Source organism: Prinia subflava, chromosome 20, assembly GCF_021018805.1.
Source record: "Prinia subflava isolate CZ2003 ecotype Zambia chromosome 20, Cam_Psub_1.2, whole genome shotgun sequence".
Taxonomy (NCBI): Eukaryota; Metazoa; Chordata; class Aves; order Passeriformes; family Cisticolidae; genus Prinia; species Prinia subflava.
The window spans coordinates 6,253,935-6,538,370 of NC_086266.1; the positions used below are offsets into that span (position 1 = coordinate 6,253,935).

At 45.0% G+C, this 284,436-nt stretch overlaps 8 protein-coding genes and 1 non-coding gene across 20 annotated transcripts; 4 read left to right on the top strand and 5 right to left on the bottom strand.

Moving 5' to 3' along the window:
* Window positions 1-24,111: 24,111 nt before the first annotated feature.
* Window positions 24,112-84,901, bottom strand: AMOT (angiomotin). 10 transcript variants are annotated; one of them, XR_010082772.1, is made up of 15 exons: window positions 73,246-74,200; window positions 59,915-60,080; window positions 57,698-58,610; window positions 49,852-50,305; window positions 48,318-48,462; window positions 46,911-47,003; window positions 44,252-44,397; window positions 34,721-34,870; window positions 33,097-33,287; window positions 31,112-31,234; window positions 30,255-30,487; window positions 29,278-29,502; window positions 24,674-28,280; window positions 24,611-24,631; window positions 24,112-24,568 (listed from the first exon to the last, which is right to left on the bottom strand). XR_010082772.1 is itself a non-coding variant. In XM_063416848.1 (13 exons), exons 3-13 carry the CDS (start codon window positions 58,561-58,563, stop codon window positions 28,180-28,182), a joined length of 2,727 nt encoding a protein of 908 aa, XP_063272918.1. In that variant the 5' UTR covers window positions 58,564-58,610; window positions 59,915-60,080; window positions 84,704-84,901; the 3' UTR covers window positions 24,112-28,179. The 10 variants fall into 10 exon arrangements, 3 of the variants coding, with proteins under 3 accessions (XP_063272918.1, XP_063272917.1, XP_063272919.1); XR_010082773.1 differs by lacking the exon at window positions 24,611-24,631 and having other exon boundaries at window positions 24,695-28,280; XR_010082771.1 differs by lacking the exon at window positions 24,611-24,631.
* A 2,862-nt stretch (window positions 84,902-87,763) lies between these two features.
* On the bottom strand, window positions 87,764-99,557 carry PGK1 (phosphoglycerate kinase 1). Its single transcript, XM_063416851.1, has 11 exons — window positions 99,399-99,557; window positions 96,782-96,832; window positions 95,770-95,925; window positions 95,515-95,659; window positions 93,429-93,532; window positions 92,631-92,750; window positions 91,725-91,839; window positions 91,252-91,431; window positions 90,542-90,719; window positions 90,261-90,359; window positions 87,764-88,222 (listed from the first exon to the last, which is right to left on the bottom strand). The coding sequence occupies exons 1-11, from the start codon at window positions 99,461-99,463 to the stop codon at window positions 88,182-88,184; spliced, it is 1,254 nt and encodes a 417-aa protein (XP_063272921.1). The 5' UTR covers window positions 99,464-99,557; the 3' UTR covers window positions 87,764-88,181.
* Window positions 99,558-105,316: 5,759 nt separating this feature from the next.
* Window positions 105,317-132,683, bottom strand: ATP7A (ATPase copper transporting alpha). Its single transcript, XM_063416488.1, has 23 exons — window positions 132,574-132,683; window positions 126,175-126,318; window positions 123,318-123,807; window positions 121,763-122,506; window positions 120,839-121,045; window positions 119,743-119,906; window positions 118,951-119,112; window positions 118,240-118,316; window positions 117,851-118,076; window positions 117,245-117,478; window positions 116,314-116,405; window positions 115,787-115,914; window positions 115,478-115,632; window positions 115,042-115,176; window positions 113,614-113,808; window positions 112,659-112,841; window positions 112,153-112,366; window positions 111,351-111,497; window positions 110,766-110,908; window positions 110,248-110,451; window positions 109,649-109,766; window positions 109,071-109,173; window positions 105,317-108,697 (listed from the first exon to the last, which is right to left on the bottom strand). Exons 2-23 carry the CDS (start codon window positions 126,280-126,282, stop codon window positions 108,421-108,423), a joined length of 4,506 nt encoding a protein of 1,501 aa, XP_063272558.1. The 5' UTR covers window positions 126,283-126,318; window positions 132,574-132,683; the 3' UTR covers window positions 105,317-108,420.
* LOC134560713 (basic salivary proline-rich protein 1-like) lies at window positions 131,133-132,678 on the top strand. The gene is made up of 2 exons (XM_063416995.1): window positions 131,133-131,144; window positions 131,830-132,678. The coding sequence occupies exons 1-2, from the start codon at window positions 131,133-131,135 to the stop codon at window positions 132,676-132,678; spliced, it is 861 nt and encodes a 286-aa protein (XP_063273065.1).
* Window positions 132,684-133,384: 701 nt separating the features above from the next.
* On the bottom strand, window positions 133,385-135,669 carry LOC134560472 (cytochrome c oxidase subunit 7B, mitochondrial). Its single transcript, XM_063416489.1, has 3 exons — window positions 135,510-135,669; window positions 134,126-134,250; window positions 133,385-133,584 (listed from the first exon to the last, which is right to left on the bottom strand). Exons 1-3 carry the CDS (start codon window positions 135,544-135,546, stop codon window positions 133,510-133,512), a joined length of 237 nt encoding a protein of 78 aa, XP_063272559.1. The 5' UTR covers window positions 135,547-135,669; the 3' UTR covers window positions 133,385-133,509.
* A 151-nt stretch (window positions 135,670-135,820) lies between these two features.
* TRNAL-CAA (transfer RNA leucine (anticodon CAA)) lies at window positions 135,821-135,937 on the top strand. Its single transcript has 2 exons — window positions 135,821-135,858; window positions 135,892-135,937. It is a non-coding gene; the product is annotated as a tRNA-Leu (tRNA).
* A 1,313-nt stretch (window positions 135,938-137,250) lies between these two features.
* On the top strand, window positions 137,251-149,331 carry MAGT1 (magnesium transporter 1). Its single transcript, XM_063416761.1, is given in 11 exon segments — window positions 137,251-137,283; window positions 137,285-137,488; window positions 138,596-138,765; window positions 139,613-139,730; window positions 140,688-140,828; window positions 142,928-143,068; window positions 143,394-143,483; window positions 144,686-144,749; window positions 146,319-146,393; window positions 146,818-146,908; window positions 147,865-149,331. Coding segments are annotated over 11 exon segments (1,143 nt in total). The 3' UTR covers window positions 147,881-149,331.
* Window positions 149,332-155,244: 5,913 nt separating this feature from the next.
* On the top strand, window positions 155,245-221,384 carry ATRX (ATRX chromatin remodeler). 3 transcript variants are annotated; one of them, XM_063416879.1, is made up of 35 exons: window positions 155,245-155,450; window positions 166,127-166,239; window positions 169,163-169,218; window positions 170,052-170,104; window positions 171,665-171,789; window positions 172,948-173,067; window positions 176,076-176,185; window positions 178,238-178,305; window positions 179,774-182,760; window positions 185,192-185,270; window positions 191,162-191,292; window positions 191,800-192,012; window positions 193,488-193,581; window positions 194,090-194,198; window positions 194,813-194,992; window positions 195,374-195,515; window positions 195,910-196,019; window positions 197,841-197,987; window positions 198,171-198,348; window positions 202,546-202,683; window positions 202,895-203,070; window positions 203,975-204,092; window positions 204,651-204,778; window positions 205,067-205,155; window positions 205,319-205,488; window positions 206,327-206,480; window positions 206,757-206,860; window positions 208,372-208,480; window positions 209,512-209,689; window positions 211,435-211,629; window positions 214,960-215,109; window positions 216,419-216,541; window positions 217,084-217,179; window positions 217,665-217,793; window positions 218,530-221,384. In XM_063416879.1, exons 1-35 carry the CDS (start codon window positions 155,260-155,262, stop codon window positions 218,806-218,808), a joined length of 7,542 nt encoding a protein of 2,513 aa, XP_063272949.1. In that variant the 5' UTR covers window positions 155,245-155,259; the 3' UTR covers window positions 218,809-221,384. The 3 variants fall into 3 exon arrangements, with proteins under 3 accessions (XP_063272949.1, XP_063272950.1, XP_063272951.1); XM_063416880.1 differs by lacking the exon at window positions 172,948-173,067; XM_063416881.1 differs by lacking the exon at window positions 166,127-166,239 and having other exon boundaries at window positions 155,314-155,450.
* Window positions 221,385-226,082: 4,698 nt separating this feature from the next.
* Window positions 226,083-237,543, bottom strand: FGF16 (fibroblast growth factor 16). Its single transcript, XM_063416740.1, has 3 exons — window positions 237,020-237,543; window positions 230,719-230,822; window positions 226,083-227,052 (listed from the first exon to the last, which is right to left on the bottom strand). Exons 1-3 carry the CDS (start codon window positions 237,294-237,296, stop codon window positions 226,807-226,809), a joined length of 627 nt encoding a protein of 208 aa, XP_063272810.1. The 5' UTR covers window positions 237,297-237,543; the 3' UTR covers window positions 226,083-226,806.
* Window positions 237,544-284,436: the final 46,893 nt, after the last annotated feature.

The window sequence follows — 284,436 nt, forward strand, 5'->3', positions numbered from 1 at the left end:
TTATCCCTTCCAGGACCCATCCTCCCTCCAGGGGATCTCTGCTGTCCATGGGCCATCGAGGCTCCCTGCAGGGCTGATCCAATTCCATCATCCATGGGAGATGCTGCACCCAGGGGAGGAGCCCGGCATTCCCACCTGGATAAACCCTGGCATTCAGAGCCCAGCACAGCCTGTGTGCTCTGCATTCCCACCTGGATAAACCCTGGCATTCAGAGCCCAGCACAGCCTGTGTACTCTGCATTCCCACCTGGATAAACCCTGGGATTCAGAGCCCAGCACAGCCTGTGTGCACTGCATTCCCACCTGGATAAACCCTGGCATTCAGAGCCCAGCACAGCCTGTGTGCACTGCATTCCCACCTGGATAAACCCTGGCATTCAGAGCCCAGCACAGCCTGTGTGCTCTGCATTCCCACCTGGATAAATCCTGGCATTCAGAGCCCAGCACAGCCTGTGTGCTCTGCATTCCCACCTGGATAAACCCTGGCATTCAGAGCCCAGCACAGCCTGTGTGCTCTGCATTCCCACCTGGATAAACCCTGGCATTCAGAGCCCAGCACAGCCTGTGTGCTCTGCATTCCCAGAGGAAGGCTGGACCCATCTCACCCCACTGCACCTTCAGAGGAAACTGCCCCTGCTCCAGGATCATCTCTGCTCCCACAGAGCCACAGCTGCCCTGCAGGAGGGCTGGGCTGGGCTGTGCCAGCACCCTGACCCACAGAGTGTCAGGCTGTGTTCTCACTCTGGCAGTGGTTTTTTGTTGGGTTTTTTTTTTTGTTTGTTTGTTTGGGTTTTTTTTGTTTTTGTTTGTTTGTTTGTTTTTACTACTACATTTTTATTTTTAATATTCCTAGTCAATAACTGTTCTTCCCATTCCCATATCTTTGCCTGAAAACCCCTTAATTTCGAAATTATAATAACTCGGAGGGTGGGGGGTTACATTCTCCATTCCAAGGGAGGCTCTGGCTTTTCCCTGGCAGACACCTGTCTTTCCAAACCAAGACACTTCTGCTCTCTTCCATCAGCTGGGTTTTGCACAGGCTCAAAAATTTGGCTGAAATACAGGAAAGTCCTCAAGACTCAGAGCATGTAATATTGATAAACTTCTTTGTTCTTATTAGCGTTTTCTTGAAAAATATTTTGTCCTCTCTGGCAGGCAAAGTGTCCATATTCCCTGAAATACCCAGGCTGCCCTCAACCCCAACCTCCCCTCCTTGAGCTGCTGTGACAACACAGACACCCATTTTTACAGAACAGCTCACCCTTACTGATGTCAGATGTTGTTAAAATAATCTTAGAAAGCTGCTTGATTTATGGTTACTCCTTACTGCTGGGCTTTTTTTTTTAAAAGAAAATCAATCCTTTTGTATTTTCCCCTTTGAAAAATTCCTCCAGTAAATTTCCTCCTCTGAACTGCTCTGACAGAAATCACTTCCCTGCCCTTTCTGCTTTTTAAGAAATGGGAAAATCAGAGGCAATAAGTGGCAAACCTCTGAGCCTCATTGACAGAAATGGGATGGGTCAGAAAAACAAATATTATTTATAGTTATTACTGTTTTCCTACTTTGTTCCTGTTTTTCAGCCATGTCTCCTGAGCTGTGCTACATCTCTGGGGTGGCATTTTTGGCTTTTTTTCTCATATTATTGGCAGTGACACGGGCTGACATCCCCTGTCCCTGTGATGGTGTGGCAGCTCCAATCCCTGTTTATTGGAGTGCACCAGGGGCTGCTCAGGAATTCCTCAGCGTGCTGCTGGGGGAACAGGCAAGTGCTTAACTGGGATCCCCAGCTGCTCCAGAGGCTGGAGGATGACTCAGTGCTTGCATCAGGCTCTGAGAGTTCAATTGCTTTTGTCCTTGTAGGGAACGGCGTTATCAGCCCGGCTGCTGCACATGACGAGCAGTTCCTCAAACATTTTATGCAAAAGTTCACAGTAGGACAGTTTTATTTTTGGATATGGCAATGAGTGAAAGTTTGGCAGGAGGAAGCAGGATTTGGATGGAGGAAATCAGACAGGGCTCCACCCCAGCTCTCTCCAGCTTGGGGGATTTTGGATTTGAGCACCGGCTCCTGTTTTCTTTGCGCACAGCAGAGCATTGGGACTGAAGCCCCAGAGAAGACATTGATAAAAACAGCACTTAGGAGGCTTTTTGGGAGCTGTATTTTTTCCAAAACCCCCTCTAACTCCTCCCTGGGTGTCACTGGAGAGGGACATCAAGGGACCCCTCCTGGAGGGACACCAAGGGCCCCACCCAGCTCACACCAAGTGTGAGACCACCCCAATCCCACCAACAAAACACCCCTGCAGGAAGAAGATTGCAAAACCTCAGTCCAGCCAGGAGCTCTGCTGTCATCTCTACATCCATCAGATGCACCTTGTAGGAGGGAAGAAGGCCTGAGATTAGATTGCACTGCAATCTTCAAGAAAAAACTGCTTTTTGATGACAAAAGTGATGAATTGCTGTCCGTTCTGGGAAGATCATATCTGTGTGTGGCAGTCAGAGCCATTCAGTGCTCTGAGGCTGAGGGTGATGAATCAGTGGAGTGAGGCCTGGAACTCATCCAAGGGAGGAAATAATCTCTGTTTTATATATATATATAAATACACATACTTCCCCACATGGGTATCTTGAGTCTGAAGCCCATTTTCTGCTTCCCAAAGAGAATGGGCTGCATTCTCTCATTTGTAGGAATAGGGTAAAAAGCTGGCCTGTCATTTCTTCTAAGTGCAGCTAACAAATAATCTGTAAGTTCCCATATGAAGCTGTTTTGAGAATTATAAGTTTCTTTAACACAGCAATCTATTCTGAGGGTGAAAAATAAATGCACCTGTAAAAACAAGGGATTTGTCCCATGAGAATCAGTAAAGAAAATGTGTAAACAATACAAGAATAATAGATTGGATAGACAAGTAAAATACCTTTTACTAACCAATAGAACAATTAACAAGAAAGCTATTAACCAATTAGAAGTTGCCCCTGAGTTTTGTAAAAACTGTATAAAAGACAGCATGTGGCCATAATAAAGAGAAGCCTTCTGAACTTTTACAGTGTCACTCTCTGTGTCGTGACGGTCCCGACACTCATTTAATGTTTTCCATTAAATAACCCAAGATTTCACCCATTCCTGCTCGTGCCTTTGTTTGCACCCAGGACAGGATGTGATGAGGATGAGGAGGGAAGTTAATGATGCCCCATATAATGAGGTTTCATTAATGAACTGTTTATCTCAGTGACACTTTTTTTTCCCAGACTGTGACTGATCTGGGTTGGACAAGGCTTGGAGCAACCTGGTCTGGTGGAATGTGCCTGTGGCAGGGGCTTGGAACAACATGGGCTTTAAGGACCCTTAGGATTCTGTGATTATTCCATAATGGTATGATTTTACAAAAGCAGGTATAAAACACACGACTCATTCTCCAGACAGCACTGTGGTTGATACATTAATGGAGAAGAAATTGCCAATCTATTAAAAGGCATCTGCTTTTAAAGATAAATCCAGCTCCCATTGCTCTTTCCAAGGTGACTCTTTTTCATTTCCAAGCCACCAGCTGAAAAGTGCTTGTGGGGAGGCTGGGGGGGAAGCAGGGGAGATCATTCCTCCTCTGCCCCAGCCCTGTGTAGCTGCTCCCCTGGCCTGGGAGGAAAAGCTGCTGCTCTGGCATCTGCTAAAGCCTGGTTTAGTGCTGCTCCTCATTCATGGTGGCAGCTCCAGGAGCGGCTCTGGCCACGCTGTCTGTTTGCCTTCTGGGCAGGCTGCCACGAGGGAAGGGTCAGGATATGCAAAAGCACAGCCACAACAGGTTGTAAAATACTTACAGCACCTGTGAGCCGTGCAAGCCTGGGATCTGACGCAACAGAGCATTTCTCTTCCCCAAACAGAGGGGAAAAAACAGAATTTAAACAACTCAGAGCCTGCTATGGTCTGTGTCAGGGCCAAATGTCAGGTTTCTAATCTTTACAATGGCCTTAAGTGTTGCCTGGAGGTTTTGGGGGTTTTTCAAGCCTGTCTTTGATCCCTTGGGCAGAAGTGATCAGGAACCTCTCCTGGAGCCACGGCAGCCTGTAGCACTGGGCTGGGGGCACACTGCAGCCCAACTCGTGGGGGAACCTCCTCTTCTGAAGAGGATCCTGGAATGGTTTGTGCTCTGAGGGACTTCAAAGATCATCTTGTTCCACCCCCTGCCCCAGGCAGGGACACCTTCCACTATCCCAGGTTGCTCCAAGCCCTGTCCAACCTGGCCTTGGACCTGCCAGGGATGGGACAGCCATTCCCTTCAGTACCCCAGGAAATTCAGTGTCTTTGGAATGCAGTAAATCTGGATACAGGCTGTCTTTATAAGACAGAGATTTGGATGGATAATTTATAGAGGATGGTAATAAAACAGACTGCACAGTTTAGATCTTAATAAAACTGCAATGCCTTTTGTCTGATTTTATGGACAAATTTTATTAACTTAGTACCTTTGTACCAGAGGGGCCTGACAGGTTTCTTATGGCTGAGAGCTCTCCTGAGCAGCAGCAGAAGATCAGAAACATTTAGTGCCTGAATGCAGGAGATCACAAACCCCTTGCAAATCCCTCCTCCTCAGGTGGGCCAGGGCTGGGATGGAGCTGCAGGAGAGGGGGATCACAGAATTATGGAATGGTTTGGGTTGGGAGGGACCTTCAAGACCACCCTGCTCCACCCCCTGCCATGGGCAGGGACAGCTCCCACTATCCCAGGTTGCTCCAAGCTGGCCTTGGACACTTCCAGGGATCCAGGGGCAGCCACAGCTTCTCTGGAGGAGCTGCTGGCCTGGAGCCACCCCACTGGCAGCCAGGGCTGGCAGCACTCAGGGACAGCTGGTGCCTGGAGCACCGGGAATTGGGAAGGGTTTGCTAACAAATCCCATCCCAAGCCATCGTCAGCAGTGCTCAAGCACCCGTGCACAGCCTGCGTGTCCCACCCCACACCTCACACGGGAGTGTCACCCAAAACCACGGGGACAAGCCCCCACACTGGCTGTGTGGCCGTGGCACAGGGATGTCCCTGCTGGAGGACTCAGGGGGGTGAGGGTGGGATGAGGCCACGGCAGCCATGGGTGGGACGCCCCTGGGGACACCCCAAAATCAGCTCTGCTTGCCTGCCCATCCCAGCTCCTCCCTCCAAGGGATAAAATCCAAGTGAGAGCAACAGGTCCCAGTGCACTGCCCTTCCTCATCCCAGTTGGCTCAGGGATGTGTTTCTCTGCTGCTAATTATCCAAAGGATTTGCATCTTCTCTAGGACTAGGCCCAGCTGCCCTTTGTGAGTATTTATGCCTGCCTTGTTAAGTTAATTTAGGTGGATTTCTGAGGTGCTGATGCTGACACTTGTGTGCAAGACTCTGCACCCTCCACCATGGCCATGGCATGGGGGAAATGGCCCTGGGGAGCTTCTCCACCAGGAACAGCCCTGGGATTTGTGGTGTTTTTCTTGGGAAGCTTTGTCCCCATGCATGCCACAGCCCGAACAGAGATCATCTGTGTGTTCTCTCCCTGCAGGCAGGACAATGCCAGCAGACATGGGAGGGTTGGCAGGGTTTGATTGGGACCCAAACCCCATCCAAGGCATCCACACTGCTGAAGGACACAGCCAACATCCTCCTCCCTCGTACTCCAGGGTTAAAAGAAGGGGGGGGAAGGGAAGAGAGAGCAGCAGCATTCTCGTTTTGTTGCCATAGCAGCCTTCTGGATTATTTAGACTGATAGCATTTGTAAAAATTCAACAAAGGGTAAAGGATCACTTGGAAATGGGAGCAGATGTAACAGTGCGTGCCGTATGCCACGGGGGGAAAAATCTATTGGCAAAGGCAGCATCATCAGAACGAAAGCCTAACCCATATTGTGCCACGGAAAATGTCACTTTCCCTCGATTACAGGGTAGAGCTGTGAAGCAGGGACAATTCTGTTCACATGTCTAATTGCTGCGAGTCGTGGGGAGGTGGGCTGGCCTCCGCCCCAGGACCTGCTGCACGGCCCTGTGACACAAAGGAAAGGTTGTTAACATTAAAGATTAATTAACCCTCGCACGCAGGCTGATGGAGCTGACTCCTGCGAGATCCTGCCCGCACAATGGGTGGATGAGGAGGGGCTGTGTGAGCAGCAGAGCCCACGGAGAGCCGCTGGCTGCACCCCCTGAGCTGCTGCTGCTGCAGCCCTGCAGCAGGGACGGAGCCTCTCGGAGCACCAGAGCAAACCAAGGAGCTGCTGAGGGCTCCACAAGAGCTGATGGTGCCCAGGGGAGCTACCCTGGGCAGGGCTCGGGGCAAAGGGCTCCCAGCTCCAGGGGACTGGGGGACAGAGGCTGGGGAGGCTGTGGGTGAGGGGGAGCTGCTCCCCTGCATCAGCCTCGTCCCATTGCTCCAGGGAAGCACAGCCTAGTGCTCCTCACAAACCCAGCCAGCACCAGAGTCCTGCCAGAAAGGCACGGGGGGGTGAACAGAGGCCAGAACATCCCAAATGTGCATGGATGAGGCTGGAAAGGGCTTGGAGCAACCTAGGATAGTGGAAAATGTCCTTGCCCCTGCCTGGGGGTTGGAATGAAATGAGTTTTAAGGTTCTTTCCAACCCAAACCACTCTGGGATTCTCTGATAATGCTTGGGAGGATGAAGCCTGGCCATGGCCTCACCTCCAGAACCCTTCTCTGAGGCTCCCTCCAATGGGAGGCACATGAGCAAGAGCTCCCATTGCCACTCACCCGAGGCTGCATGGGCCTTAAAAGGCTCTTATTTATCAGATCCTCATTATGAAAGGGGTCATTAAATGCCCAGACCTTCCTACAGCAGCCTGGGCAGCCATCCTGTGCGTGTCCCCTTGCTTGCTGCTGCTACTGCTGCGATTTTAAAATAAATAAATAAACCAGAATGGCCACATGGTTATAGAAAATGAAGACACACATTAGGCTAAAGCAGCAGGGAACAATTATTTGCTGTCCTTCAGCACCCCAGAGAAAACAGGGGTGGAGGGGAGGCTCACTGTGGGTAGGAGTTTTGTGTTCCCCACCCTGGCACTGCCACAGGACCCAGCCCTGGCAGCCAGGGATGGGAAGCAGACACCAGGGATGGGCGGCTTGGCACAACCACGAGAGCCAAAAACACGTGCAGAAGGGAGGGAAGGACATGGCCAGAGGCACAGCGGGGGTGGAGACGGGAGATGGAGCAGAAATACCCCAAACTGGGGCACACAGAGCCCCTGAGCCATCCCCAGCAGGGAGCTCTCAGCCCAAGGGCAGCCAGGCCCCCGCAGCTCCTGGGTGTCCACGGGGCTGGGACATCACCAAAGCCAGCCTTGAGGCCAGCTGAGATCACCTCATCTGCAATTTCTAAGGAAAAAAGAAAGTTGCTTTACTAAATTACCAGCCTGTGGAAAATGTATATCCTGTTCCTCTTGAGAGGAGAGAGACACATAAAATTAGGGCTCATTTTGACAAGATACCTTCAGTAAGCGTAAATCACTCATGGGTTGATTAACTTCTCTTCTTAGGCAATTCTGCAAGTTAGATGACAAGGCTTCCTCTCCTCCTGAAGGCTTTTACTGAACTTGTAAAAAATCCAGGTACACTAATGTCTTTCTTTTTTATTATTATTATTACAGAGCCAAGGCTGCACGGCAGCGTTATTGCCTGGGAGCTGTTTGTCACTGTTCAGGACACCACTGGATGTTTACCTTCTTTTCTCCTCAAATACCAGCAAATTAAAAAGGAAATGGAAAGAGAATTCTGTCAACCATGACAAACAATGCCGTTTTTTGGATGCATATGCAAAACAGCAAATTAGGCACTTGCTGATGCTCTTCCATTGATGACACAGAAGGGATGGGATGCTGGGCATGGCCTCTGGGAGCAGCACAGGAGGGAGGGGTGGACTGGGTTGCCAGAACCAAAATATGATAAAAATATTGTAAATCTCCAGAAAACTCAGAAACTCCCAGAACTGGCCACAGACAGTTCTTATCTGTGATAGCAATGGCAGAAATAATCCCCCAGGGCTGGGAGCCAGGCAGCTCCTACCCTGCCTGTGGGATTTTCATCTCCTGGCTCAGTCTTGGCTCTGACCTGCACAGCTTCTCCCTGCTGAGATGCTGAGGCACTGAAGATGGAGATTTCAGGCTGCTCAGGAACTGTTTTAATTCAAGGCATGATTATTTGAAACAGCAATTATGTGCTTGGTGAGGCTCAGACAGAGACACCTCCCAGGTCCTGCCTGCAGGGAACACTGAGCACAGGGTCACCACCTGTGGATTTGTGACCACCCCGATGGCTGGGGGAGCTTTGTTCCCTTCGTGACTGCAGGAGGAGGATGAACATCCCCGTTCCTGGCTCTGCACACCTTCATCCCAGCTGCTAAGCCAGTGTTTTCCCCTGGGAAGCTGCCTGCAGGGTGGAGGAGCTCATTTCAATCTCCTCAGCTTCACCTGCAGCATTTTGCCTGTGAGAGCACCGTGGCACGACAAAAAGAACCTTTATGTGTGTGTGTTTTACTCATGCCTGAAAGGCTGCAATGAAAAATACAATCATTTTTAAGCCCACTTGCAGCAACGTTTCTCTCATGCAGGGCAAAGAGCTGGGGCTGATCCCCTGCAGAAATTCAGATAAAAGAGGAGAAAAAGATCCTGCAGCTTCCTCCACCAGGCTCAGGCGAAGCAGGGATGTGCTGTGAACACAGAGGAGTGACCCTGTGAACTGCTGGAATGTTTTCTTGGATTGACAAATAATAAATGCTGATTCCTCTGGGCTCTACCAAGAACAGGGAGTGCAGTGAGGAGGGATGGATGAGCACCCACCCTGACAGGGGCAGCTCCTCAGCGAGGCTGGCAAAGCCTCTCACACCTCGTACAGAAAGTCCAAGTCTCTCCGTGCTAACTTTGATAAATGATGGAATACATCCTCAAAAATAAACTCTGTCAAGGAAAGCTGATAGCAATAAAGGAGTTCTGAGAGGAGAGGAAATTTGCCATTCAGAGAGAGATAACCTTGCAAACGCTCTGCATTCCTGACACAGAGAGAACAGAACTGACACGCTCCCTGCTCTCCCGCCTATTCCAAAGAACCCCAGCTTTTCCACAAGCTGTGAAAAGGATCGTGCTTTATCTGCTCCTTCCCAGGTTCAGCTGAGGTTTCAGCAGGAGCTTGCTGAACCATCAGTGCCTGCAATTAACACTTGCAACTATTTTTACAGCGGGATCTGGGCTGGGTGTTGGAGAGCCCCCGGAGAGAGGCTCAGGCGTGCGCTGCGGCGAGCGCGGCGTCGGCAGGAGCATCACCCTGGCTCCTCTGGGTGCTCCCTCCCTTCCATCCCCACACTGCTCCTGGAACCCTGGGAGAACCCTGAGAACCTCTAATCTCAGCCTGACCCTTCAGGGGACCCTGCTGGGGACCCTAAACCCAGGGCTCAGTGTGGTCCTCACTCCCTCTGAGAGCACGGCCAAGCCCTGCTGCCCTCTGAACGTCATGGCCAGACAGAACTTGGGACATCCAGAGCCCTGAGCTTGGAAATTTGTCAAAAAAAAGCTTCCAGGTGTTATTTGGGCTGCGAGGCAGCCAGCCTAGAAAGAAGGGGCTGGAGCCTGAGGGCTCTGCTGCCAGCTGGGGTGGGGGGAAGGCTTTGGGCAGGGCAGAGCTGGGCTCTCCTGGCAGGGAGTTTGGGAACAAAGGAAGGTCGAAGATTGCTGGGGAGGCTGTGAGGAGCTGTCCTAAGGAGGAGATGAGGTTATTTTGTAGGGTGAACCCACTGTGGCTTCATGGAGCTCTGCAGCTTTACTCCAGGTCCCTCATGCTGCCCACTGCAGGTACAAATGTGTCCTCTCGTGACATGTCAGACACTTTCCAAAAGCAGAAACAACAGCCTGGACCTCAAGGCTGTGGATTGTTAACTCTGGCATTGAATACACAATCAATTCATGAGGCCATCTCTGGGGTACCCCAAGGCTCTGGTGCCGTGGGGGTGATGCTGAACACAAAACCAGAGGTGGTGTCAGTGCTGTTCGCCAGGCTGAGGATGTGCAGAACATTTCGTTTTTCAGTTCCTGCAGTGGCCCAGGTGTGGATGGCAGGTCATGCTGTGGATCACTCACAGCCACAGCAATGACATTTTTTGCCTCTTTCTTTTTTGCAGGCTCTGCAGAGCCAGTGACCACTCACTAACCCTGCCCCAAAGGGCACTTGCTGGAAAGCCACAGGAATAAGTAAAGAAGCTTTCAATGCCGTTTTCTTTTTTGGTATAAACCCCAGAGAAGCTCCACTGTGAGTGGAAGGAGGCAGGATGGCAGGAAGGTCTCAGGGCTGCCTTGGGCATCGCTGTCCCACAGGAAAGCTGCAGGCACCACCTCCAACTAATTTAATTTGGGGAGGGAAGGGGCTATATTTGTATTTGTGGCAGTGTTTCCCACCCCTTTGGTGGCAAGAAGGGGCTCTCTCTCCTCCCTCAGCAGATTCATTCCCTGGCAGCCACGATCCAACAATTCTGCTTTCTAATCTGCCTGGGAGAAGGGGGATAATTAGTAACGAAGCACACGTGCTAAGAACATGCAATTATAACCATTGGGTTATAATTTATGTCTTATCCTTCTGTGCAAAGTAATTAATATAGTAAAAGATTATTTATACCTAAGTGAGTAGAAGGCAACGTTAGCTCTGCTCAGCGATGGGACCCAGCTGAACAACCCTGCCCAAAAGTGGAGCTGGAAACCCAGGGAGAGGCAGAGAAATTCCTGAAGGAACTTTTGGGAAAGCCTCCTCTGCTGGGCACCTCCCAGTGGAGGAAAAGAGAGACCTGGCTGGCCCCACTCTGCCTCTCCTGCTCCCACTGCAGCTCCTCTTTGGGGCAGGGGCTGCCCTGTGGGGTGGGTCTGACCCTGCTGACGTTTTGGGCTTTATTCGGGGTTTGAGATTTATTAAAGGATAATTTAGAGTCGTTGTTCCCTGTCCAGCAGCCAGTTTTCCTTGGCCACAAGCCTGGAGCAAGGCAGGGGCTGGCCCATCCACAGGCTGCCAGCTGCCACCAGCACGGAGGGGTGGGCAGCAGGGACAGGGGACCTCAGCCAGGCTCCAGTGCCACTGGGAGGGAAACTGGGACCAGGAACCAGCTCTAAATACAGCCATGTCCATGCAACAGTCTCAGCAAATTAGCAGGGCCTCGTTCTTTTCTGATGATGCACAAGCAGCAGGACCTTGCAGTTTAAGGAGTTTTCTCCCCTCAGCTCTGGCCTGCAGCTTGTCCCCACCAGCATCACTTCAATGTGTACATTGTTATTAAAAAATCACTGCAAACTCCTGCCAGGTCACAGAAATAGGAACTATTAACCCTCAGTGTCCCAGGGAACATTGGAACATGCCCAGGGAGCCCTGGGATGAGGTTTCCTTGCCCTGTCCCTATTCCTGGAGCTGTAAGCACCAGGGGCAGAGGATGAGGGCAGCAGGGATGAGAAGCCCCTCCCCTGGCAGGACCCCTTTGGTCCAGGCTCAGAGGCAGATTTTGTGTGCCTTGGCTCTGTTTCCATGGCAATTTGCTTGGGAGCACCACTGCAGAGGGAACCTCCCCAGGGGATGGCCCCGGGAGCAGAACGGGCTGCAGGGCTGGGCACAGGGCAAGGGTGCTGCTTCTGGTGGACCTTGTGCATGGAAAATGTGGGCAAAGAGCAGGAACTTGGACTTCCACCTCAATTTTTTACCTCAATTCAACTTCCAAACTGTTGCTTTTCTCCTGTGCTGGGGGGACTTACAGCCCTGTGCTCAGCCCAGCTCCCTCCCAGCTGTTCTCTCCTCCGTGTCCCACCCGGGCATGGAGGAGCTGTTTCAGCAGTGAGTCCCAGATTAAAGGACCAAATGCTGCTGCCAGCCCATGGCAGGGACAAATCAGCCAGGCAGGAGCATGAACACATTGCCTTGGGCACCAAAACAGCACAAAACAATCATAACGTGTTTCTATCCGAGGCAAAACTGGATGCAAAATAAAGATGTGCCAGGAGACAAACCCCGGCAGCAGAGGCCACATTTTAGAGCCACCAGAGTACCCAGCAGTGATGCAGCTGTGAGGACAGAGCCTCTGCCTGAAATGCACTCAGGTAAACTCCCTCAGTCCAAGGGGTGCTGGGGTTTAGCCCAGTTTGGGAAGGGGGGGAGGTTTGGGAGTGGCTCAGCTGTTCCTGTGCAGCTCCAGCTGCTTCCTGACCCACTCGAGCCCCTCTGGCACGGGGTTCTGCCAGCCCCACATGGGATCCTGGGGGATCAAAGGGACAAAAGGGAGTGTGCTGAGGCAGCTGGGGCTGTGCTGGGTGCCCAGGGGATGCCAAGGTCCCCCACAGGCAGCAGGTCCCTCCCTCATGCCCTGGCTGTGCAGGAGCCTCTCCAGCCAGGGGCTGCTGCTGCTGGGGTCACCCCAGGGCAGGGGCCACAGTCAGGGCCTGAGCCCGGGCTTCTGCTGCTGGACCAGGGCTGAGCATTTCACCCCTGGAGCAAAATCAGGTATGAGAAAGCAAAAAATAACTTGGGGCAGGTGGCTGATGAACAGATAGGCTTTGTTTTTTTCCTGGCCCAGCCTGCTTCCAGAGTAATTTGCAATAATCCTTTGACAGTTGTTCTCCCCGCAAGAAAAATTGGCTTTTTCACAGATTATTAAAGGACTGTTGCTCTTTGACAGTGCTGTAGACACACGGGTGTTGTGGTGCTACAAACAGTCGTGTCCACCTGGCTGTGAGTCTGCCTTGGCCTGAGCAGCCCTGGGGTGTGACACTGGGCTGGTGATGATGAATGTGAGCATCTTCACCTCCAGGAACAGCACACGCCCCTCAGCTTTGTCCACGGTGGCCCTGGAGCTCTCCAGCACCATGGTGGCACTCAGCCTGTGCCTCTGCACCAAGAGCTCACACACACCCCTCACCTGGGGCACATCTCCTGCAGGTCACTGCCATGAGCCAGGGTGATTTCTTCTCCCTCCAGGCCTCCTGAAATCCATCAAGCTCAGTCAGCAGGGAGAGACAAGCATTAAGAATTGCAAGAGGATGTGCCAAACACTATCAGAGAAGTGTATATTCCAAATTCTTCCCAGCACTCTAAAGATGGGGAATCCAGCAGCGGCAGGCCTGGGGGGCCCAGGCTGCTGGTGGGGTTTGCTGCTCTGTGCTGGGCTTTGCTGCTCTGGGGTGCCCTGGGATCTGCAGAGACACAGCCACTCCCTTCTCCCCTTCAGTGAGGAGGGCTGAAGCCCTGAAGGCCACCCAGCTCTGCTCAGCTGCTGCCCTGGTCTCGTTCTGGTGGCCATGGGAGGTACTCGTCAGCAGATGCTCCTCACTGCTGCTTCCAGAAATTGTGCTGTAAAGCAGTGCAATGAAAAATGGATGGAGAGAGGCCTCCAAATACTGCTCTGCCACTCACAGCCTGCTCTGGGTTTCCTTCCTTCAGCCTCTCTTCGGAGGAGGCACAGGAGCCAGTGTGAGGCTGCAGAGCATCAGCCCCTGAAGCACCATCCAGTGCCCCAAGGGCAGACCTGGGCTGGGTTCTGCTGCTTTACAGCTGAGCTTGGCCAGGGCAAGGTGCAGCCTGTGGTGTGAACTCCACTTTCCCTCACAGCCCTGCCAGGAGGCTCAATAATCTGCTTTGTGCTGGAGCAGAGCTGTGGTGCAGGCTGTATTCTGTGTGCTGCCAGGGGTGAGCAGGGAGGAAATGGCCCAGGGCGCTCCTGCTGAGCAGCATCTCCTGCCCTTCACCCTGGGCTTTTCCTTGTGGGAGCTGGGGCAGAGCACTCAGCAAGCCTGGGATGAAGGGAGGGGAAGCAGGAAGATGTGCCCAGCCTGTCACTCCTGATGGCCAACACCAGCGATGAACGCTTGGTGAATTGACCAGAGGGAGAGGGAACCCCCGTAGGTCTGTGGTTTGATGGCCCTGTTTTCACAGCTATGCTGAGATTGCTCTGACCCCAGAGACCCCTGAGATTGCTCCCCTTGCTGCCCAGAACCACCTGCAGGACCCCCTCCCCACCCAGGAGCAGAACCCAGAGCCAGCAGGCATGGGTTGGTGGCTGGGCCCAGGTTGGGCAGAGAACCCCCCTCAGATGGGGTTTGGGACCCAGCCACAGCCTCTGCTCTGCGTCCTCTGCCCTCAGCAGCACATCCCTGCACCCAAACATCCACAACAGCAGCAGGGAGGGAAGGATTTTGGGATGCAGCCAGGGCTGGTAGTGCTGGTGGCACGGTGCCTTTGCAGCCCTGCTGTTTGTCCTCCTGCCAGCAGCACCGAGAGCTCCAAGAGGATTCTCCAAGGCCAGCGGCTGCAGATGAGAGGGCAAAAGCCAAGCAGCACTCAGAGCTGACTGTTCTGCATCTGGCTTCTGCTCTGAAGGAAGTAATTAACAGGAATAATCACCAGGAGCAGCAGCAGGCCTGGGAGGGGAGCAGCGTTCGTCATCACCAGCTGATGCTGGACAGGGGGATGGTGCCACCCTCTCCAGGGGCAGCAACAGCAAAAGGCAAAATGCTTTGAATGCAAAAAACTCTGGAAAAGGAGAGAAAAAGAGGTTCCAGGCAGAGCCTGGGGAGTTTCCCTCCACACCAAGCACTGGGCAGATTTTTCAGAAGAGATTAAATAATTCAGTGGCGGCCTGGCAGGGAAGCAGCACGGTCAAGTTCTGAATCTTTTGTCTGGCAGAGCAGGGATCAGCTGCCCCAGCTCCTGATGTGGTGATCAGGGCACTGAGAGCGAGCTGAGGGAGAGGAAAAGTTCCCCTGTGGGATTGCTGGCTGTCCCCATCACTGGGACCCCTGAGAGGGAGCAGGGCAAGAGCTGGCACTTGTCACCTCCTGTCCCGTTTGCTCTGCAGCCTGGTGGCACCTCCCACTGCACCAGCCTTGCCACCAAAACTCCTCCTCACCTGGCTGACACCTGCAACACCCACAAGGGAGAAGAAAAGTCCTAATAAAACTAAATGAAAGCACTTAAAGCATTCCAGGGAGCTTGCAGGCATCGGGAGTAGGGTGTGCTCCCCCAGTGCCACCCCGCAGGGGGACAATGCCAGGACCCAGGATCCTGTGTGGGGACATGGAGCCTTTCGAGGTCCAGAGGGGAGTGGCAGCCACTCTGCCTCCTCAGCCTTGCCAGAGGACTTGCAGATGGATGTTCCAGGCATTTAAGTTTTAATTTTTCATGGTGTCTGACAGTTTATTTTTAATTAAAGCTGCGCCGGTGCGGGAGGGGCTGGAGCTGTTGCTCCTGTGGCTGCACGGCCCTGGCAGATGCTGGTGGTTGTGTTTCACCCACGGGTTTGGGAAAAGGAGCAGGATGGTCTCTGGGGGCACAGCTCTTCCCTATTTATTTCAATAAAAACGCTCAGAGTGCCATCTGTACTGAGTCGATTTCCTAAGAAAGAAGAACTGAAGAATCTCCTCCAGGCTCCATCACATCCAAGGAACCAGATACAACAAGTCATTAAAAGCCATCTTTTGCACTTACAAATGACATTACACACGGTGCAGCCCTGGAATGGCCTTTCTGGTGCTTCTGGGGAGAAAAGCAGGATGAAGAATCAGCCCAGGAGCTGCTGGCTCATTTCTGGGAAAGAGAAAAGCTCCTGTCTTGGGTGCACCAGCACAAGGCAGTGGGGACTGCTGCAGCAGCTGCCCCTTGCTTTGCCTTTCACACCAGCCCTGCTCTCAGCTAGAACCAGGCATGAAACAGACTTAATTACGTTAGCAAATGGCTCCCAGGAAGTAATTAACTCTTTGATGGAAGTGACCTCATTAGGCACCATTAAACGGGGCAGACGGAGCCATCTGGTGCCTCTGACATCCCTGTTCCAGCAGGGGCTGGGATGCGGCCACGTCCTCCTGGTACTCCCGGGGTTCACTCTGGGGTGATTTTCCTGTCCCCACAGCCTGATCCCAACACAAATCTGTGCTAGGGGACACCCGAGTGACCAGCACAGGCACAGGGCAGCCCCTGCCAGGGGAGTTCAGGACCAGCTCAGGACCGGGAGATGCGAGTCCAGCGCAGCAGCTTTGGCAAGGGGAAGGTGGAAGAGCCCAGGTGAAATCCTGCAGGAGTCAGGGCTGCCTCGGCTGGGAACACATCTAAATCAATAACCAGGCAGCCCAGCACAAACGGAGATAATTAATTACCTCTCACTGCATTATTTATTATTGCAGGGTTTTATCATTTTCTGTAATGATTCATTATTTTCTGCTTGCTCCCTTCTGCAGCTCCTAATCCCTGGTGCTGAGTCAACTCCAGCCCTGGGCAAATGTCTGAGCAGGAAAAAGCTGGGAAAGCTGCTTGGTGTCCAGCGTGCCTGAGGTCAGCCTGCTCCTGAGCCAGGGAAGGTGAGCAGCCCCTTTTTTTGGAGAGGGAGTCGCTGGTCCATGCACAGATCTGGGTGTGCTGCTCCTGCGAATGGCTCTCCCGGGGTGAGAGGAGGGGCTGCTCCTGGGGGCACAGAGAGCCCGGGCACCTTCCTCAAAAAATCGGAGCCTCTGTTCGTGGAAAAGTTGTCGGAACTGCAGGAGGAGGGCGGGCAGTGGGATGGGAGGGACTGCGGGATGAGCTCCTTGTCTGGAGGCAGCAGAAGGAGCAAATCCAGAGCCTTGGAGCCCCTGCAGCCCAGGAACCTGCAAATGAGGGAGCAGCAGTGCCCAAGTGTGAGCGTGAAGAAACAGAGCTGGAAAGTGACTCTTGTTTTTCCCCATCTCCCATCACCGAGGCTGAAGTGGGCTGTTATCACCGTGGAGGCCCAACCAGGAAAACAGACTGGGGACACAGATCTGGGTGCATCAACAGCAGCAGGGCAGAACACCCTGCCCTTAGTTTATTTTTCCATTATATATCTGTGTCAAGGTGACTATGGATTGGAGAAGGGTATCGCCACCTCTCGTGTCACATTGGTCTAGGAGGCTGTCATTCAACCTCCCCTTGTCTTGGAGAAAGAATTCATAACATTGCCAGTATTTACAAAACATAGTCCTGTGTTTACAATTCACCAGCGTGAGAAACTGCACGTTTCTCCTTTAATATGAACGCTCAGCAAACCAAGAAAATTCATAGCAACAGGCTGTGATTACGTTTTACCGAGAAAACAGCAATATTCGCCCGGCAGCTGCAGTGAGTGGCCCCGGGGGCTGGGAGCACTCTCCTGTTAACACAATAAATGACATTTACTGCTCCCATCCCGAGGACAGACGATATTTGCACTTTCCCGGCTTGAAGCTGCTCCAGTCTCAGCCCCTAGAGCAGGACCCCGCTGGTCCCCTCGGCCCCACAGGGAGCACCCAGGGACGGGGCTTGGCCAAATCTGGGTGCCCTGGGCTCAGCCGCTTTGGCACCCACGGCACCCACCCAGCCTGCAAAGCCTTCCTTGCCTGCCCAGTCACTTTGAACTTCAAAATACACTTTTAAGTTTGGATACAACGAGAAGATCCTTTCTAGCCAGCTGGGAATAAACTGGGTGACTTGATTATTTTTCTCCGGGTGTGTTGTTGCCCTGTGAGACACGGGAGCTGATGGCAGGGCTGGGGGCTCGCCCTGCTTGTCCCCCACAAAGCCCCGTGTCGGGAGCAGAGGGATCGGGAGAAGGGATGGAGAGCACCGGGGAGATGCCCGGCGAACCAGCAGGGAGCAGGACATGAGGGATGCTGCCAAACATCCGGAGCATCCTCTCTGCGGGCTGCAGAAGCCGGGGAGGCTGCACAGCTCCCAGCGGGCTCGGAGGAGGCTCGGCAGCGCTGCCAGCGATTGCCATCTAGAGGTTTTTGGGAAAGCAGTGCCTGGCCCTGCACACACAGCCCGGGCCGTCAGCGCCGGCCCGGGGACACCGGGGCTCCTCCAGGGTGGCCGTGATGTCGCAGGACAGCCCAGCAGGGCTGTGTCGGGTCGGACCACGAGAGGAGAGCTGATTGTGGCTGGGTTTGGCAGCCCCTGGACAGAACCATGGAATGTGAAAGGTTGGAAGGGAACCTTCGGGATCATCTCATTCCAAACCCCCACTTCCACCTCCCCCTGCCCCAGGCTGCTCCAAGCCCTGTCCAGCCTGGCCTTGGGCACTGCCAGGGATCCAGGGGCAGCCACAGCTGCTCTGGGCACCCTGTGCCAGGGCCTGCCCACCCTCACAGGGGAGAATTTCTTCCTGATATCTAACCCAGAATGTTCCTCTTTTGATTTCTGCCCATTCCTCCCTGTCCTGCCCCCACAGGACGATGGGCCTGGGGGGCTGTGTGGAGAGCAGACAAGCTGGCATGAGCCAGGTGACGTGGGCACAGCCTGGGGCACACACAGGGATGCTCTGTGCCTGTCTCCACCCAGGGCAGCCACCAAATCTGACCTCTCTGCCCAGGGATGGGCTCTGCTCCGTGGGCTGGGGAAGTGCAAGGATACCCCAAAGGGGATCAGCTCACAAAGATGACGCCCCCACATCACTTCAGTATTGCCTTGCTTGTAAAGGGGTTTTTGTGGCACGGTGGCAAAACTCATCTGTCCTCCTGCAGTCTGTGCAGCCTCGGTCCTCGGGTTTTGATGTGCTCAGTAAGACACGGCGCGGGGTGGGTTTGGGTTGATTTTTTTAAAGTTAATTCCATTCGAGGCCTCCCTGCTCCTCGGTGTCCCCGCAGAGCCCCGCAGAGCCGCGCCCCGGGGCAGCGCTGCCTTTGCTCCAGCCCCGCATCTCGCAGCTCCAGCGAGGCACCGAGCGCTTGCAGAACACGGATGGATTCAAAAAGGGTCTTGGCAGGTCACCGCGGCCGTCCTGTGGCACCTGCAGCCCCAGGGGTTTCCTCATCGCTCTGTCTGTCCGTCTGTCTGTCTGTCCGTCTGTCTGTCTGCGGCACTGGCAGCGCTGCCCATCCCCCGGAGCCCGGACACTGCTGCTGCTGCTCAGGTGAGAAACGGGCCCTCCCTCCCATCCAGCTGCTCTGTGAAGAATAAAATGCTCATTTTTAAAAGCACGGATGTCTGAGAGAGGCATCCGTCAGTTCCTTTCTGTTCCACGCTGTGCTGAGCTGCAGATGGAAATGCCCCCCAAAGCCCAAACCCTGCTGTTTAAACTTCTGTATTTTGCTCGAACCTCTTGAGGAAAAATGCTGCTTTTCAAACCCCGTTCTTCCTTTCCTTCACGTTAAAAAAGGCAGTGAGAAAGGGGCATTTGGCACAGGCTCCAGCCATGCTTCGGGCACAGCGCCCCTGCCCTGTGGCCGGGGGGTCTCAGGGTGGCCTGTCCTGGCTCAGTCGGGTCTCCCTGAAGGGCTGGACACTGGAAAATGCAGTAAAATGTGCTTTTCCAGCCAGGTGCCCACTGACACACCCGCCCTGCCCAGGAGGGCCATGCCCAGCATTTTGTGTGGTTGCAATGAGGGGTGCAGGGAGCATCACTGTGTTGGTTTATAATTATACCAAATAAATACACGTGTTAGCATTGAAACCTTTTCCTACACATGGGGTGCATGGTTGATCCAAGCCTGGTTTGCTCAGCCACTCCATAAAGAGCTTTGTTTTCCCAAACAGCCATGGGGTATCTTTATTTTTGAAGACTCAGCAGCAGCATTTGAGGGTTAGACCACCAAACCACCACCCGTGAGTGGAGCTGGCATGGCTGCTTATCCTCACTCCTGCTGCTGCTTGAAATGAGACAGAAATCTAGGTTTCATGATCACAACAGGCTGTGGGAAGGGTTAAATTTGGTTTTTTGAGATGTGAGAGTGTCACAGCAGCCTTGGTTTGGGCTGTGAGAGGGGAAGAGCAGACCCTGCCCTCTGTGTCTGTGCAGGCAAAACTGTTTCACTCTCCAGGTCAGACCAGGTTTGATTTGCAGCACGTGGCTGTGCCAGCTGAGCATCTCCAGCTCCTGGTGCTCGTTCACTCAGCTCTAACCTCCATTTTCTCCCCACGAGCTGTTCACAGTTCCCACTAATGCAATTACTTTAATTTAAATTGATATTGGGAAGAAATTCTCCCCTGTGAGGGAGGTGAGGCCCTGGCACAGGGTGCCCAGAGCAGCTGTGGCTGCCCCTGGATCCCTGGCAGTGCCCAAGGCCAGGCTGGACAGGGCTTGGAGCAGCCTGGGACAGTGGGAGGTGTCCCTGCCCTTGGCACCAGGGTTTGCAAGAAGATTTCTTCTAACCCAAATCATTCTGTAATTTTATGATTTGAGGACCAGTGGAGGTTTCTGGTTCTCCTTCCAAGGGTTTAATCTGGCAGTGAAAGAAGATTTCCTGTCAGAAATTGTTTAGAGAGTGCAGGATTATGATTTGCCTGGACTTTGAGGTTTTAAGTGCTGAGGAGTTCCAGGAATGTCACTTCTTCAGCAGGGACAGCAAATTCTGCCCCACCACACGTCCCATCCCTGAGCCAGGCAAGCCCCACACCAGGATGGCTGAGAGGGTACCAGAGGTTCAGGAAAAAAGGGAAAACAGAAGGATTGGGAATTGCTTAATTAGAAACAGTTTTCTCCATTAATGCTCTGCAATTACTTTGAGGTCAGGAGAATTATTAGTAATATTAATCGCTGTATTTCCAGAGAACTAAAGTTAATAGTACCCTAATTGGGCTGTACCGTCCAGCACTAATTGCTGAGTGCCAGCAGGCAGCTCATTAAGTCTTCCAGCCCTTCTCCCTTGGCAAATCTTATTTCTTCTAAGCCCACATCCCAGACAGTGTGGCTGCAGAGGGTTAAAGTGTTGGGATAAGCACATGAGACCAACGAGGCTGAGGCTCTCAAGGCCTCTGTGCCCTTTTTCATCCTTCCAGCCATGCCAGTGACCCCTCTTGCCTTTGGCAGGTGTCCCCAGGAGGGCAAGGAGAGGTGTTTGCTGCTGGAGGTGGCCCCAAGTGCAGATGGTTTGGCTTTGGACAGGCTGGGATCTCATCCCACCCCTGCCATGGCAGGGACACCTCCCACTGTCCCAGGCTGCTCCAAGCCCTGTCCAGCCTGGCCTTGGGCACTGCCAGGGATCCAGGGGCAGCCACAGCTGCTCTGGGCACCCTGTGCCAGGGCCTGCCCACCCTCACAGGGAAGGATTTCCTCTTAAAATCTAATCTAAACCTGCCCTTTTTCATTCCCCCTTGTCCTGCCCCTCCATGCCTTGTCCCCAGTCCCTCTCCAGCTCTCCTGGAGCCCCTTTAGGCCACGGTCTGCCCACCCTCACAGGGGAGAATTCCTCCCAAAATCCCATCTAAACCTCCTCTCTGTCACTTTGATCCCATTTCCCCTTGTTCTATCATCACACACCCTTGTCCAAAGTCCCTCTCCAACACTTCTGGTCTCTTTTAGGTACTGGAGGGCTGGGGAATGCTGGTGGCTCTCACAGGAGGACAGGACAGGGATTTTCCTCCTGGATTCCTCCTGGACAATCCCCTCCAGGGATTTTCCACCAAAGGGGATGGAAATGCAGACAGGGATATTGTGGCTGTGAATGAACAGGCATCATCCTGCCCGAGCTGTGGTGCTCTGGGGTGACCAGCAAAGGAAAAGCAACCAAAGTACACTCAAAATACTGAAATAGAGAACTGAAAAGCTGCAGACAGGAGGGGGTCCTTCCTTATGTGTTTTTGGTTCTGAAATGCAGCAACAGAAAACAGAATGGTAGAGACATAATGAAGTTTCAAAGCTGCCTGTTTATGTTTTTAAAAAATGACTGGGGCGGAAAAGAAAATGTCATTGGGTACAATGAGGTTCTCAAAATTACCAGTTTTTATAAATTGCATGTATTTATGTGTGTGTATATACATATATATATAAAAGCCTTATATTTAAAAGGTTAGTGCTCCTTCTGGCAAGGCATCAATGAAAATTTTCCTCTCCTGTTTACCTCCACAATACAAAGTGAAGATTATCTCATTCCAACGTCACTATATATAAATAGCACTGTAAAAGCACCTTTACAGGGCCAGTGTTCTGTTGCCATTTTACATTATTCTTCCTTACAGAATTCAGAGAAATGCTCTAAAATACATAAAATGCTCCAATTTTGCCTTGGGGAGCAGGAAGGGGAGGCACAGAGGTGTCTTTGGGAAAGGTCTTGTGGCATTAGGGAATTTTGCTTTTCTCTGGAGGTGTTTAACAGCAATAGCAGGCAAGACTTTACAATAAATAGAATAATGCAGCCCTTGGGAATGTGCTGTACTCACTGTGCACTGTTTTAGCTTCTAAATCCCTCCTCCCACCCATGGGGCTGGTGTGGAATCAACCACAACCTCCATTGCACTTAGTGAGGATTTGGAGCAAAGAAGATTTTCCACCTAAAGGTTGGAGCCAACGGAAAGTGGGGGGGGGAAAAACCCCAACCAACCAAACCTAAACCACCAACAATTTCATTTTTATTCTCTTTTAAGCCCCAACTCTTGGCAGGATGAGTAGCAGACAGTGGGATTGCAGGAGGTGCCTTTGCTATGCAGGTGCTCAGCAGATGCAGCAGCAGAACAGGGGGAGATGGTGCTGTCCAAGCGGTCAGCAGGAGAGGTGAGGGCACCTGGAATCCCAAAGAAATCCCAAAGAAATCCCAAAGAAATCCCAAAGAAATCCCAAATCCTCCCTGCGTGGCTCCTGGCTGCTCCCCCAGAGCAGGGGTTGGATCTTTGCTGCCCACACAAACCTGTGAAATGCCCAACTCCTCCTCTCACACCCCTGTGCAGATGGGCCACACTTGTGCTATTAAATAAAGCAGCTTTTAGCCAGCTTCTGGAGCTGTGGGGTTTTGTCTGGCCAGGTTATTTAGTTGGGTTTTTGGTTTTTGGTGGGTTTTTTTGTTTTGGTTTGGTTTTTTTGGTTGTGTGGTGGGGTTTTGGGGGTTTTTTTTTGGTTTTTTGGTTTTTTTGTTTTTTTGGGTTTTTGGGGGTGTTTTGGTTTGGTTTGGTTTTTGTTTTGTTGGATTTTTGGGGGGCTTTTTTTGTGGGGGGGGTGGTAATGTTTTGGGGGGGTGGTTTTGGGTTTTTCTTGTCTTTGTCTTTTTTTCTTTTTATCTTCTTGTTTCTGCTCTGGCACACCAGGGAGATTTATAGAAACAACATCAAAAGGCCTGAGAGTGGAGGGGCTGGATGTGCTGAGCTGACCACTGGCCCCCGGATTTGTCAGGCTGGTATTTATTGCAGCAGGGGAGGCGACAGCTATGTTAAGATCAGCCTCAAAAATCAACAGTGAAATTGCATCAAGGCTGAGCACTTTCAAGCAGCTCCCCAGTAATCCCTGCTCCGTCCCTCCCACAGCTCCATGAGAGGGGAGAGAGAAATTAGGAGGCAGCAAAATGCACCAAGAACACAGGAACAAAAAGCACATGGGTCTAGTGAGGGCTGTGATGTGGAAAATGCTCACAGGGCTGAGGCTGCTCATGGGCTGATGGCCTCAGATGTGGGGAAAAGGGTCCTCAAATCAAAGGAGAGGTGGCTCCCACCCAGCTCAGAGTGCTGCTGATCTGAATGTTCAAAGGTGTGAGGGGTGCGCAGCTGCAGGGCAGCCAGAGGGAAAAAGAAAATGGATGCTTAAGACTGGAATGACAATTGCTTTATCCTGTAAAATCTCTGATTAGGAGTTGAAAACTTCAAGACAGAGGCCAAGCAGTAGTGAGGACTAGGGAAGGTGAAAATTGTTATTGTTTTGTATTCCACAAGCTTTTCCTACTAAATAAATTTACTGCAAAACAAGTAAATTAGTGGAAAAAAGCTGAAAACATAAGATCCTTTCTTTAAAAATACATGGATACACATTTACAATATTCCTTAGTGCATATTTACACTGACTATTTTGTTTTCTTTCTAGAATTAAAGCTGCCATAAACCTTCAAAGACTTAAGGGCTGTTTCAACAGCTGAATTACACAACAGCCCAGTCACAAATTAGAAAATAAACTTGGACGGTTTAAAAAAAGGGGAAAAAAAATAAACCATGTGATTCACTTCAGTATAGATTTATATAGGAAAGATTGTTCTCTTGACACACTGTCTATGCTTGTGAAATGGTAAACTTTAGTATTTTAATTCATACTTTGATATTTTGGGTCCTAAAGAGAAGACTGGGCCCCTGTTAGACCACAACCCTGCTGGGAGGGAAACTGCTCAAAGTTTGTCACCCAAAAACTCTACGAGGTAATGGTGGTGGAAACCAGACTCTAAAACCAACTTAGCAGCAGATCTTTTTGAAAAGAAATGTATTTTCTTCATAAATACAGTACAATTACATTTTACAATGTCTTTTTACTTCCTAGACATAAAAACAACTAACTTTTACAAAAGAGTTCCTATACAAATACATGAAAAGAGAACCCCCCTGTCCCCCTCCCCTGGCACGGAGCAAACCCACAGACAGCAGGGTGGAAACTGGGATGAGCTGTGCCAGCCCAGGGAGAGGGAGCTCAGTTATCCCGGGATTTCTTCCCCTGTGCCAGCCCCAGGGAGAGGGAGCTCAGTTATCCTGGGTTTTCCTCCCCCGTGCCAGCCCAGGGAGAGGAAGCTCAGTTATCCCGGGATTTCTTCCCCTGTGCCAGCCCAGGGAGAGGAAGCTCAGTTATCCCGGGTTTTCCTGCCCTGAGCACTCCGGGTTTGTCTCGGTGTGAAGAGCCCTGGTCTGGCCGGAGCCACCACGGGTGTCACCTCTCCCACCACAGGTGTCACCTGTCCCACCATGGGTGTCACCTGTCCCACCACGGGTGTCACCTCTCCCACCACAGGTGTCACCTGTCCCACCATGGGTGTCACCTGTCCCACCACGGGTGTCACCTGTCCCACCACGGGTGTCACCTGTCCCACATGCTGCTGACCCCGCCAGGGGCTCCTGGAGCAGGAGGTGTCCTTGGAAGCGGGGCTGGTCTGGACTCTGCAGGTCCCCCCAGCTCCTGCAGCCCCAAACCAGCAGCGAAGGCGATGCTCAGCTCTCACATGTGGTGACCTCCATGTCCCCCTGCAGGCTCCTGAGGAGCAACTCACACATCCCCTGGAGTCCCCTGACACTGAATCGCTGCTCTGAACCCCCCAGGAGCTGCCAGGTCAGAGTTCTTTAATTTAATAACAACACTGGGCCAGGTGGAACTAAAGTCTCTGGATCTCAGGCAGTTCCCCGAGCAGTCAAACCACAAAGGAACTGCCCAAGGGAAGGACTTGGGAGTTTGGACTTTCTGTAAGCAGTGAGAGGAAAGAGGAAAAATAACTAAACTTCATTTTCTTGGTTTGCTCTACAAAGGAGAATATGTGGCTTTCTTTATAAAAGCTACAATTCTGCTTCTAATACCCGAGTTTAAGAAAAACTCTTAGTCTAAAATTTTGGTTTGCAAAGGTCATTGCAATCACTGTTAAAAACCACTTTCTACTAGAAATAAGCTCTACAGAAGGCAAAGGAACCAGGTGTGCAGTTTGTCTCCTTAAAGCAGTTTCTGTTTTAAAAACAAAATAAAGATCTGTACACCTCTTCCTCGAAGCAAGCAGCTCGTTTACATTCACATCAGGATGGCTCTGAGGAAGCTCCAGGGGAAGAATGCATTCCTGATGGCTCCCAGTGTGTCAGCACAGGAAAATGACCTCCAATTTACACAGCAAAGTTTTGGGGGTTTTGCTTTTTTTTGAAAGAAATCAAAATTACAAAATAGGGCAAAGAGCCTGACCTAAGCAGACTAAAACTGCACCATCTTCCAAAATTACTTCAGTGGGCAAGAAACTGCCAAGGCTCCTGCAATCCTGATGGTTCTGGCTTTCTGGAGGAGAGAGTTGCTGTATTTTACTCACAGAAAGCCATTATGTCCTTTTTGATTTGTAAAAATAAAGTGCAGTGGCACTCCACTTGAAAACAGTGAGCTACAGGGAGGATAAACCAATTATTTTCACCTGAACAGCCCATACTGATTGGGGAAAATCAGTTTTCTGAATGAGGTTTTATGCGTAAAAGATCCAAATTTTCCCAGACATTTTAGAACTAATGTGATTTAAGTGAGTTGTAACTGTTTATTTAGAGCCCTGCAGTCATAAAACTTCTTTCCAGATGCTGACAAGTATTTGTAAAGATGGAATATAACTTTTCCTGACTCTAAAAGAAGAGAAAAGCAGTCAAACATTTCTCCCCCCCCTCACACAGACACTCAATGGCATTTGATTTCCCTTGTGGTTCATTTTAAGCCAAACCCACAAAATATCATGTAGATATTTATGCTGAAATGGCAAAAAAGATGGACACCTAGAGCTAATGAGAAAAGCTGCCTTTTCAACAACTGCGGAGGAGGAAGAGCAATCAAATCATCCAGGGTGGGCATTACTTCATAAAGTGGGATGGAATTAAGCCAAGAGAAATAACAGCAAGACATTCTGAGGATGAGAACGAGGTGGTGCTGGACAGTGTGCCCGGGAATGGCTCAGAGGGAAGGGAGGGAAATTCCTCACCCAGGGGGCACAGGCAGGCAAAGCCCTGCAGGGCAGCTCTGCTGATGGAAGGGGTTTGTGCCATCCCCCTCCTCTGCCTCCTGCAGGACTGCCTCAAGATCCCTAACCAGCAGCAAATCTGCTAGAAACGATGAGGAAAAATATGTTTTCCTTGGATTTGAAGTGGTTATTTCAGAGGGAAAGCTCAGGCTGACCTTCAGGCAGAGAGAGGCTCCTCCTCTCTCCTCCCACTGTGGAACTCCTGTGATCCCTGCTGGTCTGGGAGGGCCATTTCATTTGAACGCCACAGCAGCGGTGTCAAACAGGAATTAAAGACATTCACTAACTCTGTGATAATTAATTGCTGATTTCCTTATTTCTGGGGCGGAATGATCTCAAATGAAAATTTTGCTACTCTAATGCTGCACAGAAAGCTGAAACTAGTCAGGTTCCAGTGTGTGACCACTGGCTAGTGAAATATTTCAACATTCAAGTACAAAAAAAAGTAGTTTTTAACAGAAATTAATATTGAAGTGTTTTAATAAAATGCAAAGACAATAACAAAAAATACTCACGTACTTCTATTGGTCTTAATATTTCCTTACAGTTTCTGTAACAAAGCACTTCTGCATCTGTGCTAGTTCCCAAAAAATTGGAAGTGAACCTCATGACTTAAATATGTAACTTCCTTCTGTAATGCCTCTGGGACTTCCTTTAAGCTGCTCTCTCCACTCAGATGAATTAAAGAATTATTTTGAAAGGAGAGAATCTGCCATCTGAACCTTTGCATGGAGCTTTTCTTTAAAGCTCTACCTCTGAGGCTCTGCTATGTGAAAAAGAATCCAGTCTCTCCAGAAAGGAGGGACATACAGAGTAGGAGGGCATTTGAAATATAGAAAATCTGCTACAAAAGAAAGATCTCCACAGATGCAGTAGATTAAGTTGTTAAATCTGAAAAACAGCAGGGCTTCCCACTTGAGCTATGGTAAATTTGAAGTAGTTTCTCTAAAGCCAATGGAATTACCATGTCAGAAATCTGATCTAACAGATCAGGGCTGGGCCTGTAAATTCTCCTTATTAATTTATGTAAAACATGAATGCAATATATTATTTACTATCCACTGTACAAATTATTGAAAAAGTACTTAAGTATAAAAGTACAGCAAATCTTGCAAAAGGAACTACAAATATGAAATGCGACATTAATCACCGGAGTCATTTGTTTTAATAAGGAAATAATTAAAAAAAGAAATTTGGGAAGTAAAAAAAAAAGTTACCACACTGAAAATGGAAATCTTTTCAGTCTATGAACATGAAATACCTATTCTGAGTTCTTACACTGAGAGGAAAGAGGAAGTGAAAGGGAAATCTCCCTTGATCACAGCTCAGATTATAAAAGCTTCCCAGAACACCTGTATTCTAAAACCATTAAATGATGGTCACAACAATGTTCCTGGTTCTGATCATTTTAAGGCCATTAAGATCACCTTACTACATTCAAGCTAGACATGTAACCAGCACCTGTGAGAGCAGGTACTTCTGCTGAAGAGACTTTAAAAGCACTGACATGAAATATCAGCTGTGGTGCACCTAAGGTCTAGTTTGTTTTCTCCAGATGTTACCAGATCCAGTATTTAAAAAATAAAGGGGTAAACTTTCAAAGAACAAGTGTTATGGGTTTTTTATAATTTAGAACAAATTATAAATTAACCTGTCCAAACTTTTGAGACATAATATACAAGAGCAAACAGCTGAGTGTTCTTTTATTACTCAGGTACTACATTTTTTTTTCCCCAATAAAAATGTCTTTTAAAAATTTCTTGCTACTGTTATCCCAGCTCAGATCCTGGTACAGCCTTTCAGATGAGGTATTCTACCATCTCTCCATCTGGGAGGTCCTGCCCCACAGTCTGAACAGGGGCTTTTCTTTCAAGAGTGCTGGAGTGGAAGAGTGGCCCATCTATGTGATGAGGAAAAACAAGAAACAGACAGTTAAAGGTGTAACTTCAATGAGGTTAGAAATATGACATTAACATTTTAAGTCATCTCGTATCATTGGCCAAAGACAGCTAATAACTTAATTAGTTTTTAAAAATTCAATTCCCACGTATGCAGCCAGACAAATAAATCCATTTTATCGAATTCCCTTTGGGTGCCTCCCACTGAAACACAAATCCACATCAAGCTGCAGTGCCTGCATTTAAACCAATGCAGTGAGGGTGGATTTTCACCACCAGCCCTGCTCTCCCTCGACACCCATTGAACAGCACAGCACGGGCAGGAGGCAGAGCCCAGCCAAACGCTCTGTGCCATGCAGAACAACAGCACTGGAATGTGTCTGTAAGGAGAAGAGGCAAGGTTGTGTAATCTGCATTGATTTGGCAGAGTGGGCTGGAAAATGAGCAGCTCTTGCCAGCTGGGAGCTCTGTGGGAAGGAAATTCAGCTCCTGGGACAGTGACTGTCAGCTGGATCTCCAAGGCTGAGGCTGGTGCTGTGATGGGATGGCACCAGGACAGCATTACTGTGACAGCGCCCTCTCCTTCTCCCTTCTCCTCTCGGAGTCCACCCGGCTTTGGATACCCACTCAATGCAATGGCCAGTTTGTACAGCCCATTTTCATGTGTTTAAACCCCACATCCTACCCACAACTTCCTTCAGAGCAGACACTGACTCAGAGACTGCCCAGGGATTTGCATCTCCTGTTCTCCATTCTCAACTCTTGCTGCTCCTCCCTGCCCACTGTGCCCACGCTTATGCTGCCACTCTTCAGGCTTTTTTCAAATTCCTTCAGAGTGTTTGAGACCACTCAAACACCATCACACTTGTCCCTGAAATCACCTTGTCCTCACAAAAACTAACCCCAGTTTGCCTGGAGGGAGAAAGGGACATCAGGGCTGCCCCAGAGGTGGTGAGTGGGAGGCAGGGTCCCCCCAGGACTGGGGCTGAGCTCTGTTACCTGTTTTCTCTGCACTGTAGCTCAGGGTGGTGCTGGGGAGTCGTGCTGGGGTGGGAGCTGCAGGGGAAGGAGCAGCCTTGCCCTGCTCACTGCCCCGGTCTGTCTGCGTGCTGCAGTCTCTGCTGCCTGTCTTGGAGTGGGCTGACAGCAAGGGCGTGGAGGGGAGCACAGGAGAGGGCGTGGAGGGGATGGATTCGGAGCGATACTCTGTTCCCAGCAGAACACCTGGGTGGGAAAAGGGAAGGGAATGTCACAGTCACACAAACCTAACTGCTATCAGCTCTGCACCACTCTGCACTGATTGCTCCAGGACCTGCAAGGTGCTCCCTCCCTCAAGAGGCAGCACTGGTTTGCCTTTCCACAGCACCTTCCACCCCTGGGTGCTGAAGAACCTGAGGAACAGCAGAGTCCCCACGCTGCTGCTTTCAGGTGGGCACTGACCTGCACACCCTGAAATCACCTGCAACACGTCCTCATTTACATTTCAGGGGTTTTTACTCTCAGTTTTGGGCCTAACTCGTCCCAGGAAACAAAGATCATCTGGGATGTGCTCTGTTACAACTCCATTTCTCAGAACAACGCTGTTGAGCCATTCCAGACAGGAGTCATGTTGGTGCAGGCACAACACTACAGGATGGAAATCCTGATTAAAATCTTTGCTCCAGTTCAAGGAGACTTTACACCTTCAGCCAGCTGTAACACCCAGCTGAAAGCAAGTGCTTGGGGACCCTGAAAACTGTATCCCACACATCCCTGAAGTCAGGTGGCAAACTGGGAATAAAGGCTTACATATTTAATGGCAGAGCCTGAGTGTGAGAAGTCCCTATTTCCCAGAAGTGATTAAAATTAGCAGCTATTTCAAATATGTGCCATCTTGCAGCCAGCTTTACTGCAGGCCAGGCCAGCTGCTCTACCTGCCCAACACATCCTCCCCTGCCACTGCTGTATCAGAATTGCCACTGGTATTTGGGAATTACCCAGGCTGCCCTTCCAGCTCTTGTCCTCCCTCTTCTCCTCCAGGATGGGGGTGCTGCTCAGCGTTGAGGAGTGGGACAGCAGGCCTGAGCCAGCGTTGGAGATGGACATGAGGGACTTGGCAGGTCTCATGGAGGAGAGCTGCTCCGTCTTGCCGGGCTCCTTGCGCGAGCGCTGCTGCAGCACCTTGATCATGGCATCCTTCTCAATGATCTGAGCGTGCAGGGTCTTGATCCTTTGGGGGAAGGAAAAGGGACAGTTAGAGGGTCTCCCATCTCACTGGGCTGAGGCCTCAGTGTCCCCATGGCTGGGACTAGGGCTCCCTTAGGCACTTGGAGGGGTGGAGGGAGGATGCCAGGAGATCGTCCTGGGCACTGTCCCACAGAGCAGATCATGTGAGAGAGTGTGACACACCCACCCACCTCTGGCTACTGGAAACTGCTCTAAACAGCCATGGAAGGAGCTCTGAGAGAAACCTGAGAGTTATGGACAGGACATGAGATCAACAGAAAGAACTGACACACTTTGGGGAGTCTGCATTGGGCCTAACCCCAGGGAAAAACAGCTCTGTGAGCCTGTTAGGGGGTGGCTGGAGCCTTGGGTCTGATGAAGATGGCTTGAAGAGAGAAGAGGAACAAGCTAGATGCAAAAAATCCAAGACTTTTTTGCATTAGCCCTCAGTATCAAGACAGGTTTTGGATTGCTGTGTTTATACTTCCTTGGCCAAATGAGCGTCTGGCATTCGACATTGCTGCTGCTGCTGAAGACACAAGAATTTCTGGTTCTGAGGCATCTACCCAGGCAGCTAACTTCAAATCCCTGTCCCAAAGAAGCCAGATGGGACCAAAGTGCACTTTACCTTCCTTCCATGTCAAGACACCTCCTGTTGGCCAGCAGGATCTCCTCCTCCTCCTTCTGGATGCGAGCTTCCAGTGAGGTGTCGTAGCTGGGGTTGGGCGAGTGGCTGATCACCGTGGTGTCCCTGCAACCAGCAGGACAGCACATCAAGGAACCTGCTAAGCTTGGTGCTTTCCCCCCAGCAGCACAAAAGTACCACTCAAATGGAACAAACAAGAATAACCACTATTTTTTTGAGTTTGAGCTGGCTCAGTGTCTTCCAAAAATCCATTCCTAACTTCACTTTTTCCTAGTGAAGAGGGATTACAAAAATATGCAATTATTAGAACAACAACCTCCTGTCCATCTCAGGCCGGTGCATCACCTAAACTGAGTCACTGCACTGCTCTAAACTGATCAATGAGGCAAATCCAAGGACACAAGGAGGGGAAAGGAACACCAGGCACTTTTCTTCAACTTCAGATAAAAAGCTTTTTCCCTTCTCTTTCCAACAGTATCATACAGGGGATGTGAATATCAAAGGGAACAAGGCATGGACATTTCTTCAGTGATCCTAAGCAGCTTGGTCCAAAAAATTTGAAATAGGGTGAAAAGAGTTTCAGACTGATTCCATGTAAGGTCGAATGTTAACACTGTGATAGCTGGTCAGTCCACTAACCAAATAATGAGTATTTCATTCTTGTGAAATGAAATTTTTCCACTTGTGAATGTGGAAGGGCATGAGAAGATCATTCACTAAAGAAACCCAACCTGACCCAGTTCCTGCCTGGCCTCTAAAGCCAGTTTCCCCAGGGATGCCAGCTTCCACTGGTAAAGAAAAGGGAAAGAGATCTGGACAGTGTAGATGAGTTGCCTCTGGAATTAGTGGAATCTAGATGGAAATGGAAAAGCAGAGGCTCTTTCCTAACTGGACAACATTCTTGTTCATTTAATGAAACCCGAGCAGGCCTAACACATCCCCTCCCACTCCACGATAAACAATAGACCAGGCCCCAAGTTATCAGCCCACGCTGAAAATATAACCTGGCCTCTGAGCACAAGCAGCAGAGGAGCCTTTAGGGAATCTCTGGGGAGGTGGCAAACAGTGCACAAGCAGCATCAATACCCTAAAATAACAGCTTCCTTTGGAGCAAGATAAGATAAGTCTTTAAATGCTAACACAGCAGATCTGCCCCTTCACCCCTGTAATTCCAGCGTGATCTTACAAGCTGGGAAGCCAGTTGTGATAACAACCCTATCTGGCTTTGGCTCATGAAACAACCTACACTAAAATCTGCTGTCCAGAACCATGAACTAGTGAGCAATGAAGTTACATCCCAGCAAGGCCTAATGCTAAGGAGCTGCACTCCAGTAACACCTCTTGTTTAGCAACCAGCTGAGGCACTCGGGCCTATTTACAGCCTTAAGAAGTGTTGCTGTAGCTGTCTTGGAATGGGAGCTTGTTACCAAATTTCAGACACCCTTCCCACCCCCACAAGCAGAGCTTTCCATACACAGCAGAATGTTTGGAGCAGAATTTCCGAGTAGATGCTTTTGGTTAGTAACCAGACAATACCACAAAGTAATTTGCAAAAACATTCTGGAGAACAAGGAGGCCATTCAGGGTGAATGATGTGAATCACCAAGCTCACCCCATCTCACATGACTTCAGCAAGGACTGATTCCTGTTTTAAAAATAAAAAAAACCCCAAGCCACTTCTCCTTTGAATCAACAGCTTCTAGGAATGGCTCAGAACAATTCTAGTCTGGAAAATGGATCCTGCATGTGGAGGAATCTTCCCCTGGAAAAACGTTTCTAATTGCTGGCAATTGCACAGCTCCCAGGAAGAGCAGCCAAGCTCCACCTGCTTGCAGAATTCTGAGGAGCTGTTCAGACCACAGGGTGAGCAGTGACAGCAGGATGGCATGACAACATTCCTGGGTGGGGAACATGACATTCAACTGGAAAAAGAAAATAATCCCAGTACTGTGAAAAGTCCCATTTACCTCTGAGCAGCCACGGTCGCAGCTGCATCCAAAGCAAACTGTCTCATCACACTTTCCTCCAGGTATTTCTGCTCCCACTTGGTCATGTCAGCTTCCAGAGCAAGGATCCTCTCCTCCTTCTCCCGCAGGAGCTCCATGAGTGCCGTGGCGTTGTACTCAGAGACATTGGCAGCCTGAGATGTGCCCTGACGCTGATTCCCAGGAGAAAAAACAAAACCAAACAAAAAGAGAAATCTCAGGATGCAGCTGTAAGGCTCAGGGTTGGCTGCTTTGCTTTTTGTTATTGGTTTGACACAAGAACCCCCCAGAGAGAAAAGCAGTGGCTTTATGCTGTGTTGGACAGGCTAACAAGAAAATACCTGAGATGGAAAATACTCCTCCCAAGGCCTTTTTTTCCATGTGCAAATCCCCAAATATTCATCCCAGAGCTGGGCTGTGCTATACAGGTGTGATGTGCACAGCCCTTCCATCGTGCCTGATGTAACACAGACTGACTCCTAAGGTACTGACTAGTGTCATCTCTTCAAAAAAATACATCCAAAATATTCTTAAAGCATTTGATTACTAAATTAATGTGACCAGTGTAGAGCTGGGGACTGAAATAATTCAGTTCTAAAGCAAGATTTGGAAGGCAGGCAGTGTTCCCTTTCAAAGTAACGAAGTGTGGAGATTTGCTCAGATAATAGTTCAATGAATAAAAATTGCAGGTTTATATGGAAGTCTCATGTGGGATTAGCAGGACATTTGACTTAAATAACAAAATAAATGGTTTAAAGGAATAGAAATTGGGCAGACTAAATATTTTATGCTGAGCTCAGAATTTTTAACCATGACAGGAAAAGAATCTCTTGTGTTGACTCTGGCTCAATGTAAAAAGTTGTGGGATTTAGAATACCTGATCTTCCAAAAGTGTAACAGGACAGTTTATCAAATTACTGTAACTCCTACTAAAACCAATGCAAAAACCCAATATTCAAATATCTATTCCTAGGCAGAGGTGGAAGTTAGGGGATAAAAGTAACCTGAAACTAAATGTGATTTAGAACACAGGCCTGCATCCTATTTCCAGTAAAATTCAGACACCTGACAGTTCATCTGTATTTAACACAGGCTGAAGTAAATGCAATTCTTAACACACCTGCACAATCTACTTCTCATTCATTCTTTTCACTGAAAAAGACTCATAATAATACTGCAATACAGTCTGTGTGAAACTCCCATCTATTTCCATCACCTGCATTTATAGGATTGGCTTTGCTAGTTTAGTCTTGTGTGCTTTTTTAAATTCAAAAGGTTTTTGAAAGGCCTCTTTTCAGACCAGTTAATGAATTTTATACAAAATCCCAAACAGTGAACAAGATTTTTAAAATAATTTCAGATAATATAACCATGATATTTAAAGGTAAAGCAGCATGTAGGCTATTTCTGCATCTTGCCACAGGATGGATCCCCTTTTGCTCCTCATCTAAGCTCTCTGCTTGAAACAGAATTAAATCATGTAAAAGCAATACAATAGCCAGGAAATTCATGAATCTAACTAGTGAGAAAGAAGTTTTTTGAGAATACAAGACAAGAAATGCACTGCCTTTCTCCTGTGTGTGGCAGGGTGCAGAGCCAGGGGTACCTGCTGCATGCGCAGGGATTCCAGCTCCCTCTCCAGCCGCGTGCGCAGCCGGTGCTCCAGCTGCTCCCTCTTCTCACACGCTGCCTGCAGCTGAACCAGGGCCTGCTGCATCTTCTCCACCTTCTCCACGTACACCTGCTTCTTCTTCAGCTGGAACAAAGCAAGCAAAGGTAAGATAAATGATGGGAACGAGAGAGGGAACTTCCTTGCCAGCAGCCAGGAAGAACGGCCAGGTGACTTCCAGCACCTGAAGGGAGCCCACAGGAAAGATGAGAGAGATTATTTACAGGGGCCTGGAGAAACAGGACACAGGGAATGGCTTCCCACTGCCAGAGGGCAGGATTAGAGGGGATACTGGAGGAATTCTCCCCTGTGAGGGCAGTGAGGCCCTGGCACAGGTGCCCAGAGCAGCTGTGGCTGCCCCTGGATCCCTGGCAGTGCCCAAGGCCAGGCTGGAAAAGCCTTGGAGCAGCCTGGGACAGTGGGAGGTGTCCCTATGGCAGAGGGTTGGCACTGGATGATCCTGAAGGCCCCTTCCAGCCCAAACCATTCCCTGATTCATGGCTGCTGCCAGTGGGCCCTCCTGCTCTGCACTGGGCACTGAGGATGAGCTCTGTCCCAGCCCTGCTTTCCCGCTGGGTGTATTTGTCCTTTCTGTCCTCAGTGACCCCGTGGTAACGATGGGGAAACAGAGGAAATTATCTGTGGCAAAGGTCTGAGAGCAGCAATGGACTGGAAAGGGCACCAGGGACTGAAGCAGTGTTTGAGTGACTCGACACACGTTTCCAAGGTAACTGCAGCAGTGCTCAGAGCTGGTCCCCAAGTTGGGAACGCTCTCAGAGCAATATTGAAAATTGCTGGCAGCATTTTTACAAGATTAAGCACGAACTGAACCAAAATTTGTAGCATCCCATTGCAGTCTGGTCACAATAAAATAACAGGATCCAAGCACACACCAGCCATGGCCCAGGCTGTCCCCATGCCAGGTTTTTATCCAGGTTTATCCCAGCAGTCTGGACATTCTTCTTGGCCTGAGAGATCCTGCTCTGTTCCTGCCACTGCCCTTCCTCCCTCCTCCACTGCTCATCCTGCACACCAAGCTGCCACCCTGCCTCACAAAAAGCAACAAAAAGAGCTTCCCAGTACCTGTCTTAGCAAGGTTAATCCACAGTTCAGGCAGAATAAAAACAAACCAAAATATGACTTTTAAAAAAAAGAATAAAACATATCCAGGGCCCTATTCAAATATAGGGAATACTGCACACCTGTGGGCATTATTTTCTGTTTAAGAAAAGACTAACAATTGCAATTAGCTGGCCCTGTGCAGCAAATCTGGGGCACTGCCTTTGTAGCTCTGATTGTCATACATCCTGAAACACAAAAATAGCAGGAAGGAGGCAACTTTTCCCAACAGCCAGAGCCAAAGTTCTGGAGAAGCACCACAATGCAAAACACAGACTCCCTTATGTGAGTTCAAAGAGCTGCTCTGCAGCTTCATGGAAGAAAAGTCCACTGAGGGATATTAAAGACAAAAGACACCACTTTTGGCTCAGGAAGTCCTTCTTGGAAGCAGAAAGTATTCTGGGAAAGTATCAGTGCTCCATTCTGACAGTGCTTCCCAGGAATCTGCTCTCAGTTTCAGCACTCACAGGATACTTTGATCTGAACAACACGAGCTGTTCTTACATGGCACCTTTGCTCCAAAAAGGTCTTATCATCTGTTTCTTAAAAAAAATCCCTTTTCTCACTCCTGTTCCTTCAGGCAATGCAAAGAGCAGAGACAGAAAAATCTCCCAACACCATTAATCCCAGACATGGTATCCTTTTCTTCTCTCCATAAAGTCAGCAGGCATCTAATCTCACAGTGTGAATGTTGCTGCCTTAGAGGATTTTCCCCAAACAAGAATTTTAGAATAAAATTTACAATAAACAGTGAGCAATCCAGCCAAAGGGCTTCCCACCAGTGCATGTGCAGTAGAAAGGTATTTTCATAATTTGATTGCTCAAGATTTCAAGCTTGTTTGGAATGGGAGGGATGAGAACATTTTAATGTAACTTAATAGTCTGCTGCTGCTCTGCAGAAAATCAATAAATATGTTATACTTAATAAATCTTTTTATGCCAGATCACAGTACTTGATAACACCAATGTAAGGTTTGTCAGACTCCACTAAAGTGTGGATTAATGCATCAGTTTTTAAACTTGTATTAACAGCAGCTCAAAGTAGCCAAAAGTAATAAATATCGGGTCAGAACCCAGAAATGGAGAGCACTCAGTATCTCGGGTTTTGACCTGGACAAGAGCGAGGAACAACTTGATAAACTCACTAGCAGTGAAATACCATGTATTGAGCTGAAAAATGACCTCTTCAAAACCAGCTCTCTTCCCTTTCTCTTCTTCATAAAAGAAGTTAAGGATGAGGTGATGGACATTTGGTCTCATTACCTACTCCAAAGCCTTTAAATCTCTGAGCAGTTTTTTAACACACAGGCAAAATCCTGCAAAAGCAGCCACAACATTTTACAGTTTCACAATTAACAAACCTGAGTATGCATATGTGTGGATTAACGTTCTGGCCTGCATTCAAAGAATACCAAGAGCCCAGCCAAAAAAGCAGAATTAGGACACAGAAATTCCACTGAAACATTCACTTTGAACGTGCTCCCATCAGCCAAACCTGCAGGTGAAAAGTTGCAACACAAGCTGTTGCCCAAGTTCCCAGCACTGCCTGCACACGCCTGACTCGGGCACCAGACCCAACGTACAGGCACAGCTTGTTCAGTGGCTTTGCACAAAGACAACTTCTTTTTTCTCCCTTCACAAGATGCACTTCATCTTCCAGCACCAGGAAAAATTAGGAATGTTGGAAGATTTAGGGCTGGTGTGTGTTTTCTTTTCAACAGCTTAAAATCAGAATTAATTCACAAATGCCTCAAATAATTTTCAGGTTTTTGGAAGCCAGGTGTTCAGTAAGCTTTAAAGGCATGGGATGTGCTCCAGACAACTCAACTTTCCTGATGTCTTTTGTCAGAATTATCCTTTCTCTGTAAGATAATCTCATTTCATGCACTTGCTGCCCTCAGTTAAGTCACTGCATATTCTGGCACTCTCATTCATTTCCAGCTCTGCCACTCTGCTACTGTAAGTATCTGTGAGAAAAATTTACCTTTCTGATAATCAGGATTCTCCAGAAGTTGTAGAGGAGAAACCTAAATTTAAACATTTTTTGGTTTTCATCTCTGACTGGATGTGAACTCTCAATGTAAAGAGGATCAGGAATGATTCTTCCAGGCACAGAAGGATTTCATTACCAGAAATCGAGAGTATGATCTTGTTTTCCTAAGACAGGAATTGGAAACAATTTCCTGAGTAATGCCAGGGTGCTGAAGACATAACTAAGATGGGAAGAAGGAAAAAAGGCAGCATGCTGAGGCTTGTTCTTGGTCATTTGCCTTGGATTCCCCACCCTCTCTCTCCCAGCAAAAAACCAAACTGGGCTGCCCAGTGCCAAGGGCCAGAGTGCCAGGGCAGGGATGGCATCAAAGGACACAGGGATTCTCTCCTCTGCATCAGGCCTTGCAATGAACACGTGCTCTAGATAAGAGTTCATTCCTGAAGCTTTACAAGGATGCAGTCACGCCCTTTGGGATGTAATTTTAAATAAATTTGACAAGATAGTAATTTTCCTTTTGATGGTACAGCATTTAACTAAGAAGCAAGCTCATGTTCACATAATGTATCGTAACTGCTTTGCCTCCAAGGGTGCTCTGAAAATGCAGAGCCATTTTGCTAATGAGAGTATCTTTATTTTAACACCTATTTATGATGTAAGATCTCAAATAACCTCAGTGCATGTCTGGAAGCACAGCAGGATGACTGCATCCATTCCCAGCATTTCCTACAGCACAATTTTAATAATGTCCTTATCATCTCCAGGTCAATCCCTGCCTGCTTTGGAAAATGTCCTAACTAAGCATCAGAGGTCAGGCTATCATTTTATCAACAAAATTTTCTAACTAAACCAATATAAACAGGAGCAGTCACTCTCCAGTTGTCATTTACTAAAAAGTTTATGTAAATTCTGGAACAGGACTGAGGACAAGAAAAATAAAGATGACCATGACTGGCCTGGGCTCTGCAGAAATCCAGTGCACAAAGAGCAAAGCAATGCAGGGAATATCCCTGAAAGATCCCCTGGCTGCCTGATCAAGTATTTCCAGCTTCATTTAATTTCCCCTCTCTCTTGGCATGTACTTGCATGGTCTAAAATCAATGGCCAGAGACAAAGTTTCCTCTCAGAAATGGGATATTTGATTATTACTACAACTGCCCAGCAGAAAGGGAATTAACATTCTAAAAGCCAAGCAAATCCTGTTCCTCATTTATCTGGGCTTTGACAAACCATGCAATGCCTTTCGGGGATCCCAGCTCCTTGCAGAGGGAAGGCTCTGAGGAGGGCACAGAGGTGGAATGAGGAATTTTCAGTCAAGTCACAAGGCACAAAGGAGGCTGTAAGATCCTCCAACTGGAGCTGCCCCTGCAGGACAAACACAGCCCTGGACACAGCAGGTGAGGGGGAAGGATCCTCTTTTTGGAAAGAGATTCATTGCTTCCAGATGTGTTACTCAGCAAAGATTTTTATTTTTTTTTTCCTGGGGAAGAAGAGAAGACTTCCTGCAATGATTCAGAACTCTCCCAGGCATTTTGTCAAACCCAGCCATCACCCTCTTCATCTTGGACAGCTCCTACTTCAGCAAATTGGTAACACTCATCAGCATCTGCTTGTCTCCCACCCACTATTTCTGATGTCTTCAAAGTCCTTTGTTTAATATATTCAGGCTGTTTTCATAATATTCTGGGTTTATCCTAAAGCTGAATCCATTCAGATGCAGCTGAAAATGTGTTTCCCCACAAGAATTTGCCTGCTATGGCAGAAATGTAGTAAAAAAAAAAAAAAAAAAAAAAGAGGCAGTAAGCATGTTTAAATCACCTCACCCTCTCGCAGTTGGAATATATTCCTCTAGGATGTCTTTGAACCCTCAGTTTGTTTGAATTCAGGCCCAACAAGGCGCCAGTGGCCTCAACAAGAATTCCTGCTGAAACAATTTGGTAACACTATCCCCTTGCTAGGGAACTGTGTTTGTGGCATGGGAATGTCACAATGTCGTCGCCCTCTTTGTTTGTGTTAAAATAAAGTTCTAACTCTGAAAGCCACCTCTGGAAAATCACTAACAGGCAGAATATGTGAGACAGTGACATGGCAATAAAAAGGCACTTCTGTCACAAGAATGCAGCTCATTAGAGGGAAAGTTACAGGGAAAGCAGGGAGGTTTCTCTCCTCTGCACCCAATCCATCCAGGAGTGACAAGCCATCCAAAAATTGTCTCTTTTAGAAGCAACTCCCTCCTGAAGGGAGGGAGTATTAGGTAGCTCTCAAAGCCTATGTGAAACAAAGCTGTGGAGATCAGGAATATCTTTTTATTTATCTTTTTATAGACTCAGGGAAGTGACTGGAAAAAACTAGACCAGGCATCAAGCAGTCAGCTCTCCTTTGGGTCTCCTTCACACAAGCCAGAGCTGTGCTCTGAAACTATCTCAGGCACTGCATAAAAAGTACAATAGATGTCATTGGGAAGTGTGTTTTTGCATTTCCCCCCACACAGAACCCTCAGTGTTATCAGAAATAGAGCATTTATTTCTCTCCCCAACAGCACAGTGAGAAATGAACACAGTGTCTCAGCTGGTATCTGCTTCATGGGGAATTCTGATGGTTGATGGATCTTAGAACTTCTCAAGCCAAGCAATTTTAGAAAAGATATTTCATTCAAACTTGTCCCCTCCCTTATCCTCCAGTTTCTACCCATTGGAGAGTTGTCTGTCTCCTCTTCCCACTGCAAGGTGTGCGTGTGAGGATGGCAAAATCCAGGTATTTTTACCCTCCTGGTGGTTGTCACTATTCTCCAAAGCTGTGTCCTTGAGGCACTCGGTAAAAAACGTGGTTTGTAAAGCAGTGGAGCAAAGTTACACTACTATAAAAACCCATGAACTTTTCTTAAGTTGAAGTGTGGTCTTCCATGGTATAAATTATATAGGATAAGCAGAAATGACCAAGATTGAGGAAAAAAAAAAAAAAAGTAAAACCAGTAGCACTTGCAGCCTCTGCACTCAGCAGTTGTGGTTAGATAAAGTATTTGGCACCAAACCCCCTCCTGCAACATTCCAAGTCTGGGAAGGCCTGGCAGCAAGTCAGCATTACCCAGTGTCAGGTGGGTCAGGATGGTCCTGCCTGCAAAGCCAGCAGCTCTGGCCCTGGCCTAGCAAAGCCCAGCCTAACTGCTCCATCTGCTCTGTGTGAGCAGAATGGGTTAAATCCTGTGGGAGCAGCCACAACCCTGCTGCCATCCCAGCTGAGATCCCCGCAGCAATCCATGCTCCAAAATGAGAATCTTTCATTGCTTTAGCTCCAAATATTATTATCCCTAACTGTTTCTGACTGTGATATACATTTTTAAGCCAACATACATTTTACCTCAAATATGTTCAATTTATGTCAAACGCATTACATGTAATAAAAATAATCTGAAGTTTTCATTTCAGGAACCACAGACCAAGACTTCACTAGAAACAATTTTAGTAAGTTGCTGATTTATGCAAAACTGTGGAACATTTGCTAAAGGAAAGAACAAAAATAGAGAAGTGAAAATAGGGGTTAATAACTGTGTATCTTTATGGAGAGTAGAGAAGTAGTAAAGTTTAAATATTATACATAAAACATATACATACTTAGTAATTCTGTTCGTAGACACATCTAAGTTTGCTTTAAATATTTATGATCACTCACCATATTTTGCACTTTGCAGAAATAAACCCCACACTATCAAAAACTTTAATGGCAGCTTGTTCTAAATTTGAAGAGCCATTTCACCCCAGCTAACAGGGGAAGCATTCTGTGAATTTCTCCTTTTGCATCCAACTGCTTCACACTGTACTTCAGTATCTCCAAGATCACTCCTTTCTCCATCACATTTAGCATCCCTTTATCTCTCCTTTCACTCCAATTTGGATGCTAAAATCCAGTATATATAAAACCCTCAAAGCTCCACAGGTATAGACAAGTGTCTACATTTTACAGATGGGTGGTTTTGTCCAGACTGGCAATTCAAGCCAAGGGGTTTTGAAAAGAATCTAAAGTTCCATTTCCAATGCAACATTTAAATTCAGCTACAGTCATGTATGGCTTATAGCTCTCCCTAGAATGGAAATACTCTTTTTATAAAGGATCTGGTGCATACAAGGCAAGGTTACTCTGCTTAATAGGAAGTCAAAATGGAAAGGATAAAAAGAAAAACTGAAAACTTACATTACAGGAGGCAAGAACTGAAATATGCATCCCCCCCTCAGGCCCTGAGCTACAGCAGCTTCCAAACCTGAGCCTAAGAAACTCCACCCTCTTCTGCAGGACCAGTTTGGAAATTCCTGACACCTACAGGGACCAGTCACTGGGATTAACCTGGCCAGGATAAAGAAATAATCCACAAACTGTTCCTATCTCTTGGCCACTGAATGCCACTAACTCAGATTGGTGTTCCCAGCCCCTACTAAAGTGCCCTGAGCTCTGAGAGCTCTTTGGCCACCTTTCAGAGCCACCAAACAGCCTGGGGATTGGAGAACTTCCCACAGCTCAACACTAATGAGGCAACAAATGCCTTATAATCCTAAGCATTTCATTAAAAAGTGATTTGGGAAACCTGCAAAAGTGACCCTTTACCATTTGTTTCCCCTTATTCCCTCTCACCTCGAGGAAAGAGCAGAGTTAATTCCTGCTCCCTCACTGAGACGCTTCCATATTTATCTACAGCAGGAAGGGTGGCACTTCCTGCACACCCTGGGATTCCAGCAAAGGTTGGATGCATGTGACCACGAGCCCTCATCAGATCATTTCACTCTGTATCAGCCTCTGTGTGTGTTTTTAAGCTGTCATGCAATTTAGCCCAGAGTGACTTAGCTATTTCACTATTCCACCTAGATAGAAATACTTTGCCACAGCACTGAACCCAATTCTTCCAGTTAAACAAGAGCAGTCTTTTGAAAATAACACATGCAAGTATTATTATTACCCCTCAAGGCTTCAACTTTACTGTGAGAGAGCCAAAATTAGTGTCTCCACAGAGGTTCAACCCAGCCCAATGCTGTATGTGCTGATCAGAGCACCTCATCCACACAGACTCCAAGCATCTTCCAGGGAAGCCACAAGGATGTCCCGAGTCCTTGGAGTCAGTGACACATCAGACTTTTAAATAAGGTGCTGAAATTTGAATGAAAGCCAAAGAGCCCCAATACATTGCAGAATCAATGACAGAATGGTTTGAGAGCCATGTCACATGTAAATTATCCTATAAACTAATGTTCCCTGTCCCCTGAGTGAGTGCAAGTCAGCCATGCCAGGCTAGCAGAGGTTATGAGAGCAGGTAAACACACAGGAACATCCTCAATGAGCAGGGGAGATCCAGAGGGACCGAGGGAAGGATTCCATGAAGAGATTAAAGGAAGGGCAAAAAATAAGGACACCAGGGAGGTTCAGGGGAGGGCTATTGAAGCAAATCCAGAGCTCAGAGAAGAGCAGAAAAACTCAGAAATGAGCTACACCTGCACCTGGGAGAAGAGGATATTCACTTATGATTTGATCACTCCTCCTCTGTTGGCACAGTGGGATTCTGAAGGGAGAGAGAACTAAAAGCAGGCAAGGGGAGGGTTTGAGGAATGTCTCTGAAGGCAGCCAAATTCAGGTGGACACAGGCACAGTGCCCAGCTGAGGGTGATGCTGAGTGCTGGTAGCCGGGGAGATGGCAGGGCTGGAGAACAAATCTGCAGTGAGGAAGTGTGCTTGGTCAGGAGATTTCCTCCTGAGGCTCTCCATGGAGGAAGAGTAGGAGTAAAGGAAGCAGAGGCTGGAGTGGGAAATGGGGCCTTTGAGAGGAGAGCAGAAGGCAGGAGGAAAGGATGGACACCGTGAGGGCACAAAGGTGAGAGCCATGAGTGGCAGGGAGAAGGCTACAAAAGAAACTGCAGTGAAAGCTGCCCAGTTAAGCAGCTCAAATGCATTATCCCCTCTTGGGAGGAAAGGGAGAGAAAACAACTAAGGTCATGCCAAGCTTATTACAAATGCCAGGCACATACGGTGATCTGCACTGTCCCCACAAGAGGACAAACTGCATTCATCTGATATTACTTGAAAGTCCATGCAGATCTGAATTTCTGCCAAGTTCAGCAGGTTTCCAGGGCCGAGATTCCACTTCCAGCCCACTTTTACAATTTGAAACAAAAAGAAAACAAAATATGGCTGCTTAGACAAAAGCATTTCCCAGGAAATAGAGATTTGTGGCTTATCTTTTTAGCTAGTCAACACAAAGCTAAGCCAATAGAAACGGCTTTGAAGAAAGCAGATTTCCTTATAACTTCCACAAGACAATTCCCACAGCCCCTTTTGCTGGAACACAAGCTGCCCTGACTCCTCTCTCTCAGCATCCTTACCTCCTCCTCCAGTTTCACCACCTTGGCCTGAGCGTTGTTCAAGGCCTGGTCTCGGATCTCGATGTGTCTCCGCTGGTCCTCGTTGGTGGAGCGGGCAGCAGCCAGCTCTATTTCCAGTTTCTCCTTTTCCCTCTGTGTTTCCTTGTCTAGGGATAAAAAATTGATAGTTATCAATGCACAGCATTTGTCTCTGCCCAGTTTTTAGGAACCTTCCACCCTAAAGGTGAAGGGAAGATTGCACTGGGACTTCTCAGAAGAAGGAGAATGCAAATCTAGTGCTAAGAGGGAAAATAAAAGGGCATGGCTTTCAAGGAAGAGAAGGACCTGTAATCCTGAAAAACAAGTATGGTACCTTCAAGCAACAGTGTGCCACAAAGATAGTGAGAAGGAATAGAAGGTGCATCACTCAGTACAGTTACTCAGGTAATTTGCTGTGATTATGCAGATGGTTAGTGAAACTTGGCACCTCTTCACCTCTGAGCTTTCAGCAGTGGAAAACAAACTGAGTAATTTTAATATCTCAGGCTGGGGAGAGAGATAGCAGACTGGTGTTCCTGAAAAACTTGTGTTCCTTTTTTCCACCCTGACCTCCCACACTGGAAGGGGCTCTGTCCCTTCTCAGAGGAATCCCCAGCAATATCTTCAGAGGAGTCAGAAACAAATCAGCAGTAAGAACTCCTCAGTCTTCCTCTACTGCCTGTAAAAATGGCCCCCTGGGCCAGAAGAGAGGCACACACATCTGTTCTGTCCCTTCTCAGAGCAGACCTGCCACCCCAAACACAGCAGCTCACCCTCTTCTGCTGCTCTCCAGGAAGAGCTGCACTCAGCAGCAATGCTGAGTGTTGCAGGAACAGGGCACTGCCCTCATAAGAAAATAAAGAGGATAAAAATAATTGGAGACTGGAGCAATTATCACACAGGGGTGTAAGGCAAAGCCACAACACAGAGCTGATGTGCTCTGTGTATGCTGCCATTCCCAGCTCAAGCCAGCTCCAAAGATAACATTAACCCACTTGCTGGATACACAACCACAGAATACTCCCTGGAGTGATCTACACCCAGCACTGATGGCACCAGAGAAACTGCATTCCAGAAACCAATATCCCACGACAAAGGAATGAGGACAAGGAGTGGAAGGCTTGAAAAACAGGAACAAGGTGCAGGGTGTTAGGACAGACTGCATATGGAGTACTCAGGCCCGTTTGTGCAAGCATGTGCATAACTATATTTACAGGACCACAATTACTCCCTTTCTTCTGCCAGCAAAGAGCCAGGAGCAAAGCTTTAGCAACACAGAGTAGCTAAAGATTCCCTTCTGCTAGGGAATCAACACAGCCCACACACAGGTTGCAAAACAAACCTGTCCACCAAGAGCACCCAGAGCTCTGCAGAGCAAACCCTGAGTGCAGCTCAGAGCCAGCTCAGGACATAAGGACAGATGTCATCACCTGCTTTCTTTTTTTGCCCATCTTTTCCCAGCATTTCTCCTCCACCCAGGAACGAGTTCCTGCCAGTGTGAGCACATTAAACTGTACTGCAAAGACTGAGCTGCGCTGAGACAGGGTGGCATTATGCCAGCAGGTATCAGCCAGTGCTACCAGGCTGCTTGTTAATCTGGAAATGCTTGCAGAGAGGCTTTTGGAGGTTTTGTTGCAGACTTTTCTCCACATGAGAACTTCTTCACTTGACAAGTGCCTGCAGCACCCCTAGAAATGCTGGGACTGATGAAATGCAGCGCTGTGGCTTCCACGTTCATCCAACAGGAGAGGCCCCACAGCTCTGACCTCCCCACCTTTCTGGGTTCACCCAGCAGAAGGAGAGACCAAACTCCCAGACTTCCCAGTACCACCAGGAGTTTGGGATTCACTCCCTGACAGTCTTTTGCTTGCAAGGCAAACCACAAGGAATAAGCTAAATAAGCGAAAGATGACACGAGAGAGGGACACCAGAATCTGTCAGGGTATCTTCAGTGTCTATTACACCACAGAAAAACTCTCTTTTGCAATTTTATTGCACTACCTTTTTATATAACAATTGGAGAAAAGTGAGCATTGTCAGAAGGGTGGAGCACACTGTGGGATGAGAGAGAAGTTGGCCCTGCGCCGTCGGCCTCAAGACACCTCAGAACAAAGGAAAAGCAGCATTTCACACCCGTCATTTTGGTTTGTCTTGTGATAAATCCACTGCTGTGGACAGAATTCCTGACCCTCACCCAGCCCAGCAGACTGCAGGAGTGTTCACCCTCTTTATTTTTGCTGAACAGGATAGGGCAGTGGCAAATTAAAGAGGAAGGAGATAGGAGACCTACCAGGCTCCTCTCCTGCTGGCCTTAACTCACACCACGACTCCTGTCAGCCTGGGAAGGTTTAATTTCAAAGCTTTCAAGGAATAAAATAGGAGGATAAAATATGTAAATAATGCGGTAAACACTAATTTTACAGTTTAACTGCAAATTACCTTTGCTCCAAAATAATAAATCCCATCAGATGGACTTTACATACTGACAGAAAAGGAATTCTAGAGTTCCTCCTCCTTTCTCCAGCACCAGTTTTGGAATGCCACTGCCCTGATTTCTGTGCTGATAATTAACCTGCTGCACTGTCCTCCTTCCCAGGATGACTGGAGCTTTCCACTGCCCCACAATGGCTGAGTAACTCACTTTGTGCAAAGAGCTGGGAGATGGTTTTCCGATTGTCTTCAGAGCCCTCAAACTCCTTCTCCGCCAGCTGCTTGTTGGCTGTCTCCATGCGCTCTGCAAAAATATTCAATAAAAGCAAACTAAATAATTAAAAACTTTCAAGCATTATGCTACATCTGCTCAGGGCATTTCTGATGCTGGGGGAATGGATCTCCTAATTCCACAGCCTATCAGAAGCTGGCACTCACTTCTGAAATGTTTCTAATTATGTCCTTAAAGAAATACACTCAATGAGACAAAACAGGTTAAAGTTCCAAAGAAATTATTTTAAACATTTATAACACAGAAGTTTATTTTTTCAATTTATACCTTTATTTTTTCCACACAAATAAATCCCACCACACAGTTAAAAGATCTCTTATAATTCCCCACTAAATCTTAACAGAAGATTAAATCTCTGACTTGAGGGAATAGTGTAAAACCTTAAAAACAGCTTAACAGCTCTGCTGCTTCAAGCTGCTAGAAATTTGTATCAGTCTGTGAAAATTTAGAATGAAATGTTCATGCTGTGTTTTATTATGAATAAGATTATTTAATGCAGGTCTTTGTGTACAGTACTGGGAAATGTATGGCTTTACTTCCTGGATGCAAAACAATTTCTGGGAGTCTTAGCAAAAGACATGAGACAGTGAGAGCATGCAGGACAATCAGAAGGCTTTCTTAATAAAATTAAACTTACAGCTTAAAAAACTGTTTGTGCACCTTCAAAAACCTCAAATTGCAGATGTTTTCCACCTTCCAAACTAATGCTTAAACTTTTACCCCCAGTAAGGTCAAATACCACTCGACAGCACTCTGCTGCCAGCCGTGGTGCTGCCTCAGCCTCTTAGCAAGAACCAGACACCAATAACATCTCACTCTGGAAAGGGAAGGGAGATCCAAAAAACCAGATGCCTACACTGATAAGGAATGACAAGACCTTCAGGAAGAACAGACACTCTGCAGTTTGTATGTCAGTGCAAAAAGGGTCACTGGACAGGAAACAAAGTGAACATGCCTGGTGTGGGATTAGGCAGTCAGCAAAACTTCTTTCCATTTGTGTAAACTGAACAAATTGTACAAATTGTCTCTAGGATATAAGACATGAGAGAATTCCAGGCTTGCATCTGGTTTATGGTATTTGGCTTATCACATGTTTCTTGTCAATGAGAAACAGGCTGGAAATGAAAGACTACAGCCCTCTCCTAAACCTGTCTTTTCCATTATTCCAGCAAGTGCTTAAAATCCCTGACTACTGAATGCACCTGAGTATCCTGTCATATTCCAGTCATGTCAGACACCGAATTCTGCAGCAAAACTCTGTCCTGCTAAGTAAGCATACCAATAAAAACCCCCAGCATTGAAGAACAGAAGTTTTACTTCATTTACCTCTTAGATCCCTGTTGAAATCATGAAGCCTTCGAATTTCTCCTTCCAGTTTGTTTCTCATGGCCTTTTCCAGGGCATCCCGCTTAGAGGATGACTTCTCCAGGTTTTTGTACGCCTCTGAAACTTGCTGAATTTCTGTTTCCAGCTGCAGTGGAAGTGAAAACAAGCACTTACTATTTTTCACAAGCAAATTTCATTGTCTTAGACAGGAGATTACTTTGTCTCAAGTGTTCTTTATTGAGGGAAACCTACACTAAGTAAAAGAAAGTGTCAGGTCCGTGATGAATCCCTCTGTAGAAAGAATAGCAGTGCCTGAATAATTTTGCAATAAAATATGCTTTATCCTTCCTTTTAGACTTCAGTGTGAAGCTTCTCTGATCATCCAGAGCAGGAGATTCTCTCCTAACTCTCCTTGCTGGGCATGGTTTGCTATGGAAATGTGGATTCACACCATGGCAAACCCCATCAGCCCTGTCTACAGGAAGTGATCAACAGGGAGGTGGAGGGAAGTGCATTTGTATCCTTTGGTCATTATCAGGAAGCTGTCAAACAATTCTCTCAAGTATTTCCTGGCCAGAAACATTCCAAAAAATACAACTAAATGAACATATGTCCCTGTTAAGAGGTAACATGGGGAATAATGAGTGTGGAAAGCCACACTGGTCACCTGAACTCAAAGACAAGCAGCCACACATTTTTCTGGCCCTGAACACTGCTCAGTGCAAAGAGCACAGCAAAGCCCACAAAGTCCTAAATTGCTAAGTAGCATCAGCCTTTCCACAGCTGCAAGGCAAAAGCAAAGCTGACCTGATGCCCAGCTTTAAACCACTGGTCATCAAGGAGTTATTTCTGTGGGGCAGCATGAAAATACCTCCACGCATGCACGTTAATGATGGGTCTCACTGGGGTATTTTCTTTTAAATGTCTTAGCGTCATTTACTCTGCTTGTTCCATAAAGCCAAAGGTGGCAAATAGCTGGGTCCAAATCAAGACATTAAGTTTTCATGGGAATGGTGTGGTGTTGAGAGAGGGACAAAAGGAGTGTTGGTCCCAGTCCTGCAGTCTAAATGTCTTTAGTGTAGCCATAGCAGCACTACTTGCCCTGCACACTGTGGTGCCAACCAGTTTTGTAGCAATGTCCTCTGTGCCTCCTTGAGTGGCTGTGGTCTTGTGCCATCCCAAACAGGCCCTTCCTGCAGCTCTGAAGTCTTTTTGGGAAAATGAAAGCTGCTGCTGTCCTGGACAAGCCTTAAGTTAGCTGAGGAAGCCAAGCAGTCAGCCTCTTCAGCAGCTGAGGAGGATGTGCTTTAGAGCATAAACTGTTAGCAGAAAGCTGAAGGCTTTGATTCCATCTTCTGCCAAAGTTAAGCTGATGCCCAAAGGCACAGGACACAGCCTAATCAATCTGCATACAAAAGACTCTGAAGTCCATAATCAATCCCTCCAGCAAAGGAATCCAGCAGCTGCAGATTAAATGATTCAATTAGGGACTAGACCAGAGACAGGAGAATGCCTGAATTCCACCAGCACCCACCTTCTGCAGCCGGGCCACCTTCTCATAGCACCCGTCCAGCTCCTGCCGCAGGGAGCGGTTCTCCTCCGACAGGATCTCCACCATCTGCTGCGCCCTGGAAACGATGGCAAAAGGATCCACCTGCATCTGCTGGTAGGGGGAAGGGACCTGCTGGGCCCGGGGCAGCACGGAGTAGGAGTCGCTCTGCTGCTGCTGCGGGCCGAGGAAGGGCTGGCATAGTCGGTACAGATCTCCCTGATGCACTGGGTTGGACAAGAAAGGCTGCTGGGTCCGTGGCACAACGCCAGGATCTGCCTGGCTGGGAGTCAGGGGCTGCTGGTGCTGAGAAGGGGACAGCCTAGAAGGTGGTGGAGACTGGAGCAAAGTCAAAGATCCCAGGGATGTCAAGGAAGAAGTTGGGCTGTGGTGGTGAGGTGGTCTCTGTTGTAACTGCAGCTGCACATCCGGGTTCTGCCTGGAAAACAGAGAGCACAGGCTCCATCAGTCATGCACAAACCAAGGGATAAGGTGTGCAGCTCCTGTGCACAGGTCTTCCCGTACCAAAGACTCAAGTGAGGCTTTCTTCCATGTTATAACTCTGTTTTTAAAAAGCATTTCAAAAGCTAATATTTAGCAGAAATCTTATTCTAAGGGAACAAAGGTGTTTCCTCTTGAGTTTTTTTTTTACAGAAATAGTAAGAGAAAGTACATCAACAACTACTGGCTAAAATTATTTTTGTAACTTTTCTCCACACTTTGTGGATAAAACTGCTCAGCTAAGGACTGCTAGGAACAGGCTCTTTTGTTCTGGCCTTAAATGTGCCATCTGTCATCAAGAAAACAATTAATTTTCTTCTGTAAGTCAGAGACTTAAAAGCATTGGCTAAGCTTGATGCTAGTATTCCAGCACCTCTGATCTGAGCTTTCTGAAATATCAACCAACAAACTGCAGCCTGGTTAAATGAGACAATTAGAAGATCTGAAAACCAGCCTGAGAATCAGAAGCAGCATTTTCATTCGGACCTGCCCTGTCCCATGCAGGAGGTGTGTTTACTGCTCCTAACAATACCCTCTGCAGGCTATCAGAGACACATCTGACAATCTATAACATGCCTGAGTCCATCACAGAACTAAATCCAAGCTACACCCTCTCCCATTTCCCAGGCTCTGGAGATCCCCAGCTCAACTCCTGCTGCATTAGCCAAGCAAGAAATCTCGCTGAGAAGACTGTGTGGATTTATCATGCTTGGATGACCTCAGGAGGCAGGATTTGCTTTCTCCTCCAAAAACATTCAACCTTTAACTTCTCTGGATGTTCTTTATTCTAACAGTTGAAGTCCCTCCCCTCTCCACGTTGCAGCCAGTCTCTTCTTGAGCACAGAGCTCAGCCCAGAGCAGACCCAGCCTGGCAGTTCAGCGTGTCCTGAAACACTTTCTGCTGCTCTGACAAAATTTCCCACCCTTTGGGATGCAGCTGGAAAAGCACACACTGTTGTTTCACCTGGCCAGAGCTGCTGCAGAACACCCCCCTGGCTGCCTGTGCTCCCAGAAGGGACTCCTGCCCTGCAGAGGATGGACAAGGCAGCTCACAGCATTCCCACAGCACCAGGAGCCCTGGAGGAACTGACAACAGTGAGCAGAAAGCTGAGCTGGGAGCTAAAGGGTTACACAAAACACATCTCAGCACAAGTGCACTCAGTACCATCCTTCTGATCTCCAGGAGAGAAGGAATCACTCCTTGTCCCCACCGCTCACATCTGGGCATTACTCACATCTGGCAGCAGCACGGGGCAGTTCAGCAGCTCTCAGCCCAGCACAGAGTTCACTGTTTCAGCATCATGCCCCTCATGTCTCATTGCCCTGCTTCCCAGCAGAGAGACCTCCAAGCTCCCGCTCAAATTCCTTCATGGGGAAACAAATCTAGCCTTTGTTAACTAAGAAAAAACAAAGAATCGCTGCTCTAGCTGCTGTTTCTCTCCTCTCATTCAGGTGGCTGTGGTCCCTGCCAGCAGCATCATTTCAGGAGCTGTATTTCCCCAGAAATGATCATTTGCAGCATGAGGATTTCAGGGGTCATGTAGAAGAGCGATGGGCAATTAATTTCCTCAGGAATGTTCAATTTAGTAGCAGCAATTTGGTTCTTCTCTTCCCAGGGGGGCAGCTCTACTTATTGCTGCATTGATTTCATTAACTTCATTTGACAGTTCTCATAATGAAGAATGAGGCAAAACCATCACAGGCCATGCTCAAGGTCACCTGGTTTGTCTCAGGTGGTTTCCAGCTGCTTTCTTAGCTCACCCAGTTGTGTGCAGAGCTAAAACTTTGCATCCTCACACTCATCTCCTTGAGTTTATTCTTTACCTATCACCACAGCTCTGCTTTGATGCTGTAATCAATTAGGGAATAACCTTGCTGTGACATTTCATCTGTGATGACCTACAGAGTTAGATCAAAAAGAAATATGTTGCCAGTCTGCTTCATGGATGCAAAAAAAAAAAAAATTCAACTTACAAAACACTCTTTTCCACTCTGAAAACAACCTGGAGCAGTTACTCAGGGTGACTGGTCTCAGTGACTTAATCTTGTAAGCCTAGTGAGGATGATTTAGATACCAGTGTTAACAATTTGAGCTATTTGACTAAAAACATCTTGTTATTCTGTCAACAGAGACGCAGAGGCAGAACCTTGCCATCCTGAGCACCAATGATGGCCAAAGAAACACAACAGAAGCACTTTAATTCTGAAGGGACAGTGGAACTGACATGCCTTGTAATGATCCTTTTTTAAAAAAAACTATTGTAAAGAACAACTCCAGGAAATCATGGCTGAGTATTTCTAAACAGGATGCATTTCCAAGAATTCCAGCATCTTGGCTCTCACATCCAAAGCCTCTCATGATCTTGAAATTACACCAATCTTGTGGGCTCAAGCTAGAACATGAGAGTCTCTAGTTCTGTGGCATTACCAACAGCATTAGGGCTTCCAAAATGTCACAAATGCATTTATATTCCCAGCAGAATGAGATAGCACTGCTAGGTTAATACGTCCTGCCTTTAAAAAAAAGATATTTAAAAATCCTAGTAACCTCACAGTGACACCAGACTTCTTAAGATCTTGCATGCAAACTTTTACATACGCATTCAAAGAACTTTTTGGCATCCCCACTATTTATAATTTTGTCTTATAAAATACTTACATACATTTTGTGGGCAAAGAATACCTGGCTCTGGGATCTCCTTATATTTAACAAGAGAAATGAAGAAGTTATTTCTCTGGGAAAGCAATTTTGGGCTGAGAGAGTTCAGAAAGGTAAATGAAGACAATTTGGATTTTTCAAGATTTTTATGCTACGCTTCAAAATGTAAAGGTTAAAATTACTATTGGTGTCACTTAACAGTACTGCTGATAAAATGGTAGCAGAAAATTCCCCCCCATGAGAGAATGAGTCCTCAGGTAACCCCGCAATAGTAAACACAATTTTATCTGAACCAACCACTTCAGAAAAAAATGTAGACTCTCAAAACACATACACAACAAAATTGCACAATCTCCTTCCATTTGCCTCAGTGTCACAGAGAGCTGAATAAATCAAATGCAGGGGAAGAAACCTCAGAGCAATTATCCCCACAAGTGTTTGGGTTTGAAAGCATAACTTTAAGGGCCACTTCTCTGTGCACCACGCAGGGATTTCTGCTCCCTGGCATGGACCAGAGAAACACTCCACACAGGCCAAGCACAAACCTGGATTTATGGCTCTGCAACTACAAGGGTCACTGTTGGAATTTTGCAAGCTGAGAATTTTAATTTTTTTTGTGTTGATAGGTATTGGTTATTAAGAAAATATTGTATTTGATTTGAGGTTGTAGAAAAGGTTTTTTTAATTGATAGTATTGGAATTATGGGTCCATAGTTTGAATAGAAGGGTGTGATATTATATAGTGGACAATTTAGAGTTTAAGGTTTTAGTATATAGTAATATATAAAAAGTAAGATAGAGGATTTAGGGTGTAAACTAAGTTTCTTTTTCATGGGTCTGAGTGGTATTTTGTAACAGTACCTCCAATATACAGAAAAACCAGGTCACCTCAGCTTTTGAGGCAGGAAGAGAGAGACAGGGAGTCAGGGCAGCTCTGCAGCTCAGGGGTGCCCAGCTCCAGGACAGAGGGTCACACACAGGGGCTGTGGGCAGACAGCACAGTGGGGAAAGCAGAAGAATGAAGGGATCAGCAAAGGTCTCTGGCTCGTTAAGGGATTTTTTTAAAATGCCTTCCCAGCTCCTCCTGCCTGTTTCGTGTTCAAGAAGCTCCAGTTCCCCTCTCTTCCCCAGCCTCCTGCACGAACCAGGAAATGCTGACTGCGGGAGGGAGCCGGCTCCACTCCATTACACAGCCGAAATCAAACCCAGGAATTTTTGTTCTGCTGCCCAGTCATACCTGATTAGCCCCCACTTTGATGCTGCTCAGGGGAACGCAGTGCACAGAGTGATTTACTAATTATGGGACAAATTCTGCAGACCTCCCTCTCAAAAACTTTCTGTGAAGTCAGCGGGATTAATCACCACAGCAGGAGCTCAGGCACTTGGGCTCCAGACTGAGGATGGCGCTTGAATCGGAGAGACAAGGAGCTTCCTCTGCACCCAAAAATGCATCAAACAGGGCTTCCTCTGCACCCAAAAATGCATCAAACAGGGCTTCCTCTGCACCCAAAAATGCATCAAACAGGAGCTTCCTCTGAACCCAAAAATGCATCAAACAGGGCTTCCTCTGCACCCAAAAATGCATCAAACAGGGCTTCCTCTGCACCCAAACCAGCATCAGACAGGGCTTCCTCTGCACCCAAAAATGCATCAGACGGGAGCTTCCTTTGCACCCAAAAATGCATCAAACAGGAGCTTCCTCTGCACCCAAAAATGGATCAGACAGGAGACTCCTCTGCACCCAAAAATGCATCAGACAGGGCTTTCTCTGCACCCAAAAATGCATCAGACAGGAGCTTCCTCTGCACCCAAAAATGCATCAGACAGGAGCTTCCTCTGCACCCAAAAATGCATCAGACAGGAGCTTCCTCTGCACCCAAAAATGCATCAGACAGGAGACTCCTCTGCACCCAAACCTGCATCAGGCAGGAGACTCCTCTGCACCCAAAAATGCATCAGACAGGGCTTTCTCTGCACCCCAAACTGCCCCAGCTCTCGCTGTGCTGCCACAGGAGCCCTTGCAGCCCCCAGGACTCGGAGCCCAAGGCACCCCTCCTCTGCTCTTAGACTGGAGGGTTGTTTTCACTCCGAGGTAGCAGGGACAGAACCAGGCTCTGGCGCTTCACATGCGGCCAGCCCTCTTCTAAACTTTCTTTAAAATTTCCAAATAACAGCCGAGATGCCTCCGGCATGCCCGGTATTTACATTAAACCAACATCATTAGCGACATGCACTGTTCCCAAAGTCACACCGCCCAGGAGCAGGTGAGGCAAACTGTTTGCAGACTGGTTTAAACTTACCACACAGCCCATTCCTTTCCCAGACTGGGGAGGGTGAAGCATGAGAATGCTGTGAATTCCCCAATGTTTATCTTGCTCAACGAGTTTTATTTAACCGCATCATTAGGTCACCCTCAAATTCCCCCGAACAATGAGGGGGAAAACCCGCAGAAAAGGGTGTGGCCTCGGCAGCGGAGAGAAGGGGCTTTGTTTCCTTGACGCACAGTTCAAAAAATGCACACATTTACCAATCCAAATGAATCCCGATAAAGGCACAGGAAAACTGGAGACTGCAAAGACGCTCCCGATGAGAGGCAAAGGCTCTCCCCGAAGCTGTTTGCCTTTAAAATCCCCACACCATCACCCAGCTGCACCTTTAGCCACACAGAAGGTTTCTTGTCTAAATGACAATTTCTCTTAAAGCGTGTGGGAGAGGGAGGGGAATGGAGGACTCGTTCTCTTCCTTTGCTACGCTGCTCTGTAATTTATGGATTAGTCTTGCAATTGTTCTACTGCTCCAGCATTTGCTTGCAAAGGAAACCTCTCCTCTGTGCAGCTATTTAGGTTAAAAAGTAACCTCATTAGATTCCCAGTGCTTTGAAGACAAATTTCAGTTGCTTCCCCTACTGGAAACCTTGCCAGCTGAACCTTTCTCCTCCCCCTCCTTCCCCCCACAATGTTCTTTCAAAGCAGCCAGGATCCATCCAATACAGACAAAAATCACCCTGTCTAGAGGAGCTGACTGTTGGCGTGTTTTCAAATACCTCTCCCTTGAACAGCAAGCAGGCTGCATCTCACTGCATATAATATAAGGAGTATTTCTGATGCAGCAGAACCACCGAGGAGCTGTTGCCCTGTCCTGTGTGCACAGAGGTTTGAGGCCTTTGAATCTGCAAAAACATTTGCAACAAGCTTCTACAATCATTACCCCCCCTAAACCCTTTACTTCCCCTTTTCCTGGCCTCTTTATTATTTATTTAGCCAGATCAAAGGGCCTTTTCATCAGGCTTGTATGCTGCTGAAGTCATTTCAGATCACAAACAATGGTGGACAAACTCTGAAAATAGCTCCTCATAGGGCTAGGAAGGTTCTGAGCAGATTCAAACTCCCTAAAGCTCAGACTCTGCTCCCAAATACTGACTGGTTGCTTCATGCTCCCCTTAAAAGTGCAAACAAATTCACAGAGACCTCTCCATTTACATCCTCCCCTTGCTCCTCTGAATTACCCTTTCAGCTTCAAAATGAGGCCAAAATCACCAGATACCACCTGGTGTCAGGCAGAGATGAGATGTGTGGGAACAGGTAAAGTAAAGCTGGGGTTTTAGCCCACCTTAATAAAACTTCATCTTCCCACATGGACATCAGTGTTTGGCTCAAGCCAAATCCAGCTCCTTATCTAGAGGGAACCAGAACAGGCTGAGATATCAAATGATGCAAGAAAAATGAGCAAAAGCTGAATAAGCAAGTCTGGGATGAGGCACAAAGCATACCCCATTTTCCTCTCCTACACTTCTGTCCACTGAAAATAAAATTTTAAAAACACTATAGGAAGCTTAGAGGTGATTTTTGCTACCTGCACCATTATTACTTTCATTTACTTTTCCCCTTTCCTAGTGATGCAGTTTTAAGAAAAATCTTTTGTCTGGCAGATGTAATTAAATAACAACATAAGTCTCACAATAAGTAACTAACTGCAAGTTTCTACAATGAATCACGCCATAACTTTGGCTTTTGTAGCAAAGCTTTTGTGAGGCTCTGGAGCCTCAGCATTAAACTTCCCCATAGCATAAAATCAAGTTGGCTTGTTTGGGATCTTTTTTTTTTCTGTAGAAAAGCATCAGGCCTCTCTAGTCAGCTACTGAAGCAGGTACCAGTCCTTCCAGGTACTGTGTGTAGCTGAGCATAACATTTCATCTCACGTAATGCAGATGGGGTCTTTGCTGAAGGAAAACCTGCTCAGGAGTGAAGGTGGCTGAAGGAAAACCTGCTCAGGAGTGAAGGTGGCTGAAGGAAAACCTGCTCAGGAGTGAAGGTGGCTGAAGGAAAACCTGCTCAGGAGTGAAGGTGGCTGAAAGAAAACCTGCTCAGGGGTGAAGGTGGCTGAAGGAAAACCTGCTCAGGAGTGAAGGTGGCTGAAGGAAAACCTGCTCAGGAGTGAAGGTGGCTGAAAGAAAACTTGCTCAGGGGTGAAGGTGGCTGAAAGAAAACCTGCTCAGGAGCAAAGGTGGCTGAAGGAAAACCTCCCTCAGGAGTGAAGGTGGCTGAAAGAAAACCTGCTCAGGAGTGAAGGTGGATGAAGGAAAACCTTATCAGGAGCGAAGGTGATGGACTGAGTTTTACATTGTCACTCCCTACGTGGCTGCCACAGGGTTTGTTTTAAGGCCTGGCTTACCTGACTGAGCCATACTCAGGGGGATGCTGATACCTCATCATAGGCCCATCAGCTCTTCCCTGCTGGCTCATGCGATGGTCGCCATAGAAATGCCCCGAGTCCTGAGGTTTGCAGTTCATAGACGGGGTGGACACGTTTTTGTACGGGTACTCTGGGGGAGGCCCCCGCTGCTCCATCCCTTTCATGCTGGGCTGCGAAGGGGGCTGCACAGAGTTCTTGTAGAACTCATTGGAGCCAGAATTTTTGTACGGGTCGCTGGACTGCTGGGGAGAGAGCGGGGACAGCGGGGACAGCGGCGCGCTCGTGACGGGCGCGTGGGCCTTGACGCCGCTGGTGGCCAGGGACAGCTGCATCAGCCTCTCGCTCAGGGAGCGCACGTGGCCTTGCTTGAGGTCCTTCAGTCCCTCGTCCTGGTGCACCTTCCCCGGGCTCACCCGCTGCACCGTGGGCCGCCCTTCAGTCCTCATCTTCTGGTTGGTGACGCCCGTGACGTAGAAGGCGGCCCCGACGCTGGCGTGCGGCTGCCCGCGGAAATACTGCGACTGCACCTTGGCCTCCTCGTAGGTGGGCAGGTCCTCGCTGTTCTGCAGCCGTGGTGACAGCTGCTTCTCCATGATGCTGTTGTCCACCTGTATCTCCTGGCCCTGGGGCTCCTGGCGGGCAGCATGAGTCACGAGCTGGTGGTCCTGGGAGCTCAGCCCTTCGTTCTGAGAGGCGCCGGCGCTGCCGAAAGCGGGGGCATTCCCTGTGGCTTGCTGGTGTAAGGCGAGGAGGTTGCGGTTGTCATTTGGGTTCCCGTATCGGAGCTGCTCCTGCAGCAGGCGCTGTAAAACTGTCGTAGCTGCTTGCTCTTCTGAATTCCTCATCTCAAACTGTGGTGCCTTTTGGGTGGAATGTAGAAGCTGCCCTTGACCTAAGGAAAGGAGACACGGTTATTAGCGCCTGAGTGGATCGAGTGAGAGATATTCAGGAGAAACGGCTTGAAATACAGAAAAAAAGCAGGTTAGATTACCAAAGGTTCCCATAACAATGGGGGTCATCAAGGCCCTTGACCTAAGAAGGACTTGCATGCCCGGGGGGTAAAGCCTCAGAAAGGTGATGAAAGGTGACTTGAAAGTTTATAGGCAAATCAATTGACTGCAAGCTGTAGGGATGCATGCCAAATACCTCAGACAGCAAAAAAGGAGACGTGGAATTCACAGGATGATGGTAAAAATGCCTGAAACTTGTTTGCTTTATACTTAGAGTTACCAACAGTGAAATACACTTCCATATTTGTAGGCAGACAAGGATTGAAGTGTGAAATCAGCAACTTGCCAGTTTTAAGGGAAAGAAAAAAACAAAAAGAGGCCCATTGAGATAGCATATGGTTCAAAAGAAGTAAAGAAATCTCTCAGCTTAGATAAAGCAATTCATGAATACCTAGTTAGCCAGCAGGTTTTCGGAGTTATGAAATGCCCAGAGTGAGATCAGCACCTCTCCTCAGTGCTGCAGAAAACCCCAGGCACGGTGCAAGTGAGGACTCAGGAACTTCCTGCTATACAAAGGCAACCAAATCCTCACACATCTAAATATCCTCAGCGGAATGCATGCAAATGCAAGGGGAGGAAAAAGAGTTGTCTGATCTAAGGAACAGAAAAAGACCTCTGAGTGGCAGGAAAAAACACTGCGTCCCAATGAGAGAAACACAAAGAGCCAATGTCAGGCACATCCTAAGTACAGATTAAGCCAGTGGCCAACAGCAATTACGTTTTGCTCAGTCTCCCAGTGGAGTCAGGAGTGTGTCATGGAAACTCAGGCCCACTGGCCTTGCCTGAGATGAAATATCAAAAATTAATGATACCTTTGAGACATGTAACTGAAAGCAGAGCTACTTTTGAGCTAGAACAGCTCGGAATAGAGAGTAAGGCTCACTGGCTGGCCAAGCTGTGGCTCTGTCCTGAAAGCAGAACACATGTTCCTGTTCTAGAATTTTCTTTTTACACCTTTTTTCTAAGCAGAAGGTAACTCGTTCCCAACAGCTTTTTCTGTGGCAGAATCAGGAGGCCTGAAGGGTTTGCTTTGTGCTGCATCTCCACAACCTCCCTGTTTCCTCCCTTCTGCAGACCTTAACGAAGAGAAAGTTAAAATCCACCTCATTGCAGGCTGCTCACCAGGCAGGAATCCAGCTGAGCTGGAATGTGACTCCTCTGAAATCCTGTTTGAAGTGGCACATACCTTTGTCCTTCACTTGCAGTTCCCTGGTAAGGAGGAGCAGTTCTGCCACATGGGGGGACACACTCAGCCTTCCTCCTGCAAATCCAAGATCTCCACTCAGAGATGGCTTCAGGCTCCTCCTCAGCAGGCCAGATCACTTGATACTCTCCTTGCTCCCAAAATAATTCTGAGGAAAGTATTGAAAACATTATTTTAATCAGTAGATGAGACCCTAGAAATAATAAACCTCGGCCCGTATTTCATATTTTCCTTTTGTAGCTTCTTGTTTTCTCCCAGAGCCCAACAATTTTGATCCCTTTAGGATGAATGAACCCCCGTGTCCCCAGCAATCGACTCCAGCTGCTGCTTTAATCATGACCATTTCTGCTCCAAGATTAAATGTTGCCAAGTAATGCTTTGTCCCATCTGTGCCTCCAAGTGAAACAGTGATTAAAACCCGCTAATTCTTTAACTCCATTGTTTTATTTTTTGCTCAGAATGAAAGCTGCAGCACAGATGAGGATGCCCTGTGCTTATGGTTCCTTTGCCAGTGGTGCTGAGTATTTCAAACTGTGTCAGCAGAAATCCTCTGCTGGATGGTGACACGGTGAAATGCTTGATAAACTTCAACACACTGTGCCTCAGAAATGACTGTGGGAATGATCAGTTTGTGAATATTAGCTTTATTTTACAGACTGGGAAAGTCAGGGGAAGAAAAGGACACTGACAGGAGTTTATGCCAGAAATACATTGCAGAGCACAGCTCTAATTCCCAAAACACTCTTTAATTATGTTACTTTTCTCCTTCAGCATATGAAGCAGTAAAGAAATTTTAACCATTGAGAGGAGAAACAGCAGGATACAGAAAAATGTGTATTTAGGCATGTTAACAAGAAGCAGTTACTTACTGAAGGTACCCTAAAGAAAAAGGCAAGCAATGCAAAAGATGTGGAACATATTTGTGCATTCAGTGCGTTCATACTTTAAGGGAAGGCAATAAAAACAGAACTAGTGAGACTAAAAATATTCACTAATACGTATAATTTAACTTAATTTCCTGGAATGCTGCAAAAAAATAAAGTGAAGAGATGTGGTGAAGGAATGCAGACGAGGATACTTCTGTCTCTGACCTATTACAGCACAAATCCACACCCAACAAAAACTATCTCAGATCTGCAAGTTAAATACTTGAGGTGTCAACAGCAATTTCAAGGCACATGAACAATATCTAAGGAGAGAACAAGGCAGTGTTGTGTGGTGTGGTACTTCAAGATGGTGGTTGAAAAAAGCAGATAATGTCAAATTCTTAACTGGTGACTTAGCTCGAGAGGGATATATTGAAAACAGCTGCCAGCAAATATGCAGTAAAGAACCTTTAAAGCAGGCATTAAAGATAGCAGATAACTAGAGCAATTTCTAGCCTCTTTTCCCAACGTTGCACAACAGAAGTTAAGGATTCCTTGTCCCCCTCACACCAGAATCATCACTGACACTTCTTTTTTTAGGTTTTTTTTTTAAACCAAGCTGCCCTGAGCAACCCTTTTTATTAAAGCATAAAAAGGCTTTTATTATGCAATATGATGCTGCCTTTCCACCCAAAGATTTCTTTTGTCTCAACTGGAAAAATCAAAGGAGGTGGGGTGGGGGGATTGTTTATTTTTTTAATACAAAGATACAATCCAGCTTGAGATTCTGCCTCTCTGCCTTAAAGATTTTTTTTTCAATAGACAAATCCAATCTGTGCATGTTTAACTCCTTGAAATGCTCTAGGAACCATTTCACACGCAGAGCTTCACTCCTCAGCACTTCCAGCTCATTCTGCTGAGCTGATGAGGGAGGGCACAGTTCACACTGAAAACATTTGCTGGAACTGAATACTACTAATTTTAGTGTGGGTGTAAACTAGAAATCAACCTGGGAACCCAAAGCAAAAGGTGGGCTGAGATACAATATGAAGATATTCTAGCCAACTTTCTTTAAATACCAACTGGTAGCCTCTTTTTTCCAGTTTTATCCCATTATTTTTAATTAACAAAGAAAATCTTGTGCAACTAGCTTGGGTGGCAGCATTCCTGGAATCTGCTTTCTGAGCAGGCTGGAAACTCCTGGCAGAACCAATGAGTTAACTTTTCTATTAACAAAACACAAAAATGAACAGTACAATTGGTGCTGAAGCCCATGTGTTATTTATTTGGACACCAAACTCTATTTGTGTCAGGCTCTTCCAGCAATTTCGGTTTTCCCTGTGCCAAAGATGGAAATTAGTGAGATGCACTGGAAAAGTTGTTATGATAGAGCTGGAAGGAAATTGAGAAGGTTCTGTAGATACTTTAAACAGACATATTTGGGGGTTTAGCCTACATCTATGATTGATAGGGCTGAAATCAGAGTGCCAACAACTCTGTCAAACTGCATGGATTGGATGGTGCACTCTGCACAGCCACAAAGCCTAGAAACACCTTTTCCAGTGGAAAATTCAGATTTAGGTCAAATCTCATCCAAGGAACCACAGTGAGATTTCCCAGGCTGAATCAATTGTACAATTTGCTCTCAAGCATTGCAGCTCTATCATCTTACACCTCATTCTAAAATCTGGTCTGAAATTACCCCTGGTAATTTGAGGGAAAAGCTCTTGAGGAAACATCAGAACCTAGAACTGGTAAAACTAACACAGGAATTGCAAATAATGCTTCACAATGCTGAGATCAAGAATGGGCACAAAAGTGGGGTAGTGTAGGTACTATTTAAAGAAGAAAAGCCTCATGTTTGCAGGGCATTGTGTAAAAACCCAGTAGCTGAGGCTTCTGTCTTAAACATCATGTAATTATGCAGAGGAACCTTGCCAGTCCCTCGTGAGGAACGAAGATTAATGAAGAATTTAAAATGATAATACTGCCAGGCTGTAAGGAACCAAGGCATTTCTGTACAGCATGCAAATATTTTCCAGCATTATAAAAATAAACAAGCTTAGACAAGTGAGTGACTCACCACTGTTTGATGAGTGGCTCTAATGCTATAGCTCAATTAACCTGCATGGAGCAATAATAACCTCACAAGCAAAGAGAAGCATCTTTCTTTAGCTTGTGAAACAAAGAGGAATGCAAGAGTCCCTGTGAGGACAGCCTGTGCATACTTGCCCAGAATTACTGCTTAGCCAAGGAGCTAATTAGCTAACGCATCAGGTGGGATGGGAACAGGTTCACCACCTCATCAGGGCTCAGTACAATTAAGCACTTTCAGTTTTACTCCCAAGTTTTGTGTCTGCTCACACATGAAACAATCCAGTGACAGACTTCAAACTCCAGCAGCGAATTCTGTAAAGCAATTCTGGGGTTTTTCTTAAAGGATGTGCTCGTGGTGCCGCCCATCCTGGCTGGCAGCAGGGGATGGGATGCTGCCAGGTAGATGAAATTTTAGGCTGGTTTTTTTAGGTGCAGGTTCTTCTTTAGATTCTTCAGACAGACCTGCACTCAGTAATAGAGGAGGGGACAGGGAACAGCATGGAAAGGACCAGCTGTGAGGTCCCTGGGCAATACTCCCATGCTGAGTCACCCCTGGGCAATGGAATCACTCTGCTGCTCCATGGCCCACGCCAACCCCAGCAGGCTGATCCTGATCCTGCAGAATTCCCTCAACCTGTGTCTCCAAGAGTGCTGGAACTGGGGCTGTTCTGCACAAGCGCTCACTCTGGAGTGGCTGGGAGCACCAGGGACTCAGAGGCAAAATTCCCAATTATTTAATGAATAGTGGAGGTTATCACTGAATGCTCTTTGCTTCCTTTCAGTCCTTCCCAAGGAGGAGGAAGGGAGAGAATACCCACCAGGACAGCGCTGGAGAATAAAGGCTCCCAACATCTGGCGCCAACACCCAGACCTGCAAGGCAGCACTCAACAAGTCCCAGCTTTGTGAGAGAGCTTTGGCACCTGCTCCTAAGCAGGAGGAGGTTCCAGGCTCCAACCATAAACACCTCCCCAGCTCCCATTCAGCCCTCCCGGCCCTGCCAGCCTCCCTCTGCTGCCCGTGGCTCAGGTGATCCCGCAGGGTGGCACCCAGCAGGTGCATGGAGCGCTGCCAGCATTACTCATCTTCATTCCACAAGGGCAGAGTCACCGGGCAAACAAGAAAAACTTCCTTCTTTTAACGAAAAACAAGAACAATGTCACCCGCAGGGGGGCAAATAAGATGCATACCCATTGTATTAGATCATCATGCTACAGCAACATGAGAACAACTAAAGACTAGTCCGGGTTTTAACAACTCTCCCAGCCAAACTGAGCCCACCTGAGCAAGGATTAGACTGTCCCTAACCCTGTCCCTCAAACACTCGTGGGACCAGGCACAGGGAAGACTGGCAGGCCTGGAGAGAAGGCAGCAAGTTGCTTGGCCTGGCTGGAGATAAGTAAGTCAAGACATCAACATGGGAAAATCCCCTCTAAATTACATCTCAAAGGAAAAAACTGAGAAGGCCTTACTTGACCTTTGAATTACTGCTCCTCTCACTAAAAAGTATCAATTTCTTCACAGGGAAGTTCCTATAATCTTCACCAGCATAATTTAGGCTTTATATTACAAAGGAAAAAAAAACCCCAAACATTTACAAAGCCTGGTATAAACAGGAATGTGTTGTGGCTTTTAAGCATTTTGAAAAGAATACTATGGAATTTCAAGTTCCTCCATAAAATTTTAGAAGTCACAGAGGCAGGAGGATTTATTCTGAATATACCAGTCTAATAGGAAAACCAGCTGGTTTTATTGAGAATATTTCTACATGAAGACATCACACCACTCCATTACTGAGACTGTTACACAGCACTACCTAACACTGCTCACACATCTGCAGAGTCACAGCCCTTTAGGGGCAGGTACTGCCATTTCTGAGTAATTAATGAAGCACAAATTCCAGCACAGGCAGTGGAAGCTCTGCTACCAGCTCCAGAAAAGCCAAGATCTCACCTTTTAGATGTCTTCATGCTAAAACCAGCTCAAGCTCACGCCGCTTTAGCCTCTCCAGGTCTCATTTCAGAGGGCTGCCTCCCAGCACAGAGCGAGCAAGATTCATCTGCCTCAAAGCTCAGCGATTTCCAGTAATCATGCAGGACTGGGGAACTGCTGCAAGCCCCAGCCGCAGTTTGAATTCCACATCAAGCTTTGTTTTGTGTTTTTGCAAATGCTCCACTTCTCGCTGCTGCTGCTGGCACTCAGGCAGCGCCCTGCTTCTGTCGTCAGCAGCCCCTGTCCCACAACTATCCCAGCTATGCCTCAGCACCAGTTTCATTGCATTGTGTGGTTTCTCCATTCCTTCCCTGATTTAGTCCAGGCCTCTCCTCGGGGCTCTCAGATAATGAAAACCATGTGAGAGTAAAATGTAATCTTCAAACACGCAAACCAGTTTCATGTGCATTATCAGAAGGGAGCAAAATGTTGACAGTGCATCATTTGTCCCTACAGATAGGATCAGACTCTTTTAATTGCTGCTGAGATTAAAAAAAAAAAAAAAGAAAGATTGGAATCAGCATCTGCGTTAAAAATAAAATCAAAATTCGAACCTAAAAGCTGAAGCAGTCCTGAAAACAATGGAAATACGATCCCCAAACAGATATATCCTTTTTGTGCCATCTTAAGGTAGTTTTTCCTCATATGTCAGTTGTAACATCCTGAAAATTTATATCATAAGTTGACACAAATGAAAAAACATAGGTGGAGGAGGATGCAGAGAAGAAAACAACCACTATGGCCTAACTTTAGCATGGAAATTTCTGGCTTTTCTAGCAATACCACAATTTAAACTATTTTAAGCCCACATATGGAGGAGCTCTTCTTATTTCAGAATGCAGCTTCACAGAATTTAACAGGACTAACCACAGAATTCAGAAAGCAGGCAGGAATGGCCCCTCCTTTGGTCTAAGGTCTGTTTTTTGTTTTCTTTAGAAAAAGAAACAGCTAAAACACAGGTAAATTGCCAGCAATCAGCCAGAGATGCTGTGGCCCAAGGAAGGGCACAAACCCAGTGCAGTACTGGGATAGCCCAACACCACCAAGAGATTTCAGTGGGTACCATGGGTTAAAAATATGAATTAAAAATAAAACCCTACAGAAGATCCAGCCCACTGCATTTTTAGACAGCAGGGATGTTGTAAGAGTGGTTTTGGTGTTGTTCTTTTATCATAACCACCTGGGCTTCTCCTGTGCACCTTGTAAAAAACCCTTAATCACCTATAAGATGATTAATTGAGCTTCACTACCACACTGGGAGGAAGATATTACTCCATTCATTTTAGCACAGCGGTGACTGGCTAAGTCCTGGCCTACACTGATGTCTTTTGTTGCCACAACTATGTCACTCAGGGAACTGATTTCTTTCAATGCAAGTATTCCAGTAACCACTCTAAAACAGATGCAGTTACAGTAGGAAATAATTGGGTTTAGGTGTACTGCTTAGGAAACCTCGTGTAAACCACACCAGCACAACTTCTGCCTTGCTAATACAAACTTCATCACTGCTAGAAGATTCTCTGTAGTAACAGGAGCAGCAAGCAGAGATCCTGCCTAAATGGATGAAAGATGTTGGCACCCCAGGACTTGTGCAAGCAGAGGAACCTTCTGGGTGTTTTCTACAGCTGGAGAAGATACTTCTGCAAAAGATCCCCAGCAGCTGCAGAAAAATAGTTAAAGATTTAGAGCCCTAATGAACAAAATGAATTTCACTGAGTGCACAGAAAGCAGAGGTAACACACGGCTCCTTGAGCACAAAGCCAAGGTGATTAACCTTTCCTGCCCCCCTCAGAGCTCAGTCAATGCCAGCAGGGCTTGTGCAGGAAATGCACTCAGCCCTCCCCTGCCTGAGGAATGCAGTGCCAGAGCCTCTCCAGGCAGGAAAAGCTGCTGTCCCGGGTCTCCCAAGGGAACACATCCTGCAGTTTGCCTCCCCCAGCTTTTTGAGACTGCCCCATGGAAGCTCCCTTCAAACCCCCTGAGCAGCAGGGGATGGGGCCAGCAGTGTCCCACACACAGCTTCCATTGCCATCCCTACTCCCCCAAATCAGAAATCCACTGGGCTTTCAACACGTGCTAAATCTACTCTTCACCCCAGGGGGGCTAAGCTTTTTTTACAACTTTTCCTTTTTTAAAGAAGATCCAAGTGGTCCACACCCAATCCCAACTGGACAAGAGCAAAAGCTGCTCCTTCTGATGGAACTTTGGAGTGCTCTTTTCTGCCTGCTCTCCACAGATCCCTGATCTTTCCCAAAGGAAGGGTGGAACAGGCTATGTAATGGCTCTTGGTCTCTTCAACCTTCATCATTCTACAGAAGTGTTCCAAATTTGTTTTTACCCAATACAAATATCAGCACTCAGCTGTGATGACTCCAGAAAATTCCAGATTACTGCCTCCTTGTGCACCTCCCCAGGCTGTCCCAGCATCCCAGACTGGTTTGGGTTGGAAGAAACACTAAACCCGTCTCACTCCAACCCCCCAGCACAGAGGGATGCCACCTCACACTGGTTTTAAATTCTGGCTTTCCAGAAATGCAGAGGAGGTTTCAGCTTTGTTTCTTTTCAAAAAGACAATGGGAAAACAAGGAAGATATGTTTTCCCAAGCCCCACAGCTAGACAGGCTAGCCCCAGTATGAAGCAATCAAATTTGTTTCAGCTGAACACCCAAATTAGAACAGCAGGAAAAGTCCACCAAACCCTGATGGGAACAAAGTCACTGAAATGTGGAATTAGTTTCCTTGAGGGTTACAGTAACTAATCCTAATATATTAAGTAATTCTTTCAAAAAACAAGTTGTGTAGAGACACAAAACATTTTCAAGAAAATATTACTGTGACACAACTCTTAGACCAAATGCTAATTAATTCATTAAACAAAATCCTAAACTGGCTTAATTCATAAACATTCATATAAGAGAACTGTTCAACAACATTTTGGTCTACTATTAGACACTGCAAGTGCTTTGCAAATACAAATAAGCCTTTAGAAACCAATTTTATTGGATCAGTGAACTTTTTTGTCCTTTACACAAAGTCTGTGACCAATACTGATGAACCTTATATAGCCCAACAGTGGTTACCAAGGAAAATGACCAAGGACCTCTCTAAACTCCTAAGGAATTTCAAATATTTAGTATTTTAAAAAAAAAAAAAAAAAAGTTATTTTAAGCTGAGACACAACCAAACTAGACAAGAGTCATTCTGAGAGAGGACAAGAAAGTAAAAAAGCAGCGAGTCTGAATGGCAGCATTTATCTGTGAAGCCCTTCTGCAGGACCAAGAATGCAGAGTGCCTGCCAGGAAGAGAGGAGACGCTCAGCTCTTGGGAACAGGAGGGAGCCCTCGCTTCTCCAGGGCCAGCCAAGCCCTGCAGGAGCTGCCCACAAGGGATGGGACATCCACCAAGCACCACGAGGGACGGCCACAGCTCCATCCACAGCGGAGGCTCCAACACGCTCCCCCTGCACCTAAGTGGGCACCTCACACAAACCTCTGCTAACACCTCTCCACTCTGCTAACACAGGATTTTAAACCTTTGAGAGGTTTGTTTCCACAGGCCTTTGAATTCAGTTCTCAGGGGGTTTTTTCAATTCATATTTCGTTTTCCATTCCTTTTCACTCCTCATGCACTGAGCTCCCGCTGATATCAAATGGCTGGTTTGCCCTGAATGGTCATTTATACACAGGTGAGTTTTAAATCTGTTCTTACTTTAAAAATTACATCCAAGTGTCCATGTAAACACAAATTCCATCAGCCACGAAAAATTCCTTTCACTTACAGGCATAGTAGGCAAATAAGAAAATATTATATTGCACATATAAAAATTCATTGCTCCGAGGGACAGCTTCACACTATTTTTGCCCAAAGTTGTTGGATCTTTTTCCTGTCCTGAAGACAACATTTCAAGGCTACTCTGGAGAGCCTGGTAATATGCAAGATTATCACTTGCTGACTTTAGAGTTCTCCATACAGCCCTTTCACACGGACACAATTCCAGTATCAGATCTGTCCAAAGCATGAACCAAAGGCTTTTGCAAAGGTTGAAGGTATGGCCATGGAGGCTGCAGCATGAAGTTCTTCCTGTGGCCAGCACTGCATTCCAGAATTGTTTGGGAATACATTCTCTCCTGTCTAAAAGAGTTTAACAACTCCTGCAGCCAGACTGGACTCACAGGGCAGGTATGTGCCTGCTCTTTCATAAAAGACAATGATTTAAGTCTACAATATGATGCTGCTGTCACATATGGGGCACGTGCAGAGAGATCAGGCACCAGGTATGTGGAAGTCTAACCTGGAAAGAAACTACTCATCAGAAAGTAAGAAAAGCAGAGAATTCCTGAAGGGAATGAGCTTAAAGAAATGGGTTGTGGCCCAGATTCAACACAATGGACTAAATCACTTTGACAAATCCTCTAGTGCTTCCTGCAAGTGCATAACCCCAGCAACAAGCAGTTTGGAACACTTCTATGAGGAACCAAGTCCTCTCTTGTATTTCAGTGGACAGAAGAGGAGAAAGAGAGCCCTGGACCTTATTGCCAATCCCCAAGAATGGCTGTTCTCACACTTTTATAAACACTTGGTCTCCATGGAAGGGGGATACCTAGCAGCAAACATTGGCAACCAAGGACATTCCACTCCCACTATATCGTCCACAATAGCAAGGAGGAAAAAAATTCCATAAGGCTGCTTTGATTAGGAACCCTTTGAGAGGACTTCTTCAAAAGTCAGTGTCTGAAAATACCTTAAAATGTGGGAATGTGCAACAACAGCCAGATGGGGGAAAACAAGCATCTTACTTTATTCTGAAAGCATTTACACTTCAGCCCAAAGTGGGAACATCCATTAATCCAAGAACCTTTTGCCAAGAACAAGGTCATCGTTTTCTTTTTAATTCACAACAGAACCCAGTGCACAACATACTCTGCACCAAACAGAGAATCTCACCATTTACAGGCGTTTGGAGCCACATTTTAGTGTAATGCAACGTGTAAGAACTTTATTATGTTGGGTTTTGTCTTCCCTGCAGGTCAGAGCTCCGCAGCTCTTCAAAAGCCACCAGTAAGAATGAAGCAAGAAGTGCACAAGGAGTTTAAACACACAAATTCTTTCACTGCCAAAAGTATTTCTACACTAATACACTCTTGGACTGTTGATAATTCTAAAATTGAACACCTCTTCCTGTGTATGCACAAATACAACAATCTGAACCAAGCTCAAAGTTTGCTCCACATTAAGAAAATTAAGCTTTAATGAGCTCAAATTTTACTTGAGCTGTTTGTTCATTGCAGTGAGAGTGAGCCCCAGCCATGGAGCAAGGCAACACTGCAGTGAGCTCTAGAAAGAATTAAATGGTGCAAATTGTTCTACCAAAATAACCACCACCAAAAAAAAAAAAAAATCACATTACACTCAACTGGAAACAAAAGAAAGGGCTAGAAATGGGAGAAGCATTTATACTCTGAGAACTTGGGGGTTGCAAATTCTCAATTTCACTGTCATGGTTAGGAAAATGTGGCAGCAAAGCAATGAAACCTTATTTCTAAATAAACAAAAAGATTGGTCAGTCTGCTGATGCAAGACAGACTAAAGAGAACAAGAGAACTATTAAATTATCTCCACTTCTGGGACTCTGGCTATTCTTTTGCAAAGTGAATGGCTTATGCTAATCAGGATGCATCTGAAATGCATCATTCAAGCCTTCTTGTACAAATATAGTTCTTATTTATCCCAAAAGATCCCCACCAGCTGGCAATGTTTGCATACAATGTTAAACCCAACCTCAAGAGCCCATGCATTATGAGTCATTTTACACTTAAAAACATTAGTTCCCTTCAGTGTGCTCCAAGACGGTGTATCCCACGAGAGGAATTTTAGCGGAATTCAGCAATAATACACTATGTTACCATCCAACTTCCTCTAGCACTAAGAAGTTACAAGTTTTCTGTTGTTCGGTGGGTTGTGGGTTTTTTTTTTTTCCTCCTAACAGTGCTTTTCCTCCAGACCATCTCTGGGGAAGGAACAAAAGGATTTGCACCAATCCCCTCTATATGAATCAAATATTTATGCTATGCCCTCTTGAAGCACTTTCATCTAGTAACCTATGGAATGTGATCTCCTGACCTCAACACTCAGGCACGTCTAAATCAGCTGCCCTTTGAGCTGTATTAGAGGCTGCAGAGAATTTTTATACATTTATATCACAGGCATATGAAAACCCTGTGGCCCAGCTGTGGCGTTCTCTGCTACAAAGCTTTAGTCCAGAGGGTGCCTGGGGAAAGGGGAATGCTTTGGTTGTCCCACGTTCATGGCAGAATCCGATGTCGTGTGTCCCCAGCAACAGGTAGGATGATGAACCACACAATCAGCACAATTTAAATTAAAGTGTCAGGGCAAACTCCAACCCCTCATCCCACCACATGGCCCATTCTGCCCACTCCACACTGCCCAGTTCCCTCCTGCCTCCAGCACCCTCCCCAGGGCAGCCAGCGCTGCCTGCAAAACACCTCCAGAATCCAAAAGGCAAAGAGCTTGTGGGATGAGCAGGCACCCCATTCCCTCCACCTGGAAATCTCCCCCCTTCCTCAAGAAAAATAAATCATTCTATGTTGTCTTTGTGGCTCCCAGGAACCTTTGAAGGATGGGGTTATGTTGCAAATAAGTGTCCTGGAAGTAAAAGAGAGGGAGACCAGGTGTCCCAGTTGAACCTGCAACTCCAACTACAGCACAAATTTTTCCAGGGTCAATTCATGACCCTGCTCCCTCAGAGGGGCAGTCACTGAGGTAACCCTGGTGAAAGTCTGACCCAGAGATTTAACAGGGTCATGGTCCTGATGGTAGGGTTCGTGTTTTCACAGCAGCCCTGAAAAACTGACGTGATGCTGCCCATCACTCACACGGGAGCAGCACGAGGGCGCAGGGAAAGCTCGAGAACACAGTTCTCATGTGCCCACCCCGACCTGGTAGAAAAGGTGCCCTGAAACAGTCAAGCACAAAAATGTGAGACAACAGCCAAAACCAAGAGCCCGTCCTCTGCCCCAGGATGGATCCTGGTCGGTCACCTGGCCCAGTCCCCTCGCAAGGTGCCCCAGTGGCTGCTGCACCCCAGCAGAGACTGAGGCACCCCCAGTGCTGAGGGTCCAGCAGCTCAGAGCACACTGCCCCACCTACTCCACCTTCTTTTCCCACAGAAATCCCTCCAGGGAAGAGGACAGGGAAAAAAAAAAAACCCAACTTAAAAAAGAAAGAGGAACGGGGAGCAGGATAGACCAATATGTAGCATTTCCTGTATCATCCACAGGAAAAACCCACGCAGTGGGGAAGAGCTCAATGTCAAGGCTGGTTTCACCTCATGAACAGGCAGTTCCTCCTGCTGGGGGATGCTGTGTGAGTCCAAAGGGAACAATACAATCTCCCCTGACACAAGGAGTCCACTACCAGCCACACAAAATTCCACAGGTCCTTCCCTTGCAGAAATGGCTGGTAGCAAAGCAGGAAGGAGGGGAAGGAGGAATGTGGGTAGAGAGCTGGGGGAGAAGGAAAATGAGACATTCACTGTGGTATTACCACTTGTAAACCAGGACACACTCAGCACTTGGCCCCTACAGAAAGGAGTATTCTGCAAAATATGTTTCCCTGCACAGAGACTGGGCCTCCATCCAGTTATTATGTGCACATGTCCCTGCTGCGTTTTCAGCCTTACTTCAGAAAAAAAAAAATCTCAAAACAAAGAAAACATCCTCTGATATTCACCCTGCACAGTGCCAAGCGTGCTCCTGACCATGTTCAATAATCTGTTAAGGCGTGTTAATTATGGGTGCAACATTTCTGCACCTTGTGACACAGCAGTAAAGCACTTAATGTAAAACAAATTCCAGTGTGAAACAAGGAATCAGGCGATGGTGGCAGCCCTGTTTGCACGTGTGATACATAAATGCACATACGTGCTCCTCTGTGTAGCACGACCAGCAAAGACAATCTCAACACGTGGATTACAAGCACAATGACTGCAATTATTTTCTCCAAAGAAAAGAGCACCACAAGAAACGGCTGCTTTCAAACACAGCCTGACACAAACCCACTTCAGCGACTTCCACCGAGTTTTACTCAATCCAATTACACACAAGTACATCACTATTCATTTTGGCAATTTACTACCACTGGTGAAATAGGTGGATGAACTTAATTTTTTCCCTTTTTTTTTTTTTTTTTTTTTTTTGCAAGAATTTTGCAAGACAAAAAGTAAACTTTACAGAAGAGAGAAGTGATGGACAAAAGCTGACAGAGAAGAGAGCCAGTCCAACTCCCAGGTTAAGGCTGAAGAAAGAATGCAGAGTCCCTTGCAGCATGAGAACATCTCTTACCTACTGATCTGCTGAAGACAAAAGGGTTTTCTTCTTTTCAGAAACTGGACACTTGTAGCTCGTTGGGTCAGTCACACAAAGCTTCCCTGCTGCCAAAGGTATTCTTTTTCCCCTCGGGTTTTTGTTGATGTTGTTTGGTTTTTTACCCCAGAGAGTAAAGGGCAGAACAGTGGATTCAGCAGGGGCAAAGGGTGGAATTCGAGATTTAACGGGCTGGAGAACTGCAGAGCTCTCTCCAAAAGATGCTGTATTTCAAGGCGCTTTCATTTGCAAATCCTTCTTCATCCTCAGTGTCAATAAAACTGGAGGAGAGGGAGTAAACTTTTTTAACCGCAGAAATAAACCGGACTCCACAGAACGAGGAATGTGAAACGAACTGGATTTGTGGCCCGACTTTTTCTTTTATTAAAAATAAATATACTTTCAGAACAGGCAATCGAGCTAGAAGGGAGTTTAAAAAAAAGTAAAATCCCAGAGTCAGCCAGGACCTGCCCGCGGTCGCTGGGAGGAGGATAGCGGTACCTCGAGAGCGGCAGGATAAACACAAAGAGGGGAAAGTCCGCGGCGGTGGCAGCTCGGCTGTCAGTGGCAGCGCCGCCCGGGGCAGCGGCAGCGCCCGCGGCCGCGGCAGCGAAGGGCGGCCCGCGGCATCGCGCCCGGGCGGGCTGGGCTGGGCTGCGCTCGCTGCTCCGCGGCTCCCTGGGCGGCAGCGGCGGGACGGGCGGCACGGTTCGGCTCAGCTCGGCTCGGCGCGGTTCAGCTCGGCTCGGTTCAACTCGGCTCGGTTCAGTTCGGTTCAGCTCGGTTCAGCTCGGCTCAGCTCGGCTCGGCGCGGCTCCGCTCCCTCCTCCGCCTCCTTCCGCTGCTGTGGGCGCGGGCGGCCCGCGGGACGCGCTGGGCCGGGGCGGGCAGGAAGCGCCGCCGCCCCCGGGCCCGCCCCGCCCGCGGCACCGCCCCCGCTCCGCTCCGCCCGCCCGCCGCTATTGTGTGCGGACACACGGACACACCGAGCGGCACGGCGGACACACCGAGCGGCACGGCGGACACACCGAGCAGCCGCTGCGGGTCCTGGCCCCGCACACGCACCCCAGCAACCCCACCCTGTGCCCGGGAGCGGTGTCCAAAGGTTCCTGGAGCTCTGGCAGCCTTGGGGCTGTGCCCATTCCCTGGGGAGCCTGGCAGTGCCCAGCACGCACCGGGGGAAGGACCTTTCCCAAATACCAAACCTCAACCTCCCCTGACACAGCTCCTGCCGCTCCCTGGGTCCTGTCCCTGCTCAGAGATCGGAGCTGCCCCTCCACTGCCCCTCCACTGCCCCTCGGGAGGATGCTGAAAACCACAATAAAGTCTCCTCCAGGCTGAACACACCAAGTGACCTCAGCCACTCCTCATAAGAGTTTCCATCTAGAACTTTCCCCAACCTTGTGGCCTCCTTGGTACACTCTTCTAAAAGCTTAATATCTTTTTTTTATATTGTGGTGCCCAAAACTGCTCAAAACGTTCAAGGTGAGAATGTTCATGGACGCAGGTTCCCAGGTGGCTGTAAGAATTTTTGTGAGAATTAAAACACACAAGATTAAATAACTCTAGGAGACTCTCAAACCACTGCACTAAATTTGGAAAACAGATTGGCAAAAGATGAGACTGAAGACACTTCAGTTCTCCCCAAATAAACTCTGATTTTGCTGTGTTTCAGTATTTTATTACATGATAAAAGATGGTGAGCCACATTCAGAGGTGGCTTTTGCTGAAAGCTTTAGTGCCTGGAATCACAGTGTGGAATTTCAACTCCTAAAACAGTTTAGCTTTAAACATTCCACAACCTTTACAGCAAAGCATGGACACATCACCTTTGTGCATGTGACCCCGTTCAAAAGCCTGTAAAAGGATCCCGAAATGCTGCCAAAATGAAAGACTTAAAGCAGTCTTGTTTTGGAAGATCTCATAGAGGATTAATAATGGTGGTAACACAGCTCTGCAGTGGAACCAGTCTGCCTCAGACAGGCAAAGCTCTTGTTCTGAAATGGGCTAAGCAACACCAACTTCTCCTCACCCGTCCCTGTAATCAGGACAAATCCCCAGTCTAAACAAGGCCGAGAGATAACAAACTGGTCCTTCAGTAGGGACTTATTTGTGTACAAACCATCGTACCCTGCCTTTCTCACAATCCACCTCCTCCTCCAGCTTTTGCATAGGGAGCACTGGAATCCTCCCCCAGTGAGGCCATTCCTGTCCTGACTCCCGAGGACAATCTCCCAGTGACAGCTTCCACTGGGCTCCTGGTCATTACCTCGTAATTTCAGAAAAAGAGCAAAACAAAAATCTGAATGCAGCTGTCACGGTGTGTCCACAGCTGATTTAATACATAAAGGCCTGATCATGCAAATATGAAGCCCACTAGGCAGTGCCAATTTGGTAAGGTTTGGGCCTAGGATGCCACCAGTTTCCAAAAAAACCTGAAAGTGCAAAAGCTGGCCACATGTCAAATCCTTGCACTGTGAAATTTGGCCTTCATGTGAGGAGAAATGGCATGATTCAGCCATTTACCTTTTAATCACTCTGAGCAAATAAATCCTTTCCGACATTCCCAAATCTTAACATTGAAAAAGAAAGACTTGGACAAAAATTCAGGAAGTCGAATTACAGAAATCCCAAAGGCAGCATCTATAAACATCTATTTTTCCCCCCTCATAACCAACATTCATTCACTGGAATGTTTTAATGAAAGAAATGCAGAAACACATGTAAACAGCTCATTAACATCCCATAACCTTACAGTTTGAAAAGCCAAATGGAAAAAAAAAAGCCAGTGGAGAAGCAGCCACTGAAGGCCACATTTGCTGGATGCTGTGGGGCAGCGCTGTAAGGGAAGTGCACAGCTAAAGTGAGGGAAAGAGTTATAAACTGTGCTTCAGTCACACATCCTGTCTCCCTCCCACATGCTCAAAGAAAATATGGGAGCAAAGAGAGGAGGCAGAGTCATCAGGAAAGCACAACTATTGCTTCATGCAGGCACTGGGGAGCAGCGAGCCTGTGTTAACCTCGGCTCCTCTTCCAGGAGCACTGCTCATGTTCAGCCCACACCACTGGAGACACCAGCCTTATCGGGGCTGCAAAAGAACAAAGCTGCACGAAATCCAAACTCTCTTCCTTAAAATACTCTCCCCCTGTATCCTCCCTTCACCCAACTCCCTGCCCGGGCCGGTGCTCAGGAGCTCCAGCACACATCTGAACGGCTGCCAGCAGAGGAAGCGAGCAGTTTCCATACACACATCACGCCACAATGTGGGAATTCAGGAAACAACACAAGAAAGGGGGTCCTAATAACTGTTCCAGCGTGCTCGGGCCAATTTATGCAATCGCACAAAGGTCACGGTGGTTGTGCTAAAAAGCACAAAAGATAAGCGCTACAACGGCAACTAATCAAAGTAGGAGAATAAACCTCGGGCTTAGGAAAACCTGGAGTTGCTCCACCTACAATTTTTTAAGAGGCAGCCCTTCACATTCTTTAAAATTCCTCCATCTTAAAGTTCCTCCCTCCAGGAATGGCTGTAACTCTGGCGCCCTTTGTCCGCAGCAGCTGGAGCTCAGGAAGCTGCTGATATTATCCCTCCTGTGCAGACACAGCTCAGCTCGGCTCAGCATCCACTCAGCACACTGCACAGGGGCCTGAATTCATTTCCGTGCATCTCTGATCTCGGGCCAGTTTAACAGAGCTTTTCTTCTTGCACATAAAAATAAAGCGTTAGCAGGGCTCAGAAGTGGCATTTAGCTCTTGGGGCCAGACAGAACGTCCCCGCCAAAGTGAGGGGTTCTTTGTCTATAAAATACATTATTGGGCAAAATAATGACCCCACAATAAACAGATGGGAATACAAAGAAACAGTCAAAAAAACTAAGAAGAGGAGCTGAGGATGTTTGCCAGCAATGTGAGCAGGAGAAAGGAACAGGAATTTCTGAAAAGGGAGAGTGTATTTCTTGTCATAGAAGCTAAAGACAGAATCCCAGAATGGTTTGGGTTGGAAGGGACCTTAAAGCTCATCTCATTCCCTCCCCCTGCCATGGGCAGGGACACCTTTCACTATCCCAGGTTGCTCCAAGCTCCACCCAACCCGGCCCCGGACACTTCCAGGTCAGTTTGACAAATACCCATTGAAGAAAAGGAAGTAAGCAAACCAATACGTTTGGGAATACAGATCAAAACAAGACTAAAAAATGTCAAAACCTTGTAAAAAATCACAAGAAACGCATGGAGAAAGCACCAAGGTACCAGAAGGTCGAGTGGTTGGTCCAAAGCCAGGCTGAGAGCTCAGTCTGCACTTGCAGGAGCCCTGCCCTGCTGCCCACACGTGCAGTGAGCTCGGCCATGCAGTACTGCAGCTTTTGCTGCTGTTTTACCACCTGGGTTTAGCACCCAGCACCTTCAGGGTGGCCATGGCCATCTCTGAACCATATGCAGAGGATTTGGTGTTGTTCCACATCCAGCCCTGAGCTGTAACAAGGCCTGAGAGGCACCCTCGGGTCCTGCTGTTGGGTATGGCTGGAGAGCAACTGTGATTCTGAAGGGAAACAGAATCAGACAGATGAGAGATTGAGGCATGAACTACATCAGCTATTATTCACCTAGATGGCAAGAACAGCTATTCACACATCAAGAGCACCAGAAACTGTCACCATCGAACTTGACATGCGTGGAATTGCTAGAAAAATTCCACTTCTCTAAGCACACGAGCAGAAACAGTTACACACTACTTATTCCTCTAGCCTTCACCAAGTAACTGCTGTGTCTTTCTATACAAGTGTATTATTTTACCAATTCTACACAATAAAACTCTGATGACCACATAACTTCTGGGAGGGAAGTAACTGAAATAGAAACCTCTGCAAAGCCAACTTCATGTCCTGTCTCTGCTGTGATTTACACTCTGACACAGCCACAGCTCATCTAAGATTTTTCATGCTGCTGCGTGTTAAGAGTTTTAAAAGTCTGTCAGTCCGGGAGGTGCCTCTAATGGATTGTAACTCAAGTGCAGCATGGTTCCTGGGGTGAAGAAAAGGCCTGCAAGGAAGGGGGAGAAAAGGAACAGCTTACCACAGTGAAATGTAATATAGAGGTCAGCAGTGACATGTCACTCGTGAGGTGATTGATCAGGTACCACCTGTAAGGAGAATTATTGTAACTGCTGAACCTTGGCCCCTCTCTGTGCAGAAGTGCAGAAGAGAGCTGTGTACCCAGGAGAGTGGTAAACAACTGCCAACTATGGAAAAACAAATGTTTCAGCTTTGCTCTAAACACATTCACACCTCGGTGCCCTACAGTTAAATGTGGTTTGGACAAAATAAGGTTAGTCTGGTCAAAGTGATTTCCTAACAAAATACTGTTCTTCTACCAAAGATGGACCTGTAAGCCTTTAAGTGATGGCTATTACATGTTAACAACCTTGATGTAGGAAAGTTGACCACTCCCTTGCTTCTCTGCACTCCTACCTCTCAAAAAACCCAGATGTGTCTTTAAAATCTGCTGGAATTAATTGAAAGATTCCCTCAGCTTCCAGTGGATTTGGACCAGAGTGATCTGTACGAGTAAGGCATGGAGGCACTGAACTTCAGCACAGAATTTGTTTGCACCCAAGGACTAAAGATTGTGTGAAATTACAAGTGAACAAGATGTACAGCAGGTTCTACAGCAAAAAACAGACTTGCTAATCTTGATATTTCAATGACCATAAATCCTATGAGGGGACAACCATGGCTGATTTGATACCAAAAAGCCCAACCTCTTCAAAGCCTCCAGGCCTTAAAATGGTGCAGCTGTATTGATAAATACCACGGGGATGGGGGACGGGGTGATCTTTGATTTAAAGCTCTTGCAACTCATTTTTAATGCTGATGTCAGGAGCAGACTCAAGAGTGAGAAATGAAAGAGGCCCAACCAACAGCAATCTCTGGCATTGCCTGGGCATGGGCTCAGTGAAACACGGAGTGCCATGGGCATGCAAGAGCTCTGCCAACCATCTTCCCCCGCTACAGAGAAACTGTACTGAAGAGTAACCAGCTTATTCTGAACATGAAATTAAAGAAGAGAAATGAAAGGAGAAAAAAATGTTACGTACAAAAACCAGACTGAAACAAAATGGATTAATCTCTTTTAAATAACTGCTTCAAAAAGTGCCAATTAGAATTTTTATGAATCCATAGATGTGCTCCTAAAAACAGTCTTTCCCCTGTAGTAAGCTACAAAAAGACTTATAATTAGAGAGAGCAAGATATCAAGTTACAGGTAATTGATTAACATTTCATTTTCATGTAAATGACAAACTAAAAATAGAATTATGGAATAAAGTCTGATTAGATTTTACAATCGATTTCAGAAGCTGCTGCCACATTCTGGAAGAGCACCAGCACTCTCTGCTGGTGATCTTTGTTCAACAGCTATCGATGGAAAAATGAGGGATGAAGGTGCATTATGTGCTTGATATGAAATGCCATTTTTGTTTTAAATTGATGATTAATTAGTTCTCTAACAATCTGGCAAACAGCAACTCTAGGAGCTAGCTATGCTTTTGGAAACAACGCAGTCATTACTAAGAACTGCAGTTACTCTGGGCAATCATCACTCACTAGAATAAATTTCACTGCCTCAAATAAACATCTGATGCAAATGCTTCTCTCAGCAGAAAGCACTTCTGTGGTACTGCCACACAAAGACAAGCTGGTGTGAGAAATTCCCATGATGCCAAATCCCTTGGCTCCACCCTGACTTTCCATCAATTTTTGGGCTATGCCAAGAAAAACAGCTCTCCTTTAAAAAGTCCTAGCACAGCTCCAACACCTTCCCCGACGGGGGCCGCAGCAGGAAGGAGGCTGTGTGTTCATCAAAGCAAAGCTGCTCCCAGCCCTGTCTCTGTTCCACCCTCTGCCAGGATCCTGGAAAAGCTTTGCTTCCCTCTCCCCAGGATGCACCCAAGCCTTACACACCTGAGCCACAGCTTGCACAGGGACAAAGAGTAAGGCATGGAGGCACTGAACTTCAGCACAGAATTTGTTTGCACCCAAGGACTAAAGATTGTGTGAAATTACAAGTGAACAAGATGTACAGCAGGTTCTACAGCAAAAAACAGACTTGCTAATCTTGATATTTCAATGACCATAAATCCTATGAGGGGACAACCATGGCTGATTTGATAGCACAAAGCCCAACCTCTTCAAAGCCTCCAGGCCTTAAAATGGTGCAGCAAAAATAAACCCCAAGCCAAGCACCTCAGTGCCAGCTGTCCCAAACTGTGCTCGGATCAGACACCAGGAAGGAGGGTTAAAAATTGCCAAATTGAATCCATGTGCAGCTCATGGAAGTGTGGGAAACAAAAGAGACAATGTTAAGGACAGAGTATGCATTTGCAAAGGGCTCAAGTTTCTTGGCTTCTGCCATCTGCTTCCCAAAGGCCATTTTTCAAGGTAGCTTTTTGTTCTTCAGTTTTGAATGTAGCTGAGGAAAGACATCCTACTCCTTCTTAGCTAATGAACTAAAGCTCAGTGCACATTCAATGGCTTAAAATATTTTGTCTTTTTTAATTCCCTGGGGACAAGAAGGGAATTCAATGTCAGAGGTGGGGTTTTTCTCCTGGGACATGGATCGAATTTTTACATCTGACCCAAAAGCCTCAGACACCTCCATAAATATTCATTTATACTATGGTATTAAATACATAAAGAAATCCTGTGTTCACAAAAAAAAAAACCCATAAAACTTCACAATGCTGTATATATCTGTATATTATGTGTAGCAAGATACACAGCCCTTTTGACTATTTTCCTTTATGAAGTAAAAATTAAGAAGAACAGCTCCTGATTTAGAGAAACAGCTCAGAGCCCTAAAAAGAACACACTTTGTGGTAAAAATAAGTGAGTTTTAACATAGTCGTAAGTCAAAGTCAGGAATAATTGTTCTAACACATTCTGCTCCTGACAAATCTCGAATTTAGAAGAGCTTCACATCTGCTGAGAGTTCCAAGGAACTTTTTAAGCATTCAGGGATCACTGACACTTGGCAGAGTGGGACAGAGTGACAGCCAAATGCCCAGCACAGATCTGAAACCCTGCATGAGGAACAGACATTCCTGCCTAAGGGGGCAGGGCAAGTTTCCCACTGCAGAGAAGGACAAGAGTTTTCAAACCTGAAGTTTTCTACTCTTCAAGGAATTTAATATTGTGGACATGACAAGATCCAGCCAGAGACCAGGGATCTACAGGGGATGAGAAGATGCTCAAAGCCTTGAGAACCTGAGAACCTATAGGAAATTAACATGATTACTCTTTTAATATTATTAACTATACATTCCAGACTGCTCTTAAATATTCCCTTCCCACATTCCTACCCACACCTTTACCTTTGTGCCACGGGAATTCTGTATTCAGCTCTGCCCCTTGATCATTAATGCAGACTCCTGAACTTCAGACTTCAAAGCAAGGCAGGATTAAAAGTCACAGGCTCAGGACTAGGACAGCATCAAATCCTCCCTGTGTAGGAACCTCCACCTTGTGTTCGACTCCACAAACACCTCCTTCTATCAGGACTGGGAAATTCAGGGATTTATGTGGAGCTTCCCACCGATTTGGTTAATAAGGGAGCCCCAACAGTGCCTCATCCCCTTCCAAACACTGATAAATGAAAGAAAATGGGAATGTCTCCTGGGGTACGAGAAAGGACGATGTGAGTGCTCTACAAACGTGCAAGGGAAGAAACCAAAGGCTTCATTGTGTGGAAATGCACTTTTCTAGGAAGGCTCTTATCCCTCTCCAAAGCAGCACGTGAGAATGTTCTTAGGGAACCCATCCTCACCTACAACCTACAACCCTGCTGGTGGTTTAGTTTTTATTTCTGACTTTTCTATTCTTCCCTCATTCTGCTGCTCAAAGTGTCTGCACTCCTCAGCTTCCTCCCTTCTGCAGGTCCTCCCCTCTCACTCCCAGTGCCCCCAGCACTGCTGGGAGCTCCAGCAAGCCTCACTGCTCAGAGCTCCCAGCAAGGAGACTGACCTCCAGTTAACATCATACAAATGAAGAAATCACAGCACACATATATCAAGATACAGGTCTGTCCAAGACCCTAAGGGATTTTGGGACTCATTTCAATGTAACTTGCAATCAGCATCCCTTTGAGTTCCATTTGAACTGCCAAGATAAGACCCCATCAGGCTCAGGCAGAAAGGCAGTCTGGGCTTTTCCAGCTTTATTTGTAGCTGCTCTTATATCACCAACTTACAAGGAGATTACACAACACCAGACTAACACGGGTGCAGTTCCTTTAGTGGTAAAAAAGCTGCTAGAGATCACCAGACTCAGGAATTTCCATTGACAACATGGTCTACACATGCTCTGAGTTAGACACTGCAATAAGTGCAGTGGGAAAAGCTGTTGTAGAGACACACACTGCCCTCATCAGCCTCATGATCCCTCACAAACACTGGGCTAAAGTGATGGTAGATGGTGTCACAGAGCAGATATTTACTTGCTGAGAAGGTGAACTGCAAAGCCAAACTCAGAAATTTCTCTGCCTAACAAGAAGGTTGCAATTAGGTCATTGCTGAGCACTGGGTAATCACAGATCAGAGCAAAAACATTCCCACAGAATAACTCAGATGTGACAGCAGGTTCTTGGATTGAGAACAAGGATTTCATCCATGCAGTCCTGCTGCTGAATTATGTGGATAAACAGTCATCCTGATGGAGCCAGCCCCCAGCAGGACATGCAGGTGTGGGGATACACAGACCCAGTTTAGCACAAGTAAACTGAATTCCCAAACAGGAAAGCCCATGTCCGACTTTGATGAAATTTGACAAAGAGCTCAGAGTAAATTTCAGGTCAGATTTAGGTGGTGGATGAACTGGATCCAGGCCACAATCTTTTTTTGTATTTTCTGGACTCCAGTTTGAGCAATGCTTCTTATTTCTGAACCTTCTTTCTGCTGAAATACTCCGTCACTTCCATGCCCAGCCCTGCTCAGGTCAGGCTGGATATTTTGGTAAACACAAGACCTTTACTCAAACAACAAGGAACTTCACTAGAACACTCTCCAGGCTGTTTTTGGTCACTGAGACTCCCTCCCTTGGATCCTGCACATGGAACTACCTGTCCTTGGGGCAGAGAGGGCAGGAGAGGGGAGATTTGTGGGTTAATGGGATATTGTTCTGATCAGGGAGATTAGGTTCCAAGGCCATGCCTTTGGACACTGCCTTCTTCAGTGTGGCACTTCAGTTTACAACTGGGGATTTCTCCTAATTAGATTGTACTTTTAATTATTTATGGCCTGTTATCTACAGAAGCTGCCCAAAACCTAAGCCTTAATAAGGATAATTGGAATAATCATATTTTTCCCTCCTCTGTAAAGCACCTTGAGCCTTGCTGATGAGAAATGCTAGGATGTGATTAGACGCTTAATGAAAAACTATCACTGGAAAGAATAAAAATTAAAAATTAACTGAAGTGGAATTTTCTATTTTATACTACATTGATGCTGAATTAAGAACCATTTATCAGAGGCGACGCTGAATATTTTAACCTGGAAATTGAGTGGAGATCTTCTCTATGCATGTTATGATGGGGAGGTGCAGGTGAGGATGCCAAGGACCAGAGTCGGGGCCTGGATGCTGTGAGAAGTCTGAAATGTGGAAGTGCTGGGCTATCCCAGCCCTGGGCTGGTGCCAGCACCAAGAAAAGCAGTGGGTGTTCAGCATCACCCCGGCTCCTGGGTCCACCACAGCTCCTCCACACGGAAGATTTGGCTTTCCAGCCCTCACCTTCCCCAAAAAGCATCCTGAACTGAGGGAGATGGCTTTGAGCTGCTCAGAGCAGGCGGTAGGAGTGACGGTGAATATTTATGGCGCTGCCTGACTCAGTCTGTGAATGAAATCCACAATCCCTCAGACCGAACCAAGGCACGGATGCAAACCTTTTAACCCTTTGGGGATTATCACCCTCCAAACTTGCTCTCTCGGAGATCAAAGCAGGAGGGTTGAGAGATGTTTGTGTTCAATTCCGAGCCGGGGCAGGGGCGGGTGAGCCCCCGCGGGTGGCTGAGGCCGGCGGAGGAGAAGGGCAGCGCAGGGACCATCTCCGCCGGAGAACAGAACATCCCCGGCACCACCCGGACCTGACAATGGAGCCGGGGAGGTGCCGGAGAGCAGCAGGGAAGGCTCCCACACACCCCAGCAGCCCCCGAGCCTCGCCACCTCCCCGCGGCCAACCTTCCCCAGAGCCCGCGGCTGAGCCCCAGCACCGCCCCACACCGCCCGGGGAAGGAGGAGGAGATGCCCGTGAGGGCAGCGGGAACACCCGGCTGCCCTGCCCCGCCTCGGGGGCCCGTCCCGGGCGGTGCCTGAGGGGACAGCGCCGGCCTTTCCCCGGCCGCGCTCCGGCCTCGCCCCGCGGCCGCGCCCTCGCCGCGCTCAGCGCCCTTACCCCGGGGCGCCGGGCCCCGCGGCCGCCCGCACATCCACCACGGCCATCGCAGCCATCCCGGGCCGCTCCCCGCGGGCTGCCGCGGCCGGCACGGCGCTGAGCCACGCCGGGGAGCTCCGGCAGGGGCCTCCCGCCGATGCCGTGGGTAACTTTGAGCAGGCGGCTGTAACTACGGCGCCCGGCGTCCCCCGGCGGGCCGGCGAGCGGTGCCGGCCGGGAGCTGTAGTTCCGCCCGGGCGGGGGAGCCGCCGGCGCCTGCGGGGAGCGCGCCTGGGCCGAGGGGAATCACGGAGCCACCCGGGCTGGAAAAGACCCCCGAGAGCACCGAGCCCAGCCCGTGAGTGATCCCCACCTTGTCAGCCGGCCCGGAGCGCTGAGTGCCGCGTCCCTGACACCGCCAGGGACGGGGGCTCCACTGCCTCTCTGGGCAGCACCTTCCAGAGTTTAACAACATTTCCGTGACGAAATTCTTCCCAATAGCCAACCTGAACCTCTCCTGTGCTATCACTGGTTGCCTGGAGCAGACCCTGAGAAGCAGGAAGGGCCCCCCTGAGTCTCCTTTTCTCCAGGCTGAGCCCCTTCCCCAGCTCCCTCAGCTGCTCCTGGGGCTCCAGCCCCTTCCCCAGCTCCCTTCCCTGTCCCGGACACGCTCCAGCCCCTCACAGTCCTTTCTGAAGTGAAGGACTCAGAACTGACCCCAGCACTGGAGGAGTGGCGTCCCCAGTCAGGGGATGTCACTGTCCTGGTCCTGCTGGCCACGCCGTGGCTGGGACAGGCCAGGTGCCACTGGCCTCCTGCCACCTGGGCACACCTGGGCACACCTGGGCACACCTGGGCACACCTGGGCACACCTGGGCACACCTGGGCACGCCTGGGCACACCTGGCTCCTGTTCAGCTGCTGCTTTCCCACCAGGCGCTTTCCAGCCCCTCTGCCCCAGCCTGGGGTGTTCCATGGGATTGGTGTGGCTGGAGCATTTTAAGTTCTTTACTTTTTATTTGACCTGGCTCTTAATATCAGCCCCTGAACCTGCTCTGTCTGTTACCTTCATCACATCCTGAGCTTCATGCAACAGCATTGCTTCTAATCTTTCTTCCACAATGTTTACAACAGGGACCATTCCTTGCCCCAGAAACTTTCAACAAAAGCAATAAAAATGTAAAAGCCAACCTCTCAGAGAAGTATTAGCAGGCAAAACTTAAAGGCCCTGTCACTCTGTCACTTGCTGGCCATCAAGTGTTCAGCTCCTGTGGTCTCATGGTTATGTGTTTCATCCATTTTTATTTACAATTTATTTTTATTTAAAGCTGAGTATCTCTCTGGCCCTGCTGTGCCATGCTTCCTGTGTTGAACACAGAACAGTACACAAAACAAACCATGTGGAAAGAATATTTTGGAGATGTGAGTAGGAGGCATCCAAAGTCAGGTGGAAAAATGCTTTTAAGCGGAGACATCTGTGTGTACAGAGCATTATTACTGCTTGCTGTATTTAATTGCAGACAGCTTTGTTCTGTTGCTTTTGAAGGAGAGAAGAAGCCAGCAGAGGTAGTGGCCACACACCAACCTTCCACTGTAAACACCCAGAAAGGAGGGCTGGGGAAAAGTCTGTTATTGCTCCATGGGAGTGCAGCAGCACAGCGGCACAGGAGTGACACAAACATGGGCTGTGCTGTCACAAGGCCTTGTTTGCCAGAGCCAGACAAGGAGGATCTGTTCCAAGATGCAGTGGAATGTTTGTTTTTGTAGTACTGGATTTCCAAAATCCATGGTCTTTTAGTGGCTGACAAGCCCCCTCCTTTCTTTGCCTGGTTCCTGCAGCTGTCGGAGGTCTGCACCCCTGCCTGGAGAACACGAGCACAGCACAGCAAAAACGTGCATCATTCATGTGCCATCAGACAATGCTTGGGGGAGTTACAAAGGAGGGCAGCAAGAGGAGACCACAGCGCTGCAGTAATTTGCATTATTTCTACTTTCTTTGCAAGAGTCACTTTTAGCTTTCAACTATAGCAAGTATTTATACTCCATAGCAGCTTTACCACACTTGAGCATCATTGGGTTTTAATTCACACCCCTCATGACCAGGTAAAATTGGCAGAGTCTGTCTGTTTTAGCACATACTTCCATTTTGTTTGGGTAGTATTTCATATACAGAAATTAACTGAAAAGCAGACTCTGTATTGTGACCTGTTGCTTACCTCAGGGATTTCCTCCATGGTTCACCCTCAATACTTTGTGCTGTGCAGAAGCTCCTGGGAGCAGCACTGCTGGGGATTTCCTGGGAATCAAAGCAGGCCCTGGCTGTCTCACTGCTCCCTCTTCCTGCATCCAGCAGGAAGATCCACGAGCAGTTCAGCTGGAGCAGTGCCTCTCCTCAGAGCAGAGCTGGGAGTGCTGCCACAACCCAAAGGCAAGGCCAGGCTGAGGCTGGAGAAGTCCCAGGTTTGGTTTTGAGCTCACATTTGGGCCCTGCAGCGAGCACAGGGGCCAGCACGAGGCAGCTCACACGGAAATCCAGCTCCAGGCCCTGGCACCACCTTGCTGGGCCTTCAGGGGCAGTTCTGCCATTCTGCCACAGGCTGAAGCCACACACAAACCTCAGCATGCAGTTTTACTGTGCTACTTTCAATGCTTTTAGGACCACAAACTGGCACAGAGGCACACTGCAATTCTGTTTGCTTGGGATTTCATTTTTCCCTGCCTCAGTCTTCGAAATTCTCCATATACTGATGATAAATTGCCCAATATGAGGCAAGTTCTCTAGATGACAAGCACTTGAACTTGTCTTTTTCTTACTTGACTTGCACATTCAGAATTTCACCTGACTTTATTAGGAGGGGCATTGAACATAACAGCACATCTGTGGCAGTTTACTTCCTTACCAACCAGTTCAGTTTGATGGTGACTGGGTGCTTACAGAGCCACTGGACAAACATAAAAGGAGATTTACAAATATTATATAATTCGAGCAAATAGGAAAAATAGCTCCGATTCCTGATGCTAGAAGATATTTTAATGCAGACCATTCTAAAAATCTGAAATAAGGACAAAATACAAACTGGAAGCACTTTAAATATGTTTATTCAGCAGCTATTACAACCAACCTCCAAAAAACTGGAGTCCCCTCTGGGTTCTGAACCGTGTCAAGTGATGAAAATGCCTCTAGGATGGAAGCTGGACAGTGCACTCCTTTCTGAGATATACATCTAACAGGGATTAATCTCTTTGAAAAGGCAAAATATAAATATATACACTCTAAATTCACAACAACAGCTTCAACTCACTACATTAATTGAAGTGGGGTAACAGTGGACAAACCCACGTCCTGTAAACTGCAGTTGGAAAAATCTCTGCTCTCTCCTGCTGCAAGGTCCTGTTGGGGTTTCCATTCCGGGGTTGCCTCTGGCAGAGCTGGAACACGGAAGCGCTGAAGTGTTGGATCTCAGGGGCTGTGCACGGGACCGGGGCACGGGCTCTGCTCTCTACACGTTGCTCAAGGCATCCACACCAGGGAGAACCTTACCTGGGGGCAGATAAAACACAGCAGCAGGGTTAAGAACCTCTCTGGGCTCAAACAGCTCTGCAAGGTTCAGAGATACATAATTTTAAAAAAGTAAATCAGGAACTATAGGTTGAAAATGGAAGAGTTTGGCTCTACAATGACCACGGTGGTTCCATGGACGTGCTCCATACAGTAAATCCACTCAACAATGATGCCTTAAGTTTGAGCTTTCTTGTTTTTCAGACTCTGTGCTGCCCAGGGGTGCAGCTCTGAGCCTCATATTAAGTGCTGGTAAGCTCTCTTCACAGGGTAGGTAGATAAATCCTTTTCCTGCTGAAGACCAAGGACAACTTTCAGCCCAAAAGCACAAACAAGGGTGGGCTGGAGGGAGGAACAAGGATGGGACCTCACAGCCTGGAGCTGTAATTGGACAATTAAACCCCAATTTGCAAATAGACGAAAACTTATAAAAATGTGAGACCTCATGACCGGTCAGCCATCGTGTGACCATTTTGGGTCCACCTTGGGTGTAGCCCTGGCCAGGGCTTGTCCTGCCCAAGGTGTATCCTAAAGGCCTTTCAATAAATCCCTACTTTATTCTCTGGCTCTGTCCAGTCTCTGTTCCAGGTCAGCCTTCCCAAGGCATCAAGAGCACTTCTGCACTCACATGTCAGCAGGGAGATTCCTAACACAGCCCAGCCATCAATCCAAAATTAACAGCGATGGCACGTTTCTGTCCAAGTCTCTGCTAGGGCCAGATCCAAACACCCAACATCCTTTTCCATTCAGTTTGATGACAAACAGATTTTTGATTGGATTTAGGGAGTTGCTGCATACTTTCTTAAATCTCTAGTGGTATGTAAATAGAATTCTGGGGAGTGTGGTGGAAATTTTAGGAATTAAGAGAAAAAGCCTCCTACGAGTCTCAAGTCTTTAAGTGTGACTAAAACACCCAGGCTGAGACATTTACATGTTTCTTTCCAACTGATGGAATCAAAGAATTTGCTCATCTTTGAGTACAAGAGCCTAGATTAATAAAGTGCAATGTTTTCTAAAGCATTTTTAGCTTTGTCCTACTTTAATAATGAACAGACACCACTCTGATTTTGCCTTTCCTCAAAAAACAGCTTCCTAATGCTCAAGCTGTGCAGCAGGACTGAATTGTAACACTGTTCAGAACTCACTAGTTCACTGAGTTTTCAGGGATTTTTTTCCCCTTTTTTTCATCTTCAGAAGCTTTTCTAATTAGCTAGACTTCCGTTACATTTAAAAGATCACACACACAAACCCATATTTTGGGCCAAAGCTTAGACAAGTTTGTGCTTTTGAATACACAGCGTTTCCTTCGAGCCATCTGCATTCTTTCCCTTCCCCATCACTCCCTAGGCAACAGAAACAAAAGCTCTCTCCCATCTTACTCCTGGAAATAGCAGCTGCAAGGCAGTTTATTGAGCTTTCTCCTCTCCTGAGGAGTTGACAGCACTGGATAATTTACACACACTGGGAAACGGCAAATTACCAGAGGAAATGAAAAGTCGTTTAGAGAACAATGGAACTCGTTACAAGGATCCGGTCGATCCTCACCAGTTTGAATTCCAAGCACCCTCGTGCAGGTTTGTCGGTGAGCACTAGAGGGCTCCCCAAAACCAAGGGAATTCCAAACAGGAAGAGGAGACTTCTGGCAAGAATTCCAGACTGTTCTGATGAGGCTTCCCTAACAGCACCCGGGCATTTTAAACAGGTTGGCTGGCATGTCCTGAGGGATCAGTGACAATATCCTGCCCTTGGAAACCCTTGTTTTCTACCTCAGTATTTTTGCTTTCTGGGAGAGGCATGCTGTGCTGGTTGCAGGAATATTCCATTTTCATGCCTCTCTTCCTCTGTGAGGGCTACAGAACAGCAAGAGGAGCTTGTGGCTCCAAAGCTACCTGTAACTAACTCCACATGGTGGGACAGAAAAGCCATTGCTCTGTTGTTGTGCTTTCCTGACTACCAACACATGGTAAAGCACCCAGAACTCTGCATTTACTCAAAGAAATGAAGATAAAAGAGGATTTACCCTCTAGCAGCTCCAGGCTGGCACCACCTCCTGTGCTGACATGGCTGACTTTATCCTCAGTGTTCCACTTGGCACAGCAAGTAGCTGTATCTCCACCACCTGTAGCACAAACAGAATCCATGAGACACACAAGAAATTTTGTCTAACTGAAGGCCTACACCAAAGGACAGAGGAGAATGTGGGGAAAGTAGAATAATTTGACCAGTATTTTTAACACAGTGCTGACCAGCAGAAGTTTCCTTTGTGCATTTAGAAAAACAGGAACAAACACAACTACTTACCAATAATGGTGATGCAGCCTTTTCCAGTTACTTCTACCACTTTGTCCATCAGAGCTTTGGTTCCTTTGGCAAACTTGTCCCACTCAAAGACCCCAACTGGACCGTTCCACACGATCTGCTTGGCCCTTCCCACAACTTCAACAAACTTCTTCACACTCTCAGGGCCACAGTCCAGGCCCTAGGGGAAGTGAGAGAAGTCACTCACTGCTGATCCCCAGCTCAAATCACCCATGCCCAACCTGAAACCTCCCCCTCACCCCAGACATGAAATAAGAGTTTCTCTGTATTCACAGACAGATTTGCCAGCAGCTGCTGCAGGAGGGTGGAGTCTGGAATGGTATTTATCTTCCTAACACCAGTAAGTCAATTTTAAATTGATGTCAGATTCTTGAAGCCTTGGTTAGAAAACTTTGCCAACCCTACTTAAATTCCAGTCAAATAAAAGCGATTTTCTACTGCATTCAGATCTGCAAGTTGGGAAAGGAATTTTGCTGTTTTAATCCAAATCTCACAGAAGCTACTTTAGACTTAAAAATTCAGAACAAACAACAGGGCTTCAATTTCATTAAACCAACTAACTCTACACAGCTTGACTGCCCTCAGAAACACTTGCCAAGGCTCACAATTACTCTTTCTACTCCTTTAATAGGTGTCCTAGCCACGCTGTTCCTTACTGCTCCTCCAGTCAGTCCCTTTCCCTTCCAACCTACCATCCAGCCAGCAGGAATGCCTGAAGCCACTGTGGCCTCCCCAGTCTGTGCGTTCTCGTCAAATTTGTCAGCAGTGATGAAGTCAACAGGTAGAGTGATCTTCACACCGTTCTTCTCTGCCTTGGCCATCAGGTCCTTGACAATTTTTGATCCCTCTTCATCAAACAGAGAGTTGCCAATCTAAAGGAAACATTTGGGAAAAGTAAGAGATGTTTGTTTAGCTCCTGGTGGTGACAGGAGAGAACATCAGCACCCAAACTGCTCAGACAGCAATTCTGCAAAGATTGTTTTCTTAAAGCACATGGAGAGACATAGCAGCAATCTGAGCTTTGCAAAGGGATTGTCAGGTAATTTCTCAGTGCTCCCTGGTCTTGCAGAGAGCCAAGATAGCCAGTGCTCAATCCCAGAACTTAGCAGGGGCATTCAGACCACATTCTTCACTAGGAGCAGACACGGAATTCTTCTCCTCATACCTCCATGTTGTTGAGCACTTTGAGGAAGGTGAACGCCATTCCACCACCAATGATCATCTCATTGACTTTATCCAGCATGTTATTGATCAGCTGGATCTTATCCTGAACTTTGGCTCTGGTGAGAGAGAGAAGGAAAAAGAATAAATAATGAATATTGTGATAGGGTACATCAAGGTGTTCTAGGGAATGATCCAAAAAAAGAATTGTTGGCAATGGACAAAAAGAGAATTTTGCAAGTAGCAGGCCAGCATTAAAATTCAACTTACTAGAGTGTTATTCAGCCCTCCTTTTTTTTTTTTTTTTTTTTTTCCCTATTTAAATATAAACCTCATTTGGCCTGATTTCCCCCAGCCAAGTTAATTCACCTGATGAAATGCACCTCGCAGAGCTGCAGTGCTGGACTGGGCACACATGTGATGAGAACTGCTGCAATAAACATTTCTGCACAGGAGCAGTCACTTGTGCATCTCCCAGTCCTGCTGCACAGCAGGGGCTGGGGCAGGGCAGAGCCCAGGCAGCCCCAGCAGGGCCCCGTTGCACAATGAGGCTGTGTCAGTTCACAGAGTGCTGAGCACTCCTGTACCCTGAACTGGGGGGAAAGGGCACTGACAACGTCTGGGCCACCTGGCTGCTGTCCTGGGTAAAACACTGGGCAAACACTGCGGGGACTGTCTCAGTTTGGGGAACGTCAGAGGTCAGGAGAGACAATGAGCAGCCCAGACTGCATCATCACAGCAGCAGATGTATCAGCTCCTCTCAAATCCACATCTCACACCTCAGAAGTCAGCTACAAATTTGAACTGCAGGTACATGTGAAAGGAAAGCACTTGCTTAAACCAAGCCAGAATAACACGTCATTTGTTAGGGGAATTAGAGAAATACAGTCACAATGTTCTTGAGTCTTACCCTCCAAGAATTGCCAAGAAGGGTCTCTCTGGACTCTCTAGGGCCTTGGCAAAATAATCCAGTTCTTTCTTCATCAGGAAGCCAGCAGCCTTCTGAGGCAGATTGACACCTACCATGGAGCTGCAGAATTAAAGTGAAAATTGAGAAAAATTTACACATAGAAACACTCCCATGTCTCACAGCATTACAAAGCCAGCCCTTTAGTCAGCTGCAGCAACGAGAACAGCTAGCACCTGCAGGAAAACACACACAGGGGCTTTGTTTTCCTAGTTTGATAAGGCAGCTGTACATGCTTCATTTCTGACATTGGTTTTGCACAGAAATATTGATTTGCAAGACATGTATCATCTCAACTAGTGATCCAAAACACTGGAGGACAAGTAAGACTAGCCAAGAGCAGGGACTTTTCTTCCAAGATGAGCACTGCATTCTGCAAGTGCACATATCTAAACACACTCCATGAAAATAATTACTCTGGAGCAATTAATCATTTGGAAAAGAGGGCTGTTGTGATTGCAGGGCAATTTCTACAAGCCCTAAGCAAGTAATTTTTATATCTTCAAAGTCTAATAAAAGTCAGTGAAAGTCTTAAGATCTTTTTTCAGCTTTCTCCTGTACCCAGAAATAAACTTGAAAGAGCATACACTGGTGACAACAACCTCCAGTAAATCCACTGAGGAACAAACACAGCACAGTGATAGTGGGATAAGCCCAAAAGGAAGTTAAAACTCCTCATTTGATGTGTTTCCACAGCAGATACTGTCTTGAGTTCTGCCTGTGGAAGAGAACAGTACCCACCTGTGAGCTCGGTGCGCCGTGCCGAAAGCATCATTGATGTAGACATCTCCCAGTTTGGAAAGAGAGGCTCTGAAAGCCTCCACTTTTGCAGGCTCAGCCTTAATCTAAAAAGAGAAAGGACAAGTTTGTACCCTGAGACTTTGAATCTAAGCTCAAAGTCAGCTATTGGACTCACAAACCCAAAGTAAAGGTCTGTTAGAGGAACTTGTCAGTTCATCCAGTGGGACACTGTCTTCATTTGCTTTTTCCCAGTCCAGCAGGAGCAACAGGAATGTTTAAATGGTTTAAATTCCACTTTAAACTCCCCTACACTGCTGTTGCTGAAGACTGTTCCCACTTCTGAACTGCAGCACCACAAACCTTTCAGTCTCTCTCCAGATTCCCAGTGTTGTGTGGTGAACACAGGTAGCACAGGAAGGGTGTGGAGAGACAAGGCAATGCTGAGATCAGGCTAAACAAATTCATGCTCACTCACTGAACAAAGCATGGTCTCCAAGAGACATAGGTAAAAGGCTGAGCTCCTGAAGGACTGATTTAGCCACTGCATTGAGGATTAACCACTGAGGATTAACTGATAAAAGGCTGCACACTACAACAGGTCACAGTGGAAGTAGCCAATGCTGGAAATGTGGAGCTAAGTGTAGTATGTAGTGGGTAAGGTCAGGCATATTTCTGTTAAAAGACTCCCCAGGCATCCTACCAAACTCTCACAGGATGGCTCATGCAGTTCAGCTTCCTTCCCACCATGAAGACCAGCAGAGCTCACCAGGGCAGAGTGACAGCTCAGAGGCAGCTGACAGCCACTGGCTGCAGAGAACAGCCCAGGCTGCAGCCAGGCCAGCCCCTCCCCAAGGGCTCCTCTGCTCGCTCAGCTCAGCACCCCGAGGTGACCCCACAGGAACAATGGCAGGGAGGCACTCCAAGAGATGGCAGCAGGGCTCAGCTCAGCTTTGGGGCCCTTTTTAGCAGAGCCTGAGCAGGATCACAGATTCTAGAACAATCTGCTGCTTCACTGCACAAACTGCCTGGCTGTACAGGGACTAAGTGCTCCAGTGAGAACCAGGACCATCTGTGAGCAGAACACAGGAGGCTCTCACAAGGAACCACTGCCACTGCATCTGCTTTGGAAAAACAATTTAAGCACCAGTCAGCAACCTGCAATTCTGTACTGCATCACTGTTTCCTTGAGGGGCAGCTCTGTCACTGGCACCTCCCCTGTTGTACTCAGTGCAGTGTGTGCCTCCATATGCACACACCCAGATAAATCACCTGGGAATTACAGAAACACACAAAACCAAGGGACTGTCTCCCAGAGAAAATTAAATTCCTGTCCCACTCTTCTCCCTGCCACTATACTGGCAGTGGCACACAATTCTAGCAGTGAGTAATTCCAGATTTGCTCGATTTCCCCCAGCCATCTGCACAGGCTCACCAACTTTCTTCTCTGTTCCTAAGCTGCAGGAGTCCTGTGTCAGCCCATAAAGGGCAGCACTGCACGTCAGCATTCCCTTCAAGCACTGGGTCTGAGGAGAGCCAAGGCCTCTGTAAAGCCAGCAGGGTCACCAGTGCTAAGAAAAGCAGCTGTGTGGAGCAAGCACTCTGCTGACCTTCAACAAAATGTCAGAGGTACAAGGCAGCCTGGTTCTGGAGAACTACTCTGAAGAGCAGACAGGCTTAGAGGAGGGTTTGATAATCCCTGTGCTGCAGAAATATTAGCCATATAACCCAAAAAAGAAGCATCATTCTTATGGACTTAGTGGAACTAACTGTCTCCAAACTGGTTTTCATTTCAGACATCCAAAACTGCCTAACAAGCAGCAGTTTCTTGCATAGCTCTATTTTGTTTTTTTCTCCTTTTTTGACTGAGTTATCTATAGCCTTTCACTTTTCTGTTTCATCTTGGAAATTCACTGTATTCCACTCAAAACTTGCACAACAGTGGGACACTGAACTAAACTTCTGTGGCATCCTGTGAAGAGCAGGTTCACAGTCAGTGCTTTAGAGAGGCTGCTGGCTCCTCGTCAACCTGCAGCAAAGAGCAGCTAAGACCAGAGCAGGCACACATGAAACCAGATTGAAGTTTCACCTTGTTCCCTGAAGCATCCTTGCCCTTCCCTTCTTCTTCCACGTGGAATCGGAGGTTCTCCAGCAGGATGACCGAGCCAGCAGCAGGGTTAGCACAGGCCTGCTCCACCTCAGCACCAACACAGTCCTTCAGGAACGAGACCTCCCTGCAAAGGCAACACACTGTGACCTCACCAGGGACCTCCTGGGGAGAGAAAAACACCCAGGGCATGGGCAGGGAGGGCCTGATGCACAGCAGGCTGCTTTTCCCCTTTACCTGCCCAGCAGTGCCTTCAGCTCCACAGCTACTGGGGCCAAGGAGAACTTGTCAGGCATGGGGACACCATCGGGGCGGCCCAGGTGACTCATGAGAACCACGGACTTGGCCCCATGGTCCAAGCAGTGCTTGATGGTAGGAACAGCTGCCTTGATTCTGTAAGAGCGCAGAAGAACTAATTAATAAGAACTCAATTAAGAGTTTACCAGGCAAGCAGATTAGTATCACTTACACATGAGCCCTGGGAGCTGTCCCCTCAGAATTACAAAAGAAACGGCACAAGAGCTGCACAGATTCCTTAAGAAAGCATCAACAAAATTCTCCATCCCAGCCTGTTTTCATACATTTCACTGTTATCTTCCAAGCAATGTAGGACATGGAGTTAAAATGCATTTTGTAATCTAAATTCTGCTGATTGCTCAGCTAAGAAGTGCCAGGACACACCTGAACACTACCAGGCTTCCTGGGCTCCTCTGGGATCCTGCATGAATAAAGGAATGCTGAGCAGTGAGAACATCGTGGTGAACAAAGGGACACCTGCCTGCAAGTGGCAGACAAGCAGGGCAAGACATCTGGCATCACCCTTCTAAACCACAGGGTTTTGGGTGCTGCACTGCAACAATTATTCTAACAAAATCAAGAAGTTACCGCAGCTCCAGGGTAAGCAGGAGGCACAGAGACTTTTGGATAGTAACAGAGACAATTTTCACACACAGCCTGTGGCTGTGAAATGGTCATGGCCAACTTAGGAAGTTTAGGATCTCTAAAATAAGGGATTTTTTTTTCTATATGCTTTCCACAGCAGCCACAGTGAGTATCGGCCTTGTAACTGAGTGTTGTTTGCTAAAAACTGCAGGGGGGTTAATTAAGAATTGTTGGACTTTCTCTGACACCTTTAATATTCTGGTATGAGCAATGACAGCCTAATCATGGTAATGTTCCAGGTACTGGGGTGAAATCAGAAACACAGCAGACTTAGGGGCCTCCATTTGGGATGGAAATTACAGCTCACCTCTGATTGTTGGTTATTTTGTGATCCTTCATTGGAACATTGAAGTCAACCCTAAAAAAAAGCAAATATTCAACAAATATTCAACAAATATTCAACAAATAAAAAGCAAAAATTCAAGCAAATTTATTTTATTACTTTTTAGTTTTATTTAATTTTAAATATTCAACAAACGAGTAAGGGAACCTGCCAGTAAAGATGTTGGCTAGAAAAGCAACATTACAATTAGAGTGAGATGTTCACTTCTGCCCAGTCACCAAGTTCCATTCTGAAATCAGTGTGTTACCAGCCATTTCTGCTTGTGATAACACCACAAATGGAGAGCAACCACTGCTAGAATAACTCAGGAAAGCTGGGCCACCAACACACCCTAACACTCAGGACCAGAGCAGCAGTAATGCTGAGCAGGAAATAAACCCAGATAGAACTTTTAATTTTTAAACAGTATTTCAGATTCCCAAAGAGGAACATCCAAAGGAAAGGGAATGAACAATGGCTAGTGACCTTATGTTCTCTAATGAGGTTTCTGAAATACTTGGCTGGACCACTGTGGCCAGCAGGCAGTTCAAGGAAGCTTTAATTTCTGTCCTCTGCAGCTCTAATCTCCCTGCAGCGAGTGCTGTGGCTTATCACATTCTCCCTGGAAGACCTGCCTTGCATCTTGAGGTTACTTCCTGGCTGGTGCCAGCTGAAGCGCTGGCAGGGAGGAGTTTCACCGGGCGGTTCTCCTGGCATCCCTTGTGCCCATGTGCAGGAAGCCGCGTTTCGTAACGCGGAGGCACAAATTGCTCACGGAGCTACGGGAGGGAACACCCGTGGCAGAGAGCAGGGCGTGCATCCTTCACTGTTCTACACGTTAAAGAACACCCGAGATCAGCAAAATGCGGGAATGAATCCCCCTGCAGCCCACTCAGCACGGGAAACAAATGGGGAGAAGGGCAAAAGCTGCCAGCAGAACAGCAGTAGCTGAGCAGAAAGAAATTAAACCGGCAGCCACACAGCACAGTGGTCGAGTTCTAGAAGGGGCAAAGAAAAGCACCATTATCGGGCCACCATCGTGAAAGGAGTGAATAAAAGAACAGCTTGCTTTACACAGCCATCAAAACTACAAAAGAAAGGTCCAGCTCAGCCTTCTTCCCCCCTGCAGACCATTGAAATCTGAGCTCCCCTGAGCCCTCTGCCCTCCCCATTCTCAACTTTTCCTGAAGCTTCGGCTTTAGGACCGGAAGCTAAGCAGGATGTGAGTCCGCCGAAATTACGATGAACACGAGGAGAAAAAGGAGAGGTATTGATTTTAGTACTACTGAAAACACTCGTTTCAGAGATGTGGGATGCAGGCAGGAGACACGGACCAGGCAGCTCACCTGCTGTGTTCGGGTAGCCCCTCACACAACAGCAAAATTAATTAGTAGCATTAATTAACGGAGATTTTGAGCAGGCAAACCCAGCCCATCGCCTGCCAATGCATGTCTGCTCTCTGTAACATGACTCAGAAATGGAAAAAAACCAGTCAGATGGCAAAAAAAATAGTCAGGTACAGACTTCTACAGAGATAGAAAGATATTCTGTTGTACCAGACTTCGAAAGTGCACGGAAATCCTGGGCAAGCTTCTTCAGTACTTGCTACACGGGCTGGTTTCTGTTAACCAAATTTTTAGGGAACTAGTTCAAAACAAGACTGAAGAGACAAGGGGTAAAGAGAGCAAGTTGTCTGTCAGTCTGCGAAGAAGAGCAGCTATACTTTTACTATCCCTGCTTACTCACAGAGTAGATAACACACACGCAGTAGCCACGTTATAGTGACCTTGAACAAACTACCCTATAATAAAAGTATTTCGAGCAGGACATATCACGATGTACCTTGGTGCCCTTATGTCCCAGGATCTGGCAACAATTTTAACACGAGGCTTTCACGCACTGATGCTTTATAAATAAGTTATAAATGCCTATTTTAAGATTTCAGACCAGGATGTGCTAAAAACCTGCGGTGAGGCCCCATCCCTGGAAGTGTCCAAGGCCAGGCTAGAAGAGCTTTGGAGCAGCCTGGTCTAGCAAAAGGTGTTCGTGCCTTTGGCATGGGGGTGGAAAGAGATGAGCTTTAAGGTCCCTCCCAACCCAGGCCATTCTGTGATTCTATGAATTGATTCCTGCGAAATGATGAGTTATTATTGGTATTTGGATAACTCGGCAGAGCCGTATCTTCACTTTTTTTATTGCAATGCCTTTTGAATTAATGAAAAAAAAATATAAATGGGAAAATAGCATTTTTGGGGGTAGTTCTCTGGAATAAAAGCACGGCAGGCCGGCTGGGTTTCCCCTCAAGCCGCCTGTGACCGACACCGTGCGAGCGGGGTGATCCAGGGCGGCAGAGCCGGGCCGGGATTTACGCCCTGCCCGGCCGCTGCCTCCCCCGCAGGGGAGCCGGCCCGGCTCGGTGATCATGCAGGAGCCTCTGCAACACCCAGCCACCACAAAAAAATGAAACTAAAACCGCACAAATTGACAGCCCTGCCAAGCTTCGGTAAGGGGCTGCTTGCCGGGGGGCATCGGCCCGGCCCCAGCGAGGCGGATGGAGCAGGGCGGCCCTCAGAGGACGCACATTCCCTCCGCAACGCCTCACCTCATGACGACGCGCTTGCCCTTCACGTCCACCTTGTCCAGAGTGAGTTTGTTGGAGAGAGACATGTTTGCTGCCGGCCGGAATTACTCCACTGCTGTTCAACACGCTCTGCTTCGCCGCCTCCGCGTTCTGCCGCAGCGCCGCCCGCGCCGCCACCACCCGGCGCTCCTCGCCCCGCCCCTCCCGTCAGCGATTGGTCCGTGCTCTCCTTTCCGCGTTTCTATTGGTCAATGCTCCTGTCCGTCAGAGAACACCCCGCCTCTCGGGGGCGGGGCCTGCGGCGGCGGCCCCGGTCACGTCCCACACGCAGCCGCCGCTCCCTGAGGGCGCCGGGAGTGCGCGGGGTTCTATGCCTGAGTACCAAATTAACGGTTCCGCACCTTATCTGAGGGAAAAATCATCCATAAAGGGTGTCTAAACGTGTGTCGGCTGGTGGGAATCCTTCACATGAAGGGCAGGCACTTCACTGCTGAGCCATAGGCCTGGGGCAGGCCAAGTGTCGACCGTAAAGGACGAGACAAAACCCCGGATATTTTTAAGTGACCTACATAAATACTTCTCAAGACAACTGGGGACAAAACAACTATTTGAAGGGATACACCTTGCAGTACCATTGATTAATAGAATCACGGAGTGGTTTGGGTTGGGAAGGACTTTAAATATAATTTCGTTCCCCCCCCTGCCATGGCAGGGACACCTCCCACTGTCCCAGGCTGCTCCCAGCCCTGTCCAGCCTGGCCTTGGGCACTGCCAGGGATCCAGGGGCAGCCACAGCTGCTCTGGGAACCTGTGCCAGGGCCTCACCACTCACACAGGGAAGGTTTCTTTTCCTAACACCTAATCTCAACCTATTCTCTTTGAGTTTGAATCCATTCCCCCCATCCTGTCACTCCAGGCCCTTGTAAATAGTCTTTCTCCCTCTTTCTAGGAGGTTCTCTTCAGGTACTGGAAGGCCACAAAGCCGCCTTTTTTCCAGGCTGAACAATCCCGTTTGTCTCAGCCTTTCCTCACAGTGGTATTCCACCCCTCACGCCTCCTCTGGACTTGCTCCATGTCCCTCCTGTGCTTCCCCAGAGCTGGAGGCAATCCTAACCCTTCCCTCGGTCAGGTCAGAGCCATTCCCTGTCCTGTCACTCCAGGCCTTTGTAGAGGGTTGGTGGGTGCATTAAAAAATCTCCTGCCCCGACACAGGTGCAGCCTCTAAGGCAGTGCAGTGGGCTTTGTGTTGGGAGACAATAGCACAGTGCAGTGCACGGTACTGGGTGAAAAAGGAGCTCGTGGTCTTTTGTCATTTGCCCATAGGATAGGCCTTTCTGTTGCTGACAGGGTTGGTTTTTTGCTGCGCTCACAAAAATGTACAGACACTGCTGAGAAAGTGGTGGGGGCAAAATCAGTTCTCTGCTGACACAGTGGTGCTGGAGAGAGCCCAAAGGTGGGCAACAGAGCTGGGTAAGGGTCTAGAGAGTCAGTCCTATGGGAAGCAGCTGAGGGAGCTGGAAAGGGGATCAGCCTGGAGAAAAGGAGGCTCAGGGGGACCCTGTGGCTCTGCACAGCTCCTGACAGGAGGGGACAGCCGGGGGTGTCAGGCTCTGCTCCAGGGACAGGGACAGGAGGAGAGGGAACGGCCTCAGGCTCTGCCAGGGGATGGTCTGGCTGGACATCAGGAAGAATTTTTCATGGAAAATGTTGTTAAACATTGCAATGGGTGTAGAGCCACCATCCCTGGAGGTGTTCAGGGAAGGACTGGATGTGGCACTCAGTGCTCTGGTCTCATTGATAAGGTGGTGATCAGTCACAGATCAGATCCAATGGGCTCAGAGGTCTTTTCCAACCTAAATGATTCTCTGATTCAAATGAGCATGCACTGACAAGAAATGAAACACAAAGTTACCTAGAGAGCCAGACTAATGCACTGCTCACACGTGGTTGAAAACACCCAGTCTGAGGCAGAAGGGTGGGAGTCTCCTGCTGCAAGACTTGTCAGAAAGCTCAGGAAAGCCTGGATGGGCCTCCAAGACGTGTTAAAGGTGTCAGTCCCAACAACAATAAATCCTGAAATACACAAGTGGGAACAAACTGGCAGCTGACATGAAATCCCCTGTGAGGTGGTCACCAGTTAGGATGGAGGAGACCAGGAAACATCACTTTAGTCATTGTGTGCCACTGTAGTTTATCTTATATGGGTGTAAATCTACAATCAAGGTCCAAATTAAGTTAGGCCCAGTAATGGTCTCAATGTTGACTGCAGAGTAAATCAGGGGGTACCCAGGGGTCTCTCCTGTGATGTAGCAAATCAGACCCAACCTTGCAGTCACCAGGTGGATCCTTGCAACCCAGAGCCCCTGGCCAGTGCTCACAGAGTCCCCTGTGGACAGGGACATCTGGAAGTGTCAGTGTGAACCCAGCCTTCACCAAGGCCTGAGAGTCAAATCCTAAACCAGTCCTGAATCCAGTCTGCCCTCGGGAGCTGGGATTGCCTCCTTGAAGCACAACTGGTCAGAGACACTTCTACCTGCCAAGCCAGAAGCACAGGTGACAGCAGCTGAACAAACCTTAGAGGGATCCAGTGAGGAGATAAGGAAGGGCTTCTCTGGATCCACAGGAGCTGTAACTATTTAACTGTTCTGAAATTAATCCCTTTCCTTCTTCCTGTACTACTTCATGCTGTGCTGCTTTCTCCGAAGGCAAAGGTTAAATTCCTCAATGCTGACTCAGAAAGGAAAGCTCTTCCCAGCTGTAGCCAACAACCCAGCCCTTGCAGCACCTCCTGCTTTCCCTGGGAAATGGGTTCATTCATTAAGACAAGGCTTTAATTTCAAAAGCTTGCCTGTCACCTTCTGGGAGTAAAAAACTGTGGAGCAGGAAAGTCACAGTGTGTGGTGGATGAACACAGTAACCTGAGCACCCTCAGCAATTTTGGACAGCTTTGTGCCACAGCAAGGGAAAAGGGACAGCAGGACACTGGGGAATCCCCAGGTAGACAAGACATTCAGCAACAAAGGACTAAGCAAGCCATAAATAGAAATGACCAGGAGTACACAGTAGGACTAACTCCACTATATCCCATAGGCTAGGAGAGTATTGGATAAGAAGTCTGGAGCAATCTTGGTGCAATTATAAAGATTATTGCTCTGGCAGAAGTACAGCCATAGCTCGTTCAGTGTTGTCTGGTTTTATCCTTGTTTGCTTTTCCCTCATTTTTTTGTGTGAAGAACATGAGATAGAGGAATAGGGAGGATGTCACATGAGAGCTTGAGGTGGCAGAACACAATAACAGATGGGAAATGCCCAGGCACGAGAATTTGTGTCTTATAAAAGGAGTTACAAAGAAAGGGGAGTACAGACACACATTCAAAGCTCACTTCCACGCTTGAGTCACCTCTCTGTCCTTCCCACCTGTTGTGAAATATTTAGAATATACTGCAAATATTTAAAGAAAAAAAGCCCATGCAAACAGTTCAACCGCTGCACTTTTAAATTAACCAGTGCAGCAAAGCCAGGAGGGCAAAGGGCTGGTAATGACAAACCCAAGGAGCTGGGGTTAGACCTGTGACCACCCTAGGAAGTAATTCCTAGGAATATGGAGCAGCAGGGTTAGACTTTAGACTAACTTTAGACTGTACTTTAGACTGGCACAGCCCTCCCCTGCATGATCCTGCTTCATTTATCCAACAGGAACAGGACTGTGCAAGTTTAGGCAGACACAGGCTTTGAGGTGTTTGTGAGACCAGCGGGAGGGCTGTGGTTTGGACAGCAATAATCTGCATCTCCGTCTGTGGCGCGTGACCCAGGCTGCAGAAAGTTCCTGCTTTTAGAAACACCCACTGCAGTTTAAACCTCCCCTTAAAAACAGGCTGCATACAAGGTCTGAGTGCTCTCTTCTCCTTGCAGTGGGAAAATGTCAATATTCAAGCACAGGGATTGCGTAGGAAAGATAAAGAGCATCCAGTCTGGAACTTTGTGAAAAGCTGCCTGAAAAACAGGCACAGTGCAAAGAGAAAATAAAGGCAGACATCTGCTGGCTGCTCCCTCACCTGGCCAATGCCTGCACAATCTCACTCCCAACTCCTGCAGGGACAAAGGGCGTCAGGCTGTCCATGCATGAAACTGAATGAGGGGTTAATTTAAAAATGCTGAAGAATCCTCTTTTTCCTGCACCTGAGTGTGTATGTGTGTATAGCTCTCCAGTTCTCCTTAAAAAAATTACTTTAGAGATTTGTTTAAAGGAGTACAGACAACCCAATCTTACCTGGTCAGCAGTTTTCCTTCATGACCAAGCAGACACAGCACAAATTCACAGCTACTACTTAAACTGTCCAGTAAACTGGAAGGAAAAAACCTCATATTGCCCATGGCACAGCTCTGCTATCAAGGCAGATGCTGAATTTGTAACGAGAGTCTGACCTTGAGGGCTTGTCATACTGCAGAGATGTGGTCTAAAAATGTTACTTTAAAAGGGCAAAAAAAGAAAGAGCATCTTAGGAGATGCTGTAGCTGTCCTGAACTGAAAGCATCTAGGGAGTGGTTCAAAAATCCATGCAGGAAGAGCATGCTGGTAAAATGGAGAATGGATTCCATCAGGGCTGAGGAGGGGATGTTGGAGGCAGCAGCTGCAGAGGCTCCAGTGTTAACCCTGCCTGTGGCAGGCTGCAGAACACAGCATTGCTCTCTCTGGTGCCACACAGAGTAAATTTTAAATTAACATAAATCCTACCATTATCTACAGTATCATTTTCTATCAGAGCCCTTCAAGGTGGTATTTGTTCCACTGTTTTTTACAGCATAGAATGAACCTCAGTTTGATCCCATAATTTACCTGTTTTTCCCTAACAAACAGTGCTGTGGAAAGTGAGAGCTCTGCTCAGCCCTCACAGGAGCTCACTGCCACCAAGGGAGGTGAGGCTGCTCCACTAAACCGAGCTCAAGAAAAACTGAGATCAAGGCCTTGTAACAGAATTTACTCTGGGCCAGCTCATCTTTTCACTTAGGAAACATCATTGACTTGTCAGGTTTCAGGAATGGAGAAACATTTTAAAATTCCAGGCAAGTCTTAATTTTTAATTCTGTATTAAAGTTGGCATTTCTTGAATCACAATGAAGAGTGTTGGCCAGACAAATGCAGAGATTTTTGTATCACAGCTTAGTCCATGGTATCTGGGGCCACCTGGCTACTTAATGAGGTTTTACTTTGGCTATTTATTTATTTTTAATTCAGTCACAACTAAAACAAAACAGTTCCATTTGAAAAGAGAAAGTTCGTGCATTGCCTTAACCCAAAATAACTCAAGGCCTAAATTAAACAGTCCCAAATATTTTGGTTACTACTTTTGCTCAACAAACCTGCATTTTCCAAACCACAAGTGCTGAAACTGTAGGTTTCCACACCTGATGGGCCATACTAGGCCTGAGACAGTCTAAGAGGATGAAATTACAGGGTTGCATCTTAAGGAAAAGCAAAATTCTTCATCTTGGACACACTTGGATATAATTGAACGTGATTGTGCTCAGTAACACCCAGTGACAGAACAAGGGTTAACAGGCATAAAATAAAATATGGGAAATCTCATCCTAACACAAGAAACCCCTTTTTTACTGAGAGGGTGAGCGAGCCCTGGAAAAGCCTGCCCAGAGGGGGTGGAGATGTTACAAACCTCAGTCCTGGGGGCAGCTCTGGCTCTGCTGGGACAGGTTTTGGCTGTGAGCTCCAGCAGCCTCTGCTCTCCCCCATTTGCTAACACAGGGATGCTCCAGATGAGATCATCCCACAATTTCCCAACTTTCACCAGACCCACTTACCCCAGCTCTGCAGGCTCAGTGTTTAACAGAGCTGGAACTACACCCAAACCCCAATCCTTGGCCTGTTGCTGAGACAGCTACAAATATTTAAAGGAGATGAAAGAATATGATTTAAAACAGCCTTTGGATGCTACATTTTTATTACAGAGCTTATAATTGCCATTAGAATGATGGAGGCACAGTCTTAAAAGAATAGGAAACATGAGACATGTTTGGAGATGCAAAGAACTGTAACAGCCCTACATTAACATTGCAACCAGCATTCACTTTCTCCATTCTTCATCCCTAAAGCTGAATAACAGAAATTCTCCAGTTTAAAACATTTTACATGAAAATTCTAAGCAAAAGATGTTGAAAGTCCTAAGCAAAAAAATAAGCATAGTTTTTAATAAATAAAAGTGTTTTCTTGCTTCCATTGTGTTCTGGCAACTTCACATTCTTTTTTCTTTTTTTTGTATAAAATTTCAAGTGTTTTAAACTCCTTTAAAAGTAAGTTTGGTAAGATTCAAAGAGTAACTTTCAAAGCCTGGAGCATATGTATTTTTTATTAAATAGAGGACAGATTTATAAATAGCTAGACACAGAAAACAATAAAACAGACAAAGGAGTAATACAATATTGTTTGTAGCTGACTGTTTCCAAGTGATACTTGAAATTTCTGAATCCAAACCATCTTCAACAGAAGCAACCTATTTACATATTAAAACATTTACATTTGGGAAAACGTTGAGTTCCCACATATGATTCTACTTGCACTGTACATTCAAACTGAAAGGGATTTTGGTTCTTCAATGTAAAGCACCTTTTGTAATATTTTAATCACATGATAAACATCCTAGAAGTCATTAGCTCACCCTTGGGGAGTGCTGGACAGAGAATCTACTTTTAAATCTGAGTTTATCACAACTGCCTTGCCTCTATCCCCCCCGGGCTCAGTTATTTCCTCTCCCCAGAGCCTGACCCCTCTGGCTGTCCCTACCAGCAGCTCTCACATCCCTCCCAGCCAGCAGCTGCTGTTCCTTTTTCCCTGATACTCATCCTGAAACTCTTCAGGTGTCCTGGTTTGGACAAGCCTGATTTTGCTGTAGCTGGATCAAACACTGAGTTTCACAGAAAATGATAAAGCCTAGAAAAAACACCTGTGTTGGGAAAAAGTTGGAGGTAAAGCCATGAACATTCAACCTGCACAGCATTTGGACAATGAAAGGTTGAAGACAAAGTGCTCTAAAAATGTATCTGGAAGTTGTTTAACAAGTTCTTAATGCTGCTTAATTTACTAACCAGGAATTCCAACCTGAATTAGCTCCTGTTTCTGCAGTGGGAGGGTGATGTGCCATTTCCATGCCATCCACTCCCCCCCAACACTGAAACTCCTCAGCACAAAGGAGTGACTGAGACCACCCCCAGCACAAAGAAACATGGAAATGCCTCCCTTCACCTGCACAACCTGCCAAGAACACAGAGGGAGGGTGGATAAACAAGACAGCTGAAATCTCTGCATGATTGTGAAGCACTGAAACCCATCCCAACACATCAAACAGCTTTGGGTAATGATCTGCTTTGTAAGAACAGCTCTGCTGCTGCAAACTGAGAGCAAAACCTCATGGAATGGCTGTGCAGTGATTTATCTCAGCATGTAACAGCAGCACACATTACATACAGGTGTAATATAATTTATAAAAATACTCTATATTCATGTAGAGATATTAAGAACCCAAATCCTGCTACAGAAATATTTTGTTTCTTGAACCAGCAGCATGTGATACTGCTCTCCTCACTGCAGTACAGGTACCCTGATTTCCTAACAACACATCCCCCAGCACAGCTCTTCTGCTCTCACACAATGGGATTTTTCTGGTGGTTCTCAGATAAAATGCAAGAGCTGTTTACTCAGGACTTTTTACATACACAATTCTATGCCCTGACATGAGGCTTTGAGTTAAAAAGCAGAATATTAAAGAGAATCTCTTTGTCTTCACCAAACTGAGTATTTCTCCTCTGCAAGCACAACTGGTACACATTTACATCATGGATTGTAGTTCATAATAAAATTCAACATTATTGAACCCCGGAATTGCTGCTAACAACTGCCTCAGCAGTGGATGGGGAGAGCAAGGTTCAGGGAGTAACAAACAGCTACTGCTGATAAGTTTCTCTTTCTCACTGAGGTTATTTTTTCTATTAATGATTTCATGATCAAAAGCTGCATTTTGATATTGCAGTTCAGCAACAAATGACAACTCTGATTTCATGATGCCTGGAGCTGCACAGACCAAGCAGAGGGAGTTTGGATCAACCAGTGCAGCGATGCTGGGCCATTCCTGGAGCACAGACACTTCACAAGCAGAGCCTGAACTGTAAAGATTTTCAAGGCAGTCTGTGACAAACTCCCCAGGCTCACTGAAGGAGTGCCAGTAGATCCTGGTGGTGAGCACTGCTCCTTCCTAAAGCTGAACACTTTGGCTAAAACCACCTCACACTGATATTGCATTCAGGTGTTGCAGGAGTTTTTGGCTTAGGAGAGGTTGGGAACGAGCAAACCTCCCAACCCAGGGGGTTCAGGCAGGCTCAGGGCAGAGTCCTGGGCAGGGTGTGCAGAGCTCAGTGTGGCCACAGCCCCAAACCTCCCCATTTTCTGCCACGCAGGGATCCGGATCCCACGGAGATGATTTGAAGCCTGGAGTGTGAAAAGCTGGAACCAGATGTTGACAACAAGAAAAGGCATTTGAGAGGATTCATTTCTGGCAGAAGGCAGGCTGTGGGAGTGAGAGGGTTCTGAAGTAAGGCACATCTCTCAGCAAACAGAACCTTCAGGATTTTGCAGAAGCAAATTCACAATTTTTTTAACACAGTACTGAACTTTACTGTGCATAAAATAGCCTGGTATGAGGCTGGGAAATCAGTTTGTGTTTCCTTAGGTTCCTTAATTGTATTTTGACAATTTGCCAAAATAAATGCTACACTGCAAGCTCCATGGAACGGGAGCCTTGTTTGTGAGCATCAACCACCCCACACCAGGTATTTTTGGTAAGTCTAGATTAAAAAAAACCAAAGACGACCCTGGAAAGTCACTGCAAAAACTACCTCTACACTGAAGAAAAAGTGCACCCAGAAGACCTCCACAAGGACCAGGACATGCACAGACCTCACAGCAGTTGTTTTGGTTGTGTTTTTTTGCTTGGAGGTTTTTTGTTTTGCCTTAGCGTGGGTGGGAGGAGTGGGTCTTTCACAAGGCTGTGTCATGCTCTTCTCCAAAGTCCCCCACCAGCAGCGAGTGCTTGTCGGGCTCTGCGAGGGCGACGCTGCTGACGGAGCGGCGCTCTGAGAGCAGGGAGTTGATGGAGGCCCTGCTGTAGGTGATGATTCGATCCATCAGGCTCAGCCGGGGCGAGGCGGCCCCGCTGCCGTCGATGCCCACGTGCACGCTGACCTCTGACGGGCTCCTGTGCCTCAGCTGGCCACGGGCACGCAGCTCCAGCTGCTCAGAACTCGGCTTCTGGTACCTAAGGAAGGAAAAAGCAAAATCTGTCAATGCCTCTGAGGCTGAAGTACACTGAAATACGGATAGAAACTGATTATGCACAAGTCAGAGGCGTCTATAATTCGACCAACAAGATTTCTCATAAATACACAAAGGCCACTTTGTGTATTTGTGATGTATTTGTGAAGGATTTCTCATTCTGAACACTTCTGATCTGTACATCACATTAGAAATTACATTTTAAAACACTATGGTCTGCTTAACACAGACCTGCCTGAACTGTTCTTCAAAAGCCTTAAAAATCTCTCAGAGTCCCACATTTATTTTCTGTCACTCAAAGTAAAAGACCTGAGTTTCAAATCCAAGTTATAAACCACAAGACAGTTGCTACTCACATCTTCAAGAGCAAAGAAGAAAGCACAACAGAGACTGAGGAGGCAGCCATGGCTGCAGATCCCATCCAGGGCTGCAGAACCAAACCAATGGGCAGGAAGACACCTAGAAAATTATACCAGCAGTAAGTTCAGAGCAGGAACACTGCATTGTTCATCTATTAATAGACAATTTCACACAGACTGTCTAGTTTTAGTTGTTTTTTAATTTGTTAGTAAATGGGATTTTAGTTTAAATGATCAGTATTTAATATATAAGGATTTGTGGTTTATCTCAACTAGAACCTCAGTCTAAAACTCAGAGGTGGCATGTCCTGCCCACCCTGCAATAAATCTGCTTGTTCACACGATCAGGCTCTTTCAACAAACTTTTTATCTTGAAGCTATTTTGATGTGCTGAGCCACAGTGTGGGAGGAGGACAGCTCACAAATATTCCCCCTGTGACATCCCCAGGCAGAGAACTCTGCCCTCACTGACAGCCAGAAATAAAGACAATGGAAACTATCCCAACTAAACCACTGCAATCTTCTACTCACTGAGCCCAATCCAATAATCCAAGAGTGAGGCAGCACTCACACACCTGCAGCTATGGGAACTCCAATGAGATTGTAAATCAGAGCAAAGACAAAGTTGATCCGGATCCTCTTCACGGTTTTCCTGGATAAATCTATGCTTGCTACCACATCCATCAGGTCATCCTGCAAGTTAAAATGTTTATTGGAGCAGTCAGACAGCAAGCACACGGGTGGTGTCTGCACAGTCCTGTTCCACAGCTCACTACAGTGCACTGGATGTTCAGTAAACCCTCTGGGGGCTGCTCCGCTCAGGGCCAATCCATCGTAATCCAATCTACAGCACCTCCAAACACTGACACAGTCTGCCAGGGAATTGCTGATGTTGTAGAAGTGCCTGTAACCCTGGAGGTGCCATGGTGAGTTACCCAGATGTAATTTATGTTTGCCAAAGGACAGGTCATTGTCTTCCTTTGCCACTCTCCAACTTTAATTAGCCCAAAATGTGCAGTACACAGAAGACATGGAGGTAATCCCTGCACTAAACACAGTGAAGACAATCTCTGCTGCAGTTCTCTAGCTGAAGGAGACTGTGCACCCCTGCATCTCCCAAAACATCCTGGGCCTTCTGACCCCTCCTCCAGCCCTCTTGAACTCTGATTCTCACCCTGATGAGCACCACGTCAGCCGCCTCGATGGCCACATCGGTGCCCGTGCCAATGGCGATGCCCACGTTGGCCATGGCCAGGGCTGGGGAGTCGTTGATGCCGTCCCCAACCATGGCCACCCGCTTCCCCTCATCCTGCAGCTGCTTCACTTTGGCCACTTTGTGTGAGGGGAGAACCTCTGCAAACACCTTGGTGATGCCAACCTGAACAGAGAGAGAGAGAGAGAGGACACAGCTTCTCCAGCAGCTGTCAAAGCTCCTGCCTGGAATGATGTGGCCAGGAAGAGTGAAACCCATTTAACCACTCATGAGCTAAAGAGCAAACCCTGCTGATGATATGAAAACAGCTCTGAGTTCACAGCTGACGTTACCTCCATTCAAAAACTTCTTGCATTCTTTGTTCCAATTTTTTTTAAACTACCACCTTTCCCAGCAGAGCAGCCAGCAGCAATATGAACACCCCACACCACCCCTCCTGCTGAAACCTGCTGCAGCCCCAGGCACAGGGCCCAGCCCACCTGGGAGGCGATGGACCGGGCGGTTTTGCTGTTGTCACCAGTCATGAGGACAACTTCTAACCCCATGCTCTTCAAAGTGTACACTGCCAGCTCAGCCTCTGGCTTCACAGTATCTGCAATAGCTATCAAGGCACAGAGCACTCCTGAAAACAGAAAGAAAGGTTTTAATAAATACCTTTGTTAATTTTGGGAAAAAAAAGTAAATTTTCCCCCCAGTAAAACCAGTTCCAGAAGCAGTTCATACTGACTGTAAGAAGTGGGATGAGAACAGGTGCAGCAAGGTTTAAAGCAACACAGAGCATGGACCGTACAACCATAATGAAAATGAAATTCCTTTCTTCTCCTTTTACCCCCTTCTGCTTTCTTTGGTATCTTTGCATTGTATTATTATGCCCAACTATTCTGCCAGCTAAGAAAGGCAGGAAGAGCCTTTCCCATAAGAAAGTGCTGTAAAACTGATTAATTGTCCCTTTTTCATGCCATTACCCTGCTTCAGGTGTAGCTGCTATGACATCATTACTTATTAATCTCTGTTTCTGTGATGTTTTATGTGATATTTAGTGGCAGCAGCAGCCCCGAGCTCACCATCCACAGCAGCCAGGACAGCCGTGCGGCCTCTCCGCTCGTGTTCCATCATGGCTTTGTCCACCTCATTTCTCACCACGAGGCCATTCCTGGTCATCCACTCCCTGTTCCCAATGAGAACTGAGTATTTCTGAGAGGTCACAGCAGCTGGAGGAAGAAAACACAATGCTACCATCGTGTGGATAACCAGGGAGCTTCCCTGCAGCTCACCCCAGCCAGGCTCTCCCAGCTCACACTGGAACAGCATTCAGGGAATCCAAACAGGAATAAAGAATTCCTCAATACTTTCTGCCCTACCATCTCTTCATGTGACCTTCACTAGAGAGACACCAACATTTCCTCAGTCCTGGGGAGTCACGCCGTGTCAGAGAGCCAAAAACCACAGGTCAAAGGACAGTAAAGGACCAAGTGACCTTCTCAGGGCTTCTGATTTCTATGAAAGCCCAGTGGAGTTGAAAGACCTCACAATAAGCAGTTCTTGAGTGAAAACTAATCAGTTATGCAAACATATAATTTTGGCTAGCAAATGGTAACTTGGGATGAAGCAAAGTCAAGCCAGAGAGAGCTGACAGACAACTCCTGTCTGATTTCCCAGTGCCATATTCAACATGCAAGCTGAAATTGTATTTAACTTAAATGTTCTGAGTGATGTGTGAGCACAAACTGATGAGCAACTATTGAATGTGTGCCTTCATGTCAGCCCAGTTCTCCCAGGCAGAAAAAAATGATCTCATTCCTCAGGATCCTAAAGGCACAGAAGCAAAAATTGTCCATTTCTTTCTCTAACCCAGAATTAACTTACTTGGTAGTTCAGCATCAATGATCAAAGGAGGCTGCACTGATTCATCTGCATTCTCCTCAATTTTCACTAGTGTCACATTTTTAACATTGTTTTCTTCAACCATTCTGTTGCTCCTGTAGAGTAATGCTTCAATGTTGGTGACTTTGCAACTAATGCCACAGCCTGGAACTACCTGAAAATCTGTACACGTCCCAAGAGTTTCTGAGTTCAGCTCCTAGAAAAAGAGCATGGAAACTGATGACATTTAAAGAAATATAAAAGCATGAGGCAATTATAAAGTCCACAAAATAAAAGTGCAGTTGAACAAAGAGGAGGAGGGAAATAATCATCAAAATCCAGGTCTGAATAGTGTCTCTAATAGGGAATGATTTATGTGGCTCCACAATTTTCAGCCTTCCCAATTAAACACAGCAACTACTTAATCTGCATGAAGAGCTTGTGGTGTTGATGAAATCCTGCAGGAGAGGTTCTTGCCCAGGGAGAGCAGGCTGTGAGGGGCCCCTCACCTTTTTGCAGTACTTGGTGATGGCTGCTCCCAGGGGGTGCTCGCTGCTGCTCTCCGCTGTCCCCACGATCGCCAGCATTTTGTGACGAGGGAGGAGGTTCCCCTCGGCCAGGAACTTCACCTGCATCACCTCGGGGGTGCCGTGGGTGATGGTCCCGGTCTTGTCAAACACAACCACCTTCACCTGCAGGAAAGCAGGAGGATTGCAGTCGATGAACCGAGCACGGAGGTGCAGATTCCTTGGAAAAGCAGCCCCCTTAACCAAACTCCCAAGCACAGAGTGATGGCCCAACACAGAACATCCCAAGCTGGATGGGACCCAGCAGGACATTCCATCCCTGTTGGAACTCTGGGTACTGAGAATTCCAGACTTTCTGTGCTCACAGGCACTGACCCCCAAGCAAACACTGCATTGACCTGAGGCCTTGGAAAAGGCTCCCAAAATTGAATGACAGCACTGGGATTGTGGGTGTGCAGTTTGGATAGAAGTGTGTGATATCACAGGGTGGAAAACTTAGAGTTTAAGGGTTTAGAATACAGTAATATATATATATATATATAAAGCAAGATGGAGGTTTTAGGGTGGAGGCTGAATCCTTCTTTTTCACCTTTTTCTCCATGGGTCTGGGTGGTGTTTTGTAATTGGGTAGAAAAGTCCGCACTGTGGGCCATGGGTGTTTGCTTATTAGGTTAAAAGTAAAAATAATTTAGGTGTCATTTTATAATTGGACAATTCATCCTTAAAAGACCTTGTACAGAGATAGAGACAGAGCCATTGTCTACTTTGTTTGCTAGAACTCACAGCTTGTGAGACTGTACCATAGATAAGAACTAATGAACATCTGAGCCCGAACACTCTCTCATGCAATTAATCCCAGCTCTAACAGGAAAAAAGAAGATAAAAAAGCAACACCACCCCTCCTGCAGACAGCTGGCAGAAGCCTCGGGGCCCCCACCTTGTGTGCCATCTCCAGGGGCTCCCCGCCCTTGATGAGGATGCCGTTCTGCGCGCCCACGCCGGTGCCCACCATGACGGCGGTGGGGGTGGCCAGCCCCAGGGAGCAGGGACAGGCGATGCACAGCACGGTGATGGAGGCCTGGAAGGCGAAGCGGATGATCACTTCTGCTGCTGAGATGCTCTTGTTGTAGCCCTGGGCAAGGAGGGAGGGGTCAGGGGAGAGATCGAGCAGCAGGAACAACACACGTCTGACTGAGCGTTGTATTGGAGCTTGGAAACATCTGCTGAGTATTAATGCTAAGGTAAACACAATCAAAGCGTGCAAATCCTCAGATGAATGATTAAATTAATGATTAATTAACCAGCTTGTGTGTAGTCGTGCATTTCTGTACTCGAGCAGGTGTTTCTATATAAGGAAGTTAAACTAGAATTTTCTATAGCCTGCTCGCTGCAATTGGCTCAGTCCCAGCACAGACACAGTGACAGGGCTCTGGAAGTGCACCTCAAAGCCCAGTGTCCATCTCACTGGGCAAGGGACCAAATAGCCCACCTAGACCATCGAGTATTAAAGAGGTGCACATGGGCTTTTTGGGAATGCCTTAGCCTGTGTAACTGTGCTGGGTACACTGTGCTCGGCTTATCTCTTTTCATTTTGTAATGTTTGCTATTTTTGCTGTTATTAAAACCTTTATTTTACAAGGCATATCCTGAGAAGCCCTCTCGCTATTTTATGAAGCCATTTCTCCGCTGGCTGGACCCTCGGAGGTATTGAGAGAAATCTCTTGTGTTCTGTGCTGCATCCACCCTCAACTGTTTCATTTATAGGACATTGTCCTAAAAAGTCATGACATGCTACAACTCTTTAACGGTGCACTGTAATAAAAGATACTCTATCAAAAACATATACAGTAGGGAGAAAAAAATGGTTTGAATATGGCTTTCCTGCAAACTGAGACATTCTAATCAGAAATAGCTTTGAAACAAGAAACCCTGTGATCTAAGCAAGCTGTAAGTCCAAGCTGGGATCCTGATCCTCTCTAGAATTTGTGATGAAGATGAATTCCACTGATTGCCAAGAAGAATTTACACAGAGCTACATACATAATTGGAGCATGTGACAGGGACTTCTTTGTCCCACAGAGGAGGGATGGATGGTGGGAAATTTTTGATGTTTAATATTTACTTCTTTTAATTAACTTTTTTTAAATTCTAACTTACAGGAGTTAATTGCTGTGGATTCTCTTTAAGTATAAATGCAGGAATGATACAATATAAAAAGTACATAATGTAAAAAATGTAATAACAAAAGGAGTAATAGTCAGCAAGTGCCTGCAAGGGTAATCCAGAAAGGGAACCACTGCAGTCTAATAGAACTGTAAGGCTGTTTATTAAATATTTCAGAAGGTGTTTAAGGAGATTGACTTACCAGAAAGTATTTTTCCACTATTTCAAAATCCACAAAGCCAATTATAATCCAGGCAAAAAGGGTAACCACAGAGACAGCCACAATAAAAGGAACGAAGTAGCCACTAAGTTTGTCTGCAAATTGCTGGATGGGAGCCTGGGAAGGAGAAACATCACTCAGCACATCATGGTTGTGTCTGAAGGCACAGAAGAGAAGAATCACAGCTGCTGCTTGCAGCACACTTGGCTTGCCACACTTCATAATTACAGATTTACTTAATAAGAGGATGAGACGGCTCAGCAGACAGGATCAAAGTCCTTATTCACCAAGATACTTCATTATGCAGCTGCAATTCAAATCCAAGCAGTCTCAGGCACCCCTGCAGGGATTGGGTGTGCTGGTGCCTGCATGAGACTGCAAACCCCAAGTGTTGAACTGGATAGTTAAAATACCCTACCTTAGAGGTCTGGGCCTCCTCCACCAGTTTAACAATCTGGGACAGGGTGGTGTCAGCTCCCACGTGGGTGGCCGAGATGAGAAGGGAGCCGTTCTGGTTGATGGAGCCTGCAATAACTGTACTGCCAGGCTTTTTGGTCACAGGCATGGCCTCACCTGGGGAAAGGGCACAACACACACAGCACTGCTGAAAAAGGCACCTCTGGGACAGCTGCCAGCTCCTAACAAGGGAGAGACATCAGCTCCCACTTCCCCTCTGCGGATTTGTTTAAAGGAAACGATTTTTACGCTTGGAAAAGCAAATGCTGACCTGTGATGAGAGACTCGTCCACCATGGAGTGTCCCTCAATAACACGGCCATCCACTGGGAATTTGCCTCCTGGGACCACTTTGACAATGTCACCTCGCTGAACCAGTTCCACGTCCACTTGTTCCTCACTGGAATGGTGCAAATGTTTTATAAGAGACTGGAACTGGAGTGCCCCAAGCAAAGGAGCTACACACAAAGCACAGCCCCACTGGCTGGCATTTGTGCATACAAAAATGATCACAAGAAAGTCATAGTGCTCTTTGAAATGGCCTATTTTATCATAACTTTATTTACTTTCCAGTTAAGAAAATCCACTGATTGTCTTATCACAGAAAAAAAAAAATCAGCAATAAACCAATAAACCAAAGCAGAGCAGTGTTAATTCTGCATTTTAATATTTTTATCTGTGAGCAAATCTGAAGTTACTTGCTTCATAGTTCTATAGAACAGTAAAATTTGTCTGTGAATTAAGCATATTAACAACAAAAAAAGGAACAACAGAAAAAGCAAATGATAAAGCAAGATACCTTAAAAGAACGTTATCAGGGCCCAAGGTAACAATAGTAGCTTCAGTAGCTTGTAATGAAATTAGTCTTGCCAGTGCTTCTGAGGTTTTACCCTAGAATAATAATTTTCATATTTTTCTGACTATACTATTGAAAAAAAAGCTGGGTAAATGACAACTGTGTGTGTTGCAATTTACCCTTTTAAGAAAACACTTTCTGCAAACAGTCTGATAGTAAGTCAAACTTTTATTAGTTCAGTTATTAAAGACAATTTTACAACACAGAAGGTTAAAAGGACCCAGCAAAGCTTTTGCATGGGATGTTTTCCCAAGATTCTGAAATGGCTCTCAGTGCCTTGGTGTCCTAGGTTACAATGTAAGGTGTGCCCAAGGTCTGTATTCTATCCCCATCCTCAGGAGCTGTTGGAACCAGCTGGGGCAGTGTTTCCCTTGCCCCTCCTCTGGATATCTCCTGTTCATGGGCCACCAAGGCCTTGCCCTGACTCACAGGTAACTCCTCTGGAGCTCTCTCTGTTCAATGGGCAATCAAGGACCCCCTGCAGGACTCCTGGAATGAGATCAGCCCAGGGGAGGAGCCAGGCATTCCCACCTGGATATAATCTGGGATTTGGGACAGCACAGGGGCCTTACCCACTGCATTCCCAGAGGACAAGAGCTACCAGACCTTTCTACAGGATCACTGCTCCAACAAGGCTCCATCTGGACTGCCACCACCACCCTAACTAACAGGGTGCCAGGTTGTGTTCTGACTCTGTCAGTGGTTTTTGTGCTATTGCTTTTATTTTACTTTACTTTTTCCCCCCCCTCTCTCCTTGTATTTCTTGTATTTCCCTCTCTCTCGTTGTATTTCCCTCTCTCTTAAATCATATTTTTGACTTGGAGTCCCACTGTTTTTGCTCTCAAAGCAGGACCCTTGGTTTCTGCTCCCTCACCTTTGCCACGTGCTCCAGCCAGCGGCCCAGCGAGATGAACACGAACAGCATCGGGGGCGTGTCGAAGAAGGTGACAGGGTTCACCTTGGCCCGCTCAGCCATGGCCACCAGGAGGATGATGAGGGAGTAGAGGAAGGCGATGGATGTTGCCAGCACCACCAGCACGTCCATGTTGGCCGTGTTGTGCCTCAGTGCTCGGGAGGCCTGGATGTAGAAGTGCCAGCCCCCAAACACCTGCAAGGGCATTTCACACAGCTCTAACACACAGCAGCAGCTCTTCCAGTTTGTTTGTGGTGTTTGCCCCTCTCCCTGAACAAAATCCCAGCTCTAGCCGGGGCTGTGGCCTTCCCACAGCACTCCCAGCTATTCCCAGTGCCCTCCCAGTGGCACTCAGGAGCTGCCTCAGGTGCACAGCAGCTCTCCACAGCCTGCCCTGCCCCTGAGCCCCCAGCACTCATCGTTTTGGCAACAGCAGAAGCACATAAGAACCTCAAAAGCATTTTGTATCAGCATAACTGCACTCACTTTTCTAACTTAATTTCTTCATCACCTTCCAATCTGAGCATTTAAACCCAACAAAGCAGGAGTTGTCATAACCCCACTCACCTGCACAGGGACACAGAGTAAAAACGACAGGAAATTCATGACAGACAATCCTGGCAGGAGCTGGTACTCCAGGACCATGGAGGAGTGCAGGGCCTCCATCTCCTCAGTGCTCATGTTGTGATGTGCGTGAGCGTCCGAGAGCTGGCTGTCCATCACCATCATGTAAATCATCAGCCCCATCACGGGGATACAGAACACCAGGCTCACCACAAAAGACCTCTTCCACCTCAGATTCAAAAAGAGAGGAAAAAAAACCTCATATTGCAGTCTGGAGAATATTTTAAGTGGTAAGTCTGCACAGTCACAGAAAAAAAATCATAAACTGATGGTTGAGTAAGAAAGAAGAATCAAAGATGTTTATGGACTCTTGGTATGTTCAGAATACTTACTGCCTTATCTCCTGTTTGTGATCCAGATGACTGGCAGATCTATCCTTTTTGACTAAGGAAGTAGTAAAACCTAAATCCTAAGGGAAGAAAAAAGCACAATGATAAAAAAAGTCAGTTCTAAAATGCAATTTCTGCTCAGTTATTGCCAAATTACTCATGGTGCCAATCTTACCTTTGATTAACTTTATTAACCTTTCTGATATAAAATGTTATTATTGTTTAGTTACTCTTGTCTGTTACTACTTGTTTAGCTGCTTTTCAAAAAGAGAAAAGCAATCTGATGTAGAAATTACCCTTTCTGTAACAAAATACTGTTCTAAAATATGGCTCTCCAAAATGGTTATTCCTAAAGCACGGACACTGAGAAACTGAAGGAGAAAGCTGAGAAAATTATTTCACCTCTCACCTGCTACAGTACTTTATTTTTAAATAAATGTGCTTTATTTTTCTACAAATCTATAGCTATCTCCAAGTCTACCATGACCTGGCATTCACAGTATTTATTTTTAAAAACTTAGCCAAAGTTGTAACAGAGCATTTTTAAGCCAGAACACACAAATTAGCTGCAGGAACATGCACTAAGAAGAAAGAAGATGGAAGGAGAGAGAATTATTTTTTTGCTTTAACAGCCTTTCCTTCTATTTCTGGGGTGTGTAACTCTTCCAAGGACTCTGGATATTTTAGGAGACCTGGTGCCTACATGAAGCTCACCTTTATCACTTGGATGACATCTCGAGGACCAACGGCCTCAGGGTCATATTTGATGTGGGCTTTGTTGGTCGCGAGAGCTACGGAGCAGTACAAAACACCCTTGGTCTTCATGAGGGTGGATTCTATCTTGTGCACACAGGAGGCACAGGTCATCCCTCTCACCTGCAAAATAAAGGTTCTTTCCTGTTAGCAAAGCACAAATTACCTGGAAATGCATCTTTAATAGTACTTGTGACTATGCTGCATTATTTATTGCTTTGATCTGGGGTGTGAGCACTGTAGAATCAAACAACAGTTTGGGTTGGAAGGGACCTTAAAGACCACCCAGTTCCAACCCCTGCCATGGGCAGGGAGGCCTCCCACAGAATCATGTGGCTCAGGGCCCCCTCTAACCCCTCTAGAGGAAGCACAGCACGGGGTCAAGGTTATTAAGCCCTGCTAAAGCTCTGTTGGATGCTCAGTCTCAGAGCTGTGGGACACTGAGCTACACTGAGCTTTAAAAAAAAAAAAAAAAAAAAAAAAAAGAGTAAATTCTGGCAACAGGAAGACCAGACAGAAAAACACAGGAATATTTCTCTGTATTTTCAGTGTAGCAGTAGTGAGCCAGCACAGTCTGCAGGGCAAGATAAAGGTATGTACGTGATACATACCTGATGTACCTTTATATTTCATTTCTTACAAATTAACCTCCATTACACGACTAAACTTTAGAAAGCAGACACTGACACAGGCACATCCAACAGATAAAAGCAGTAAAAAGCTGAGGGTGGCTGTGTTTAATGCTCAGCTTACAACGAGTTCCAGAACTCCGTCTCCTTCCCCGCAGTTCTCCATCACGGTGGCTCCGAAGCCCAGCTCCCGAATGAGCTCTGCGATGGCCGCAGGGTGAATGACAGCAGGGTTGTACCTCACTTCTGCCTTCCCTGCCATCAGGGCAACCAGGATCGAGTGGATTCCTGGAAAACAAAATGTGTCAGTGGCAGTTCGGGCGTAGGAAACATCCTGCATTTATTGTAACGTGAGGGTGCAATTTGTTGAAATTGGGAAAGCTTCTGTGCTGTGTATAAAGAAAAACATCCTCGTGTTTGGGAGCTACACCAGCACCTCAGTGCAGGTGTGACAGATGAAAGCAGCACTCCACATGAGCAGCATGCCTTTAACAGTCTAATTACAAACATTCTCCCCATGCTACATGAAAGATTATCTGTTTTTCCTTAAAGAAGTTCTTCTAAAACACAGTGCTGCATATTTCTCTGCATTTACCATTTCTGGAAGCCTTTTTTAAGGAGAATCTGTATGAGAAAGGGAAGATCTAAACTGCAATCCTACTGAGCACTGAGAGGATTCAGATTCATCCATTTTCTAGGATGAAAGATATTAAAATCCAGGCTGACTTGAAACCCATCCATCTTCATTACAATAATTAAACACAGCCTGCATTAATGACTCTTACATCACAGTCATGCAGCCGTTTGTTCCTGCAAATATAATCGCAGACACCACTGCCCTGACTCGCAGAGCTAAAATTAACCTGTGTCCCTTTAATCCACTCACACTGTCCCTTCTCACAGCTCCCTAAAGCACACATCTGCTTCTGGCTTTCAGCTGCACACCTGGGAACCTGCCTCCAGCAGAAAGGAGCTGTTTTACCTTCAAAAGGATCCCCTATTTAATCCAAATATTCTTTGGAGCACTCAGCTGCTGCTTTTGCAACAGCAGTGTCTGGGCAACACGTCCATAAAGCAGCAAGGATGTCCCTTTTCCCAACCTATGGGCCAGGTGGAACACCTGTGCTGACAGCCCACCCCTTAAAAACACTGCAAAAGCCAGATGGATTCTCCAAAGAAACCCCTGGGAATGCAACAGCCCACCCTGACACCCATCTCACCATCCTCCCTTCTCAGGTTCCTCTCGATGTTGGCCACACACGAGGCACACGTCATTCCTGTGACCTGCACGTAGCACTTGGAGATGGTCTTGCTCTCCTGCCTGCCCAGCTGGGCTGGGGGCACTTTGGAGGGTGGCTCAGGCTTGTGAGAGTCCAGCTGTGCCTCAGGGTGGGGCTGAGCTTTGGCCACAGGGAGCTGTGCCTTTGCTGGAAAGGAGATTGCAGTTTGTGACATGAACAGGCAGTGCAGGGAGGGTGAGCTGCTGTGACACTGCTGTTCACTGAGACTGAAAATGAAATGGGGATTGTCCACACCTCAGTCTGATCCACCCACCCCCTGTCAGCTAATAGTCAGCAAAAGAACACAAGACAAAGGCAGGCCACTGATTAACTTGCTGGTTTGTTACTATTTTTCATTTTGCCTTTCCTCATTGTCCTTGTTCTACTGTCTCTTGTAGCTGTAAGAAAAACCTCTGCATTGCAACCTTTGGTTTAACACAGTTTTATTGACTTTACCTGGAGCACAAAGCTGAACTTGTAATCAAGTTCATATTTCATAAGCAAAATCAGTGTTTTTAACCTTAGAGAAGAGGTCTGGAGCTACAGCAGTTCACAGGATGCTTTGTTTGTGCAGGAACAGGGGGAAGAAGATGTAGTGTGAGCATCCAACCACTTCTGCAGCTATTAACATAAAACAGCATTTATCTGACATATTTATATTGCCAGACACCTCAATCATCTGACTCAATCTGATGCATTAAAGGATGTGCACATTATCTTTAATGATCTCATCAGCAGTGAAGATATAAAGCTTCTCTTGGCAAGCACAAAGTGTATGTCAGCTGCTAACTTTCATCTTGGGTGGTATCAAATCCTAAAACTGCACAGTCCTTGTAAATTAACATCTGAAGCAGTTTTAATTACCTGGAAAAGATGCATCAAATCCCATATCTTCTATTGAGGACCTCAAGTCTTCTGGGCTTGTTTGCAGAGGGTCATATTCTATAGTCCCATTTCCATTTGGGAGAGAGACACAAACAGATTTCACACCTGCCTTTTGGGACAGCACTCCCTCGATGGACTGCACACAGGAGCTGCAAGTCATACCCTCAATATTGATCACAACAACTTGAGTGAGGGGCTGGCTGGGATCCTTGGAAGCAGGCTGAGATTTCCCCACACTGGCATCCCCACTGAAAAGAACCAGTTCTTTGCCATGGTTCTCATGCTCCTCAGGAAGGCTGACTCTGAACTTCTCTGGGGACACGTTCTCCACAGCTTTCCTCAGCATTTCTATGCTGCTCAAGCCTGGGTTGTAGTTTATAGCAGCAGATTTGTTCTCTAAGGAAACCACGACGCTCGTCACTGCCGGCAGTGCCGATACGGCGCTCTGGATGTTGCGGACACAGGAATTGCAGTGCATCCCCTCAACCCTGAACACCACTGTCTTTGTGCCAGGCCCGCTGGAGTTTTCTCTCTGTGATGCCTCAGAGCTTCTGGGCTGAGCATTCCTCAGCTTTTCCAGGTCAATCCCACTGAGCTTCAGGGGTCTAGGCGGCTTTTTGAAGGATGCTGTGAAACCCGCCTCTTCAATTTGCTGTTTTATTTCTTCTGCTGTGATTAGAGGAGGCTGGTAGACAACAACAGCTTCCTTATTGTCCAGGGACACTGGAAATTAATCAATAAAATAAGTGTGTGTCACTGCCTTAAGCATAATAAGCACATCACAGGATCTTGTCAAAGCTTTCCAGCAACACTTTAAATGGTCAGAAATGTAACTGCAACAGAAAGGAGATTTCATTGGTTTCGTAAAGATCAAACAACTTCGTTCTTCAACCAGTTTTTGTCTAGTACTATAACAATTTTCAACTCCTCTTCAAATTCTTGATCCTTCCTCAGGATTTTCAGAAATGGCATTTTTATCTCTTACTGAATTTATCTTTGTTTTGGGGTCTGTGGCAATACACTTATCCCAAAGCTAACTATATCAGTAAGCTGGTCTTGCCTTTTAGATTTTTAATTGGATAGAAAAGATGAACTATTATTAATCACAATTTTAAAAAAGAGATCTGTTAATTAGAGATTTCTATAACTATTCTATAACTTTCTATAGCTGATTTCTCTAAAAGTTTCTGTAACTTTTATATAATAAAACTATGGAACACAACTACTCCAGGCTCCCTGCCAAATACAAAACAACCACTGAACACCATCACACATGTAGCAGCCACATCCTTCCCACAATGGGGGCCCCTTTCTTCATTTCTAGTGCACATTAAAAACATAATTAAATACCCAGTCCCACAAAGAGTCACTGTCACACTCAGCTATGTCACCTAAAACCTGCAACACCATCAGAGGACAAACAGCGTGGCCAACCTCAATTTACATAAAAACTCACTGAGGTTGTACCTCTAATCTGTTGAAGTCCTTGCAGTTTGCCAGCTTCAATTTACATAAAAACACACGAAGGTTTTACCTCTAATCTTCTGCATTCCCTGCAGTTTGCCAAGCTTGCCCTCGATGGTGCTGGTGCAGGAGTGACAGGTCATCCCATCCACCCTCAGGCGCAGCACAGCGCTGCTCACCGGGGACCAGCTGGAATCTCCCCACGTTCCGGGTGTCACCTCTGGCACAGAGATTTTCAGATCTGCTCCTGGCACCATCTGGGCAATGTGCTTGCCACTGGTGATGGAAGGGATGAAAGCCACCGCGGCAGTTCTTTGGTCAGAGGACACCTTCACATCCACGATGCCTTTGTTCTTCAGCAGCGTGGCACAAATCTGCCTGGGCGTCAGGGCTGACTGGGCAGGGAGGCTGAGGAAAACTGTGTCAGGTACAACAGGCTGTGGGTTTGAATCAGCCAGGGTAGCATCAAATCCCATGTCACAGATGGCTTCCTGCAGAGTCACGGGAGTTTGCAGCTTGGAGTCGTAGATGACCACAGCGTTCTTGTCCTCCAGAGAGACCTCGAGGGGATAAACAAAGCAACTGAGCAAACTGCAACTCAAAGAGTTGGGAACTGACACTGCACCAGACTAGAAACTGCTTCTGCTTGCAAAGATTAACAATACTTGTCCAGTGTAACTTGCCTCACTCACCTCAAAGAGCAAAGCCAGCAGTGAGTAACCCCTGCTCTCCTGTGCAACAACAGGGCTGGAGAGAAGAGATCCCAGCCCACCCCCAGCTCCAGAACCCCTCAGGAGTCTGTCTGGCCACTTCTATTTGCAACACCCAGACAGCAACAGAGCACTTAATAAAACCAGAGCCAAAGTCACTTCAATTAGGATGACTAACCCAATTCCATCCCCGGAGCAGAACAGCCCACAGAAGAAATTCGGATCAGTTTGCAGCAATTCTAATGCAGTTAGGAGTAACTGCCCTCAGGCTGCAAGGATGGAAGAAAACACTCTGAAAAAACCCACAGCTTTAAGCAGCAGTGAAAGGAGCCCAGCATTTCCAGGAAAGAGAGGCACAGGCTGGGCACTTGCTGTGAGCAGAAACCTGGATCAGACTTCACCAAAACTCACTTTAGACACCTGATGCATGACAAACATCACAGAAGCTGTTTTTCCTCTCTCTGTACGTTTGGGTGATCCAGAGACATCCTCATTTGGTAATAACCTTTCCCATCTGATGGTACACATAGCCTCAATTTAATTTGCTCCCAAGAGATGATATATCAAACACAATAATTGCAGTCTCCAAAAGGAAAAAGCAATGCCTGCCAGAGGCCCAACATGTTATCAATTCAATTCTATCTTTCCTCTGGGCAAAGGTACAACCTAAAGACCACAAACATGATTAAATTTTATCAGTTAAATCATTTTAAGAACCACCTTTCCTCATTTCTGTCCCAATTATGGGCCTTAGCAGAATCAGTAACATGGACATTTATTGGTTTCACTGCAGAATAACCCAAAAGCAGCTGTTTGTCTGTATTAGTCATCTAACATTCATGTCCCTTGCTGACCTAATTCATAATCACTACACAAAACCTTGTTTCACTATTCCCAGAGAATTTTCTGAGTCAACCGATCTGCCTAGACTGAAGCTCTGATGCTGTAAAAAGGATAATTACTAAATATGACCTCCTAAAGTTTCTTACAAGTCCTGCTCTATTCAGACTAAGGTTTTGCAATGTATCTTTTGAAAAAGCATTCAGCTTTGGGATAAGGTATTTACTTAAAAACCTAAATACAAAAGTCTTAATCCTGTCCTTTTAAAAACTTCCTTCATGCCTTATGTAAAAGACACTGGGGATGCACATTGTATAAATCTCCCTATCCTGTCCAAAGTCACCCGCGTATTCTCAGAAATCACCTGAGAAAACACAAGGCTAACAAAATTATCTTTTGCCAGGATAAGGAGAAAGAGAAGATTCTGAACTCAGATTGTTTGGGGGTACCTGGGCTCATGCTTGCAGACACCCAGGGATTTATCTGGGGGCCGTTCAGAGCTCCAGGGCTCTGCTGTCACACCACAGACTCACATTAAAGCTCCTATACAGCTGAAGGAAGACAAAAAATGATCTGTCTTGTAAATTTTGCTGCTTCTCACCAAACTTTCTGTACACAAACACCTATTTCAGGCCACAGGGAATTGCTCTGAGCTGTGCAGCACCACAATGGGTCTTGCAAAACCAGCTCCAGACAATGATCATACACCCCCCAAATTAAAACTGTGCCCAGTCCTGGGAAAGGAAATGTCCACCTAAGATATCCCCACTAAAACAGGAGTTAAGTGTTGATAAAACCAGGAAGATATTATTTTCTTTGGAGTAAAATCAACAACTACAGAATGTAACAGGATGCTTTCAGAACACAGATATTAAATAAACAAACTTCAATTTTCTGTTGTTAGAACTGTTCTTTCTACCACTGGGTCACAAAATTCATAGAAGTTTCCCAGCTTTTAAATGACTTCCATTATTAAAACTACTGTAAAATTAGGTATTCTGCAAGGATGATCAGCTCACCCTGGAATATTCTACAGTCCAATATTTTACCCATGACAGAAGAAATGCTAACAATGCTGGTATCTCCTCTGAGTTAAGAAAAAAGTTAAGTCAGGCAAAGAAAGCCTGAATTAGGACAAACACTGTTCTTGCCTTTTTTTTTCCCATTACTTCGCAATACTGAATTGTAAAGCAGAAAATTAATTAAGAGCAACAACGATTTAACCCCCACTGCAGTGAAGCAAGAACCTGCTTTTCTCTTATTTACCAGACAAATGGACCTCCAACATCAGCCTGCCGAGAAACCTAGAGGATAAACTCCTCCTACATTATTTTCCTCTCTCAGAGCACAACTTTTCATGGTTTCTCAGTCACTCACTTTGATGTTATGGATGCCATCCATCTTGCCCAGGTGCTGCTCAATGCTCTGGACACAGGAGCTGCAGGTCATCCCCTCCACGCCGAGGGCCACCGATTTTGCCTCCATGGTGAATTTCTACTGAGCTCTTCTCATTGCTGGTGGCTAAAAACAAGCAGGATATTAGTTCCTGAAGAATGTCACAGAGATGGAAAGGAAAACAGGGATGTAGAGGAAGGAGTCTCCGTGGCAGGGGCTGGAATGAGAGGAGCTTCCAGGTCCCTTCCAATCCAAACCATTCTGGGGTTCTAGGATTGAACAGAGGACCTCCCTCATCACATGTAACTCTGGTAGATGTCAAAATCTGAGCAGATATCAACAGAATGGGAAACTTCACATATTTATTCCCATGAATTTTCAAAAAGGGAAAGTGTTCAGACATCTATTATTCGATTTGGGCTGCACTGGAGATCATTTAATTACATGCAGCAAGCTGTGATTCACTGGTGTGAGAGATTAAATTATAGGGAGAAGCAGGAGAGAGGGAGAGACAGCAGCTTTTGGAATGGTGAAACAAGAGGATGGCACGTCAGCCACAGTGGCACAGCTGATAACTCTGTTTTTCCACATTTCTCTCTCATCTATTGCCCTATGTTTGCAAAAACAAGTGAAAGTAGCCCAGGAAGCAAATCAAGCTTTTTGCCATACCTCATTCACAAAGGTCTCATTTCTGCTTCTCTGAAGAGTTTAATTACTATTTTTGCTCTTAAAAACAAGCCCAGGAAAAAGTTTCCTGAACCTAAATGGAATTTGTAGAAATAACAGCTAATGAAAAGGGACTTCTTTTGCCCAATCCATAGACTCTCAAGTAACTGAGGGGAAAAGAGGGAAAAAGAAGCAAAACTCCAGATTTTTTGTTAATGTTTTGAGAAATGTAACACAAGGTTTCATTGACAGACAGGTTACTGACCAGGGAAATGACCAGTTAATATTTGGCAGCAATTGAAGCAGCAGTAAAATCTAATGAGTAATTGAGGAGCTGAAGTGAGGCACAAGCTTAACTTGTTTTCTTACCCTGAGGACTTATCTTGGAAAACTCAATTACATTGATGTTTAGTAAAATCAATTTTTCCTGCTCCATGGTGACATTTCCAGACTGTTCCCTGTTACAGAAGGCCTGAAGGGTTCTGCTTTCACTTTGAGACGTGCCACAAACCGTGTAAGAATACAAAGAAGTTTCATCACAGAAACAGGTTTACCTCCCTGATGCACAAAAATTAAATGTTGAACTTAATCAGCAAGCAGTGAAAGAAGTATAAACTGGGAATATTGACTTTTCAAACAGATGATAGACATCTCATCCCTGCTAGGAACAGAAATAGAGAACTTCTGCTTGAGGAGTTACTACAGCTCTCACTTCTCCCCTGCTCTAACAAGAGCTGAGTTATTGGAAACACTAAATATTTGTGTGAATATCCACACATCACAGAAATGTGGAACTGTCACAAGAATTATCAACCAACAGGAAAGTCTAGTTTAAGCAAATTTCATACAGCAGCTCCCTTCCCAGGCTGATCTGCACACTCAGAGATACAAAACATTATAAATAATAATCACCTAGGACACCTATAACTAATAATCACCTAGGACAACACTTGCTTTCCTGTCATCCTATTGAGACGTGGCCCTGTGTGCCTCCCCCAGCTCTTCCCTAAGGAATGCCCAGTCCACACCCAGCAGACAAGGACAGCATTGTGACTCCACAGTCAGGGACACACCAACATTCCCACGAGCCTGAACACACAAACCAAGCTGCAAAAAGCACTCGTCATACAGGGAACTTTGTGAGCACAACCAGGCACGGTGGACTAAAATCAGACATCGCAGACAGAATCAATCTGCCCTCTGGTAAGGTTGGGAGAGGTGTGCATTTGAAAACATTTCAGGTACATGACCAGCTTGAACTGCCCTGTTACTGTACTTTAAAACAAGAATAAAGTAAGGGGATACTTTAGCTGTGATCTGCTGTCTAAAATAATCAAAGGTTGGCGAGGTGCTGCCATGGAGGAGAGCTGGGAGCCAGGGAAATCCTGCTGAGCTCCTGGCTGCCTTGTTGTGCTTTGGTTTAGGAGACTCAAGCTGCAAATAGAATAATATCCATTTTTACAAGGGATACAAAGTGAAAGGTTCTCTGTCAAACAAACAGCCACACTGGCAGTACATGGAATTAGCACTGATGGCAGTAAACAGCAGCACTGCTACCAAATGCCCACCAATGCATTAAAAACCCCACTGTTTAAATATGTAAAACTAGCATCAAACTTCTTTTCACACGTATTATTATTACAGTTTGTATGGACAAAGCATTTCCTCCATTTTCTCACTCTGTTTCCTTGCCCTTCTGCTGTTCATTCATAAACACAGCAGAGAAAACCTTTTCCTGGAAGAGGCTGTAATTCAAACAAAAACCATAAAGGCATAAGAAACTAAAACTTGAAATTCATTTTTCTTTTTTTTACCCCTGAAGTACCACTGAAACCAGAACTTCCATCACTAGAATTTATCTGTGGGACCAAACTGGCTTTTTGTTCTCTGACCTTCAATTAAGAATGACCCAGATCTCCCTGACATGAGCATCACTCACAGCTCCCTGTTGGTGTGGAAGACAGCCAACGTGGGTTTTTATTTGCTTTGTTGCAGGTTGCTAACAGTTTTTATACTAATTTCAAAACCAGGCTGCTCTCTAGAAAATGAGACATGTCCAGATCTAATGAGCAATACTGGTCTCTTCAATCAGTCACGTGGTATTATTAACACTGACTTGTTAATGAGCTGTTTCTCAATCTCTGTTTTCTGTACAGCCTTGCTGAAATTTCCAAAAGCCAAACTCTGGATTTTCAGTGCTCCTGAAGCTTCAAAGAGATCTTGTTCTCAGAAGGAAATATAGGGTCATACACAATGACTCTAAATAGACAAATCCTTTTTTTTCTTCCCCTTGCAAAATTCCCAGGACAACAAGTTAAATTTAAATTTAATCTGAACGTGTATTCTACCTTGTCATATTAATTTCATTTCTGAATTTCTCTGCCTCCCTTCCAAGTGATTCAAGGTAGAAAGAATTTGGCTGAAACTTGAATGAAGTATTTGTCATATTTCCTCCTCCTGACAACTTTAAATTAAGGAAGTCCATGACTAAGCAGACTGAAAATACCTGTTACACTAATTAATTAAGACTAGATGCACACAAAAGGTACACAAATATTAACAATTTAATCCTAGTTCTCCTCATTTGGGTAAGCATTTTCCCAAGCTACATGAAAATAGACTCAGAGGTCAAAATATCTGCAGCAATGCATATATTCCACATCAATGGCTTGTGCAAGTTAGCATGGACAGATCCTTTTAATTATAATGTATTTTCTTACAGAGAAAAGACTGGAAGCTGAGGTCCTGAAAAGACCTGAGATGCTAAGTTATGGATTACACAGGTTTTAAAGAAAAAATAATGCTTTTATTCTTAACCAATGCATTGCTCCATCGATAAAACACTCTTACCATCAATGAGTAAAGAATTTCAGGATTTGACAACACAAAGAAATGGCAGTTCCTTTTACAAGTTACCAGCTCTGTTCCATTTCTTGAAGGAAGTCAGTTAGTGTTTCTATGCAGCAAATGAAGCAAGAGAAAGAGGTGATTTCTACTCCCAACAGAAATTTCTCTCCATGGAAAGGAAAATTCAAAAGTGATAAAGGACAAGGTGACTGAAACATTCATCTCTCCAAATAGTTTTTTGATGTGCTAACGCACGTCACTCTAAGTACAATACCTGAAGAAATAAGGCTTGATGAGGTCAAAGTTAAGTAATTCATAAACCTACACTATCAAAAAAAGAAAATAAAAAAAAAAAGAGCAATGCAAAGAGGAAGTTACAACACCAGTAAAAACTCAGGAGTCACATTTAACCCTAAAAAAGGCACTTTGGTGTTTCTAATATCTGAGCACACCCAAGCATCCCAGAGCTGCAAAGCTCCGTGCCCCACAGACACACTTTGTGCCAGTTTTGGGATTAGTAAGGACACAACTAGGAAAGACTGATGCTTCTGGTTACCTGTATAGCTCCAGTGTTCACCAGTTTATAATTACCTTGAATTCATAGCTGTTGAAATTAAAAGAGGTCACAGCTTGGCAAATACCACACAAACGCCAGCAACAGAATCTCACAGGTTTAATTACAACCTTTGGATTTTATTAAATTTTTAAGTGGCCAAGTGCTACTTTATTTATGGCAGTAGAAAGCTAAATTACTTATTACACTAAATGGAAAAAAGGTGTCTGTCCCTCAGTGTCTGCAGGGACCTAAGGAAAAGAGCAAAGGGCAGGAAAGGGAAAGAGCTGCATCATCTCACCCTTAGGCTTGAAAAGTGCTGCAGGAGATGGGTCCAACAGGGAAGAAGGAGGTTTTACAGGGCAAACAGCCACTGGAAAGTGTGACTGGAGAGGAGATATGTGTGATAGGCCCATGGATAGATGAGGCTTAATCATTGAGAGAGAAACTGTGCATCTGCAATAAATGTCACAGCTACGTGACACTTTAAATGGGTTGTAATTCATGTTGCTCAAGACTTTAACAAGCCTTGCTTGGTCAGCAGAGCGTGGAAATTGCTCTCAGGGAATTTATTTCTATACCAACTGCATGGAGGGGAAAAAAAAGAGCACACATTGAAAACATTCTGTTTCACTCCTAATGAGTTTTACAGTACTTGAGACAAATTCTTAGCAAATCCTTTAACTCGTTCTTGGCTTTCCACAACCTCCTGAAGTCAGATTTCTGGAGAACATTAGTGTTTCCTTGGAAGAATCATAGGAACTATTGTGAGTACAATATAATTTATAACCCCTTGTTATGTGAGCATACCAGGCTCAGTGGGTGTTCCTCAGTCCTAAGCCTGGTCTCAAAGTACTCAGCAGAACAACGTGGAATGCATTACACAGTAAAAATGAGAAAATTAAGATAGCAAACCACATATCATGTTAGCTTTTGTATCCCTGCTTTGCCACCAGGGAAGGAAAAAAGCTCCAGGTCTTTTCTCTATTAAGAAAAGACATCACAATTATTCATTTCTAATCAAACTGTGTTTGTGCTCACACAGGGCATTGTCATACACACAAAGTCCCACACTACCAAATCTTTGCCTATTTACATCCACACAAATTCACCAAGTATTTAAATACAGAAACTCGACCTTTGCTGACGGCAAGAAAGATTTTAAGATTTAATATTTTAACTTTACACTACTTACATAGGATTTCCAGAACATAAACACAGAGAGGCAACAGTTGTGTTGTTCTTGCTCATTTTTGTAAGATTTCACCCCAAAGCATCATCAACAACTATTTGTCCTTTTCTAGAACACCCACACGATGTTCTTAATTAGAAAAAGGTGCTTGTGCATGGCGTGCTGCCATCATAAGGTGGCATAAGGTGACATAACAACAAACACTAAGTAAGGAGTTTCAGAGGGACGAGCCGAGCAGCTCAGAAGTGGAACAGGAGCTCAGTGACTCATGCGCTCAGAGACTTTCTCTGGCCATTGACAGGAGCACAGGAGGGACTTTTCCAAGTGAGTGCAGACTGACTCTGTGCCAAGACCCGAAACGTGGGTGCTCCCTGATAAGCACGGCCGGCCGGAGCCCGCAGCAGCCCCGGGAGCGGGCCGGGCTCCGTCCCCGCCGGACCCCCAGGGCTGCGGGGAAGCGGCGGAGCAGGGAACGCTGCTCTGGCTCCGGGGCCGCGCTGCCACAAGGAGATGCCGCCGAGGCGCTCTGCGGGTGAAGCCCCGGGGCACTCCCGACCCCCCGGGCTGCGGGCACCCTCACACGCCGCCGGGCACCCTCACACGCCGGCGGGCACCCTCACACGCCGGCGGGCACCCTCACACGCCGCCGGGCACCCTCACACGCCGCCGGGTCCCTCCAAGGAGCTGGACAGACCCCGGCCGAGCCGGGCGTGTTTTGGGGCGCGGACCCTCCCCGGCAGCGGGTCCTCCCCTCCCGTCTGAGGCACGCAGCCCGGCACAGCGGCAGCAGCCCGCACATGCCCTCCCCGCCGGGGACACGGTGACAACGGCCCGGGAGCAGCCCCGGAGCACGGGGGAAAGCGGGCCGCCCCCTCAGGCGGGTCCGCACGAGCCTGAGGCCGCGGGAGCGCCCCCGGTCCGCACCCCCGGAGGGAAGCGAAAGCCCTCCGAGGGTCCGCACTACCGGGGACAGCCCCCAGGGCGGTCCGCAAAGACGGAGGGAAGCGAGAGCCCTCCGAGGGTCCGCATTGCCGGGGATAGCCCCGCAGGACGGGGGAGCGGCAGCCCCGAGGCGGGCCCGCAGTGCGGGAGGGAAGGAGCCCCGAGCAGGGTCCGCACTCACCGGGGCCGCGGGCTCCGATCGCCGCTCCCGGCCCGGGGCCGCCGGGATCGTCCCCTGCCGTGCCACGTGACCAGCGCCGCTCGGCCCCGCCCACTCGCCACGTGACACGGCGGACACGTGACGGCGCGGGAGGGGGCGGGGCCGCAGCCGCTGTCGCCGTGTCGCGACAGGAGCGCGCCCTCCGCGCAGCGATCGGAACTAGGGGGGCTGCAAGGTCCCTTCCAACCCACGGCAGCTGGGATTCTCTGATCGTCTAACACCAGCATGCCCCCATAACTGTTCTCTTCCCGCCTCGTTTCTCTGGTTATTTCTACTGTAAACAGACGTCAAACGCAGACAGGGTTGGACCCACCCCAAATCTGGGTCCTTTCCACCCCAAATCACTCTGGGATTCCCTAAGAATTCATTAGGAAAGTCCCGTTGACCCTGGGATACTGCCTGCTCCTGTGCACCTCTCTAACTCAAAACTGAATTTAATTTCTTCACAACTCTCAGGGGTCAGAGGAGCAGCAGCTTACTGGCAGAGGGGTTCAAGCCATAAAAATGCTTTTGTGGGAAAAAAAATGGGATCTCGACTTTGTCACTTTAAGTCAGAGGTAAAGGCATGTACGCTCTGCAGTGGGAATGCAGTGAGGTTGAGTCACACACACATCTGGCTAAATGAAAACCCAACAAATTTCTGGACTTGTCCTTTAACCACCAGTGATCTTTACAGCAACAACTGGGACTGTGTAAAATTACTTGGGAGTTTTTACACTACTTCTTAAACTTCAGCAGAAGCAGAGCACAGAGGAAACCTCAAAGAGCCACACAGGTTTCTAGGTATGTTTATTAGACCAGGAATGCCACTGTCCAAGTGGTAAACAGGGAACAAATGCCATTATACGACCATTTTCTCAGTGAAAGTTTAGACCAGCTCATTAGAAGCAGAGGCTGTTACTCCCTCCATTCCCTTGGGGTGACTTTGCCAACAGGTGAAAAGCCCCACTCAATATTAAGCTGTGTGAGCACCTGTAAAGGGATAAAACCCAAGGTTATTAACTCTGAAATCAAAGAAACCTTCTGACATAGGGTTATTTTTATTGTTTTCAGTTCAGATTTCTTCCTACTAGAACACATCTCATTAATTTTCTAATTGAAGAAGTGGAATATATTTATATTGAATAGTATTGAAATGTTTCAGTTTTCCGTTTCAAAATATCCAGCTGTAGAAGAAAGAATCTGGAATGCAAAGCCCCACCACCATATTGGTATTTTCATCTAGAAATTTCGCTGCTGAAACCTGTACCTGTAGAGGTTTGAAATCCCAAGTAAAATAGAGAACACTTGTGTTTCTGATACATTTGCCAAATCAGGCAATAGACTGATGCAGAAATTTGAGTAATAACTCAAAATCAAGCAGGGAATTAAAAGCGCTTTCACCTCTATTACATCACTATTTGCTCACGTAAGAAGCTCCTAAATTCTGACCGCTGAATTTATTTCAAACAGAATTGAGTCTTTTAAAGTTTGCAGCTCGAGTCACAAGAGAGTGGTGACAAAACCAACTTACATAGGTCCAGACAGTGGAGAACATGGCAGCTCCACCGAGGAGAACCATGGTTCCGTACTTGTCGTGGAAGCTGGGCTCGTGCTTGCGATGCGCCTGTCTGACCGCAGTGTGCTGGACACCACGAGCTGAGGAGTGTTAACAAACACTGAAATCAACTCAAATATTTATGCTCAAACTCCCACTGACAGAGAGGCAAGCGTTAGTATTAAAAGACTGAAAATGCTTTGGATTTAGAACTCTGGAATGACTCCAAAACGCCAGATATACATAAATAATTTAATTTTTTTCTGCCATCTCAATTTCTTTCTAGGAAGTTATTCCTCAAGTCTAATTCCAGTAAAAAAAATCCTCTAAGTTGCCTTTTTCATTAATATGTTTTCTTTAGTATTACTGTTTCTCTAAAAAAATATTTTGTTTAGTGCTTAGCATTTTTAGATTTCCATATGCAAATATCTATCCTGGCAGTACATGTACCCAAGCAATGTCAGGACGAAGCTCATCATCAAATTATGGGGTTGAAGATAACGGGTGTGGGTAACACCTGCCTCATTCCCTCGGGATTTTGGAAGGGAGAGGAGGAAGGAAACTGAAATAAGCCGTGGGCATGAGATAAAAATGGAGAAAAAATATACAGTGATATCTTCAGATGATGTACACTGTAAGTGTACACTACAAAAGGTACACTTATTAAAGAGAAGGAAACAGTGGAAAATCAAAGCAACAGCTACAAAAGATAGATTGCCCGTTAGTTGTGTACAAAGCATTTGATGAGGGTGATGTGTGCATAGAGATATTACAAAATAAAGCCTTTTAGTTTCAGGGCAATGGTTTGCATTTTTACCCAACCGTGATTAGAGAAAATGATGGCGATACCCATAATGTTACTACATCCGCCTCATGCTCTGTAAAGCTGCACAAGGCGTTTTTTTAAACATAAAAAAGCCTGAATATCTACCGAGATATATTTATTTTAAGTGCCCGCACCACGGGATAAGCACATCGTGACCCAGGACCAGACACTGTGGGGTTTATATCACTGAAGGGATAACTTTAACCTTGAGTTTAAGGGCTGGGTATTGACTATCCCTTGTCACCGCAGGTTACCAGGCCAGAATGTGCCTTTATGTACTAGGGAAAGAAAGCACCAAGGAAAGGAGTTCTATGTCAAAAAGCATCTAGGAGATTAAAAAAGGCTGAAAGAAATAAAAAAAAAAAAGCGAGAAACGAAGGACGCCAGAGCTGAGCGCAGCACCTGAGGTGCCCACACAGCCCTGCCCGGGTGCACGGCGAGTCGGGGGCTGAGGGACAGCCGCACAGGGGAGGGCACAAACCGGGGAGACCCCTGAGGAACCCCCCACACCCCCAGAGCCGCCCCCGTGCTTACCGACGAGGCCCCGCGCGGCCCTGGCCACCGGGAACATGATGAGAGCCGAGCGCGTACCCTTGACGCCGCTGAAGAACAAAATGGTCGCGGCGGAAGTGGCGGCACGGCGGGGGCCTGTGGGTAACGCCGGGCTCCTCCTCGCTGCGGCGGAGCCCCGCGGCCGAGCCGGGCCGAGCCGGCGGTTCCCTGGCTGCTCTCCGGAACCTCCCGGGTACAGACGGGCTCTCCGTGAGGGGCCGAGGGGCACAGAGAACTGGGTACGGCCCTGACGTCAGTGTTAAGTATGTCCTGGCCAGAGCTGTCGATGCAGTGTCAGGATGGCCGAGTGGTCTAAGGCGCCAGACTCAAGGCGTTCCGCGCCTTCCCATGGCGGGTTTGGGTGTTCTGGTCTCCGTATGGAGGCGTGGGTTCGAATCCCACTTCTGACACAACTTTTTTTTCCTCTTGTCTCCGGGTAAATCTAAATTTGCGAAAGCGCCGACTTGAAAAACTCTGGGATTTTAGTGCAAATAGAAATCAGAAATAATTAGAAACAAAACAATCCCGAAGCGTAAGTAAATCCTCATCTCTCCCCCATTCCGCATACGAGCCTTAACCCACCACACACCTGTGAGGTATTCCCCTGTGCATTTGGATTTTAACAATATTTCTAACACACGACCCAGCAATTTGTAGCGTGCGTGTGTAACATGAAGCACGTATCTGAAGCAAGAGGGAGAACTTCGTTCCACTGAAGGTGGCAGAGCACCGGAACAGCTGCCTAGGCAAGGTGTGCAATCCCCCTCTTTGCAGATACTCAAAACCCATCTGCAAGCATTTTTGTGGTTTCAAAATGCGGATTATGTAAAATTTTCTTAAGAAGGGATGTTCTTTGATGTTTGAGCTTTGTATACTTTCTAGCCTAATCAATAAGGAAAGAGATTTAATCCATGAAACAGCAGGTATCAAGCTCTAAGTGATGAGCAGGTGCTGGGGAAAAGAATTATTTTTTGGTAGAACTGCCTTGTTAAGGTTTAGGGCTTGACATGTTTCAATTATCTCAGACTTCGGGGGAGGTTAAGAAGGCTTGGTAAGGAGGATCTACCACTGCTAGTGGACACAAAGAGTGCAGAATTTATGGCCCATTTTGCAGAACTCCCGCGGTAAGGAAGACACTAACAAAGTCAATTCAGCAGCTGGGCTGAAATCAGTTCCAACTGGTGAAAGGTAATTCCAGCAGGGGCAGATCACGACCACCAACCCACCGACCAAAACGAAGAGAAAGTCAGGGCATGTGCACTAATTCGTATGAGAAGCAAAGAGAAGCATTGACCAATAAAAAATAGAATACTAATTAATAAGAGACCTACATTACTTGTATCCAGTGAATACAAATTCTTTTGTTTGTTAAAATGTATAAAGAGTAAAAAGTTTTGAGAGTTGGCGTGCTTGATTTGTGAAACACCACTGTGCACCCAAGGCTAGCACACATCTGATAGAAATCCGTCTCTCTCTGAGTGTGTAATTACTGGCTTGTTGCACACCGGGTAACGAATCCGATCTTAGTGCACAGCAGTGTGTCACCTGCTCCTGGAGTCCCTGTCTCGGGTGATCTGCAGAGGTCCCTTCGGGCCGTAAGGATTCTGTGATGCGGCTGAGAGACCCCAAAGCTGCCACCATCTCCGGGGTCCCGCCACACTTTCCCCCTCAGGGCCCGCTCTCCCCTCAGGGCTCGCCCCGCCCTCCCCTCGGGGCTCCACCAATGGCGCGGCTCCAGCTCGCCGCTCTCCCGCAGGCTCAGCCAATCGAAGGCCGGCAGGCACGCTCGTGCCGGCGCCTCCGCCAATCGGCGCCTCGGGGGCGGGGCCTCGCAGCCGGCGGGGCGGGGCGGGCGAAGCGGGGCGGCCATGGCGGCGCTGCCGGTGCCGCTGCTGGCGCTGCTGCTGCTGCTGCTGGCGGGATGTGGCGGGCCCGGCGCCGCGGGGCAGAGGCGGAAGGAGGTGAGACTTGCCCGGAGCCCCCGCGTCGCCCTGGGGCGGGTTCTCGCTGGGCGGGAGGAGGGCAGGGCCGGCCAGGGCCCGGCGGGGTGGCCTGGCCTCACCCCGGGTCCCCGGCCTGAGGGGAAGCCGCAGGGAGGGAAGGTCGTTGTTTGCAGGGTCCTCAGTTCTTGTTAGGAGCGCTGTACGAGTGTTGTCCTCCTAGTGCATGGCTTTTGCGGGGGAGGATGGGTGGTCTTAGGTTGTAGTCACTAAGGTGCAGCTTACTTCCACACACTTGACTTGCAGGGTTTGGAAAAATCCTTCTATATAAGTATGTCCATAGATATATAAGTATACATATAAGTGTATAATTGTGTCAGTTGTAAGTCAGAGAAGAATCATTTATTATTGTTATGGCGAGATTCTTGTGGATTCCCTGTGCAGGGTCAGGAGTTGGACTTTGATGCTCCCATTGGCTCCCTTCCAATTCAGGATATATTACGATTATTTCCTCTAACATATTTATCTGAAGAAGGGTGTTAATGAGTAGAGAAGTGCTTTTTGATAAATGTAACATTTATGAGCTTGTCAAACTAATGCCTCTTCTTAGAATGTTGTAGAATTGATTGTCTCCTTTTTAAGGAATGTTTTAGTGTTGAGCACTCCTGAGTTTTTCAGATATATTCTGAATTATGGTTCTTTTTTCCCAGCAGTGCTGATAAAGAAATATTGAGGTTGGTTCCATCTCTGGTGTTGATTCTACTGCCACAGTTTTTGAAAGCTGAAAGAGTTTGATGCTTAGTATAGAATAAAGGCTGTGCAGGGGATGAGGGTACAGCTGAAGGAAATCCTGCAGCTGCTGTGGGGAAGCTGAGGGTCTTCACCAGCCTGAGTGCTTAAAGCTGCGTGTGTTTCTCGGTGGTTGAAGTTAAGGAATTATCTTGACATGACTGTCAAAAGCTTCTGTGAACGCCTTGCAGAATCTTACTGAAGTATCAAAACACCTGGGTGGTGTTACGAAAAGCAGTGCAGAGATTCATTGCATCAAGTCTAAAAACTTCTAACACCTTATTGTGAGACTAGGAAAAAAAACCCAACCCAACAATGTTGCTCTGACTTGATTTTCAGATGGTGTTATCAGAAAAAGTGAACCAGCTGATGGAGTGGGCCAGTAAAAGATCCGTGATCCGAATGAACGGAGACAAATTCCGGCGCCTCGTGAAGGCACCTCCCAGAAACTACTCAGTGATTGTGATGTTCACTGCTCTTCAGCCTCACAGACAGTGTGTTGTGTGCAAGTATGAGCTCCTTCAGTCCTAAATTAGAACCTGAAAGCCATCTGATGCTTTGGAGGAAACTGAATTTAAGAATGGGGTTGAACTTTGACACACGTGGGAGGAATAGCCATGGGCAAGTTACAGCAGGATTGTCCTTGCAATTTGATGTGTGGGAATATGTGTGTAATGTGTTTGTGAGGAAACAACATGATCCTTAGTTTTATCTCTCCTAAAATAATCTCTGCTTTGCAGAAACAGTGTTTACTCTGGAGAATGACACAGTGAAAGCTCAACTTTCCTGGCATGAGCTGCTGAAGAAATGTTTGTAGAATAATTACTGGCTATGGAGCTTAAATGTTGTTTTTTATTAGTATGTTGCTTGGCATTTATTTACAATTCCAATATCCTGGATCCTTAACCATATTATAGCTTTCCTGTATTAATCTGGAGGTGGCAGAGGTCTGTAAGGGCGATTTTTATCTCTAGTCCATTGAAATTATTGGTTTCCCACCCTCTGACCTGCAAGAAAGGGCACTCCTGGTCACATTTTGGTGCTCTGTGAACTGGCAAGTCATGAGCAGCTGGGTTCCATTTCACCTTTCAGTCAGAAATTACCTCTGCTTGTGTTCATGGACTCAACAAATCTTGCCCTTCCATTTAAAAAAGCAGGTGCCAAATGCTTCACCTGATGGTAGATGAGTGTCAATGTTTAAATGATTCCATTAACATTTAAACTTTCTTTTGAACCCTAGGAAATGAATGGGGTGGGTGTGGGATGCACCCACGCATGGGGTGGGTGGGCACAGCTCCCTCAGCTGGTGCTGTGGACAAACCCATGATGCTGCCTCTCGCTTGCTGTGTTTTCCAGGCAAGCTGATGAGGAATACCAGATTCTGGCAAACTCCTGGAGGTATTCCAGTGCATTTACCAACAGGATTTTTTTTGCCATGGTAGATTTTGACGAAGGCTCGGACGTGTTTCAGATGGTAATGTCCTTTGCTCTTCTAATGTTGTTTTTAGTTTGGGTTTGGGGAAAGAAGATAAAGATGTTACATAATTTAGTGTTACAGTGAGCAACTGAATGAAAAGTTAAAAGCTGTCATTGTTGGAAGAAAGATGGCCTGAGCATGTTGGTAGGAATATTAACAGAACTGACAGATGTGGAATAGGTACAAGGAGTGAATTCGTTTCTTTGACTTTTTTCCCTGAGATTGTCTCTTCTAATAACTTATGGTGTAATTCTTAATGGAGTTCTTCTGTCATATGCGCAGAGGCAAGAGAGAAAGCACTGATGTCATTAGGAACAGCTATTACAATTTTTAGATTACTAGACAATGATAGATTAGGCTTTTGGTATGGGTTAACTAATTTCTTTTCAAGTACCCAGCCATTTTTCTCTTCTATTACCATTGTGTGAACACTTTCTTTTTCTCCAGTGAGAACATTCCATGTGCACTTCCAATTGTAGGTCACATTAATTGTTCATTACAGTCTTGGCAGATTTAACTTTTTTTTAGGAGGTACTAATCTCTATTTAACAGCTACACAGTTTAAGCAGTGATACTTTATTAAATGGAAACTTTTGAACTGGAGAGTTGAAGAGAGATGTCTTTTTATTATTCTTGTTAATTTTTTCCTTAGTGTTACATTAAAAATGCATTCCTCAAGCTATGGCCTTCCTAGATTTTAGAATCATAGATTGCTATTTTGCAGATTTCTTTATCAGAAGTAGTATTTGGAGAGGAAACAAAGAAATGTGCATGAAATACAGAAGTACAAACTGTGTGCTGAATGCTGTTTTTTTTTTTTAAAGTCATGGCCATTAAATCAAAGAGCTAACTTTTCTGATTTAGTAACAATATTGCAAGCCAGAAATGGCTTCAAATTGTGTCACCAAATAGTCCTTTCATAGGCAATATCCTCTGTGAACTCTCTTCCTGCAGCTGAACATGAATTCTGCCCCCACCTTCATCAACTTCCCTGCCAAGGGCAAGCCCAAGCGGGGCGACACCTACGAGCTGCAGGTGCGCGGCTTCGCGGCGGAGCAGCTGGCACGATGGGTGGCCGACAGGACAGACGTGCACGTGAGTGCAGACACCTTCCTGGGCCCTGTGCAGGGCCAGCACAGCTTCCCTGAGCCCTGAGCCCCCTGTGCAGGGCCAGCACAGCTCCCCTGAGCCCCCTGTGCAGGGCCAGCACAGCTTCCCTGAGCCCCCTGTGCAGGGCCAGCACGGCTTCCCTGAGCCCTGAGCCCCTGTGCAGGGCCAGCACAGCTTCCCTGAGCCCTGAGCCCCCTGTGCAGGGCCAGCACAGCTCCCCTGAGCCCTGGGCCCCCTGTGCACGGCCAGCACAGCTTCCCTGAGGCCCCTGTGCAGGGCCAGCACAGCTTCCCTGAGCCCTGAGCCCCCTGTGCACGGCCAGCACAGCTTCCCTGAGCCCCCTGTGCAGGGCCAGCACAGCTCCCCTGAGCCCCCTGTGCAGGGCCAGCACAGCTCCCCTGAGCCCCCTGTGCAGGGCCAGCACAGCTTCCTGAGCCCCTGTGCAGGGCTAGCACAGCTCCCCTGAGCCCCCCAGTGCAGGGCCAGCACAGCTTCCCTGAGCCCTGCGCCCCCTGTGCAGGGCCAGCACAGCTTCCCTGAGCCCCTGTGCAGGGCAAGCACAGCTTCCCTGAGCCCCCTGTGCAGGGCCAGCACAGCTTCCCTGGGCCCTGAGCCCCTGTGCAGGGCCAGCACAGCTCCCCTGAGCCCCCCTGTGCAGGGCCAGCACAGCTCCCCTGAGCCCTGAGCCCCTGTGCAGGGCCAGCACAGCTTCCCTGAGCCCTGCGCCCCCTGTGCAGGGCCAGCACAGCTTCCCTGAGCCCCTGTGCAGGGCAAGCACAACTTCCCTGAGCCCCCTGTGCAGGGCTAGCACAGCTCCCCTGAGCCCCCCAGTGCAGGGCCAGCACAGCTTCCCTGAGCCCTGCGCCCCCTGTGCAGGGCCAGCACAGCTTCCCTGGGCCCTGCGCCCCCAGTGCAGGGCCAGCACAGCTTCCCTGAGCCCTGCGCCCCCAGTGCAGGGCCAGCACAGCTTCCCTGAGCCCTGCGCCCCCTGTGCAGGGCCAGCACAGCTTCCCTGAGCCCTGCGCCCCCTGTGCAGGGCCAGCACAGCTTCCCTGGGCCCTGAGCCCCTGTGCAGGGCCAGCACAGCTTCCCTGGGCCCTGAGCCCCTGTGCAGGGCCAGCACAGCTTCCCTGAGCCCTGCGCCCCCTGTGCAGGGCCAGCACAGCTTCCCTGAGCCCCCTGTGCAGGGCCAGCACAGCTTCCCTGAGCCCCCTGTGCAGGGCCAGCACAGCTTCCCTGGGCCCTGAGCCCCTGTGCAGGGCCAGCACAGCTTCCCTGGGCCCTGAGCCCCCTGTGCAGGGCCAGCACAGCTTCCCTGGGCCCTGAGCCCCCTGTGCAGGGCCAGCACAGCTTCCCTGGGCCCTGAGCCCCTGTGCAGGGCCAGCACAGCTTCCCTGAGCCCCTGTGCAGGGCCAGCACAGCTTCCTGAGCGCTGAGCCCCTGTGCAGGGCCAGCACAGCTTCCCTGAGCCTCCTGTGCAGGGCCAGCACAGCTCCCCTGAGCCCTGAGCCCCTGTGCAGGGCCAGCACAGCTTCCTGAGCCCTGAGCCCCTGTGCAGGGCCAGCACAGCTTCCCTGAGCCCCTGTGCAGGGCCAGCACAGCTGCCCTGAGCCCTGAGCCCCTGTGCAGGGCCAGCACAGCTTCCCTGAGCCCTGAGCCCCTGTGCAGGACCAGCTGGGAAATGTCACTTGTGTTCAGTGCCCCCTGAGCTGCTCTAAAGAGCTCGTCTACAAAATCTAGTTCAGACACACGACTGTATCTTTCAATTTCCTTACCGTCTCTGTGCTGGTATTTTGTGTAATGCTATATGTGAGAAGATGGTAGAACTCATCTCCTTCCTTCTAGCTCTCTGTTCCTGTGGAAGAAAAACAATCTCTAAATTACCGAACATGGTAAAGTAGTGTAAAACTGAAATTACAGTATTGGTGGAAGAAGCATCGCTTATTTCCCAACTCAGATTTATTTCACAGAAAACATGTGTGTGATACTTTTTCCACTCAATCTGCTGTGGGCTTTTTTAGCAGGAGTGCAGGTATAATGTATAATCCTAGGGAGAGAAAATAATTTCACTGTCCCCTGTTCAGATCCGTGTGATAAGGCCACCAAACTATGCTGGGCCCCTGATGCTGGGCTTGCTGCTGGCTGTCATCGGAGGCCTCGTGTATTTGCGGGGCAGCAATCTGGATTTTCTCTATAACAAAACCGGCTGGGCCTTCGCTGCTCTGGTGAGTAATCATGACTTTTGTCTCCCTGTTACACGGAGTTTTGTAGCAGTTCAAGTTTGAAAAGCTTCTGTATTTCAAGATTCTTAAAGCTGGTAGAGGAAAGTGAGGTACAGTTAGTTTTGCTTCTTCATGGATTGATAACATTGTATGATTTTAGTCCCTTCAGTTCACTGAATACTTGATTAGATGCCTTTTGTACAAAGATAAAGCAGGACAATTCTTAGCCTGTGTTCCAAACCAGTACATTTTGGTATGAAGTGAAAAGATACCAGGTTAAATTAAAAATAAAATCCTTTTTAAATAGCATTTCTTCTTTCCTTTTCAGTGTTTTGTATTAGCAATGACATCAGGCCAGATGTGGAACCACATCAGAGGCCCCCCCTATGCTCATAAGAATCCTCATACAGGACAAGTGGTGAGTGTTGCCTTCACTTTCTTTTCTGCATTTCTGTTTTATTTCTGGACAGTGAGACTGATACTAAGAGACAAATCAGAGTGCAAATTCTGCTTTTGGCTTCTCTCTTTGTGAGTGAGACCAACCTCTCCTGCAGTGAGCAAGGCAAATCAACATGTCTTGCACATATGTTGTATCTCCAGTGGTGAAGGGATGTGATAGTTCCGAATTTCTTACAGCACAATACAGGTGTTCATGGGTTGAGTCTTACATGCTAAAATTCCTGTTGCTGAGCCTGGTGATTGTGTTTCAACCTGGTCTTGTTAAGTCATTCACTCATCTAATGACTTCCATATAAAACCATTCTTCCTCAAGATTCTTGAGGTAAATTAATATCCAGTGACCTCAGATTTGTGAAGTCTCTTTCTTGGGAATATTTCTTTAAGATAATTTGAAATATACTGCTCTGTTCATAACATAGAGTGGGATGCACTGTGGAAGTAGTTACAGTGTTCTGAGACCATTGCATGTGCTCAGGTGCTTACACATCACATACTGGCTTTTCTCATGTTTTTACTCAGGGAATTAATTTGGTGAAATGTCCTTTTGTGCCTGGTTATATGGGTCAGGCCCTCTGTATTCTTTTGTAGAAAGTGGATAATTTTTTTTCCTACATAGATATGGCGTCATAACCATAATAGGGTGTCCCATGGGGATTAAAAATTGTATTTTTTCCCAAATTTCAATTTTTCTGTTAACCCAGAAGTGAAAAAGATTTCAAATGCTTGGTTCTGGAGCCAGGTGAGTCAGGTTCACACGTAGATTGAAGGGATTGCCCCTAAGCTTAGCAGCAGTGTACACAACCTGAGAATCTCAGTCAGGGAATGGATCAGATTTGGATCACATTAGGATGCAGGGGGGCCTGATCTTGTGGTATTTTGCTCAGCTGGACTGAGAATCTGGACCACAAAGGTTGTAACTGCACTTGCATTTACTGTAATCTGAATGAGGCTGACTGTGCATGGGAATAGAGGAAGGATCTTTAATTCTCTGGCAGCTCCCCTAAAAATCAGTGACCAACAGCTGAAATAGTTGTGCTCCAACTTCTGCTCTCTCCTGAAAAAACCAATGCAAACCCCAGTCCCAGGCTCTGTAGCTGTTGTTAATCACGTCAAAGTTGTCTCCAGTCTTTTCTAAATTTAATTACTCTTTGTCTCTTACAGAATTATATCCATGGAAGCAGCCAAGCCCAGTTTGTGGCAGAAACACACATAGTTCTGCTGTTCAGTATCCTTCCATGTGGTTGGTGACAGTTTTTTGGTCAGCAAAGGCTGCTGCCTTTTCTGTGGTGCTTTGTCATGGCTGTAATTGCCACCTAACACTGATGCAGAAGCTTGTAAAACCTTTCTGCACTGACAACTGGGCTTTTCCTGGGCCTTTCATCTTTAAGTTGAATAGAAAAAGATTTACTGCTTTCTCACTTTAAATACCAAGCTGAATACATCACTAAAGTTGTGGATCTTTGTGGAATCAGAAGATTCTTAAGGATGTTTGCTGTTCCTCTGTGCATGTCTCTTTCAATGTCACTTATTTCTTGCTTTGGTGTTGAATTCATTCCTCTATCACTGATCTTTTATTTCTTTACTTACCTTCTTATAATCTTACCATTTGTTCATACTAATGAGGCAGGATATTGCCATGCTGTCAAGAAAGGCAAGTGGAAACTTTCAGATTGAGAGCTTTTACCTTTCTCATTTGTACAAACAATGCTTCTTTGGGGTCATAAGGATACCTTAAAATTCAATGTTCTGTTATTCTATTCCCATTTGTGTGGCTTTGATCCATCTTCTGTAACTTAAGTAATTTCTGGCTGGAGCTTTTCTTCTGTGTCTTGTCACCTATATCAGCATTCCTTTATTTTTTATTCAGGACCTTTTCTTGTATTTAATTTTTTAAACTTAAAACAGGCACTTGGAGGAGAACCTCTGATCCTTTTCTGTTACTGTGCTTTTGATCCACTTGGTCAAATTCAAAGTAGAAACTTGTTGATGTTTGTGTTATTGCTATCCATCACATTATGAACTCAACCCACCCGTTGCTGGAGACATTTCAAATTATTAAATTTGGTGAGGTTTCTGTGGGTTCAGGTCACTTTCTTCCTGTGCTGAAGGTGGGCTATGTCTGAAATGGAAAGAGTCCTGATGCAGTCAATGATAAATATTTTTCCTTTGAGGAGGAGACTTGGGACTGGACATCTGTAGGGAAGTGGAATGAGATCTTTGGGAATTCTGTCCTTTGTTCCACTGGATTCACTACTTTGCTTTGCTAGGATTCATTCTTGGCAAATACCAGGCCTTTTGTATTGTCTGTATTTCTTTAATTTTACAATCTTTAATTTTTTTTTAATTTGAAGAATTAGAAAACAAATATTGCCACTTGAAAAACAGCCTGTTGGATTAAATACTGCTTTGTTGTTCTGTTGGCTGAGTGAATGCAGAAGCTGAATTCCTTTGGGGATTTTCCAGTGGAGAGCAGCAGTAGGAGTGGACCAAGCTCTCTGGGAAGGAATGCTGCTACTTTACAAGCTGAGATAATAAATGCATGTTTTTCATTTTGCCTGAAGACCTTCCAGTTTATATTTTAAGCTTTGCATTTATTTTCTGTTAGAAGCTGACATTATGAAGTTTTTCAGGTTTTCTTTTTTTCCCCCATAGTTGCTGATTTGGCTGGGAAGTCTTTGATTTTTCCAGTGAGTTTTAATGCCCCAGTTGTGGTGTGGGAGCTGAATTTAGGGGACTAGGAGTGTTGTTTACAGTCTATTGTACTTTGTTGGTTTAGCCTTAACAGCATTTGTAGATGGTGGAGTTACTTTAGGAATGGTCCTTCTCCACGAAGCTGCAACTTCTGACATGGATGTGGGGAAAAGAAAAAGTAAGTACTGATACTTTTCTCTCTGAGCAAGGGCATAATCAGTGAGGGTGTTTGATACACAATTTAACAGAAAAGCTTTTTTGCACTGGGGGGTTTTGTTCACTTCCCACCTCTAAGCTGAGAGAATCATTTGGATTTTTGACAGTTTTTGGAGTTGCTTAGCAAACTGCAAGATAAACCCTTTTGGCAGATAAAGAGGCTTTGCAGTGTTTTGCTAGTAAGAGGGAGAAAAAGGGACTTTTTCTCATAGCAATTGTATAAAAATGATGTAAAATTGATGTTAATTCAGTATTTCTCAACTACATGAATGGAGGCCTCCTCTGACCAAATCTGTAAATATTGCAAAGGCTTTGAACACCTGAATCACTGAGGTGTTTGCAGGGGCAGCTGTCCCATCACAGCCTCTCCCTTGCATCTCTTGCAGTCATGTGCATTGCTGGCATTGGCCTGGTGGTGCTGTTCTTCAGCTGGCTGCTGTCTGTCTTCAGGTCCAAGTACCACGGCTACCCCTACAGGTAGGACAGCCTGGGGCCCTGCAGCCCTGCTCTGCTGGCCCCTTTGGGAAATGCTCCTTCAGAAATGCTCCACTGGTTTCTCAGAGTAGCAATAGTGGTTGGTAAAGTCAGCAGAAATAAGAGTGTTCCATGGATATAGTGATTTTTTCAGTCTAGCCAAAGCAAAGATTGTGGAACTCTCCTTTTCATGCCATTGCATGTTATAAAATACTTCTATTTTCAGAATATCTCAGCCAGTTTATACTGCCAACAAATGTAGTTTTCCTCCTATTTTTCTCCCTTCCATATTCATACATCTTCATTATTAACCCCTATTTATGAGAACAGGGAGGATGCCTGAAGCTTTAGAGCTGCCTACATTTGGAGATGGCTTATGTAAGGAGTTAATGTTAATATAATATAATAATACTGTTAATTGACCACTCCTATGTATGTCTGACTGATACAGATACCTTAGGTGTGTTTGCTAGCTTTTATGCAGTTTGAAGCAGTAAGTGCATGTTGAAGGACCAGTTTCTAATGATTTCCCCATCTGCAATTACCTCAATTTGTCTACAAAGCTAAACCCATAGACAGACACTGTGCCCTCTCTATGAGAAATGTGTTCTTATTTAAAAATATTTAAATAATAAAACTTGTTATTTTATGAAGACTTCTCTCAAGAGCAAAAGACAGATGAAATTACTCCCTTTTTGATAACTGGTCAGCTTTTATTCTGATCTCTGCAATGATCTTAGATACTCCTGCTTGGTTTATTGTAGGGAAGATGTTGTTGTCTTTTGTTTTGAGTTTTTAGAAACTCATTTTAAGTGACTTCACAGCTGCTTTTGTTGTAGCAGCATCAGGCCCAGTTCCTCACTCTGATTTTCTTGGCATTTATAAAAGCTAAGTGGAATGTTGCATACCTTTGTTTCTTATAAAATTAATAAGAATGTTTGTTATTTTGCTCTTTGCAGTTTCCTAATGAGCTAAAGAATTCCAGAGTCTCTAACATCAGGAAAGTGGTGCCTCTGAAGCTGGATGTGGTGGAATGAGGAGCTCAACACGTGTGGTTTGTGCTACCTCTGCTTACTCTGAGGCAGTGAAACACTGAACCAAAGACAATGTAGTGCCTTAAATACAGCAAGCAGTTGGCTCTGAAGGACACAGAGTGTTAAGATGCAATCTCTCTTTCATAAGCTTTACATCTTCTTAAGCAACTCTACTGCTAGCAAAATCCAGAATGTAATGCTTAAAACTGCATTTCCATGGACTAACAGAAACGGTACTTTCAATTCACTTGGGTAATGTTTCCCATGTTTCTTTTCCCCTTGAATTATCACCTTATTTCTTGTTTGTGCATAGCAGGTGACAGCAGCTTTTCTGTTGTGCCTTTTCATGGTTGAGGAAGCAGCTCCATGTACCTGGAAATCTTTTCCTCCAGCCTGTGTGCAACCCTTGGAGCATGCCCCAGGTTCCAGTGTGGAATGTGCATATCCTAGAACTGTGTCTCATTTTTGAGAAGAGTTCTTAACTGTTGTGTGATGCAAGAGGTTGTTTCACAGATGAAGGGGGAGTTTTCAACGTGTAGAATGGAGTTATTAATTAATTAAATCTTTCTTTGCCAAATGCTGAAACTGCAATGTTGCAAACTTTGACTCAGAGCTGGAAAAAAAATTCTTAGACTGTCCAACACTCACACTCTCAAGAATATGAACCAAAAGTACAAAGGTGTAACTATCTATGTGTTTCATGAATTCAAAGTTGCTAATTTGCGTTCAAGTTACTGCCTAGAGCCCTGGCAAACCAACAGATACCAGATTTGTGGTCACTTCATAAGTTGTTGTATTCTTCTCTTGTTTTCTCCACGTTTTTATCCTTTGGGCAGAGATGTCTGCTCCCAGGATAAACCTTGTTACCCCAGGACACATTTGATAGCCTTACAACTGACTGCATGTGCTGCTTGCTCTCTCCTTTTGTCCTCTCACCTTACAAAGATACTTTGCCTTAAGAATTCATGAGTGGAAGACGTTGTGCCTGAGCAAAAACTGCTGTGCAGTGCAGCAGTTGTACTGCAGGAAGTCTTTGCAGCCTGAGCCAGTAACACTTCCTTCCGTGGGCTCTGGTGGCCTTAGAGGTTTGTAGTCAGAGAGGCTTTTGTCTCCTGTTTCTGCCTCTCCCCTCTCTCAAAGGGTTACAATCTGGATGTCTGAAATTGAATCTCTGAAAAGATTGTATCACTCCAAGTGAATGTTATTCTTAAGCGGTTTTGTTAAATTAATACACATCTCAAGTGCCTTAACTTCACTAATTTTGTTGTTTGATGTTTCAACTCGTTGAGATGCATTTTTCTATGCCATATAGAACGATAAGCCTTAGTGGAAGAGATAAATTGTTTGCCTGACTGGATTTTGGACAAGTTTCAATAAAACTTTTTGGTCTAATCCATGCTCCTGTGTCTTTTGAACTTTGACATAAACCAAACCAACCTCTTGTTGGTAACCTCACTGTTATTTCACCATGTTAATCATAGCCTGTCTGCACAGGGTAAGCAACCTGAGTGTGGGTGAGTAGACTGGATTAGCAGCCTGTATGTGTTTGTGTGGAGAATTACAGCCCAGAATGGCAGCACCAGAGAGCTGCTCATGTGGCCAACTGGTAGCATAAAGATTACGTGATTTTGCCTTGTCTCTGACAGCATGCAGTGAAAATTTTGGATTCCTGGAGTTCTAGACAGAGCAACTCCCAGTGTTTCTGGAGGTGGAATCTTGTTAGTGCTGTAGATCTGCCTGGAACAACTCAGCACTGCTGTACTTGTGGCTTGTTTTCCTGCCCAGTTGGTAAAATGCTTCCCATAAATGTTTTCAGTTATAATTTATTCTGTCCCTCTAAAACCATCCAGTTCCACATTGACTAAGTTTGAACAGTGGCACCTCATACAGGTGGATGCTGCAGTCCTGTTTGCCTTCCACTTGAGGTGGAAGATGTTGAGAGTTGGGGATTTTCCTCTTTTTTTTCCATGCTGGGATGAAAGTAGTGCTCCTTTTTTTCCAACAGTTTTTCTGCTCTCTAGGCTGAAACTGCAGTGCCTGGAGGAGGGAGCAGGTGTGGTAGTGGAGCAGAAGGTGGAGTGCTTGCAAGGACCAGTGGCAGGGTTGGAGAGGATGAATTCTGGCCAGGTTTAACTCGTGCAGCAGTGGAGAGGTAATGGCTGGCTGTAATTGGTGCCAGGGTGGTTCTGTGGGCACTGGCAGCTCCCTGACTGGTTAATGTCACACAGCAGAACAAAGGTGGACAAGGCAGTGCATCCAGACCTGCTGTGGGGAAACTGGGAATTGCTCCAGACATCTCCTTTAGAAAGTGAATCATTAAATAGCTCAGGAGTGCCCTAAAAGCTCACCTTGAGAGAACACTTGTGATAAAGGGAGGAAATGGGGTGTTCTGCAGCTGAAAATGGACTGGGTGGTTTTGTTAATGTGGCTGGGCTCAGTGAATGCTGCTTTTTTCTGCTTTTGAGAAGGAGCTGTGGTGTATTTAGGAGATATTTTGGAATAACAGCTAGAAATAATTTAGGGAGCTTTCTGCACCAAGCACAAAGGAAGATAGTAAATTTAAATGGATTAATCTATGTAATGGTTTGCATTATGTACAATTTACTGGATGCTCCTCCCTTCAAACCATTGTAGTGTTCAGCACAGAATGTGATTTTCATGAGGCCCTGGCACAGGGTGCCCAGAGCAGCTGTGGCTGCCCCTGGATCCCTGGCAGTGCCCAAGGCCTGGGAGCAGCCTGGGACAGTGGGAGGTGTCCCTGCCATGGCAGGGATGAGCTTTCACGTCCCTTCCAACGCAAACCATTCTGGAATTCTGTGACAGTGGTGCCCTGTGGTCATTCCTGCAGCTCAGCTCTCAGGGTTATTGTTTCCCTGAGATTCTCCTTGGGGTTGCTGTTTCCCAGGGTAATAAGGGTTCCCCCAGGGTTGCTGTTCCCTGGGAGTTTCCTCTGGGTTGCTGTTCCCCGAGGTAATCAGGTTTTCAGTCTTCTCTTTGCCCTGGGTGTTTCACACCGAAGCCGGAGACAAGTTGAGTCCAGCAGTTTGTGTTATCAAGGCTGTTTATTCTTAATTATCTCTCAGTTCTTGTCCAGCTTTGCAAGGTGTCCCCAGCAGAGCAGGACACGCGGCAGGACTGGGGCAGATCAGAGAGCCCCACACCTTATGTACAGTACCCCTGACCCAACCACTGTCCAAGACGTATTTTTTATTTACAAAATTTTACCAATACCTACTACCTATGCTAACATGTCAGTTCTACTCTAAACCAATCTCTAAAACCCAACTCAGCACAAGATGGGGGACGAGAGCAAGAACAAGGAGCACAGGGGCCACTCCCCAATTCCTCCATCTTGTCTCTTCAGCCCCATATACTAAGAACCCTAATTTCTATATTTATATTCTATAATAAACCAGTTACTACTTATTTTAAATTCTTAGGATTTGTGATTCTTCCTGCATGTGAGTGTTCACTGCCATGGACAGGAATCAGAGTCAGTGTCCTCCTGGGATCTGTGTGGGTCTAACTGAGCCCCCTGGACAGATCCCAGACCCCCCTGTCCGGTCTCCAAACCCTCCAGGGTGGCCAGAGGGATATCCTGGACTCCAACACTCAGCCTTTTACAGCTGCTCCATGAGCACCTGAACTGCCCAGTCCTCCAGGGAAGTGGAAGATGTGCTCAGCTCTGTGTCTGCTGTGTTCTTGGTGCTCAAACCAAGCAAATAACCTCAATTAAACCCCTGCTGGTGATGGCCATGAGGGTGAGATTCAGCCATGAGGGTAAGAACAAGTCCAGCCTCTTGGCAGGCAGGGGGGTGGCCATGCATGCTTGGGGAATATGATGAGGTGATGGCTGGCTGGGGACCTCGTGAGGAAAATACAGATACTTTTATGTCACAAGCACTGGAAGTGTAAGCAAACGTACAGCTAGGTTTGTTCTGAGCCCTGTTCAAAATGTGTGAAAGCATAGCAGGGACTTTTTGATTCTCAGCTATTCAAAGTTGTTGGAGTTTTAGAAGTACTGAAGAAAGTCAGCTTAACCTTCTAAGCATTTGGAATATCCAAAGAAAATGAGATGTGTGCATGGCTTCTTGTTTGAATGTGCTGCCCATGACAGATGATGCCAAATTGTGGCATCTTGTAACCAGGCTTGGTTGGGAGAGAAGAACGGTCTGCAGTCTTCCTCCAGGGGCTGTTGGCAGTGGTTTGTGGTAGTTTGTTTTAAAAAATACCCATTCTATAATAGAAAAGCTGAAATCTGATTATTTAAGAAGTTAAAATTTCCAAATGCTTCCATCTGCTGTGAGAAATAATTCCCACAAAAGATTTGAGCAAGTACTGGCACTTGGATTCTGTGCTGGACCTTGGTATTTGCTATTTTCTCATGCTGAAAAAGTTTAATTCTCAACTACAAACCACTGCTCCAGTGACTCCACACCATTCCTTTGGACTTTCCTAAGGGGAATAGAGCAACAGCAACATAAAGACAAGCCCAGGCCCTCGAGTGAGCATCATGTTTCCAGTTTTATCATGCTTTTTGTCTGAGGAATAGAGAGTTTCATTGCACATAACCTGTTTCAATTAGCTCAGATCTTGATCATTCCTACAAAATTAATTTAAGCATAGCCTTTTGTTGGTCCGGATTAATTGTGCTACTTTTATCACAGATAATAATACAAAAGAGATGTATATGTAGTTTGTATTTCTAGGTCAGGAGCACATCAAGTTATTAAAATATCCTCTTGTCAATTGATAGCTATACATGTCTTTCAGCCATATTCCTTAAAAGTAGGGTAATACGAACTTCAGAAAACTAATTGCTGTCATTATGAAGTGAGACAAGGTGTGAGGAGACTCTGCAGTGGTTTGTGCTGCAAGCTGAGCTCTCAATCCAAGCCTGGGGGAGCAGGGGAAGGGGTCCTGTGTGTTGGGAAATGTAACTGGGTGCAGGTCTGGTGTTTCCCTGCAGATGCACTCTCTATCTGCCTGTACGCAGATTTCAGTGTACAAAAAGATCCTGTGCTCCTCTAAGCTGTTTTTTAACAACCTCACGATAAGGTCGGGTTTTTGTCTTGTGGAGTAATTGCTGGGAGATGGAAGCATTTCCATTTTTACTTTATCTCGACCTTTTCTCACAATAGGTTTCCTTTTTCATATGTGACTTCAGAAGTTATGAACTGGAGGCAATTAAATTTAGGTTTTTAAACTGCTTTCAAATACCTTCCCCAAGGAAACAGTGAAAGAATAAAATATTACAGAGCAATAGTAATAAATCTATGTTATTGTAAGTCAGTGGGATATTAGTAGGCAATACTGACTAAATCCCTTGAGGAGGAAAATGAATGTTTTGTGTTCTTATTTTAATCACACAGCTGGGATCCTAATGCAGAGCTAAGACTGGGTAATGCTTCCTGTTTCCTTCATCTCACTGGTGGCAGAACACCTAGAATGGCTTTTTGCAAATTTTAATGGAACCTGTTGCACTCCGTTAATAAGGATTTCTTTTCTCCTAAAATCAAGGGATTTTAGGCAGGTGTCTCCAACATGAGACAGTTTGGTAACAAAGCTGCTGCTAAACCTGCTCTCTGCTATTACTAAATTACTAAAGTCAGCAGATACAGGGTGCAGCTCTTGGGTAAAATGTTACATTCTAAAGCAAATTGTGCTTAGACCTGTTTGGAGCATTTCCCTGGGACATGTGTAAGCTTGGATATGCTGAAGTGTGAAAGTGCTGTTGATTCCATTATCACAGAATGAAATGGGTGTTAGGGGGGATTTGCTTGGGTATTTCCTCATGTTTCATATATTGGTTTAGGAAACCAGGTGAGTAGGTACATTTTATTTTTTCTCTAGTTTCTGCAGAAAAAGATGTTAATTTTCAAAACTATTTACAGTATTATCCACTCACTGTTTTCTTTACAGGAAGGGGATAATACTTGTCACCTCTTTTGGATTTTGTGTCCTACTGGCTTTGGTCTTCTGTTTTGGTCCTGTGTGGTGATGGAAGCTCACACACAACCCCAGCCTGCCGAGTTCAGTCATTGTCACAAAAGCCTGCAACAACTTTCCCTTGAAGAGGGCTGCCTTCCAATCCTCCTCCTTTCACAACTTTCTAACATCTGACAGGAGTGCAGAAGCTGCTAGTACCAGCAGGGAAAATCGTCTTGGCATACTTGACATACAGCAGGTGTAGCTGCCAATGATGCATTTCCTTATCTACAGAAATTTCTCATTAAAAAGGAGAAGTTGTAGCCAAGCTGTGCTGAAGCTGCCCCGGGGCAGGGTTACTCATGCTGCTCATGTTCAACCTGTGTGTGGTTTAGGTTATCCCTGTCCTGCTGTCTTTGTGCTTGGGAAACTCTGCTGCCAGGCTTGCCTGTGGGCTTGGGGTTCCTGCAGAGGATGAGGAGGATGAGGGTCCTGCTGGTGATCCCCACGGAGGAGGAGGAGGGTCAAGATGGTGATCACTGGAGGGGCTGAGGGTCATTCTGGTGATGGCCACAAAACAGGAGGGTCACTCTGGTGATCCTGTTGAAGGAGGAGGGCGGTTGTGGTGATCCCTGCAGAGGAGGAAGGTTGTTCTGGGGATCCTCATGGAGAAAAAGAAAGTTGTTCTGGTGATCCTGCAGAGGAGGAGGGTTGTTCCGGGGATCCCCATGGAGCAGGAGGGTCATTCTGGTGCTGTTACTAGGAGTTTGGGCAGCTGCCCCGTGTTACTCTTCACAAGGGTGCCATGTCTAAACGCTGCGATTCACCTGCCGTGGTTGAATGGAGGTTGCAGTTGCCCATCGCCGTGGTTCTCCTGCAGGGATGTGGCTCCTGTCCCCGGTGTGACCCCGGCTCCTGTCCCCGGTGTGACCCCGGCTCCTGTACCCGGTGTGACCCCGGCTCCTGTACCCGGTGTGCCCCCGGCTCCTGTCCCCGGTGTGCCCCCGGCTCCTGTACCCGGTGTGACCCCGGCTCCTGTCCCTGGTGCGACCCCGGCTCCTGTCCCCGGTGTGCTCCTGGCTCCTGTCCCCGGTGTGCTCCTGGCTCCTGTCCCCGGTGTGACCCCGGCTCCTGTCCCCACTGTCCCTCCCAGGACGTGTGGCTCCCGCCGCCATGGCGGCCGCCGCGCGCTGGGGCCCCCTGCCGGGCACAGGTGTCAGTGCACTTTGTTACGAAATGATGTCACGGGCCTCGGCCCATGACGCCAGCGTGACGTCAGCCCCGCCCCGGCCAATCAGCGCGGGGAATGTTGGGATGGTGACGTAAACTGCCCTAGCAACAGTCGGCGCGGCGCCGCCCAATCAGAAAATAGCTGTGGGCGGCCGTGAGCCAATGGGAGGCGGCGAAGGAGGACGGCGGCAGGAGGCAGGTCCCCTCAGGCTCCCTCCGATAAGATGGCGGCGGCGCTGGCGATGGCGGCGGCCGCGGCTTTGTCTGCGCCCAGCGCCTGAGCGCGGCCCCGGCCCGGGCGGCCGCTCCGCTCCGAGCAGCGGCGGCGGAGTCATGACCGCAGAGCCCGTGAGGTACGGCCGGGCCGGGCGGCTCCGCGGCGGCCGCGCGGGGTGGGGCGGGGCCGGGCCCGGCGCAGCCTTGGCGGGACGGCCGAGGGCGGGAGGCGGGATGGCGGCGGGAGGGCAGCGCCGCGCTCGGCCTGGGCGGCGGGGCCGGGCCCGGCGCGGAGGGCGGGAGGGACCGCGCCGTGCCGCGGGCAGGCCCCGGGGGCGGCCCCCGCCCCACGTGCGAGCGCGGCGGGGAAGCTCCGCCGAGCCCGCGCCGGGCGCAGACAGCGGCGGCCGCCGGGCCGCGGGCAGAACGGCGGCAACTCATAAACGCCCGGGAAGTCGGGCTGAGGGAAGGGAGGCGCCATGTTAAAGTGTTAATAAATAGTTGTCTTTGTGTGCTTTCGGTTCTGTGTGAATCCCCGGGGCTCTGAGCCCCGCAGTCCATCGGCCGCAGACACGCCGCGTGCCTGAGGCGCGACACGAACCGTGAGGTGTCGTGGCTCGCCCCTCACAAATGCTTCAGAAACGGAGCTTCAGACCGTGCTAGAGAAGCGCCACTGCGTCTTTAGTACTCATCACTCTGGCTTTAGTGCTGAGCCTTGGGTAAAGTTTTTTTCTGCGGTCATATCTGTGTATCTTCACTTCCCGCCTTATTTTGAGTAGCTTATAACAGCTGTGTCATTTTAGAGGAAAGTTCAAGGGGTAGTGGTTTCTCTCGTCTTTTATATTGCTTCTTTTGAAGTGTTAACATTTCCAGTTAGGAATCTAGAAAAAGGGGGTTTTGATGATTATCATGATTGTTGATCACATGCTGATGTAGGTCACGAGCGTTGCAAATACACATTATTTGGTGCATGACTTCCCAGCAGTTAGCAGTTTCTTCTGTGTGTATTTTCTTCCTTATTTTGTAAGACACGGATTGTCTATCTCTCATCCTTTCTCCTTCTAACTCCCATTTTCTCCCCTCTCTGCTGTTGAAGTACTTTGACAGTTTAAACAACTTCTTTTGTTGGAGTAATTATTTTGCTGTGTAGACTGAAGTGCTAATTAAGTGGCTTTCTCCTTTTTCTTCTCCACTCATTGAAAGTCAAGGGTAGAGTTTGATTTCTGTAGAACAAAAAGATCTGAGTTACTAATTATGGTCTAGTTTGCAGTCACGGTTAGTACTTTATATTCTGAAAAACGCTCTTCCATTTGGACCACTTTACTTTTTGTTTTACTGTGATTGTCATATTTTGTTCCCTGTTGTCTGTAATCTTATCTCTTTTTGAACCACTTGTTCGTGGTCAGTAATATGCAGGGTTTGTACTTAACCCTTTCCATATTCTTATCTTGTTATTAGTGCCACAATGAGCATTACTAGCAAGGAGTTGTTTGGAGGAAGAGGATGCAAAGCTCATACATTTTCCATGCAATTCTTAGTTTACCTGCCGAGAGGATGGGATAATTTCAGATTATTTGTGATCTCAAAGATCAGAAAGCATGGGCAGAACTATCTGAGATCATGTGCACTCTTTGGGTGGGATCTGCCCACAGAGTAAGCAGCCCTGTGACAAACTGCTTTTACGTAGACAGACATAACAATTTTTTGATGCTCCAAACTTTCCTTCTGTTCATGAGCTCAGTTCTCGTTCAGTTTAAATGTTTGTTCCAATTCCCATCTTCTGTAGAGCTCATCTTGAGCAGTTTGTACCTCACAATTTCTCTGCCAGGAGCTGGACGTGGCACTGCAGTGTCACACATGGCACTGGACACTGCGTGGGCTTTGCCTTGTGTCTGTCCAGCCCAGTTCTTCTTAACACTGCAGCTGGAGAGAAGGAAATTAAAAAGAAAAACACACCCTGTCTGCCTCTTGTTCCCATTTCCCACAAGTGCTGTTGGCTGTCAGCTGCCTGCATTTCTGTCACTTCATCCTCTGCTCTCTGCAGTTCTGTCCATGTCAGAGGTGTGCAGAAATAAAGGACTTGGGAAGATGTGCAAAAAACCTGAATTTGGATGGAAAATGTATTTTCAGCACTTCTGGAAGATTGATTTACAGCATTTCACAGGAAAATCATCAATCAATACTAGTCTGCTCCTGGAGTTCTAAACTTTTGTTACAAGAATATTTTTATTTAATATTAAGATCGTAGAAGCCTCCCATGTCTCAAACGAGAAATTTAGAATGATGAAAACTGCAGTAACCTCCTAAGAAACTTTTAAAAAGTGCTGCCTCTGTAAATATTTATAAAAATGCCTCAATAACTTTTGCCCACCCATTTTTTTTCTTGTCCTTTCCTTTTTAAGGGGAGGAGTCTTTGTCATAGTGACCTAACCTGTTCCTACCGGTTCATGCATTGTACAGAATAACACAGCAATAGGGAAAGAAAACAAGGTTTGAATCTTCCTCACTTGAACTATCTGGTAGTCCATGAACATAGGGGGTTTTTTTTTGGTTTGTGTGGCTGGTTTGGTTTTTTTTGTTTGTTTGGGTTTTTTTTAAGTTGGCAAAATAGGCTTCATTCTTGGGTATTTTAATCCAGGTTTTTCACCTCACATTGTGATATTGGTCACTTGGTTTTAAAGTTTTTATTAAATTGTCTGCATTTTTGAGTCAGTTGAATGTCTTTGTTCTGAGTGATATTGCAGGGTTGTTTGAGGTGTGTTACTTGATGCCACAATGATATAATTGGAAGTAAGTCAACACCAATCTCCTGTATTCCCTAAAGGGACAGTGAAAGTTCTCTGCCTTCCACGCTGTTCTGGAATGGGCACAGGCAGATTCTTCTGTTCTTCCTGAAGAAAAGCAAAACTGTGTCATCTTCAGTGCCAGGTGTGCCCCAGAACCAGAATCTGCAGCACTTAAGTGAAATTCTCTGGGAGAGGAACTTAATGCAGAGACTTTTTGATTTCTGGTTTTGTACAATACTTTCCTTTAGGGCTTTGCAAAGTTTGTGTTGGGGGTCTTAATAGGGCTTAACTGAAGGTGTCTTTTCTAGGAAACAATTTGGTGTGTCAGAGTGGTGTTTAACACAAATTCTGCAACAGGGTGACCTTAACATTGTGGGAATTTGAAATTCTCAGTTCTGTTAGAGACTAACTCCTTGTACCCTGTGCTTGAAGGGTGGAAAACAGAGTGCTCTCTATGTGCCTCTACCTCACCAAGAGAAAATACCAAAATAATGCTAAAAAGTGCTGTGTTCATCATAGAAACAAATGTGACTGAGTACATTTCAAATTGGATTACCAGAAGTGTCTTTTACAGAGGGAAGGCCTAAGGATAGTGCTGAACCTCATGAAATCACAGTTTGTATTGCTGGAGCTCAGCTCGTGCCTGCAGGTGATTTGGAAACATGAGTGAGTTCATGGATGGGTCAGTGGCAGGTTGTTCCCTTGGTGTGGCAGCAAGAGAAAGAAGAAATTGTAGAAATTCAGTGGCAAATATAATGGAAGGTTTTATGTTGACTTTAAAAGAGGTGAAGTGTTCTGATTTACTTACTAAAGGAGGAGCATAAGGCTTTCCTAGTCTGTGATGAAATGTAGTTGTCACTCAGGGTAGGTGATGGATTGATTTGTGTTGGGGTGGGTTTTTTTGTTGGGTTTTAGGGTTGTTTTTTTTATTGTTTGCCAGTCCAAAAGCTGCACAATTGTAGAAATTTCTGTCTCAGTGAGTCCAACTGTAGGTTTTAGTAGGTTCTTCCTAGAAGCTTTGTTGGGCAAATGCATCTGTCATGTAAAGCAAAACTAGAAAATGGGCAATAAATTTGAGACTGAGGTGCATTTTATCTTGTGAAATGGGAACCTGTGCTTTGGATGAGCTACAACCCTCAGTGCAGTGGCAGCTGTGATTGGGAATATGGGAGAGTTGAAGGCTTTGATTCTCAGCAGAGCTGGTACTGAAGGAGGTTTTGTTGAGAACCTGTGATCAGCTCCAGGGAGCAGAAGGCAGATGAAGCAAAAGGCATTTTTAGAGTTAGGGGTCCCTGATGCTCTTGGTTGTGGGGCCCTTCCTTCCCTTCTCACAGAGTGTGTTTAAACATTTTAAATACAGCTTGGTTTGTGTATTAGGTGTGCTAGACTGAGCTTCCTTTCCTGAATCAACAGAGTAAGGTGTACACTTTACATGATTTTTGTCTCATAAGGGTGCAAATGTTGTGTTTAGATTTTCAAGTGGCAGCTTCAGCCTTTTTCAGCTTGCAGGGTATTTCACCATTGAAGTTACACTCTGCATTGAGACCAGCCTAACAATGACATTGTTTGTCTTACTTTTGCCTTGTGGGTTTGTGATGATGTTGCTTGTTTGGGTTTTTTTAAGATCCCGTTAAAGAAGCAGGTTCAAAACAAAGTTGGTGGTTTTTTTTCATTTTTTAGTGAATGAAGTGTGATAACTCACACCATGTCAACAGATAGAAATTGTGTAATCTTCCTTGAACAGAATAAAGGGTCTCTTAGTGACTTTGAATTGTTGCTTTCTTATTCCCCTTGTGTGTCTGGAGGAAGATAATTCTGTTTACTTCTCTGAACCTGTTATGCTGTATTTAATCTCCAAAATTACTTCACCCACATTACAGAGTGTCTTCAACTGTACCAGGTATCACTTGATTAAGCCCCCATGGATTAAAAGTCAGTTCTAAACAAAGTAAAAAAGTGAGTGTGTGTTAACAAAGTGTTAGGTAAGGAATCTCTGAAGAAGTGCTGCATGCCTCCATCTCCTTTCAGTCAGAGCTTTAGGTATTTTGATTTATCAGGTATTTTCAGGTGTATCTGATCTAGTCGGTTCAATGGGGTACAATTCCTCCTGAACACAAGAGAAGTGCTTCACTGTGATAATGGTCAAACACGAGCAGCTCGTGGGGCCTCCCTGTGTGGAGCCCCCTGGCTGGGCACTGGCCTGGGTGAGCTGTTCGTGTCTCTGCCCGTGCTGGGGCTTGGACTGAGGGCAGGAGGAAGGAGAGGACTGCGTGTGGATGCATCAGTCTGTGCAGGGTGGGAGGGTTTGTGCCCTTGGGCAGCAGAGCTGCTTGGTGCCAGCACAAACAGACTGTGTGAATCCTGAGTGTGAACCCTCACTTGGTGTGGCAGCATTGGTGTTCAGTATAATTGAGGTCCAAAACATGAATCTGATCCAGGACTTACAGTGTCACTTTGCTTTTGCCTGCAGAAAACCATTGATGAGTTAAAAAACAAACATTGGGATGAAGTGCTCTGTTTCCCCACCATTATAAAATGATACTTTACTTGTTCAAGTAATATAATGGTAGGCTGATTTTATTTTCTGGTTTTGTATTTTTCTGACAGAAGTAGGTTTCTTAGGTCATGGCAGGTGTGGTGTGTTCACTCCATTTTTTTAATTGGGATAAGAAAATAAAACAACTACTGGAGGTTTTATACTCTTTCACTCTTTCCCACAGCTTTAAGGTGTTTCATTCATGTGTTGACATATTGACATACTTTATGTGAAACAACAATGTAGGCTCTACCCTTGTGACTGAAATCTTTGAACTGGGCTAATTCTAACCCTTTTCCTCCTCATCAGAAAAAACTTTTATGGAGATTTGCAGGTGACAGAATACTGGCCTGATTATATCAGGGCTTAGGAGTAGTCTCTCTTCCCACCATCCTCAATAAAATATTGAGAATTTTGCTGTGGGTTCTTGGATTTCTGCTGTTAACACAGGGATACAGTGTGAAGCAGAGGACGGCTGTCTACAGACCAGCAGTTTAAAAGTACATCTGGTTTTATTTTTCTTTAATTATTTTTCCTAGGAATTGTTTAATTTTGTCTGCTTAATAGTTCTGTAGTGTTTCAGTTGTTTCAGTTTCAAAAGTGAAAAAAGTCTGGAACTTAATTTGAAGCAACTGCAAACATGAATTTAAAAAACTTGTGCCTTGAACTATTTTGAAAGTATAAACATAGAAAAATCTTAGACAAGTGTTGAACTTAAGGAAGGCATATGGTTAAAAAGAGCATATTTGTCAACATTGGGATAGATAAAAGCTGGAAAGGACTCCTGTGCCATTTTCAGGAGCCACTTGAAATGCAGATAGGGGACACTTGTTTAGAGTGATAGTTGGTAGGTGTTTATTTAAAGAAAATGCAGCTTTCAAATGATTGTTCCAGATGTTGACAGTAACTGGGATGTTCCCCATTTCCACTTTTAAAGTGTCTGAAGAAAGCAAATAGAAACTGAGTGCAATATCAAGGTTTTCAGTGCAGTTTCAGAGGACAGTCCAGTGTGTCCTGGGTTCGCTGCTGAAGTGGTCAGTGCTGCTCCTTCCCTGGTCATGAATTTTCATCACCTCACCTGCCTTTAGGAGAAATACAATCATGTGAATGTGTGGCAAGTTGGATTCAAAGTGAAACTGCTTGTTAAAATGTGATTTGTCCGAGGTGATGTGATTTGCTTAGGGGAAGCCCAGTCAGCAGCTGGCACAGGGGGTGAGGCCGTGGTGGTACCACGGTGTCACTGCCCCTCCTCAGCTGGGCAGGGGAGGGGGAGGACAGTGAGAAGTTCAGGTTGAGATAAGGACAGGGACATCACCCAGTAATTGCCATCATGGGCAAAACAGACTCTGCTTGGGGAAATCAGCTTCATTTATTGCTAGTCAGATCAGAGTAGGGTAATGAGAAATAAATCCCCAGCATTAAAATACCTGGTCCCAATCCCTTCCTTTCTCCCAGGTTCAGCTTTACTCGACTGTCTGCCTCCTCCTGGTGAGCAGTGCAGGGGGATGGGAATAGGGGCTGTGGTTCACCTCATCACACTCCTCTCCTCCTCCAGTGTGTGCTCCCTCCCATGGGAGATGGTTCTCCATGGACTTCTCCCATGTGGGTCCTTCCCACGGGCTGCAGCTCTTCCCAAACTGCTCCAGTGTGGTCCTTTCCCGTCCCACGGGGTTCAGGAGGGGGCTGCTCCAGCAGAGGGTTCCCGTGGGCTCACAGCCTCCTGTGGCATCACCCTGAGGGGTGTGGGGTCCTCCTGGTGCCTTGAGAGGCTGCCTGGAACAGAGGCTGGCCAGTGTTAAAGGAGTAAAGTAGGAATTTATTTAAAGGCCTTCCAAGGACACACCTTGGGCAGTACAAGAGCCCAGCCATGGCTACACCCCAGATGCACCAGGGCTCACGAGTTTTCACCCTTTTATAAATTTTGGTCCATTTACACATTGGGGTTAATTTTCCAATTACATCTTCAGGTAATGAAGTCCCATCCTCCCAGTTTGCTCTCCTCAGTTCCCTGTTGTTTAAACTTTCTGGTCCTGGAGCTGCAGTGGTGTCCTTGGTTGTGGGGCTGGAATGGGATTGTTTTGTCTGACTGAGCTGTGAGGAGAACTTGCTAACACTTTATAAGAAGTTCAGAGTTATATACTAATGCAGCACAGAGTCTGGAAAATATAAAAGCTGAACTTAAGGCATCACTGCCTGGGCTGCAGATGGATCTCTCCTCTGCCCCTGATGTGCCTCCTGCCCTTTTTCTCCCCTGGCCTCGGTGTCTGCAGGGTTGTTGCTGTCACATCCTTGCTCCCCTCTCCCAGCTGCTGTTTTGCAGCAGGTTTTTCCCTTCCCAAATCCATAATCCCAGAGGCACTGCGGGCACTGCTGATGGGCTCAGCCTTGGCCAGCAGCGTGTCCCTCTTGGAGCAGGCTGATGTTGGCTCAGCTGGACGTGGGGGAAGCTTTTGGCATCTCTGCACAGAAGTTTGTAACCCCTGTAGCCTCCCAATGCCAAAACCTGGCCACACAAACCTGCTACAGGTGAGAACATCCAGGGGACAGCTCTCATCAGGCAGTTGGAATGAAGCGTGTTCGTTCTAGATTAGCACACAAGCTGTCTGGCTCTTTATTTATTCTAATTATTTGTGGACTCGTTTATAGGTAATTTGACTACTCTGGGTGGTTTGTTATCCTGTAAGGGCCAGGCATTTATTTGCTTTAAGAGCACTTGCTCTGAATGTAGGTAAGGACTGGTGTGTTCCAAGGTAGCTCCCAAGGTCATGAATCAGGTTCATGGCCAAACCAATAATAGCAGGGCACCTTCCCTTTCAGTCCTCTTTTAATTAGGCTGAAGGGTGTTGAAATAGCTCTACTACAGTGGTTGGGAAGCCATTTGTTCGGAAAACTCAAGTGTGAAAACACTAATAAATAGCATGGGGACTGTCAGTGTGGAGGAGCCTGTTTGCCTCAGTAGTGCTTCAGAGATGGTTCTACATTTTTAGGCTCCTATGTTTATTAAAAACCACATTTTTATAGGTTGTGATCAATTAAATTGTGACTCAGTCTGTACTCAAACAATAAGCATTTTGCAGCAGAAGCTTTAAACAAAAATAATAGATTGTTATTCTCAAGTATAAATGAATGGCATAAAATCACTTTTGTACAAAAGCAGATAAAGCATTGCCCTAAATTAACATTTCTCTCTAGTGAAGTATAGTAAGTGTAACACCTTTACTTAGATTTGACCTGGTATTCCTTAACAAAGGCTTATGGTACAAAATGGTGAATAATCAAGAGAAAAAGCAAGTTGAGAAGACTTTTTAGTATTAGTTTGTGTATCATCTTTTTTGATTGGTTGTCAGCAAGAACATTTTGCTCTGAAAATGATAATTTTAGGTTAGTTAGGATAAGAGTTAGTGAATGGTAGTAGATAATGTTCCAAGTATTAGTCACAAAGATGCATGCATACTATTCTGAATTTATTCTGTACTGACAACAGTAATATTAAACTCATCTATAGCTCCCATTTTCTTTCTAGAATGCTGTTACCAAAACAAGTTATTTATAAACTAAATGAGCAGAATTCCACATGTGTGGCTTTTTTGTTGTTGTTGTTGTTTTTACTACCAAAAATGCACTTTCTTGTGGCCTTACTAAATGTGCTTTATTTCTTCAGACCATCTGGAATGGATATAAAATCTCTTTATATGCTTTTATTATCAAATAATTCTGAACAACTCTAATTTTTTTTTTCACTTAATGCGAGTAAATTGTCATTAAATCTCCTTTCTAAAGGAGAGCATGCAAGCTGTTAAGGCTGCAGTGTACCATTATCATCTTCTGTAATGTTTTCCAAGTGTGCCTTCCATCCATGAGAAAAAGGGAAGCCCAAGATTAGGGAACTGGCAGTTGTGTAGCAGCATGAGTCCAGTAATTAGAGGGAAAGACTTTTGGACAGATTGAGAGAAAAATTTTAAGGTACTCTTGAGAGTTAAAGAGCTTTGTTCTGCTCTTTCAGACTTGCTCCAGTGATTGATGGTACATATGTAGTCTCAAAAGAAAAGTGCCCTTCACTCATGCAGAAAATCTTTTCATTGCAAAGTGCTATTTTGTTTTATTTTGAGTACCTCAGGAGATTTAAAGAAATTGCAGATGATTTTTTTTTAATGGATGTTATATGGTGTTTTATGTGGTTATTTTCACTGGTTGGAATAGTCACTGGCATTGGTGTGAGGCTGTTCATCCATGGCTCGAGAGCGTTCACCTGCACATCCTTTTGAGAAAATGAGATGTTTTTTTAAGCAATAACAAATTGGAAGTCAGAAGTTAATAAATTGATGTGTTCAGAGAAACAGTAGTGATGGTAAAGGTGGCTGCTCATGTTGAATATTCAGAAGTTCTTATGACCAATAAAACATTCACAGAAAATGTAATTTCTTCTTGCTATTAGAAGACTATTTTGAAATTAATGGGGAAACAAGCAGTGGGAGGGGTGGAAAGCCTTTATCCCTCATCGGGGCTCCCTTCTGCTGGGGCTGGGGTGGGTCTGGAGCTGCAGATAAGGGCTGGTGAGTCAGGACAGATCAGCTGCAGATTGCAGAGCACTGATAAGGAGGGGAAACAGCTCAGTGGCACATTCTGAACAGGGGTGAACACCCCTGGCCTCTCGGGACAGCTGGAAAAGCCTTGTCCTAGGGAATTGTAGGAGTTTGGGAGAAATAAACCCTGGAAAATGCGGGGGGTAACGTGGAGGTTCTGAAATGGAACAGCTTGTTAAGGCAAGCCTGGGACGGAGGTGTTGCTTTTTACTGTAATCACTAAATGTACTCAGGACTGTTCCTGGGGTCTAAAACTGTCTAGTGAAAATTGCCTGGGGATTATTTTTTGTGAGTTAATCATCAGCACTCAAACAGATCAAGGAATGATCTGCTCCTGCATGGTTGTTTCTTGAGAAAATTAACACCACACAACGTGTATGTAGATGGTAGATTTAATAAAAGTTTTGCATCAGCAAGCTCTCATATTCAGTGGACCTGTCATATTCACTGAACTCTTCACTGTCATATTCAGGGGACCTGTTTGTTTCTAAGTTTGCAGGTGAAACTCCTCTGCTAGTTCCAGAGGTTTCTAAAAGGTGCTATTTTTGGTAGGAAAATAAAGATTTTACTATTCTTACCTATCTGGCTTGTGACAAGTAGAATATTAATTTTTTGCTGTCTTCATGTCACAACAGCATTACCACTCAGATTTTCTTGACTGTTGTCAATAATTATAAACAGTGAAAATCACTTAAAATAGACTTTTTATCAATAAGGCTACGCCTACTATTTCACTCAGTATTTAGAAAAATTACGTGGCTTTTTTTTTGCTCTGATATACTCATGCAGAAACAGATGTTTAAATCTCTTGCGGATGTGTATTAATTGAGATTAAATATAAGCTTTCAAGCTTGATAAATTAGAGTGAGATGTGTAAGTAACTCTGAGTATTACTTGTATTTTAACAGTGAAAGCAAGTTGAATACATTAGTACAGAAACTCCATGACTTCTTGGCTCACTCATCAGAGGAATCTGAGGACGCAAACTCTCCTCCAGCATTATCTAAAAACAAAAGTATAGGTAAAAAGACATTTTATGTTCATTTTCAATGTATATGTGATTCTAAAGTCAAATAACTTGGTGTTGTTATTTCATTATATCACACTTCACTGGGGTAATTGTACCAAGTCTTAATGTAATTTAAGTGATGATAGCTTGATAAATACACAATAGGCCTTTCTAAATACAATATCTCTTTCAGTTCTGAATTTTTCTAAAGGTGAAAAAATTTAATCTTCCGGTAGTTTCCCATCTCTGAAACATGAGATGTCAAATACACAGGTATTTGCTGTGCTAGGAGTTCCTTGTTCAGTGTTCCTGAATTTGTAAATGCAGTGTCTTGGTTTTTCTGCTCTAGTAATGCTTTTGCAGTCCTTGTAGGTGTGGAAGTAGTTCTGGAGATTATGCTTTCGTAGTAATTTGAAAAAGATTTCTACAAACAATCTGGAAACACTTGAAAAGAAAAGAATACTTTTAGAAAAATCCTACACTAGGTCAGAATTGATATTGGAAATTTTTACTTCTGAGTTAGAAATAGGTAATGAAGTTTAAACACTTCGATGGTAGTGATTAAAAGTGAAATTATTTTATGTTAGTACTGAATAAAATCTGTTTCCAAATTTAACTGGTTAAATTTGTTTCTTAGTTTAACTTGGACTGGATACAGGTGCAAAACCTTTCAATCTCTACTGCTTAATGAACTAAAAGTTGTGTTGATGTGGTGGAGTGCAGAAGAGTGTGCTGGCTGTATTACAGAGTGTATTTTCCAACTCCTGTTGTCTTAAGTCATATTTTCCATGGGTTTTCTGGTGTGTAGTTTTTATCTTCTGATGTTTTGTTTAGAGAGAGAGTCTGCTGCATGTGGCATTCACCTCCTGGTGTCAGCATCAAACTGAATCGTTAGCACAGGAAAAAGAAACTACTCATGTGGTGCTTCAGCAGAGCAGTAAAATAAACTGTTGATGCATTTCAAAGTGAAATTTTGCTGAGGAGCACATTGGGAAAAAGAAACTTTCTCCCTTTATCCTCTCTAGTTAAAAATTAGCATTTGGTTCCTTGCTGTAATACACAGATTGTCTTTGAAATGGATACAATTGCAAATTCATAGCAGACATATTTTAGTGATGGTTTTGAGATCTAAAAGAACATATTAAAGTTGAAGAGTCAGGATTAAACACTTAAATATTAGGAAATGCCAGGATTTACTGTGCAAATTTCCTTCCCTTCCCAATGTTCTGTTCATAACAAAAATGTCTTTAGCAACTGTGCTTGCTTTTTGTTTTTAATGAGAGGGTGCTCATTAGCAGTAGAAGTTATGGATGCGAGTGTGGCCAAATCAGCTTTATTTAGTAATGGATCTTGTTTTGTTCCAGCATTTGGAGGATATGTGGACTATTGGGTAGAGTGCTGTGAGGAGGGAGATGAAGGTGAAGGTGGTTAAGTGTGGCTCAGGAAGGCTGGATGTTAGAAATCAGTTGGGTATTAGCTGCTATTACTTCATACCCTAAAATTTTGTCCCTGCCACACACAGAGGTCAGTTAAAATGGAAAGCAATACTTGCTTTATAGCCTTAATAATGTTCTTGATCCCCTCTGCACTGGAACTGGATGTCTCCCTCCTTTCCTCTGCCAGCGAGAGAGGCTCAGACAGCTCACAGGAGCCAGCCTGGCTGCTCTTGTTCCAGGAGTAGAGCAGCAATCCCAGGAGAAGCCCTGGAGTGGCTGGGCAGGAGCAGCCAGCTCAGCTTGAGCCTGGAGGGGATGGCAGCAGCACCCGGGGCCTTTGGTGGGCTCCAGGAGCTGCACTGCAGCACGTTCAGCTGCCTTTGGAATAGCACAGGCTGCCAGTCTGAGTGCAGCCTGTGCACTCTGGGGCTGCCAGAGCAGGGGAAGCGCTGCCAGGCTCTCCAGGCTGGTATTTTCCATGGTTTATCACTCAGGCAGAGTTGGGCAAGAGTAGGAGGTGGGCAGTGTCCAAGCTGCAGCAGAAATGTCACCCTCCTTCCACACCTCACCTTCCTCCCTCACAATAGGGAGTGCCTGTAATATTCTAGAGAAGTTTCAAGCACTTGTAAAGGCCAAAACATTGTGTGCTTCCATCTTGTATTTCCTCCTTCAGATGTGGAAATTTTCCAAATCTGGATGAATTTCCCTGCAATTTGCTCAATTCTGCAGAAGTCAAATATCCAGCATTGAATTCTCTAAGTGATTCGATTTTTTCAGGATATAGAAGTAAATTGTTTGGTTTTCCCCAAAACTGAAGTTTAAGGAGAAAGAAGTTGCAGTGCTAGTAATCTTTTGTTAAAATCACAAATAATCTTGATAAGTATCCTATAATTATACTTCCAACTCAGTAGCATCTGTTAAAATCCTGCTGTTCCTAAACTTTTGGAGCAGCTTCATACAAGAATCATTCAATCACTGAACTCCAAACTCTCCCTTCCATGTCCAGGACTGGTGGATTGGAGCAGGTGCCAACAGGTTGTAGCTCTTTATATTCCACAGTTGCCAAGCTTGAGAAATAGGAATTCTCATTAGAACTTGGATCAAATGGGATTTTTATCTGTGGTTCCATGATCCCAGATTTAATACTCTGGTTCTTATGTCAAGATATGTGAGGGAAAATACTTACAGTAAATTCTTAGAGATCAGCAAAAAATGCACTAATGATATTATTCATGCACGCAGTTGCACTTGCAGTGCTTCAGTATTTCTTCACCAACAGCAAAGCTCCCAGGGACTGAACTAAAAGGGATTTCTGAATGATTTCTGTAAAATTTATGCCATACAATGGAATATCTTCTCTGTTGTGCAGCAGTTTGTCTCTGGAAGTCACAGTTATCTCTGTCCAGGCTGGTGAAACACAAACAGTGCTGTGATGTGCAAAGTGAAGAACTCCTGATGTTCCTTGCATTTCAACGGACTCTTTTAATTTCTCTCCATAGGTAAAAGTAGAGAACCTAAAGGAAGCCCAGCTTCAATGGAGAACAACAGGGATGAGGTAGGAATAAAAATGCTTTGGAATTCTAGTTGCATGTCTAGTGCACAGTGGCTGAGTTCACTCTGTTGTTTTTACAAGAAATACTTCAATAATAATGTCAGAAGTACCCATAAATGTCATCCCCCTTCATGCTGCTACTCAGATAGGAAGCACCAGCTACTTACTTGTTCTTTAGACAAATATGCTTCCTTTAAAAAAAATAAAAATGGATGTACTGGATCTATGTTAAGCACAGCAGCAGAGCAGAAATAGAGCAGAAATTTTCACGTGTTGTTTCTTACTTCTGTTTGTTCTCCTATTGGAAACATTCTGATGGACAAGATCTTAACATTGTAGAGAAAAAACAAGTGCCAGTGTCTTGCCTTAGTTTGCCTTTACTGCTGTAAATTCAGGTGTTTCAACTGCCCAGACTTAGCTGTGATCTGAGTGCAGAAACCATTGAAAAAAATCAGTTTTGCTCTGCAGGCAGCCAGTGCTGTGTGGCACATGAGGCACAGAGCAGGAGTCTGTTCTGCTGGCAGTTTGTGGGTGCAGCCTGCTGCCACTGCTGAGTGCCAGAGCCCTCTGGAAGGGGGTGCTGGAAATGGGGAGGGTTTTTCTTGTAGCAAGAAGAGCATTCCCAGAGCATTCTGACCTGGAACTCCTGGGGTTCAGTTTAACTGAACTGTTGAAATTGTCAGTTGCAATTACTGCTTTTCCTGCTGCTCTTTTTACATTATTTTTTATAAGGGCACTTATGATTTCTGAGTTGTTTCTAATTAATGCAAGAAACTGGCGTTTGACAGTTCCCTTGGATATAAATGTGTTGACTTTTACTTTTTTTTTGTTTCTAGGGAAGTAGTTCTTCAGAAAGAAACAAATCCTTAGGATCATCCCGCTCCAAAAGGTTGGTTTGGAAAATAAAAACAAATAACTTTTTGGGAGTGGGAAGTTATAGGAAAGTGGGTGCACTGTGTCAAATACTTTTGGTCCACACCAGTATAAATCCATGTAGTTATGAGGTACTGATAAAACAAATGCCTCATAGTACACTTAAAATTCAGACCATTTCTCAGGATGAAAGGTTAAGATGCTAAAGCTTGATTATTATTTACAAAGACAATATTATCTCATTTCTTCAGGACAAAGGAGTTTATTATACAAGAGTTCCTTCTGTCCTGTTGTTTGTACATGTAGGATTCCTTAAAAAAAGTAATTTGGGCCATACAGAAAAAGGGGATTTATGTGCTTGACTCTTGGGAGAGTGCAGCATCAGGCTGTGCTGTTGAGCTGTCCTGTGCAGAAACTGCCCCTCGCTGTATCCCTGCTTAATCCTTGTCCCCTCTTTGATCTAAAAAGTATGCAGTGAATTGTTTACCAACTTCCTGAACCTCTAGGAGATAAATTATTTGTGTCCCAAGTAAGAGCCGGCTTAGTCCAGTCAAACTCCTCCTCATGTGCTCTCAGCTGATGCTCACTCAGATTCTGTCCTCTGGGATTTTTATTAAATCCCAGTGAAGTGTGCACAGAGCTGAGCTTTCAACAGAGATCTTAGTGCTGCTCTTTAGAAGTCTGGATCTCCTTTCACTTTCCCTTTTAGCCAAGTTGCTTTATTTTATCATGCCTGCAGGAATTAATATTCTTCAGTCTCTTTGTCTTGATGCCGTATTTGCAGGTGTGGTTTTATATTTGGCTTTAGTTTCTCCCTCATCTTTTGGATCCGGTGTCCTCCTGAACTTTTTTCATTTATATATTTTTTAGTCCTGTTTTTTGCTTCCTGTCTTATCACTAAAGGGATTTTTCACTCATCCATTTGTCATACTGTACCTTATATTGACAAAACCAGTATCCTGCAGTAGTTCATGCATTAACTTCAGACTACTGAAAATTTTGCCTCATATTTTGTATTATTTTCTCCCCATCCTGACATAGTAAATTCATTCATTTTCATGGATTCAGTTTTAAATAGTTTGTGTGGAATTCTGTCAGCTGATCCTTTTGTTCAATAGTTGGCTTTTTCATTTCTTTCTGCATTTCCTTCATTTTCTCGCAAGCATCTCTTCTGCCAAGATGCTTTTTGTAATTAGCTGGTATCTGTGTGTTCTCTTTGTGCTGCCTGTTAAACCTGGAATGATGGATAAAATTCATGAGCAGACATTGAACTATGTTTCACTGAGACTTCTTTCCTGAAATTGTGACTTTCTTAAAAATACATCAAACCTCGATTTTACAACAGAGATTTTACTAGTATATACTTCTGTTTCATGTGGGAGTGGAGAAATCCTTTTCCACACCAGAAAATTATCCTACAATTGTATAGTAATAACTGGGAGCATCCCAGCTCCTAATGTCTTTAATTAATTTAAAAAGAACGTTATTTTTCACAGTTCCTATGGTGTTTTGCCTGCAGAACTTACCTGAATTGCAGTTTGTACTGTCACAGCATGTTTTTTTTCTGTCTGTGCAGGAAACCTACAGTTGTAACAAAATACGTTGGGTCAGACGATGAACAAATTGTAGATGAAACTGTAAATGAAGATATTTCAAATGAGAACTCAGAGAATGATGTAGATATGCAAAGCTTGCCTAAAGGTAGGTAATTTCTTTTTTTTGCTTGTTTGTTTCTGAATTCAGCAAATTAGCCAAGGTTATGATGCAGCATAAACGATTCACTGGAATGCACATGTATCAGTAAAATGCCTCCTGAGGGTCCTGTTGGTTTTCTGTCCACAAAAAAGAGGAACTTGAGCACTTTCAGTTTGGAGCCCAGCAGATTTTAATCTCTGGGTGCACAAGGATGTGCTGGTGGCTTAATTTCAAATGCCTGCTGACATCTGTATAAAACCATCACAAAGCAGGGGAAATGATTTATTCTGTTTTGCAGGAGTCTCGAGCTCTGTCACTTGGAGGTCTTATTTTACTCTTTACTGTCTCTGAGGTTATTAGCAATTAGATCAACAAAAGCAAAACTAACTCTGGGGGCAAAAAAGCCATTATTGGATCTGTTTTTAAGCACCTTTTAGAAACAGTTAATACTGTAGGCCTACATTTCTCTGCTCTTAGCTGCAGTGAGTTGGATTAATCTCCTCCATTTCTTACCTGTAAAAGTTACAGGAAAAATTGCTGCTGTTCACTGCATGAGTAGCAGTACTGAGAGCAATAACTCTTAAAATTATTCTTTCAGAATATTACATTATTTTCAGTGTCCTCACAACAAAACTGAGCTCCTAAGTAGGAAAGATGGGGTTTTTTCCTTCACATAATTTTGATTAGTACTTTGTTTAAATGAAAATGTCAGATTTTGAATCTTGGTAAAAAGAAAGCAGGTTTTATTCTATTGCCTTTTTGTTTATTTCATACTGAAATAAATGAAGATGAGGGAAACTGAATAGAAGGGGGCAAAGAGAGAAAAGCATAGGGTTTTGAGGGATTGAAGTGATGTCCTTTATTGGTAGCAAGTTCCTATCCAGCAGTGTGACAGTCCTGTCCAGCACATGCCACAGCAGAGCAGAAAAAGGAGATTTTGCTCCTCAGCCCATTCAGTCCTTGGCTTCTGTCCTACACCTGTAACACAGATGTAGTTTAAAATATGTGGTGTTGGTTTTTTGGTTTTGTTTTTTTTTCTGTGAACATCTGTGCATTCAAAACTTGGTTGAGTTTTAGTTTGTTGTTGTTGGCTTTATTAATCAGAACTTTCGCACTTCACTCGGATGTGTAATGGTTTCCAATTTCTAAATAAAATCATTCTAGGTACAGTGGTTGTACAGCCTGAGCCAGTGCTGAATGAAGACAAAGATGATTTTAAAGGGCCTGAATTTAGAAGCAGAAATACCGTTAAAATGAAACCTGAAGCTCCCAAAAAGCGTGGAGGTAAATACAATTTAAAACATCTGTTGAAACGGGTTTAAATTGTTGCTTACAACCACATTTGGTACATCTAAAAATTGTTCATCTTTCTGATAAATTATCCTAAAAATACCTCCACTCTTCTGGCCTTTTTTTCATTAAGGATTTTAGCTGATAGAAATTAGCCTCCATTGCTGCCCCTGCAGTGCAGCAGTGAAAGCTAAGATTAGTTCCCATTAAACTCCTTATTTTCAGTAGGTGCAGGATGCTTCGTTAGGTGCAGTTGCTTGGTTGCAATCAGGTGTTACAGGTATTCCTTTTTTAAAGGAATTGGAACCCCATTGATACAGGGACCTTCACTGACTCAGCAGGAGAGCACCCATGTTTGAGCAGGGATGTGTATGGGCAGATTATCCATCAGTGAGCTAAGAAAAAATCCTAACCCCTCAAACAATATAAACTTCTTTGTTTTGCTTTGAAATTGTGGGAAATTCCCTACCAGTGAGCCCTTCTAAAGATTACCTTTGAAAAGCTGTTGTGTCAGCTCATTTTCCATAGCTGCTGCTCAAACTGAGAAGTTAGGTAGATTATAATACTAACAGAAATTAATTTCTTTTTTTTCCCAAAAGCAAAGGAGAGGAGGGAGGATTATGTATAATGTAGCCAATAAGAAGGTAGATGCTTTTGTTAAGCCTACTGGCAATATCTTAGCTCACACACCTCCAGCAGTAGCCGGGATATTCATACTAACAGCTCTTGCACACACACACTCTTCATCCTTCCCCCTGTATCATTTGAGATCCTTGCTCTCTTTTGAAGTAATTTACTGAGTGCTGTTTCTGTGGGTGAAGGGGAGTGAAATGTGACTGTGGAAATGTGCTTGTGCAGACACCTGGGCTCGTGTGGGGTCAGTGACATTTTGAGTGTTGATGTTTTCTCTAAATTACAAACTTCAGAAGTTGGTTCTGTTTTATTCATGCAAGATGTCCTGTTCATGTAAGAATGCCTTTTCCATTTGTGCTTACAATAATTCTACATATGGTCCAACAGAACTCTTCAGGGGTACAGTGTTAAAAAGACAAGACACTTGTGCTTGAGCTTTGTGGCCTGTGCCTGCATCCCCAGGACATTTTTTATCAGCTGCCCTTCCAGCTTTTTTAATCTCCATTCCTAAGGAATTTGCAGGCCTTCCTCTGTTTATCTGGACTGGTTACTCATGTACTATGCCTGACATACATATATTTTAAATATTTGCATTTCTAGTAGGAATTTGTATGTCCTGTATGTATTAGAAATAGTGGTAGAAGCAGAACCCTTGCCTTTCTAGCAACCAAATGCTCTTATCTAAGACTGTAAGAGGCATTGTGTCATTATTTTCGACTTTTGTATCTGCAGCATGGTTGTGGTTGTATTTTTGCTAATAAATTCAGTTAGGAGTGCTTTTAACCAAGTAGTTTCTCAGTATTAATGAATTAGTTTAATTTCTTTGGATCATCATCGTTTGTAGTAGTAACACAGTTATAAATTGTCTTTTTGTGGTGCCAGCTTGCAGGTTTGATGAGGAGGCCGTAGTGCTTTCCCTGGGTAGTGGAAGAGAAGGAGGTGCTCAGGGCTTGGCAGGGAATATCCCGTTCTCCCTGCCTTGGCAGGGCCCCTCAGGGACTGCTGCAGCAGTTCAGGGGCTGTGCTGTGTGCCAGGCTGGGACTGTGGGCTGCAGTGTGGGATTCTGAGGAGCTGGATGGGAAGGGTGTGTTCATCCACGCTCAAAGCAGCATTTGAAACTGGGATTTGAGCTGGTTTGGAGCTCCTGAGAGGAGCTTGCAGGTCCACAGCTCTGCAGGATGTGCAGTCAGGGATGGCTGGAGGGTGCAAACACGTCTGTATTCAGAATTTCACTGAATTAGCAGTGTGGATCAGCTGTTTCGCTGCCCTGAGCCATCCGAGCTTGTGCTCCTGCAGCAGATTGCTGGGAGCTTGTAATGTGTTTTGAGAATGTTCATCCAGTTCCTTAACGTGCTGCTGTTGGAGCTTGGTTCTGATTCTGGGGTAGTGATTATTTAATTAAAAATATAAAAAATATGGAGTCTTTTAGTGTGTACTCAGAATGTAATCAGTAAATTAATCTGTTTGAGTTAATTTCCTTAGTGATCTAATCACTGAGCATGACAGCAAAGGGCAAGTTGCAGTTCAGTAATCTCTTATCAAACCTGGATCTGCTTGATCCCAAATTGGGCTTTTGGAAGTGCAGAACATTCACAAATGATTTTCCTTTTTGTGCTGTTGAAAACAAAAAGGTCTCAGAGCATTAATGAAGTGCCTGACATGGAGTGAGCCTGCCAGGCCTAAGTTCACCCCTTCTGATGTGAATAGGGTGGTTAGCATAAAAAAGCAGCTTTTTTGACCAAATGTAGGTGTGAGTTGTGCACACACCATGGGAGCAATCAGTAGCATGGGGAGAACATTTGGATTACAGCAAAACTGTAATTTCAGAAAAACCCAAAAACCTTTCTTACCATTCCACCATTGAGAAGGGAACAAAATGTCAGAAAAGGTTTTTCAGTCACTATTACAAGGATTGCTTGCATTTTCTCTGAGAGTTTTCTGGTTTTATTTGAGAAACTGAAACTGTGTGTGAAAGAAATGCCATAATACAAATGTGAATTGCAGTGGTATTTGTTGAACAAAGATTAAATGGGGAATGTTGTCCAGAATATCAGAGCTGCTCTGAAAGAATTTTAGTGATGACTCTAATTTAGGTGTGTTTTCATGGGATGACCAATTAACCCAATTAAACCTCTCAAAGGGAAAGAATTGTATCTTGACCCCAAGTGAAGCACAGAAATCAGGAGAAAATTCAATCTTTAAATGGCAAATAGTTACAGAAAGATTTGTCTGGTGCTGGGTGGTGCAGAAACAAAGGCCTGTGAAAAACCTGACAGGCCAGAATATTGTAAGAAAATGCAACACTACATAAAGATTTCTTAAATAAGGATGAAAACAATTAATGTGTGGTTTGTAATCCTCTCCATAGAAGAAGGACTCCATGGAATTGTGAGCTGTACAGCTTGTGGGCAGCAGGTGAACCATTTTCAAAAGGATTCAATCTATAGACACCCTACACTGAAAGTGCTTATTTGTAAGGTATGTGATAAGCAGTTCTGTTTGGTTTTGTTTCAAAATGTCGTATTAGTTGGTTTGGGTGGGATTTTTGTGGGAGTAATTCTTGTTCATTAGTCAATAAAGTTTTCAGTCATTAGCTGTTACAAATAAGGAAACTGAAAGGAGGAAAAAAAGGCAAATATACTTAGGAATTTATATTTCTTTTTTTCTTATATCCCAGTTAAACTGGTTGTAGTTTCTTTATTATTTACCTCTGCAGCTTTAAGGGTATAATCTTAGTGAATTTTTAATGTTAAATGATCTGTCTGAAATTTCTGCCTACTCATAATGTATTTTAAGAACAGATTCAAGTCTGCATCTCCTGGTACAGCATTCCATGTAAAACAGCACTGAAACAAGGAGCAGAAAAGCAGCTTCAAAGCCATCTCTGTTTCTGCCAGCTCATGGGCTGTTTTAATTAATTTATGGCAGCTTTGCAGTGCTAGTCTAGTCCATAATCTGAGTTTTCAGCTGTGTGGCTTCCTGGTGGCTCCACACAGGCCCTGAGGTGGCTGCAGAGGGAAGAGGTGGGACAGGAAGGAAATGTCTCTGCCTCCTGCTGTGGAGACCTCTGTAATTTCCCAAGAGCTGCAAAGATCCCTCTTGCACATTTCTGTAGTGATGGAGATTTTGTATTTATAAAGATAGTGCTAAAGTTAGGGATACACTTCTGTGTTAGAATGTTCATGTAGCATTTCTCTGCTCTTCCTCCTCCTCCTCCTTCCCAGTTCCTCATTATTGTTGGATACTCAGCTGACAGAGTCAGCCATGCCCATCTAGGCTGGTGTGCTGCCTCTTCTCTGCATTCTGGCTTGTTTCTTTCACCAAATGTGCTTTACAAAACTCAGCTCACAAGGTGATCGTTTCCCATCTCCGTTGGAGTCCCAGCTCTTGTTCTGTCCTTGCACACCCGTGTCCCTGCAGTGTCACCAGTGACCCGGGTCATTTTTGGAACCTGGTCAGGGTGTTGGGCTCAACAGTAGCTCTTGATTGGGAGCTCTGCTACATGAATTACATCAAAGGTTTTTTCCCCTGATTTTCTCTGTTTTTATTGAATTGAACATGGCCTTATGCGAATGTGAGAGGGAGGAATGGAAGCCCCCTCACCTCCAGCTCTTCCTTTCTTTCTGTGCCTGGTTCTGCCCTTATTTTTCACCTACTTAGGTAAAAGTCCCAGACCTGAGAAGCTGTTTTCCTTTGACTGTGAATGTTCCATCAAGTGTCTAAACATCAGATTTTACTGGGGTTTTACATTGATTTTAGTTGTTTGGATAGTTTAGCTGAACAGATGTGCAAGTCTGTTCCAGTTAATGGGGCATCTTCATTGTCAGTTCAGGTGATGGAGCCCCTTCTGCATTCTGAGTTGTGTAAATGCCTGTTCAAAGTAGAGCTACAAGTCTGGGAGAACATTCTTCAGTAACAGCTGGGAAAAAATTACACCAAACCTTCAAAATTTGGTGTCAGCAATTCAGCAACTGAAGCCATCAGTACTTCTAGCTGAGCCATTTCTATTTTTTTTCTTACCATTACCAAATTTTCAAATGAAGATGCTTTGTTTGCACCTAGAAATGGAATTCTTGCATGTTAACATCATGATAAATGCTGAAGATGTTTTAATCTAAAGCCGTATGGCATCACATGCTAACATAAGGAGTATCCAGCTGAAAATTGTAATTTATGTGGGACTAATTGTGTTGGGGGGATGTGGTGTTGATTTACCTAGGAGATAGATGGAAGAAGCATTCAGGCTGGAAAGAAGTATTCAGCTGATGTTCTAAAACACACAAATTTGCAGCAATCAGACAAAAGCCTGTTTAATTTTCAAAGAAACCTTGAGCCATCTAAATAAGTCATGGTTTGGGACCATGGAAGATATTTTTTTAGATTAAAATAAATGTAAAAGGCTTAGAATGCTGAAGACCTTGCAGCTGCAGCTTTTACTGGCTTGCTTCTAATGCATACTGAAATCTCATGAATTGCTGAAGCCAGTTGAGATTTAATAAAGAATTCCTTGTCCTCTCTCTTTCTTCACAGACTTGCTACAAGTATTACATGAGTGATGACATCAGTCGGGATTCAGATGGGATGGATGAACAGTGTAGGTAAGTGTACAAAACTGCAGTGTGTGCAAAATGGGAAAGTGTGCAAGGACTGCAGTGTGTGCAAAATGGGAAAGTGTGCAAGGACTGCAGTGTGTGCAGAATGGGAAAGTGTGCAAGGACTGCAGTGTGTGCAAATGGGAAAGTGTGCAAAGACTGCAGTGTGTGCAGAATGGGAAAGTGTGCAAAGAGTGCAGTGTGTGCAAAATGGGAAAGTGTGCAAAGAGTGCAGTGTGTGCAAAATGGGAAAGTGTGCAAGGACTGCAGTGTGTGCAAAATGGGAAAGTGTGCAAAGAGTGCAGTGTGTGCAGAATGGGAAAGTGCAAAGAGTGCAGTGTGTGCAAAATGGGAAAGTGCAAAGAGTGCAGTGTGTGCAGAATGGGAAAGTGCAAAGAGTGCAGTGTGTGCAGAATGGGAAAGTGCAAAGAGTGCAGTGTGTGCAGAATGGGAAAGTGCAAAGAGTGCAGTGTGTGCAGAATGGGAAGGTGTGCAAAGACTGCAGTGTGTGCAAAATGGGAAAGTGTGCAAAGAGTGCAGTGTGTGCAGAATGGGAAAGTGTGCAAGGACTGCAGTGTGTGCAGAATGGGAAAGTGTGCAAAGAGTGCAGTGTGTGCAAAATGGGAAAGTGTGCAAGGACTGCAGTGTGTGCAAAGACTGCAGTAACACCCACGGCTCTGTTGGTTTGGGGATCTTCTTCCTTGCAATTGTGACATTGACAGATAAAGACAAGTACAGAAGAGCTGGATCAACAATTATTTGTCACCAAGAAATGCTCAACCCCAGGGTTTGTATAAAAACCCCAGGGTTTTTATAACTGCTTGATTGTTGTTTTAGTAATGAACAGGAAAACATTTTATAAAGAAATCTAATAACAAACACCTGTAAGATACCGTATTTTTAACTAAATAACATGCCACCTTCCTAACACCTTAAATATGGGATAGAATCTGACACTCTAAACTTCATGAGCCAGAGAAGCTCAGTTCTCTAGATGCATCCCTCACTTTTGAAATACCAGAGCACTTCTCTGTCCTTATGTCAAATATCTAAATGTGTAATTCAGTCAAAATTGTGCAGTCTGTGGTTTCTATGGGCTTATTGTGTACCACTTTTCAATCTTCATGTAGTGCAGTAGTAATATATGAGTTAAGGCTAGAAAGACCAAAGTTTATTAATTTTGCTGTAAAATAAATCACAAATTTTCAGAAGAAACAGGGAAATTTTAATTTAATTATTTTTTTCTCTTCTTTAAAGAAATCAGTGCTGAAACTGTGTTTGAAAATTACTGACCATTTCAGCTTTGTGAGCTGTTAATTTAATACATGAATTTTCTGACTTTGCAATTCTCCACTGAGCTTTTCAGTAACGATTTCAAGTAATGGATATCTGTTCATCACCTGAATTTTAAATATGTGTGTATCACCTTGTTGACGTGGAGACAAAACTCACACCTTTCTCACTCTCATTGCAGGTGGTGTGCTGAAGGTGGAAATTTGATTTGCTGTGACTTTTGCCATAACGCCTTCTGTAAAAAGTGCATTTTGCGCAACCTGGGCCGAAAGGAGCTCTCCACTATCCTGGATGAAAATAACCAGTGGCACTGCTATGTTTGCCATCCAGAGCCTTTGTTGGACTTGGTCACTGCGTGTGACAGTGTCTTTGAAAATTTAGAACAGTTACTTCAACAAAACAAAAAAAAGATGAAAGTTGAAAATGAAAAAAGTAAAACATATGACCACACAGTCAAGTTTTCTCCAAAGAGGAATAATGCAAATTGTAATGGGGAAGAAAAAAAAATAGATAATTCATATTCAGGTTCACTAACGTATTCTTATAAAGCACTGATGGTGCCAAAAGACTTGCTTAAGAAAACAAAAAAACTGATTGAAACCACAACAAATCTGAATTCTAGCTTTGTAAGCTTTTTGAAAAACGCTGCAGAAAATGTCGAAATAAGCCCAACTGTGCAGCTGTGCCAGTTGAAAGCTTTTAAATCTGTGCTGAGTGACATGAAAAAAGCTCATCTGTCACTAGAAGAAGGCCTGAACCTGGAGATTCAAGCATTGAATGTTAAAATCAAAGATAAAAATACCAAAGAGAAAAAAACTGAGGTTAGATCAGAAAAAAATGAGGTGAAAAAAGATGAAGGAAAGGAACATGTGGCATTAAAAGAGGATGTCACCACACAGGCACAGAAAAAAGTTGTGTCGGAGCAGCCTGACAATGAGCCCATGGATCAAAGTGTTCCCTCGGAGCAACAGACAGATAACAAGGCAGCTCCTGGGGAAGAGAAAAAGTCTGGCAGAAATGAAGAACCACAGTATGAGCCCAACAGCACAGAGGCTTTAGACATGGATATCGTGTCCATCCCCTCGTCCGTTCCCGAAGATATTTTTGAGACTCTGGAATCCGGTATGGAGATTCAGATGCCATCAGATGAACAGGACAGTGGAAGCACAGCAGCAGATCAGGAGACTCTAAATTCAAATACAAAAGGGAACGCTCCTGTGAAAGATACCAAAGGTGGTACTAAGTTAAAATCATCGGCTAAAGGAACAAAAGAACTGGTTGTAAAATTGACCCCGGTTTCCCTTTCAGAGTCCACAGTTAAAGCTGAAGATCAAGACAACAGCCTAGAGAAGGACAATAAGGACGCTGATGCATCTAAAGATGTCGATGCATCTAAAGACGCTGATGGATCTAAAGACACTGATGCATCTGAAGACACTGATGGCTCTAAAGACATTGATGAATCCCAACCTGGGGCAGCAGACTGTGATTCTGTCAAACAAAACCACAGTGCCGGCAGCGAGCCCTCCGCAGAGAACGACGCCGTGCCCGCCGAGGACGCGGATCTCCGGAGGTCGCCGCGCGTCAAGACCACCCCGCTGAGGCGCCCCACGGACATCAGCCCCCTGACATCCAACTCCGAGGAGGACAGCAACGACACCAGCAATGAGAAACAGAAGAGGAAACCTGCCAAGCAGCCCAGGAGGAAAAACGATAAAAGGAATTCTTCTGACAGCACTGCTGACGGTCCCAGCCCTAACAAACTTTCCAAATCCAAAAAGCCATATGACTTAGATCACAGCTCAGACTCTGATGAGTTGCCAGCTGTCCTTAAAGAAGCAGGGATGATGAGTCGCAGCTCCTCAGACAGTGAGAGCAACAGCGAAACCCGAGCAAAGAATCAGAAGGCTTCGGATTTTCAAAAGAGTCAGCCAGTAAAGGATGAAAATGGGAAACGAAAAAGGAAAAGTTCCAGTTCTGGTTCAGATTTAGATGCTAAGAGAGGCAAATCAGCTAAAAATGCTGCTGCCAAAAAGAAACGACAGAACTACTCTGATTCTTCAAACTATGATTCTGACTTGGAAAAAGAGATAAAAATGTTGAGTAAAATTGAGGCTGCAAAAAAATCAAAGAAAAAGTACTCACAAAAAGATGATAGTTATGATTCCTCTGAAGAAGAGCAGAGGAAAAAAGTGAGCAGTAAGAGAAAGTTAAATCTGAAGAAGAAGAGGGATAAATCTTCTGAAGATGATGATGCTGAGAAGTCTTCTCCAGAGAAGGAAGTTAATCACTCTTCTAAAGATAAAAAAACGGGTAAGAGGTCAGCTGCTAAGGACAAGATAAACAGAGACTCAAAAGAAAAATCTGCAAAGGGAAAACGTGATGAGTCTTCTGATGCTGAGAAGCCTTCACTGGAGAAAGAGGAGAGTCCTGAAGTTAAGAAAAAGAGGGATTTGAAAAAGAAAAAGTCACTGGATGATTCTTCTTCGGAGAGTACTGAGAAATCGGCAAAGAAAGAGCACAAGTCGGAGTCTTCAAAAGACAGGCTTAAGAACAAAAAAGGATCAGAAAGCAAAGCAAAGAAATCTGAAAAATTGAAAAAGAAAGGTTTCAAGAAGGAACAAGACGATTCCTCTTCTGATCTTGATAAGTCATCTGCAGAGAAAGGAAGTAGCAATTCTTCTGAAAATGACAAAATTAAAAAGGAACCTGTGTTTACAGAGAAGAGAAAATTGAGAGAGAGAGTAGCTAAAAGAGTACACGTTGATTTATCCTCTGATACTGAGAAATCTCCCCAAAAAGAGGAGAGTTCGGATGATGACACCGTTAGGCGTAAAAAACAAACTGAAACGAAAGAAAAGAAAAAAATAAGCCACAAAAAGAAAATTTCCAAGAAAGAACAGAATGACTCATCCTCTTCCGATGAGGAATCTTGCGAAGACACTAAGAAAAAGAGTAAAAGAGGATCAGTAAAAGAAAATAAAAAGAGCAACTTAAAAAAGAAAGTGGCAAAAAAGAAGGTGGTTGTCACTTCCTCTTCGTCGTCTGATAAGGAGGAAAATGATGATCAGAACTCCTCGGGCGATGGGAGCAGCGACGAGCAGAAGATCAGGCCGGTGACCGAAAGCTTGATGCTGTCTGCTGATACAGGATTTTGTCAGTCATCAGGTGTGCAAAAGATGTTCATGTACACGTATTAAAATATTAACAGAGGAATTTTGTAAGATTTGGGTGACATTTAATAATCTAGAAGCAAAAAGCAGTCATCAGTTGGTAATTATGTATTTCAGTGTTTGCAGACTGTTGGGTTTTCTGATATGGATTTGGAAGCACATATTGTAAAGTTCCTTTCCAGCCTATCTGTGGCTGTAAGATGCTGTGATTTCAGTTTGTGCAGCTTGTGCCTTGAGGAAAAAATGATGCTTGGAAAACTCCAGGCAGTATTTACAGCAGGTCCTGCCTTGCAGTCCAGCTTTCCAAAGCCTGGCCCTTGCCTCACCTGCCCAGGCTCTGTTTAGCAGAAGCTGGTTGGAAGGAACAGATAATGTGGTGAACTCAAATTTATCACCTCCTGTCTGTGCACTGGAGGTGACTCTGGAGACCTGTGGCACTGTAATACACATTTAAAAATCAAGTAAATGAATTTTATGCCTCACAAGAGCCATGTAGGCTTAGAACAGCTACTTAGAAATCTGCCACTCTTATTGTTTTCATATGTTGTGTCTTTCTGCAGATAATACTGGGACTTGTAGGTCTTTCCTTGAGTGCTACCTTATCAATGTTTTCCCCAGTGATGTCACTGCTGGGGGAAATTGCAGATAATTCATGGTTTGCATAGTAATAAATTGGGTTTTTGCATGTGGTTGCTGCCACAGCCATTAAAACTCTCCTATAGACAGACAATTGATGGCACTCAGTGACAGTTTTCAGCACCACATCAGTGAAAATGCCTTAAAAATGGAATTGCTCATGTGCAGTTCATTGACTTAGTATTGAAATGGCCCAAGAGGAGAATTGGTTTTAATATATCAGGAAGTGTCTGAGGCATTGGGAGCTGTTGTTTCATTTGCAGGTCACAGTGGAAAGATTGAGTCATTGGGGAGATGGATAGCAGGGTACAAACTGAACAAGGCTCTGGTGTGGGATGGTTGACAGGAGAGAAGTGGCTGGTTTGGACTGGAGACAGAATGCTAAAATGGGTGTCTGAATTTCTGTCTGCAAATCCCAGGCAATGTTAGGGGGTCTGAGCTGGGTGTGTGCCCAAAGGAGGAGAGGCAGTGGATACAGCATTAATCAAGGAAAACTGGTAGATACTAGAGGTGTTCTTACACTGAGCATGGTCAGACTTGGAACTTCAGAATCTTTGTCCTTGGAAATGCTCTAAACTTGACTGGCCGAGGCCCTGAAGTAAGTGACTGACTTTGGAGTTAGCTTTGCTGTGAGGATGGAGTTGGAGTGGAGCATGTCTAGATGTCTCCTTCAGCTTTAGTTATTGTTTGATTCTGTGAAATTCTGCCTGTGTTAGAGTATTTTCAGAGGAGAAGAATGTGGCCTTTGCAGTTTGCTTTTGGTTTTATTAATAGGGGAATTAATGAAATAAAGGAATCTGTTCCGTGTCTGAATAAGAGATGTAGATCATTGAATGAGACTTAGGATCTGGTTTAGCCAGCGGGATACTCTTATTTATCTACATGAAGGACTTTCTGTGATCACCTTGGAGCGTGCCCCTTGCAGCCCAGTTTTAGTCCAGTCCCCACAGATAGAAAATAAAGAGAAATTAAAAATGAGGGGATCTCAGCTCATTAAAATTGTGAGGTTTCTTTCCCTTCATTTCACTGCCTAGCAGATTTGTGTGACTTGCATGCAAAACAGAGAGCAAAGCAAGGGGAGAGGCCTGGGGATGTGCTAGAAACAATCCAAATTCCCCAGTCCAGCCAGGGGAGTGCAGAGGAGCTCCAGGACGGGATTCCCACCGTGCTGTTCCTTCTGTCACGTGTCCCACGCTGTTGGCCCTGATGTCCCTTGTACATGAGGCAGTGCCATGTAGTGCAGCTGAGACTGGATATTTGCAGTAAGGATAGCATGTGGATGCTCAAAATACAGCTCTTGACACACATTCATAGTGTGAAAGCAAAAGTAGGAAGGGTTGGTGTTCTCAAGTACTCCCCTCCTGGCAGCAGGGCAACCCATGAGCTTGGGAAGCAATTCTGTGCTGTGTTTGTTTGTGCCTTCTTTTCAGTTTGCACAAACTCACTGGTGGAGCTTCTGACTAGAGCAAATAACTTCTTAGGAAACTTATTTCTGATTCCTGACTAGAGCATTTAGTCTCTATTGTTTTGGTGTAAAATCCCAAGTTCGCAGTACGTAATTGGGAATGAGTTGCATCTTGTGTGTAGTAGAGAGCAAGACTGAAAAAACTAGATTTATTTTCATTTTTCAAGACAGGTAACTGGTAGAAAATGGTATTACCAAGCTGTCTTAAAATGGGCATTGCTGATGGAGATGCAGTTCCTGTGTTGTGCTGTTTATTGTGCTGTCATGTATTGTTCCTTGTTGGATTTCCATGTCTTAAGTGTTTCCTCTTGGACTTTCTTTTCAGGAGATGAGGGAGAGGCTCTAGCAAGGACTATCCCAATGGAGGAGGAGGAAGATGATGATGATGACGACCCTGAGAATAGGTATGATACCCTCCATAAGGACTTAAAAACGATTATAACACACCCTAGGCGTGGGCGCAAACCGGCGCAACGGAGGAGCAAGCAGGTGGTAAAAAGCACGGCTGCCTGCCCGGTAAAGACTCGCTCACGGGCCTCCCGAAGGTGTGAACACGGGGCCAGAAAACTGAGGCCCAGAGCCAGGAATGCAAAGCAAACGTTTAGAAGTGGTAGCTGACACACCTGGCTAGGGGCTGTTGTGAGAGCACTGCTGTCCCCGCTGGGGTCCCGCGGGAGGTTGGGGACAAGGATCTTGCAGGCAGGTTCAAAAGCTGCTGCTGCTAAATGTGAATTTCAGCTAGTTGTGGGGGATAGAAGGTGACAGTTTGCATCTGTGCAATGTGCAGTGCTGCAATATTTTCAGAATTAATTTGGTTCTTGCTGTTACTTAATATGCTTTTTTTTTAATTGAAACGCCTTTTCTCAATAAAGAGAAAGCACAAATGTGGGGGAAACCGTATTAGATATTTTCAGCTGTTAATTGAACTGAGTTTTAATCCACTAAAAAGTATCTGAAGTGACTAATGTGAGTTAAGGCCATGATTCTACAAGCACTGTGCATAGGCTCAACTGGTATCAAAGAGACTAATTATATATTTTAAGTCTTTGCATAGATATTTTCAGAATTGTGGCTTATCTGTATTGCTTCAGTTTGGAATTCAATAAAAAAGAATCTCTGTAAGATACAGTTAGCTGAGACATGTCATATTTTACCAGTATCATTGTAGCAATCAAAATTAGCCTGGCCAGAAATGTAAAAGCTTCATTTCCTAAATGCACATCGTGAAGTATTGAGCCACAGATTCTTTTTGGAAGTTACTGTAGTTAGACTAAAGAGCTGCTCAACAAATTTTTATACAGTGTTTCAGAAACTGATTTTTTTTGTTGTTGTTTTGGCCATATAGCATGTGTGGGACCAGTTGCTGGTGGAGTCTTTTTCTGCTTCTGAGCCTTACTAGTTTAGAGTATGGAATCCTTGTTTCACAGAGTTGTATGTTTTGATATGTGGCTGAAGTAAATTTTAAAAACATTGGTTTATCTCCTTTATGGACCTCAGTTTGGCATCAAAATGCTGCTGCTGAATTAGTTCTTGTGTGTTTTCAGTCATGAAATTTAACCCAGTAATTCAGCTCTTTAAAGAAATATGCATTTTAGGGACTTGACAGCACAGGGTCATAAGCAGAACATGTAAACTTTAGTATAACAAGATTTTTTAAAATTCTGCTCTAATTTTAGTCCTGTTTGAATCAATTTTTTCCTTTTTTTTGGTTTTTTTTTCCTTTCTTTGTTGTTGTGGGTTTCTGGTTGATAACTAAACCAATACACTTTTGTCAGAAGTTCAGTATTTACCACACAAACGTTTCTGACAGAACTCAATCATAATTTAGTTTAAGAGCTGTATTGGGAAATGAATGAACCTGATTGATAACAAACAGTAATATAAATTCGGGCTTTAAAAATCAGTTTCTGTACTTTGTTTTGAAGTTGCCTCTTTGTTTTTATTTAAGGGATCTTTTGAACATCTATTTATGAGATGGGGAGGTGTTTTGTCAATAAACAGTGTTGTCAACCTTCAGACATGTTAACTGGTAATGCAGTCTGACTTTACCTTCATCTTGTGTTGTACTTGGCACCAAAATCAGAGCTATAAACTGTAAAAAAGATGGAACAAATTTGGAGACGTTAAAAACTTGTTCTTCTGTTTACTCAACACAAAGTGTTTAAGTAGTTTACCTACTGATTCAGAGAAGTTGCCTATTTTCTTCCAGGCCAAAGAAGGTACCTGGTACCTGCTGGGTGTTTGTAGTGTGGGAACTCTCCTGTGTGCAAGTCTCTAGTTTAGATGTTCTGTTATTTGCATACCTGGGGATGTGCATGATATGAATATTAATAGCCTTGAAATCATCTTTTTTTGCCAGAATGCAATATCCAAGTGGGTCATACTATGCCATACAGTGCTGTATGCTTTCATCTTCTGTTGTGTAACTATTATTGGTCCTTTTGATCTTTTAAATGGTACTGTTTGATATGTTTGCAGTAGTTCTGTTTATTAAGAAGTCAATAGTGTATTTAATGCAGAATGCCTTTAAGTATTTGATGGTTACAATAAATTTTTGTAAAACGTTTTTCTTGTCCAAGCATTTAATTTAACCCAACTCTGACAGCTTGAAAATCAGCCTCTTCCAACAAAGACAGCACAGTATTTAGAACAAGGTGTCTGGCAGTTTTCACTCATTTTTTGGACATGTATGACATTTCATCCCAATATTAATTTCTTAAAATATATTTTAAAGGGTTCTGAATTTTCTAGTAGTGTCCTGAAGGCCCATTTAAGCCCATAGTGCTGTAGCTGGAATTCTGGTGGCTTTTATTAGCCACACTCCAACATCCTCCCCCACCCAAGGGCTTTGTTCAGGCAACCTTATTTCTACATATAATTAGTAGGTATTTATGAACACTGAGTGTGAGTTGCTGTAATCTAATTGGTAACAAAACATCACAATCGTGAACTAAAATTTAAAATCATGGCTTTTTAAGAAAAATGATTTTTACGGTGGTAGCGTTGTCTCACCAAGATTTTGAACAATCTCATTGTGTCATTGTAAAATTGTAAAATTCTTGAACAAGAATGGTGCAAATTACCATGAGGGCTTAACTCCACATCATGAGAGGCTGCACCTGCTGTTCCAGTTCTGCTGCAAAGTCTGAAGGAGCTTTTAAAGTAGTCCTGAAGTGTAACCAAGCAACCCCTGGGTTATTTCCAGTCTGTCTCTTGGGAAAACTCTTTTTGTTAAGCACAACCTAAAAATCCATAGTAATCAATTCATTGTTTAGAAGTGTATTCTGCTGGTGTTGTTCTTAAAAGGGGAAATATCTTTAAATCTCAGTTGATACAAAAATGTGCATATGTGCTGTAATTTTATTGTGGAGTTGGTTTTGTGTGTCCTGGTTGAGGTCGCAGTCCCATTCTGTGAGGCACTGGATAAATGAGTGTGGGGAAGTGCCCTTTGTACAAATGTCACCACAAGTTTAGATAAGATGGAGAGGGGCAACATGACATGCTCAAGGTCACAGCAGATCAGTGCAGGAATGAGGAAAATGCAGGGATTTTTAAATATTTTATTTTTTACTTTATTTTTTACTGTCTGAAACCCTGTGCTGGAGGTCATATGGCTCTCTGTGCCTCTTAATTAAATCCATTGCTGGTGCTCAACTGGTACATCTGAATGGCCAAGAATCTTTTACGTCTTTTACCTGAGAAATATTACAATCCTTTTTGATTTCCATGCTTTTGTGAGTGAATTTTCACACTTTCATAGCTTGTTTTTCTTGCTGCTATTAATGCAAATACTAAAATATTAAAGCTGCCATGTGAAGTTTCTTAGCTTAGAAACCTGGTGACTTTAAACAGGTTTTATCATAAAATAGAAATATGGTGTGGTATCCTGGTCAACATCTGTTGTGGTTTAATTTAAACCCAGCTTCCAGAGTCCAGTACTCAATTTAAAATAATTCATATCAGTCATTTGTCACATGCATTTACAAGGCCTAATGTCTTTGGATCTAATGTTGCTTACACTTATCATTCCTATCAGATATGTAGTTAATTAAAAATGGGCATCTTTTAAATCTTGAACATCTTAATAATGTCTCACTTTTTTTGCCTAAATTCATACCAGTAAATCATTGAAGAAAATGCAGCTTTTCTCACTAACAAATTGTCCCATCTCAATTTGATTGCAAGTGGTTAAGTTTTATCCTAGATAAAAAACAGGACTCATTTTCTATCATAGCAATAACTTCTTAGTCAATATTATCATAAATAATTAGAAACTACTCAGTTTACCCAGTCCAGTTGTTGGTTAAGCTTGTGATTAATAGGAAAATGAGAGTGTCTTCTCTTTATGGATGGTAGATTTTGTGCATGGTCTTTTTAGGTGTTAGATACATTTCCTGTTTCCTACTCCTCTTAAAAAAATACTTCATTAAAGAACAAATTAAAATGAAGGTTTTTGTTTTGCTAAGAACCAAAGTCAGCCTTTTAAAGGTGGCTTGTGTAGAGGTAAGTATTGCCACCCACTTTGCTAATGCACTTGCCAAAAAAGTCAAAGGCAAGACTTTGACGATTCAATTTCATTTTTTTCTGGTCATTTAGGTTTTTTTCTCTTCCAAAACTTTGGGTTTCTGTTAAACAAGAAGAGTAGCCAGACCACTGCTCTCTGCATTTTCTGGAGTAGCAGTCAAGGTTAATAATTTATGTTGAAAGCTGTTTAAGGAAAGACAACCTGTGACATTCCAAGCAGTTTCATTTTGAAGAAAAAGTTCTGACCATTAAGAGATGGAAGAAATGTAGTCTGAACTTCTTATATGAGGAACTGTTTATTTCTGTTGCTGTTACACATGATTTAAAAAAAATCAACAACCAACCAAACCCTAAATCCCTTTTCCAAATATCCTCTGGGAGGACCTAATGCAAAAAGAATTTGGAAGATGATGTTACTTATCTGTGGACTTTAGTAAGTTTTCTTTGGGTTCATGCTGTGATTTCTTGATAGATGTGGAATTAAAGTTCTCCAAGGGTACTGCTTGGTAAAGTTTTAATCAGCTTTTTCTTTTCAAGAGAGAATGGGAGGGTGTGTTTTGGATGCTGATGGATGATCTGACTCACTGAACAATCTGAAATGTTTCTTAAACTATTTTGCTTCCATCTTTTAATAATAATTCAATATAAATTAGTGTGAGAGTGTTTTTAAAAACTACACTTGCTCAAAAATTGGAAAATACTGTGTGGAGTGTCAGGAAAGATAGCTTGGGAAGATTCCTTTTGAAAAATTCTTCTGTTTTAGGGACACATGGCAGGCTGGAAAATGAAATGCTGATTGTTAAAAGCCTATTTTATGGTGCTCCATAGAAGCAACAGCTCAGTTTTCTGTTGTATAGGAAGCTTTGCTTGAGGGGTCCCTGTTCCTTGGCCATTCCCAGGTGAAGCCTGGGCTGTGGGTCAGTTCCGTGGCTTTTAGCTGCTGTTTTGACTGGTGTGAGAGCTGTCCCATCCTGAGCTGTGTACACACAGCGTGCATTCATTCTCCCAAAAGGCAAGACAGATGGGCTTTCACCTAGAAAACACAGATTTCATTTAAAATGGATGGCCTCAGAGTGAAAACTGTAGTACTCCTGATATTTATATCAGGAAGACCTGGTTTATTTTTTTTCTCCTGGGAGTACAAGTACTTTAAGTCCACTATTTTCCTGTGCTTTTGACATACCTGCCTTGGATAGCCTCAGACAAGATTTTTACATTGCAAGTGCATATAAAGAAATGATTTTTCCATAGTCCCTTGTGCATTAGGTGGAAACTTGTTCTGCAGTGAAACTGTGGGAAGCAGAGTGGACAGTTTGTGGAGCAGGGAATGAGATGATGATTTTTACCTGAAATTCAGGTCCTGTAGTGTTGGTCAGACTTTTTGGGGATAAACACATCAGGGATTTTGCAAGAGCTGCTGTAAGGCAATTGCTTGTGGTTAGTTATCCAGATAGACCATGAATAAAATGAAATCTCTTAAGTCTGTACATTTTATAACCATTTCAAGTTTGCTGTAAAGCAGGAAACTTCTCTTTTAAAGGAGCTTTACACAAACCTGCTTTTTAAAAGCAACTCAACACATTACATTTAATGTGAGGTTTTTTTGCTGATAGATCCTGTCTTGCCACAATGACTTTTCATCACGTGTCTTTTTTTTTTTGTTCAGCTTTCAGCCCTTTTTTTGAAGTTCTGAATGGTGTAGGATAACACTTGTCGTTCATAGATTGACTTGAACAATGGAATAAATAGTGTTTTCTGTTTTACTTCAAAGAATTGCCAAGAAAATGCTTTTAGAAGAAATCAAAGCCAATCTTTCCTCTGATGAGGATACGTCTTCAGATGAGCAGCCGGAGGAAGGGAAGAAGAAACCTGCAAAGCAAACTGAAAACACAGCAAATGATGGTAAGCACAAAAAAAATCTGGGAAAAAAGTGGTGCTGTGCCACCTGTCATGATTCCAAGGGTCACTTGGGAAAAGGATGATTGTTAAAGCTTTCAGCAAAAATTATTACTGATTTTGATATGTGGTTGTCACACAGATGCCAATGTACGTGGTCGTGAGGATTATCATCCCTTTTAGTCTTCTGTACGTTTACTTTTCTGTTATAGTCTGATTTTTGTAGGCAATTAAGAAATCCTAGGGGTTTTTGAGGGTTCATCTCTATAGAACAGTAAGTTCTGCAAAAGCACAGGAGGGATTTGGCTTAACACACTCACTGGAACAGGCAGTGCAAGCATTCAGGCAGTGGGAAATACGAAACATTTGAGGAAACTGGGATGTTGATGCTTGTAATACCCTGGGAAAGCACAGGATTTAGCCTAAATTAATTCAGATTTTAATTCTTGCCCAGTTTATGTAAGATAAGAAAGTGACTGGTGTGCATGTGGTACTGACTCTTGTGTGTGACAGGAGAGAAGGAAAAGGAAGAGAAGAAGTCTGAAAAGGAAGAAGGTGGTTCTGAGTCGGATTCAGAGGAAGAGGAAACATCCAAGAAGCCCAGATACAGACACAGACTGCTGAGGCAGAAGCTCACTGTGAGTGATGGGGAGTCTGGAGAAGAAAAAAAGGCGGCGAAACCAAAGGACAAAAAAGAAGGGGGAAAGCGGCGAAATAGAAGGAAAGGTAAATAATCCACATCTCTTTTTTTGGTCATAAAAAGTACTTGCTTCTGTAAAATAAATCCAAAGTTTGTCAGAATGGAAATCTCAACCTTTGTGATTTTTTTTTTTTATTCCTGTATAAACTTCCTTGTGTATGAAATCTAGCATTCCCTTCTCTTTGTTTGATAAAGAGTTTGATTTGAAATGTCAAATACAAGTGCAGCCCTCTCCACTCGCTGCATCCCGTGGAGTCTTAGAATTTCTCTCCTAAACAGCAGAGGCAAGGCCAGAATGTCTGAATGTGGGGAGATCAGCCTTGTCCTTGATGTGATTTCTCTGTTGGGCTGGCAGTGGTGCCTGGGGAGCTGTGCATGCTGGAATTGCAGTGGAGCAGGCTGGAGCTCAGCACCAGGGGGCACTGTGAAACGAGCCTGGCCTGGGGCTTCACTGCTGCAGGCACAACAAAGAGCCTGAGGGAGTTTCCTGGCCAGGAAAGGTGCACTGGGCTTCCCTGGTCCCTGTAGTGCACTCATGCCAGGCAGCTTTTGTGGTCTTCCACAGAATAAAAGATGCAATGTGATTTTTGTAGCGTTTTCCTCCGTGAAAACTCTCATTTTTATCTGTTTGCATATTCATGTTTTTCCTCCCTTATAGGATTAAAACTCTATCTACAGCATTTCATGCAAGAGGAATAACTGTAAATTACCTTTGAATTAATGTGCAAATAAGAGGCAGCTCAGGGTTCTTTAGTGGAAGCCTTTGAAGTTTACTGCCCTCAAATAGAACAATATATTTGATTTCAGTTTGCCCTTTTTAGCCCTATGTTATTAATGTTACCTTTCCGCGTGTATGTAGAACAACTCATGTTTTAAGCCTTGTCATTCATAAAATAATTAACACTTAAAACAATTAAACTTTCCACTGTGTTCAAGGTCAAGCTGAAATTAAAGGTGTTAAATGCCACGCTGGTGTCTTCATTACCTAAAAATGCCAGTGATAGCTCCTCAAAGTGGTAGGAGAGTATTGCTAATGCTGCTCTTCTGGGTGTATTTTAATTGCTTTTTGAGCTTGCATTAGCTGAGGAAATGCCAAGCCATAAATGTAGCAATGCAATTTTATATTTTATGTGTAAACAAGGGCCCTTTTCTCAAAGTATAATTATAAAATGGCATGTAAAGCATTTGAAACAAAAGCTTCTGTTTAACTAAAAATCACCTTTTGTTTTCTGAAGTCCCATAGTGTTCCCCACAATTCTCCTCCATCATTTAATGCTCTCTTCCATTTGCTTGTAAAATAAATGTAGATGTTCTTGCATAAGGACCTCAAGTCCACGAGGACTCAGCTAGTGCTTAAATTTTAACCTTTTCTTCTCTGTAGCCCTTTTATCCTATAAATACGGGTCTGAAATGAACCCTGGCAGTGCTGGCTGCTCTTTAGCAGTTTGGAGCTGCTGTGCAGTGATGCTCACATGAAATAAATGCTGCTTTCTTTTCCAAGTGAGCAGTGATGACTCCAATGACTCCGAGTTCCACGAGTCTGCCGTGAGTGAAGAGGTCAGTGAGTCTGAGGACGAGCAACGGCCAAGAACAAGGTGGGAAGAAAACTGAACTGTGCTCATTGCCCTGTGTTTATTTGGGGTTTTAATAGTGCAGTCCATGCAGGGAGATGGTGAAAGTTAAAACACTTTGGAGCAGTTCTTAAAACCCTTGATGATATTTCTGTAGGAATTCTGGAACATTAACTTCTGTTGCAGCAAATGTGGGAAATTTGAATTTGTACCACAGTACACAACAATTTGATAAGCCAGTACAAAAAAATCAACAAAAAAAAAGACATTTTAATGCAAATACATCACTGTCAAGTGGTGGATTGCAGTATAAAATTAATGCTTTGTAGTTCTGAGATTCTGTAGGGTTTTCTCATTGCTCTGTGTGTCCAGTGGGCTGAGCAGGAGGGAATTTGAGAGTCAGCCCTAACTGCACAAAAGGAGTGCATATGTTATTAATTAATGATACAGGACTCCTTTACCACTGTTTTTCAGTGGGGCAGAGGATTATTATGGTTAATCAGTAATATTGCCTTTTTGCTTTTTTTAATAGATCTGCCAAAAAAGCTGAGGCCGAAGAAAACCAGCGCAGCTACAAACAGAAAAAGAAACGAAGGAGGATAAAGGTTCAAGAGGATTCATCAAGTGAAAATGAGAATAAGGTGCTGTATCATGTTTTTAAATAATAATTAGGGAGTTCCTGTCTCTCTTGCCAGCTGCTCAGGGTATCTCAAACAGCTCTGCACAAGAGACAGTAAAAATAAAATTTTCTCACTGTGAATTCAGGCTACAATTTGTAAAATGCCATCATTGTGGAGATAAAACATGTTGAACTAAAACCTTTCCTGTTTAGATCTTGATTAAAATGCATGATACTGAAGTAAATAGAATTTTTAATCTAAATGTAGATGAGACAAATTGTAGATCAAGGCTTTGGTAGTGTTGGGGCTTCTTTTCCTGTGTGGTGTAGGTAAGGGCTGATCTGATTTAGCACCAGTAGAACAGGAAAAAAAGTGTTTTATCATTAGTTACTATCAAATTATAGCAGTGCCTTCAGTACTGCCTTTGCACAGCTGGCCTTATCTTTGGTATTTCAGAATATGTTAGAGTTAAGGTGGCACTTCTTTTGTCAGACTTTTTAAAAAGGCCTCTTTTCTTATTTGCTGAATTTCACCTGTGTGTGTGAGAATTTCTGGGAGCTTGTCTAAGACAGAAGGGTTTGATGGTTTGTGCCATGATTTTCTTGCTAATGTGTACTTTATTTAATTTCTAACAGAGTAAATCTGAGAATGAGGACAATGATGACTCAAAATCTCCTGGAAAAGGCAGGAAGAAAATCAGGAAAATTATTAAGGATGATAAGCTTAGAACAGAGACACAAAATGCACTTAAAGAAGAAGAAGAAAGAAGAAAACGTATAGCAGAGAGAGAACGGGAGAGAGAGAAATTGAGAGAGGTATGGTCTGGTTTCTGTGTAAAATTCTGTGAATTTCTGAGGATGTTTAAGATGATAAATTTGATGTAAATTTGATAAATGTAATTTGATGACCACTTTTTGAAAACTGCTTACATGCAGCCTCATAAGGCACCAGTTTTGTCTGCAGTTCCCTGCAGGTTGACCTTGGTAAGTTTTGTTTGCCTGCTGTGACCTTAGAAAGTTGTTTCAGTTCCCTGCTGCTTCACTTCAGTGCCAGAGTAAGTTATGATGCAGTAAAGAGCTGAAAGTTTCTCTTTACTAAATAAATTATGACTTCCAGTACTGGTAGATGTGAAGTGTCTCAAACACGGGGTGTTACTCATTGAGAATATTCCTCTGATGCCCTGTTTCTGTTTGCAGGTGATAGAGATTGAAGATGCCTCCCCTCTGAAATGTCCCATTACAACCAAGCTGGTTTTAGATGAAGATGAAGAAACCAAAGAACCATTAGTGCAAGTTCACAGGAGTATAGTGACCAGACTGAAGCCACACCAAGTAGATGGTAAGAAAAGAGTTTAAAGAAAAAAATAAAGAAATTTTTTTCTCCCCAGGGGGACAGCACCTTATGCAGACTGAATTAGAATAATAAAAACTCCTGGACTGGCAAAACCAGAATGTATCTTCTCTTCTCTCTGTCCCCAAGATCAGGCAATCTGCATCCTCACAGGAATATTTTCCAACCCAGTTGCCACATCTTCAATGAAGCTGTGAATATAATCAAGTCAGAGACAAATATCATCCCACATACAACCCACAGGACAGAAATGAATCAATAATTACCCTGACAATTGCTTTCCTAAGAGTTAACATGATCTCAGTGATCACAGCATGCTCTTATCGGGTGAACTTTAATAGAATGAATGTTTAATCAGAACATTTTCACTAATTTTCTTCAGGTGTTCAGTTCATGTGGGATTGCTGTTGTGAATCTGTAAAAAAAACCAAGACATCTCCTGGCTCTGGCTGCATTCTTGCTCACTGTATGGGCCTGGGGAAAACATTACAGGTGAGAAACAAAACTTATTTCCAAGTGCTGTGTAGTTCTCTTGCAACTCAGAACAAGAAAATAAATACAGGTAGCCAGGAGAGAGGCTCCAGAACCCATTTCTAAGACTGTGGAATAATCTTAAGCAGGTTGTGTTTTTTCTGTCCTCCTCATTCATTTTTTCCTCCTTCAATGATTTATTTTCTTGACTGTTTTTAAATTAATTTGCTGCTGGTGAAGTACAGCTTTATCAGATTTGTTTTTTTTTACTTTTAATGCCAGATCTTGTGTGTAGAGTCAGATGCTGGTGGGTTTGTGGGGATTTTTGAGTGACACAAGAGCTGAGGATGATCAGAGGAGCTGAGATCACTCACAGAGTGACCAGTTCAGCAAACCAAGCTGAGCTGTGGTTGCTGCTGGTGCACAGCAGGGTTTTAACCCCAGCTCCAGCATTTCTAAAAATCTGCCTTGTTTAGGGAAATGGGGATGACAGACAGTATTTTGACAGTCTGCAATTCTACAGAACACTTCAAAAATCACCTTTGAAAGGTCTATTTTTACAGACTTGATCATAGCTTAGGTGGTGTGGTTCTTGGGGAGTTAATCACACCTCTTAGTGCAGATTTGCAATGCTTTGCAGAGCTGGTGTGTAGGGGACTTTTTCCACCTACACTTTACACACCACGTAGTTTGATGAAATACTTCCAGCAGAAGGTATTTTTATAGTGATCCAGATGTGCTAATGACAGTAATTTTAGCTGTGACTTCTTGATAATCGAAGAAAGCCATAGTTAGAAACATGTATCAGTGTAAATCATTTTGAAGGCTGGTGTTTGGAGCTGAGGTGGGTGTCTTTTCCATGTCACTCTGTGCTGTGTGACACCATTTGTTGTTTAGCTCTGAGAAGAGCTGAACCAGCCACGAGTTCCAGCAGACTTTGCCAACTGCAGAGATCAGGGAAATCAGGGAGTTTTGGACTTACTGGCCAGGACAGAGAGCTGTGATCATGAGATTTCCTGGGTAGTTTTGTCTTACACAAAACCACCACTAAATCCTGCTGTTTTAAAAGCACTCTGCTGCCCAGTGTTCCAAGCACAGTGTGTCACAGGCAGTTTAAAACCCCTCTATTAAATCAGAATTGCCACATACCAAAATTTGATGCAGAAAGAACTTCTGCTGTTGTACATCCAAAGGTCCAGGGGAGAGCTGGAGCAGCCACAGACTCTCCTCCAGTCCTGCCTTTGCTGCTGCTCAAAACAGGCAGCCCAGCAGAAGCACTGAGTGACACCAAAAGGTTTTGGGTTTTTCCCAGCCCCAAGGAGGTTTTGTCATCCTCAACACACAGCCAGGCTGGCTGCAGGGTGAATCCTTGGAAAGCACTGCCATAACCTGCTGCAGAGCTCTGCTGAGAGGGTTTGCCTTGAAATACCTTCCAAAAAAGTGGGAGAAACTGCTTTAAGACTGAAGTTCACTTTTAGGAAACTTGACTGTGAATTTATTTTATGTTTGAGACGACTGTTGGGAGAAAGCTTAAAAATGACCAGATAGAAATGTTTAATTAATGAAAATGATTAATGAAATATAAAGGGAGGGTTGCCTATTAAATCCTTCAGGAGTTCAAAAGTATCTCAGTATGTGAAGGATGTGTGCAGCCATGAACAGAGTGAGGAGTGTATGAACTCCAAATACACCTGTATGAAAATCTAACCAAAAATTCTATTTGTTTAACCAAAAAATATATTTAAACAGGACTGTTGTTGGTAATTTAATTACATAATTGAATAGATAACATCTCTCTTTCCTGGTGTTTATTTGGTGTTCTGCCTGGTTTTTCTCTTGCAGGTAGTAAGTTTTCTCCACACAGTCTTGCTGTGTGACAAACTGGATTTTCGGACAGCTCTGGTTGTGTGTCCACTCAACACTGCCTTGAACTGGCTGAATGAGTTTGAAAAATGGCAAGAAGGTTTAGAAGATGAGGAAAAACTAGAGGTAAGAGGCTTAAAATGAGTTCTTCATTAAATAACTGGGTGATTTGCATAATTGGGAAGCTCCACCACGTAAAGGCTAAGAAATGTGAAAAATCTATTTCCATTAATACATCAGAAGTATTAAAAATTAGACCACTGTTGAATATTTTAAGAGGAATTAAAGGTTTTTTTCCCCCTTTGGAAGGTTTATGAGCTGGCAACTGTGAAGAGGCCTCAGGAGAGGAGCTACATGCTGCAGCACTGGCAGGATGAGGGAGGTGTGATGATCATTGGCTACGAGATGTATCGAAACCTGGCACAGGGCAGGAATGTGAAGAGTAGAAAACTTAAAGAAATATTTAATAAAGCTTTGGTTGACCCAGGTAAGTGAAGATTTGTACAGCTTGTATAGTTTGGACTTCCAGGTTTATTTATATGAGCAAAGAAAATCAATAGTGTTGATAAAATTCATCATATTTTTGTTTTTGGCTTTTGCTGAGTTACAGAAATTTATTCAGAATCTCGCCCACCTGCTTTTGTAAATAGATTTCTGTAACAGTATTTTGCATTAAATCAAATACGAGGCATATATTCTAGAAACTCTTCCTATTAAGTATTTTTATTTGCTGGCTTTGCTTCCTTTGCAAAGTAATTGGAAGTGTCTGTTGGGGACCCGAGGTTGTTTGAATCTGTTAATTTGTTACAACCACAAGCTGTTTTGTCCTTGATGGAAATCTACCACTAAGGGGCAACTACACATGAAAATAGTAGACAATGTACCTTGGAAGTGTGAAAAAACAAGTGTTAATGAAGTGGTAGTTAATGGAATGCAGATAAAGCAGTTAATTACTTTTTCAGTCTTGAGAAACAGATGTCTGGTTTGAGCTGAGCTGAACTTAGCAAACTTATATCAACATTGGGAAAGTCAACCTTGAAATAACTCCTTAATTCTTTTTGTGGACTCATGGAAGCTTTAAGGTTGGAGAAGACCCCACCATGAGTGCAGACTCACCGTGCCCATTAAACTGTGCCCTGATCTTCCATGTCCACTCATTTTTGAACACATCAGGGGGGATGACTCCACCACCTCCCTGCGCAGTCCCTCCTATGCTTAACCACTCTTTCAGTGAAGAAATTTTTCCTCCTATCCAGCCCGAACCTCTCCTGGCACAACTTGAGGGCATTTGCTGTTGCTTCATCCCCTTCTTTATTTTATTTATTATTTTCACTAATTACAGAAAGACAGAAGTGCCTGTGTGTGGAGGTTGTTAGTTCCTGCTGGGTCTGGACAGAAGATGCTAGACACGCTGGTATCTCCTTCAGACTCAGTTGTTTATTATTTCTTATCTAAGTTACATTCTCACGAGGTGTGAGCTCTGTCTGACAAGGCAAGAAAATGGCTACTCCTAACTGGTTTCAAGGACTTTTAAACAGTAAGCAAACCAATTAAAACCCAACACCTAAGTTATTTTTATTTAGAACCCAGTTAAAGATCACTCAATGTCCACAATGCGGGCTTTCACTGATGGATTAGAAAAGATCACCAAAACCTGAGAAGAAGGAGGAAGAAGAAGGTGAAGAAGGACTCAGACAATGCCCAAAACCCTCCATATTGTTCCTTACATATATTACTATATTCTGTATCCCCAAACTCTTAAGTACTTCACCCTGTGCCAGTACACACTCCTACACAAACTACACACACACTCCCAGTGCCATCACCCAGCTCTGGGAGCCGTTCCCACAGCCTCAGGTCACAGGCAGTGCCCTCCTGAGGGTCACTGCCTGTCAAAGCCTGATATTTTCAGCATCCAGGGCTCCAATACCTGTGTGTTGTTACCCATTAATTTTTGGAGCCATTTGGATTGCAAGAGTCTCATTTGTTTCTTGCTTGATGGGCCAGCATGGACATTTGCAGATTCCAGTGCAGGAGAAAACCACATGCTGGCTCCTGCTGGGAAACAGGGAAACCTTGGCCTCTGGGAGCACTTCCCATTCAAAAAGCTGCAAATTTGATGTTTCAGTGCTAATTTAATGAGATGTGTTGGGTGAATACTGCTGGGGTAGGATGTTATCTGGGAGAAGCTTGTGTTGCACTGACAAGGGCAGCAGAGGGGGAAGGTTTAGCCAAAGTTTATGGGTGGAGAAGTGATTTCATTAATTAACCAGCTCAGCTATGTGGAGGAATGGCAGGATTTTACACACATGCAGGGCTTCCAGGCTGCCTGGTGCCACTGCAGGAGAGCTCTTGGTTATTGATCACTGCTGTGCTTTGCTTGAAGCACTTCAATAACTTCATTTTTTTTCTTACTTGTTGCTACTAACAAAATTTCTGGTACTGTTTAACTTGGAGATTTCTCTTTAATTGGCAGTTGTATAAGTCTTGTAGACTTCAGAGGAACAGGAGAACTGTGTGTAAATATATATATATATATTATTTATTTCAGTATATTAACATGTGCAAGCACAGTCAGAAGGGTGAGAAGATGAAGACTCTGAGGAAGGATTGCATGAGTAGGGCTTTTTTAGCCTAGGAAAAATCCAACTAAACTGACAAATTTTCCACCATTTAAGAGCTGGATAATGAAAGGAGTGTTGCCAGTTGGTTTTGACATGATGAGGAGAAAGGAAAGGGCAGAATTTATTCAGATTTATAGCAAACTGGGCATTATTGCACAGTGTTTTAGCAGGAGAGAGGCTGTGGAGTTTCCCACTTGTGTCAGGTCTGCCCCTTTCTCATAACCCTTATCTCAGATGGAGAAAATGATCTAAATGATCCCCTGAGGTCCCTCTAAACTTTACATTCCTTTATCATATTTTGAGGAATGTTCTGTCAATAATGATTTGCATTTGTGTTTTGGAAGAACAAGGGAAAAACCCCACAAATTGCTGAAAATCCCTGCTGCTGAACTGTAGCCAAGATGTTAGTCCAAGATATCAGTGCTGCATTTCTGCCAAACTAACCATGAATAATTGTACTGAGATAGGGGATTTTTTCATGTTTTTAGTGTCATTCATATACTCCAAACAGCAGGTTTTGAAGGTTTTTATAATTTAATTTCTTTGACTTCATGTGAATGAATCACAGTCTTTAATGAAGTGAGGACTAGAGAAAGGCTCTGTCACTGCTAGAGATGGTTATTTAAAATTAAAGGAAGGCTTTGTGTGTAGCCACTCAGTGCTTTTCATTCTGTCAAAACTGGGAAGGTACAAAAGTCATGAAAGAATCTGGGGAAATGTTTCTGTGGCAGGTGGGAAAATTCAGAAATACATTGGCTTGGACATGCCTAAGTGCATTTGGAATTCATATGTGGATTTTCATAACTGTCTTCTAAACATTTCAAAAGTTTGGGGTTTGTTTTGTTTGGGTTTTTTGCTTGGAAAGAAATATCTCTGTGATACATTTCTCTTCACATGTAAGATTTAAATCACTTTTAAATCACCTTAAAATGACATGATTAAGGTGACTGGCACTGGTGTGTGTGTGTGTAGTCAGAGGTGTAACTGATTCTCTGTTGTTGATCACTGCCCTAGAATTACTTTTATTCTTTACAAGGTAGTTTGAGTTTAGTCTGAGGCAAAATATTCTCAGGAAATAATAAAAGATTAAACTGTTCTTATTGACAAAACCTCCTTTGCTCCTCAAATATTGGCCTTTCTAGTGCTGAATTGCTGAACCCAACTGGTAGCTTTTCTCCAAGGTGCAGCAACTTGTCATGAGCTGCTTTCAGAGCTGAGAGTGCTGGAGCTGAGGTTAGGTTTAGAGCTGGTAAAACATTTATTGAGTTACTACTTGGATCCTAGAACATCTTTTCCTTCATTTTCAAGGAAAGAAATTCCAGAAATTGTGCTAAGTCTGAAAACAATTAAGAGTGAGTCTGTTCTGCCAAGTTGGGTATTATTTATCTTATTATTAGAGTTGCTTTGCATGCTGTGGGAATGTGTTGTGGTGTGGTTTTGACATTCCTTGTGCAGCTCACTTAAACCAGACTGATATTTTATCTCCTGGAAGAACGCTGAGGACATTCCTGAGGTGACTTCCAGCTGCAAGGTGGCAATTCACTTGTCTGTAATTCAGATCAAATCTGGTTGTGTTTACATTATCTAAGACTTGTGATTGTACTCTGTCTCCCTAGGGATATTTTTGCCCTAATGAGGAATTTCAGGTTACCTGGTTTTTGGGTGTTTTGGGATTGCCCAAGTGTCAGCAGATGGCAGCCTAAAGCTGGAGAGAGGGAAGTTTTACTGAGTTTGATGGGGTAGGTGGAGGTGCAGCCATGCTCAGCCAGCAGCAGGAATAGACCATTTTAACAGGAATATGCTGCAAAGCTCAGTCTAATCCTTGCCATGAAGACTTCACAAGCAACAGCCTTGATTTTACCAGAGTGGCTACTCTGAATGCTTGTGCAGAGGCTGAGTGAGAACCCCATCAGTGCTAAAAAATCTCACCATAAAACACACAAAAAAAGTTGGAAAAAACCCCTAAGTAACATCAGTTGAACAAATTTGGATACTTTAGGCTGTCAGGTTCTTTGTGGCAATGAAACACTGTGGAGAGATTGAATATTGTTTCTTTCCAGGTCCTGACTTTGTGGTGTGTGATGAAGGACACATACTGAAAAATGAAGCATCTGCTGTCTCTAAAGCAATGAATGCTATTAGATCTAGGAGAAGAATAATTCTGACAGGAACACCACTGCAGAATAATCTTATAGAATGTGAGTAGCTGTCTTTTATTTCCTCCAGTACACTTCTACCTGTCAGCCATAGAAGATATATTTCGTTTGATTGGAAGAAAAGGATTTGAAACAGTGCAGCTGCCTGTGAGGCTCCTCTGTATTCAGATGTGACACATTTCTTTTGTGTTTGCATTAATCCCTGCACTGTCCTTTCCATTTGAACCACTCAAGTCTGATCTGCCTCTCCTAGATCACTGCATGGTGAACTTCATCAAGGAGAATTTGCTTGGCTCAATTAAGGAATTCCGGAATCGGTTCATCAATCCCATCCAGAATGGGCAGTGTGCAGACTCCACCCTGGTGGATGTCAGAGTGATGAAGAAACGTGCCCACATCCTCTACGAGATGTTGGCTGGCTGTGTTCAGGTGAGAAGAGTTTGTCCCTAACTCATCACTTCATTTAACTGCAGGGAAGGAGAGGAGTTCTTTTGTCTCACTCTGATGAAATCACCCAAAGACCTGTAAACATCTGATTTGAGAGCTCTGTAAATCTTTTAACTTAAATATTTTCACTGATGGTGAAAAAAAAAAATCCCTGCATTATTTGTGACTAGAAAAGCTTCATAGTTTTTCTCCAAATGTCAGTGTATTCTAAAATCCAATATTAGAGGATAAAGCTATTTCCTGCTGGGAGACAAGAACATTTTGTGGTTGAATAGGACATTAGTTGCTCTGAAATATTCCATTTTAATTCCATATGCACATTTAAAAGCTGCCTTAAAGTCTGCACAGAAAGTTGCTGGTCCATAGTTTGTCAGCTTTTCTGATCTGTGAGAATCAGGACAACGGAAAACAAGAGAGAAGAAAATTATTCAGATTCAAAAGGGTGAAGAACCTGTTACTTTATAGACCTCAGATAAAAAAAGCTTTGGATGGAGCCCACATGGATTTTCTCCTGTGCAGAGCAGATCCTGTCCATAGAAGGCAGCTCTCTCTTGTGGTCATCGGTGAGTGGAGAGACAGAGTAGTGCCAGAGTCAAAGAAACCTGAAACAGGAGTAAAATCTGCTTTTAGTATTCTAAAAAATCCCCAAAAGTACCTCCCAGAGCAGCTCATGGAGTTGCAGTGAACTTTGCAAGCACCTGGAGCTGGGCATGGGCTGAGTGGGGCAGGTGGGTTTCTGTAGGGGATTGCATTCCCTGGGCTGATTTTCCTCCTTTTGGGGCTGGAAAGCCCCAGAATCACCACCACTGATCCACAGTGCCCTGTCCTGTGAGCTGCCACACGTGCTGGAGCTCTCAGGAGTCGTTCCCTGTTTGTGCCATTGCAGAGGAAGGATTACACAGCCTTAACCAAGTTCCTGCCCCCCAAATACGAGTACGTGCTCGAGGTGCGCATGACCCCGATCCAGTGCAAGCTGTACCAGTATTACCTGGACCATCTGACAGGTATGTGCCTGCAGCTCTGGGGGCATTCAATAAGGGCATTTGCCTCAGTTGGTAGGTGAAAATCGACTTTCTGAGCATTGTCCTAGGCATCAAAGTGCTTGGACAACAAACAAACAGGATGGGTTTGTTTGGTTGTTTTTTTTTTTTGTACTAGAATACTGCAATGTTACAGGTAGCTCAGATTAGTTAGATTCAATGAGACCTAAATGCAATTGTTATTTTTTGTTTTCCACCCTGGGCTGCTTTTACAAAACCTAAATAGACATGTCTGTCTTTTTAAGAGGATTTGTGTACATTCCTGTACTGGGGAGCAATGTGCTTTCATGTAAAAAATATAATCATGTTTCTCATTATCAAAAAAAAGGAGAAAATCTAATTTTGACAACTTTAACTAGGAATAAAAATGGCTGTGAGTGAGTAATCTGAGCCCTTTTACAAGAGATGTTGCAGTATGATGTGCAGCTGGAGAGAACACTCAGATCTGCACTGCCGGGCTCTTCAAAGGGAGCAGAGTGTGGCAAACTCAGGCTCACTCTAAAACCTGAACTTTATTGTCAGGTGTAGGTGGTGGCAATGAAGGTGGAAGAGGCAAAGGAGCTAAACTATTCCAGGATTTCCAGATGTTGAGCAGAATCTGGACTCACCCTTGGTGTTTGCAGCTGGACTATATTAGCAAAGAAAATAAGGTAAATTAGATATATCAAAATACTCTCACTTGAGAGCTTTCCAAATAAGCTCTGCCAAACTCCAGGTAAAGTTTCGTCAAATTAATGGAAATCTTTGTTGCTGTGGGGTCATTTTGCTGCTGGTTTTGTCATATTTTTCTTGCTGGGTATGTTGTCACTCTTAAAACATTTGCAAGGCCAGGCCTTTATAGAACTTACCATTGTTTAAATGAAGAGTAAGCAGATGGCTAAAGGTTTAATAAAAGCTTTTGGGTGAACACAATTAATTTCTGTTTTTTCTCTTTTGAGGGCTATTTTGATGAAGACAGCATGGATGACTTCATAGCTTCAGATTCCGATGAAACTTCCATGAGCTTAAGTTCTGATGATTATGCAAAGTAATTGACTTTTTATTTAATTTGTTGGTGTTGTTTCCCTTATAGAACTGAAGTGATTTCTATAAAGTGAATATTTATTTTGTATTTTATGTGTCTGTTTGAATATGTTTCCTTTCAGTGGGATTTAAAAAAAAATAATGTGGTGTATAATGTTGCTTTTTAGGAAAAAAAAATCCAAGGGGAAAAAGGCGAAGAAAGAGTGTAGCTCAAGTGGAAGTGGCAGTGATAATGATGTTGAAGTCATTAAAGTCTGGAATTCAAGATCTCGTGGAGGTGGGGAAGGAAATGTAGAAGATCTGACAAACAACCCTGCATCAGCAAAGTCAGATGAAGGTGAGGATGGCACAGAGGGATGGAAACGTGAGGCAGCTTCATTTTGCAAAGGGCAATTTGAGAGAGCTGGAATTCAGGAATTCCTTAATAGTTACAGCTCCTGCTACTTCTAATTATGTATTCATCCAGGAAGAACAAGGGGCATCAACTTAGAACTTGGGGATTTTAAGCCAGGGAAGCTGCACAGTGGCATTTTTTAAATTTAGAAGTACAAAATTACATAACCTGGAAGATTAATGGAAATACTAGGAAATAGATCTGTCATAATTTGTTGCATCTGGAATTTGAATTGGATGCTGAGCAAGCAGATCCAGTGCAGCAGGAATACAAGACCTTTTTAAAACTGTTATTCAAACTTCTTGCAGCTGCACACTTAATTTTTGGTTTTTTTCCCTGTAATAATCTAGCTTTTGTCTTGTATCTGGTATTACAGATAATTTTCTGATTCTGTTATTTCATGTGTGTCTAACATCTTTCCCTAAGTAATTTAAAATTTCTGGGACAATTCAGGCGAGAAATCTTTTTTTTTTTGCCCCCATCCCAATGGCAACATCTTGTAAATGTGCAGGGGGTGGAGGGTGTGTATGTAAAACATTTACACACAGAGATTAAATGTGTTAAAGGAGCTGCAGTATAGGCAGGGTGAGTTTCTGTCTCTGCATCCCTTAAATATTTAACTCTTGGAATTGCTGACAGTGCAAAGGCTGTTGTTTCTTTGCCTCTTTAAATCTTTTCATACCAGTCAAGTCTGATAATGAGGGAACAATTCTGTAGTTCAGACATTCAGAGCATTTAAACAAAGACTGTGTTCTCACCTTTGATTTTTCTTTTTCAATAGGCAAAGCTACATCCTCTTCCAATCCTGGCAGCCCAGCTCCAGACTGGTACAAAGACTTTGTCACTGATGCAGATGCTGAGGTGCTGGAACATTCTGGGAAAATGGTGCTGCTCTTTGAAATTCTTCGAATGGCAGAGGAGCTGGGAGACAAAGTGTAAGTTCTGCACATGTTATTAAAGGCTTTAGGAATATTTTAGTCTGATAGTGTTCCCCATCCATTCCTCATTCTGCTGGGGCTGTTTTCTGAAGCAGACAAGCATGGTACACTCATTTTTATCAGGGCTCTTCCCACATCTGCATGTGCTGCACTGAAGTCTTGCTCTGTTTGCCTTAGAGGTCATATCAGAGGGAGGAGGGAACAAAAAGAAGCAGTACAATAATCAGAATAACTCCAGAGATGAATTCTGTGTTTCCCTGTTTCTTTTTTCAGCCTAGTGTTCAGCCAGTCCCTAATATCTCTGGATTTGATAGAAGATTTCCTGGAGCTGGCTAACAGGGAGAAATCTGACAAAGATAAGCCTCCCATCTACAAAGGTGAGCCTCTCCTTCAACAGCTGCAGTGCTCAGAACTCTTCACAAGCCTTGTGGAGTGCCAGGGATGGGTTTGAGATCAGTGTTTTCATTAGGATGCTCTGGGCAGTTCCTGAGGCTGGCAGGGTGACTGGGCTCCCCTGCAGGAGGTCTCTGCTGTCCCAGTAGGGATTCTCTGATTTCACTCTCCATCATCTGTGCTTGTTGTAGCCTGAGCAGGTTCAATGTTCATATCTGAGAGAAGGCATTCCATTAAATTCTGCACAAAAATGATGTTGGATTCTGGTGTGTGATCCTTCCTCCTGGGGCAGAGAGAGTGAAAGAGAATGAGGCTGCTTTAAACCAGCCTTCAGACATGGAAAATGTGAATTTAGGCTTCACATGCGCAGCAGCACGTTGGCCTATGGATTTCATAAGGGAGCAAGTATTGAGTTATTATCCTAGAGATGCTCAAATGGCATGGAATTCCTCACTAGGATGTTCCCAGAGCTCCTGAGGATGCTGTTCCTCCTTACCCAGGGTTTCATTCCCAGGACATGTGGATTGAAGAACTCCAAGTCTGCCTGTCCTTTCCAGTCTCTCATCCAACCCTTCCATGTGTTTGCACTTAGAGATAAGGGAAAAGTGCCTCAGTGCAGGAGAGAGATCTCCAGGATCTGTCTCTCACAGATTTATTGTTCCTGCCTGTTGCTTCCTATTCTGAATTTTGTCACCTCAGACATTACAAGGTGTCTTTTTGAGGAGTTGTACCTTTATTCTGAGATTTGAAAGGGCTGGGGGTGTTTCATGTGTGGTAATTCTGGCCAGCAAAACTATTTCATGGCAAGATTCACCTTTCCTAACAGAACTCACCCATCTGCCTCTCACAATGGATTGAATTGAGCAGTGCTGCTCCCCAAAACGTTGTTTTCTTTATGATTAATGGCTCGGGGATATGAATTTTGTGTACTTATACACTGATGGCCAGAGAAGATGGAAGGGTACTGTGAACTGGGGAGAGAAGAAAATCCTCCATCACCTGTAGTTATTTTTCCCCCATTCCAACAAGAAATTGCTGTAACTCACAGGGTAATTAAACCCAAAGATTTTTCTGGATTTCAGTTCCAAAATGAGTTTGACCTTTGAAGTCTCCTTTGGAGCATTGACTTGTCAGTGCTGATTGTGTGGGAGACTGACTGACACTGGTGCTGTAACGTGAACCCACCTGGATCAGTTGGAAAAGTGCAATTAGTGCTACAGCACCTGAAGATGAGATGTAACAACATCTTTGGGACTTCTAAAATTAACTTTGGCTCCAAGTTAAGGCATAGCTCTGCAAATTTATAAATACAGCTAGAAAGAGTGAAAAATAAGAGGACTTCCCCACACCAAAAAAAGCTCAGATATTTTCAAATCATTAAATTTAACCTCAGAACTGGTTTTGATTATAAATTTTTGTCTTTAAATTCCAGTTGGTTACCAGTCTGGTTATTTATACCATCAGCATTTTCTTAACTTGGCTGTTACATTTACAGGTGAAGGAAAATGGTTCAGAAATATTGATTATTATCGCTTGGATGGCTCAACCACAGCTCAGTCCAGAAAGAAATGGGCTGAGGAGTTTAATGATGAAACTAATGTGAGGTGAGATCCCTCCTGAGATATATGTGCTTTATTTTCTCCTTTTTCTTTCTTTTGTTCCCTGGTTATTATTACTTTTATTAGACCTCAGGACCAAGCAAATGATGATCAGAACTCACACAGAAAACGTGCAGCAATGTGTTACTGACTTCATATTAATCCCATTGTACTCAGCAGGGTTTCCTTGCTCTTTTCATTGCCCTGTAGATTGTAACCAGTTTAAATCAGAGTTTTTATTGCAATTTCCTAAAGGATACAAGGAGCTAGGAAGTGATGGCCAGGAGGCTGCAGTCTCTGGGCCACTCAGGAGCAAATTAACTCTTTTAGCTGCCTCCAGAATTGGCTCCCAGGCTCCACTGCTCCTCCAAAATGGGACTTTCAAGTCTGATTTAGATAGAAAGGGACAAACTTATATTTGGATAAAGTTAAGGAGCTTCACCTTCCTAGATTTGTTTAAAAACTTAAGTATGCAATCATGGTGCAGTCATTTATAATGTGGAGGAGGAAAAAAGTTAAATTAAGTAGTGAAATAATCCAGTGTTAATACTTTAAAATAGTTTATTCTGTCAGGTGTCTGTCAAGAACTGGTTCCAAGGTAAACGTGAGTGAGATTTTTTTGAATCTCAAAAAACTCAGATATATCAAAGAGACAGTGTCATTGGAGAGTTACCCTGAAAGTTTGCAGGTCAGGAAAGAGTTTCAATGGCATGGAATCTGCCTGTTTAAAATTATGGTTTAATTTGATATAACAAATTTCATTAGAGGTTGAAAATGCAAACCCCAAAGTTTTTTCTTCCCCGCCAGTTTTTGTTAACAGCTAATTTGCACAAGGCCTTGATGTGTATTTTTGGGAGTGTATGTTTTGCTGAAAGTGTTGTTCTTGTAAAATCTGCATCTGTTTTATGCTTAATACATTATTTTAATGAAGTTTTAGAATTATTTAAGTGCATGAACAACTCCACAGTAACCCAGCAACACAGGAACAACAGTTATTTTCCAAAATACCCAAATTTTGCAACTTTTCTCTGTTCCAGAGGCCGCTTGTTTATCATATCCACTAAAGCAGGTTCCCTGGGAATAAACCTGGTGGCTGCAAACAGAGTCATCATCTTTGATGCCTCCTGGAACCCCTCCTACGACATCCAGAGCATCTTCAGGGTTTATCGCTTCGGGCAGAACAAGCCTGTGTTTGTGTACAGGTTTTTGGCTCAGGTACATTTCTGGCTGCACTTTCTGTGCTGTTTCCTCCTGCAATCAAATTTGGGAGCTGGGGCTGTGGGGACTGCACAGTCTGGGCTGTGTTGGGGTCTGCAGTGACCCAGGTTGGTCCAGCTCTGATCTGGAGCAGCGTTGGGCCACGGAAGCAGCTCATGAAGGAAAGAGCAGTAAAATAAATGACACATCATTTCCTGACACTTTGTGTCACCCAAATTCTGCCATTCCAGCAGTGATTCACACGTCCAGAGAGATTCAGAACAGGAGTCTCAGCCTTTTTAAACTGCACACCACTGACAGCTCTGAGTGGAGCAGTCCCTGCAGAGGATGGTGGTGGTAGGGAATAGCCCTGCCCAGGACAGCTCCTTCTGCACACCCTGCTGGTCCAACTGCAGTGAAACCACAGGAGACAAGTTAATTTTTATAAAAGGTGTCCAGTCCTGACTTGAAAACTGTATCACACCCTGCAGGTGTTAGAGATGGGTAATAACTGGGGTGGACCCTGACCTGTGCTTATGTAAGGCCATTATTTCTGTTAGGAAGTGCCTTGCTTCAGCTTCTGCTTCCTCAGGTGTGACAGAGGAACCTGGAGACTTTCCCAGTAGCACTTAACCCTTGATCCAGTCACTTTGGCCATCCCAGGTGAAGCAGATCCTTGTCTGGGACACGTTACTGACAGAAATGGGGTTTTTCTTCAGGCTCCAGTTTATTTTTGTAGTTTTCTCTGTGCACTTTTGAACTGTTGATATCCTTTTTAAATTACGCTGTTCAGAACAGGCTGTGCTGTTCTTCTCCTTCTCAGTCATCTTTTTTTTTTTTTTTCAAAAAGTAAGTAATTTTCCTTTTTTTCCATCAAAGATCTAATTTTTTTGTACACAGCTGTGGTGAATTAGACTTGACTGCCTCCCTTCCCTTCTCCCCTCCACCACAGTGATATGGTATCTGTTTTCCTTTTTACAGGCTGCTCAAAGCAGCAAAATAAGGTACATGCTGTGAAAATTGCCATTTTTGGGTCATAATCCTACTTTAGGGAATGGAAGCAAAACTGGATCTTTTAAAAACACCACTAAAAGACCAATTTTCTTCCTCTAGTCAACAGCTAGATGACATCTGTCCCATGCACAATTCCTGCTGTGCTGCTTCTAGCAGGTTTTTTCTTTTATTGCTCAGCAAACAGAGGGCTTGAAAGTGGTAAAAACTTGGTCATGGTGAAGCCTTGAGAGGCTGCCTGGAACAGAGGCTGGCCAGTGTTAAAGGAATAAAGTAGGAATTTATTTAAAGGCCTTCCAAGGACACACCTTGGGCAGTACAAGAGCCCAGGGCCATGGCTACACCCAAGATGCGCCAGGGCTCACGAGTTTTCACACTTTTATAAATTTTGGTCCATTTACACATTGGGGTTAATTTTCCAATTACAGCTTCAGGTAATGAAGTCCCATCCTCCCAGTTTGCTCTCCTCAGTTCCCTGTTGTTTAAACTTTCTGGTCCTGGAGCTGCAGTGGTGTCCTTGGTTGTGGGGCTGGAATGGGATTGTTTTGTCTGACTGAGCTGTGAGGAGAACTTGCTAACACTTCATGTGAAATTCAGAGTTCTATACTAATGCAGCACAGAGTCTGGAAAATATAAAAGCCAAAACTCAAGGCATCAACAGAAACAAGGCAGAGAGAGCTGCCGGGTTGTTCCTTTGGCTTTTTCCCCCTGTGAGCATCCCTGTGTGTGAGTGTGGCTGTGTCTGTGCCCAGGGGACCATGGAGGACAAGATCTACGACCGGCAGGTGACGAAGCAGTCGCTGTCCTTCAGGGTGGTGGACCAGCAGCAGGTGGAGCGGCACTTCACCATGAACGAGCTCACCGAGCTCTACACCTTCGAGCCAGACCTGCTGGACGACCCCAGCTCCGAGAAGAAGAAGAAGAGGGACACCCCCATGCTGCCAAAAGTGAGTGGGGGAATTCCAGCAGCAGCAATTCCGTGCTGTAGAAACAGCCTGGGTCTGTCTGAACATGTTCCAGGTGTTTGGGGTAGAGCAGTGCTGGCCATTTGGAGTGGAGGTGAATAGCAGGAAACACAGGAAAATCCATCATTAATACAACAAATCCTGTCATGAGCTGGGTGAGGAGTTTCCCCTCAGTGTAATTGGCACTATGAGAGAAAGATACTCATTAAAAGACCCAGCTTTTAAGTCAGAACAAACAAAGACACTTTTTTTTCACACATTTTGAACCAATAGAAGTTTTACTGTGGAAAATTCAAATTGGCATTTGAGTGGGTGCTGCTGATACCCAGCACAACCTCAGTCTGTGAGAACACACGTGTGAGGTGGCACTGGAGGAAAGAGTCAACTCCATCCATGTTTGCCTTTGCCAGGACTTTCTGTGTTTTAGTTCCCTGTTTAACTTCCTCTGGAGACCATTAATAGAGATTTGGTAGAGATAAGGGAAGAGTTGCACTTAGGTAAGATTAAACTTCAGGGGAAAGAATAACTGGTTCTGTTATTTTATTCTTTTTTCCAGGGTCACTGTGTATTTCAGATCAGGCTGTGGGTTTATATTTCATTTATAGTCTCTGTGTTTATGGATTGCTGGAGACGAATTCATCCTTTAGCTGCTGTGCAATTCTCTCCTTGGCATTTGGCAGGGACACGTCAGGGAGTGGCCATAGTTCATGAACTGGTTAAATTGCTGTGGTTCAGTCACTCTGTGTTATATTATATAATTAATAGTATTTTATCCTTTTTGACATTCTTAGTTATTTCATTCTTTGTGCATTTGTACCTCCACAAACACAGAGCCAATGCATCACCATTTACTGATGGCTGCTACTTATTTAAAAAAATACAAAAATAGCTCAGAAACTTGTGAAGCAACCAAATCTGTTTACTTGAAACATTGATCAATCCACTGCAATAATTATATTTTGAAGGTTTCTGGTTTTCTATTACAGAAGTAAATCAGTTAATGAATGTGTTTGTAAACTCAAAAGTTGCTCCATCACTCAGTTTTGCATATTAAGTTCCATATTAATATATTATATACCATCATCAGTGTAAGGCTTGTGTAAGTCAAGTTGAATATGATCTTTTAACCATTTCCTGCCTGTAAATAGAACAAATCTGGGGACTGAAATTATTTTGGGGTTTTTTTCATGGTTTTAGCAGATGGTATTTTGTCCTTTTGGAGATGTGCATCTCAGTACATGCTGTGAGCAAATTCCTAATTCCTTTTTGTTGGCTGTAAATCCTCAAGTAAATTCATCAGTGCAAGGTTCCTCAGCCATGAACTCAGTTAACTATTCCTTATTTCAGTGTATTTTAGCAAAGCTGCATGATCCAGCTTGGTTATAAATCTCCTTAACAATTAATTTAACAACACACAGCATCTTTTTAAAGTTGATTTAAAAATCTGTTGATAGGAACACATTTTATTGTAACATCACATAATTACACAGCATTTCGAGATAAGAATTCTCTTTAAGATCCTGTTCCATGAGGGCAGGGTAAAAGTGCCACTCTTTGTGATTTGTAAATTATTTTAGAGTGCAAGGGGAGATCCAGCCTGGCTTTGGGAGAGCAGAGTCCTCAGAAGGTGGGGACGAGGAGGTTTGGAAATACCTTCTAGAACTGCCCCTTTTTGGAGGAAACTGGGAGCAGGAATCAGGGGAAATCTGTTCCATCTTTTCTCCAACCATCTGTCCATGAATGTGGACAAACCTGTGGGGATAATTGGTTTTCTGTGACATCCCACAGTCTGAGGGGTCTTCAGGAATCCTCCAGCCAAGACCTGTGTGGCTTGAGGAGGAATAATCCAGAGCTGAGTGTTTGGGTTCTCCTAACTCCTTTGTAACTTCCTGGAATTAATTCCTTTTTAACTCCCTAAGAAAAAACAAATGTTTAATTCATGTGTTTTAAATGGGATAAGAGAATTCACTGTGTATTGTTTTAAAAGTCAGAGAGTGAAGAAACAAATCCTGCTTGGTTTTAAATCAGATCCTTGAGAATTTTGGCTTTACAGCAATCCAACTTTGAGTCCAAGACCAGTTTTCTTCGAAAGTGCTGTTAAGGGGGCAGAAGCTGTTGAATGCTTTTATTTTGTATAAAAATAACAGTGCAGATGTGCAGTCTGTTGTTTTCCTGGAAGTTTATCCAAGTTCCATGTCCAGTTTTATTAAGAGCAGCAGTTCTCTGCCCTCTGTGGTCTAACAAGACCTCGAGTTGTGGAGATTCTCAGGGAAAAGTGTCTGTGGTGCTGCAGCCCTGAGTCCAGAGCTGCAGGCTCTGCCCTCAGCAACAGCTTCTGGTCTTGAGCTCTGCACATCCTTGGGGCTAACAGAGAATTTCTAATATCAGTGTGGTTCACAGGAATTATTTACTCTCAACCTCCACTGTTTAATTTCATTCATCCCCTATCCCTGCCCAGCTGGGAAGGGCTGCTTTGGAATTTCAGTCCAAAAAAGGTGTCTTAAGGCTGAGGGATCACTTGGTCACCTTTGCTGTATTTAAGCATAGAAATAAGGACATTATAATTTACAGCAGAGTTAATTACAGTCCCTGAGCTGGACAGAGGCAGTGTTGGGGCACTGGGTGTCCCCAGAACTGGCCCTGCTCTTGCACCCCTGCCCTGGGCTCACTCCCACTCCTCACTCAGGGGATGAGGCTTGAAGTCACTTTTTTATTTATGTGAGATGAAGACTTGGCTCAGTTGAGGTCATGTAATGCAGATTGGAAAAGCAGATGAACATCATAGTTCAGATTCAGCTGGAAATGGTTTATCAGTATTTTACACTGCCTCAGGACAGAGGTGTGTGGTTTACTGTGGTTCCATGGGAACAGAGAACTCAGGGACAGCTTTGAGAATTTTGATCTCAGGATTAGAAGAATTTGTTTCTTACTTAATTTTTTTATTTTTAACTTTAGTATTAAATGTTCAGTTGGTTGAGAAAAACTTGTGTATAATAAATGCAGATTTATTGATGGGTCCTGTCTCTTGTCCAGCCTAAGCAAAGGACTGGGCACATTCCATTCTTTTTAGGTGCATTTATTGTTGTGGAATCTGAGTGCATTCCTGTGGTTTATTAAGTGATTGGACTGTCATCTCTGCAACAGATTGTTAAACCATTGCTCTCCTCCGTGGAAAATTGTACTTTTAAACGATTTTCAGGTTTGATTGTGCTGTGGAGTGCTCAGAGCTGCTGTGTGTGGGATGGGGAGACAGGGGGAGCACACAGGGCAGGGCTGCTGAGTGACCCCTCCTTTGTCCCCTCCTCTGAGCAGGACACCATCCTGGCAGAGCTGCTCCAGATCAACAAGGAGTACATTGTTGGCTACCACGAGCACGATTCACTCCTGGACCACAAAGAGGAAGAGGAGCTCACTGAAGAAGAGAGGAAGGCAGCCTGGGCAGAATACGAAGCAGAAAAGAAGGTAAAGCTGTTTAATTGGTTTATGCATATGAAAATAATCTTTCCAGGTGTAGACTTCCAATTACCTTTTCAGTTTCTCTATTTTGTTATACACCAAGAAATGAACATATAAAGCAAATTTTGACACAGGAAAAATTGTGTGTAGCAATGAGGGAACAAAGAGACACAGACCCCCTTGTGCATGCAAAGGAAATCAGTTTATTGTAGAAAACACTCCTCTTTTTAGACCTTCAACTTCCACCAGACAGAACCAAAACTCAGCAGAAGAAGAGCACCATTGGCTGCTCAGCCAATCCTACAATAATGTGTCTTTTTTGCTCCTTTGTTGCTGGTTCTTTCTGTGTATTTGCTTTGTTACTTTAATTACAAGTTACTTTTACAGCTGCATTTTTTTCTAATTTATGCTAGAACTCAGCTGATGTCCTGTGTAATCCCTCTTCTCCCATTTGAGGGTGTCCCTGTGAGGGGCTCTGTGTGACAGTGTTACCTTCCTTAATACACACATTAACATACAAAACAATATTTAATGTAATATAATAACACAGAAATCAGTGAGATCACAGGAGGGTGGAACCCTGTTCCCATTTTGTTGGCCCCTGCCTGTGTTCCATCAGTTGATGGTGATTTATCCCCCTGGCTGGGTGTGTGGGGTGCACCACAGCTCTTTGTGTTGCTGAAACAAAAGCTGTGCCTGTACCCCTGGCAGGGTCATTAGGGAATTAATGAGATGCCACCAAGGGTGAAATTCTCTTTCAGATTTGTTGGTCTTACCCCAAATTGCCTTTTGAATTTCCGTGGGTCAGGCACCCTCCAAAGCTCTTCACTAAAAGTACAAAAAGTGGGTGTATAAATTGCCACTGACCACCTTGAGTGAACTGATGAAAAGGTTTGAGGAGGGAAAAAAATAAGGGAGGTAAAGAGTAAAATCTGAAGTTGCCTATGAGAAATCCAAATGGGCAATGAGCTTTACATTCCTGCTAATAAACTGTGCATTTTACCTCTTCAGAAGTTTATTACAGGCTGGTCAAACTCAACATTAAGTAGTGGTTTTCAATATAAAAAAATTATCTTTACTCAACTTAAGCTGTACTAATAAGCTGTGATTATTTATATATCAAATATTGGCAAGCTAAACTCAGAGATCATTCAGAACTGGAGCTTGGCTTCCTGTGTGACTGAAATGAGGTTCTAAGCTGAGGTCTGGGAACCCCCTTGCTCCGTGCTCAGGGCCTGTGCCTCTCTGCAGGGGCTGCTCTGTGTGGTTATTTCAGAATTTCCAGAGTCAGTGAGGTGCTCGTGGTGTTTTGCAGGGCATCACCATGCGGTTCAACATGCCAGCAGGGACCACCACCATGCCCACCAATTTCAGCTCCCAGACTTACATTCCTTACAATCTGGGTGCTCTGTCTGCCATGAGTAACCAGCAGCTGGAGGTAAGGATCAGCCCGTGTTGCTGCAGGGGTTTTCTGACACAAATTGTGCATAATGTCAGTCTGAAATATCTCTGTATTTTTAACAGTTTGGAGGTTTGGGGTTTTTTTTTTTTCATGTAACTTTATTGGAGTTTAACTTGAATGTATATAAACCTATACCTGGGCAGATTGTCAGGATTCTGGAGCATAACCTGCATTTTTTGCAGAATTTAATTACCACTTTTGAAACTGTAACATCTTCAAGTCTGTATGGTAGAAAATTTACCTGGGTTTTTAGCATTCTCACGCTGGTCTGAAAACCTGTAGATACAAAACTAGGTTTTTACAAATGCTGTCTACAAATTGCCAGGTTTATACATGTTGTTCCACTGCTCTGTGCTGAAATTCAGATGTGTGGCAGCTTAGACTCATTGACTTGTGCAAATTGAGAGCAGAAAGGTAATGGAAGTCTAGGTATGTACAAGAGAAAGATTAAGAAGGGTGGGAAATAAATGTGTGTGTTGTTTCTGTGCTTTATACCTGATGTTGTGGTGTTTTCTCAGGACCTCATTAATCAAGGAAGAGAGAAGGTGGTGGAAGCAACCAACAGTGTGGCTGCAGCAAGGATCCAGCCCCTTGAAGACATCATTTCATCCATAGTGAGTGCAAGGGATAACCCTGGGCTCAGATCAGGAGTGGGAAACATTAAACATGATCAAACAAAGATATTGCTGCTGCAAATGGTCATTCAGCTAATGAATTGCATTATTAAGGAGCATCATTTGCAGTTGGTGGTGACCTTTATCCCTGCAGTGACCCTTGGTGGTGTTCAGCTGGCACAGAGCTCACAGGACTGGCAGTTTAGATCCATAAGTATTTGTCATGCTCTGAAAATGCTGGTTTTTCTAGAAATCACAATAGCAATTACAGGCAGGTATTATTGTATTTTGTGGGCTGTTAATTGCCAGTTGGAAGAACTAATAACTCCTGGGTCTGGTTCTGCTGGAGCAGTTTTGCCCTGACTGGAGGCTGGGCTGGTTTAACTCTTGGTGCAGCTGCCAGCATGACACAGGGCCTCAGTTACTGTCAGGCTTTTGTTCAAAGGACCAGTGCCAAGAAAGTTTTGGGTTTTTTTGCTTTTCAGTGGAAAGAAAACTTGACCCTAACAGAGAGCCAGGTGCAGGCCCTGGCCCTGAACAGACAGGCGAGCCAGGAGCTGGATGTGAAGCGCCGAGAAGCCATTTACAACGACGTCCTCGGGAAGCAGCAGATGGTAAAAATATCTTACATTTATTTATCTACTAGGTTTGAATGGGGATCCTGTGTGTGCTCACTCCTGAATTACAGGTGTATGTTTGGGCACATAAATACCCTCACAGAATGGTCAGCAGTGTGCTGCAGTTCATTCCTGGGCCTCAGTGAGGGAGACTGGGAGAAGTTCATAGAAAAGGCACTTGCCAGGTTTTGAGCTCAAGTGCTTTGCTGCAAGGTCATGAGGCATAAGGAGAAATCTGATTCCCAGAGCCCAGGCAGCCACTTAGAAACACATCTTAGAAAGTGTTGGTAATGTTGTTTTAGCTTAAAATTACTTTGCAGCATCTGAAAGTTGCCCAGATGATGTCAGAGGGAAGAGTTTTTCTCTCAGGCAAACAAACTGTGCCGGTGCACAGGCGGGACTTTGAAAGGGAAGATGAATGGTACCTGACAGATGATGATGTAACTTATACCTGGGAATAATTTCACACTAGAGTACATGTTGCCATGGCAGCTCTGCTAAATGCTGCCTGCAACACAATAGCCAAGTCTTCCGGAGAAGTGAGCCCTAAATGCTGTTCCTAAATGGTTTCTCCAGTAATGGGCTGCTGGATGCCATCACATTAGGGATGGTGATAACAATGGGCCTTTTTCCCCGGCCCTGCTGTCCCTAACAAATTGATTTGAGCTCTGAACCTGATCCTGGGAGCAGGGCACGGGTGGTGCACTCAGGCAGCTCTGCTTTCCCTCCGCAGTTGATCGGCTGTGTCCAGAGGATCCTGATGAACAGGCGGCTCCAGCAGCAGTACAACCAGCAGCAGCAGCAGCAGATGTCCTACCAGCAAGCAGCCATGGGCCACCTCATGATGCCAAAGCCTCCAAATTTAATCATGAATCCTTCCAACTACACAGCCATAGATGTGAGAGGAATGTATCAGTCAGTTCCTGGTGGGATGCAGCCACCACCCCTCCAACGAGCACCACCCCCAATGAGAGGCAAAAATCCAGGGCCTTCCCAAGGGAAATCAATGTGATTTTGCACTAAAAGCCTAAAGGATTGTTAAAATCAGAGAAAGAACTTTTATTTTTTTAGGAATCAATGGCCTAACAGAACTCAACTGTAAAAAAAAAAAAAAATTAAAAAGAATAGTTTGGTTGCTCCCCTTAAATACCATGTTCCATATTAGTGTTTCAGCTTTGTTTAAATAGGTCACGACGTTTTCCCTGTTGTCAGTGATGTTGCCTAGAATCTTCTTACATCTGTTGAGTACAGGAGATAACAAGTTGTTTTCAGTGAAAACAAGTCCTCCCGTTACAGTAGCATCTCCGCAGGTTTCCTGTCTAAACTCCTACGCTTGCTTTTCGTGGCTGCAAAGCTTTGGGAAGCTTAGGAAGGACTGCAGGTCTGTATGTTCAGTCTGACACATGTGAATTGTAAACAGCTGAGTTCTTGATTAGAGTTGATTCCTCAAATTATGGAATACTTTTCTGCTTACCCGTTTCTTTCTGTTAGTGGGAACATTGTAACAGAAATAGTCTAGTTTCCTTCATCTGTGCTGAATGGAACAGGAGTTGAAAATACTCTCTGAAAAACAGAACTGAGTGCAATATTGGTAACTACTACTGCTCTGAACCTTCTGAGGCACAGGGAACTGTGCATCCAGCCTTAAACACGACTGGGCCCTCCCAGTCTGCTGCCATTTCTTGTTTGCAGTTGTATGTGATGGGATAACAGCTGATGCTGTGGGAGTGGGAGATGCTTTTCCTTTGCACGCTGATCCCTCGCTGTGGAGTCCAGCACAAAGCACATTTCTGATACTCCCTCACGCTGGTGCTACTGTCTCCTCCCATTGCTGGCAGTGGGGGACAGGCCAACACAACCCAGTTCCTGTCTTTGGGGGTGAAAGGGTGATGCTGGCCAGGGTCAGAGAGCCCCCCTTAAACGTGGCACAGCCATTGCTGAGTGAAAATCCGTACAGAGAAAGGGCTGTAGCAACTTCTAGAGCTGCCAGAAGCGTGAGATGACTTTATTGATAGAGATGTGGTTATGCACTCCTCGCCATCCCTTCAGTTGTGTGAAAACACGGACACAGACAAACATTAGGACACAAAGAGCTTGATTTTGGGTTTGTTTTTTTCTGTTTTGGATTTTTTTTAATGTAGGCCAGAGATAAAATCTGGGTTTATTCTATACCATTATCACTCTTTGCCCACACTTACTGTGCTTGTGAAGTTCTTGTTGAATTCAAATAGGGTTTTCCTTTGCATAGAGTTTGGTTGATTTAACCCCCAAAAATCCCCGTTGATAATCTGGGGGCACAAGTAAGTGGCAGGAACGTGGAGTCAGTGGTGTGTGGACAGCACAGGGCTCTGGGGACGGACGGAGGCGATGGCTCCAGACTGTGCTGGACTCTTCTGATGCTGGCATGAACTAAAATCACTTTGGTTCCTGGGCAGTTTCTTGCAGGAGTTTTTCTTGCTCTGCATGGACAAGTTTTGCCTCTACACACGCAGGTGGTGCAGGATGTTTCAGTGTGTGGCTGACACTTGGTTTGTGACGAGGACAGGCTCGGCTGGGCTGCTGCAAACCCGGCTGAGCCGTTGCTGTCTGGGACTCTTTGATGACAAAACACCACAAAAGCCCCTCAGTGTGTTCTAGTGCTCTGCCAGCTCTACAATTAACTCTGATCTGGGGGAGGGAGCAAAGAGAGACGTGTTGGCACTAGAAGAGACAAAAGTGAGACCTTGAGATAAACATTTGAAGGCAAATGTACTCTGGGCAACTCTCACCGATATTCCGACGTGTTGTGAATAAGAGAAGTGCGTTCTACCAAACCTGGAAATATTAAGTGGAGTTTTACAGTAACTCAAAGACTTAAATGTGGAAGTTTTAGGCAACATTGAAAGGCACATTTTATTTCATCCTGGACAGACCTATGGATAACAGAAGACTAATGCACAAGAAGGAATCCAAGATAAGCATTGAAGTAAAACCTGGACCACTTTGCTTACGTTTCTCACTCAACATTTTAGCTGCATAACAATGTGCTTTGAATATAACATCAGGCTTTAACCAGTACTTAAAGACAGAACATACATCAGTAAGATAATAAAAGGCTCATTTTTTATATTTGTTTTAGATGTTTTAACTAGATAAAAATGGCTTAAGATGACAAATAAAAATGTTGCTTGTAATACAGTTTTGCCTGCTAAATTATCCACATTTTGTAACCTGTTTATTCCTTTGGATGTAAAGCGTTTTTGCTTAGTATTGTGATATTGTATATGTTTTGTCCCAGTTGTATAGTAATGTTTCAGTCCATCAACCAGCTTTGGCTGCTGAAATCATACAGCTGTGAAGACTTGCCTTTGTTTCTATTAGATGGCTTTTCAGTTCTGTATTAAATATCTTAAATACTATAGAAAAGGTGTCCCCTCTTCCTATAAGGCTGTTTTGTAATATATATAAGGACTGGAAATGTGTTTTTAAAAGAGAAGAAGCATTCAAGTATGACGATATACTGTCTGTGTTTTCACCATTCAAAGTGCTGTTTTAGTAGTTGAAACTTAAACTATTTAATATCTCATTTAATAAAGTGACCAAAATACATCAATGTGCCTTGTGCTACATTCACAGTCCTGCGTTCAGCCCACGGGGATTCAGCCTGGGAATTGTCTTTGGAGAATTGTGCTGTGAGTTGAAGCTCTCACTGCTTTCTACAGTGACTTCAGTGGATACAGCCACTGATTTCATTTAAGGAGGACAGCTGTGGTCCAGATTTTCAAATTACTTTATTAAAAGCAGCTTCTGCCAATCTGGTACAAGTGAAATGAGTTGTCCAGCAGTGAAGTGGTTAAAAGTGAGGTGAAGTTGTGCTTAGTCAGATCAGCATAAGGTGCTGCTCATGGTTGTACTTCTCCCTTCCTCAGTTATTAAATCCCACGTGCTGGGCAGAACACTCCCTTTCCTATGCCAAGGAAAGTTTAGAATTGTGTTTAACGGTGCCCCCTGCTCATCCCTGGCAGTGCTCAGGGCAGAGCCGTTCTTGGTGAAGCTGGGGGAGGTGGAAATGGGCTCTGAGGTGACAACACTGGAGTTGTGCTCCAGGGGGCCCTGTGGGCAGCGGGGTTTTAAATATCCCTGGGAATTTTAACTTGGCTGGACGCTGATGGAGAGCAGGGGCAGCTCAGGCTGGATGTGGCTGTGAAGTGTCCTGGGGTGAGTCCCATGTCCAGAATGTGCTGAGGTGTCCCAACACTGCCAGCCCCGTTGCTGTGTCAGCTGTGCCCAGCCTGAGCAGCTTTTGCCTTTATCTTAAAAGCAGAATCACTCTGCACACAGTAAATAAAACCAAATTCATCAGTTCAAGCAAAAAAAAGTTTTGAAGTTGGATAGATTTTCAATGTTTATGGAAAGCCAAATGTCCTAAATGTTCCCAGCTGGAGGAGTCTGGAAAAACGCTGGTGTTGCAGCACCAGCAGCAGTAACCACGTGGTGTCTGAACTTCCCAGACCTGCTCAGGTGTCAAATAACCCCTGTGCACCCCCTGTGCTTGAACCCACCCTGGGGATGGGGCCTGGGACAGAGCAGAATTCCAAATGTGCCTCTGGGAAGGCTGCGCTGCTGTGAAGGGCTGGGGAAGCTCCTGCTCTGCTGTGTGTGCCTGGGATGGGTGGGATGAGTTCATCCTGTGACTGATCCAGCCTCAGCTCCTGTCCCTGCTCTCCCCAGGGAGGAGATGGCTGGGGGGTCACTGGAGGAGAGCTTTGGGAAGGGGCTGTGGCCTGAGTGGGGACACTGCCCTGGAGAAGGGCAGGGGCTCAGGGAAGTGGGGTCACCCTTGGGTCTGAGCTCAGCCACTTCCAAGCTCTGATCTCAGACACCACCCTGGGCTCCTGCATGCACAGAAACAGAACGAGGCAGTAACTGATACCTGGGGCACTCCTCCCAGCCCGACCCAGCCACAGCAGCTGCTGTAGGAATTCGGTTGTGCAGAGTGGGGCTCATTGCCCTGGGTTCTTGCCCCTGAGCAGCAGCAGCGGGGGACGTGTGCCCTGGCCACGTCGGGAGTGGTGACCTGCCCTGCTCGGTGCCATCTCAGTGCCAGACACCTCCTGGCACAGCGAGGGAGAGCCTGAGAATCCTTGGAATTCGCCTCCCAGGGCTCAAACCCAGTGCAGGCAGGAGGTGACACCTTTGGTGTTCTCTGTGATGAGGAATCAGCAGCTCTGGGGCAGTTGTTTTGGAAGAAGCAATCACCAGCACCCTCCCAGGGGATATCTTTGTGTCCACACTGACACGAGCTTCAGCCCTTCTCCTCCAGGAGTGCTCCATCCCTGGGTGCCCTTCCAGGAGCATCTCAGCCACAGTCTGGCAGTGGCAGCACATCTCTGGATGTCCAGGCAGGTGAGACAACACCAGGACACCTTCATTGCCTTCCAGCAGTTTCTGGATTTTCTGGATTTCTTCCGAGTTTCTGGATTCCCTCTGGCATTTGGGGCTCTGCATTGCCCAAAGACTCGCAGGAGGTGACTCTTTGGGGCCTCCTCTCCTTTTCCCCCTTGGAGAAAGGCACCCCAAGCCACACATCCCACCCAGAAGAGCTCCCCACAGACAGTGGGGTCTCCATGGGGATGTCCCTGAGGGCACGTGGAAGTTGCCACTTGTACTTCAGTCTCCAGACAATCCATCCAATCCATCCCTGTGCCCTGGATCACCCAAAGCCAGGGAGAAAGGCACCGACTGCTGTGCTTGGCTGCACCTTGGCCTCTCCCAGGCAGCTCCCCTGTTTCTGCACCCTCCACAATGAGACTCCAGCACTTTCCCACCCCTTTGCTGGAGCCTCCTCCCTCCTGCTCTGCACAGCTGTCCCAGGATAGTGTTTCCCACAGAACAGGCCCTCCCCTCGGGTGGAAGAGGGGTTGAAGAGATGCCTTTTGTCCCGTTTGCTCTGGTTTCCAGTCTTGTGTGTGGAGCAGCTCTGGGTCAGGGGCACAGTGGGGTTTCTGGGGATCACAGCCACCCCCTGCGCCAGCCTTTGCCTCCTGTTTTGACTTTGAATCCCATGGAATCTACATGAGACCCCAAACAAACACGGTTTCCTTTTGCTCACTTGGAAGGTTCTGTTAGCTTGAAGCAACCCAAACATGTTTTCCCCACAAACTTTCCTGTAGCTCCAAGCTGAAGGAGCAGGTGGCATCTTCAGGTGGGGTACCAGCTGGCCCAAGGGGGATGGGATGGGGTAAGAGGTGGGAGTGCCCACACAAACCCGCTGTGCACCACAGCCCCCTCCTGTGCCCCTCAAAATGCTCCCTGTGTCTCTGGTGGTTCCCTCTGCTGCTGCTCAGCTCCCAGGTCACTCAGGTCACTCACATCTTCAGCTGCTTTGTTGAGCCAGAACCAAACAAAGTAAATTCCCGGGGAAGAACCATTTGGGTGGGATTTAGCAGTGCTGAATTCCCCAGTTAATGAATGCCCTACACAGGACACGTGCCTTTACCAAGGGGTTTCCAGTAAATTCTTTGTGGATTTTGCTTTTTGCAATATGAGTTTTTTGAACCCAGATCCTGAAAAGGTGTCTTACAGCACCCCTGGTACCAGTGTGTCCCTTTCTGGCAGGAGGCTGTGCTGCAGCAGCTCTTTGAGTTGGGTATCAGAAGCACAAGTCCAGTGTTACCCCCATGGGCCAAATCATCTTCCTTGGAGTTGGTAAAAAATGCACTTGGCATTGCTGAGATCAGGTTTTGACCTTCATTTTGAAGAGGAGCAGATCTCAACCACCAGATTTATCTTCAAGCACAGCGGAAAGCCCTGGCTGGAGGGAGCAGGATCATCCCAGGGGGCAGAGCAGGGCTCCAGGGCTGAGGGATTTCCCTGTTGTGCAGGGGAAGGTCAAAAGTGCACCTGAGGACGCGTCCCGTGAGCCACGGAGCTCCCGACACAGCAGCTGGGGATGAGATGTTTCGGCAGTGACTCAGAGGAAGAAGCTAAATAAACTCTTTTTATTTCAAACACGGGGTTAAATTCCTTCATGTCTGGATCATTGAAGGTAAAGCTGCTGTAATCTCCTCGTTGCCAACCCCAGCCTGTCGTCTGGTGGCTGCTGGACCTGCTGGGACAGCGAAGGGACGTGGCAGGGACACAGGAGGTGCAGAGAGGGCGAGAAACTGTCGGGAGCAGAGCTGGGTTTGAGGGCTGCTGCTCCACTGGGGATGTAGCTCATGAAGAAGCTGGTGTGGATCATCTCTGAGTCAGTGAAAATGTCCTGGGAATTCACAGGCTGAAGATGAAGGAGCTGAGGTTTTACCGTGACTGTTTTGCAAGGAGGAGGTTAAGACACAGCACTGTGGACAAAGCAGGTGAGATAAGGAAAACCCAGAGCCAGCACGGCTGTGGCTGTTCAGGTCTTTGCACACTCCAGGGAACCCTGTCTGCTGCTGGCCTCTCCTTGTGCTGCAAAGTGCCCGTGCCTCTGCAGCCACACTCCTGCTCCCACCACGTGCTGAAATCCCTCTGTGCTGATCACAGGGGACACAACATGAACTGGCATCACTGCTGGAAGCGTTCCCTGCACTCTGTGACACCCCAAGCAGGCAGCAAGGGCAGGTATGTGGGACAAGTGTCACTCCAGGCCCGTGCTGGCACAGCCAAGCCTCCCCCATGAGTGTCCCTGGCCTGACTGGGGGAGGGCTGCTCCCTGGCACTGCTGGGCACAGCTGGGAATACGGGGCTGGCTCGGGGCTGCCAAATGTCATCAGGCTTGCTGAGCCCAGCTGGAGGCAGAGGAAAGGTGACAGGACTGAGGGACCAGGCGGCTTCTGCAGAGGAAAATGCCATGAACAGCCATGAACATCCAAGCACTGCCTGCAGGGCTGATCCTCATCCATGGTGATTGCCTGAAAGTGTGGTGGTTTAGAATTGCTGTTGTTGCTATTTCTCCATGGATTTTTCATGGTGCTGCAGGTAAATCTCATGCAAGATGTGCTGGTTTTATTGCAGGGCTGATGGGTCCATCCAAAGCACAGCAGATGCCCCAAATGTTTGTCCTCTTGGTTTTGAGCAGGACGGTAAATCCACGGGGATACCCAAGGAGACCGAGCTGGTGCCTCCCAGACCTGTGATTTGATGTCATCTTCCTGCAAGAGTTTGGGGCTTAGGTAATTGACCTTTACTGCCCTTTTAGAAGTGGATTTATTGTTCATATTGCTGGGGAAATACTGGATTAGTTGTTGAAGAGTGCCAAAAAAAAAGGGCTAGCAAGAAATCTACAATATAAAGACAATTTTATTGCCGATAAGCTCTTAAAACTCATTTTTTTTCCTGTTTCAGTAGGACCTTATTCTTCCTGATGAAAATCCGGTCATAGCATCTCTCATTAAAAATAAAATTATTTTGAAATAAATAAATATATAAAATAAATATCATATACATTTTATAAATAGTTTTGTCCTTATGCACAGTATCCATGCTTACATCTGAATAATGTTCCTCACCCCATTCCCACCCCAACAGCAGGAAGAACCCCACAAATCAGGACCAGTCCATGGAGCATCATCCATGTAGCAACTCCCAGACTGCTTAAGCAGGGCACCACTCAAAGGCTTTTCTTAGCAGGGAGCTATCCCAGCTCAGCAGCAGCATCTGCAGCAGTTCTGTGGTCTTTGTTTTCTTCTCTTCATTTTTAGGTTGTTTTGGGGCTGTCTTTTCCCCAGTGATCAGGTTTGCTCACCTGCTCGTTCCTTTAAGCAACCATGACATTGAATATTCAGCCTCTCTTGTAGCAACCGGGTAACGAAAGTGAACGAAAATGGAAGATTAAATGTAGGGTTCCCTCCCTTCCCCTACCCCCGCCCCATAAATAACCCAGGTTCGATATACACTGGAAACAAGGAGGAACAGCAGTGTCTGAATTCAATGTAAGTGCTTCCCTAGGTCACCTACTCTTACAGGAATGATGGAATGACTATTTAACAGAGCGCTCTGGGAAAAAGCTCGGGAGCCCAAGTATGTACAACGGACACTGCAGGAACCATCACCTGTAGTGGAAGAGGTCTCTGTACATGGCAGGGATTTTGGCGGGGTCCACAGGCCGGGGTAAGAAGTGGGTGAACTTCTGGTGTCTCTTAGTCCTGTACCCCTCGCGGGGGGAGCCGTCCTTGTTGAGGGCCACGTAGTACTGGCGCTCCGAGTCGGGGTGCTTGTAGAGCGTCGAGGCGTACGTGTTGTACCAGTTCTCCTCAAACTGCTCGCGGAACACGCACTCCCGCGTGAGCTTCTTCTGCCGTGGGCAGCCAGCAGGGGAACAAAGAGACACTCGTGTCAGAGAGTTAGAAGAGAAAGCACTCTCACCCTCCCTCACTTTTGTTTTCCTAGCGTTTCCCCAGCTGCCTTCTCCCGGCTCCCCTGAGGATGAGGGTGGTGGGGCTGCTTCCCCTGGATGAGGGCTGGAAAAGGGCACAAGTCAAGACCCAAGGATCTCTGGAGTTGGAGGAAGAAGGAGACAAAAGCAGGAGAAGGTGGGTGTGGGTTTTGCAAAGGTGCTCTGTGAATAAATCAGACAGGCAGACAGCAAAGCTCCAAACCTGTCCAGGTGAGTTTGAGCTTGCTGGGGTTGTTGTGCCACCAGGCAGGGACACATTCCCCTGTAGCAGCCCCCTCTGAGGTACCACACACCCCAAATCCCCCCTTTTGGGTGAGAGAAGCAGCAGGCAGCAAATCTGAAAGGTCTAAACAGGAAAACAGGAGCCAGCACTGCCTTGGAAGTTCAGGGCACACAGTTGGGTGCACTGAGATGGGAATGAAAGCATTGCTCAGGGTTCCACCCCCTGGAGTGCCAGTGAGCTGAGATGGGAGGCTGCACCCAGACCCGGAGGGACGTGGGATGTCAGGCCCCAGGAAGATTTGGGTTGTGATAGGTGATGTGAGGAGGGTGTGCAGCTGGTGCATCCCACGCTGGCGTGGGGGGACAGATGGCACTGGTGTCACCACAGCCAGCCTTCCCATCCAGCCCTTACTGCTGGGGGCTCTTGGCAGTGGCTGTTTGATGATGGACTTTTTGTTCATGTCCAGTGCTCCTTCCCTCTCCCTTCCCTCCATGTGCCAGCTACAAGGATGTGCTCGGCTGCAGTGGGGAGCACAGCTGCCCCCTGCCCCACGAGGACACAGGTGGCTTTGCCAGCCCTGCTGTGCTGTCACAGAGGGTCCAGCCATCCCATCCCATCCCATCCCATCCCATCCCATCCCATCCCATCCCATCCCATCCCATCCCATCCCATCCCATCCCATCCCATCCCATCCCATCCCATCCCATCCCATCCTATCCCAAGGGATACTGCCAGGGTGACTGGGGCCCTTTCAGCTGAAGGGCAGTCTGTAAATGCAGAGTGCTCTAATATTACAGCCACGGCCCCTCCACTGTAAACTATCCGGGCAGGGAATGTGTCCCCTCTGCGGCACACGGAGTGCTCAGTAAATGTTACTGCCTGCAGTAGATGTGTTTTGTAACACAATCCAGGAGCTCATCTGTGCTCAGAACCTGTTTACAATGTTTTGCTGCTAATTAAATAAAGCCTGAGGTGAGTTGTGAGCCCTCCAAAAGTCCTAGGCCACAGCCTTGGCCATCTGAACCACAGGCTTCTCTTCCCAGGCCTGTCAATAAATACAGACTGGGTTTTTTCCTTCCTCTCAGATGCCATCTACTTGGAACACGTTGGAACCTGATGACTGGCTGAACTCTGGCTGTTGCTTTGCCCCCATTCCCCCGTGCTGCACTGGGCAGTTTGGAGTACAGTGTTTGTGGAAAATGTTTGGCGAGTCTGGGGTGACTCTGCAGGGTGTGATTTATTCCTTTCCAAGCCCTGGGATGTCCCCACTGAACCTGACACCACACAGGCAGCAGGCAAGGTGCTGCCCATGACTTTTGCTGCCCTTAGTATTAGTGGCATTGCTGAAATCCTTGGGAAGCTTTACAGAATTGTTGGCACGAGGTCAACAGGGACAGGCGGAAAAGCTCTGTGTCCCGACATCCACGTGTCGCTGTGGGGATGGCTGGCTCTGGCTGCATCAACACAGGCATCAGGCAAAATTGGCACAGAGGGAAATAATAAACTTGCTGAAAATTTAAAAATACCGCTGTACTGTGATCTCCCAAAATACCATTGTAATGCTAATGCTGTTGTCAGGCGCTGTTTTATGGACCTTTAATTAAGAATACTGTAGTGGCTTTTGAGTTCCAAAAGCCATCATTGTACAACCCACGTGTCCCAGATTTTAAAACTCCAGGGTTATTTGGGGACCTGGCTCGTGACGCCGGCACCGTTCGGAGCAGCCTTTTGAGTGTGTCCCTGCCTGGTGAACAAAATCCCAGAATGGTTTGGGTTGGAAACAACCTTAAAGATCACCTCATTACAATACCCTGCCATGGGCAGGGACAGCTCCCACAACTGTCTTCAGCTCAATTCTGTCTCCAGATTCAATGCTGTAAAAGCCCTATTTTTGTTTCTGTGTTGTAACATGAACAGGGGCTCTAGAATTTAATTAACCCTTCGTGAAACTTGACTCACTATCAGAGCTGCAGGGTTTGAAGGCAAAGCAGGGGAATACATGGGCTTATGTTCTCCAGCAGGCACAAGTGAAAGCTGCAACTCCAGGAGCTGCTGAGCAGCCTTAGAGTTTGATAGGAGAGGTGCTGCTCCAGCCCTGCTTTCTGAAGTGTGCTTCAGGACATTTTGTGTTTTATGGAATCCTGGTGATTTTTCTTTTTTCTGTTGTTCTCATTTTTAATTTAACCACTGTCTCTGCAATTAACTGCTGTGCAGGGCAGAAGGTGTTGCAGAAATGAGGTGGGAAAAGAACAGTTATTGGTGCACACAGTATTTGATGATCAGAGAATCATGGAGTGGTTTGGGTTGGAAGGGACCTTAAGGCTCATCCCTGCCCTGGGCAGAGAAACCTTCTCCTGTCCCACATTGCTCCAAGCCCCATCCAGCCTGTCCTTGGACACTTGCAGGGATGGGGCAGCCACAGCTTCTCTGGGCAGCTATCTCAGATAAACATCAGCAACTGTGTCTTAAATGGTGGAAGGGTCTGTGGCAGGTGGAAAGGGGACAAGGAAAAATGAGCTAAACTGTTTGCCAGTCAAAGGTTTCTAACAGCTCCTGTGTATGCAGAGTACATGAGTTTTAACTTGTACATTGAGGCTTATCTGATGGTGAGAGGAAGTGCTGCCTTCTGCTTTGGCTTAAAACTGGTTTATTTTATTTCATTTTACTTTTACTGTGATCCACCCTTAATTGAGCTGAATAATTAGGAATTGAGTTAAATTAACCTGTAGGAAGCACCTTTGCCCAGCTGTTAAGTCCTGGCATTTTGACTGTAAGTCATAACACTTAATGAGTTTACACTTGGGGTTTTTAGTAAAAACATGGAGAATTTTAGCCTGAAAATGGCACTCTAGGAAATCACAAGCAGCAGCCCTAAACTCCTAAAAGGAGTTACAGGGAATTTTACAATAAATTTCAGCTTCTGTTGGTTAAAGAGCCGTAATACAAAGATAGGACCTGCACATAGGTGCAGACCTGATCAAGAGGAGAATACAACTGATGTGTTATTCAGACTGTGCAAACACATAAACAGTTCCTGGCTTTATGCTAAATGTCCCCTTGCCTTTACCTGGCAATTACCAGACCATTTCTGAAAGGCAAAACCTCAGTGTGATATCTGGGGCTGAGCACCACTGTGGGCTCTCACAGTAGGACTGAATCCTCCCTCAACCCCAATTTCCTGTATATAATTTATGTTAAAACAGCAGTGACATCAAGGGTAGGATGGGGATCAGTGGCACCCCAAGGACGTGGGGGGCCTGTGACAGCAGCTTATGACACAGCTGAGGCCACAGGCTGCAGTGGTGGCTGTGGGACAGGGAATCAGCCCAGCCTGAACTCACCGACCCATAGAGCTCGCCCCTCTCATTCATGCCGAGGTAGAGTCCGGAGTCCACCCCACGGATGCTCACCAGCCCCACTGCCAGGCTAATAAACTCCAAAATCCCTAAAAAAGAACAGAACTGCAAATCACACAGAGGGAAAAAACAACACCGGGCTCCAGCAATGAAAACAAACCAGCCATTCCCAGTAACAATATGGTTCTTAACTCTATAGTCCCATCTGCGTGCAATCTTCTAATTTCCAGTCTGGGCTTCTCCCCAGAATTGTGAATTTGAGTTGCCCAAGAGGGATTATCTTTGCTAATGAGAAAAGCTTTGCAAGGTTGTGTTGGTTTGAGTTTGGATTTTTTTCATAATTATCACCAAGAAGACAGATGTAGAAAGTTGTGTCTGGCCACTAGCAATGTCAGAAGGTTGTTACCATGCTGGGTTTTACTCTTCACCAAAAGGAGTGTGATTTTGTCTTCTGGAAGAAGATGATTGTCCCACAGATTTTCAAGTCAAGGGTTCAGTAAAAAGAAGTGAAAAGCACTAGAAGAGATGTCTGTGAGGTCCATCTTCATCCTGCCACTCCAGTGGGATACTTGCCAACTTGAAATGTATATACAAGCCGTAGAGATAAAATCCAGCTTCAAAGCACACAGGTAAAAATGCATCTTCCTCTGCAGCCTTCGGAGCCATGGCACTGCCAGTCCTTTCTCCATCACCCCCTGCCACTGTTACTGCCTCCTGTCCTCTATGTCCTGCTGGCTGTCCCAGCCTCCTGCCAGCCTCTTCCCAGTCCAGCAGCCTCTGTCCCAGCTACCCCCAGCCCTGCAAGAGCAACTGTTCCACCCATGGGCTGCAGCCTGCTATGATGGTGTCAGATACTTTAAAAACAAGGGGCAGCCTCATTTCCTCTGGAAAGGAATAGCAGGGTCTGGCTGCTGCACCCCCGTAGCCACAGCTGCTTCAGTGGGGGAAAGACCTGTAACAGGAGAACCTTTGGTGAAGCACTTAAAACAAACAGCCCCCACCCAACACCACCAGTGGTGGGGACATTCAGACTTCCCAGGAAGACTTCCTGAAGGCAGCAGTAGGACTGTGTTATTATGGATTTCACACACTACCTGTGTAGAGGTCACAGGCAGTTTTGCCTGTCCAGTTCAGGATTAATTAGCTGGGAGGCAGAAGGAAGAGGGTTTTCCTCATCTCATCTGATGACTGCATGCCTCCATTGACTGGAGGGGAAAGTTGCTCTAACCTTTAGCATGGCTCCAGCTCTCCTAATATAGCTCCCTAATACTGCTCCAGCCTTGAGCAATTGATGCTCTGATCAGGTTACCTCCCAGAGCTCCTCTTAAAAGTATTGCCTTGGTTTAGAGCCACCGCGTGACAGGCTGCCACCTGAGCCAGCTGACTTCAGTGGCAGCCACAGCTCTGGGTCACCCCACAGCATGGATGGGATGTGACAACTCTCAAGTGACACCACAGCACTGCCTAAATATAGGACAGGCCAGACGGCGATGGACACCCTGACCCCCTTCGTGCAGTGCACACTCATCATCAGGTGCTGGCAGCTAAGCTGGCTGCAGGAATTCCTACCTTCCATCAGACCTTCTGTCCTCTTTCCCCTGCCTACTCTGGGGCTTGCGCATCTAATCCAGCCCTCCCTGAAACCAGCGGGTGCTAGGGGACATGAAATACGGACTTGGGAGCGGCAAGGCCTGGAGACAATCAGGGAACCAAACACACAAAACACACTTCATGGACCAGAGCAGACATTTTACAGGCTGAAATATGCCCAGCTACACATCCTGGCCCAGGGACACATCCTGCCTGCAGAAACATCAGGAACAGGCAGCACAGGCAGGGAAGGCAGCCTTTTCAAGCCAGACAGGCACAGACCCCGGCTCTGCTCTCCTTGGTAATTGTTGTGGTTTCTTAGCTGAAAAGAATTCCAAGCAGGGAGGAGAGAGGTGCAGGATGAGGGGTGGTTTCCTCCCTTCACTACCCACCAGTTCTGACATGAGGGAGTTACTGAACTGCTGAGTGCTTTTTCTCATGCACAGACCAGAAATTACCACAGCCACTCTTTTAAAAGGAGGGAGTGAGGGAAGATGGACAACTACAGGGAGTGTAAAAACTAAAGCAGGAGTACAGAGAGACACCCAGGAATGGGGGAGTCTTTCCCAGGCTGGAAACAAAGGAATATTCAAGTGAAACATATCAGGTAACTGGAGAATGGTAGATGGACCCTTATGTAGGTATAGACACAGTCCTCAGCATAAGCACTATTTCTGCCTCCTGTCACTTCTGGGAAGTGGGAAAATATTGCTGGTTCCTTTGAGAAACTGAGGGATGTCTAAGGCAGGGGAACCCAGAGCTGTCCTTGAATATGCCCACACACATGCTTTGTATGAGGCATGTGAATCCAGGTCTCCAAAGACCTGGGAAGAACCAAGCCAGGAGCAGCATCAGCATCTTCCCTCTCTGAGCAGGAATGAGATATCCCTCAGCTGGTGCAGGTTGGTTAAATACAGGTTTTTCAAATGAAATTTCTTCCAAGGTGTGCCCATGACAATCTCTTCTGACAATATCCCTTGTAGTATTCCCCTTTTCTGATCCCTGAGTGGCACTCAGAGACATGCATGGAGGATGGCTATGTTGAAAGAGCATTAAGAACATAATTTGAGCTCACAAAAGTCAGGAGACAGTGTGAAGGCTGAAAATATGTGGGTGGATATCCATCCTGTCCTTAACTCACTCCAATTCTAGACAAAATTGCAGCTTCGTGCATCTGATCTCCAGCAGCACAGGGAGTGGCCACTGGGGCCAGCTCAAGAATTCTCTTTCCAATTGTAGCGGTGTGTTTTTGTGGTAGAACTTGCTTTTGTTTTTTCTTTGGCTTTCCTTTCTTCTTTCCCCTAGGATTTGCCTCTTTTTTCTTCTCACTTTGATTATTCCTTCTCTTTGTTCCTTGAGTCTTTCCAGATAAGACTTGGAGAGATTTGATTAAGACCCTGACTGGATTCATTTACCACCAAAGCACTGGATAATCTCCTGAGCTTTGCCATGGCTGGACCCACACACTCTCGCCTTACTCTAAACCATCCCTCAAAGAACAATTCAGGCCCCTGCACCTGTCTCTTCTTACATGACTCTATTCAAGAGCCGAGGTACAGAAACATCAGATGTTGTATTAATGGCTACAAACCTAAAGCTTTGGCTAAAAACCTCGACAACTGTTCAGCAACAGGTGCACTATGGTCTGAATGTCAAAATTACAGCCAAACTTTCTCTGGAGGTCTCAGCAGCTTCTCAAGGAGTCTGTGTAACAGATCCATGAGCAGATCTGTACACCAGAAGAGCTTTGTCTTCTCCCTTTATTCGTCTGCGGTGCAACCTCAAGGCCTTTTTCTCTCCTCCACTGCAGTGAGTAGCAAGGGTTCCCTTGTTTACTCTGCTGTAAAAGAGATGTGAGGCAGAAAAGGAGCAGTTCCTCCTGGCAGGGATTTTCCTGGCCAATTTCTCTGTTTCATTCTGAGAAGGATTGTCTTAGGGGTTGCTAATGTCAGTCCAGACCACATCCAGATTTTGATCGTCCTTAATTTCTTTGCAGAGGAAGGTTCTGAGCAGATGCAGAGGGAGAGATACATTGGAAAACACTTTATTCTTTTGGGGGTGATCTTGCCAGAGCTGCCAGTTCAGAGAGTAAATTTGGGCACTTCTGTAGTGAAAGAATGAGCTTGCTTCCAGCAAACTTAGAGGGCTTTTCCACATTTTGCATTAAAGCTCCTGTAGGAAAAATAAGCTGCGCTCCATTGTTCTTGCAAGAATCTGTGTTTTTGCAAGTATAAAATATCACATTCCAGAAGACAGGTGTGATTTAGGAAGGCTCCAGTCCTTGACAGATGAGCGGCAGTAGTTGCTGTGATTGCCCAGGCAGTGTGGGTGGATGATGCCAGTACCTCCCCTGTGTCCTACAGTCACACCCCCAAATGCTGTGGTACAAAAGAATCTCTTCTTTTAACCCTCACTGTTGGGACCCTGGGACTCTGTTCTGCATCAGTGGGGCTTTGGCTATTTTTTCCTCTGGAAGATGTGGATGTCTTGCACATCTGGTAGCTTTTGGGATGGCTGCGCATGGGAGGGTGCAGATACTGCCTGTCTATTCCTGAATCCCTTCCAAATTAAGAGATGGAGATGCCAAATCCTACATCTCACCTGCAGCTGGACGCGTGCCTGGGCTGTGGCATCGCAGCCATCCGTGGAACACCTTCATTATCTGCTTGTGGTACCAGCAAGCACCTTCCAGCCACATGGGCTTGATCCTGGACTTCTAAGTATTTCTCCAGATGCCTCAAGATTTAAGGCAGCTTTAAAATGCTTCCCTGAACCCTTCATCTACCTCAGCATCCCTCACCACAGCTTCGGAGTCCCCAGAATTGCTCAAGCTGCCCATTCCTGTTACAAGTTACTTCTTTCTGACTGTTGCATGCAAAATTTAGGAATGCATTGATACATGACATCCTAACACGAACCATACCAGTAACACTGGAATTTAAATATTCATGGCTACTGAACGCAGATGGTGCATACTGTGTGCCAATACATTATTGCTTTGAGTCTCTGCTGAAGCAAGGCTTAGTCCAACTTGATCTGAATGCAAGGATTCCAGTCTAATCCTTCGGGGCTTTGTCTTGCAATTACAACAAATAACTATTTATTTTACACTGCCTCTGGGAAAACCCTGAAGCAGAAAACTATAATATCTGAAGTCTGGTCTAGTTTACAGAGCTGGATGTGGACTGCTAAAACACTTAGGGAATGCCAATGTTTCGATTTATTGAAAGCACTGTGTGACTTCAGCTTCAGTGTGCAAAATCCATGAAAAGTTTTACCATGTCTAACATGCTTTTTCCAAGTTTAAAAATATAGTCGTTTTACTCAATCTTTATAAAAAATGGGCCTGAGACAAACGCTGCCATTTGAAATTGGTTGTTTAGTTCTACAAAGGTAGGGAAAAAGAACTGATAGACTAGAAACACTACGTGGCAGCTTGAACTAAAACCAACCAGATGCAATGGGTTTGCTTTCAACTCTTTGAACGTGGAAACCCATAGCGTATTGCAGCATGAAAGGTTACGAGATGGGTGTTTTCAGGAGGTAATTAAAGAACGCTTGCCCCATGAGCATATTAGTACCTGACTCTGACCCGCGGGTTATGACTTTCTTGTTGATTTAGGCAGGGACATGCCATGCACACACCTGGTGTTTATGGAAAGATAAGCTTCCCCAATTGTTCCAAAAACCTGCCTTACACCTCCAACAATAGCAGCGGCAGCACTTCCCACTAACTGGCTGTGAACAAGTAAAGGCAAAAAAAGAATTCCTTTCACCGAGGAGTTAAATCACTTGAAAACTGTAAGAAGTCTTGTGAGCACATCTTGCAACCTGTTGACAACATAGCTGGCATGGGACTTGTTGATAGCTTATACAGACACCTGCACTAGATGCTGGAGTAGTGGCAATTTCTCTTACTGTGCTCAAACTGACTGTACTCTTTCGCCTGTGGCTTGGGGTACATTTTTTGAAGATTACATATAGTCTCATTAGAGTCACTGCTCTTGTATGCCACTGATACAGGCACTGCAGTCTTCCAGCTGTATCCTGGGCAGCAAGGTAAATCCACGGTGCTCTGCCTATTGTTCCATCTTCTTTCTTTCCGAGGTCCCCTAAGTGTTTTTCCCTCTTCAGCCTCCCCCTTTCTTTTCCAACAACTTTCCCAAACCCAGCTCCTGATACCCCTCCAGCCAACAGAACTCTGTTCTCTTTGGGGAGACGCTCTTCTAATCAAAGTCACACATGTAAAAGAAAGCAGCTCACAAATATCTGCAGATGCCAGAAAGAAGGAGGAGGTTTTTTTAAAAAAGAAACTACTAAAAAAAGTGAGGAATTTCTTTTTCCAACCTAGGAATTTCCAAGAAATTCCAACGAGGAACGTCTCTGTTTTGCCTTCCTCACGACTAACTTCAGAGGCACAGCTAAAGCTGGTCACCGTCCTCTTTTACTTAATTTTTTAAAAAACTTTTTCCTATTTTCCCCCTTGCGAAGGCACGTTTTAGTGCACCTGCAGAAAGGCTGAGCGTCGGGAGAGTAGGAAATTGGAAATAAAAACTCCCGCATTGCTGGAGAGTGAGCGCATTTGTTTAGGAGGCCAATTATATCCATCCCGGGATGATTTATATTAGCGGGATAATTAGTCGTGCGCGCGGGGCACCTGCTCCCGGCCCGGCCGGGCACCCCCCCGGCCCCTTACCGAAGCGGCTGTGGTCCTGCCGGGTGCCCTGCACCGTGCCGTTGGGGAAGATCTCCAGGTGGAAGCCGGTGCGGCAGTAGAGCTGCCGCCGCCGCAGGATGCCCTTGAGGTGAGCGAAGTCGGTGGGGGAGCCCCGCTGCAGCCGCCCCTCGATCTGCCCCAGGCGCTCGTTGAGGAAGCCGGGGGAGTCGGCGAGGGGCAGCCCGGCGCCCAGCGCGGGGGGGAAGCCGTGCAGGTCGGGGTCCAGCGCGCCCAGGAAGCCGCCCACCTCGGCCATGGGCGCGGAGCGGAGCGGCCCCGGGGGCGCGGGCAGAGCGGCCGCTCAGAGCGCGGGCTGCGGCCGCCCGGCCCCGCGCTGCCGGCCCCGGCCCGGCCCCGCGCCGCCCGCGCCTCCCATCGCTGGATCCAGTGTCCCGCCGTCGGATGCGAACTGCACTTTATATACGTACACACTCCCCTTACATTGACATATTGGATATTTAAATGCAAGCCACACCTCACTGGCATCCCCTTTGGCTATTGCTTCCCTCCCCACCCTTCCCCCCCCGATCCATTTGGCTTTTTTTTTTTTCTTAAAAAAAAAAAAAAAAAAAAAAAAGTCCCGCTTCACTCCCTCTTTTATTATGAAAAAAAAAAAAATGGCAGGAAAAAGCTACACATCGCAGTGAGGCATAACAGCTCTTGGCAGGTCCCCGCCAGCCGACGATGAAATCATGGAGCCCCCGCACGCACCCGCTCCCGCACCGCCGGCAGCCCCGGCCGCGCTCCCGGCCCTGCCCGGCCCTGCCCGGCCCCGCAGCCGCGACCCCAGACCCCGCACGGGCCGGGTGGGTCGGAGCCCCGGGAAGGGTCGGTGGCTCCGGGGCTGTCGGAAGCCCCCGGTCTGTCGGTGCCGCCACCGCCACAGCCCCGAGCGTGCCCCTCACCCACCACCCCCGCAACGGACACGGTGGAAAAAAAACAACACGTGAGGAGAGGGTCGAGACGCGTTTTTCAGCCGAACGTGTTAAAACGGAACGCGATCTTTCTGAAAGGCGATCCTGCGGGTTATACGGCCGGGTTACAGCCGCCGTGAGGGGAGGGAGCCCGCGGCGGGGCCGGGCAGCGCCGCTCGCTCTCCCTCCCCACCTTCCCCATGTTGGAAACAGGTGTTTCCGCGCTCTCCCGGCCCGCCGACACCGTATCTGTGCCGGCAGCTGCGGCCGCTACAGACAGACGGAGCCGGGCGGGGCGGAGCGGAGCGGGGGAACCGGGGGGAAGCGGGCACAGACGGGCCGGGAGGGACCCGGGGCACGGAGCGTGCCCGCCCTGCCCGGCAGGCGGCGCTGCTGCTCGCGCCGCGCCGCCCCGGGGCGCTGGGCCCATGGCGGCTGCTGAGGGCGCCCAGGTGGGCCCGGGCCTGGGGCTGGGTTGTCGTGTCCCTGGAGCGGGGTGTTGCCCGCTCCCTCTGCCGTGCCCCGCCAGGGGACAGAGACACCACAAACAACCACAAGCACCCAAAACTGTCCCCAAGCCACCAGCCCCCTCTGCTCCTCTGAGTGGCATCAGAGTGCGGAGCTGAGGCATCAGTGATTTCCACCTCAGCGGTCTCCCCCACCATGGGGTAACCCCACCGTGGGATCTCTCCCCAAGCGTGTATCGTCTCAGAGGGTCTCTCCCCTCAGCGTGTGTATGTATACCTCATAGTGGGTATTCCCTCAGCGGAATCTTACCCGGTCTCTTATTTCAGCAGATCTCTCTGCAGTGTGTCTCTCCTCTTAGAAGGTGCCTTCCCCAGCAAATCTTCTCTTAGAAGTTCTGTCAGGTCTCTCCTCGGCAAGTCTACCACATGGTGGAAGAGAACTCAGCAGGTCTGTCACATGAGAAAGTCTCTTCTTTCCAGTGGATTTTCCTTCGGTGAGTTCCCACCTTGGTGGGTACCCCCTCAGTGGGTCTATCCCCTCATCAGGTCTCTTCCCTCAGAAAGTACCACATGGCAGATCTGACCCCTCAGCAGCTCTTTCCCCTCAGAGAGTGTCTGCCCTACTGTGGATATGCTCTCAGTGGGTTCCCGCCATAGTGGGTCTCTCCTCTCAAGGAATATCTTCCCTATCTCCCTCATGGGATTCCCGCCATGGCGGGTCTTCCCTCAGCAGGTCTCTCCCCTCAGAAAGTGTCTCCGCCTCAGTGTGTTCCCCCCATTGAGAGTATCCCCTCCATGCCTCGTTTCCCTCGGCAAGTCTATCCCGTGGTGGGTCTCCCTTCAATGGGTCTCTCAACCCTGACTGTGTCTCCCTCACAGTGGATTCCTGCTCAGGGGGTTCCCGCCATGGCAGGTCTCTCCCCTCAGAGAGTGTCTCCCACACCGTGGATATGCTCTCAGTGAGTTCCCGCCATTGTGGGTCTCAGGGTGTCTCTGCCCTCAGCAGATCTGTTCCTCAGCAAGTTTATCCCATGGTGAGTCTCCCCATAACGTGTCTCTCCCCTCAGAGTGTGTCTCTTCCACAGTAGATTCTCCCTCAGAGCCATGGTGGGTCTCCCCTCAGCAGGTCTCTCAACTTGGACAGTGTCTCCCTCACAGTGGATTCCTAAGTGTGTTCCTGCCATGTGGAGAAAGTCTCTCCCCCTCAGCTGGGTTCCCGCCATGGTGGCTCTCCCCTCAGCAGGTCTCTTCCCCTCAGTAAGGTGCTGCTCCCCACATCACCCCAGAGGGAGGGTTAAAATTGTCTTTGCTTGAAGGCCATTTTCCCCAGACCTAGGCAGTGTTCTCTTGTGAAGACATGAAGGAAATTGTGATACTGTGGTGTGAAACACCCACCCGTGTGTCTGCAGTGGGTGAGGAGTCTGGTTTTTAAATGGGGTTTGGGGTGGGTTTTCCTGTCTGAGCTGTGGCTATAAAAGGGGTGTTGATGCAGAACTTGACACATGAAGCCTAAACTCGTGGGTTTTATAGAAATATAGGCTGTTTCAGAGGTAGTAAAATGTACTAAAGTGCATTTGTTGACTATTTGTTTATCATGTTTGGTTACATGGAGATACCACTGTCTGAGGAGTTCAAGCATCCCACTGCAAAAATTATGTTTTTATTGCTGTAGTGTCTATATGAAGACTCAGGTGTGATGAGGTAACTAAAGGAAATAAATTGTGCTTTGGTGAAAATGACAGCGGTCCAAGATGGGGAGGGGCCAGACACAGCTGACAGGACACCCCAAACCTGGAATTACTGTTAAGGATGTAATCCTGTAAAGGCTGTGAATTTAATGCATAAAATTAATATAAAGTGAATGATCCTGCTACAATCAAAGACACTTTTCTGTGAAACCTGGTTTTGCTGATGTAAGTGTGAGGTTTGCCTGTGGATCCATACCAAATTCATGTTTTTGAATCCTTATTTCTGCACGTCTGAGGGCTGATCCCAGGGGGATTTAAAAGCCAGAGGAAGACCTAGTTTCCGCTGTGGAGGACTAGGCAAACTCTGCAGAGGCCTCTGCCATGGATTTCAATCTCCTCTGGATCTGTCTACAATATCCTTAAACCCAAATCCACACAAGCACTTAGTGAAACACTTAGGAAACTGAAAAAGGTAACAGAGTTCAATTACACTACAGTAAAATCCAAGATAAAGTAAAAACCCACAAACTTGCATGCTTAACTAATGTATAACAAAAGCAGCCCAATCCCCCATCCAAGCTGACATTCCTCACTTAACTCTCCTGATTATGGTCAGCTTTTGAAGTGTCCCGATACATTTTATTGAGAAATTGTACATGTTGGTACAACATGTTCTATTTAGGCACAACAAGATGTGGAAAAGGTAGCTTTCTCTTTTTTTTTTTTTCTCTTTAATGTCCTGGTTTATTTATGCTTTTACTAAGCTGAGGAAAAAAGCAGAGATTTGTACCCTGTGTTTTTGAAGAAAAAGGGAGATGTATTTTAAGTACTGAAAGCTAGAATGACTGCTCCAAAAGCAGAAACAAGTTTAGCAATTTTTTTCATGTATGACATAGAACACAGTTCTGCACTCAGTAATTTCCTAAAGGAGGACAAAATCTTATGTACAGTTTGTGTCACAGAACACAGAGTGTTACAAAATTAACTGTCTGCTCTGCTTTGTTTCAGTTTGCTTCAGTTCCCCCAAGTTTATTCTTTGATTACAGTTTGTATTGCTCACCTTGGGAACTAAAACGTTGCTGCCAAACTGCTCTGTCTTTCAGTTTTCAGAAGAATTAGCAATGATTTTTATACCCAGTTTGCTGAACCAGACCTTGCAGACCCCTTCCACATGCTGTAGAAGTGTATTTAGTGAGGTAGTAAAAATATTAGTGGCATTTACTGTCTGAGTAATTTCTATCCATGGAGAGCAGCCACATTTGGTATCTGGCTATAAAATTAAAGGAAGATCAGGGCTGGGATCAGAACAGTAAATAAATTAGAAAGGAATAAGATAAATAGCTGCAATGAGCCAACCCAGTATCCGAGCTACCAGATACTGCATATCCTCTGCCTGGGGCTATTCCATTTGGTAAAGAAAAGATCAAGACAGCTGAAATAATTTGAAGTAGCAATGGCCATGAATGCAAAAACAGACGTGAAGAATATGAGAGGATAAAGAAACAGCAGAGCCTTGAGCCTTAATAAATAATACTTCTGCTTCCTTAGCACTTCCCACCTTGGGATCTCACAATAATCTGTGTACACTAATTAATTAGGACTCACAACCAAGGTCACTGTGCAGCTCCTTTTCTCTGGCCGGTCTCCTTTTCCACTAAGAGATGTTGTCCAAAGGATATTGATGGCTTTCTGTATTTGTTTGGGATTTTGGGTGCATAGCAGCCCTGCTGGAGCAGAAGCTCTGACCAGGTTTCTGTATATCCAGAAACCAGACACGTCCACTGTGAGCCTTTCTGCCTTTTGTGGTGTGGTGACCATCTGTGCTGCACATGCAAGGAATGTCTGAGCTCTCCGGGCAGATAAATAGGGCAACCTCCTTTGTGAGGGAGCGAATAAACAAATTTTCTTAAGGGGAGCAGAAGATGGTTTATTGGTTTTTAGCTTTGATTTGTTTTACTTACACTACTATTATTATTATCATCTTTTGTAGTGCCACTTCCAGGCCATAGACCCTGTTTGTGCTGGATACTGTGTTGAAAAGCGTGTTACAAACCTGAGTGCTTGACCTGAGGGATCTCATGGCTTTGCCTCGTGGAAGGATTTCTACTGGAAGGCAACAGAGTCTCCATCAAGGTATAGAACTAAGTATAAAAGTATGGGGGTTTGACACATTTAGAATTGGTGGCAGAATGAAGGTAAGGGTATTAAGGATAAAGCTCTGAACTTGCCTACTTGAGTCTTGGAATGAGATGCCTAAACAAATGATGTGACTTTCAAATGAGGAAGTACCCAGCTCTTCCAATTATTGACAGTTTGGTGTCAAACATGGATATGCTGGTTTTAATTATCCCGCTACGGATTAAAAGTAAAAAGCAGAACTGTTCTGGCTCGACTCTGAGTCATGAAAACTCCCATTTGGAGAGGATTGTTGTAACTGAGATCTGCAGTCTTTAGGGGAACAAGTCAGGGACAAATACGAGCACCGTGTGCAAGTGGACATGGGAGCTTTGCTGAGCCTCAAGTGTGTTGTTTTGCCGTGGTTCTGTCCCATTTGAAAGGTTCCTTGGCATGGCTAAGGACAGGTTTGAATCCTGACTCAAATTATTCACATTAATACATCTCCAAGTGCTGGGTGCTGACTGAGGAATGGGGAGGGCTCCTTTAGTGGGGCAAAGTGGTGCATAATGCTGTTGTCTCCACTTGTAACTTTTTCTCTGGGGATTTGGGCTAGAATTACATGGCCACTGAGTCATTAGGCCGAACAGCTGACATTTGGAGCTGGTTCTCAGTTGGAGCTTGCCTCTTTTGCTGTAATAAGAGAATAAAAAGGTATTCTGCAACTGCAACTCCCCTCTAGAAAACACAGAAGGCATCAAATTCAATACAAAAACTGGTTCTAATCCTCCTCAAATAAAAAACACTGTCCTTTATGATGTTACTCTTCTATGCACCTTTTAACTGTAGCAGCTTCTTCTGGAATTATCCGTGACGATGACGATGGCAGGGTGTGTGTTTATGTTTGCATCAGTGAGTATTAGTCAAATACAAAATGCTTCGAGTCACAGCAAAGGTCTGTCTAGCCCCACATCCTGCCTCTTGATAATGGCTAATAACTTGTATATGGAAAACAGGACGAGTTTAGAGTGGTACTTCCTTTGGTAAACCCTCCCAGCTTCCAGTGGTTTCTGGTTTAGACACCTTCCTGGAGCTGGAGGCTGCAGCTGTATCATTGTTTTTGATATTTCTTGATGGACCTTTTTCCATAAAATTTGTCTAATCAGTTTTTTTAAAACCCACTTGTATTTTTGGCTGCCGTAACATCCCGTGGCAATGAGTTCCACAACATCATTAGGCATTGTGTGAAAATGAACTTCCTTTTGTTTGCTTTTGAACCCACTTGCTGCCTGCCAGTTTGAGTTGGTGCCCTATTATTTCTGTTAAGAATACTTGAAAATAATCATTGCTGTTTACCTTTTCTGTGCTGTAACAGCTTGTCTAGAACTTAATTGTTATTATCCTTGTTTTCCAGGTTGAAAAGCTCTGGCTTGTTTAAGTTTTCCCTGTGCTAAGGCTTTCTAACACCTCATGTGCAGCTTTGGTGTACACCATGCTTCTTGCCCTTTCTGTGGCTTTGTATTTCCACAATTACTAGAACTGTGCTCAGTATTGAAGAGATGGGCATACTGTGGGTTTATTCAGAGGAATAATACAATTTTCTGCTTTGTTCTCCTTCTAAAAATTCTTAACAGGATAGTTTCCCCCAAATGCTGACAGCTGACACTGTGCTGGTCTTTTTGGAGAATGATCCACTTCTCCAAGATTTCTTTCATTACTGATAATAGAGGATTTAAAGTATGGCAAGAATGGCTTTCTCCTCATCCTTTATTTTTTATCCATGGACTTTGAGTTAAATTTACTATTTTAACACTCACTGGCTTTGTATCATCAGCCACCTACCTACAGCATCTCCAGAACATTTATGGCTTATGAAGCAGCAGGAGACGCATCACAGACCCTTTTCTGAGTCTGTAGGGAGCCCCAACATTCCTGACGTCAAACATTTATTTCTCTTGGTTACGATCACCAGTTATGTCACTTATTCTCTCATTCTTGCAGTAAGGCTTGTTCATGACCCAGATTTCATACCGAAGTTAATGGCCTGGCAATTTCCCATGTGATACCTGTGGGGGCCATCAGTTAATCCTCATATCATTATGTTATTTTCATCTGTGCTGCTGCCTCAAATCCATTCTCCTTGCAAAATAGCTGCAGGTATCTGCATTGAACATCAGTCCAAAGATTCATTGAGTTTTCTTGTTATCACCTTTCCACCTGGGACTGTCTTTTCAATGCCTTAGGCAACTCTTGTTGCTGTGGCTGTTCAGACTGAGCACAGGTTTACACAGTGGAACAGAGTCTGTCATTTTCTGTGGTCGAGCTGCTTTGAGGCTTTTGGCCCAGTATCTCTGTATCTGTCTTTAGAGATGACACTAGTTCTCTCACTGGACACTGAAATATATTGGTGTGTGAGGTGGAGTTAGGAATCTGAACTCACAGTTATTCTAGAAGTGGATGATTAGATGGAACATCCTAAAGTAAAGAATAGAGGGACAAAAAAGTGAAAAATAAAGTAAAACCAAAAAAACTTTCTCCTACTTATGCTGAAAGGCTCTAATTTGTGTGTTTTTGGTGACTGAAGCTTTTCAGCTTTACTGCTGTTCATGTAAGTAATGTTACTCAAGTTCCTCTGTACAGTACTGGGTTAATTTGTGCAGCATGCTTATAAAGAGACACATAAAAACTTGAAAAACATAAATAACCAGATTTGATAATTATTCTGTAATTATTCTTTTCTGTATATTAATTCAGTATACCTCACTAGGTTTGTTCTTTTCTCTAATGAATCAAACAATAAAAATGCAGTATTATTCTGCTGTTTTCAAAGAAGCATCTAGGTACTTTGCAAACTTGGTTAGAGAAATGATAATTCCACAATCAAGCAACCAATTGCCCTACAAATCACACTGCTTCATTGCTAGATCTCTGTGGAGAGAGGAATTAATAGGCTGAGGAAAACACTGTAGAGGTGTATTTGTGATGAGTTACATCATGTGTTTGTGAGTTACATCACATGTATTTGTGATGAGTTCTGCAAACAACCAAAGTATAGGGAAGACACAGTAAAGACAGCACAGTCCTGCTTGTATCAGATTGAAACCCACAGAAATGTTCCTTTTCAGGACAGCCACTTGAGTTTCATAACATGAGTTTCCCTAAAATTTGTCCTGAGAAATCAGGAGTTAACAGAACTCAGTTTCTATAACCTTAACCTTTCATAAATGCAGTATTTAGTAATCACAGTTCTGGTAGGTTGAGTTTCATGTGAGATCTCAAAATGTTTATTTCACAGCATCCTTTGCTGTGTTTGTGCAGCGTTGCTGTTGCCTCTCTCCAGATGGGAACATGCAGGAATGCAGGAGCCAGGTGGTTTGCTCAAGGGCATGAGGATCTGTCTTGAGTGCAGCTAACCTCGTGTTAGCTGTGCTTTGGTCTGAGCAGTCACCTGGATTGTGTTTACTTCCCTTAGCATTCCTTAACTGCATGTCCTGCAAGGAAGTTACCCTGAGGATGTGTAGCGTCCTGAGCACAAACACAAGTCTGGATTCTCAAACTCTGCTTTAATAGCATGGGATATTTATGGCCTTGATAAAATTTGGGAAGAAAGATGAGGGGCATCTTCTCATTCAGTAGTATTGGGAAATCCTGTTGCTGAAGTTTTCTAAAAGATTAGAAATTTCTCAGATATCTCCCTCAGCATTAAATGAGTAAAATATGAAAATTCAAGTATCCTTCTCAAAAACTTGGGAGCATCAGTGTGGCAAGAGTTGGAAGATCATGGGACTATGGCTTAGTGTAATTGGAGTGTGGTTCTGTCTTTAGAAAAATCAAAATCAAATGCAAAAATTAAAATAACACTTGTGCAGCTTCCTTTGTAAACAAATCTGAAACCTTAAGGCCAGGAGAAGAGCACTGTGGCTACCAACTGGTATAACTCATCTCAGGAAATGATAGATCTCAGATATATGCTACCTCACAGGAATATTGTAATGAAATCCAGCCAGCTTCAAGGGAAAACCAAAACCTATTGATTTTATTCCAAGGGAAGAGAGAGAAAAAGAACAGATGTGTGGAGTCTTCTGTCCACTTAGTGCAATCTGCAGTGCCGACTTAGCCATTGTTTCTTCTCATGCTTCCTTCTGTAGAAGTGCCTTGGTTTAGGCACCAAATGATTGAATTTGGGGTCGTAGAGAGGAGGGGGGGACAAGGACCTCACGCAAGAACTGACCTAAACTCTGAGGAGGTTTGTATAATCTAATTTGCAATAAAATGGTATTTACAATGTTATCAGACAAAGCTTAGCAGTGTTAAGTTAAACAGCATATAATGTGATTAGTGGGGGAGTCATGCCCATGATGTCATACACATTCTCCGAACTCTTGGAATGGGCAGATAATGTCTCAGGCATTTATTCTCCTGTGACACACACGAAAAGCTCCGCAAGGCTTTGGGGGATGGGAATGTGCACACGCTCGCACCGCGCGTGGAGCTCGCAGCACCACAGACGGCTTCTCCCTGGCGCGGAGCTCGACCTGTGGTTGCACCCTGCCAGCCCAGAGCTGTGTAGTGGTTAAAACAGGCCTTTGGGAATAGTTAAGAAGCATGAAATTCTATTCTTGACTCTGCCGCAGACTTGGGTTTTGACCGCTAAATCTTCTTTGCCTCTGGTAACTCCATTTTTAACTAGCGAAGGTAGTCAGCCGTGTCTGTGGAGTGCCCGGAGTGAGGAGCTGTATGGAGATGGAAACCACTGGCATTCTGTTCATTATGCAGAACAAATACAGCTAGACCACAAAGAGCTTTGCTGTAGATAACAGCGAGCGATTTCACAGCTAGTAATGGCCCATTCAGAGAAAATTAAATCTTTATCTTTCTGTCTCTCCGAGGCATGCAAAATGTTATTAAAAATTTTGGCTAGTCTAGCTCATACGGATAAGCAACATAAATCTCACCTATAGGTTCACATCAAATGTAATCTAGACTGTATTTATTTTAATGTTTTGCTTTAAAAAACTCTTGCTACAAGCTGCAGGAGTCAGGCAGAGCTCCCTTTAAACTTTCCAGTTATTTTAGTGGTCATGAAAGGACAGATTCTGGAACATTTAAGAGTATTTTACTCTCCATGTCCACCAGGGACAATAAGCCCATATCACTTCGTGCATGTTAATGTTTTATAGAAACACAAGGATTGCATAAACATTTTTTTGGCCGTGGTGTGAAGGCTGCATAAACTGTTAAACCCTGCTGCAGAGATTGACTAGGTGGTATTCCTCTGTTCAGTGATGCAAGGAATTAATATGGACTAGACATGAGATGAAATGGGAGTTGCAGATGTGCAGAATGAGATGGGGGCTGCAGACAGAGCTGAAAAAACTTGAAGGAAGGAGGGAGCAAGGGAGCTTGGAAACTATGGCTCATGCAATGTCAACTCTATTATAGGTTAAAATCAACTGCAGCACTTGCACGATCCCCATCTTTTATCAGAACAAGTAGTCATTGTCTTGGCTGTAACACTCCTCTCAGTTTATGGCATTGGTGTGGATTTGTTGAGAAATGCATACAAGGATTTTATTTGACTGCAGAGGTATGCCATCAAGAATAAATCTTTGTTGTTCAGAAAGGGGAAGCCAAGCTTTTGTCTCTGTGGCTGATAAATGAGGAACAGGGGCCAAGTGTAATATGAACAGAGCATTGGCCAGTCTGGTCAGACATGTGGGATGTACTAACAACAACAGGGAATGAAAGCAAAGCCTGCAGGTAGACACCTTTTAAATAATCAAGGCTGACAGTTTTACTACAGTAGCGCTGTTTTAACACTCTGTAGGTATGTGCTGCATCACAGATGCTGCTTATATTAAGTAGTCTGCAAGCATTACACAGCTTATTTAGAGGATAACTTTTATTTCAGGCATTTTTTGCGTTTGTTAATGTAATTACAAGTGAAATATCCTATTGTTGCAGATGCTATTGCCCATGGATAACTCTGAAAGATGCATCAGAAAGACATTTTAGATGACCTAGATTAAACTCACAGAGGACTGGGCATCTCAGTTATTTCTCAAACACAGAACATTTCCAGGAATGGGTGTTTCTGACACTCCTCATTAAAGCCAGCTACAGATAGAGATCTGATACCTGAGAAGTCAGGGAAGCTGCGTTAAGGGAGATTGCACTCAGTGCCTTGAATCTCGAGGCCTAGATTATGGACAAGCTGCACTGCTGTGGTGAGATGTCCTGGCCCGTGCCTCAGTTTCCCTATCTGTAAAAAGTGAGTGTGATGCTGTGTATAGAAAGTGGCCTAGGAAAAGTATTTTCAATTGCTAGTGACAAACACCAGTTATGTATATACACAGTCCTTAAGGCAAAAGATTTCACAAACTGTAGAGCCTGAAATCTCAGTGAGCAAAATGCCTTCCTCCCAGCTCTCACAGGAAGCAAGTTAATTGGGAGGCCAATAACTATAATGAGGCAGAACCTGGGGTTTTGCATGTGTATAGCAAGATCCTCCCCTTGGGGCCAAATTCCTGTTCCATATTATGAAAGCAGTAAAAGGTCCCCTCAGCAGGTGCTGTGTAAAGGCATTTCAGCTTTGCCTTTGCAGTGCTGGAATTGCCAAGCTATTGCTTCCCCGAGTCTCCAAATGAATTCCCCAACTCAATGTGGAACAGCTGTGGGAGAGATACAGCCTTGAGAAAAGGGGTGGCAAAGGAACACAACAAATGGGGATTTAATCCAATAGTACATGGCTGTGAAACCAGCATCGGTGTCTTTCTGCTCAGCTTTCCTTTGGGTAAGGGGGAAACTCTCTGTATCAAAGGTCAGAGAAGAGAGGCAATGTGTGATCCCTGTGTGCTATTGAGGGCCTTTTGTGTGGTGAGAGTGACCCAATGGCGCTGGCTGTGCTCATTCATGCAGTAACAGCAGGGCTTACCTGCAAGAATGCCCAAGAACTGGAGAAAGATATTTATCTTTTTCACCTGCCAGAGCGTGGCTGCTGCCTCTGCAGAGGTTTCCCAGAGCACCCAGGCTTTAGCCGGTGGAACCAGGGAGTGAAGATGAAGTGGGACAAGTCCAGGAGGGTGGAAGCAATTCTTGTGCCCAATTAGGGCAGGGAAGCTTTTCCTTCATATAAGATTGTGGAAATAGTTGTTTTCTTCCATATTGAAGCCTTCTGAAATACAGTGTGCACCAAAAAAAGAGCACTGTCTCAACCAAAAAAATACTTTGCTAAGGGCCACTTAAAAATACTTTGCTAAATGGTGAGAGTTACTGGTTTTCACTTGACATTATTTTATTTAATAGTTTTTGAAAGGAAAGTTTGTTGTGTGTCAAGTCTACCTACCTGAATTTCCAGAGTGCTTCGTAAGAGCTTTTTGGACATCTGTCTACTCTGTCAAATACTGACTGTGCCTGTTGGAGTGATTGCTTAGTTATAAGTGTTATGTCTGAAATATAAAGCAGACAGGGGAAAAAGCAAAATGAAGGAGAGTTTGTAACAAGCAGAATATAGCTGGCTAATTACTGTGGCAGGATAATGTCTTAGAAAAAACCCCACCATTATGAAACTCATTTTTTTTCTTGTTTCCATGACATAGAATTTCCTTGAAATCTTTTGCTTTTGAGTGTGTGTGCACTTTCCAAAGTGATCAGAGCTAAATGGCAGCATCTGTCAGAGAAGATAAATGACCTACCAGCAAATCCTCTCAGTTAAAAGGAAGACAAAAATCTATGGAGTAGGGGAATGAGTTTTAAATTAGCCATTTCACTTAACTTTGCCCTAATGAAGGGCTAATCTTCGGACCCCTGCAAAACAAACGAGAGCATCTTGTTAGATCCAACGGAAACTGGTCATTGAAAAGGCTTTTGCCTTATGAACCTAATTGGAAGCAAAGTAATTCCTTTGATAGCTGTCTTCATTTAACAGTATCTTTCCCTTTTCCTGATTTATATACAGTAAATGAAGGACTCTGTTAATTACAAACACATTTGCCTGTTTGCAGATTGACAACTGGGGTGAAGCTGGGTGGAGCAGTCAAACCAGGCACAAAGGTCTGCAGTGTCAGTCCTTCAGGGGCTGTCTGAGCAGAGCCCCCTGCAGAAGACAGGAAGGGAGCTGCACCTAAAAATCCTTTCCTGGATATTGAGGCAGCCACGTCCTCAGGGTTAAGCAGACTGTGGGCCACTGTGGAAATTAGCTAAATTTACACAAGCTAAAACCTTATTAAAACAATAAAATTAAAACAATATTAAAGAATATTGTTTAATTTAAAGAATAACAAAGAATATTAAAGCAATATTCTATTTATTGAACTAGCTAGTTCTTCTATTTTTTTATGTAATGGCAAAATACGGAGATTTTCCCCCTAAAATCCAATGAATGATAAAAAAACCATGGGGTACTTGATTGCTGTAGAAGCAGAATTGTGCCTTTAAGGCAGATGGAAGGAATGTGTCAGTCATGGCCCCTCTAAAACTGGGACTTATCCTGATTATAGTGTTAGCTTGGTAGTAGAATGAGATCTCATCACTGTGAAAGATTACATGAAATATCAACTTGGCTGGCCTTAAACCAGCTCTATTCTCAGTCACATTCTCAATCGCTGCAGCTGACATGGGGTTTTGTAAATTGAAGAGATGGCCATAAAGATGGTTTGCAGGATTTGACCCATGTATTCAAGTAAAAAAAAAAGATAGGGAATGGATAAAAACCATGGCTGCTTCTGGTGTTTTCTCTTTGACCATTTATTTTTTTTTCAGTTTTGTTTCTGAGAATGTCGAGACTAAGCAAGACTTGAATACTCCTAATTTTACAGTACTTAGAACTGATATCAAACCTGGGAAGATAGATACTTGTCTGGTAGAAAGTCACTGAAGCCCATCTAAACTAAAATGTGAATTATTTTCCACCTTCAAGGAATTATATTCTTGAGAAGATAAACTGTGTAAGACAGTCTTGAGCAGTAGGTGTTCTAGGTGCTGTAACCAGAGGCAAATTCAGATGGTATATTAATTTGCTTTCTGTGCACATGCAGTGTAATTCCTTTGGTTCTTGAACATTACACTTTATGCCCAGATTGAGACATAAACAGTATTTTTTTAAAATACTGTTCTCAGTGTGACTTCTCCAGTAGATGCCATGCACTAAGTGAAAGAAATGTCAAATGATGAAGGACATTTGGGCGTGATTGGAGCCACGGTGTGAACCCTGGGTCTGTGCAAATGAAACATCAGTAGACCTGTCAAGCCTAAGAAAAACCACTGTATTTCTAGGGGTGTATCCCAGGAACTGCATTTGGAACAGTAACACCATTATAAATGACTGTTGTAGAGATAGTGATGGAACAAGGGTTCTGTATGTCTGTAATAATCCTGGGAAAGATGCAAAAAGGTGAACTATGAAGAGAGTTAATGCAGAGCTTTCCACTCGAGTGCAATAAGTGTTGGCTCAGAACCACAGTTCCTGTGACTTGTCTTTCAATATTCAGAAATTTCCATCTTTGTCATGATGCTCAGAAATCCTGGGAGCCTATCCTGAAGCTCAGAGGTGTTTTCTACAGAGCTGCAGGGGTTCTCAGGAGGTGCAAGGAGAGGTGTGAGGTTGTGGTGACACTCTCCTGCAGCTCTGCAGGGTCTGACAGCTTTTGGAGATGAAAGAGAGTTGTGCATTGAGTATCTCAAATTCTTCCCAAGGAATCTCACAGATAATTGAGAGTGAAGACAATGACTCATTTCTTGGGAGAGGATTTTGGTTTGATATCCTCAATACAATGTGTTGCCATAATAATAATCATTATTACAGATAGAAGCAAATGCATTCAGGCTGCAGTTTTGACCCAGTCTGTTTCTGCTGATGTTTTGCATTGATATTTGCTGGTGTGAATTGTGTGGTTTTAATTCTTCTCTCAGTAACAGTATTTCTAATTATGCCAAATGGGAACAGCAAGAAATAGCACAACCCAAGTCTATGCTTATGGTGGGACTTTATGCCTGTTTCATATGAGCCAAGCCTATGCTGTAGCTTTTTGTTTCTTTGAGGAGGTTTAAATTTTGTCTAAATAAGCCCTGAAGCATCTAGTTTTTCTTTCATGGATTAGAAATGTGCAGCATGTGTTACACTGGATTAAGGGAATTTGCTTTTCTTGAGCTACTGAGATAGTGTACATTTTTCATTAGATTTTTTTTTTTCTTTTTCCTCCAATAGTTTTCCTTTTCTTGGTCTCTGCTAATCAAATCTGAACTTAATACATGAATCAAATTCTAAACTCCGATGTTCAAAGTAGACTTGTGACTGGGCTGAAATAATTCATTCTGGCCATGCTGAACTCACCTAATCTACTGGCAAGTTGTATTCTTGCCCTTTGTAGTGCAACGTTTATGTCACCCAAGCAAGAAAAATAGATCTTTACATGCTTGGCTGATTCATGTAAGCCACTGTTTAGTGAATAGGCCCTTTGGTGTGTCATTTTTTTTTCTGCTGGTTTGATAAACTTGAGACATAGTTACTCTAAAGATTGGTCATTATCTACCTGCTCTGGGAACAGTTCCATGAAAACTGAGATTGGATCTGCGGGCTGCTGACAAGCTAATTCTGGACATTATTGGGAGCCTCCAGGTCAGCGTGCTTTCAACAGCAGAATAGAATTTCTGGTGCATTCATCTCTCATTTTAACTAGGCCTCCCTAAACTCAGCTATGCTTTCCTAGTGCTGTGAGAATTCAGGCACACATACATTGTAGAAGATCTTAAAGATACTGAGATAGGAAAAGAAGAAGACCTTCAGACCCTAGAGAGGTTATTAAGTCACAGTGTGAGTTTTCACCCTAATGAACCTCCATTCAACCTGTTGGCTGAACAAAACCACTTTACTCTGTTACAGTAACTGATGTGAAAAGGGCTGCTGAACACATGTATGTTTTCTGGGAGAAAAATGCAGGGGGTTTCTTGAGTGATTGTTGTTGTTATTCATAGGCAGAACTGCAATAAGCCAATTTATTGGCAGTTTCAGTGGGGAGGTAAAAGAGCTGAAAGACAGATGCTGAGCTTGATTTTTCCAGAGCAAAAAGAGGCTTGCGTCGGTGTGCTCACAGAGAGCCAACGGGCTCTGTCACCGCTGGCCCAGACACAGCGACACAGTGTTATGGGGTCAGTCTGCAAGCTCGCAAGCAGTGCTGACTCCCGTGGGTTCTTTGCCTGGTAGAGGCTTATGCGAGCGATGGAAATCCGACGGCAGTGGAAGAAAGGAGGAAACAATTTCAGACGAACAGAGGGTTTATTGCAAACACCTCCTCAGCCCGAAACTGCTCGAGGGGCGAGGGGTGCGGGGGGTTTTTGTCCAAAGGATTTGGAGGGGGGACAAAGGGGGTGGCCAGCCACTGCCAGCCAACCGAGGCAGGTTGCCAGGGGATACAGGTGTAACAGAACATCGCTTGGACTAATCAGGGGAAAAATAGGAGGGATTTACAAAGGCGGGAGAATTGACAGACAGCTAACCGTATGTGTCGCATGGCAGGTGCTGGAGTCATGTGAGTTAACAAAGGAACCATCGAGGGGTGGGATACAGGGGACAAGTACAAAAGTATAGAAAGCCTAACCGATTAAATTAACACACTGCCACAGAGGCTGTTGATCTGAGGCCACAGGAACCAGTGTGATTTGTAGGTCTCACTCTTTGACTGTCTGGGGGAGCATTTGCCCCCAGAATTCACCCTTGGCGGTTGTGTGCAGTTAGGGGAGTGTACTGCTGTCAGAAAGGATTCTTGGGTGACTTCTGCTGTGCTGTCAAAGCCTGCTTAGCTTTTCCATTGTTGCCAATTAGTCTGGATCAAGTATTTAGGCAGAGTAGAACTCTGGTGTGTGTTGATGGTGTATAGAAATCTGGTAAAGAGGATACCTTGCTACAACTAGCAAGTGATAACTCAATCTCTTTTTCATTGTCAAACACATGCTGTTTAATGCTGTTACCTGCAGACTGGCAGGGGTTTTTCCCATAGAACAGTTTGGATTGGGAAGGACTTTTAAAAGCCATCTGGTCCAACCCCCTTGCAATGATCAGGGGCATCTTCAACTAGATCAGGTTGCTCTGAGCCCCATCCAACCTGACTTTAATATTCCTGACTTGAATATCCACCGCCTCTCTGGGCAACCTGTGCCAGTGTTTCACTGTCCTTGTGATATTGGACTTGCCAGCCCTTACAAATCTGTAATGAAGCCACCTCCTTACGGAGTGTCAGGAGAAGCTGGGCCAGCACCCCCTGCCCTGTGAGATCAGTGTCCCTCAGCAGGTGTTGGGTGTGCCGGAATAGAGGATCCACCTCTTCTTTGGGAAGTCAGCCAGGGGGCCTTGCTGCTTCACGCTGCTGTCTCCTGTGTATCTCTGACCAACAAATCAGCTCTGGGGTGTAAATAGTTCCCAGCTAGTTGGAACCAAACAGCTTTGTGACTAAAAAGACCAGAAACACTTCAGTTTTCAGGCAATAGGGTAACAAATGTAAACACAGTAGCACATAAAGCAGGAGATTTAGGAGTACAGAGTCTCTGTCCAGGCAGTGGAGAAACGGGGAGGATGTGTCCTGCAAGAGACGTGTTCTGATCCACTTGCTGTGCATAAATGTGTGCAGACTGTTATCTTTCTCTGTGCTTTGGTTTGTCCAGGAAATAGGGAAAAATTGCAGTCAGATGAAATATGCCATGTCAATTATTTTTCTTTCTTATGAAAGATCCTTCCTCTTTATCCACACCCTGCAATGTGTGCCATGTTTTGCATGCTCTCTCCGAACACTCTGACTTGCTGACCTTCTTTGGGCAAATGAAGGTCTGATGTAACTTCCCACGAGTCCCATCTGATACAACTTCCTTTTGAACCCATCACAGCTGGTTTGTGATGACTGCAGGGAACGCTGCAGAGCTCCCAAAGTTCAGGCTCTTGTCTGACCACGGTAGACCCTGACTGTCTGGAAAATCAGACCTGCCTCTGGAGAGAGTCCCTTGGCTTGCTGGAAAGTAGCAGAGAATGGCAGCTAAATTTAAACTTTAATAAAGGTTTTCTGAGCAGGATTAGGTGTTTATGGAATGTCTGCACTAGTGCATGAAATGAAAGAATATCTTAACATTACTGCAATTGTATTTGAGCAGGAGGGACGACGCTGCAATTTTTAATGAAGTGCTTATGGCTTTGTTGATTGCAGAATTGTGCAGGTCCCAGTGCTGTGGAGTTGCAGAGGTCCTGAGGAGGTGGTGTTTAGCTTGGGTCTGCATGTTCAGACTGATGTGGCTGAGTCTGGATTACTGACAGCTGAAGTCCTGCCTTTGACCTTGCATCATTTGAGTAGAAGTTGGCAGAAATCCTGCACAAGTAACTTTCTCCCTTGTGGAGGATCCTGTCAGCTTGGGATGACAGCTAAGGCAAGACTCTGGTTTGGTCATGCTGGAATCAGATCTGTGTTTCTTCTGAATCGAGGTCTGGTTAAATTGAAACCAAAGAAGCATGGTACTTGATTCAGAGGGTTTAAATCCAGGCTGTTCATCCCCTGTTTTCAAGAGGTTCACATTTGAGGGTTGGATTTCAAGAAATTTTCGTTGAGGGAGTGACTACTTAAAGAGTTGCAAGAGCCCTAGAAAGCAGAGTTCTTTGTTCACAAGCCATGCAGAGCACAGACAGCAGCAATTGCAGCAGTCCTTTTCCCCAGGAACTGCAAACAAGCTTAACCCTGAGTTGGAAAGACCATACTCTGGAGAGGTGAAAGGAAATTCAATATCTGAGCTGAATGTGTTCTGACTTCCTTGCAAGACAGAGTGCCAGCTGTACAAAGTGATGATGATGATGATGATGATGATGATGATGTGATGAAGACCCAGCATTCACTGAGGCCTCCGTCAGCCAGGGACGTTCATGGAGGGCTCCCAGATCAGCAGTCCCATGGGGTGGGGGACACTGGGTCAGCAGTAGGCCTCTGTTATTCTTCTCCCCACTGCACTTGGATGCCTTGGACAGCTTCAAGGTAAACCTTTTGATGTCTGTTTTACAATGATCTGTTTCTCTACATATTTTGAAATATCTGGTTCCAATGGTACTAAAAATTTGCTGTGACTGAGAACTTTTCCAGTGCAAAGTACTTGTTAAAATACAACACATGTCCAGAGCAGCCTTGAATAAAGATTGTACTATTCTTCACATTATATTGAGACTTTGGCAATTTTCTTGTGCTTACAGTGTAACTTTCCATTGAAGTCTAATTATAGACTTAAAAGTAAAAAGTCTTCCCTGTTTTATAAAGAATAATAATGACCTTTACCAAATCCAATCTCTATTTTTGAAGTCAGATATTCAGAGATGTTACTGTTTGTGGTTTTTCTTCTACTTTATTTTCAACAAATGATTCTAAAAAATGGTGTCATCTTCCCCAGTCTGGTTTCTGAACAATGCCATTTCTGTTTGCAGCCCAAGCTTTGTCACAGGCTGGTAAATCTTCCTGCTGGACTATTTATGTCACCTTTCCATGTGCTGTTTCTGCCCTGTTGGTGTGGTCTTGTTTCTTTATCCTTACAGTTGTTATCTGGCCCTGCTCTGTGTTTGTTCCCCAGCTGGAGGTCAATGTTGCATGAGGCTGCTCCTTCTGGATCTTTCTGTTCTATTAAAGGGAATTTTTCTACACTAGCAAGGAGGTGGCATCTTCTCATGAAAGGAGTGTGCTCTCTTCTGTTGAAACCAATGTTGTCTTCTCAGTCAGACACTTGGATTTTGAGGGTGGAAGTATTGCTTTTATTTTCATGTTTCTCATTGTTTTAATGCAGCTACCTGCTTTGTCAATCTATTTAATTCAGTGAAAGCTCTGGGGTAAAGAGATACTGTGGAAAAACTGCTATCTTTGATTCTGAGGACCTTCACAAACTTCTTCCTCTTCAAGTTCAGTTGATTATTTTATGATTTTCCACTAGTGAGATTTATACTGTGCAACTGTGTCCAATGTGTGTGTGCAGCACAAGAGTTCAAAGCTTTGGTACAAAATATTTTAATGAAGAGCTCAATGCACCAGATAAACTTAATCAAAAACAGCTATTTAAATCTTTCTGTAACAAATATCAGTCAGATTTTTGAAGGAAGGCTTGTGTATGTTTTATTTTTTTCATTTATTCATGTTTTCTTTACTTGTCTTTCTCTACCTTAAATCTGACAGGCTAGAAATTGTATTTTTGTTGATGGCATGGAATTTTCTTTTTGGATTCATATTTTCTTGTGAAATTTTTCAGAAGCAAAATCCTTGATCATAATTATAGTAACTAGATAATTAAGAGCTTGTACCTTCTGACATAATATGGCTCAGGTACTTTTCATTTGGTACCCTTGGATTCAGATCTTGCATCCATTATTCTGCTCAATAAAATACTTCCTTGCAATGACATAAGGTTTGGCCAATACTGAAAGGAGAGGAAAAAAATAGATGGAAAAAGGCAGGTGAGGAAGATACAAAAGGAAGGCTGTGGTATTTTCTTCTTAAAGAATTTGTCAACACTGATGTGAGGCTTCTCTAAGCATGAGATATGTAAAATATTAGAGATGTTCCTTCTCTGTCAAAGTTCATTTTTTGTTTTCATAAACAGTCTGTATTAGATTTTGAAATCTAACCTGAAGGTTGCTAAGATGGGAACAACTCAGTCCCAGGACCCCTGTAGAAGTCACTTCCACAAAGAAATGCTCAGTCTGATGTTCAAAACAAAGGGTGTCAGATCAATAATAAAACCATGGAACCATCTGAGGTTCAGTCATCACTTTTATTTTCTCACATTTGTGTATGTTATACATGTGCTATGTAAAAATGTACTAACACCATTAGAGATTTGTGTTCCCCCTAGTTACAATTGTTATTAGGATTTATTATATTGTGACAACACCGAAGGGCTGGGATTCGCATGTGTTGAGTGCTGGGCAGGCAGAGGAGGAAGCTGGATCCTTCAGGAGCCTCTTTTATTTTTGCTTCAGCCCTCCCTAGGGAGGCGGTGGCCTTGCTGCTGGAGTCCCCTGAAGGGGCGCAGGTTGGTGTTGTCACTGCTCTCAAGCAGAATCTTCACTTGGCACAAACCCAGGGACTCAGCCCAGGTGGTCAGACCAGATACATGCTGGGAGTGACTGCCAGGGCATGGGGATGAGCATGGGAGGTGTTTGTGTGCATTAATCCTAAAATCATGCTGAGAGAAACATGCTCTAGGGGAAAGTCTCCTGTGTCCCTGCAGTGTTGTACTCACGTCTGATTTTGATTTGGGCAGGTGAATGACTCGAGAGCCCATTAGTGAGCATTTGACCTGCTGTGTTCCCCATTTCCCTTCCCACTCTGACACTCCCCATAATTTATGTAGCTATTACACTTCAGCTGTAACTCAATTCCCGGATTTGTTCCCTTTACAGAAATTAGTACTGAAAGGCAGAGCAGTGAAGGAGGGCTTGGAATAGCCACCAAGTTATTTGTCTATTTAATATACTTTTTTAAAAAAATAGCATTTTAATGTTTGAGAGAACACAAGGAAGCTGACTGTACTTCAGAAGTTCAGGGCTGGTTTTTAGACTCTTCGAATTTGAGGCTGCACCATCAACACTGAGTGATATCACTTAAGAACTGTGAAATGCAGAGCTACCCTCTCCCCCCTTCCTATTCCCCTTGCAGAATAAAAAGCAGGGCAGAAAAACAATGCTACTCTGACTTATTTATCTTTATCCAGTTCCTCTGTCAGTAAGGGGATGAAGCGAAAAATTCAGAACAAAGTAACTTAAAAAATCAAAGGATTAAAGCCCCGTGTATGTGATCCTGATGAATTGGATGATTCAGAAGATGTTAACCAGAGCAGCAGCTGTAATGGAAGGAGAGTCTGTAACAAACAGGTTTTCTGATTTATCGGGGTAATCAAGCATAGAAGTGGGCAGGCACTGGGTGGTACAGAATACCAACATTTTTTTTGTGCTGCCTGGGAGATATATTTGAACCTCTAGGGAAGAATTGCCCTCTCCCTCTTAATTCCCCTGAAGATTTTTTTCCCTTTTTTTCCCTTGAAAATGAAAGCAGGCAATGAGCATTTCCCCGAATCTCATTTTAAATCTTCCTAAGTTTAAAATCATTATTGCTTGTTTATTATTTTTGGCAATGTAATGACCCTCACAGGAGACTAATCCTGCGTGGTAAGGACTCCATTCCCTAACATAAGGGAGATAACGAGGGTGGGGAACCTGGCAAATACAAATCTAGAGATGCTGATCTGCTCAGAAAAACCCAACAACTGCCCTGTGCTGTTTTCAGGATGGTTCATTCTGGTAGAACTGGTGGTCTTCAGATGGAAGACTTCTAAGAACCTACCCTAGAATTACCCCTAAGCCCATCTCTAATGCTATTTTCCTGGCTTGCTAATGCAATATCTCAACCTCTCTTTCATGTGTAAAATCAATGGGAACATGATGCAGACAAAGTTTAACATGACTTGACTATGCTCAGGTTCTTAGAGATGACAATCTGTGTCCAGTGTGGAGGGACTGAGGCTTTCATCCACTTTTGTCCACTCTAATACCCATCACATTCTAGCAGGCTAAAAATAAAAGAGGCTCCTGAAGGATCCAGCTTCCTCCTCTGCCTGCCCAGCACTCAACACATGCGAATCCCAGCCCCTCGGCATTGCCACAATATAATAAATCCTAATAACAACTGTAACTAGGGGGAACACAAATCTCTAATGGCATTAGTACACTTTTACATAGCACATGTATAACATACACAAATGTGAGAAAATGAAAGTGATGACTGAACCTTAGATGGTTCCATGGTTTTATTATTGATCTGAAACCCTTTGTTTTGAAAATCAGTGCAGGTTTGCACTCAGGGAGCACGTCCCAGGCTCTCTAGGGGTACTCCCTGAAATCCTTGAGAGGTGCTTTTGCTGAAAAATGACAAGTCTTGGAGTTTCTCAGCCTGGGAATTTTCTCTTGCACAGTCGTTTTCTTCTTGAGATCCCACCCCCAAAGAGAATCCGTGTCTAGCCCTGAGTGGGCATTTTGAGCTTATATGTGTGTGGTTGCATCATCCATTTCTTTGCTTTTATTACTTGTGGGTATTTTCCAAGGTGTCCCCAGCAGCATGACAGGCTCATCTCGGTCCCATCCACAGAGCATCTTGCAAAGCTGCTTCTGTGCAACACCAGCCATAGGTAATCCATGTATGTAATTTCCAGTCAATTCCCGACTGGAAGGAGAAAAGCTTTTGTTTTTATCAATATCACAGGGGTTTTTTTATGCTTATGATCTTTCTCAGTAGTGCTTTTGTCTGATGAATGTTTATTAAGAAAATAATTTTTGTTTGCTTGTTACAAGAAGAAAGAAGTTCTCTGCACACAGAGGATAATATTTGTTTGATTTCCTGATGTGGTTCCTGAAGCCAGAGAGTGAAAATGTTGATATTACCTCTTGAGATGAATATCACAGGAATTTTCTCTTTTGTGAGTCTTTTCTCTTGTGTGTGTGCCTACAATTGCCCAGATTTACTTACATTTTTAAATTATCACTATTATTTTAGTATTATAGGTCCCTCAGAACAGGCTATTAGTGGTTGTTATTGTTGGTTTTAACATGATACATGATTTTGTGGTCAATAATTTCTCTGCAAGGCTTTCAACAAAGCCTTTACCAAGTTGTGAGTTTGCTGACACGGTTTAATTCTGTTTCTCTTCCCCAACTGGATGCAAGTTCAAAACCATTGCCTACTCTTAGCTTTGGCCATTTGCTCTTTCCACTGCTGGGTTTGCTGCAGTTACTACTTTGAGATTAATTTTTCTGTGAGAGAAGAACACTCAGAGCCTGGGAAGCCATTCCATTAGGCTGAACACAGTGTCTCCTTAAATGAAAACCACCTAAAAATAACATTAGAATAAAATCACAGAGCATCCAAACAAGCAAAAGAAATAAAAAACAAATGAAGAAAACAGACTGCCTTCTGTGCCTTCAGGTGGAGCAAATCTGGCCTTCAGTAAATATTTTCCCTGGTTTTGTGACTTCACAGCTGAGTGACTCCCAACAGAACCACCTGTTTGCCAGCTTTTTACCAGCCCCAAGCTACTCCTTTCTGCCCCGAGCCTCCTGAAAATGTTCCTGCTTTGAGATCCCCAAAACAAAGCCCCTGAAACTGCTGTGGTTGCCTGCCTGGCTGTCACATCCCCTCTTCCCTCCCACGCTGGTCTTAGCACCAGCTCTTTGCCTCTCCTTGGCCATTCTGGTCCACTGAGTCCACAGATTTGTTCACCTTTCACTGCAGAAAGCAGTTCCCCATCTTCTGCACCATTGCTCTGGTAGCAATTTAGCAATTAGCTCTGGTAGCAATTTAAGAAAACCTGGATGCCAGCTGAGACTTCCAAGGAAGAAAAATAAGATGTGTCTGAGAGAAAACAGGTGCACCACAGCCCTGGGTTTGGTGAGCTCTAACAATACATCTGATGAAGAAGCAAAAGTATTTTGGGTAACCTTAAGAAAAGCTGTCTCCTGCACTACATTATCATTAATAATGGCACATTCCTGGTTTCAGTAAGTGTATCAAGGATGTTTATTTTAAGGAGAAAGGGCACAGTTTATTTTGCACAGAACCTGCTTGGGAAGGTTTGTCATGATATGTCAGTGACAATCCCAAAGACCTGGTGTTGCCCTCTTTGCCTATCACTCCCTCCTTTGGCTCCCATCAGTTTGCATTCTTGGTATTGAATGTGTCTCCCCAGTGAAAGGTAGGTAGTATTTTTAACAAAAAGAGCCTTCATATAATTGATATCTGCAAGAAACTGAGTTCCAAAAGCATGTTTTAACCTGTGTATTTTGTAAACACAACATGAAAAATTCACAGAGAATTTCTGTTACATCCTGAGGCAACTGTGAGTCTTTTCCAAAGTAAAGGCTAAGGAGCTCTGTGGTGTATGAGGAAGAGAAAGTGAACAAAGAGATGCCAGATGGGAGTCTACAGGTAGAGCTTGCAATTAATATGTCTTGTGCACCCAGCAAAGCTATTTATTGTGCTGTGGCTGCAGGACAGACAACCTTATGGAAGCACAACATATTCTGCCAGCAGGTTTTTTGAAGGCTTAGGAACTTCACCTTCCTGAACAGCAGAAGGTGCACTCACCTGGACTCTGCTGCTAGCACAGGTAATATCGAGTCCCCAGTCTCACCATTGTAACAGTGTCAGCTACAGGATGTGTATTTTCCATGCCCTGAGCTGACCTTGGGTGTGCAAAGCTTTGGCGAAGCTTTTCTGTGTAGACATGGCCTAAGGCAGGTAGGATTTGCCAGCAGTGGTGTTTAATGAGACAGCCAAGTGTGTGTAGCACACAGCAAGTTCAGTGAAGCCCCTGAGGGCTGGGGTCCCAGGAATGTGCTGTGATGGAGCAAAATAAGCCAATGATCCTTTTCATCCACCTCCCTGGTTAGGCTGAGCCTGGCTCCTCAGGGATGCAGCAGGGCGGGTCTCAGAGCACAGGACACCAGCAGAGCTGCCTGTCTCCTGAAGTGTTTATTGGTGCCTCTCTGCACTGAGCAGGCTCTGTCCTCCTGTGTGGGTGCTCCAGCACAGCCGTGTCCTCAGGACACTGCCACAGGCAGCACCAGAAGGGCTCAGAGGTGCAGAACCTGGCGTGGTGCAGAGCCAGGCAAAGGCCATGTGGTGTCATGGACGCGCTGCCCAGGCCAGGGGAGGGCGAGCCCAGAGCGACGCTATCAGGCAAGGACTAGAGGTGGCTCAGTCCTGAATTTACTCCCTTATGAGCTCCTGGTATAGGATATTTTATGTGGGATCCCCACATGAGGACGCTCTAATTTGGTGCCACTACAGAACAATCAAGTACGCCATTTTTTGAACGTAGTTCCACTTTAGAACCATAGTTATTCTGAACAGCATATTTGCTGGTTTGAACAGTTCAAGGACTTGAGGTACAGCAGCTGCTGCTATGCTGCTAAAATGTTGTGACACTGTCATTACAAATTCTGTACCTCTTTTGCACCTCTGCACAAATGAGTGCATCATGTCACACACACACAATTCAAACCTGCCTCCTGCCCTGTAATTCTCAACATTTCTACAACTGGGGACATGAAGAAAAGAGTAACAAGTGGATTTCTATAGGGTTCCAAAAGACAAGTGAGGTTTTGTGAGAGGGTCTTTTTTTTTCTTTTTTTTTTTTTTCTTTCTTTCTTTTTTTCTTTTTTTAAGGCAAATTCTTTGTGCTTTCTGGTAGAAGAGCTGCTCACTGGTGTTCTGATTTGTGGAGAGGAGCAGAACCCATTGCTCTGTACACAGGAGGGAAAGCACTGATCACTGAGTGAGGCTTTAGCACCTGCCGAGAGACATAACACCTTTTAAATCTCAGAAAATGACACTTGATTGAATTTTCCTTCATTTCTAGATAAAGTTCTTTTCTCCTTTCACACAGCCCTTGTTCTTTTAGGTTGATTTAATCATAGGTTAGAAACATTAGAAACATATGGTTTGAGAGACCTCCTGGACAGGCATCAGACCACACCCAACAGATTTGTCTGTATTTTGCTGGCAAAAGTTTAAACTGCAAAGAGAACCTTATGGGAATTTTAGGAGTTGCTGTTCTAAAAACGGAGCTCTCTCTGAACACAATCTCTTTGAACGTGAGAGAAATTAGTTCTGTTTCATCAAGGAGATAAGAAAATAAACATGATCATTCCTTGGCTCTGAAATGCTTTTTTTCCAACAAAGTAATCTCTGTTTGGAAAGACATTTAGAGCTTGCCTGCTTGACAGTAGCTTGCTCTCTGACACTCATCTGCAGATTTTAAGGAAAAATAGACTAATGCTGCTTATTTTGTAGCACTTGGAAATGTTTTGAGAGGATGCTGTGAAGAAAACAGAAGTTTAGGCCAGAAGGAAGGTCCTGGAGAGTGGAAGCATAGCTCTGGAAGGGTAGGGCATAGCAGAGAGGGGGAGGAGAGACATTGAAGTGCTGCCTGCTTGGTTCCCCCTTCTCCCATTTCTGCTCTGTGAGCACAACCTGAAGCAGATCCCCTGCTGATATGGAGGTCACACGGTTTATTTCTGTCACACTCACGTGGCCTTGCCAATACCGGGGGAGCATGAATCAGGAGCTTATTTTAAAACCAAAAATATATGGTGTCACTTTGTATCCTGATAGCATCCAAGGAGCAGTTAAGATCAGGGCTTCGCCTGTTACATGCTGAATTTATTACATGTGCACACGTGTGGTGGTGTTGATCCTCTGAGAAATTTCAACCCAAGATGCATCGAGCTGGAGGAGGAGAAGGGAGGGCAAAGGGGCTGAGTGTTGGGTGGTCTGCATAATGCTGGAAAGGAGGCAGAGAGTTATATGCAATATGCAGAATATGCAAAAAACTGTCACTTAGAACTTATTCAGGCAAGTAACTGAAAGACTTGGAACAGAGGAAAAGACCTTCTTTGTTTAGTGAAACATTAAAGACATCTGAAAGATCTGGGGTTGATGTGGGGCTGGGGTGGGAGGAGGCAGGACAGGCAGCAGATTAATGGCATTGTTGCAGCTTGCCCATATGGTTTTTGGGCTCTATTTCCTCAGCTCTATTTATCTGGTGGGATATTCTTGATACAAGCTTGATCTGGAAAAGTAAAATCAATTTGTTTGAAAAGGTCAGCTTCATGAGAATTGTGTGATTGAGCACCTACTGTTTTTCAGAGCTCGTGCCCTGTGTGTGCAGGTGTCTGACAGCAGCCGTGATTGCCAAATAAACTGGAGAAGAGATGAAGACATGACTTGTGCTGAGAATGTAAAATGGGGAGGAGAGAGAACGAAACCAGTTTGTCACATGTTGCAAAAGTGTCTCTCTCTCTTTGTCACATCTTCTACTTATTAATTATTCTCTCCGGGCACTCAAATGAAAAAGCAGAAAGACAATTAAATGATCTGTGCATGATGCTACTACTATTTCCAAAAGAAAGAAATTAATGCTTGATCAGAATAAGAAATTTATTATATTGGCTAATGATACTCTCCTTCAACCAACTGCTGGAACAGGATATTCAAAATCTTTCTGTCTCCTGGAAAGTCCATGGAGTTGGAGGCAGTATGGTGGAAACCTCGGCTAGGTATGTAGCATTCAGCAGCTTCATGAGCTTCCAGGAAATCTTTACAGCTTTTGTAATAAAAATAGCATTCATATATGACTTTGTTTATGGTGAGGCCCCAGGGTGAATTGTTTGGGTTTTGTCTGTTAAATTTCTTGCCAGTTGGTCTTACAGAGAACAAGTGTAAGTTGGAGCCTCATGGAGTTTAAACTCGATGAGAAGGAAATAATATTTGAAGAGAAATCATATTTTGGACCCAGTAAGTTTGACACTGGCTAATGCTGCCAGAGTTTGAATATTATTGAATTCAACAATCTTTTCCATCAAATTCCAGAATCATCTGGAACATTCCCTCGTACGTGAAATAAATGCTTGCAGGCTGCCAGGTGATTAACTCTGTTAACTGAGATGTGAGGGTGTCTCAAGAGACTCGGCTTTGTTTTGCTACTGTAATTTCCAGTAAAGATTTGGTCAAGACTTGAAACTGTCTCAAATGATGTATTTTGCAGCTTTAAGTTAAAATTCAGACCTGCCAAAAGGTTCTTGATTGTTAGTTTTTCTGGCTGAAAGCACCTAATTTTTCCACTGTGCTTTATCCATGGAGTTATGGATCACTGTTTCATCTCTTTGGCTTCAGAAAAGACAAACACTGTATCATCTTCTAAGTGTGAGGGGAAAAAAAGCCTACTAAAATATTAGTGAGAATTTTCAAAGGGTTGCAAATTAATCAGATATTGTACAAATAAACACTGAAGGTGTAGGCCTAGTGAAAAGATTTAAAGCCTAAAAGAGACAAGCCATTGGTTGTATCTAAAGGAAAGTGTAGAGGTGGAGAAATTACTGGATCTGAGGAGGAATCTAAACTGAGAAGTCATTTGGCAGACAAAATGAAAGAATAATCAAGCATAAAGAACATAAAGAAGCAAAACATCAGTCACAAAATACAGCAAAAAAGAAGTAAAATTAGTTAAATCAGTCATGGTTGCCTTTCACAGCTGAAACAGTTAAAGAGATTTAAACATTATTAATAGAAAAGAAATGCATTTGGGATGAAAAAACTTCAGATGCATGTGAACATTGCTGCTTTGTAAACCATAAAAATACCATTTATAAAGAAATGGTGACTGATACTAGAGATTTCAAGGACCATTCCTTCTGTGTGTTTTCCTTCAGCTGCATCCCACGTCAAGGTGAGTGACGGGTCTTGCTCTTCCCACACTGGTTAAAGTTTGGAGATTCCCCAGGGTAAGCAAATTACAACTTTCTGAGAGGAAGAGCCCAGGATAGGATGAAACTTCTTTCTCTATTAGACTTCAGTATTCAAGAGAGGAATTACTACAAGGAGATCTTAAGAAAGTGACTTTAAAAGACAACTCAATATGCTTGAAAAATATATTGACAACGTGCAGTAGGAAAGAGCAAATGCCTGAAATTTTGGTGAAGTGCTGCAATGTCGGATAACCTCCAGCACGGGGCGTGGATGGCAGGTGAGGTGATGTGGAATCAGATAAACTGAGGCAGGATCTCAAACAGACCTTTCAGGGAAGGGCCAGCTGAGTTTTCCAGGTCAGCATACGAAGCTCTCAGCATCCTTCATTACATAACCTGGGCAAGAGATCCTGCAGCCTCCTGGGAGTGAGCCAGGCTGGAGAGCTGCAGTGCAGGAACCGTCCCTGGCAGGAGCAGGAGGAGGTGCAGGACTGACCCAGGAGGTATTTCCCCAACTCACCAAAAAGGAACAGGCATGGAGAAGCCACGGGGAGCACAGATTGCCTTCTGTGCTGCTCGAGTGTCTCACCTTCTATTTTTAACTGTCTCGTGGAAGCATTTAGGAAAAGCAATATAAAAGAGAAAGAATGTAAATATTATGGTTTCAAGGCTATCAGCCCCAGTCCAAGTGCAAAAATCTGCCTTTCAGTGAAAGCTTTGAGGGGCTCTTAGTTCAAAGGATTCCAGAGCTGTGGAGAGGCAGCTATGCACATTACTTACTCCTCTATCAGTTAGCCCTTATTGATGGCAGCCAAGTTAAAATAAGGAAGAGTATCCCTCTTAAGCAGTTCTGAGAGGATGGAAACGCTGCCATGGGAAAGAGCAGCTACAAGGTGGTAAATACTTTTTCAAATGACAGAATAATTTTTCTGCTGAGGCTGGAAATGTCAGTGTTGAACTTTTGCTCGTGCCTCAGACCTCCTGAAGCAATTGGCTATTTCAGTGTGTGGCAAAATACTCAGGGAAACTCCCCACAGTTTTAAGGCTTTCTTTTAGGAGGGCTTTTTGTTCTGCATAAATGTCATGATCTTATTCTGGTTTTATCTTTCAGGATTAAAGGACTACTGGCAGATATTTTAGGATTAAAATGTGGGTTAGACTTGGCTTTTTGTTTTGTTTTTTACAGTCTGATATGAGTGGGAATATCTGTGAGCTGGAAAATACATCCACAATACCCCTGGAAACCGCATGTTTTTATTTAAATGCAGTCTTGCTGTGTTTAGTGTCAGAGCTAAAAAGGGAACGTGGTATGAACAGAAAGTGAAGCAGAAAACTACAATTTGGCTTCCCCAAATCAGTGAATGGCAAAATCAAGAGACTGTAAAAAGTGGATGCTTAAAATGTTTTGGATTTAATCACACTTTTGTTGTTAAAGGCTCACTTTTGAAAATACACTGTTTGCCAAAATAACATCTTACATATCCACAAACTGGAGAGCAGCCTGCATAAATTCTGTCCACTTCATTCTTTGCTAAATTAGCATAAGCATAGATTCAAAGATTTTGTTACTTTTTTGATTTATTTCTCATATCTGTATCCACGTAAGGCTTCTGTGGTGACAACATGAAAATGCTTTCTAATTTGTGATTAGTGCAGAGCAGCAAGAGGAGGAATTGGCACGAATAGCTCTTAGCAAGTAAGGTATGTGGTTCTTTTTTATCTCTCAGCCAGGGCTTTGTCAGAGCAGAGGAGCTGAGATTGGTTAATACTCAGACAGGCTGCTGAAGTTCCAGTCTGGTTTTCTAATTTAGAAGTGCTACTGGATGACATAAATGGTAGGAATAATTGTGAGTTCTACATGAAAAAATCAAACGGGAGTTGTGGAGACTGTAGGAATAGGTCTAAATTAGCTCTTTAAAAGTTAGAAACAGTTTCAAAAGTTATTATACTCTTAGTATGAATGCTTTGCTTATATTTCAAGTGAATATTTTCCTCACTGATCTGTTGTTTGAGCTCATGTTGTGATATTTATTTGCAATCTAGTTCAAATCAAGGAAACTAAAAATACTGAAGGGTAATCAGTGAATTATCCTTATAAAATACAGGACTGAGAGACTGGACAAAGCCAGCAAGAAGAAGGGAGTTTAGTCTTGTCAGAGCCCTTCTCATCTCTGGGAAGACTGCAAGAGAAAAAGGTTGAGGGCAGATAATGGTAATACAGGTTTGGGGAAAATATTGGTCCTATTGAGTTTCTTTTCTTTTTTCTGGTCTTGCCTTTTTTCATCTGGTCATAGTTTCCCTAATTTTTTTTCCACTGTGCAGTTTGAACAGAGAGGAACATAGAAAACCCAGGAGGAAATCTGTAGCCAGAGTGTCCTGCAGTTTCAGCAGACTCTTAGGAGATGCTTCCCTTCCCTCATCCCTAAAAGCAGAGGTAATCTTAGTTTATCTTGCTTCTCAACTAACCTGTCACAGAAGGCAATATTTCAAAAGTAGCAAGTTTATTTGAAAACCATCAATCTTGCAATGGATTACCTGGGCAGAGGGGATAACTGGGCTGGAGATGGTGGGGGACTCTCAGCAGTCTCAGCTGATGAAAGGAAGAAATTGGTGGAGAAGGAAAAGTCCCCTGTGCCTACTAAAATGCCATGGACTGGTCCTCTGTAAACTGTCAGAGCTCTCAAGTCTGGCTTTTTATACTGTACTTGAAGTGAGACCAAAGGATGGAAAACTGGTTGTCTGAGCTATTTTGAGGTTTTTATTATGTTCAGGGATTAATTTGGATGACAACAATGGTGTTTTCAGTGCTACAAGTAAAATTAAATAAGCAGTCTGGCAGAAGATCTGAGAAGCAGAAAGTGAAAATAAATAAAATGGAGCAGTGAAGAATGCAGAAAGAAACAGAAAGTGTTCAAAGGCATGTAAATGCCATGAAGGCTGAGCCAAATTCATATGCAAATACCTAAGGTACAAATACCAAAGGTACAAATCTTCTCTCCTTTTCTCTTTGCCCTGACCAGGTGCCTACGCAGCCCCTTGCCCCCTCTTGTGTTTGGTCTCATGGCAGAATTTAAGCAATGGAACAGAGGAAAAAGGAGGCAGATGTGACTATGTGGGAAGTTGCTTTGCCACTCAGATGTGTATGGGAACCACATCTTTTCCTGTAGTTTGTAGAAGGGGGATTTATTCTTTCAGCATTTTGAGAAAGACTTATGATTCCACCTGGCTATGCACAATAGCTTTTCTGTCTGTACTCTTTATCTTTCCTTGAGAGCTTTCTGACTAAGTTATTTTCCTCCTGGGATGTATAAAGTATACTCTCACCTACAGTGGGATAAAAGACTTGAATACAAAGGCCTCTGCTGAAGGCCTTTTGCAAGTATTGCCCATTCCCATCTAATTTCTCCTGGAGCTCATCTGTAGGGCCTTGCTCAGGCTGGGCCGTGTGGTAGGGCTTTATAAACTCAAAATGGTGCGGCTGTGCACTGTGGTACTCAATCTAGGAAGTTCACACCGAGGCTCTAAATTAGCAACTCGTTTAGGCTTTCTAATTGTGATGGTTTTTAAGTCATCTCACTCCAGGCAGTGGTGCAGTGAAAGCTGAAATCATGCTGGAGTGCTTTGCTGGCTCACAGCCCAAGCTGGCTCTCAGTGTGTTATAGGCAGCCTTTCCTGGGATGGTGGTGAATTAGAATTGTGGTTAGTATTTCTAGCAAGATGACAAATCACCTCACATCTAAAGGTTTTATTGCTTTTTCCGCTGTCTATGAACTCCAAAACGAGGCCATTTCTATGAAAAATGGCACTTGAGAATATGAAATTTCCAGAAGAATTTGGGATCTCTTTTCTAACAGAAGCTGAATGCACGGTGAACAATCCCTTTTGAAAAGAGGACATTGTTACCTCAGGAAATAGTAGTCACACAATTGTGTGAAGCTTTGGACCTGCAAAATCAACCAGATTCTGGGAAATACATCTGGTTCTAAATTAAATTTACCTCAGTGCCCAATCCTGCACTGGGTTCTGCCCAGAGCTGGTGTGAGAAGGCTTCAGAGAAAGCTGTGAACCTGCATGTCTGTGTCCAATTCCTGCTAATGCTTCTCTTCTCAATTTCTCAGTACAGAGCTGCTCAGTGAGTCCACCCAACATCCTGCTCCTGAAGAAGAGACTGCTGTTTGTGACACAGAAAGTAAGTCATGGCCAAGAGTTCCACAGTACTGAGAGTTTCTGCTCTTCTTTGTGTGTTTCTCCAGACACTTTTGTTGTGCTCTAGCAGGTACCCCAAAGAGCCAGACTCTTCTGTAGTCTGTAGTTGCAGTGAGTAATCTGAAACCATGTAATTTATTTAACGCCATTTCACTACTTAGCTTGCAGAATCTCTGTGAGAAATATTCCAGGTCCCTTGACCTTATTTTTTTCAGATTTGTTTTGAACAGCATGTCTGGAACATGTGTTTCATGTGTTATATTTCCTCTGTGGATTCATCTTTGACATCCAATGTGTGAACTTTTCTTATAATTAGTTCTGATCAGTAGAGCTAGTTCAAGTACCACTGCAGATCGTTTACCTCGGGTTTCTTGTTGGCAGTCACAAAACACTCACGGGATGCAGTCTGTAGCTGTGCAGGAGTGGAATTCTGCCTCACTCACTTTGTACTGAAGTCAGAGCATATTCAGGCACACTCTGGATGCCCACAGCAGGTTTGCAAAACCAGTGGTCAAGTATTTAGTAAATGTATTCAACACACAATTTTACCCAGATCCCTCAGCTTTTTTAGTTAGATAAATCTTTCTCTCAGCTGGGTGAGGTTTTATTCCATGATTTCATAAGTACTTGCTTTACAACCATCTGTAAATTTAAAGCAGACTTACTTTCAATACCTTTACCAGTTGGGTTTGATTGCTTCAAGTGCCACGTGAGGAGAAAAACAAAAGGAGCATTTCAGTGGCTAGAGCAGACTCATTGAATATTGAAATTTTTTTTTATTCACCTTTAGTTGCTTGGGGTTTTGAGTAGATTTTAGGGAGGGGTGTGTTAATTAGTCATGGGAAAAAAATCCAAAGTAGCAAGAGCCTAAAACCCAGACTGCTCCGGAAACGGTGAGAAATTTTTTCTTTACCTTTGATTGTATATCTTGCCTGCACTATTTTTGCCAACAATTGCAGAAGTCTTGCCTTTCAGGAAAGAGATGAGGCCTCCGGAGAAATGTTGACTGTTTTATTCACGATTATCTTAGTATCATTAAATAGTTCACCGTGCTGTCCACGCTTGTATCTGATGACTTTTGTGTGTGTGAGTGCGAGGGCAGACGGCGCCGCTAGAGCAGAGAACACGAGCCGCGTTCTGGGAACGCCTTTACCGGGGAACCTCTTGCCCATGGGCTGGGAGCTCTTCCCTGGCCCCAGCTCCCGCCTCTGTGTACATTCTGCACATTCCAGCCGGGAATTTGCTTACATAACCCCGGCTGCCCTGCCTTCCTCTCCCCACACAGGTGAAGTGCCGGCTGCGCTGGGCTCCGGCTCCCTGCCCGACCCACGGGCTCAGAGCTCTGAGCCATTGTTCTGTGGCCGAGCGGAGTCCCAGGCCCGGGGTGTTTCTTCCAGGGCAGAGTTAAGGCAGTTGTGTGGCAGCTGCAGGAGCCACAGTGGCTTTGTGTGTTCCTGTACGTTCCTGAAATGACCCCTCAGAGCTGCCCACCCAGGAGATGGGAGCGGTGTGGGTGCTGGAGGGCTGCATTGAAATGCCTCATGCTGAGCAAACCTGGGCACTGTCCCGAGCCACCTCTTCCCTTCCCACAGAGGAGGAATGCTAACTCAGCTTGTTAAAAAACCAAAAAAAACCCAACAAAATACCCCCCAAACAACCAAAAACACTCCCCCCAACCACCCCCCCCCCCAATCCAAAAAACCAACAACCAACCAAAAAGCAACCCCCAAACAAACAGCCCTCCAAACCTCTGAGATCCTTGCATGCAGATATGCTTTAGGTACCAAGAATACCTAAAGACATCTAAAATATTCATCTAGGACGTGAGTTTAGGTTTCAGCTTTTCTTGCCAGTTGCTGATGATTCCATAGAAGTGAGCATTTTTCTACTTGGATTGCCCTACCCATGCTTTCAATATTCTGTTGGCAGTAATTGGTAGTGAATAATTCTAATGATAGTGTTGTCAATGGCAATACCCTTAATAAACAAAGAAGTTCCTGTTCAATGGCAGGTTGCACATGCAAAGAGAGTAGTAGTCTCAGAAGACTCTGTTCTATAAACAAGCTTATTGTGTTTTACTGGTTTAGGATTTTTATTTTTAAAGTTTGGTTTCCAGAGATTTTAATTGTCCCCTTTTAACCATCATTGGATTCATGTGTAAAAATTTCTGCTGGAAAGGACACAGGACAACTTTCATTTCCAGAGCTGCAGAGCCTTTCTGGCTTCCACTGCAGTTGTGGGCATGCAGGAATTTTAGGAATGAATTGTTAGTTGTTGTTATTAATTTATTTGGGAAACACTAACACTGTGACTCATTAACTCATGTCTTGAAAAATGCTGTACTCTTTCTTCACAATCAGCAAACTGCTGGAAAACTCTCCCTTCTGACACTGACATGAACTAGAATCTGAGCAACAGAATTATGGATGTTGACTTAGTTCAGTAAGTAACCTATAAAGCCCTGGAAAATGGTGATGATATACAACATAGGCAAAACCCCCAGGAGTTCAAAATCATGTATCTTTAATAAAACCACCAGAAAATGTCTGAGTGACATAGGACATATATAAATATGATGTTACCAGCTTGAGAGCATGTCTTCCTGAGGTCAATGCTTTGGTTCCTGATCTGGATTTTTAATTTGATGTCATCTATTTGATCATTATATCCTGTTTCTTTTTAAATTCTTGGCTAATTTACTTTCTTTTGCTGTAATTTCCATTTCCAAGTTCTCTGATAAGTGTCAGCCAGTGCCTTTTCAGACATTTCCTCTGTATATAACCCAGAGAGCTGCTTAATCATAAGTCATATGTGCAGCAATATGGTTTTATTATTATTCATGTCTTTCTAAAAGCTGAAGCCAGTTCTTAATTTGAGAGCAGAATTGTTGAGGCTTTGAAAAAAAGGGAAAGAATAGGAAGTCAGTCACTGTGGACCCAAAAATTTCCTTAGCAGCCTTTTATAATACAGAGCCCTGTAAGGCACCTTTCACTCAGATTCTGTCACCTCTGTGTGTCTGCATCTGCCCTTTTGCTCTCGTGCCAGTCCTTGCTCAGGCAGGTTCTGTACCAGAATTGAAGGGATGTGTTTCTGAAAGCTGCACTTCAGCAGGAATCTCATTCCTGACTCTTTGCTGTGCTCCTTTTTGGAAAGGTCAGAATCCCTCTGGGAGGGACCTGTGTGTCACTTGAGTCCCCAGTTCATGTGGTCATCTTTGAGAGTGGCAACAGTCCCAGGACCTCTCAGTGCCATAAGTACCAAATTTCACATCTAAGTTCTTAGTGAGGGATATAAATAGAAATCAAAACCAGTTGGGCAAATGTGTTCTGTAAATAAGCTGCAAAGAAAGGCCTCCTGCCTGCACTGAAACTCCTCTGTCTGTACTTCCATCGATACATTCTGTTTGCTGGTTGTAAATCAAAATCACTGTGTCTGAAGATACTTACAAACAGATCATCTGGTGTAGAACTCTTAGGAGAGAGAGATCATCTAGCACAAGAAATGTTTTATTGGAATGAAGAAAAAAAATGGAGAAATTGACTAAAAATGCATTATGTTTTGCACTGTTTAACACTCTCAAAATAAACTGGGAAACTCTTTTCCTCTGTTCTTCTCCTTCCCAGACATGTGTACTCATAATATTTAATGGAGTGGAATTGCCTGAAAGAATTGGACCATTAATACACCTTTCTGTGGCTCCTTGGTACATATGTGAACAATTTGAATAAGAAAATGTGGATTTGTAGTGATTCTTAGGCATCTTGTGGTAGATCATCTGTACTGGACAGATGGATTTGGTCACTGTAAGCCAAATAAATAAATTAGTGCTATCTTTGAAATGTATAGCCACAACTGGCATCTCTAGTTACTGTACTCCCCTCCCTCAGCTCAGATGCCTTCCCCTGCACTGCTGAACTGGCCTAACTTTATATTCTGCTTGGCCTTGAGTCAGAACAGAGGACCACCTGCAGGAGAGAGATGTGAAATGTTATGCGTGCCTTTGCAATGGGATAAAGCACCAGAGTACCAAGTCTGCAAATATTTTACTGAGCAGGTCATGTATTAAGTAAAGCAATGAAAGGTAAAATGATAAATGATGAGGTCATCGTTTTAAAAGTGGTGTCCAGGTGGTGGAAAGCCAAAGGGCTGAGATGAAAAAAGAGACTTCCTTTCAACTTGCCTGACTTGGTGTGTTGCCTCCATTGCACGGGATGAAGCTGGACTGGCTCGGGGAGGGTTTTGTTTGTGTAGAGATCTGCCTATAAAGCAGGAGCCTTGTAAAGGAAGGATACAAACCTGCTTTTGACTGTCTTGATTCATCTTTTCATGTGCCTCATAGGCTGCAAAAATGCATTCTGTATAATGCTAGATTTTTACCTAGTCTGATGTAACTACCTGTGAAAAGCATTAATTAATTCTGCCTGGCAGGGCCACTCATGAAGACTGAATTTAGATATTTTTCCTCCACCCACCCCATTTTTAACCCAAAGCTGTGTATCAGCTGGTACCTGCAATCCCCAAACCAACCAACTTTCCAACCCATTGCAAATGACTACAGGTGAAAACTTTCTGTCCTGTCCTGTATTTTGGAGCTAGCTTTCTGCCAAATTTCTTGGTTGCAGAAGAATCTAATAACTACAGGCAATGGGGTAAAAGGTGTTGGATTAAAGCAGGGCATTTCATGCAACTTCTCTGTCACTTCTATTCTGAAGTGGTGTTAGTGTATCCCGGAGGGAGATGCTGTTTGATTTGAAACTGCCTCTCGCAGTTGGGACGGTTCCTTTCATTCGCTGTGTGATCTGTGTGCCTGGGTGTGAAAATACACACGGAGACTGATGTGGGTAGCACAAAGGTATGGGGTGGGGGGCCCATCAGTCATTTTTCAAAGCGCTCATGCTTTGTCAACTATGCAGCAAGCTGCTTTATTCTCCTCCTTCTGCCTGGGGCAGTGGAGCATCAGTCAAGTATTTCCAGAGTGAAAGTCAGTTGTTTTCTGGTGGTCTGGAGCACTCAGTGTGCTTCCTAAGGGTCACTTCAAGCCAGGACTGAGGTGAAGGGAGAAGTGAGATTGTGTGGGAAGGAGTTGGCAGGTAGGGGGACAAAACTGATCTTCTGTGGCAGCAAGCTGGGAGCAGATAGAAAAGATGGTCCTGTAAAATGGCACAATTAAAGACAGTTTCAAGAAAAGAATTCAGGTTTGAATAATATGCATATGTAATTTTTGCCTTTAGGCTCCCTCCTTAAAGAATAAATTGCACCGATGTTCAAGGACTGTAGTTTTCTCATTTCTCAGGGACTTTGCTTCTGAGGGGCTGAATTCATCTCCTCCCTACCTACCACTGCCCTAAGGGGATTCCCCTTTCAGTAATGTCATTGCCTCCTTTCCTGAGTGGAAAGCTCATCACAGATTCAGAGGCCACTGCCAACATCCTGGTAGTCTGTACTACCTGGAAGGTGCTACCTTGATGCATAAAAGGTTTTCTGGTGGATTTATATCCTGGAGTGCCCGTGGCCAGGGCACAGCAGTGGTGAAGAGACAAGAGAGTTGTGTCCAGCCTGGCTGTGCACTTGCTCAGTCCAAGTCCTGAACTCTGTCTTGAACCTTCTTTCTGTGAATTTATTTCTCTTTCTGTGTTTGTATGCATGTAATAACACTTGGCAAGCACACAAACATGGCTCAGCTCTGAGTGAGGCAGTGCTGAAGCACAAAGTAGGCAAATTTGAAATTGTTTGGAGACTTTTCAGAGCTTCTCATTATCTCATTTGTGCATTTAATGATTGTTGTGGGTGCAGTTTTTGAGGTTTGGATGCCACTGGCAGCAGTTGGAGGGAAGAGTCCTGCCTGCAGCAGGGCACAGTGACAGCACTGATAGCCTGGAGTGTTCTGTGTGGTCAGAAGAGGCAGCCCTGTGTGGGATGGGTGATCTGCTCTTTTATCTGAGGGAGGCAGGAGTTTGGAAAGAGCTCAGGTACATTGAGAGTGGAAACATCCCTGAAAAACGGGGGGCTTTTATGATTATAAGTCATCTATGAGCTTTGAAAATTATGTTGTCTCTGAAGTCCTCAGCAGAAGCTCTCGGCTAATAAAAGTGTTCAAAGCAGAAAATACTCCTCACACAGCAGGGCTGGAGCCCAGGTGGGTGCGTAGCTGGGGGAGCTTTGCTCAGGACAGGCTGAGGAGCTGACAGGGTTTTAGCTGTGTTGTAATAATTTGTCTGAAAGGCAATGAAATCAGTATAGGATTCTCATGCAGATATCATAAACCCAGTCCTAGCTGAATAGAGAGAGAGGTTTACACCTCTGAACAGTAAGGTTTAGAGGTTTTTTACCTGTATTTGCTTTTATCACAATAAAATATGAAAATATGAACTGAGAGGTGCTTATAATTCATGTCCAACTCCTGTCCACTTCCTTCTGAGTGAAGCAATAGGATGCAGTAAGGTGAAGAAATTAAACCACAATAATTGAGTAAAATTTTTGATGAATTTAAAAAATTAAATGAAAACCTTATGTAAAAATTCTACAGATAAATCAGTTCTTTTTTTTTCTTTCTTTCTTTCTTTTTCTTTCTTTCTGTCTTTCTTGGAATCCACCCTGAACCAGATGTTGGGAGTCTGTAGTTTAGTGTTTTTGGATCCCTGCCCAGACTTTTACCTATCTTTTCAGCTATTTACATGGGTTTTATTTCTCCAGCTGTGCTTTCACTGATACTGTGCAGCCACAGACCTCCTCAGTCACTAATAGAGGGAGTTACTGGATTTTCATTGAGATGAACAGTGATACCAAACATCAAGTGGAAATAATTTTATCTTTTCTCAAATAGTAAGGGGATCAGGAGTAATGAAGGGTGTGAAGAAATCTGCTGTGGACAATGATAACACAGGAGGAGGGAAGGGAGTGGCACAGGAATTTTCTTTCCAGTGCCATCACAGAGAAGGAGCAGACAGCAGCTGCTGCTGTGTATGGGAAAAGGTGCAGGGGAATGTCTTTTGTTTAAAGCAGACTCAACTTCCATTGTGTCATTTGGCTTTAAGTGATTTTTAAAGTTTTGATTCTCCCTATGTTTTAATTTCCATTAAAATTATTTTTTCCTTTTTATACTTAGCCATTATTAAGGATTTTGACTTGGATTATTGATCCATAAACATTCAGTATGGAGGAAATGAAAGATTATTGGCATAACTGCTCTGGGCATAGAGAACTGCTGTCATTTGTCTCTTGTGTTACAGTGGGACTATTTTGGAACAGAAAAATCATGAGCCTACACACCCCTCCTCTGAAAGACCACTAAATCTATTTCATGGCATCGCTCAGGCAGTTGCACTAAAACTTTTATTTTGTGTTGGCATAACGTTTTGCACATTTCTGAATTAAAGCCTTCCAGCTTGTCTCAGCTGTGAGGTTCAGGCTGGAGAGAGGAGAAGGTTTCTCAGCAGAGGGCTGGGAGGGCTCTCCTGAGTGAGGCTCTATGATTTTTAAAGGTGTCGTGTGGCAGCCTGCCTGAGAGACTGATGCTTCTCGTTTAGTCCTGCCTCTGGACTGGAGCCAGTGCCCTAGAGATTAAATATTCCACAGCCTGTTAGCAATCCCCTGAGCAATCTCCTGTCTCCAGGTGCTGGTCTTTTACACAGGCTTCTTTGCAAAAGCAATTTCATTGGCAGGACGAATCGGCGAGTTCAGTTCAACTGGAATGTTCTAATGAAGTCTCTCATACCAGTCAGGCTGAGCAGCATCTAATGGGAGGAAAGGAAGGGAAAATGGGGATGTTGTGGAAGGCTGGTTCTCAGTGCTGTGTCTAGGAAGACGTGACAGAAGTGTGTGACTGATGCCTTCTGGGGCTACCTAAAAACAGAGGCCGGACAAATTTAAGGGACTAAAAAGTAGTTGTATTTATTGAAGGGCCTTCAGGGCAGACCAAGACCCCCAGGGGCTACACCCAAAAATGGAGGACCAGTCATGGGTTTTCACACTTTTGTAAGTTTGGTCTATTTGCATATTGGGGGTTAAAGTTCCAATTACAGCTTCAGGTAATGAAGTCATTTACCCCAAGTTTGCTCACCCCAGCTCACTTTTGTTTCCATCTCTCAGAACCTGAGGCAGTGAGGTGTCCTTGGTTCCCAGGCCTGGAGAGGAATTGTTGTGTCTGACCAAAATGTGAAGACAGTAGCTAGCGCTGGATATGGAGTTTAGAATTATACACTAAAGAACTGCAGGATTGTAAATATATGAAAAATATAAAAGCTAAAATCCTAATGCCTCATAAGAATGGCTGTGATGAGTCTGGGTGTCTGAGCTAGCTCAGGACAACCACACTGTGCTGAGTTTGCTGTGGGAAATGCAGAACTCATTATTTCCCAAGCAGCTTTAGCAGTAACTATTTGAAAGAAACCCCCCTAAAACACAGCTTGTCAGATGGTTATAAAATGGGCCCTGAGCTGTTGGGACCCAGCACAGCTGACAGTGGTGGCCCTATACTTTAAGGGGATTATATCCCACAATCACTGTGCTTGTCCCCTGATAGTGACACTCTACAAATATCCAAAATTTATACATATCTGGATGCTTATAAATGTTAGTGGAGTATTCGTAGCTTCCTTTAGGACAGTATTTCTGAAGGAAGGTTAAAATAAGACAGATTTAAAGTGACTAACTTTAGTGTCCAGATGCAGAAGGAGGTGATCAATGAGTCAAGACTGTTTTTTGTAATCCAGACTTCTCCTTGGTGCTCCTAAGTCAGTTACATGTTTTATCTTTAGAGCTAAACTTTGGCCCCACAGTTTCTTTTCTTCCACATCATTTTCCACCAAAGAAAAGGTTTACTACCTCAGCATAGCCATTTAAATTAGTGCTTTTTTAGCCTGTGGATTTTGATCCCTTTGATTCCTAAATAGGTTATTGGGAATTTTAAAGTTTTGTTAAAAGATTGGAAAAGTGCACAGTTTACATGTAAGAGGTACGAGGGGATCAGTTTGTGCAAAACTGTATGGCCACATGAGCCAAAAGAGACTGTTCAAAGAACACTCTTTATTTGTTTAATTTATGCAATTTGTTAATGCTCTGTTGCATTTTAAGAGCCTCTCGAGGCCACCCGGTCTGTGCCTTGGAGAGATGCTTCGCTGCAAACATGGCTCCTGTTAAATCCCGAGGCTCTGGTTCTCTACTTACATTGTGTCTGTGATTCAATCCTTATTTCTACAACTCACGTTTCACCATTTTCTTCCCTTCCTTTTTTTTCCCATCCCAGCAGCCATCTGGTACTTTCTTCTGTCAGCCAAGTTTCTGTTCCTTACCTGGAGCCTTTCAAACAGCCACTCTCGAAGAGAGTGGATTAACAGTTGTCACTGGAAAATAAGTTTACTTCCAGCTGGAAAAGCTGTGAAATATAACTATTCATTCACTATATGTTATGCACTTCTGCTTGGACACTCTTAATTCCATTTGAAGGCAAATACCTGGGAACAGTTTTCCTGCAAAATCTGAGGAGACCGTTAGTACCTTTAAAATGAGTTGGCTGGTTTGACTTGCTCCTATTATGCATAGGGTGTCAACATAAAAAATGTGTTCTTTTAGCAGGGAGGTATTTGGGATTAGCCAAAGATGAGTTTTGAGACTTTAATCTGTGTCAGATTTAGTCCAAATGGAAGAGATTCGTGAGCATTCTACTATGCTTATTTTTCTTTTTCTTTCCTTTTTTAGTAAAATCGGAAATTTGTATTTGTGCTGCATAATCTTTGTTCCTTTTATAATAAAAGTAGAAGTGCATGGGTCTATGCAACCTATTCTCTTTTCTCTGGTTTATTTTAAGCATCCAAAGAATAAAATTTGCTCATGTACTTTTAATTATTTCAAGAATAAAAATATCTAGGCTAGTAGTAAAAGTGTCCTGAAATTACTGTAAGGTTGCATGAGTTTTGGCTGTAAATCTTATTCACCTTGACTAGATCTCATACTTTAATTCACTGGGGTATAAAATACCATTTACATTAGTTCTTAGTTCACTTAATCATAATTAAATTACTTCAGAGGCCAATAATTCTTAGAGACTCTTTCTTTGATGTGACACAAATAACAAACTGTGTTTGTAATGTGAAGGTGTTCTACTTCACTTTTACATTTGTCCCAGCCTTATCCAGCATATAATGTTCTCTTTAGGTGCAGACATATGCTCTTGTTACATGCACCATATGGGTCACAGATGTGGCTGACATGGCTACATGACATCTTTTTTAATTTCATTGCACTATACCAAGGCTGTGCACAGGCCTTTTCATGATGGTTTGAAGGGATTTCTGCTCAAGATTTTAATTTTTTTATTCCACCAAAATGATGAGTGGGAGGAGGGAGCCCACTTTTTCTGCTATCAGGTTATATCATGGTAATAAAAACCCTGCGGAAGGTAATATTTTGTGGTTGCTGAATTCATTGTCACCTTAAGCATGGCTTCAGTGAAAAGTACTTGTGGTTCTTTTTTCTAACACTTAAGCTTTGCCCTCCTTAAGAGGAAAGCTCTTCTGATCACAAAAGAACCATGAACTGAAAAAGTTTAAAGTAAAAGTTTAAGGGACTAAAAAGTAGTTGTATTTATTGAAGGGCCTTTTTGATTTAAATGCAGCTTAAGAAATAGTTTTATGGTAAGAAGCATATTTGGAAGCAGGGGGGTCGCTGCAGTGAATGGAACATTTGGATGTTACCTTAGTCAGAATATCTGTCTAACTAACTAACTAACTAACTAATTGCATGCTTAGTGAACTCCCAGTTTGGTTGTGAGAGGCTGGAGGAACAGGAGTTATCTGAACAATAGTGCTGGTTAGGAAGTGAGAAAATAAAATTCCAGAGCAATACTTGTTAAAATGTCTCATCATTTATTAATGATTTTTTTATTGTTGCCTCCAATAATAAAAAGGCTGGAAGCTGGGTTAGTTCTGAGAGGAAACATATAATTTATCATATCAAATTTGAACAGGAGGTTATCTGTGTTCTCCCAGCAGCAGCAATCACAGCCATGGAGGAAGAGTGCCCACGTTAGCTTAGAGGTGAAGATGGGTAATTACTTGATTTGCCTGATAATCAACCATGGACAGGGAATGAGCACAAAAAGGAATATTTGGATTAGAGTGTTGATCCAACACTATCCCTGTTCATCCAGTGAAACCTATTCTTGGCAAGACTGAAAACTGTTTCATGCACCTAAACTCTTTTTTTGTCAGTATATCGTGTACCCTAATGTGAGGATGAGGGGACTGAAGGGCACAAAGCCCAAAGGACAGGGCTGGAGCATTCCTGGGTGGGGAGAACCTGGCACACTTAGAAACATTCTTTGCTGCAATTTGAGGTTCTGATGACTTGAATCTTGATACTTCTTGGGGTAGAAAAAATCATAATTAAGCCAGAAGTTGTTTCATTAAAATATTTTATACATGTTAAAAAAAAATTATTCTTTTCCAATGCATGAAAAAATCCATGAGATGTGCAAGTACAGCATTTGTTTTTAACAAAGTGACCACACATGAAACCAGACACTGAAGGTACAGGGAGTGACATGGAGCTGCTTCAAGTGCTCTGACAACCCAAAAAGCGAATTTTGTGTGAATGTGGTGGAGCTCAGGAGATCTCTGCTGCCTCAGTGCACAGTGAGTTCCAGAGCATGTGGTGGCTTCCTGTCATTAATGCTATCTACGAGATCAGGGCAACCCTTTTTATGAAATTTGGAAAGTTTTCATCTCAACTTTGACCTTTTATTTGAATGTATGTTCATGTAAATTTGAAAAGCAGAAGTCGATTGCAATTCAAAGGAACTCATTTGTTCAAAATATTTTGGAAAGGACATTGGGACAGTTTCAAAAGGTTTTGGCTTTGTTTTAATGGGAAATTTGCCCAAATTAATTTGCGCCCACAGTTTCTGCTTTGCTGGAACAGCAGAGTCTTCTTGTCCCTCCCCACCCAAATACGCTCTTCTTGATAAACCTCCTTCTGATCTCACTGATATTGTCAGAAATTGGATATAAATGATATTCACGTGAAAAAAGTAAATTCAGAAATGGGTCTGAATTGACATTCATCACTGTTGGCACAGATAATTGGACTAATTATACCAAATTTGCCTCTGTATTTTGCAATATGGGTGCTGCAAGTGGCACCATCTCTGGCCTGGATCTCTTGATCATAGTTTTTTCCATCAATACATTTAATATATTCAAGGCCCTCCTTGATTCTTTACAGGTCTTTAGGAATTCTTTAGGAATCCTAAAGAACCAGGATTCTTTACAGCTCTTCAGGAATTGTTTCAGCTCACAGCACTGCACCTTTTCCCAAGGTTATTTTGTAAAACGTAAAGCAAAGAGAAGTAGGCCTGTTTCTGCAGAATAATTGTTGAAGGTCATGGCCTTCTTCCTCCTCCTGAAACCTTAGGAGAACCTTAGTTTTGGTATCCCCTACAGACATTAAGAGGTCCATTTCAAAGCAGTCACTGTGGGAGGTGTACACACAAATAAAAAATACATATAACACAAATAACAAATGTGTATAACAAATAACTGCATTTCTTTTTTGACTTCACCCTTTTAACGACAACTTTGAAAACTTACCCACCAACATCCATCTGAAAAGTCTTCGTCACTCTCTGGGAGAGAGAATGTATGGGCAAGCAAGGTTTGAGCTGTGATTAACTTAATCTGTGTGACTGGAAGCAAATCTAATTAATTGTCTCCTGTCCATTTAGATTCCATGGGGCAACTGCTGCCAAAGCTGACCATGGCAAGGTCCAGTTGTACTGGAGCCTCCTGATATTTGTAGGGGAAGGGATGCTGGACAAGGAACTCATTTCCCAGCCCTGTTGCTGCCCTATAACCTCCTGACACCCCATGCTGGTGAACTGGCACTTCATCCTGTCAGCTGCTTCTACATCAGCTTTTCACAGCAATCTGGAATGAACTTTTATGAGAGATTTCTTCTGTATGTCCTATTAAGGTTCAGACAACTGAAATTCAGCTTTAAATCATGGGTGTCCTGTGAGGAGGAGTTCCCAGCACAAAGGATGGTCAGCTGAGAAGAGGAACTGATGGCTGCAGAGGAGAGGTGAGGGAGGGGAAGGGTTTCCCTCCGAGCAGGGGTGTGAGAGATGTACAGACAGACTGGCATGGTGCTGGCTGAGAGCTGAGATTGAAGTGCATCCATTAAAAGTCATACTAAGTATTAAAAGGGAAGACTGAAAAAATGACTCCCAGGTCCATTCCCAGTCTCTCACATCACAGGAGTCCTTGATGTGAACAATTTGACTTCCCCTGGCACATTCACCTGCTAGACCTGCCTAAACTCAAATGGGCTGATCCTCTTTTCCTCTGCAGAGACCATGAAGTGCATGGCAGGTTTCTTGTTGCTTTGTGATGTTGTCACTTAAGGCCAGGCATTTGGCAAATCCTGTAGAGAGGAATTCTCTGAGCTTGGCTTCAGCAAGGCAGAGATCAAACTTGTGCTGAAGGTGTTTCATGGATTCAGGACTGGAGTGGCACAAAGGCAGCTGAGTCCTAATGGGACCATTTCCTGCAGTGCTTTCAGACTATCTGTGCCCTGAGAGGTCCTGAAAGAGGAACTGGCTTTGAGCCAGAAGCAGTCTAAGGACATAAAAAAAGCAGTTGTATGAATTAGATGGAATAAGCCATATAATTATATAACTGCATACAGTCAGAGGTAACTCTAGCAGGTTCATTTT

Excerpts from the sequence above, each read along its gene's own strand:
- AMOT (XM_063416848.1), bottom strand. The coding sequence starts at position 58,563 with ATGAGGAATTCAGAAGAGCAAGCAGCTACGACAGTTTTACAGCGCCTG. Across the intron at positions 50,306-57,697 it reads CCTGAGTATGGCTCAGTCAG|GCAGAACCCGGATGTGCAGC; the intron begins GTAAGCCAGGCC and ends TCTGTTTTCCAG. Across the intron at positions 28,281-29,277 it reads CTACAGTGCAGAGAAAACAG|ATGGGCCACTCTTCCACTCC; the intron begins GTAACAGAGCTC and ends CTCATCACATAG.
- PGK1 (XM_063416851.1), bottom strand. The coding sequence starts at position 99,463 with ATGTCTCTCTCCAACAAACTCACTCTGGACAAGGTGGACGTGAAGGGC. Across the intron at positions 92,751-93,428 it reads ACGGCGCACCGAGCTCACAG|CTCCATGGTAGGTGTCAATC; the intron begins GTGGGTACTGTT and ends TTAATTCTGCAG. Across the intron at positions 90,360-90,541 it reads AGGCTGCATCACCATTATTG|GTGGTGGAGATACAGCTACT; the intron begins GTAAGTAGTTGT and ends TTTGTGCTACAG.
- ATP7A (XM_063416488.1), bottom strand. The coding sequence starts at position 126,282 with ATGGAGGCAAAATCGGTGGCCCTCGGCGTGGAGGGGATGACCTGCAGC. Across the intron at positions 116,406-117,244 it reads GGCTGGAGCACGTGGCAAAG|GGTAAAACCTCAGAAGCACT; the intron begins GTGAGGGAGCAG and ends TTATTATTCTAG. Across the intron at positions 108,698-109,070 it reads TCTTCTTTGCTCTTGAAGAT|GTACCAGAAGCCGAGTTCTG; the intron begins GTGAGTAGCAAC and ends TTCCTTCCTTAG.
- LOC134560472 (XM_063416489.1), bottom strand. The coding sequence starts at position 135,546 with ATGTTCCCGGTGGCCAGGGCCGCGCGGGGCCTCGTCG. Across the intron at positions 134,251-135,509 it reads GGCCGCGCGGGGCCTCGTCG|CTCGTGGTGTCCAGCACACT; the intron begins GTAAGCACGGGG and ends AACACTCCTCAG. Across the intron at positions 133,585-134,125 it reads TCTCCACTGTCTGGACCTAT|GTGCTCACACAGCTTAATAT; the intron begins GTAAGTTGGTTT and ends ATCCCTTTACAG.
- ATRX (XM_063416879.1), top strand. The coding sequence starts at position 155,260 with ATGGGAGGCGGCGAAGGAGGACGGCGGCAGGAGGCAGGTCCCCTCAGG. Across the intron at positions 176,186-178,237 it reads TGAAAGTGCTTATTTGTAAG|ACTTGCTACAAGTATTACAT; the intron begins GTATGTGATAAG and ends CTTTCTTCACAG. Across the intron at positions 216,542-217,083 it reads TGAGTAACCAGCAGCTGGAG|GACCTCATTAATCAAGGAAG; the intron begins GTAAGGATCAGC and ends GTGTTTTCTCAG.
- FGF16 (XM_063416740.1), bottom strand. The coding sequence starts at position 237,296 with ATGGCCGAGGTGGGCGGCTTCCTGGGCGCGCTGGACCCCGACCTGCAC. Across the intron at positions 230,823-237,019 it reads GCAGGACCACAGCCGCTTCG|GGATTTTGGAGTTTATTAGC; the intron begins GTAAGGGGCCGG and ends GTTCTTTTTTAG. Across the intron at positions 227,053-230,718 it reads GGGGCGAGCTCTATGGGTCG|AAGAAGCTCACGCGGGAGTG; the intron begins GTGAGTTCAGGC and ends TGCCCACGGCAG.